The sequence below is a fragment of the Gallinula chloropus genome (genome assembly GCF_964237585.1).
Source record: "Gallinula chloropus genome assembly, chromosome: 1".
Classification (NCBI taxonomy): domain Eukaryota; kingdom Metazoa; phylum Chordata; class Aves; order Gruiformes; family Rallidae; genus Gallinula; species Gallinula chloropus.
This window is the reverse complement of record NC_140085.1, coordinates 205,959,954-206,248,311: the sequence shown is the minus strand read 5'-3', so window position 1 is coordinate 206,248,311 and position 288,358 is coordinate 205,959,954. Positions and strand designations below refer to the sequence as shown.

General features: G+C 41.8%; 1 protein-coding gene across 1 annotated transcript; it reads right to left on the bottom strand.

Moving 5' to 3' along the window:
- Positions 1 to 79,820: 79,820 nt before the first annotated feature.
- On the bottom strand, positions 79,821 to 272,759 carry DDX10 (DEAD-box helicase 10; the record flags this gene model as incomplete). Its single annotated transcript, XM_084278626.1, has 18 exons — positions 79,821 to 80,451; positions 93,668 to 93,801; positions 136,293 to 136,349; positions 154,815 to 154,976; positions 157,197 to 157,310; positions 213,951 to 214,419; positions 222,881 to 222,969; positions 230,031 to 230,118; positions 236,521 to 236,622; positions 252,912 to 252,996; positions 254,461 to 254,623; positions 255,846 to 255,972; positions 258,690 to 258,879; positions 260,003 to 260,123; positions 260,559 to 260,717; positions 262,401 to 262,531; positions 262,737 to 262,797; positions 272,559 to 272,759. The coding sequence occupies 18 exons, from the start codon at positions 272,757 to 272,759 to the stop codon at positions 80,262 to 80,264; spliced, it is 2,643 nt and encodes an 880-aa protein (XP_084134752.1). The 3' UTR covers positions 79,821 to 80,261.
- Between the last annotated feature and the right edge of the window lie 15,599 nt (positions 272,760 to 288,358).

Here is a 288,358-nt window from a genome sequence, read left to right as displayed (position 1 = left end):
GCAATGACAGTAGGGCATGAGGCTTTAATGCACAGTCAATCTCTGCGCTACTTTCTGGGAGACAGAGTTCTCCCAAGATGAAATAAAATACTGGAATAGAGTATTTTATGTAAGGCATGCTGCAGGTACTCGTATTAGGCTTTTTATTGCTATTATATATATACTGTTCCTAATGAGTACGGGCCTCACTCTGGGAAGCAGCAGAGGACAAGCCCCAGCCTAGGGACAAGCAAAACTATCGCCTTTACTTGTCAAAGGAACAGAAACAAAGGGTTGCATTTTATCCAACCATTACAGAGCCTAAAATAGGCACTGGCATCTGAGTTCAAAAGAATGACAAGCAATTACATCTGTGCCTCAGCCTGAGCGGCCAGGCCCTCGCTCTGCCCCGGGTCAGCAGGGACGCTCGCTGCTCATGCCCAAAACACAGGCTGCCAGCAGCTACCAAAGGCAGCCCTGGTCTCTGGTTTTGACTTTCAAGCTCATAACAGGTACCAAAATGTCTCAGACAGTACCTGCCAAGCCCAGGTGATGAGTCAGGAACTGAAAATCTGACACCAGTTCTTCCTCTCCCCTCCTTTTTTCTCCCTGGCCACACATCTTTGGGCACAGCAAGCAGACATTGCCACTGCGCTGGTGGGAACCTGGAGCGACTCTCAGGCTGTCCCCAGCTTCAGTCTCCAGGTACTCCCTTGCACTGAACCGCAGCACATGGAGACTGGGCAGACATGGTAAGGTGTCTACAGAGTGATAGGTGAAAGGAGATGCAAACCAGTGATACCAGCTTGCCACCGTATCTTGATTGCAGTAATGACAGAAACTTCCTACTTCACTGGTTTTGAAACCCAAGCAAAAAACCCCCATGCAATCACACTCTGATGATACAGAGTAGAAAAAGATCTTGCTTCTGGTTTTTCTCCCCTGCTAATGCTCATTTGTGCTCCAGGTCAGGCCCAGACTTACCATACTACATTGCCACATCAGCAGTGTGCTCCTGGAGAATAGGTTTGTCTTCCTGCTGAGGTGACCTTGGCCAACTGGAAGGGTGGGAGAGAGTTGGACTTGTGAAGACAGTAAAGAAAAAAAGGATAAAACCCAACACTGCTCAGAGGGATCCTGGGACTGTAAGGGGTGGGGGATGGGGGGTGGGGGGGTCTGTGTGTGTGTGTGTGTAATCAACCCTCATCCAGTGTGTATTTTCTTTTGTTACAATGAATGTGAGTGCAAAGTCATGAAGCCAAACAGTTACAGAACACTTGGATTTGAGGTTTTTGTTTGGATCTCTTCCTCATTTGCTCCTTATTGCTCTGGAAACAGCTCTGCTGATTCTGACGGACTGGAATTCTGTCTTGCTGATGTTGCTTTTGATCCTTTCAGCTCACGCTTTTCAAACCTTCCCTGACAAATGCCTGCTCTCCTTCCCAAGACACCTCATGTGCAAGGCTTGTACTGAAGTGCAATTCCTCTGGAGCATTTGAGCAAAGCCAGTTTGCAGAAATGTGTCAGCAGGCAAGATGCACAGCACTCACATTATCCTGGTAAAGCTCCTTTCTGAACTCTGACACAGATTTCACGTGAACCAGCACATAAGAATGTAGCAGCCTTGACCCGGGCTCTTCCCATCACAAAGCAAGGCAGGTGAATTGCCCTTTTTATCTTTTCTTGGCACCCATCTCTATAGCAATCAAGCAACTTTTGTCCTTCTTTCCTGATTTGTCCTCAAAATATACACAGTTTCTGCTCTTGATTATCCCTGGCCATTATACTTAGTACTTAGCATCTTTTAAGTTTTATTTTAATTTATTATTCTCTGCTCAAATTTGCAGTAGGTCTAGTTCCCTTTGTAGCATTTATTATCTGCATTTATTCTCTGGTCTCAATAACACTGCTGCTTTCATTATCATGCAGCTTCCTCCCTCTTCAAGATCATTAAGGAAAATATTCAATGAAATTGGATCAAATAAAATCCCATACAAGCTTCTCAATAACTTAATCCATTTTGATTCATTAGAGCACACATTTTTATTTCCATATTATGCTATCATCTTCATAATAAAGATAATTCAAACTACTTTTTAACTGCAAAAATCCAGAACATACTGAATGAAATTATTTAAATCCAAATATATTGCATTTATTGCTCATTTATTCACTAATTTTACAACTACTTAAAAATAAATGAGATTGTAAGACTTGTGCATTGTAAATCCAGGTTACTAATTGTTCATAGGTCTATTATTGTCTAAATGTTTCATGAAAGTTAATTAAGTTCCCATTTTCTGCCAGGTCTGGTTTTATCACCAAACAGAGATATCTAATTAGCATAGAGCAAGATGGATTCAATAATTTAGGAAGAATGTCATAACAAATCTGGATCATCCAGGTTGCTGCACCGCACCCCTCACCACCATCTCCAAGCACAGCAGTGAAAGGATCTGCTCATTCATATTTAAATCACCAAACACAAATATGCCAGGATACTCATTGACGTTAATGTGAGCTTGCAGCTCTGTAAAGAAGAATCACAGAATAAGCAACTGCAGAAAAAAAGTCTCTGCACAAGCCAGAACATTTGAGCACATGTGCAATAGGGTCATAAAAAAACCAAGTACATGCTGCAAATGACAAAACAAAAAGGGAGAAAAAACCCGATTGGAAACCTAATGGCAAACAAACTTAATCAAGAGCCAATGTAGCATTATGGAACATATGGTAGAAGCCTTTGTTTCAAGCAAAACTGGAAGCTTTCAGGCACCTTGATGTACTCTGTAAGCATCCATCACTCGAAGATGTTCTTTATTGCACTTCACAAGAGTCAGCTAAAGGTCTCAGTCCAACTCATTTCAGCGCCAAAGGCCCCCCAGGTTTTTTGCTCTATGTGGCACCTCCCTGCTGCTGCACCAAGATGGCAGGAGAATCACCCCTTCCAGCATCTTCTCCCCAGCCCCACTGGGCAGGAGAAGTGGAGGTAGCACAGCAGCAGCAGTTCATGCTTGGGGACCAAATGGCTGTCCAGGGAGAAAGAGGGGAGGGAGCACATTAAGTTTGGAGAGAGAGACATTCCTGTGGTGCTGCTCTTTGGTGTCACAGAAATAACATATTATCTTATAGTTAATACGTTCTCTTAATACATTAATATATTCTGTTCATATACTACATAAATACAGTTTAATATCTTTGTTTTAAAATAGCAAAGCTACATTGAATGGCTGTGAGACTTGGGCAGACCAGACTTTTCTGTCCTCCCTGACAGATCTTCATCCTTCATTCTGTCCCAGACAGGAACTGGACCTCAAAAGAAGGCAGGAGTTCAAAAGCTAGCAGCTGTGTTGGGAAGTCAGCCAGACATCCCAGAGTGAGCATAATGGAATTCCCACAACGTAAGGAATAAGAGGCATCAGGGAGATATTAGGTATGCATTCAGTGTGCTTTATTGTCCTGAAAATGCTCTTTTCTGGAAATGCAGTGGTCCTAAACAATAAATAGAAGGCTTTAAGGATGCTATTTGGTCACATTACTACTATTGTTGCCCTTCATAGGAAAGAATTGCATATTTGAATTTGCATTTGACCTACTGAGGTAAACACAAGCTGATACGCATGACACACCAGCTCTGGGATGAGCTGAGGGAGAAGACCTGCCTGGTTACACAGCACAAAAGGAGAGAGCTGGAATAGGTGTGTCTTGCACTGACCAGCACTGCAATATGATTTCATGTACTTACCTCTTGCTAGACAGATATTACTGTTACAGGCCAGAGGTTCGGTCAGCTTACCAATAAATCAAAATAAAGGGTCCTTGTGATGGCCTAAATCATCTATACTCACTTAGCTTAGCATTAACTTCAGCAACCCAGCTGTACAGAAAAACACAGAGATGGCTCCATATCAATAGAAGCTCTTACATAGCATTTTCTCTACTGCTTGCACTGTTCAAAGACCGAGACACTGTAAAGCACCACAACCTAGAAACAGGACCATGGGTTGTATACAAATCACCCTCTGCATTATTGCAATTACAGGATGTAGTACTGCAGTGGACAAAATTAGCCAAATGATATCAAAAGTAAATAAACAGCCAAAATACCCGTGCGAGAGCCTCAGCTCACGTCACCTGTAAATTGCTGCTCCAGAGAAATATCACAGAGCATTGTTCTGCTGAGCTCACTCACTCATACTGCCCTGCTGAGCTCACTCACTCATACTGCCCCAGTGCAGGGGAAAAAAAAAAAACCAAAAGTAAAATAAAATCTGTTTGCAAAGCCTTCAACAGACTGCACAGAAGCATCGTGTTTACAGTAAGTGATTTGCTTATAACTGGAACCTAGCATAGAAATTCCAGCTTCTCAGCTGGATTTAGGTAGCAACAGAATTTAGGTTCAAGCACAGTGAGCTTATTATGCAATAGCAGGACAAAGGTTAGGCCTTCATATTTATTTTTTTGTTTAGATAGATGGCCAGGTGCTTTTCTGCACTGTCTCAACAAGAGGATACAAAACAGAGAAAAGGTTTGCCAACTGGCTTTTTAACATTGCTTGAGTCCAGCAGAAACAGAAATAACTTGACTGCATGTTTCCCCTCTCTGTTTTAGCACATCAAATTCTGTTTGTGCCTAGATGCAGAAATGAAAACCACCAAGGAAGAAATATATATCCATATATTTTTCTCATCATATTTATCTCGTTTCACAGGAAGATCTGTTGCTTATTTCTATTTCTCCTCTTTTATATGAAAACCAGAGACGACTTAATGCTCATGAAGTGCCTTTCCAGATCTAATGTAATAAAGACATCTCTCTCTCAGGAAAGGAGACACTTATCCCTTTTCTCTTATCTAAACAGCCTCTCTAGCGTTTGTCTTTATTGAGTACTAGCTGCTCACGGTTGACTCTCTTTTCATTTCTCTCTCTAAATTCTGGGCTGGCGTGCTCTCCATAGCTTGGTTGCCATTTCAATTGCCAGGCCCAGCGGGCATGTTATGTCAATACAGTGGTATTTGCTGTCTGCTCTGTGCGCGTGTTTTACTGAACAATTTGATACCAATTGCACAAGTTAGGCCTCTGTGCCTTATGAATGTTTTATTCTCCGTCTCCTACCAAGTCACATAACCTTTGGATTACAGAATGAACATGTACAGTGATATTTTTGTTATCCTTTTTACCTTTCATTTCTAGCTGGAAAAAAAAGAGGAAGAATGGTACGCTGAATAAAGCAGTAAGAAAAGTGGCTTCTTGGAGAAGGGAGTTCACATTTTCACTCTCCCAAAACCATTCTTGGGCTTTGTCTGCCCTGCTCAACAGCATACGATGCAAAGGTCCTTGCTCAAGCTAATTCTTAAAGCCAACCAACAGAGCTGGCCTGGAACAAGGATGGTGCTCTACTTGCAGACCATTGTTGCTGCATCACACTGTGCTTAGCAACTGAAGGTGACAGCTAAAGTGTCTTATGTGACCTGTCACACTTTATCTGAGTTGGCCCCAGATTCACACAGGTCCTTATTCACCAATAAGGAATTTTGCTGAGAGTGACCAGGCACTGGCACAGATTGCTCAGGGAGGTTGTGTAGTATCTGTCATTGAAGATATCCCAAAGCCATGTGACAGGTCGTGGCTAACTGGCTCTAGGGGGCCTTGATTGAGTAGGGAAGTTGGATCAGATGACCTTTAGAGGTACCTTCAACCTCAACCATTCTATCTTTTAATGATGAGCCACTAGGTATCTTTACCTTAGGGTGAAGACAATCCCTCTCCAGGCTCTATGGACTAGATCTCCATCAGCTATAACAGCAGCTCAGATACCCTGCAGACATGCCAACATCTGAATATGTTTGAATGTGGAGCTGAAATTCAACTTGTGTATCTTGGTTCCACGTCAGTAAGATGATGACAATATACCATCCCTTTCTGACAGAAGTGTTGTTAGAGAAAACTGTTTGCTATTGGAAGAGTTGGACAGATACTACGGCTAAAGGAGTTCATGACATTTACCCTGCAATAACTGATTGCTGATGAAGTCTCATCCTTTCTAACCAATTCTAAACAATTTGGGAGGACACCTTGTCGAGTAAATGTATGCAAAGCCAACATATGCTTGCATTGTGTGATGGGGCACAGGTTGTAATCTTTCCTCCGGGGTGTCACTTAGGAAGGGTCACAAAAACCTGAATCTTACATAAAACCAAACAAGGTGTGACTAATGTGGACAAGTCATGTTTGGGCCCTTAGCCAAAACAGAATGAAGTCAAAATGGGAGGTTTCAAAATACAGCTCGCTCTGTCCGGAAAACTTTTAATTTAAAATGACAAAATCAGTGTGCAGCTTGGGCAGCCCTTGTGCCAGCAGTGCTATCTCCTTTTGTTTTTTACATCTTATGAAAATGATAAGACTTCTCCAAAGATTAATATTGCTCTGTTAATTAACTAATATATGAGCAGATGTTAACTGCTTCAGAAGTGCCAAACACTTCTGTTGTTATTCATTGCAGACTCAGATGTTTCTTTCCAGGTTTGGTCTGCTGGGTGTTGGTTTTTTTTTTTTTTGCAGAGCAATGAGCAGGGTTTGAAAGCTTAGGGGCCCAATTGTCACTGGCTTGAACTGCAACTGTGTGGTTAAATCTCCATACCAGGCTTCAAAGACTGCCCTCAAGGCAGGGCTGTATCCTGCCACTTCTCGGCATCATGAAGAAAGGCACCGTCCAGAGAGTGCTGCAGAGTATGGACCATAGCTAATTAACACTGCCTCATTTATCACATCTAGCTGAGAAGAGGGACTGGTTCCTGTCACATTTTCAAGTGATGTCCAATAGCTACAAGTCATCTATAGGGGACTAAAGACACAGTGTTTGAAAGGCTGCGTCTGATGTAAGCTGAAGCCCCAGAATCAAATGCCAGTTACAGAAAAATGACAACCTGAAGCTTACTGAACAGATGAAAGGAAGAAACTTTGCAAGCATCACGCTAACAAGGCTGCATTTTGTAAATTGCTGTCAGCTCAGTCTGAAAGGATTAGGGCTGAGTCCTCGCTTCAAGGGATGACAGTACCACAGAGCTCCATTTTGTTGGATGATTTTTGAAAAAGTCTTTCCCTCTAATCAAGCACTGCTGTAAACAGCAGTCTCTGACCTACCACTTTACAGCCTGAATACAAATCTCCACATGCAGATCTGAAATGCCATGTGATGTTTATCTAATTTCTCTTTCCTTTATAAAATGTTCTGCACAAAAAAGCATATAAAAGACCAAGCGGGCAAGAACCCAGCACAAAGTGATCTACTACAACCCCCTCGCCCCTTGACTTCTATTTGTGCTGCTGAGAAAAGAAATGTTAAACACAAATTTTGATAGGCAACCGCCCAAAGTGTCCTACAAAGTTTTTAACTCTAGTGCAGAGAAGCTTTGAAATCAGTTCAAGTCCTGCTGCTCTCCTCCCACAGGCAGTATACTTGCTGAATGCGATAAACTGAGTGTATTTGAGTTGAGACCTGCAATTAAAACCTAGTTTCTTTTAAAAATACAGCAGTTCCAACATTGTGGGATGAGCTGTGTCTCTTTCAAAAAGAGAGATAAAACCGAGGTACTAAGAAAACTCTTTCCTAAAGATGTTGTATGGGTCTGTGGCAGTTGCCCTTCCCAGACTCCAAAAGGAGCATGTGATTTCTGCCTCACAGAGATTTCCCTTTGGAGCTGTGTACAGTGTGCTGGGTGGTTTTGTACAGCCCCAGTTCCTAATGCAAGAACTGGCTATGTGTCACTACTGTCTCTGTATCATTGAAAAACACTCGAGCATCTTCTGGAGGAATAAATATCAAGTGTTACAAGCCTACATCCAACATGCGATTTGTAAATCTGTAACATCAAGCAGTGTATGATCCATGCAGTCTCCAGTAAATAAATAGGTGAATGAGGAACATTCCCAGGCATAAAACCACACTTGGGTACACTTGAATAAAGGGACTTTCTGTTTACTCAGGCCTTAGATTATTTTCTCTTGAATTTCTTACCAGGTAAGCCAACTGTCTGACCAAAGAGAGGAAAAAAGAAAGAAAAAAAATAATCTTCCAAACACTGTCAGGATACTGAAAGCCTATAATTCCTACCAGAAAACAAACCAAACCAACCAACCAACAGCAACAACAAAAACAACTCAGAAAAAAACAACAATAAACCAGAACTGAACCAACAGAAAAATATCCAATCACACTCAACCAGATATCACTTCCAGAGAGCTAAAAATCTAAGATTGCCTCTGACTGTCCTGGCTCACAAACCAACTGCCAAGTCCAATCCCAGAGGCTGGCCCAGATCAGCACAACAAAGAACGGAAACTAATGGGGGCCCATCAATTCTCAATCAAGATTTTCCCTAATCTGCCATCAATCACAGAATATCATTGTTATTATCTCAATTGCCAATATGCTCTGGAACTCCTAAAGCTGCATCCAGAGATTTGCAAGTGGTTTTTTATCCTGCTATAATATTGAGCTCCTGCAATATACAGAAGATGAATGAGCCGGTTTAGCTCTTCCTAATAACTTTTTTCTTCTGACCTGTAGCCAGCAAAAGTAAGATCATGCTCAGCATAACTTTGTTTTTCCCAATTTATGAATCCATAGTGGTAGTAAACCAGATGTGTGTTTGAAATGCATGACGCTGGTGCAGTGATGTTCAGGAAAGCTCAGCATGACAGCATTCAAGATCCCAAGATAGACTCATCATTTTTTTATGAACCAAACCTCAAATTAATGAAACCTTAAGAGACATCCTGGCTTTCCTAAAATATAGAACATACCACAGTCTGCCACAAGGCTAGGGAAGAGAAAGGCATTTGTTAATCAATTTTTTTTGTAAGATCTGGATTAATAAAAGTCAGGCTTTAACCTAATTTTCTAGGATTTACTTTACGTAATTGTAGCACCAAAATGTATTAGTTACTAATGAAACCCACAAGACGACATTTTTGCCCTTAAGGCATTAGAAAAGTTTCCCTTTAAAATAGACTTTGGAATTATTACCATATAACAACTTGCTGCATGTGAAGCTACTGGGAATCTGCTGCTGGAGGCAGGGATCACTGTAAAGAGCACGAGGCATTGAGTTGTGCTGGCTGCTTATTTATTTCCCAGCAGAATCTTTAAAGCTCTCTTTTGCAAAACACCTGCACATCCAAATGACCACATTTATAGCATCTTCCCTATTCCCTCAACAGTCAGAGCTCCCATAGCCTTGCCCTTCTAAATCTGAGCAGAGCTGGAAACATTCCCTGACTGGGGGTCAAAATCCCAGGTAAGCTTTATGAAAGAACAACAGCAAAAATTCCTGATGGATGCCTGGAAGAAACTGAAATAGCGTCTGTCCTAACCTCTGATTTTTTATATATGTCATGTTGTTCCTGAACTTTCAATCCCAGAGTTAAATCCAGTCCTGATGAGACAGCCTAGGTTAGATTAGCTGACTTTAGCTCTCAGAAAGAGTGCTATCCGTATGCCGTGGAGGCATAACCTGGTTCCACCTCAATGACTTCTCAGAAATAGATCCTCAGGTCACCTGGTCCTTTCTTCACAGAACCAGCTGGTTCCTTCTTGCTTCAGGGACTCCAAAACCTTTCTGAACTATCTGTTTCTCATGGCACTTCAGTGTTCCTCACCGGACCTCACACAGTGTGGCTGAGTGACCAGTGGGGTGTCACAGACACAGACCAGCATTCTGAAATAATCCTTTCCTACCTCTTCTGTCATCACCCTGAGCAAATGGCAAAGAAGCACTGTTCTTGCTCTGGGGAATCATACTGCTCCTATCCAAAGCTGTCTATTTGTGCAAAAGATGTCCCCAAGTCAATAATTAGAAATAGCAGCATTTTCAGCAAAACCTTATGAAGAACTTAAAATCATTAGTCCTTCCCCAAACCTTACCCTAATATTTGGCAATCAGTCAACCCTCATACCTTTCCATTAACAAACTAAGCACTGCCAGGAAATGTTCCTAATCACTAGAACTAAATCACTTGGACTGTTAAATTCTTACTGTGACTCCCACCACAGTTTTGCTCCAGGTCATCTAGGAGCCTCCCAAATATTCCCTGGCAGGGTACATGAGATGACAAGGCTAAGAAATAGTCAGCAACTGGCCGCTCTGTGCTGGAAGTATGAGACTTTAATGCCATGGACAAGGACCACCCTCTGCTGGGAACAGTCCCTGGCATGTTTCGTTTCCTAACACACACATATAGCCCCAGGATCTCCCCAAAAAGCCACAGAAAAAACAGATGTAGGAGCCATTCAGGGTAAGACAAAAAAAGAGTGAAACTTTCGGCCAAAATGTCCTTACCAGAGATACCAGCCCTTTTCCCATCCATTCCTAAAGTCAGTTACTGTAGCTCCCACAGAATCAGACAGGGAGAAGCAGGTTCACCACCAGGATGCAAAGTATTTTACATTTAAAATCAACACCATGAACTGCATCTGAAACCAAACTGAAAGCAGGGGAGACTCCAGAGCAAAAATGTCAAGTCCCCTGAGGAAAGCAGAGCTGAGTTGGGAAGCAGCTGCATCCTTCCCCAGGTGGAGCACATTGTAGAGGTTGACCTGTGGGTAACAGTCTGTATCATGCAGCAATGATGCTGCATGATGGTTTTCTAGCTAAGTATAGGTAGAAAAATGGATGAGGCCTGTTCTGTTCTACATCAAGAAGTAGCCAAGGGCTAATCTTGCCTCCCATTTAGTGAATCTGGCTTCAAAAGAGAAACTGACTCTCAGTTGCTCCCTCACTTATATAATTTATTTTCCATTTTTGCCCATGAGCCAATGTGATTTCACCTCATTTGGGCAGAATATCAGCCTGATCTTTCCCCATTAACAAAAACTGAAAGTTTGGCTTTCTCAAGGAAGAGGGAAGTAAGGGGTATGTCTGCATCCAGCTTAGTGGGCAGAGTTGCTACAATGAAAGGCTGTGGACATTGGAGATCCATGAAAAGAGACTGAAGTATAAACTAAAAATCATAGGAGACCTCACCTCACTAGCTTAACAAGAAAAACCAAATGCTTTTTTTTCTTCAGTATTCATGATGGCACTTTGGAACTCACTGCCCCAGGATACTGCTGAGGCCAAAAGGTTAAGCAGGTGTGAGAAAGGCTTAGACAAATTCCAGGCAGATCCACCATTCATGGCCATTAAACACAGCAGTATGGGTGGAACCTCTCATCTGAATGTGTGTTGGGAGCACAGGGCAATGATCACTCATACCTTCTTCATCCATGTGTGCACTGTTGGCTCTTGGTACAGACAGTGTCCTGGTGTTGTGGTTTAACCCCAGCTGGTGACTGAGCACCAGGCAGCTGCTCGATCTCCCCTCCCACCTCAAAGGCATGGGGGGGAGAATGGAAAAAAACCTTGGGTTAAGATAGTTTAATAGTGATAACAAAGGATAATAATAAAAATAACAACAACAATTAAAAAAACTAAACAAACAAGTGATGCACAAATGCAATTGCTCACCACGTACAGAAGGAAGTATAACAACCCAATGCTCAGTCTTTTTCCAAGCTCTGCCTCTCAGCAATCTTCCCCAGTCATATGTCAGGGAATACCGCCTTGGCCAGTCTGGGTCAGCTGTCCTGGCTGTGCTTTACTTACTGTAGACACTTCAATCACCTAGCAACAACTGAAAACATCAGTGTGATGTCAAGACTATTCTTATACTAAATTCTAAACAGAGCACTACACAGTCTACTAGAAAGAAAATTTAGTCTATCTCAGCCAAAACCTGGACACCTGGGCAAAGTGGACTTTGTCCTGAGCATGGCCATTGCTGTGTTAACCTCTGAGATAGGCCACTTTGTACACTGAAAGTACCTGGTACTGAGATAACCCACAGGAAGCACTAAGGATGGTGAGAGTCACCCAAATATCATTGCCAAGTGTCCCCTGAAAGAGAGCAACCCTTCCTCTGCTTGCAAATCCTTTGCTAAGGAACAGCAAAAGCGGTCAATGGTGCAGCCAAGAAGCAGTTCAGATGTGTTTTTCCTTTTATTGGAGCTATCTGAACATTCTCACTCACAAATTGAAAGTTTCTTTTGTGTTGAGAGACTAGACACTTCTGGTGCTATTACAAACTCATTCCACTTTGCTGCTCCAAATAGTAACTAAATAAGGCTGTGGGAGTGTATGGGACTTGCATTTGTTCAGAGACCTCAAGCAGCCAGGAGGTGCTTCATGAACAAAATCGCCTTTGATGCCACCCTACTGACTCCTAATCTACAACAAGTGCTGTTTGCTCAACGACCTACTCTGTGCACTTCTTGTGTGGTCCCCACAGGACACTCCAGACTCCAGCAGCCTCATGCATGCAGGAGGGTCCTTCTGCACCCAGCTTACCCTAGCAGTGAGAAAGGGGAAAGTGAACGCTGTGGCTGACAGACCACAGAGGTTAAATGGTCCCATTCACACAGTTGATTACAACAGGACAAAAATCTGAGAAATGAAGAAGTAGCTTTGTCATGGAAGAAAGCTTGATACAGTCCACTGAAAAATTAAAGATGATTAGGAGACTAATCATAGAACTTCATAATTTATTAAGCCTAATTTTAATAATTGCAACAGGATACACAAAGAAAAAAAGCTGAAATAATGGATCAGGAACATCACAGCTAACAATGAAGAATTGTGATCTTTAGGAATGGGCACAGTTAGGGAATATTAACACTTCAGGCTCCAGTTTGGTTTGCTGGAATTACATGCACTTACCCTCCAGTGATGCACAAAGTATTCCATTGACTTCTTACTAACAAAGAATGCCAAATTCATTTTAGTAGAGATATTGAAAGACGACAGGCCACATCTACATTCAGCCTGTACTATCAGCTGCCTTCACCTAATCTCCTACCTCCAGACCATTTTCTAGTGCCCTTTTAACCTAAAAGGTGTGTAACAAAATAATGCTCAGAATAAAATGCACTACTGAGAAAAATATTTTCTAGCTACCTAAGCTTGCTTAACCTGCCTGAGAACTGTGAGAGGCACCTAGATCCAGTGCCCACTGCAGTCAATTTACAGCCTTTCATTGACTTCAGTAGGGCCTCAGGCATAAGATAATGTTCTTGTCTTACTTAAAAAATATGGATCCACTGGGGAGGAGAAGTGCTACAGAAAAAGCCTTGAAAAGAGAACTGAAAGAGAACTGTGCAGGGCTCTATGAGCTTTGAATTTTAGGGTGTTTTCTTTTACATATAAATATTTTTTAAGTGCATTTATCAGAATAAAAAAGAATATTTGAAGGTTTTTGGCACCTTCAAGCCCAAACTGCTCACAAGAAGAAAAAAAAAATTTAAAAAGAACATGACCAGTCTTCATTGTTCCAACATTAACTTGAAAGGAGCAGAAAGTTCCTTTGTCATCTATGGTACTATCAGATAAATAAGGTACCACAGTCTAAAGAACACTGAGGACGTCTTACTAGCTTAATAACCCGAGCAGGAATTCTGCAGATAGTCTCACAAACAAGTTAAGTGTGGCAGATAGGTCACTTCTGTAGTTTGAGGAAATAAGAAAGGAAAGGTCAACTTCTCTATAGTTGACCATCATCCACAAGTCCAGCCAAATTTACCATGTGGAGAGTCCTTGAGGTCTGAGTGACAAGCAAATTATTTAAAAGAAATACAACAAGATGTGAAAGAAAATTCACTTTTTATTTAGGTAACTGCTACTGGATCCCTAATCGAAGGGAAACAGGGACAGCTGGAGGGTAATAGCAGTCCTCTAAAAGGCAAGAGATAAGGAACATCTGCTAGCAGGGACCTGAGTGAAAAAAGACCTGTCTGTGAATGGACATAAAATAATAATATTCCCATATCTAACTTCCTCTAGACAATGGAAGCTACAAAGAGCAAACCTGAACAAACAAGCCTTTTGCAGCAGATCTCCATTCTGTGAAATCTAAAGCTATATTTCAGAGTATGACATGATTCACAGGATGCTGCTTCACCACTGCACTTCCCAAGAGGAATCACAACACACAACCCTGGAGACTGTGGCAGCACAACCCTGAGCACAAAGAACTAGAATTTAATGCACTGTTTTTTTCTGTTGGTTGCTTGCTAACTTGTTTTTCTTTCCCTGTGTAATTTTAATTTTGCCAGTAATGTGTGTACATATTACAATTAAATGGCCAGCTCAGCAGAGACCTCAGAGAGCCACTGAACATGGTTACAAAATAGGCTCATTCTTTGCTGCTACATGCTCCGTGTACATGCCATGTTTTCTTTATGGTGGCTGCCTTTCATTGGAGAAAAAAATAACTGGCACTTAAAAGCAATATTAAACAGATATAGAAGAGGAACAGACTTCCTGGAGACAGAGGTCAGCCGCTGACACCACAACGTACAAAGCTGCTTCCTAGCCACACAAGGTCCACTTTGGAAGCAATCACTGTGTTCTGGTTGGAAGGCTTTTCCAGGACTCCACCTCTGTAATGATGGAGAACCAGGGGAGTTACCTTCTCATTTCTAACCTGAATGTGTTCCTGGCCCATTTGCATACATTTGGTTCTTGTATCAATTTTATGATTTTTCAGAGCAATTCCATTCATCCCACAAGCATTTTCACAGACAGCAGCTCTACCCCCTCCAGCCTTCATTCAGCTAATCTAAACAAGAAAAGCTCCTTTAGTATTTTCAGAGATGACATGCTCTTCCTTCTGTTCCCCACAATAATCCTTTTGCAGACTTTTCCCAGTGTGAGTGCAGAGCTGCACACATGATCCCAAACACAGTCAGAACAAGCTCTTCAATAAAGTCTACTGTTTCTCTGCTGAAAATATGCAGATGCTCTTTTTTACATACCTGGAGAGCTCCTAACATCATCAGTCAATACACCAAAGGGTTTCCTCTGGAGAAGCAGCCCAGTCCTCAGCTTACAAAACTGCTACCTTGGGTGGCTCCCCCTTCTTGCAGTGCTGCCTGTTGAAAGGACTCAGGCAGGAGGACACAGCGCAAAACCATGGATGTAGGAGGAATTAATGCAGCCTGCATCTAAAGACTGCATACTAAGCCTTTCTCCTCAGAAATGGGAAACTCTGAGTTGAATCATGCTGTTCTCAAACTGTTCTGCTAGAACGGCAGTATTCCTCAAAAACAAAAGTAAGTAAGTAGTATTTGGTTCATTGTTGAGACCCTTAATAGAGTGACCAAGCATCTAATAGGGTGATCAAGTATCTGGATGGATCCGGGCTTAGAGACTGGGAGCCCTTCTTCCCCTCCTGCAGTGTGGTTGTGGGGTGAGATCAACTTGCAGGCTGGTTAGGGAGTTTGCAGACACTCAGCATCCCTTTGGGTAGTTTACAAAAACTGCAGTGTGATCATTGCTAAACATGACAAAATTATTACTGTTTTTTCTTTTAAATCAGAAGTCCCAGTCTCAGACTTCAGGTAAAGGGAATGAACTGTTTCTTGAACACACCCAACCTGATGGTCATCCATCTGCACTTGTTCTGCATTCTCGTTGTAATCAGAAGGGAGAGGGTATTTTGCACATAAATGTGATTTCATGCAAACTTTCAAGTGCCAAAAAGGTCTGGTATGTCAAATCCAACTTTAATTCTTCTCCATCAATTGCTCTATTATAATAATAATTGTTAAGCAAAGATAATTGTTTGATAATTGGCAAAGATAAATGTTCCCCATCCATTTAAGCGCAAGTCTCGGGCAATGTCTGCACTATCAGAAGAGAGACAGACAGAGCAAAACATGATGCAGGCCACACAGGTCTGGAAGCCATCCTTGTCTTGGACTGGGGAAGACAAGGACCTCCACATCACATCAGGGAACAAGCGCCAGCCATGAGAGGTACAGGCTGTTCTCCAGGCTGTGTTAGTTCTGAAACATTTGGGGACCAGTTCGTCATGGTTCATCACTGCAGGCAGCAGAGCAAGAGGAGGGAGCACTGCCAGCTTGTGCCCTGGGAGCATGAGGGGGTTGTTGCATTTCCATGAGGAAATGATCTTGTGTGCGCTGGGGAAGCCACCACAACTCTCCTGGATTAGTCGAACTAGCAGAAGCTCTGATCCATTTCTCAATAGTCCTATCTATTTGGAAGGCAATTCATCAGACTGAATGTCCAAACAGATGTTCCAGATGGTTTATTAGCTAAACTTGATGGCAAATATATTCAATTGCTGGGCATTGGGCCTGTGTTATCTACCTGCAGCAACGCCTGCATTGCTGGATTTCTCCCAGTCTGTCTGTTCACCCCTTGATCCGCACTCAGACCAGCTGACATTTCTCACATCATCTCCCAGCATGAGCTACTGAGCAATTTCAGAGATACTGAGTAAATTTGCAGTCACACAGGTGAAGATTTACAGGCATGCACGCTAGGTAAGCTGGAAGATTTGCAGTGCTTCTGACAATAGAGAACAAAGCTGTGATAAAGCACCAGTGTCTGGACAGTGTGCAGGCCTGCAGATAGAACTAAGACACGTCAGCTTCCCAGCGGATGTGAGTCACTACACATCCACAGTTACTCCTTGGCACTTGCCTACAAGCCAGCAAAAGCTTTTTAACACTGTGCATGTGTCCCTCCCTTTTGCAGTGTGATGGAGAACTTAGTGCAACTTGCTGGAGGAAGTCTGAGCCATCAAAGACATGGGGAAGACTGAAGCTTGGACACAATGAGATTTGAGCATTATCTGGGCAGGGGCACCACCATTCCTTGGTAGGTCTACCAGGGTGAAATAACTTGAAGTGCGAGGAGACTTGATGTGAGACTTCGCACCCAACTCATTGTGCTGCCTGCAACCAGCCTTTGCACAAGTATTGCAGAAAACAGCTGGAGACACTGCAGCTGTATGACGCCCTTCCCAGACTATTCAAGAGGAAATAATAGCAGGAAGAAACACCAAGGCCTTATGCATCCCAAGCATACTCACCTGAGGGACCTGGCATTAAGGGTCTTGCTGCAAAATACCTGGGACTGAGCTGTGCCTGTGTGAGGGTGAGCAAGGAGAGCGGCTCTTGGCAGGATCCGTGAGGTCTCAGCAGTCCTCCAGCATCTCCACTTCCCAGGGGCTGCAGCAGTGCCAAGCCAGTCTCAGATGACAGGATATTTCATCAGCAGGTACCCAAAAGGCTGTACAGAAGACAGCAGTGACACATTAAGACATGTTTTGACATAAAAGGAAAAGTGCACAAGCAACAATACCAGAGACAAAAAGACAAAACCACGTGGTCAAATCAATCAGAGTGATGGTACTCCTCAAACCTGTCTCTGAGAAGTGTGCAGCAAGTGCTATAATCAACACATCTGCTACCCAGAAACCATGAAGGAGAAGTCCTCGATCCCTGTGCATTGCTCACTGCTTAAGTGCCTAGGATTTGAGCTATTTATCTACTTATTTATTTTACAAGTCCCCAAATTACTCCACAGTGCTTCACTTTGCCTTCTATTTTTCCACAGATGTTTCAATATAAATTATAGTAATTATCCATTGTGAAGAAATTAATTGGCATTAACAATTGTGTGAAATGTAATTGTTATCAATTTCATGGGATTTCTGTCATGTTCAATCGCCCACATAGCTCGAACAATTCACACATTGTGGAAGTACAGATGTATAGACTTTCCTCAGAGGATGGGTTAACAAGATGCAGTTTAGTCCATTTGACTTGGAGCTTTGGGATAGAAGTGTTGACTTGGAGTTTTGGGATAGAAGTTAATTTTCTGGAGAAATTTGAAAGCAGTGGTGCTAGAAAATCCTTTCTAGAGCCAGGCACAGTATGGAGGAACAAAAACTGTAGCTTATCCTCATAACATACTTCTCACTTAGTAGATATTCAACAGAGCACCAGAACACCATAGCCAATTCTCATCTTTAACAAAAGTGACAGGACAAGAAGAATTTTAGCTGGAATTTCCATCCTAAAGAGAGAAAGAGCACTTTCCAACACACCTTCTGGAGCTGAAGTTAGAGACTTTTACCAAGGCATTTGAAGAAAAAACTTAAACCATTCATCTACTGTTCTATGTTAAGTGGGACTTGAAAGAAAGATAAGAAAGGGTCCGTTTAAAGCAAAATTAATCATGTTGTCTGGTGTTTTCAAAGCAATGTCTCCAGGCTTCTCACCCAGTTTAGTTCCATCTCAACAGCAATGTTACTGTTTCCACGACTGACTTTTCAGGAGTCTCTATAATGGCTGTATATCAATTTGGTTTTCTTGTTCTTTCTAACTGCTGACAACCTATTTTTAAGTATATATGTTACAAATGTGTAGTTGCAGAGATCAATAACTTTTTACTTTTTAGCATTCACTTGTTCCATGAGGAGACAGAAACTGGAGTAATCCAAATGACACCTACATAACTGGGTACTCTGGACTGAATGACCCTCCCTTCCTGAAGGCATTGTATCACAGCATTTCTTTCCTAATGTTTTCCAGCAGTTGTTATTATTTTGTTGTTGTTCTTTCTCTCTGGAAGTTTGTTAGCAAATGTGATTACTCTGGTAGCTAAATAACCCCTTTTTACTTTAACTTTCCAGTTATATATGACAAGCATAAACCCAGATGTTATTGTGTGACCATGGCCTTACACAATAAATAGCTCCTCCCTCTCTCTGGTGCATACACCCCCACCTCCCCTACACTGCATATGGTTTTTAGATAGACATTTCAGCAGGATTTGCACTATAGATCCCTTCTCATCCCAGTGACCCCTCTGTGCATTCGTTACAGCCTGAATCCATCTCCTGTGAATCCCACAAGGAAAGGCCAGATGAAGTGGGAAAGCCCTCCTGAAGACCCTCTAGTCTAAACTCCTTCTCAAAGCAGAGGCACCTGGAGTAGATTACTCAGAGCCATACTCAGCTGGGTTTTGAATATCTCCAAGGATGAAGACTCCACAACCTCTCTGGGCAACCTGTTTCAGTCCTTAGTCAGTCTCACAGTAAAAACGTTTATTCTCATGTTTAAATGGAATTTTCTGTGTTTCAGTTTGTACTCATTGCCTCTTGTCCCATCATGATACACAACTGAGAAAAACCTGGCTTCATCTTCTTTACTCTCCTCCGTGAGATATTATGTACATTGATGACATCCCCCTGAGCCTTCTCATCTTCAGGCTGAACAGCCCCTCAGCCTCTCCTCATGTATCAGACACTCCAAGCCCTTAATCATCCTCATGGTCCATTGTTGATCTCGCTCCAATATGTCCATGTCTCTCTGGGGAGCCCAGAACTGGACACAGCACTCCCGATGTGTCTCACCAGTGCTGATCAGCAGAAAAGATCACCTCCCTTCACCTGCTGACAACACTTTGCCTAATGCATCCGTGGATGCCTTTCTCTGGACACGCTCAAGGACCTCAATGTCCTTCTTATGGTGAGAAGCCCAGAACTGGACACAGTACTCAAGGTGCAGCCTCACCAATGCTGAGTGCAGGGGCACAATCACCTCCCCAGACCTACTGGCCACACTGTTTCTGATACAAGCCAAGATGCCATTGACCTTCTTGGCCACCTGAGCACACTGCTGGCTCATATTCAGTCAGCAGTCAACCAACACCTCCAGGTCCTTCTCCACCAGGCAGCGTTCTAGCCACGCTTCCCTAGCCTGTGGCGCTGCACAGGGTTATTATGTCCCAAGTGCAGCACTCTCCATTTGGCCTTGTTGAACCTCATCCCGTTGGTCTTAGCTCATCAATCCAGCCTGTTCAGATCTCTTTGAAGAGCCTCTCTACCCTCAGGGAGAGCGACACTTCCTCCCATCTTAGTATCATCCATGAACTTACTCAGGGAACATCCAATCCTTTCATCCAGGTCATTGATAAAGATACTGGACCCAGGTGAGAAACAGTGTCAAAGGCTTTGCTGAAGTCCAACTACACTACACCTGCAGCCTTTCCCTCATCCACTAAAGGAGATACTTTATCACAGAAGGCAATCGGGTTAGTTTGGCAGGACCTGCCTTTCATAAACCCAGGTTGACTGGGCCTGATCCTGGCATATTCTCCTATCACAGAATCACAAGGTTGGAAGAGACCTTTGAAGATCATCAAGTCCAACCATTCCCATCCTATGCTAAACCATATCCCTAACTACCTTATCTACCCTTTTTTTGAACACATCCAGGGAAGGTGACTCAACCACCTCCCTGGGCAGCCTGTTCCAGGCCCTGACAACTCTTCTGATCACCCGGTTGTCATGTATGTGCTGTGCAATAGCACTGAAGATGATCCATTCCATGACCTTCTCCAGCACTGAGGTCAGACTGTAGTTTCCTGGATCCTCCTCCAACCCTTCTTGTAAATGGGTGTAGCATCTGCCAGCATCCAGACAAGTGGAACTTCCCCAGTCAGCCAGGACTACTGGTAAATGATGGAAAGGGGCTTGGCAAGCATGTCCGGCATCTCCCTCAATACCTCAGGTGGAAGCCACCCAGCTCCATAGACTCGTGATTGTCTAATTGGCCAAGCAAGTCTCTAACCATTTCCTGCTGGATCATGGGAGTTTTGTTCTGCTCTCCCTCCCTGTCTTCTGGCTGTGAGGCTGAATACTCAGGGAATATCTTACCTTACTATTAAAGACTGAGGCAAAGAAGGAATTAAATACCTCAGCCTTGTTCTCGTCCTTTTTCACTATTGTTCCCCCTAAGTCCAGTAAAGGCTGGAGACTCTCCTGGCCCTCCTTTTGCTGTTGCTGTATCTGTAGAAAGATTTTTTATTATCTTTCACAGAATTGGCCAATTTTCTTAGCATTCCTCATATGGTGGAATTGATATTCTCCTCCCACCACTGCACACAGCTAACCTAGTCAAACAGTCTTTCACAGACACATCATTTTGGATACTTACAGCCACTCTGATCTACCAGTGCTTCTGGAAGACTTTTATCCTGTCATTTACAGCTGGTAAGATCCCAATTTAGAAGAAAGGTTTTGTTATTAGTTAGCAAGTACCTGACCTTTCATTTTGTACTGTTAAATTTCAGTCCTTTTCGATTACTGCAGTCCTCAAGGTCACTCAGTTCTTTCTGAAGATGGTATGAATATTTTACATTTGTCTAATACATAACCTTTCTCTTTGGAAGTTCTCATTATCTTTTAAGAAATCTTACATTCCTTATTCATTTTGCTGCCCTTTTCTCAACTTTTATTATTTCTGTTTTGTCCATCTTATCTGCAGGCACGCACCATGGCAAAGCCCTCCATGTTCCTTTGATATCAAGAGGAATGTTTGGCATCACCCATTAATTTTCTGTTAGCTAAGCACAGCCTGCATGTACACTGCAGCAGGAATAACCTACATAGGTAGCACAGGTACTTCCAAACCACCAACCTAAGTCAAGCCAGACTCTTTTCAATCTGGGGTGTTAAACCCACTTAAGAAACAGCCTTGGGCTTATGGTGTATATAAGAGTTCCAAACTAGGGCAGATAGCTTCTCCTTCTATCTGAAATGCTAGCCTGGTTATGTCAGTGTAAGATGCAATATTTAAGCCACAGGTTGCATTAGCCAGAGATCTTCACTGTGCTGCAAATGATGACTGAGTTTCTTCCTAAAGTCTTAAAAATAAATCAGAGCCTAAAAGCTCTATATACAGAACTGAAAAAGTTGTCTGTGAAGGATATACCCTTGCTCCTGGAATTGCAGCTACTATTATTTTACTTTCTTTGGGAACATCTTCCATTGATTTAGGCATCAGTATGTAGAACACACACAGGCCAAGAACAAAACAAACCCACCCCCCAACCCTCCCCCAGAGAAGCAAAAACCCCCCAAACCCCAACAACCAAACAAAAAAAAAAACCCCAAAAAAGAAAAGAACATTCATTCTTAACACAGCTCTAAAGCTAGATTATTTATCAAACTTTCAAGCCAATTCAAAACCTTTAAAAATATTAATTATATAATTAAGATCCTAGCCTTGAGCAAAAGCACGACTAGACTTCAGATAATATGATAAACATCATACATGCTCTTTTTTGAGTGGGGCAAAATGTAGGCAGAGTTGTTAATAGCTCTGCACTTTTAGAAATTGAGATGGACTTGGCATAGCCTTGCTCTGCGTTGTTTGCATGTAGAGCTTAAGGTATTGCAGAACCTTTTTCTCTGCTTAAAGTTTTTTGTAGCTCTGTGGTCAACAGCTGGGAAATGGCCTTTCCTGAACTGACTGATAAAATCCATGCATTTTTCCCCTCCAATTTTTCTTTGGCGTCTTTAGGTTTTGTTTGAAAAATTGAAAAGCCCTTAACTCAAAAACATATCAGGGTATGAACACCTGAAAACATGTTTGTGTTCCAATCTGTTATCAAAAACCAAGAAGTAAATCAGGACTTCTAAATTAAAATAGAAAGGCATTAGTCTCGGCAGTCTTTTTTTGGGGGGGTGAGGAGGGGAAGCATGAAGGGAAATATTTCCTTAGTTCTATGAAAGCTGAAGACAGACATACTTCCTGAGTATCTGGAAACCTCACAGTGTGCCCATGCTGAAAACCACAGCGCTGTTCCCCCTGCACGAAAATCTTCCCTGCTTCTCCTTTTAGGGCACATTTCTGATTGTTTGAAGACTCATAGAATGAAAAGATAAAAAAGCACAGCCCTGTTCTTTATTGAGAAGGAACCCTACACAATCCTTTGCCAATCAAGCAGCCCATGAGAATTAAACATTATTAAACACTCCACCGAGGGGAGGAGGCGAAAGGACAGCTTGCACAGTACTGCGCAGACACATAGGGACCAACCACCAGAGACACTCCATTAACTTCTCCTCAAGCAAAGGTGATGAAATATGCAAGACATGGTGAAACAAGGAGCAGTTAAAGCTGCTGTTTGTGGTGGCATGTTCTTGTGCCAAGCAGCAGTATGCAGCTTTCCTGTGGGAGGAGCGAGGAAGATGCCCTGCCTGCCAGCACAGCCAAGGTAGATAGAAGGATGGTGCACAGGAGATGAAGAGGTCAAAGCAAGTAGAGGAAAGTAACTGAGGTGAAGGAAGGGAGGAAGGGTGATCAGACACCCTCCTGAATCAAAGGAAGACCTCCTTGGAAAGCCTTTGGGAAAAAAAAAAAGCAAAATACCTGTAAAATAAATGAACTTGGAATTATCCAGTCATCTCTCTCAACAGACACCTGCACTGTCCCAGCGCCAGAAACCTTGCAGATAGTCTCATCTTATCACTACTGGCTTATAATGAGTGTATTTGTTGGAAAAGGGAGGGAGCAAAAGCTCAGGAGCCTGATGAAGAGCTGGCTGGCAGCTATCTGCTGGCATTGGGGAGGTAAAAGTGGGAGGGCTTGCACAAGGTCACTTCAAGCTAAGCTGTGAACAGGCATAACATACCAGACACTTCTCAGACTTTGCCCACATGACACATGGAAAAGTATAACTAAAAGAAGTAAGTTACCACATGCCATCTGATCTGGAGGAGGTGCCTTTGTGTCCATTCTCACTTCTCAGCAAACAGGAGGTATCCAGTGTTGGTTGCTGCCACTAAAGAGAGAAAAGGGGTCTGGCATTTACCTTGACATGTCATGAGATGAGAATGTGCTTATGGGCTGTCACCATCCAGCATCTGACACACACCACAAATACAAGATCACAAATAGTTTGTGGTGATCCCTTTTTCCAGATTTCTTTTTCTTGGTGCACATGCTTCTGCCTAAATGGTTTGCTTGTAGAGAGAATTCTTCCTGACCATACAACTTCCCTACAGCAGCTAAACGAACTGCATGCAGGGAAAGGCAGCAACAGGAATAAAATTTCAGATGTTCTCTTTAAATTACAGCTACTTGCCTGAGCCAAAGAGGAGGCAGCTGTTACCAAACAAGCTGTCTGCTCTTTGCAGAGCAGCATCAAGGATTTCATGAAACAGTTTGGGAACCTTTGAATTAACATCTTAGCCAGCAGGTCAGTGATGTGGAGAGCTGCAAAAAGAAAGAACAAAAGAACCCTTAGCATTCATTTTCAGATCACAAGTTTTCACATACGTAAACTAATACTTTCATAAGGACTTTCACTCTTTCCTCTAGCAAGGGCTGTTTCTATGCTGAAAATAAATTTTCTGCTCCAGAGAAAAAAAAAACATAATTTTTCTGAAGACTGAAGCTCCTCAAAAATGTGAAAAATATTTCTTATATGGCAACACTTAATTACTATATTAAACTAAAAGAGGGGAGATTTATATTAGATACAAGGATGAAATTCTACCCTGTGAGGGCGGTGAGGCCCTGGCACAGGCTGCCCAGAGAAGCTGTGGCTGTCCCCTCCCTGGCAGTGTTCAAGGCCAGGTTGGATGGGGCTTTGGGCAACCTGGGCTAGTGGAGGGTGTCCCTGCCCATGGCAGGGGGTTGGAACTAGGTGATCTTTGAGGTTCCTTCCAACCCAAACCATTCCTCAATTCTGTGACTTTTAGAGGTAACACACATACCTTGACTATGAGGAAGCCAGGAAACTGCAGCCTGAGGTTGCTATGCTGGAAACTCCTCACAGGGAAGGGTGCATGTAGCACCCTGACATCTTTGCAAGACTGATTGTTTCCAGCCCTGAGAGGCAGGAAAGTCTTGGGACATCTGAGTGGGGTACCCAAAATAAGCATCAGCTCTTGCAGTAGGTACAGGAATGGTGTGCTATACCAGCTGCCTTCCTCCTGCCCTGGTGCACCAAGGCTGCTAACCCGATACAGCACGAGCTGCCTACACTGACCAAAGTGAGCTGTACACCTGCAATAGGAGAATCCATAGGAGTGAGAGACATTACCAATGGGGGGGAAGTGTGGTGGATCTTTATAGCATTATATCCTTTATATTTTGATAGGCAGCTTTCCAATGGGTGGCAATGCAGTATACTTAAGGTAAAAGCCAACAATTTAGGTAACATTACTTTTAGGGGGAGTTGAAAGCAGCTAATAAACCCTGAGTGATGTACTGTCACTTTTCTCCTTGTTTTGAAGCCTGAACACAACATAAAAATTAAATGGATCCTATATATCCACAAACCCAAGGTAAATTGCAGTTAAGTTAAAATGAAGAAACTTAACAGGAGGGCTGAGGTTGTAAGGGAGCTCTGGAAATCATCTGGTCCATCCCCACTGCTAGTTTAGGTGCAGGTCCAACTCCCCCACAGGTCAATGTTAAATTTATTCCCACTGAACTGGTTTTCACAAGGCTTTGGGAAACTAACTGGTCTGAAAGACCAGACTCTTTATCTTTTAATGGGCAAGAAGAAAAGGGTATTTACAGATCAGGTTCTCCAGTAGCAGGCTAACTGAGACAAGCAAGGAAAATGCAGGCAAGCCATGGTTTTCCTCAAAAGCCACCTTTGTATAAAGAAAACTTTTTTTTGGACTAGGAATAGGACTACTAAGGGTACATGATGAGTGGGGAACCCAGCTATTGCCGTTAATAAAGGATGCTGTTTCACAGGAGGGAGCCATAGATATTCAGGACAGCAAATCTAGAAGAATATAAACAAAAAAATCTTGAGAAAATGTAATACTAGAAAAAGCCTTGGAGAATAGAAAGAAGCTGTGACACATCCAAAGACCAGGGGAGGGAGCTTATTTGCACCCATCACACCGTGATGTGATGTCAATAAAAAGACAGCTGGCAATAACCACCTGCAGCACCGAGTGAGAAGCAAGCAGTGCAGTCACAGCAGGTACCACGTGTGCCACGCAAAGCAGCACTGTGCCCAGCAGTAGAGGGGAAATGCGCAACACATGGAGTATGTGTAACTAAAGGCCATCTCCTAGGAGAGCAGGTCTCTCTGGCCACCCCAGAGAAAAGGGAAAATGGTGGTCATGAGATAAATGCAACTACCTAGATATACGCCTGAAAGATCAGAACTGACAGGCTGGACAGAAAGCTCATTGTGTTAATCACTTCCAGGTATCTGTTAGGAAGGCAGAGCTAATGGTGAATGCCCTTTGATATGTTCTTCACACATGAGTTATTCCATAAGGCCGTACCTCAAGAAATCATGAAGCTCTGAGAAGCTTGACAAGAGGTGAGGTCACCTGGTGATGTTCTAGCAGCTGGCAGCACCGCAAAGCAGCACGATAAAACCCAGAACCACCCCTCCCAGACTACAGGCAGCCTGACCTAGAGGCTGTCTACAGCAGATCGCAAACCAATACACAGCAAAGCAATTTATGTGACCTTTGGGGAAATGAAGGAATCTAATTCAAGTGAAAGTGACAATAGTTAAAAATAATAACTCCCTAAAAAGAACCAAAAAGGGTGCTACTGTAATAGCAGTGTCAAACACAAAGGAGGCATTCACCCTCACAGCAAATCTACTTTACCACAAAAACACTGCTTTGCTGACCTGCTTTACAAGGAGGCATTTGTTGGAGCAGAATTGCTGTAGGAAACAAAACAGAGCATATCAGACCAAAAAGGAACTATTTTCCTTTGGCCCTGGAAGTTAGGACTTTCATTAACACATGCACAGCCCCACAGTAATGATTTCAACACCTGTCAACTCTCTTGGGAATATCCTAGGAAGAAGTCTGGCTCTTCTACCAGCAAAACTTCAGTACATGATCTTCAGAGTTACAAAACACCAAAACACCAGCTAAAAAAAAAAAAAAAAAAAAAAGGGTTGTAACAGATTCTTTATCACAGAATGCTAAAGAGGAGAGAGACTTGAAAACATGGAGACATGATATTATAGCAGTTGCCAGTGCCTGCAAAGAAGAAAGCCAGCAAAAGTCATGTGAGAAAGAGGGAATTATGATACAAGTGAAACTTCTAAGAAAATAGGTGTCATCAGGCCAGCCTGCACAAGAAGCAGCTCCCTGCAACATCTGTGAATTCTGAGATGGAAAAACAGTTCCCTGAGGATAATGAGCCTGGCTAAACTTGATTAGTTGACTGAAATTTGAGAACATTTCCAAAGAAAGCAATAGATGGGAATAATTCATAAGGTGATTTCTATATAAAAACCAAAAACCCAATAACAAACAAGAAAATGGAAAAATATACCAGAAACAAAACCAAAGAAGACACATACTTGTCTGGCCCTACATGAATTCAGAAAACAGAACACACTTTTAGGAATTGCTGCATTTGTTAAAAATTCTGGAGACAGAACTGCAAGAAGGTGCTGATAATCTGTGACATTCCTCGTGGAGCCTGGCAGAAATTGGCAACTGATTTATTTGAACACAGGAAAGCTCTGTGTGATGATAGTTGATTATTACTGTCATTTTTTTCCTAGTAATTCAGCTAAGCTTCACATTATCCAGCACAGTAGTGAATGACATAATATAATATTTGCCCAAATCTCATATGAGCTTGTTTTGAACAGAGCATAATACGCAGGGTGCTTCCAGGAATGCAGAGGATTATGTTTCATACAGAGAAGTTGCAATATGTATGTCCAAATGTATATGCGACTAACCAAAATCAGGTGTAAAAAAACAAGAATAGGGGTTCCAGAAGAGCCAGCTGCAGGTCTCCAAGTCTTCACATGTGCTTTTGAAGTGCGGTCATCCTTTGCAAGGGGCCTCTGAACTGGGATCATCCTCACTGGAGCCAGCTGAGCTTGAGGCCATAGTGGCTACAGCCCCTTTCAGTTGTCCAAGGACCAGGGCTGTCCATTCAGAGACACTTCAGTCTCCTACAGCCCCAAATCCCACTTCTACAGAGGCTCTGGCCAGTCTGAGCTTAGTAATACCCCAGCCATACTCACATGCCAAAAATGCCAAGCACCCTCCCCTCTACACTGATCAAAAAACGTCTTAATCACAGCAACCACCTTCTGCTGCCTCCCAGTAACCAAGCAGATCAGTGAAAACAGCTGCAAGCTTAACTGCACAGGTTGCAAATCGTGCTGCAAAGTCAAAACCACCTTGCTGAATAACATTTCAGTTGCTGTGTTATATGGTCTCATGCACTCCAATGTATGTGCAATGCTAACTCCAGACAAAGTTGGTTTGGGCTGAAAGATCACGGGTGTTTGCTCTCAAAATAAATACGTCACACGAAGGTGTGACAGCAGGCAGGCATACCAGCTATCACAGGCAGAAGACTCCATTGACCAGGTGAGTGTCCATGCAAAGACTGATCACCCCTTGGTCAGGCATTTTCCCTAACTCAGCTAAGAGCATACTCATGCACAAGGAAGCATTAACAAGAATTGCCTAACACGAGGGAAGTGCTAGCAACTGTGCGTGGTGTTTTTCTTATTTCCTTCAATACAAGGAGCACTAGAAGTCAGTCATTTTCTGCCCTGTTTGTTCTGCACCAGGTGGGGTGTCCAAGCACTACAAGCAGCTTTTTTTTTCTTGTAACAAACCCCCAGTTCTTCCAGCAATTTTAGAAGCCACTTCAGCATCTTTTTTTCTAGGGTAACACACTGCAAAGCAGCTGGATAGTTTCCCCTGAGAAGTAATCCTGAGCAGGGGTGGGGCTGGGGTTCCTTCAGCAGAAGGACTACATGCATGTGATGGGAGATGATGGCTGTTACAGCTGTTACAGCTGCTGAACGTGGTTTGTTGCAACTTTGCCTGCTGGGAAATCAGGAGCATCACTTGCATGGATTTCATTAACAAAGCACTTCAATCTGTAACAGCTGATAGCAGCCTCATGGTATCACCAGGGTTACAAATCACAACAAAATCTGGGCTCAGAATTCGCACCCATGGAGGAAAACCAGTAAGCTTCCAAATATCACAACCTTTCAGAGCTGATAACTGACCCATCAGCACAAACAAAGGACAAGTGTCACACAGCTAGCAGATAGACTGTTACGTGGGACACATCCCAAGGAGCAGGGGCTCTTCTGCAGCTGCTGAGAGGGACAAAAATGCCACTGGTGATGCTGAAACAGGCATAAGAATATGCAATCCCAGCAGGTCTCTAAATGGCAGAGCAAGGAGCACTGCAAAAAAAAAAATCCTGAGGCAGACCATGATCCATTTCAAGAGCTGATGTAGAAACAGTAACAAATTTACCTCCCAACCCCCCTTTATTTGCAAGGAAGAGGAATTGTGTCCAGGGTAAATCCATGTCTCTTAAAAAGTGGCATAGAAAGGAATAAAATATACCCCTTTCCATGTCTCCCTCTTTTATGTACTTGTGTGAGCTACAAGGAAGAAAGACTGAATTTCTGAATCCTTTTAATTAATGTGACTAGATGGCCATTGTAGGGCCCTTCCAACTGGAAATCTGTTCTATCCTATCCTATCCTATTAAACAGCTGCATAGCTTTAACCATTCTCTCCAGCTAAACCATGATGATGCCACCAGGTATTTAAAATATTGGTTGAAAACAAGTAAAAAATGGAAAATTGGAAACTATAATCCCAGCAGTACACAGTCTCCAAGTCCCTGAGCAAAGAGGCATAAAGAGGGAAGTATGTCTCATAGGGACATCTCTCAGGCCAGAGGAGACATGCTTCAAATTTGCTATTGGACTGCATAAAGACAGAACAAGGTAGGAGCCATCTTCCTTCATCCTGCAATGGAGAAAGGCGGCCCCATGCCTCAGCAGCAACTGAATGTGGGAATAGTGGGACAAAAAGGGACAGAGAACCTTGAAACATGTTTCAAAAGCATTTTTGTTCCCTTCCCACCGCATGCCTATGGGAGAGGAGTCTTTCCAGTCTGGTAACCAACCTTGGTATTGATATGCAGCCAACCAGTAGTAGATGGCAGTTCATACAACTCCTTAATTGCAAGGATAACCTCATCTGTGCTGCAGTATGAGCAGGAGACAAGGTGCAGGCACCAAGCGGTGACATGCAAAGCCCTAATCATACCACCAGGAACAGAGCAGATGTGGAAAATTTAGGAGTCAATGTACCTCAGGTCAGAAAGGCACCAGAATCAGCAAATGTGTGAACAAAGAGCAGAAAAGAGGAAGAAAATAAAAACAGGCTATCTCAGAATCACAGAGCATTGGAGGTGAAAGGGACCTCTGGAGGTTATCTAGTACAACTTCCCTGCTAAAGGGAAAAGGTCACTCTCAAAGCACCCTAAAGGGTACACTATCTATGTACATTTTGACTAAAAACCCCAGTTCATTTGCAGTGAGTTTCTAAATCATGGTCCTACCATAGAATCATAGAGCCATTTGGGTTGGAAGGGACATTCAAAGGTCATCTGGTCCAAAGCCCCCATCAATGAGCAGAGACATCTTCAACTAGACCATGTTGCCTGGAGACCTGTCCGACCTAATCTTGAATGTCTTCAGGGATGGGGCATCTTCAGCCTCTCTGGGCAATCTGCTCCAGTGTTTCATGACACTCTTAGTAAAATATTTCTTCCTCATATCTAGTTTGAATCTACACTCCTTTAGTTTAAAACCATCACCCCTTGTCCTATCACTATAGGCCCTACAAAAGTGTGTGACCCAATCTTTCATATAAGCTCCCTTTGATGTATTAAAAGGCTACAGTAATGTCTCTTCACAGCCTTCTCTTCTCCAGGCTGAACAACCCCAACTCTCTCATCCTGTCTTCATTGGAGAGGTACTCCAGTCCTCTGATCATCCTTCTGGCTCTTGTCTGCACTCGCTCCAACAGCTCGATGCCTTTCTTTTACTGGGGTCCCCAGAACTGGTCACAGGATTCCTGGTGGGGTCTCACCAGAGCAGAGTAAAAGGGAAGGAATACCTCCCTCGACCTGCTGGTCATGCTTTTCTTGATACAGGCCAGGACATGGTTGGTCTTCTGGGCTGCAAGCACACATTACCAGCTCATTTTGAGCTTTACATCAATCAACATCCCCAAGTTCTTCTCCTCAGGGCTGCTCTCAATCCATTCTCTGCACAGCCTTAGTTGTGCTTGGGATTGCCTCAACCCATGTGCAGGAGCTTGCACTTGGCCTTGTTGAACTTCATGCAGTTCATACATGGGTCCCACCTCTTAATCCTGTCAAGGTCCCTCTGGGTGGCATCCCTTCCCTCCAGCGAGTCGAACACACCACACAGCTTGGTGTCATCGACAAATTTGCTGAGGGTGCACTCAATCCCACTGTCCATGTCACTGACAAAGATGTCAAACAGAACTGGTCACAATACCAGTCCCTGAGGAACACCACTCATCACTGACCTTGATTTAGACTTTAAGCCATTGACTGCAAGTCTTTGAGTGTGACCATCCAGCTGAATGACTCCTTATCCACTGAGTGCTCCATCCATCAAATCCACATCTCCCCAGTTTAGATGTTGTGTGGGACAGTGTCAAATGGTTTAAAAGCCACCTCATGCAGTGTTCAGTTTCAAAATGTACTCCTTCTTTTTAGCCTAGATGCGACACAGCATTAGCAGTAGGGGAAAAATAATGGTACCAAAAAGAAGAGACATCCAGTGGCCCAAAAATGCTAAAGCCAAAAACCTTGCAGAACTGCCAAAGGGAGACTGCCTCAGCAAGAAGATGAGTTGTGATAAGTACATGTATTTATGAGGTTAATCCCCATTCCAATAACTGAGTAGTGGGTGGGCATATATTTCATTCAAATGGCAAATGCATTCGCCTACCATAAACCAAAAATATAAACATGAATATGAAAGGCCATGAATTATGCACTCTGCTATCTTTTATTATCAAGTAGGGAAGAGAGCTTAAAAATTACTTACAGGAATCAGCTCAAGTTATCAGAACACCTCAACATCACAAGCATCAAGTAGGAGTTGATCTCATAGTTGATCCAAAGCTGATTTGTTGCTTGCATTCACAACATGATTTGCATTTGCAAATCAAACTGTCTGTAAGATGCGCACAGCACATTTCCCAGTAATCAGGCACAAAGAACAGCTCTTCTGTAGAAGAAAACCTTTAAATTCCACAGTAAGTTCAGGCTTTATTAAAAAAAAAAAAAATTTGTATTACCTGATAAAGGAATAAAGAGACTGAAGGATGACTATGTGCTGGTAATGATTTCAGTGCAGGAGTCCCTTCCTTACCTGAACGCCCGCACGAAGCCATGCAGACTCTTGCTTGGGTCCTACTCTGCAAGGCAATGAGCCAGGCTTCCACCTCTTGGGCTGTGCATTGCTCTAGCATCATATCACTTTTATAAATATCATGTATCACTGGTTTTGTGCATTCAGCTCCGGCAGCACCAGGACACTGCTTCACTTCACAGTGGAGACATGCCCTTACGCAGAGGTAGCTGGCTGTAAATGTGGAAGGAGAAGAAAAAGCCCAAATGTCACATAAACTCTCACTTTCAGCTTGGACCTGTGTGCATGTGATTCCCCTGGTTACTCACCTTGGGTGCTCCCCACATACACCAGAACAATCCCCAGGGGTGTTCACTCTGCTGATGTTGGTAACACAGCCCCTGCCCTCCTCCCTCTTTGCTCATGACCATAAGCAGCGCTGAAGGAGGAAGCCTGCAAGCCTCCAAGCACTGAAGTGCCCTGCAAAATCTGCTGACTTCAAGGACAGCAACAGTCACTCAGGCAATAATTCACTGGACCCGAGAGGTGGGCAGCAGGACCATCCATCAGCACTGCCTGTTGGCTGCTCGCACTGGGAGCCTCCGGTGTGCTGCCAGCCCCCTGGGCTCCCTGTTTACTTCTACCTGCAAGCTCTTGCGTGGGGTTGCTCTCAGCTGTACGCATTAGGGAATCATTAGTCACTTGAAAAGCAGGGAGGCTCTGACGTACACATAGAGATAGGCAGTTTTAACGAGCCAGCAACACAGACACAACTGCATTTGCCCAGACTGTTCAGAGTTGACAAGGACCTTCTGGTCTCACTGCCATCCCCTCATCCACCACCTGATGGGAGGGCAGAGACTGCTACCCCACTACACTAACATAAATACAAAGCAATTCAAACACACGGTGACTTTTTAATGCATATAATCGCCCAATTCTTCCTGCTTTTCACCATTATAAGCAGGTCGATCAGCTTATATTTAAAGATAGGAAATAGCCTTTATTTTATATATTTGAGCTTGTGTGTGTTTTCCTTCTTTATGCCAAGAATCAGGGAGGGTTGAGGACAACCAGAAGCCTGCAAGAGATACGCTGCCCTGTGCAACATTGCAGCCTGTGTGAGAGGAGTCAGCTACCAGATGGGCACAGTGCAGGAAGAGAGCGAAACTGCAGGGGAAGCAGCTACTGCAGCGAGGCAAATCCCATTGATTCTGCACAGGCTCGCTGCAGCCTCCAACCATCACATCCCTGCAGCTCCTGGCAGCAGTGGACAAAAAACCAGGTTTCCCAAGTGATGTTCTACCCTCCTCCCCCCTCCAGACTCCAGAAGAAGTAGACTCAGGCAGCCCTGAGCACAGTGGTGGGTTTCAGGTAGGAGAAAAAAAGATGCAAAGCTGTGGGATGGCTCATTACAAAGAAGATTTTCCTTGACTGAAGTTATTCATTAGAAGAGGAGGACTCACAGATAATTAGTCTCAGGGTGGGAGGGTTGAGTTGGAGGGGGGTGGGTGGACTGAGGGCATTTATGAGCTCTGTGCCTGCAGAGCTGGGGAGACAGCATCCCACCAGAAATACTTGTACATGTAAGTTGTATATGTGGAAGACAGACCATGACAGCTACATTTGATATTGTTAGAGCACCAGAAGAGAAGACAAAGGGAAAATAATGTCTTCTTCCGCACTCCCACCTTCTGTGCATAAAATGCTCCTACTTCTCCCATCCCAACAATAAAGCCTCCAGGCCCTTTGTGCACCCCTCTGCAAAGCTCTGCTCTTTGTGCCCAGTCATGAGTTTCCCTCCCCCACAAAAGCCCTGCAAACTGACAGCAGAAAAGTACCTGAAGATGTTGCTAAGAGATACATGGGGTGTGTTAAAAGGATAGTGGCCAACAGGTCAAAGGAGATGATCCCCCCCCTCTACTCTGCCCTGGTCAGGCCCCACCTGGAGTATTGTGTCCAGTTCTGGGCTCCCTGGTATAAAAAAGACAGGGATCTCCTGGACAGAGCCTAGCGAAGGGCTATGAAGATGATTAAAGGACTGGAGCACTTCCCCTGCAAGGACAGACTGAAAGAACTAGGGCTGTTCAGCCTTGAGAAAAGAAGGCTAAGAGGGGATCTTACTAATGTTTATAAATATCTCAAGTGTGGGACACAGGGGGAAACGGCCAGCCTCTTCTCAGTGGTCCGTGGTGACAGGACAAGGGGCAATGGCTGCAAGTTGGAGCACAGGAAGTTCCGCACCAACATGCGGAAGAACTTTTTCCCAGTGAGGGTGACAGAGCCCTGGGACAGGCTGCCCAGGGAGGTTGTGGAATCTCCTCCTCTGGAGATATTCAAGACCTGTCTGGACACCTATCTGAGTGATATGTCCTAGGGAGCTGCTTTGGCAGGGGGGTTGGACCCAGTGATCTCTTGGGGTCCCTTCCAACCCCTACGATTCTGTGATTCTGTGATCTCACAGCCCCAAGAGGGCTTCAGGGTTTTAGGCAGGGGTTCACTGTGACAGAAAGCTGATCTGGCACTCGTGATGTGCTACAGCAGCACTGTTTGGTCCAGGACAGACAGAAATTTCGATACACACTCTACATCAGAAGGCAAGAACAAGAACACTATTAACTAAAAAGGTAAATATAACCCTCTGCCCTTGACTGATAATACAGAGCTGCATGTAACCCTATGCAACCACATAGATACTGTCATTGGAGTTGATCAATTCCACAGGAAATTTTAATTCTGTTTATTCCTGAAAAAGGTCATTATGAGTGCTAATTCTTTATCTCCTTGGTTGTACTTTCACCTCCACACAGGGCTGAAAGTTTCTATAGTCATGGCACAAGCCTAATTTCAGAAGACGATTAAATGAGGCAGCCCTCCAGTGAATATAAACTTCTTTACACAATTATTTCGATCCCACCAAGAAAATTGGTCTCTTAGGGGAGAATGTGCTTCTACTGCAAAGAAGCCCTGCAAGATCAATGCCCCAAGCCCCAGTGGCATGTGGCACACTGGGCAGGTGGTTTTACTATCTGCACCTCTCCCATTAGCCACAGCATGCAAACGATAGTGGTCTCACTGCAGCTCTGCATTGGCGTACTGGGAATTTCCTCTGCGCCCTTTAAAAAGCAGTTGTGTAATGTTGACACATCAGTGAAGGAATAAGCTGTAATATCACTGCAAATTCAACTTCATTTAATTCAGTTCCACGGAAAAATTCAGCAAGGCTTTCAGTATTCATCACAGGCTGAGACAGCACATCTGAAGGTTTCTAAATAATGTATTAAAAGCAGAAGAGTTAGGTTTCCTTTTAGTTTCTATGGCTCATTTGTCAGCGTTTAACATTACTGATCACAGGCTCCGTCTTTTCATCCATGGGAGGTGTGTTGTAGGATTCTCAACCAGAAAGGACTGTATCTGAGCTGTTCCAGGACAGCCAGCCTTGGTGATGCTCCCATGAGACCCTACAGCAGAGACATTCAGCCTCTAGTGTCATGTCAGTTTTCCCCACTGGGACATGAGGGGCTTTTGGTACGATTGGTGCTCTGTAGGGTGCCTTTGTGCTCAAGGCATGCTCCTGACCAACATATATCAAGCAGCAACCTCATTGGGATTGGGCATCCAAAACAACTCAAGTAGCATCATGTGTTATGAAACACCAGCCCTGTACCTAGGTGTGGGTTACAAGTAGGAATATGTTTGGGTTTTTTTTTCCCCTGGCTCAAGTCGTATCTTATAACATCAAAGCAAAGGTCACTTATCTTTGTCCCAGTGCCAGCTGCTGCAACCTTACCTTTTCTTGTTTTCCTTCTCATTGGTCTTGTTTTTCAGCTGAACATGAGCAAGGCAACTCCACTTGCTTTTCCCATGTGATGAATTTTCAGGCCACTGTAGGAATCTGTACAAAGTATCTGTAACCAATCCATACCCCCAAGTGAAAGCATTGTCTTACTGGGCTGGTATGGCCATTCTTTCATTTCCTCATGGGAAGCACAGCCAACACAAACTCTTAGTTGTGCAGACACCACTGCCCTTCATCAGTGTCATAGCTTGGTAATGTCCTCCAGTGTATTGGCACTTGTGTTTTGAGAAGGTCGATAGGGGCCATCACCAGGCAATGGTAACAGAGGATGATGGCCAGTCTGGATACAGGTGTATGGTCAATCCCATAATGTCATTAACTCCTTTTTCAGAACAGCAGTTTCTCCCTAGCCAAAGTCACTTCTTCTTTGTCATGACTTGCTCAGCCCAGGGGAGCAATCGGCCACCTGGAGTCTCTTGGCTGTTTCCAGAGCTTATTACTGGATGCAAATCTGAAATAGTTTCATCTCCCCAAAACCAAGATCTGGGATTAATGTGGCATGGGTTTATTTTTAGGCATCATTTTCCCTCCAGAAGCCCTGGCCTGTAGGGACAGAAATTACAAAGAAATCCTTTTGTTTTCAGTGAGCATATGCACGTGCACAGCCAAGTTTTCAAACAAAATCAGCTTAAAAATTCCTGGGGCTGATTGTTTTCTTGGAAGCTAATTTGTCACTGCATAATCTCACCTTCTCAAGGAATGACAGCAGGTTGATGTGTACAAGCCTCTGCTGCATCCAGGCTCTTGGTGGCCCTGCACCATGGCTGCTGCAGGTCTGTGCATCCCAGGTTTCTCTGCAGTGGCCAATAGTAACACACCAGCTACTGACCTGCACGTAGCTCAGACATTCAAATTACAGACTTGGCAGTGGAAAAACGCACCAAGTTCTCTTCTACTTCTGTGCTAAATGAAAAATAACATGAAAATTTATTAAGAAAGAGGTGCCTGCTTGTATTGGGTTTCTGTGACAAAGTTTTGGTATTTGGGAGGCTACAGGGGTGATTTCTGTGAGAAGATAGAAGCTTCCCCCATGTCTGATAGCGCTATTGCCAGATGGCTCCAAGATGGACCCATCACTGACCAAGGCCAGTCCATCTGTGATGGTGGTAGCACCTCTGGGAAAACATACCTAAGAAGGGGAAAAACGCCAAGAACAAATGCCATCAGTGAGAGGATCAAGAAGATGTGAGAAGAACAACTCTACAGACACCAAGGTCACTCAAGAAGGAGGTGGAGGAGGTGCTTCAGGCACCAGAGCAGAGATTCCCTTGCAGCACCTGAAGAAGACCATGGTGAAGCAGACTGCCCACCTGCAGCTCATGGAGGTTCATGGAGGAGCAAATATCCACCTGCAGCCCATGGAGAACCTCACACTAGAGCATGTCTATGCCTGAAGGTGGGTGTAATCCCATGGGAAGCTCATGCTGGAGGAGACTCCTGTCAGGACTTGTGGCCCTGTACAGAGAGGACCCCACCACAGAGCAGGTTTGCAGGCAGGACTTGTGACCCCATGGGGGATCCACACTGGAGCAGTCTCTTCCTGAAGGTCTGCACCCTGTGGAAGGGACCCATGCTGGGACAGTTTGTGAAGAACTGCAGCCCATGAGGACTCATGTTGGAGAAGTTCATGGAGGACTGCCTCCCATGGGATGGATGCCAGGTTGGAGCAAGGGAAGAGTGTGAGGGGTCCTCGCCCTGAGGACCAATAGAGACAACTTGTAATGAATTCACCCCAACACCCATTCCCCGTCCCCCTGTGCATCTGCAGAGAGGTTTGAATAATATTTCTTTGCATTTCTGGCAAGATCTGATGTAGGCATCATTTCTTGTTTTACCAAGGAGGTAATGCCACAAATGTCCAAGCAGAACAGGTGAGACTGGCCTCCTATTTGGGGAGAAAAAACCCCACAAAACCAGCCAACAACAAAAAAAAACAACTGAAAAGCCCCCTGCCCAAAAAACCAACAACCCAACCCTAAGAAACCAACCAACCAAAAAAAAATTCAAACCTAAACCCAAACAGAACCCCAGGGATTGCTGGTAATAAATTATCCTTTTTTCATTGCTCATTGAGTAAGTTGCAAGAACACTTTCCCACCTCCTTGGGCCATTCTATGTTTCTGAGCTGCCCAGATTCCTTTCAGGACAGGACATCACCATAGACAAGTCAATAAATAATACACAGGTGCCTGGCCAGCTGCACAGAGTGCCTGAACATCTACTTATGGCTGTGCTGGTCCCCAGAGGTCCTTCCAGCATACAACGTCCCTGGTGTGACCCTCAGCAAAAATAGCAAATCTCTAGGCAGGAGGTGGATCGTCCAGCTGCTGACCTGTCTGTGGATGAACTCCCATGAGAAGAAAGGGCCATCACACACCTTGGCACACTGCAAACTGTGGAAAAACATGCTCCCTTGTCTTTGCCCTCTCTAGCATATAGCAGGACATACAATAAGACCAACCAGTTTCTCCCCATTCCCATTTCTAACTTCCACAAACTGTGTGAGAGATACAGCAAATTCCATCCATCAGAGATTAATCAAGCCTCACCATGTGCCCTATTTCCAGTTGCTGTAGGAGGACAGTACAACACAAGAACATGCAGAGAACAGGGTAAAGCAGTCACCATGATCCTGGCTTTCATCCCATAGTGTCATTTCATCATAAACTTGTCCTGCTCCTTTAGAGAGGAAATGTTTTCACATTAATGTGCAATATGGAGTTGTATTTGACCTGAAGGTAACAAAACAGATCCAGGAGGATGACTTGATACAAAAGGACTATTAAGTTACACTATTTGGAACCACAGTAAAAACAGGACAATCATTTCTCTTTTGTGTTGAAATGCTATTTGTTGTCACAGTTTGATTTCTGCCACCCTTTCCCTTCTTCCTGTCAGAGCTCTCCTAGAGCTGAGACCACCACTCTGCCCTCTTCCACAGGAAGCAAACTGGAGGTATCTTGGTGGGGGTTTGCCTATCTTTCATTCACAGGAACCGGCCACTTGACAGATATTGAGTATGAACCCATGAATAAGGGCATGAATCTGGAAAAGGACTTGTGATGATTCCGTCTGTGAGGTGGTAGCAGGCACCTTGCTTGCTTGTGCGTCTGCCACCCTCACATCCCTTCCTCTATGTTATTTGCAGAGCTTCCTTGAGCATTGAAGACTACAACAAACTGTGGTGATGAGTAGGGCTTTCAGTTACCTGCCTATCCAGTCCTCACACTGCACTTCTGCCTGTGCGACCTGTGCTAAGATTACCATGACCTGGGAAATGCTGGTAATCTTAGCCTCTACTGCTGCCCACATGTCTTGAGGCTCAGCATCACTTTCATATCTGCATTCCTCTGTCTCTTCATGCCTCTTCCAAAGTCTTTCCTTCCAGATCATTTATTAATTGAAATCGTCCATTCCCAAATGGTGTGGACTGAAAACCAGGAAGGGACAGAGAGAGGAAAAGAGGGAGAAGAAAAGCAAAGCAAAGGAAGAAAGAGGTACAAGATCTGAGGCTCACCACACTAGTTCTCTGCTCAATGCCATGTGTACATTGCCTCTTTGTAGCATCTGTTCTTTGTACCTGATGATTTTTTTTCTGCATAGTATTGCACAGAATTATGGCATCATGGAAATAGTAATGAACAATACAATCTCTCACCTCCCCACTTGAATAAAATTATTGTTTGATTTGTGAATAATCTTCTTAAACTCCCACTAAAAGATTTCTGTCAGAGATGAAACACAATTTTTAATTATTTATCATGCTTCCCATTACAATAAATAAAACAGTAAGTGGAGTTTCTAAATGACCTGGTGGTATTTGGAGACAAGTGCAGAGCAAATTATTTCATGAGGCTGGTAATCATGAAGAAGTTAATCAAATTTTCTTTTTATAAATTATAAACTTTTCCTAGGGAACACACCAGAAACATGTTAATTAAGAGCTTTAAAATCACAGTACAGCTGAGATTTCTTCTCTCTCTTTCTCTGTGATGTTTCCTGCAGGGAAAAGGTTTACTTGTCAAAGGATCCCAATTCAGTCCATGCTAAGGTGAGTTGGAGTTTCCCTTTCATCTCAGTTGACATTGAGGTGAGTGAGTGAGATGCAGTGTCTTCATACAGTATCTGCAGCTGGACCCCTCCATGACATCCCTGTTCTTCCAGGCAAACTGCCATGACTCTGATGGTGGGCTATGTGATTTCTTTTGTCTTTTCTCAGCAATATACATTTCCATTTTAAATGTTTGGTGGTAACATTTTTTTATGCAGTAGGCAAATGGCAGTTCAGTCAAATTACTTCCAGTTGAGTTTATTAAAGCTAGAAACATTAAGAAGTGGTGATAGAAAGCCGAAAGTAATGAGAGATGTTTAGCAGAATAGTGTGAGGGTATGTTACGATCTTGATAAATTGGAGAAACAGCCTGAAACTAATAACAGAAGTTTCATTAGGACAAATATAAACTTACTTCAGAAAACATTTCCCCAGATGCAGAAAGACTAATAGTATTAAGAGATCTTCAGAAATTTACTGGCAAGCCCTACTGGTAGTGCTCTCGTGAGGATGATGTTGAGATAGCAAGGAACAGCTGCATAATCTGATCAGGGTTTTCATAAATTATCCTTTAAAAAAAACCCTTAAAGTCTTTCCTGAACAGCAGAGGAAGGGCCATTTGCCTCACTGGCATTCATTCTCCTTTATCTTGTCCCAGAGTGCTATAAAATCCACAGTAATTATATTTAAGTACCTATAATCAAGAATCTTGAAGGAGGATATATGAGAGAACATAAGCAGCAGTTACTCTGGTGACAATCACAGGCACAGAGGAGCCAGGGAAGGGGCACAGAGCTGATGGCCAGAGGAGAAGAAATACCCATTGTTTCTCATCCACACGCCTGAAAAGTGACCCCCAACACTCTGGTGGGCTCTAGGGGACTGATGCCAACCAAGAGTGGCATGAAACTTGACTTGGAAAGATGGCTTCTCCTGAAAAAAGATGAAAGAGCATTTCATCCAGAGAGTGGTTTTGGAAAAACCTAGCACTACCTCCAAATCACTGGGACATCTGACAAAAAAGCCCACATGCAACAAAACATACGTGCTCTAGATTTAAGCCCCATCTCCCATCACACAGACTTCACTGCAAATAGAGCAAAGTACATTTTCCTCCCAAATACATGACAGCTTCTATAACTGCATTGGAGCAATAAGCCAGAATAAATCACTTATGGATACAGTGTGCACTGAATACATCAGCATTGGGAATCTGTGAAAGCTCATCTCACACAGCTTTCATGGGGAGAGGGTAAAGGTGGCTATGTGGTGCTTCTATTCACTGAAGTCTTCTGGTTGCACTCCTCTTGAAGACTTAGCTTATGCAATTGCAATATTCATGTGCTTTCCTCTAACCCTCAGAAACTGATACTTAAAATTTGTATTTGTTGTTTCCTCCTAACAAAAAGGCATTTCACAGTCTCTACAAGGCAAAAATAACACCCTGTCCATTCAAAGACTACATCCAGTCAGGCCAAGGCTCCTAAAGGCAGGACTGCTCTATTGCCCATTTCTAGTGCAGCCAGGAGACTTCAACAGATGTGAACCAGGCAGGAGTCCATGGTCCCTGCCAGAGGCTGATCCAACACCACCTATGACAGAGATCTCTGAGTCCCCCTAATCACCTGCATTAGACCAGTCCCAGTCCCAGTACGTTTTGGTTTTGTTGCAAAGTCCTTTCCCCCATGCACAGCAGCCATATCTCTCCTCCTGCACAGAGCCTATGTGCCAACTACCACCACACAGGATGGTGACAGTTGCCTCTGGCCCACATCTCACTTAGGGTGCCCTGGCTCAGGGCTCCCCCATCCCTGCAGAGCTCCGCAAAGATCCATGAGCTGCTTTTCCCTCTACTAAGTCTTTCTAAGAACAACCAAGAGGTTAAAAATTTATCCTAGTTATGGGAAAGGCAATCAGGGAGTTGGGTAGGATATCTGCAGAAAGTTTGTCCCCTTAGAAAATGTAGAAGGCTTGTCTGGGAGAGGTAAAGCCTTTCCTAAAGTACCTAAGACACTTAAAAGATCACTTTCAAATCTTCATTAATCATTTAATTTTAAAAGGTTTTCCAAAAATATGTAAAAATGCTTTTTCTCAGTGGTGACTGTTTCTCTGCAAATTCATAATTTAATGTTCATGAGCCTATCCAACAGCCTGAAAGATTTTTTTTAAGTAAAAGATAAAGTCTGTCTCATGCTGATCATTACAAAAGCAACAATATATACCACTCAGAGCATCCCAGCTTAAACAAACAAAAGAACATCTAATGATGTGTACTCAGGACCATGTAAAACCAGAATATAATAGAAATTCAAGTGGCAATCTCACTGCATCAATCAAAATTTAGTAGTAGTGACCCTCTTTTCCACAGAGGGCTTAGCAATTCAGATTTGAAAAAGTTGCTGAAAAGATCACAGGGATAAAATTGGAAATATATTTAAACTGTGGGAGAACATTAATATAAATTATGATAATATGACCTATTAAAGAAAGAAATTAAAATCTCTCAATTGATTATGTCAAAAGACAATCAATTCCAAAAGGGGCTGAAACACCAGTTATGCCTCAGTTTTGAAGAGATGGAAAGAATAAGAACATTTAGTTCTTTGGCTATTTACAGAAGCCTCCTGTCTTTCAACCTTTTCCAATTTGCAGACCCCTAAAAATTTACAGCAGAGGATCCCATTTAAGAAAACACAAGCCTACTCACAAGAGGCTTGCTTTACTTGGTTACTTTCACTCATCTGTCAGAAATAGTTTGTGGAAATTAAGGGTCTAAAGAGCAGCAGTCAAACCCCACTGAGGACAGATGCTGCTTCTGCAGTTAACCGATGCAAAGGCAGCTTGCTGACAGCTTTTGGCATCCCTGTGTCCGACTCATATTTGGGTTTGCAAATGCAGGTACCGTTTCTGGTGAGCCTGTGGATGGAACGAGAGGCTCGGCTGTGCTCACCAGCAGATGTAGTTACAAGTTTTCACCCAAACAGATTGCTTAACGTCAGGATAAGGACGCACAGGCTGCAAAAAGACTTTTTCTACCTAGAAAAAGAACACAGGCAGTAACAGGTAATGGGGAGACTTGACTAGGCGACAGCAGGACTGAACTATAGGCCCTAATGTCCTCTAGACCCTCATCCATTTAAGTCTGCAATAGGAAGTCCCCATAGATCAATGTTCCTTTGCAGAGGGAGGTCCAGCTCCCCTATACTTTTCGCTTGGTGGTTGACAGCTTGGCCCACGATCTTTCCCTTTACCACTTGATGATGGATGGGACAAGGAGAGCAGAGCCAACAAGCCCCAGACTGTCTCTAAATCTCACTACAAAGCAAACAGTTCCACTTCATCTCCAGTTAAATATTTCATTCCCTGCCTGGCACAAGGCAGCAAAGGGGAGGGTGAGAAAAGGACCTGCTTCTAGGGAGCCCTTGTTTGACCCATCAACTCCAGTCTAGGATGCATGGTTGGTTTAGGCCTTCTCCTCCAAACTGTTAGCTGTTCTGTATGCTGCCTCTCCCCCTTTTTACACAGAATCTAAGCTTCGTTCAATTGCACGACTTATGCAACTTCCAAAATCTCCATAATTCTCATAGATCAGAAATTTTACATTCTAACCTGACAAGGTCATGCAGATCTGCTGCAGGGATCAGGACAAGCAGGGCCACTTTTTCACCGTTGTTCTCATCACTGATACTCACCTTGCCTTTTCAGGATCATCCTGTGCATTTATAGCAACACAGCACTGCTGAGGACAGTGCATGTGGTATTCACCACTGGGCCAATTATTCTTCATCTCTTTTTTACGAAAAACAGGTAGAAAGTAGTAAGTTACAATCCTCCTATTTTCACTCTCACAGCTTCCTGAAATGTATTATTTATTGTTGTATTTTAAAATGTTACATGATTATCTAAGAATTAGAAGGCCAGAACTAGAAGCTTACATCATCATTATACAATATTAAGTTAATAACTCAGGCCCAAAACTTGACCTTTAACTGAATATAAAGTATAAAAGCCTGGCCCTGCTGTATTGCTGGAAACACTGTTTATTTCTATAGCACTGATATAAGCTGTGTCCTGTGTCTCACAGAATTAAAGGAACATATCCACTGGCATAAGACTAGAAATTACAAGACTAAGCCTGTGGTACAGAAAGGAAAAGCGTTATGTGAAGAATTAGATCAGTATGACTCATCCTGAATATTGGGTTTGAAGAATGTTAATAGTACTATTGTGGTATCAAGCTGGCTGCTACAGTTAAGATTGCACTTGGAATTTCCATTATAAATCCTATTTTCAAGGGTTTATAACTTGGTTGTAGTATAAATTCAATCACAGTTGAAATTCAACATACAGAGTCTCATCATTGCAAGCAAAAGGTTTTTCCAAAGAAAAATCCTTTTGGTTGTTTGAGGTCTAAGGAATGAAAAAAACCCAGTAGACTCATTAAGGGAAAGCCGACACTTTTCTGCCCTTCTGTAAATTACAAATGACCTCTGTATTTAAACTCAGGATTTCATACACCATTAATCCAGAACAGACAATGTTATCTCTAGGTGTATTGAAACAAAACTCATTAAAACACTTGAGCTGTTACCCTGAAAGAGCTACCAGAAGGTATATTCAGCAACTTCTCCAAAGTTTCCATTTAAGTTTTGATATTCAGAGGATTGAATTTCATCATCAGCATAAACCACAGAGCTTCCATCAGTTTCTGAGTGAGCAACATTACTGTCTTTCTAGCATGGAGTTGTCTCCAAGAACGTTTGGTGATGTTATCCTACTGGCACCTGGATGGATTTTGTATGGGCAGGCAAGTTTCTAAAAGTCAGCTCAGGCATATTCATGTAGTCAAACTCTGGCTGCACCAGTAGCCTCATGTGATTCCCTGTGCCTTCCAGGTAGGTCAACAAGAAGTACACAGGTCAAAAAGTAGTGTTCTAGATATGGTCAGTGTCTCCTAGATGTGAAAGCGTTGAATACATCCCAATGATATATCTTGTTGTGTCCACCACTCACCTGGAGTCTTGCCCACTCCCCTTGCATTGGTGTGTCACAGAAAGGGAAAGAGAAAAGAGAAAGGGAAAATGAAAGAGAAAGGGAAAAGAGAGGGAAAGGGCTCACATTAGCACCTGGCAAAAAGCTTCAGTAAGCAGCTTTCATTTCAGATCAAGATATTTACTCATTCCTAGTCAGATCTTTAATGTCAGTAGCAGCGGTTTTGAGGGTTAATAATACTTTAATGATACAGGTTGGAACCTAATTGGAAGCTTCTAACTGAGTGTTTCTAAATGGAAGGAATTAATTGCATCTATGAAAATTTGATGGGGCTCGTGTCAGGTGTCCATCTAGATTGGAAGTATTTCCCCAAAGCTGCTGAGTTAATAAGCTTTTTAATTTCATTGAAGGAGATTTTGTTTCATTAATTTTCCTCACCCGTGTCTGTCCAGACTTGTCAAAAGAATTTCACATGAACATCAGACCACCTCAATGAATCTCAAGCATAACTGCTGCAAGGACCCAGACAGCAGACCCTTGAGGCAAAATGTACAAAACCCTTAAATAATGACTTTGATCTTCAAATTCACAATGTTCTTTCTTCTTTTTATTTTCCCTTCCCATATGAAATATACGTTGGCTAATGAGCAATGCCCACCGGTGTCCCCAGAAGCCCTAAGGTTCAGGCAGTGGAAGCAGCTGCACAGCCCCTGGATGGGATGTCCCCAGGAGCCACAAGGTTCAGGCAGTGGAAGCAGCTGCACAGCCCCTGGATGGGATGTCCCCAGGATCTAGGCAACCAGCAGGCTTCATTACAGCTCTGAATTGGTCTTTCTGCTTGAATTGGAGTCAAGCCACTCTAAATGTTTGGGGCTTTTTTCCCCTGCATTAACACCCTAACAGTGCTAAGGGGTGTTCTGTAGGTTCTACAACATATGATGGGATGGCAGAACCATCAAGCTATTTCTTCCCATACATTATGAAGTATTGAGATTAAGCAGAAAGCTCCCAACCTGAACCACCATGACAGTCTGTCTGAGGGGAACTTAATGATCCCTTTGAAAAACTGATGAGGACAAAAACATGCGAGTAGTAGTTTATGGGAAAATTGAGGTGCTTACTGCAGAAACTTGTATTGCTGGCAATAAAGTGAAGTATTGCAGCCCTCCCTCCTTGCATATGAGATAATAAATACAGGCAAGCAGAAAATATTTCTCCTTGGTGTCTGTACCAGTAAACTATGCCCCTTAAATTGTTTGCTGTAGCCTCAAAACCCCAGAGCTGAAGCCTTTGCAGCTCTTCTAAACTTCAGCAGAAGCACAGTGTGTCAAAGCCGTCAACTTCATAACAAGGCAGAGGTGAGGGGAAAGCACTGCTGCTGCAGACAAGCAAGAGTTTAAGAGCAGCAAGGGCCAGGTTCAGTAAATGTCTTAGAGGCCCAGCTATGTCAGTTGAACCTAATTTTCATTCCAACAGTTGAGAGATAACCTTGACAACTGCCATGGGGCTGGTGGAAAGGTTGCTAAGGTGAAAGAAGAACAGGTTAAAACATGGCTTAAGCCCAACATCCAAGCACTCTACTGGGACACAGTGCCTATGCAGTCCAGAGATTAGGGATGCAAATCCTATATCCCTGCTCCTGGTCAAGGGTTGTCAACAGCAGAACCAGCAGCATTGCCAGATGAAAAAAGAATGGATTGAGTTTGCACCCTCGCTTCTCTAGAAACACCTTCCTGCAGACAAAGGGGCAGAAGATAGAGGAGAGAGCAGGTGTCTTTCTACTCTGAAAGGAAATAAGGGTAATAGTAAATGGTGAATAAAGTGTAGAAGTGAGACTTTGCAAACTGACAGCAAAGTTAAGCCATCAGTCTTTAGTAAACAAGGTAGATTCAGGATTTTTCAGGATATTTCTGCTCATTTAGGTTCACAGTCCATCATTTCCATAAGGTGAAATCTAGCCCTGGCAAGTTCCTCAAAAACAACAGTTTTGGCTTATGCACTAGGCCTCAAATAGTAGCTCCAGATGTTATCATCAGAAAAGATAATTTGCTGAACAAGCATGTCCCCACGTCACAGAATTTTGAGTGGCAGAGCAGAAAAAGCAAATGCACACAAGTGTGTTTATGGGTGTTTGGGAAAAAAACCCTGCCTCATCATTTGCTTCAAACTAAAACTGGCATAAGCCTACTGGTGGGAGGTAAGATGAGAGCTCATCTGGACTTTTTCCATATTAAAATAGAAAGGGAAATCTCTAGGAAGCAAACCTACGCACTGAGCTACAGGGACAGCTGAGCCTTGGGAATCTTTTGGGGATTTTCCAGGCCAGGATGGGTGCAGCTTCAGCAAAAGGTAAACTTCAAAATTAGCCCCACTGTGGCACAGAGCCAAGAGGCACTACTACCGGCAGGGATGACCAGCAGACAAAGCTGGGCTGTGGCAGCCACATGCAGGAGCAATGGTCAGTCCAGGACACTGTTTTGCAACTGGTTGAATCAAAGACACCCACAGAGTTGCTGAACTGGTAGACAGAAAAGAGAGAAGAGACTTTGCTTAAGCAAAGGACTACTTCTTCATCAAAATATTTACAAGGGAGTGCTGGCACATCATCTTCAGAACATCTGGGTTGGTACAATGCTTGGTCACTTCCTCACTGCTCCTTACCTGGTCGTGACACTGCTTGATGAAGGAGCCCATTCCCAGTCTTCAGTGGGGTGGGTAAAGTGTCATCGTCTGAACTGAGCCACACACATGATCCCCTTCAAATATTATTTTGGTGGCATCATGTATCGACTAGAGTACAGTGCTACTCAACAGAAAGAAGGTTGTCAAAATAAAAGAAAGAATGATAGACTGAGTTCTCAGTGTATTTCCAAAGGAATCGTGAAATTGTTTCTCTTTAAACTCAAATACTTTGTGTTTGATGCATTGTAAAATTCTTCTCATGAACAGAAATACTTGGTTTTAAAAAAATAACCAAAGAGATTATTTCAAAGGACTTGAAAGACAGTTTGTTATTTTCTCAGGGCAATTAAGCAAAATAAAATTGTGTAACTGGTATACCCAAAACTAGGCAGAAGGATTTCAGCTATCTATATGTGTGGTTGTAAAATAAAATTAATCAAAATTGTACTTTCTGTTACAGAGAACACAGAATGATGAATCTCTCTATATTAGAAATGTAATGAAAAATATGTTACACCTGAAAATAAAATTATAAAACGCCAGCTGCGTGTTGAACAGCTGCTATAGCACACACACCGCTATGTTCTGTGGGCTCTCACCCAAATACCATCCTCTGCTGCCCAGCGTGAATGCATGTGCCTTAATGATAAACTAGGTAAGTGCCACAGTACAGAAACGTGAAACTTTGCCCATAATTTTTAATTGCATAAGGATTTTTTTAAATAGAAACCACCATTATCCTTTTTTGATCTGTGAAGCTATTCCAAACAAGGAAAAGTAAGGTTTAATTAAACCTAATTCAAATCTATTCCCTATCTCCCAGTGGAAAAGCCTTATCTACAAGGGCCCAGCTGCAAGGCTTGCTAAAGGGGTACTCAGGGTAGTTTATGTCAAGGAGTCGTTGCATTAAGGTACAAATACAGCTGAGGCTGGAACCCACATTTTTCATGTGAGAACACAAATACCACAGGCATTTGCTTGCAAAATCTGTCATCTCATGACCTTTTTTTTTCATGCACAGGGAAAAAAAACCCTCATTGGATGATAAAGTGAAGTGGACTGAATTTCTTCAGGCAAGAAGTTTGGCCTTGGTCTTCTGCATGACAGAAAGACCATCTCTCTCATCCTAACTACTGAACAGTAAAATAAAGGCTTGATCCCTGCTCTTTTCCTTTGGCAGTACTAACCTTCAGGAGAAGCTTCCAGCTGTAAGTCCATACTGATGAAGGTGCTTCCCTTAGCCCTGAGTTCTGGAGAAGAAATAATTGAAAACACATCCCCATCTGTAGTGACCTTTGTTAACTGGCACAGCTACGGCCTGTTCAGCATGCTGACTCCCTCTGCTGCCCTCCACCCATCCATGCTTAACTCTTCCCCTACGCCTTGCAGTGAGATAGGCCTTTTACCTGGGGCTCTCCAGCCTACTGCCAAGACATAGCAACTAAAACCACAAAACACTCCACATCATGGTGCACGAGTCCTTTTTTGGTCAGCCATTCCTGCTTCACAGATCACACACACACACACACATATCAGAACATCAGTCCCATGAGCCTTTTGTAGACCAGTCCAGCACCAAGGACCTGGAGCACAGGACTTCACTCTGACCAGTCAAGACAGAGGCCTGGATGACAGATTGACTCCTACAGTTTGTGGTTCCTCCCCTTGGGCTTCAGCATCTACACACTATCACACACTGTGCATGCTGCTTCCCTCTCTCCCCTCCAGCCCAGGTGTCTTAATTATTTTTCCTACTTTAATTATCATAGCCACCAATGGCCTCACTAGTCACATAGCCCAAGGCAAGTCAATAGTTGCCACATGGCTTTCATCAGCTTCTGTGTCTCATCAGAATGTTGGGAAAATGTTACCTTTGTTATACAGTTCACAAAGGATTAATTGGGTCCATGCTGGCTGAGCAGAGGTGAACAGGTCTCACCTGTCCAGGAGGTGCCCCGAGGCAGGCTGCAACCATGGACAGATTGACTGCATTCATATTTAGAGACTGAAAGACCCACCAGATAAACAAGAAATGCACAACATAGGACTTTCTGACTAACGTTGATGATCAGAAGACTAATTCTTCAAAGTATCTTCTTAAAACAGATCAGCATACCAATCACAATACACAAGTGATAGTGGAAGAATCATAAAGGAGGAAAAATCTTAATAATCTCTCCTCAGTAAGATGCCTTCTCAAAGCCCACTGCCTTCTGCATCCCCTCTAGAACTTAAGCTTATAAATATTAAAACATGTAACAGAAGCACAGAGCCATACCTACTTCTCATTATAAGACTTGCCTTCCGTTGTCTTCTTTCCATGGTGTGCAATGCTCTCATCACTCTTCACACATCTACAGTAGAATATATGCTTTCTAAGACAGGGAATAGGTTGATATTACTTATTTATTCATATTGTGAGGATATATCCCTACTCATTAATTTTTGTATTTTATGATATTTATTTCCATAGATTACCTTAGCACCTTCTTCCTTCCTAGACACTCTGCAATAATTAAACACTTTCATTATGCCAACTGATTATTTCTGAGGCAGTACAGGCAGAATTTCTCTCACTGGAAAGCTAGGGTAGTTGCTACAACTTGTACTGAAACCATGAATGTTTGCATTTACAGAAACCAAAGTAGTGATGGAAATTCAATAAAACTGTGAATACATTTCTCTACCTCATGGGGATTCCTAAAGATCTGAAGGAAAAACTCCAAACCAGCAGATAACCTCACATGGGATCCTAGTAGCCTAAAGAGAGGACTTCAATGGACACAAAACTCATTAGACACATTTTGAATTTAGTTCACATAACATCATTCCAATATTTGAGTATTTATTTAGGATCTAATGAGGACAAAAAGCACTCTTACATTGACTTTGAATCTCCCAACTTCTTAAAGTTTAATTTTCTGCCCATCCTCTGAGGACCCCTCTGTCTCTGAGAGGCTTCATGCTCTATTAATTTTCTTGCATTCAGATGTGCTCCTTGGTTTCTCTTCATCCCGCATGGTCCAGCCTATTTGATTCAGTTGTAGTTGAATGTCTAAAGCGGAGTCTACTGCAGACCTCACTTGACAGCTGCAGATGTTCTCTAGATCTTCCCAGAATGTGCTGTCTGCGCTGCCAGAAAAAACAAGTAAAGCAGGGCTCACAGTGGACAAAAGAACTGACCCTGCCCAGGCCCAGCAGTCTCTGCCAATGCTGTGTAAAGCTTTGTTGTGGAGCAGAACTGACTCAACCCTGTCCAAGGAGCACAACACTCTCACACAACAATATAACCCAGCACAGTAATATATCCCAGCCAAGCACAAACAACATAATGGAGCTGGTTGAAAAATCTGTTTGGGATTTTATAGCATTTTTCCCCCACTTTATTTGCTCAGCCTGCCAGAAGCTATAGGAAGCCCAAAGCAGTTGGAAAAAGATGTTCAGGACACAATTTAAGGCAGGAGAACAACAGCAATTTATTCCATATCCAAAACAGGACAAATAACTTGGTGTAACAGAGAGGAATAAAGATAGAGATATTTTTAAGCAAGCTGGGGATCTCCTTTGCAAAGCACTCTCTGCATTTGCTCTGACTGCTACCAGCACGTCATCCTTCCCAAGGGGGCAGCCAGATTTGTATTGCCAGCCTGAGTGGTACTGTGAGTGCTTGGTGCATTTAGCATGGTCCGTGACAGACCTGGGGATGATCTCCCTTTGTACACCCATCTGATGAACCAGGCAGCTTCCCCACAGCGCCAGCGGCACAGGGGACTTGGGGGCAGGATGCCTGATGTCTGCGGACAGAGTAGGAACCAAGACCACTGTTTGTAGCAAGGCAGAAGAATGAACATGAGCTCATATCCCCTCCTGTGCCAGCTAAGTGCTCTGATAAAGGCAGTCACAACAGCACATTTGATTTCACCGAAAGGGTGGAGGAGGAGAAGCTGGAGATGAATTTCTCTTGCACCCCCTGTTCAGCACTTCTAGATAAGGCCTTGTGCTTCGTTTTTGCTCTTCTGGTTGAGCAGCACTTCTGACTTACTCGGAAGATTCGCCAACCCAAAAAACACATCACACCAGACAGGAGAAACACAGCAGGACTTGGAAAGCAGAAAGATGGGGTATAAAAAAGATAGGGTATAAAAAACAATTGCTCAGGGGACTAGCCTGTCACTCCTAATCCATCTACCAGTTCAAAGTCTCAGTGTAACACTGGAATGCACCCAAGATTCCTCACGTTACAACTGCCTTCATCCTCTTTCACGGTGTTTCAATTAAATGGAGGTCTATTAAAGCAAAAAGGAGTTTGACACGGTCTTCAAAGGGCCCCTAATCTCACAGGAGTTATTGAAATGGAAAAGATATTTTGAGTCATCTCTTCTTGTTTAACTGCCTAGCCAGACAGACACTTTCATTGTCTGATTTGTGCCAACATCAAGATAGAACTTAAAATTCACTTCTCATAGCTCCTAATACTATCACATTAGGGCTCAAATGAGATACTGCACCCCCAGGCTCTTTCCAAATGGTAGCCTGCAGGACTCCTTTATGAGGTGGGTTAAAAAGACCTTTGGTACTTTCTAATAGAAAGCCGTATTATTTACAGATTTCAGAACGACGAAAAAGATTCACTGCAGAGTTAAAGCAAGCTGATGGGCTACACTGGAATCGTATCTAATAGATAAGGAGACATTGTCGTACAACAGACTTTGAATGTTTCTGCAGCTCTACTTTTCAACCTGTTTTAATACCCACAGAATTTGCCGCCCTCCTCTGCTGGACTTTTGATCGCACGGAGGATACCTCCTGTGGCTATTCCTTTTCTGGAACCCGTGTGCTCCATTTAGACTATGTGAGATATGATTTGGCTTAGTACTGAGGTGGTTTAAAATAAAATTGAGAAGGGGGGGCGGGGGGGTTGGCATTTTTTGAGGGTTTCTCTTCTCCTGATAGCTAACAAGGCAAGGGCAAACAGGGCTTTACAGCACTATTTTCTATTGAAACCTGAACATGGCATGTCCATTCACAGTCCAGTGCTTCTTTGATATGATGAAATATGCTAGCCAATGGACTAAGAGCAAATATTGGACTACAGGTTGGACAACATTTTTTCCTACATTTTCTTTTTATCAGGAACAAAATAAGTGAGGAAGCCAGTGGCTGATTTGATGCTGCTACCAAGGGTTATCCATTTCTATGGTCATTAGCTACAATTAACGGTGTAATTATACAGTTTGCTGTTCTATGCTTCCTGGCAGGCTAATGTCATTTTATCTGAAGCAGAGGGTGCAATGCAGGGGATTTATTCACTGGGCCTTTTGTCAAACAACTGTAATCTCTTCCTTTTGCATGGTCTTTGGGCTATTGTAAATCCAGCTAAAAGAGCAGGAGACAGGTTTCCTCTCCAAGTAAAGCGGGGAATAAGAGCAGCCACTACTTCCTCTTTTGGTGCTTATGAAGAAAAATTAGTGCATGTTGGTAACTGAAAGAGCAAGAGGGATCCATACTACCTGGAAATCTCAGCCAAAGTGTGTGTTCCACCGAGTGAGGTTCTCATTGAACAAATACATGAAACCTAACCTCAGCATTTAGCCATTCACAGCTTAGACACAGCCTGGACAGAGAACAGAGTGACCAGAAAGGGAATATCATTGCCCAGTGTCATGATGAGGTAGAAGATGATCCTTGCATCTGTAAGAGAGACCTTCAAATAAACTTTGCCTCATCCACCCCCTTTGTGCCACTATCCAGGCAGCCTGGCTCACCAGAGCAGGTCACATTCCTACCATTGGGGTAATTCTCTAAAACTTTTGGCATCACTGTGTCCAAAAGGTGGGGAAAGAAATCCATTAAGTCCTTGTGTATAAAGTCAGCTCTAGGATGAAATGGTAAAGTGAACTACAGCCATCCTGCTGAAGGACAACCAAGAGAAAGTCCAGCAAGAACATGTATATGCCTCAGCACCATCAGTTAACAGTGTCCTCAGTGCATAGATTTAAGTTAACTAAAATTAAACCAAAAGTGCTAGTGCACAACAGAGAGCTATTAAGAAGAGAGTTGAGGGGGCAAGTGGTGGTAGTTCTAAGCACAGAAATAAGAGAGATTCAGTTAATCATGGTAGGTGTCTGATCAGTTCAGCTCTGAACATGCAGAAAGATGGTTAGTGTTGCAAGCAGATGCAGTGGGAAGGTGCAGACAAAAGTACCTGTAACTTTCAGTTCCCATTGCTCCCCATATCTCAGTCACCCTCAGAGAGCTGCGCTCCACTGTGCTTTGCAGGAATCAAAAGAGCTATCTCATTCCTAACCTACGTGCCACAATTTGGTTCTTGCATACATCGTGGTGTTATCTGTCTCCTTGTAAAAGGACAGAGATAACATCCTCCTCCACATCATCAGCATGTGTGTCCCCAAATAAATTAACTACAGCAGACACTTTTGGGTTTCTCAAACAAATTAAGATTTTGTTCTTAAATTAGGCTACAGAGAAAACACGTACAGCAGAGGGACAAAGAGATTATAGGCTTCATTCTCAGGTTGCTTATTGCTGCTGTGCTCCAATGTCATTTCAGGGGATTTTCTCTCTATTTCTAACAACATGACAGTGACCAGAATCATGATGTGCCCCAGTTCTCCTCCTGGAGAAGGTCAATGAGTTTTTGTCCTAACCTCTGCTACATAAGAAAGAAGATGATGCCTCACTCCTGTGATGATAAATTGCTCCTATAGACTTATTCAGGGTTTGATCCTGAGAGTCAGAGCTGACATTAATTTCATCAGATACAGAGCATGACCCTCACCCTCAGTCTTGCAAACACAAGACCTCTATTTAACAAGAGACTATGCAGTGGTTAAATATTTGAAGTTCACTTCTAAATAAGGCTGCCAAAAGCTTAGAAATTGCCATGCCTTCCTGTTATTTTATGAGCGTTCAGAAATGCTCTTGGATTAAGTGGAGTGTTCTCTCTTACTAGGAACAAGATATGCCAAATATTTCTGGTGACTTATTCAGCAGCTAAACTGGAGAGCTGAGGACACTGCCCACCACACCATCAGTCCTGTCCTATTGTTATAGGGGGTCTCCCACTTCTGTGTACTTATGCTTGTCCCCCCTGTCATTCCTGGAACATGTTGCCCAGTCAGGATGTGCAGTCTCCATCCTCAAAGATGTTGGAAACTCAACTAGACTGAGCAACCTAACTTAAGTGGAACCACTTCAAGCAGGGGATGGGACTGGATGACCTCTTGTGGGAATTGCACATAAGAGGTTAAAAACACTGGTGTCCGTTTATCTTTTATACAAACATTGTGGATGGAGATCTGCAAGACTGGTATGAGAAGCAGCCAAAGGAGGGAGTTTTAGGGCAGCAGGATGGCCCTGTTTTGGCTAAAGAATAAACAGATAGATGGTTTCTATATAGAGTTTTGAAGGCCACAGCGCCCACAGTGAGACATTTCCTTCATTAACCATGAAATGAATATTAAAGTCGACACTCCTAAATATGTTAATGAAATAAAAGGAGTACATGCTAAACATATATGACTATAGTACTTGACTCTACACCCAAATCATGTAAAATGTCACCCCTGGTAAGGAACAGCTGAGATTAGGTTATAAAGGGTATTGAGAAAGCTACCCCTCAGAGGGAAAGGAGAGAAGACATTGAAGACGCCAAAGAGCCATTCGACTGCCTGCGCTCCTTCTCCTCCACCCAAGACAGGGATGTCTTCTTGGTAAGCAATTCTCACCTTCTCACCTTTCCAGTGAGAATACCCAGGACAGCATTTTGCTAGCATTACAATTAAAATCCTACATAGTCACATATTAGCACTACTGCAGCAGGTGCGTTTATCAATGGCAATTCGGAACACTCGGTATCTGTCACTTTAATAAACTTCCCATTAGTTTCATCTTCGCAAACTGTCTCAGTGGGAGCCCTCTGGGGGCTCTGATAGGCAAACATTAACTCTGACATGTGAATACATATATCTAATCCTTTACACATAAACTGTTGACTAAGTCTGAGACTAATACTGGACCTACCCTCACCTAAGCTCTCTGAGGAGTTTAGAAAGCAAGGGGGTCCTTTCTGAAGCCCGTGACTCACTGGAAGGGCCTTCCTCTGCCACACATCGGACTCTCACTCTTTATATGGCACCTTCAGAGGCCCCTTCTAAACTAAATTATTCTGCAATTTGTTTACAAGCACATGGAACAAGAGTTACCAGGGTTTTTATTTGTCATCACCTAGTTAATTGGTCATTTACTGACCACAGTCAGGTAGCTCCCTTTTCCTGATTCAATGTCATGGGTTTAAGAAGAATAGAAAGATAAATCAAAGAGCCTTATAGGAAAGAGTTACTGCACCATACATGAAGCAAACAATACATTTCAGTATTATTGGGTTGAAATGATAAAGAATGAGGCTTTCAGAAGAAAGGAAATATGAAGGATTATGAAAATTGAGTCAATCTGCCAAAACCAATAATTTTGCTAGACATGTTACCCATATCAGTAGACACTGTTCCCAGTTTTGCCAGCAGGCAAAACTTCACCTGAGCCAGAACATTGGGTCAGCACTGTAGAAAGTACCATGGGTTGATCAGTAAATGGCAATCTTCCTCAAGGTGAATGTTGAGCTACAAATGATCTCATGCTAAAATCCCTGGATTATTCTTTCCACCTTTGCACAGATGTCCTGTGCATCCCCTCAGACTGATTCAGCTCAGCTAACTTTAGTTATTTAAATTTAGTGACCTGCTTGCACAGGCTTCTCCTGCAGCAAATGGAGAGCGGAACACCTCGGATTCATCCCTCTGACTTTGGACCAGTATCTTAGATTGGCTTAGGTTCCTCATGGGAAATGCCTATCTCTCACCCTTCTCCCCTCCTTGTCTTTGCACTGGGTAATGAAGGTATCTGGTTTCCTGGCCCATTGAGATTGCAGTCCCATGTACTGGTTATTTCTTGCGCAGTTTCTGTCCTGTACACAAAGAAGCACTTGTCCTTGGCTGGGGCACCAAGGAACCATCACTGGACAAAGCAGGCAGAGAGCACTGGCATGGTCAGGAGCAAAGAACAAACCCACAGAGCTATCAATAACAATACATACAGCCCAAGAGGCACTAAGAGACCCAGTGTGGGCAGAAGGCACACACACAGCATCCCACAGCTGCTGGACCTGCAAAATCTTATGCAGTAAAACTGGAGAGGTAGCTAAAGTTTTTCTGGCAAAAGGACTAGTCTAATTCTATTTTATTTTAAATTACTTTCCTTAAAAAAAAAAAAAAAAAAAGCAGGGGTAGAAGGCATTTTGGTGCTCATTTTGGAACAGTGCTTTATCATAAATTCCCTGCACAGCACCAGAAACGTATGATCTGCACTTTGAATAAATATTTAACACCTAAAATGGAGACTCCAGCTTTGATCAGGGACCACACTTGGGAATAAATTGTCATTGCTTTTTAAATTGCTGCAGTTAAGCTATAGCAGGTTATATACAGCAGTTATATAAAGCTATATATGAAGTAGAGCTCCTATGCCACCACACCAGCAGCAGAGCATGAGTTATACAACACTTCCACTGAGACACTTTGTCCAAGGGAAACCATATTCCTTACTCTGAGGTTTCATACTGGACATCTATACCTTGGGCAAGAAAATGGATTTTCGTAAGAATATGTATTGTTCTTATTCAAACAGCATTTAACACGTGCAAAGTATTTTTAAATCCACATTAGAATGCAATTACCTCGACTGTTCAATGCCAAGTCTTCTTCTGAACAAAACCATATCCAAGATATTATGGGATTTAGAATGTTCTAATTGATCCACTGCTGTTTATTGAGAAGACGACAAAGTAGCCATAGTTTTTGCTGTTCACAGAGCACTGACAACTGGCAACCAATACCGACATCATGGTTGCCAACTCTGGGTCCTTCCACAACAATAAACGCCCCAAAAAGTTACTCTGTTACATACATGTAAAAATAATCAGTGGGTGGAAGAAAACAAAATGTTTCTGATGACTTCAAGACTGTTTTATGCAGCACACAGCATTACAGGGCCGTGGGACCATCACCAAACACCTGGCAAGTCCCTGGCAGGAGCACCGATTCTTTTGTCTTTTAGACATCTTGCATCCTTACAAAATATAAATGTCTTTCCCTGTCCAGAGCCTTAACTCATCCCAAAGTGATGGAAAGGAAACTACCAAAAAGCTAACTTGTCTGTGGCAGAAATATTTTCAGTTTCCAGTGGAGAACCAGCACAGCCAGCTGCTGTGTCCCCAGGACAGAGGTGAGACTCTCCACGGTCTGGAGGGGAACAATATCCCAATGTCACCTACGACATCAGCGAGTTAACATGCTGCAGCAAGCAGATGTCGGCCAGCTGTCCCCAAGGCGAGCTGAGCTGAGTTTCCAGAGTCATGTGGCATCTCTGGTGTATCTGGCCACAACAGGCACGCACAGCCCTTGGGCAGGCAGAGGGTCTGATGTGCTGTGGGACAGTACCTCCCCAAGCACGTCCTGCACAGAGAACGGGCACAGGTAGCGCAGAAATCCCAGCCACACCTTGCAGGCCCAGGAGAAGGCAGCTCACTGGGGCAGGTGGGGAGCCCTGCAGGAACTGGTCACACAGCCCCTCAGCAGATGTCACAGGACCATGGGACCTCAGATTTACATCCTATCCAAGCAGTACTGGTCCAGCATAGCATTTGGTTTTGCTTTGTTTTCTTTCCCCAGGACCACGACACTGCTACAGGTGTTGGCAGCTCTACCTACTACCGTGCCCCACGCCATTTCTCCTGGAAAGCTTCAAAGAGGAGAGAAAGTAATAAGTATAATCACTTCCCTCTCACTCCTAACAGGAAGACAAGTACAGGCTCATGAAGCCTTGAAAAGCCAGACTCAAACTCAATCACCTTGGTGACTGTGAGGCAGGCATTCTTTACTGCAGCGCTGGGCACACAGGGATCACTCCTCCTGCTGTGTGCACAGTTCAAAGCAAAACTTCTCATACTCATACAGATTAACTACACATATTCCTTATCATTTCTAATAAAAGTCAGGGTTATGCAAATTATTTCCAGGAAGTCATTTACATTAACTCCTCCCAGAAAGAGCATGCTCAGTAACACCCAGGGAGTCTTCTGGTGATCTTAGGGATGAAGGCTGGACGTCTTCCTCTCTGTGAACTTTTATCTCTTCCTTCTGCACATGCACTTTACAGTTTTCTCCAGAGTCTCAAAAACACAGTCCTGCACAAACTAGTTAGGAACCCCTTTTAGTTCAAAACAAGATACACTCAGTCTCCTAATTGGTTGTTGGTCTCATTATTTTTTACTTCCCTATCTTCACTTTCCTTATCTTCGGCTGTTCCACTGTTATGGTTAAATTTTGTAGCTGCTCTAACAAAACAGCTCAAATGGCTACAGCCATATTCCACTAAAATCCAAAACACACAAACACTTTATATTCTCAAAACATGCAAATTCTCCTCATATTAAAGCTATATTAATTAGTTGTCACTTAAGCTACATCTATATCAATCTATCCAGCATCATTACATATCATTGAATAATGCACTGTGCCATTCCAAAGAAAAAAAAAATTCAGTAATGAAGGGTGTACCTGGAACTGCTCCCCCAAACTCTTTCACCTGCCCCCAACTCACAGCACTCCAGAGCTTGTGCTTCTACCCATCATTCCTGTGCCTCAAGCAAGGTAAGAACTCGAATTAAAAGGGGCAATATCCTATCACCAAGACTGCATATCCCAGGCCTTTATCAGATATGAGAAATGCTTCCACTCTCCATGCTAAGGAGATAAGCCTAGATCCACAAAGATTTTCAGCTCCTACCACTGATAAAAATCAACAGCCCCCAGGTACCTGCACAGTCCCGGCCCTGGCCAGGCTCGTGCCCTCACTCACCTGTGCCGTGGCCATTCTGCCATTGAACTGCAGCTCAGGTGGGACAGAGCAGCACGTTGAAACCCCGTCAGTATGCACAGGAGTGCAGCTTGCATCGTACAGCTTTATCAGGCACAGTTACTGTAGAATGCATTTTACTTGTGAGCTGAAGGACTCAAGCCTGGCTCTGCTTTGAGGTTTCAAACTGCCATTTCAGTTCAGTGATATCTCATTGCCTAGTGCATGAAGGCAGCCTGGAAAGCCCGAAGCTGCTCCCCGGCTGGCACCTTCTGCTGGCTTTCAATCACGCCAGCAAACCTGCAAGCGTCAAAGGATTTAGTCAGGCATCACCTGCCTGCCCCATCATTCACTGCAAGGAGACTTTCACAAATGTGTTTTCTTTACACTGGACGATTTGTGTCGCTCACTCGTGGCCACAGGCACCTGATCCATTAAGCTTTACACTTCGGTGAGCAGACATACAGCCCGCAGGTCATGGTGCCCTTTGATGACAAGTGGCTCTGGAGACCAGAAATCCCTCAAGCCATTCAAGCAAGGGAGAGGGAGGCGTGATTCAGTCCCACCTGCACCCCAGGTCACATGCGGTCCCCTTGCTGGGGCTGCTGGGGAACACTGCTCACCTCCAGGTTCTCTTCCAGCGAGGCATACAGCAAGTCCCAACAGCCAGGCAGGATGGAGCCCTTTGGGGAAGTTACTGGTAACATTCTCCAGCACAGGAACTACTAGTGTGAGAGGATCCCCAGGTCTCAGAGAACTTTGGGGAAAAGCTGCTGGCAGCTGTCATCCCTGTGCTGAGGCTGAGAAGCATGATCAGCTCTGATCTGAGGAGGAAAGCCTACAGGTTATCCATACCAAGAACTAGTCACCACTGGAGGGCAACTGCTACAACACTGTGCTTGAGATAAAATGGGAAGTCACTAGGAAAGGGATGATAATATCAACTTCATGAAGATTTACCAAAAGACAGCATTGCCTGGAGAAAACAGGAATTCAGTTTCATAAATTAATTCCTTGCCCACACTAAGAGCAACAAAATCTTGATGATTTTTTGCACTCAGGCAGAAACTTTCTGTTGATGTTGAAAAGATCCTCTCTTTGCTGGCAGCTGCCCCAAACACCAAGGGAGATGGGATTATATCTGAGACCAAGATGAGGTTAAGTATTAGCAGAAAGTAAGAAGCATTATCTTGGGAAGATGCTGCAGCCATCTGCCAGAGCAGGGGACTGACACCAGTGGTCAGCGATGTCCCCTGCAGAACAATGCTGCTCCTTCAGACTCCCTCTCTGACTGAGCTCCTGGAGGCACGCTTGGGATTTGGAGAAATCAAGAGGGCTACAGCAGAAGCAGCACAGAAATGAAGGTAAGTTCAGCTCATAGGAAGGCACCTGAGCTTGCAGGAGATGGTGAATACTCTCTTTGGTGCCTGCTCTTCTCCTTACCATGTATGAATGACCTTACTGGAGCATTAAGAGATACAGAATGTTGTAGTTTTGCATGGCTGGGTTCTGGTGGAGAAGGGGGGACTGCAGGGGTGTGAGGAATGTCCCATCACCCCCAGCTAAGAAGGAAAACAACTCGGGAGGAACTGACTGAACCCCCCATTCCCCAAGTCCCTGCCCCTCCCTGTGCCACAATGTGGGGGAAGAAGGGAGCGAAATCCTGACTAAAGTGAAGTCTGCTAAGAAGGGAAGGGTGGGGGGAGGTGCTTTAAGATCTGGTTGTGCTTCTCATTACCTGACTCTGGTGTCACTGGGTGTGCAGGGCAGTGTCATAAATTAGAGTTTTCTTTCCTTCATTGTGTGTTCAGTCTGTTTTGCCTGTGACACTGATTGGGGAATGATCTCTCCCTGTCCTTACCTCGACTCCTAAGCCTCTCAATATCTATTTTCTCCCCTGTCCAGCTGAAAGGGGGAGTGACAGAGTGAGAGAGACATTTGCAAACACTTCAACCTGTTCTGAGCACCCCCCACTCCCCCTTGCCCCCTCTCAAAGACAAAGCAGCACAAAGCACAGTGCTATAAAAACGAAGGAAGAGATCCCATCAAGTGCCAGTGCTGTTCATGGCACAAGTGGGTCCCATGGGAGGAAGGGAAGCACCGGCAGCAGCCAGGCTATCGCAGGCAGGCGCTGGCAGCTGGGCAGAGGCAGCTGCTGCAAAGGCAGATCTCCAACGGCTGCAGACCTTGACAGAGCTCTGCAGAGCACTAAGCTCGTCTGAAGGCAGGAGGAGAGAAATGAGAACAGGAATCAATTACAGAAAAACAGATAGAGCTCGTACCTGCCACAAATGAAAGAAAATTGAAAAACAGTCACAGCCTTCAGTAGTAATAAAAAGAAAATGGTTCAGTCTGTGGATGAGAGACCGAGACCAGACCCTGCAGAAACACACAGGAAGGCAGGGCTGCTTGACTTAGCCCTTTGCAGGAGAACGGATGGGCTGTGGGTAAAGCTCACCTGCAATTTTCAATTAATACCTTTAACCTTGTCATCAAGAACGCCTCCCCTCTAGAGAAATAAAACAAAAAAATCAAATTTAGTAAACTGAAAATGCAGGGAAATCTTTGCCAGAGTCATCCAAAGCACTGGAGGAAATTGGAAAGGTAATTCTTCATAGAAAGTAGGCAGGTAGACACAAAAAAGGTTGGTCAGTACAAAATTAGTGGTGGGATCCATCCAAGGAGATGCAGATGGCTACAGCTGAGTTCACTATCCCCTGTGTGCTCACCAGAAGGTCTTTGTGAGGACCGACTCCACAGGTCATTCCCTCTTTCTCCCCACTGTGAGCAGTGGGAAGCGTATGCATGGGAGATGGGGTATACGAGTTATATTTCACAAGGTGAGAAACGTGATCGTATCAGAGAAGCTGCACTGTAAGATGCTGTGAGTGGACAGAATTGAGATTTTCTGATTCTCTTGTACTTACCTGTGTGACCTTCATGTCTTCTTCCCCAAAGACCTTCTAGACAAGGCTGCCCATGGCATGCGCACGCACACATGTCTGTGCTGCTTAGGGGGTGATTGACAGTGGGTAATTAAAGTGCTGCAACCATTCTCCAGATACTTCATTGACTGACAGATAGACGGAGACGCGTGTATGTGACAGAGCACAAAGTAATTATACACATCTAGGCCCTGGCTCTTTCTAGTGGTGGCTGCCTGGCAGTTCCCTGAAGTTGCCGATGTCTGTAGCCAAGTTTTAATCACTGCTAAATCACACCATATGACACATGCTTTGGAGCACTTTGTCAACATCAAAAATAAATATTATTCCCACAAGAAATCCAGCTGGCCTCTAATTAGCTTTCAGAATATACCAATTAAGGTGTTAATGTGCTGCCCAATGATGAAAGCTGCCATCCCATCAGCTTCTACAAGATCAATACAGCTGTATGATAGGAAATATCCACCAATGTATTTTCCTGGCGTATGAATCAATATGGCAATTTTAATGAGACCAATCATTAAATAAATACCAGCAACACCACTAATGTAGCTAATCGCTGTCCTGAGCTTCAAGCTATGCGTTACATGGCAAAGCTGAGTATTTTTCTGGGGACCTATCTCCTAGCACTGCCTTGGTGCTAAGGAAATGTGTATGTGATACCAAAAAAGAACAAAAATAACAAAAATTTACATTTGCCCCCAATCTCTCTGGTATATCATATTTCTCGTAAGAGAGTGGTTATTAAGGTTTACTTCTCTAGAACTTCCATGTATTCAGTGGCCATCTGAGCAGTGCCTGAAACTCCTTAAGGCCGGTTTTGCTGCATTTATGCTTCACTTTGAGATTCATTTGTGTCTGTTCCTCCGTAGCCAGGAACAACCTGAGTTTTGCTATGACTGTGCCCATGAGAAGCAGGTGTGTGCTCCAGCATAGAGGAACCTTCCTCTCAGGGCAGCACTGCCCAGGACACATGATTAGGGATCAAACGAGAAGCTGTTGCTACATGAAAGCATCTCACAGAAATGTTCCTACAGACTAAAGGAAAATCCTGGAAGAATCTCTCATCAACACTAAAAAATGGATCGCGAGTCAGCTCTGCTGAACTGACAGAGGTACAAAACGCTACAGGAGCGTCTTGGCTGTGTCAGGGACTGTTATCACCTGCTATAAAGCACTTGTCAAACCAGAAGAAAAGCTGAGACAACGGCAGATTTCTCATCTCTCTGGTGAGAACACATTTGCATTACCGCTCGCAATAAATGATGATTAGCATGAAGCGTTTGAATATACACTGAAGAAGAAACAGCAAGCTCACAGGCAGGGCGGTAACACCTCAGATCACTGTGAACCAGAGGGCTTCAAAGTACTCAGAGCCCAGTATCCACTACAGGCCATCCTTTTCCCCATGTCCCCCTGCTCCCCTGTGATCCCTATTTCTTTTGATTTCCAGTCCCTTCACCTTCTGTACTGAAGGCTCCAGGTTTTTTCTCCATTTCACATTAATACACCAAGCAGACAAACCTACAGCAGCTCCACTGGGGCGATGCTGGTGGCCACCAGCTACATTTCTGGATAGAGAAGGGACAACTAAATCTCTTGTTCCAGGCAAGCAGCTTTGCTCCCTTGTAAATCTTTCCAAACCATCCTCCCAGGCTACTCCTGAGAGACTAGAAATGCTCCTCTGTTGCCATCTGCCCTCGGTATTTCTTCTAGGCGGAGGACGGGCTCAGAAACAGCCTGCTTGAATCTGTGTCTGGGGTTTGGCAGAGCCTCTCCTATGTTTAACAAATAATAATTAACCCCAGCGCCAGTGGAGGGATTAGGATGGATTTTTCATATCTGAGCCGAAGTTTTGCAGATGCAAATTCAGTCCCTTCGCTCATCCTATGTTCCTGCACCCTTGTCTTGCCAGTGACCAACTTCAATGACAAACCTGTTGTTTGCTCCAGGAGAGAAAGCCAAATGAAGCAAAATGAACTCAGAGTGATCTGAAGGGCTGTATTTGACGCTTAATGCATGCTGCTATTGCCTACACAGCTCCAGAGTGAAGTCCTGCCTTGAATAGTTGCAAACCATGATCAAATCTGCTTCACAGAGAAAGGAACTTTCTGTTTTCTCTCCTGAATGAAGGGGACCTTTGATTAGCTCCTAATTTCACAGAATCACAGAATCACAGAATTGTAGGGGCTGGAAGGGACCTCGAGAGATCATCGGGTCCAACCCCCCTGCCAAAGCAGCTCCCCAGCTCATATTGCACAGACAGGCGTCCAGACGGGTCTGGAATATCTCCAGTGAAGGAGACTCCACAACCTCCCTGGGCAGCCTGTCCCAGGGCTCTGGCACCCTCACTGGGGAAAAGTTCTTCCGCATGTTAGTGCAGAACTTCCTGTGCTCCAACTTGCAGCCACTGCCCCTTGTCCTGTCTCCACAGACCACTGAAAAGGGGCTGGCCATTTCCCCCTGCATCCCATACTTAAGATATTTATAAACATTAATTAGGTCCCCTCTTAGTCTTCTTTTCTCAAGACTGAACAGTCCCAGCTCACTCAGCCTTTCCTCATAGGGGAGATGCTCCAGGCCCTTAATCATCTTCGTAGCCCTTCTTTGGACTCTCCCCAGGAGGTCCCTGTCTTTTTTATACCAGGGAGCCCAGAACTGGACACAATACTGCAGGTGGGACCTGACCAGGGCAGAGTAGAGGGGGAGGATCACTTCCTTAGACCTGCTGGCCACACTCTTCCTGATGCATCCCAGGATGCCATTGGCTCTCTTAGCCACCAGGGCACACTGCTGGCTTATGGCCAACCTGTCATCAACCAGGACACCCAGGTCCTTATCCACTGAGCTCTTCTCCAGCAGGTCATCCCCCAGCCTGTACTGGAACAACGGTTGTTCCTTCCCAGGTGCAAGACTTTACACTTGCTTTTGTTGAACTTCATCTGGTTTCTAACTGCCCAGCTCTCCAGCCTGTCCAGGTCTCTCTGAATGGCAGTGCAGTGTTCCTGCGTGTCAGCCACTCCTCCCAGCTTTGTATCATTGGGTACTTGCTGAGGGTGGATACTATTCCCTCATCAAGGTCATCAATGAACATATTAAACAGGACTGGACCCAACACTGAGCCCTGGGGAACACCGCTAGTCACAGGTCTCCAGTCAGACTGCTGCACTGATCACCACCCTCTGGGCTCGGTCTGACAGCCAGTTCTCAACCCACCTCACTGTCCACTCATCTATCCCGTGCTCTCTCAGCTTTTCTATCGGGATGTCATGGGAGACAGTATCAAAAGCCTTGCTGAAGTCAAGGTAGATGACATCCACTGCTCTCCCTCCATCCACCCAGCTGGTGATGAGATCATAGAAGGCTGTGAGATTAGTTGAGCACTATCTTCCCTTGGTGAATCCATGCTGACTACTCCTCATGACCTTCTTCTCTTCCAGTTGCGTGGAGATGGCATCCAGAACAAGCTGTTCCATCACCTTTCCAGGGACAGAAGTGAGACTGGCCTATAGTTTCTAGGATCCACCTTCTTGCCCTTTCTAAAGACTGGAGTGATATTGGCTATCCTCCAGTCCTCAGGCACTTCTCCTGTCCTCCAAGACCTGTCAAAGATGATAGAGAGCGGCTCCGCAATCACGTCCACCAGCTCCCTCAGGACACGTGGATGTATCCCATCTGGGCCCATGGATTTGTGTGCATTAATCCCTTTGAGCCACTCCTGGACCTCCCCTACCTCAGCTAGAGGGAAGCTCTTCATTCACCAAACACTCCTACTTTCATCCAGGATCTGTGGGTCCTGAGGGGCCTTTGGAGTGAAGACCGAGGCAAAGGCAGCATTCAGTATCTCCACCTTCTCATCATCACCTGTTACCAGGACACCCGCCTCATTCAGCAGGGGACCTACATTATCCCTGGTCATCCTCTTACTATTCACATATCTGAAAAAACTCTTTTTATTATCCTTTATGTCCCTTGCCAGCTTCATTTCCAAGAGGGCTTTAGCCTTCCTAGTCGCATCCCTATAGGCCCTGACAACATCCCTATATTCTTCCCAGATGCTCAGACCCTGTTTCCACAGTTCATAAACCTTTTGCTTCCCTTTGAGTTTACTCATTAGCTCCCTGCTCATCCACGCAGGTCTTCTGCCTCTCTTTCCCAATTTCTTACTCAAAGGGATGCACCTGTCCTGTGCTTGGAAGAAGTGCTGTTTAAATGCTACCCAGCTCTCACAGGCTCCCTTTCCTTCTAACAGCATAGCCCAACGGGATAGCTCCTAATAGGTTGCAGAGGAGATCAAAGTTAGCTCTTCCAAAATTCAGGGTAGCTATCCTGCTTTTTGGCTTGCTTCTTCCACCCAGGATCTTGAACTCTATCATTTCGTGGTCGCTTTGTCCTAAGCTGCCCCCAACCTTCACCTCCCTAACGAGCCCGTCCTTGTTAGTAAGAACAAGGTCCAGCACCTGCCCTCCCCTTGTAGGTTCCTGCAGCATCTGTAGCAGGAAATGGTCTTCAACATACTGCAGAAATTGTCTGGACTGCATATGACTGGCCCTATTGCTTGTCCAGCAAATATCTGGGTAATTGAAGTCCCCCATAAGGACCAGCGCCTGTGATCTCAAGGTTACTTCTAGCTGCTTATAGAAAGCACTATCAGCCCACTCCTCTGGATCAGGGGGCCTATAGTACACACCCACAAACAGTGACCCTTGATTCTTACCCACAAGCACTCTGCTGATGGTTCATCTTTCATTTCATTACAATGAATTATAACCCCTTTGTGACTCTGTGTGATTACTTCTGCAGCTGAATTGTGTAGGTATCAAGTGCAAATCCCCGAAACAGTGACAGATACACAAACTGCTCCCAGACAAAAGGAACAGGCTGGTAAAGTCAACCAGTCACCTGTACAGTTTCATTTCCACACACAGTTACGGTCAAACCGTGCCAGAAAATACCCAAGTACTTTTCCCTCCTTTAAAAACAATTTCTCCACTGAATTGAGAAAATGACTTTGCCATCAAGGAGGCTACAAGAAAGCAATCAGTGGTGTCCCTGCTAATTCCCAGCTGACGACTGCTGGATTCTTGCAAAGCTGGAAGAAGCTTCAAAGCCTTTCAGCACAGGGCCTGCTCACCTCCTCATGCATCAGTTTACACAGCACACATGTTCCTTCCCAAAACAGCCCTCGCACAGCCCACCGGCACCTGGCTGCTGCTGCCGCTGCTGCTCGGATCAATATATTAGCCAGAGGAGCGTTATTCGAGCAGAATCCAGTTTGTAAAACAGATCAATCTTTATAGGCTGTGGAGAAAAAAAATTCAGAGTGATCTAAGGTGATAAAAAATGTTTTTTCCCCCATATATCAGCCACCACATTTTCTGGGACAGCACAGGTAGCCTCAGGGGTAGAGGGAGTAAAAAGCTGCAGCTTCATCTTGCCCAGTGCCTCACTTATTCCCAGTTTGTTTCACTGAAATGGCCACAGGTCCCCCCCTGGACTGGGTTCAGCCATGCTGAAAGCAGCCTGGCAAACCCCATCCCTAGGCAGCTGGTGTTCTGGGAGGCAAAAAAGACACAGGATTAGTTGTATAAGCAAATTGTCCCAAAGTGTTCCAGCTGTCCACATCATCATCAACCCGCTTCTGCATCCGTATGCATATATATCACACTAGACTGGAGCATCCATCATTCCAGCTCACCATATATATATAAATATATATATATAATTTATATATTTAATATATGTATATATATAATATATAACATATATTATATATATATTTCTCCACCATCAGCGGTGAGACAGCATGGGTCTCCAGAGCACAGCAGCCCTGCACACCTCCCAGCAATGAAGGCAGAACAGCCTTCACACAGCCTTGCCAAACTCCACCAGTGGTTTCTTAAGGCTCCTCAGCTCTGAGGTTACTGTACAGGAAGGGGAGAGACCGCCACCACAGCTGTACAGCCTTAAATGCCCATGATTCTGCCATGCCTAAGTGCTGGTACTATTGCACTCATGTTCAACAAGGCCAGCTGCCTGAAGGGAGCAAGAAGACACCCTCAACAACTCCTTGTCCAAATGTGAGGGGAACTTTGTGGGATAATTATTCTTCAGCACTGGTGTTGCTGAAAAGCCCTGACAGCTTCCTCCTTCCGAGATTGGAAAGGGCTTGAGGGAAGAGAGGAATAAGCAACAGTCCATTAGCAAACCAGTAAAGCTGGGAGAAACTGGGATTTTTGAAAGACCAAGGCCAACGTGCGTTAGCGCACTAGACTGGAGCGTACCTTGTCCATCATTCCAGCTCACCACAATAGCAGGACATGCTCAGGTCTCCTCCCCCACTAGATGACCAGTGTGCATCTCTCCTTTTCAGCCCTCCCTGTGCCCTTTTCCAGGTCCCCACACACACTCTGCTGGGTCACAGTCAGACTCTCTCAGCTGAGTTCCCTCTCCTGACTGTGTCATTGCAACAAACCTGAGACAAGGCAAAGGCTCTCCCAAAGTCTTGCTACCAACCTAAGCTCCTTGCTTTGGCAGGGGGGGATTGGACTCAATTGATCTCTTGAGGTCCCTTTCCAACCCCTACAATTCTGTGGTTCTGTGATTTTCCCTCCCATGGAGGAATTACCTTCACAGACTTTGTAAGAAACCTACAGTAATACATAACGTGGCATCAGGACCTGAAATCCTGATCTCCCTCCATCCAGGCCTCTCCCCACCTAAGCTGACACAACTCAACCTCCACCCAGAGGAAAAGCAGCTCCCCAAAGCTGCCCCCAAGGCAGCCTTGCTGGATGTTATTTTCATAATGCTTTGCCTAAATATAAGTCCTTGAACACAGAGCCAACCAGTAAGTGCTGATCTGCATGAGCACAGGTGACAGGTCACAAGCTGGGGGATCATTTCTCTGGAGCTGGGGTCAAAAGTTGAGCTTTTTTCAGAAACATCAACCCTGAGGCCACTTCTGCTCTTAACAAACCAGCAGGACTTTTATTGCTGACCTCAGGGCACAGAAAGTGCCAAACATTTCAGAGAGTGGACCCAGTGACTTTGAGATGCTTCTAGGGGTACTTAAAGCTCTGCCATAAATACACAGAGAAGTATTTGCTCATCCTGCCATTTTCCAATGAGACTAGTAGGCTGGTGCTGGCAGTTCTGCAGGTACTGATGTGCAGAGGCAGTGGCAGGATTTGCACCTAAAAGTCCACTGCCCTGACACCCAGGTTCTCTTCCCAGCTCCACCCAGGGCCAACAATTCTGCTCATGAGCTGAGCGTAACGCGATGCAAACCAGGGTCCTCAAAGCCCACAGCAGAGATAGTGCACTTTCATTAGAGCAGCTGAGTCCCAGGCTGGCAAATGGCAGCTGAAACACCTATTTTTAATTTAAATGAGCCATGCTAGACAGATTTTCATTAACGTTCATACATAGCACTAAAGTTTCTCTTCATAGGGTAATCACCCATTAATCTGATCAAGATCATGTTTTTCTTAATAACGTGGCAACTCAGCACAACGTTTCCAGTAAAGTGAAAAATTCCTCCTCTCTTTCCAAGTTGATCATTGTTCAGTTCCACCCTCTGTAATCTTGCTTACACTGTGCATAACACCAGCCTCTGAAGAACTCACATCATTTCCTCAGGGCTTGTCTGTGTAGGGCACCACTTTGTCCAGAGAGCACCGGTCACACCAGGGATGCGCTGTGGAGGAGCAAAATAAAATCAGGTTGTTCTCTGAACAGTTCTCACAGTGGACCAGACTCTCCAAGGACTAGCAGTGGACTTGATGATCTGAAAGGTTTTTTCCAACTTAAATAATTCTATGATTCTAAGTTTTGTATATTTATAAAACAAATGCACAGATGGCCAAAGACACTGCCCACAGTTAGCCAGTCAAGACTTTGCAGATGGTCCATGGAAGATGCCCAGACATGGGCTCTGACCTTGAAGTACCCAAGGACTAATGAGGAGGAAGCTTGCTTCAGGTGAAAGGAGAGCACAGGGTCTTGACCTGGAAGACCACACCCCCACATTTCAGAGATCATCCACACACATATGTATGTGGGAGCACTGCTGGAGGTTTGCAGCATTGTGCTCTGCCCAGCACGGCCCCAGTGCACCTCAGAGGGACCTGTCAGGCCAGTTTAGAGGGCTGTCTTTGGAGGGGAACATGGCAGTTGCTCAAGGATCACATCCAGACAGCCAAGAGGAGCTGAGGCAGTGTGAAATAGGTCCTGTAGAGGAGAAATAGTTGGACACTATTGACCAGCGAGCCCGTGGAGGTCTTGCAGCCAGAAAGCTGTAGCAGGAGTTGAGTAGGAAGGAAATGGAGCTGCAACACATGGGGTAGAGCCACTGCAGCCAGGCATGGACAGGCCAACACCAGCTCCCTACCAGCCCTCAGACTGCTACCGGCCCCCCGCTGGGGAGGACCACAGGCACATGGCTGGGCTGCTCCAGGGCCGCTGCTGCCTGACAAAGGGGCAGTAATGCACAGTGACACACACAGCAGACTAGGAAAACTGGGAGGTGGAGCTGAGAGTGGGGTAGGGTGGGTATTTCAGATGATTTATCACAAACACTGAGCTTTGTATCTCCCTAATAACACGCTCAGCACATGATTTCACGGTGTTCCTTGTTCCAGCAGAAGCTGTGGCGGCTGCAGCCACGTGCAGTCACTGAACACAGAATGGATGCTAACATCTCTGCAGAGCTAAACAGACAAGCTCATATTTTCACTTGGTTGAGAAAAACTGCCCCTCCTAATGCTTTATGACTTGACTGACAGAAAGAAAATTTCAGCGTCTGTGCAGGCAGTCAGGAGTAGATGGGGAAAATGATGAATATTTACAATGCAGAGGCGATTATTTAGGTGAGATATTGAATATTAACCACCAGAAAGGTGAGTGTGAATTGCTGTTAGATGTCTAAGACCTTACACTATTACAGAGTGAGACGCATTTTGAACATCCAAAGTAATTCTGAGTAGCTAATGCAATGGAAGAGCTTACCTGAAGCACACAGACTTGCAAACCTGCATAACTGGCTGCTCACCCTTCTCAAATAAAGAGAGAGCGTTCAGACACATTTTGGAAAAGGCCACATGACTGTGTTGGTGCTGGCCACAGTGGCAGCCCTGGGGGACATGCCTGTGCCCATGGCTGCACTGGCAGGACAACAGCAGCCGCTCCAGAGCAGGAAACAGGTGATGGCCAGAATGGGACATCTCCCCACAGCCAAACCCACCCAAACCATCTCTGAGGGGCCCAGACAGACCTCAGTAGACAGAGGAAGACACATCCCACCCCAATGTCTCACTCCTGACTTTGCTCTCCTTGGTGTTTTTGCACTTCTTGTCCCACCAAGAGTCTTGCAGGGCTTTTTTTCTGTGCCGTCTCTGTACAGACCCCACAGCGCTGCGGTCACCACAGCTGGGGGCTCTGGCATCTTCCCAGTGCCCTCCCTTAGCCGAGCGGTGCTACTGTCCAGGTCCCACTGGGGTGGGATGGTGGGAGCTGCTCAGCCCTGGGCAGAGGGGCTTTGCAGCAGGTTGAAGGTGGCCAAGTCCTGCACTTCCATCCTTTGCTTCCACCACATGAAATAAAGGATAGAAAGGAGAACCTCAGATGCTTAGCAGGGTAAATTCAGGGCAGGGAGGGAGGGGAGGAGTGAGAGCTTAATGCAGAATTTTACCCTCCCTTGATTTTATTTAGCAAGTTTCTGGAGGAGAGCTGCTCTTTTAGCCAGGCAATTTTGCATCACTAACAGCTTGGTATTGTTTATGCTGAAATTAAGTGCTGAAGAAGCAAAGCAGTTTGCAAAAAATGTATCAGCATCTACAAGAAGAGGCAGAAAGAGTAAATGAGCTTAATTACTCACTAGACAAGGAACTAGATTAGCACATTCTTAGATACATTTAAGAAATGCAAACTCCTCATTCTACCCAGCGCATTTGATTACTTACACTGGCGAGCTCATCTTTTTAAGGACAACTGTTCCAACAGCTGGATGGGTCAAGGACCATCCAGCCCAGCAGCCAGAGACACAGAACAGATGCTGGACAAGAGCACAGCCTGAGGGAAGGCAGCGACGCAGCCTTTCCCCTGCACCACCAGCTCCCCCTGCACACGCTGATCCCTTGCAATCCCCTCCCTGTCCTTCTGCTAGGTGTGAGGTTAGGAAAAACAAATTTATGGAGATAACAGAAAAATAAAGAAGTTGCCAGCGTGGATGTGAACTTGAAAGAGAGCTCCTGGCCCAGCCCCTGGCAGCTGACATCCTCATGTCACCTCGTCACTCCCTGACATCAGCACACAGGTTTGCCAGAGGACATCAGCCGGAGCCCTGTGCTTGACAGCTCCCTACAAGGTTATAGGATGTTCTTACTCTCCTGATGTAGGATGGAGAGGTTTACAGAAACAGAGTCTAAAGATGCTCAGATAGAGGCATGTATCACTCTTACCCTCTTGGCAGAAGAGAGGGGCTGTGCACCACTGTGTGCGTTCCAGGGTGAAATAGGGTGTTTGCTGCTGACCATAATCTTGCTGGTTATTTACAGTTAGGCTTCTTGGCCACATCCCAGGTCTCCACCACACACCTATCCCTGCAGCTTAGGACCACTAGGGGTTAGCAGCATCCACATAGGAACTGTGCTGCTTACCATGGCCTGGGAATTGAGAGCAGGACATCTGGTTTCCCTTTAGGCAACAGGATCCACCTGCAAGTCGACTTGCAGTTATTTGAGTGTGCAGTGTTTTGTGGGATGACACCAAACCATTTACTGGATTCCCAGCATCTCTCTGCTTTCCCTGCACCCGCTTGCTAATGACCATTTCAGCTCAAACCAATCAGGCTAGGGTTGCACAGACACTCCAAGCATTTGTTAAAAGGAAAACCACTAAACTGCTGGGAAGTTGGCACGGGGCAATACTCACATGGGAAATCAGATCTCCCAACTGGATGTTCATTTGTTTTCTAGTGGCAACAAGAGTCTCCATTGCAAGGGTTCTTGTGGCAGCATCTTCAGCTGGATCAGGAGAGACTCCTCAAACCACTGTTTGGCTCAGTTCTTGGCATCCAATTGTTCCCAGTCCTGTGACCATGCTTCCACATGCATAATTCACTCCTATGGATGTACCTTAACTACATAAAAAAAACATCCTTTAGATATCTTAACTACATTCAAAAGACTGTCCCATGCGGCCATTTTTGCAGGAACAGTTTCTGTCACCTATTTACAAGTGCCTCAGTGCCACACAATGGCCTAGGCAGGTCTCTGGGGCCCCTCACCCAGGATGTTAATGTGGCTGTACTCACCAGACAGCAGGACTTGCCTTGGGGAAAATTTCTAGTACTGTCCAAAATTCCCACCTGGAATCAAATGCTGAATTGTGAAGGTTCAGTCAGTTGTCTCATTTGGGCTCCAGACACTCACTCTGTTACCTTGTTGTGGCACACATGACCTGGGGGTACCTGGACCACCCAAGGAATGAAACACCTCTGACACCCAACCTGATGGTCTTGCTTGTTTTATAACTTAAGGCCTGTAACTCTTGTCCCATTAATCAGAAATGGCTCCGTGGAGGGTTTGAGAGGTTTTTTTTCCCCACCTGTTATGTTACTCACCATAAAAGCTGCCTACAGGAGAGCAGAGGTAATGGTGAGGCTTTAGCTGCCGACAGTCTGTCCAGGGCTGGAGGCCAGGACAGAGCTCGCACTGACTTGGGCCCAGGGCCAGGCACACTTTGCCCATCCATGAGCAGCTCTTTTATTGACAAGCCAGGACATCAAGCTGAAGCACAGCAGCAAGTTTCTGAGTGCAACTGAGAGTGTACTGGAGTAGACTCACCTCACTGCTAGGGGGAAGTGATTCTCACTAGTATCTGCTTTGAGAAGGGAACATGTAGTTCTCTTAGAAACAAAACCAAATGCCAGTGTTTTCCACAAAGGCCTGCTAACATCTCCAAATAAATAAAAGCTACAGGTGGGGAACTGGCGTAAAAACCCTGCAACCTGCTGAGATGCAACTTGTAAGTCAGTTGTGGTGAGTGGCAAGCTTAAATTCATCCCTCCACTTTATCATTAACTTTCGCTGAGTTCATGGAATAAAACCAAGCTGTGTTTCAGTATAGTCAAACACAACTGGTGGGAAGGATCACCAGAGTATGGCCATTGATCTTAGACTGGAGGAACCGTTTTGCTTCCTTATGAAGGACAGGACAATGTACCTGTGATGGACTTGCAAAGAAAAAAGAAAAAAAAAAGCCAAATTCCATTTCACCTGAAATGTGATAAGCTAAAGCACATCACCACCAGCCACAGCCAGGTCAGCTTCCAGACTGTACTTACAGGTGGCTTTTGCATAGCAAGTTAAGCTTAGCGTCAGAGGGACGAGCTGTGCATGGGAGGGGACTGCTGCAGCCCCAGAGAGGCCACAGCCAGGAACATTATCTTCCTCTAGGATCCAATACGTGATTAGGAGAACAATGCTCATTAGTTTCCCCTTAACGTAGCTGAAATCTCAGCACGGCTACTTCTCCACTCCAAAGGATTTAAAAAAACTGCTCAACAAAACTAATTTAGTCTAATTAAACTTATCTATATTTTATAGACAAAACACATCTCAGATGATGTACAAACCTTACAGATAGCATCTACCCAAGAGATTCCACTCCTGGGTAAATCCACTAGCTGATAGCTCAGCGTAATTTAAGCAATCATTTTTATATGACTGCATCTGATTAATAGTTTGCTTTGCAAAAAATGGCTTCTGGCCAGACATGGACAAAAATAGGCATCCTTGGAACAGGTCGACTTCTCACTACTGATCTCATCACAGCAATGCCTCCTAACAGGCCCAAAGAGAATCTTCTGCATGAGGCTTTCTAATTCGTTTATGCTCTTGACTCACTCATTTGCCTTTTTGAAGTTTGGGGAGTACTTCATTACAAGTGTTCACTTGGTGTAGGCTAAAGCCTCGGTGGCAATTTTTATGATTTACAAAGATGACAACAATGCGATTTTCTGGTATCTAGTTCCACCTTCTAAAGATAAAACTTGCAAATCCTTCCGAGAATAAAACATTAATCTGAAAGGATGAGACTGAATTCAGAGGAGATGCAAACAACAGAGCAATAAACCCGAGCAATGTAATGAAATCTGGTCAAAAAGTAAAGGTAATAGTCTTTTCTTACTAAAACTATTGATTAGAAATTGGATTTCTCTTGGAGCTAAGATATGTTCTGGATCTCCTAGCTTGAAGCACGCTGAGAGCAAGGTTTGTCTATGCTCTGCTTGAGGTGCCCATCAAATTAACAGCGGAAGTAGCTGCTGCCCAAGGAAGAGCTGCTGCCCTTCAGCTGCCTGTTCAGCCCCCTGCCCACCTCGCAAAACTGGGGTCAGGGTTCATCCGTTTCAGTGCAGAACCCCCAGCTTGGTTTAAACCTCGGGTGATGAGTCAGAGGAAGGTTACGACCTCCGGCCTACAAGCAGCAACACCCTGAGGCGCAGCGGCCTTCTCTGCAGCAGCAGCAGCTTCGCGCCCTTGCTCCGAGGCCTGCTCGTCCTCCCACAAGAAGCAAGGATCAATCGGGTCAGGCCAGAGAGCAGCACGATAAGGAAAAATACCCATCTGCAGCCTTTACTGAAGAGACATTTTCTTCTTGTGTTTTATATCAGCTTTATCATATGTATCCAGGATTACAGGAACCCACAGGGTCGCTTCAGTATCTTCAGATCTTGTCCTATTTTTTATAGCCTGAATTGAATGTTCCCTACCGCAGCTCTCTGGTTTGTAACGCTTTGCTTCAGGCATTTCTCTCTCTTTACGAGTACGGCCAGAGAGCAGGACACACCAGTCAAAGCTCTCACTGGACTCGGTCAGCTGCAGGAGGAATAAAGATGATTTTTTACTTCTATTCATAAAATATTTAAATAAAAATGCCTGTTTCAAATGTTAAACACTCATTTGCAACCACCTGTGTTAGAGCCCGTGCTCCTTGCGCTTTCACACATTTAAATGTGCTGCATGAATTAGGTCTTCACAAAGTGAACACCTAACAGACATTTCTCTGGCGCCGAGACAGAACAGTCCCTTTGCAAGAGTGCATTTTTAGATGCCACACAAAAACACTGCAAGCTGGACACCTTCAACAGCTAGCACATTTACTGTCAGTCTGCCTAACTGATGTAAAAAGCCCAAACTCTTCAGTGGTCCCATGGCTTTTACCTGACTTCCAGTTTCCACCCAAAAGAGGCTTCACACAAATTGTAATAAATTATGCAGTAAACAAATGTCCCTGTCATTTTATATGCAACAAAGGGAAAGCTTGAATAAAAGCCTGATGAGCTGTCACAGTAAATGCCTAATGTAAGTCCTCAGAACTGGCTAAAGGTGCTAGATCTGGCCTTAACACTGTAGCACCACACTGGAGCCATTCTAGGAGCAGGAGAAAAACAACCCTGATTACTATAAAGTACCAGTGAAAACTCAAAATGCAAACTTGTTAATTAAAACAGTATTTCCTGCTTGGCAATTTAAGGAATTCTCCTGGCCAGTGGCCTTGGGAAATGCTCACTGCCATACCGGGCCTTTGCTGCCACTCCCAGAGGAGCAGCCCCACGCTGCCTCCCTTGGCCATGGAAGGCTGCAGCCTACGGGGTGAGGAGGAAGCCCGAGACCCACCCTGAGGTCCTCCCAGTGCCAGACAATGCCACGCCTGAAGGTCAGGTGTCCTGCACAGCAGGCAGTTTAGATGCCAAGGGAGAAGCTGCTCTTGCTAAATCACAAGTGGTTCAGGAGTTGTGGATTCAACTACATAAATTCATTAACAAAGTCTTTGATTACAGATGACCAAATGATTTCTGTATCTCCATTTCTCCTGTGCAAAGCTGGGATTACGATGCATGTGGAGCACAAACGTGCAGAAGCTTGGTATTGGTTCTGATGCTACAGCAGCACATGCCCCATCTGTGACCAGGAGAAAGGGAGATGACGGGTGACATCCCCAGCTGGCCCCAGCCCTGGACACACATGCTCAGTTTTGTGGCAGCAAATCATGGCTGAGAGGTCCATGGGTGTAAAATGCAAATGAGCTGCCTGGGAAACACTTTTCATACAAGCCAATCTTTGCATTTCTGAGATCAGCGTTTGTTTTGTGCACTTCACATTGTTTTTTTTAAAGGCAGGGCTGGTGAGCAGCCTCTTAAACCAGCTGGGAAAGAAAACTTGGAACCACAGCCACTGCCGCAAATCCTGGCTTTTCCTGTCTTGCTCTCTGCAGCACACACAGCACTTCCCAGTCCTTGGATACCCTCATCGCACCGAGCATCTGCCCTCAGCACCTTCCCTCCATTCCTGTGACAGTCGTACCTTGGAGACACACCTCCCCTCAAGGACAGCTACATTTGAAGCTGGTGGACAAACTTTGTAAGGATTCAGGAAACAGTGGCTCTGTTTCAGGCAGCACATCAGAAACTCCATTATCCCAAAACACGAAACTAAGAGCACTTGAAAAATGAATTTGTGCGGACAGTGAAAACATCACAAAAAGAGGAGAGCAGCACAACTCACAGAATCACAGAACTACAAGGTTGGAAGAGACCTTGGAAGATCATCAAGTCCAACCATTCCCACCCTATGCTAAACCATTCCATACTCTTCCCATATACAGTCTTTAAATGGGTAAGAATACTTCCCTCGCACCCCAGCACACAGATGTGAACATTCTGGTAAGAAATAGTTTTGTTCTACTTGCCCCCAACAAGCTATGTTCAACTTTCTCAGAGCAAAGATTTGAGTTGAGAGACATCAGGGGATGCTCAAGAGGACTGCCCACCACAAAGTACACCACGAGTAAGACATACACCCCACTGTACATATTAGCCCCTGCACCCAGCCTGTCTTTGAGTACCTTCTGGCTGTTGATGCACCTTCTGCTGCAGTTACTGCCTTCCTCCACGGCTGCAGGACCAGGACCCATCATCCCAGTGCAGAGGCATTTGCTGACCCTTCACGTGATGGAGCCTAAGCGCAATCACAACAGCATCACACAGATCCTTCTTCATTAACAGATTCATCAGCAACACCATTCCCAGATGACAGTCTTTTCCAGGCTCACTGTGACACTGCAGACGAAACACCACCATGCACCAGCTGCCAAGCAGGTCCCATCTCTCATGTTTGGCTGTTTGTGAAACTCGGTCATTTCTTCTCGTTCCACGTTGTCAGGAAGGAGCAGATGGCAGATGTGCTCTGCCTGTAATATTGTTCTGATGATACCCTGCCTGCTGGCAGAACAGTGGAAGTGACATTTGGAGATGGGAATTCACAGTGTATGCTGAGGGTTGGGTAAGTGAGCTAAAAGATGGGATGGGGCACGGGGAGAGGAGGCAAGGCCTGGGCTGAACTGGTGCCAGTATATTGCTGTAACCAAAAAATAAATGGAAAAAAGCGGTACTGGAAAAAAGTATTTACTTTAACATGTTCTTCAGAGGGGTGATGGGAAGAGGAAACAGATCCTGCTTTTTGAGACACTGTGTATTCGGTGATTTGCTGAAGGGACGTGACAGAGGAAAGCCCCTGGGCATTCGTACCTAACTCAGTGTTCTACTTTATACTTGGCCATATAAATCTCACTAAGACAGGCCCTGCTGAAAACAGACAATCACTTTACATGCCTGTTCACCACCAAAAACCTCGTGTCAGCAAAGCAACCACTGGATTTCCCTGCTCTCTCCTTTGTCTTCTCAGGCAGCAGCATTCCCTTCGCCCAGCTCATTTGGGAGATGTGCAAAACTCGGAGCAGCTTCCGTCACTCCCCACGTTGCCTGCAAAGCTTTACCACTTCTGACCAATGGGACAATATTCCTGAGGGGATAGTCAAGAATGCAAGTGAGACAATGGGAAATTTGGCTCGTAGCTGGTACCTGGGTGCAAACAAGAGAAGAAAAATCTACTTAACTCTGAATTTGGCATTATATTAATATTTTACTTTGCTTCAGACAGAATGCCTGCTTGCCCCTCCTCCAGGAGAGGACCCACACGGCGTATGTCTTGCTGCTGTTGATCAAGGTGCAGTGGTTGTGGGTAAGCAACCACAAAATCTGCACCAACCAACCACAGGCTGATGGGATGAAACTTGAAAATATGCTCAAAAATAAATCTGTTTTTCTTCATTTTGGCCCTAACAAAACAAGGAGCTCGCTCCCAGCTGTATGCCTGCAGAAAATCTGCCTTGTAACCAATTTTATCGGGTAGCGTTATGCTCTCCCTTTTTGTGGCATCACCACGTTCACATTCAGATCAGATTCAAGTGCAAGCTCCGAAGTTTAGCTGCTGAGAGTGGCGTTCTGAATTGCCTAACACCACTGACAGAGCCGCAACAGAAATGATAATTGGAGGATAAATAAAATGCTTTCATAACAAAGCTGAAGGAGACACCAAAAGCGTACACCAAGGCTTCATAAATTTTTATTAAAATATTTTTAAAATATGTGCATGATACACAGAAGGAAAAAAGCATTTTATTTTCAAGTAATATAATTTGAGCTGCCAACAGTGTTTCTTCTTCAATAATTTTAGTACACATTTATCTTCTAAAATAACAAAACCGACACAGTCGAGAAAGGAGCAACCTGTTTTTATTTAAAGAAAGATTAAAATTAAAAAGATAATTGCCTCCAAACTCGCAGATTTTAAATTATGAACGTGCTACTGCAAAATGACATCTGGGGATTTAGGCTGGAGAGTTCGTTCAGAAAGCCTTATAAATCAAATGAAGTATTGTCTATAATCTATGAGCCAATCTAAGGCAACCCCCGGGCACACGGAACTCATTCGTCTGCGTCCACCGGTACCCAGCTGCCCAGATGCCAAATTCATTCCATGCAGACTACTGACAAAACTGCAGAGATGTCCCAGAAAACAAAACCTGCAGAAAAATAATTAGCTGTGACTGTTGAGCAGATGTAGTACAAGCTCTTCATCCTCTGCCAGAGAAAGCCCTGTATCTAATGGCAAACAGGGGTCCTCCTCTTGGCTGAATTTGGCCTTCTTTCTTTTCAGAGGCACGTCTTCTGCTGCGGTGCTGCTGCTGTAGCTTCTTTTCTTTCTTCCACTCTTCTCCTCAAGTTCACTGCAGAAACAAATCAATTAGTCTTTTTAACAACTGTGGTAATCAATATCATCATGTCATCAAACAATTCATTTTAAACAAGGCAAATTTATGTCAAGATAAGAGCAAACAAAATCACAATTCAGAAGAGTGAAGCACCAGGAGCCGATGAACTCTGAATGTCTAAATTAGAACTGCTTTCAGGCCGAGGTGGCGGTGGATGTTCCGCTCCTTAATTGATTACAGTATATCAAGATATCACTATCAGTCCTATCTAATATTTGCTGCCTTACACAGTGACAGACAACTTGACAAAACTGATTTAGTGATGTGTCAGTGGACCCTGACATGCATTCAAGATCTTGTCTGAAATAAATATGCGACAAAAATAAAAACATGAGAAGTGTCATTTCACTGGCAAACCCTACGCTCGGCGCAGCTTTGATTCGGGGCCACCTCATCCCAGCCCCTCTTTCCCCTCCCTTCAGCAGCTTTCCTTGGAAGTTATCAACCACTTCTTTGCTACAAGGAGAAGCAGAGAAAACCAACCCCAGTTGTTTTCCCTGGTGAATTTCTGCTGTTTCTACTGTTTTATCTGAAGACACGCATGAACTGCCTTTTGCAGCCCCCAGTCCAGACAGAACGGCTGTGTACCCGTTTTAATACTCTGACTTCTATCCCACGGCCACATGACAGCAGCAGGAAGAAAGCCCAAACTTTCACATATCTTCATGTGGGTTTTGTCCGTAACAGAAAATTTGCTATAAATCATCTTACCTAAGATTAGTCATCTAACCTAATAAAATCGATTCAAAGACATAATATCTGTGTGGCAGGTTACAGAGAGCTGGCCATGTTATGCTGTAGGGTAGAATTCATACCCAAAACCCACAGAAATCAACCCCTCACCCCCAAACCATTCCCTCCGAACAAGCTAACTGAAACAAAATGGCATTCTTGGTTCTTCATTTTTGTATTCTAAAGAACATGGCAAGATTGCCTTTAGGCTTTTCCTAAAACAATAGGTTATGTTCAGATTTTCAATTAAAATTTGGCAAATTCCTCCCCAGAAAATTCAATTTACTTAAAAAAAGTTTCTACAAGAGTTTTTTTAATTGCCTTAATTTTTTATAATTGCTTAAGTGTAAATAAAATGTTTGTGAAATGTTTCATTCAGAAATACTGTTTAATGGAATCACAGAATGTCCTGAGCTGGTAGGGACCCGTAAGGATCACAGAGCCCAACTCCTGGATGCAACTGCTAGAAACAGCAGTTCTAACAAACACCTCAATCTGAGGAGTCCTGTCCTTCAAACCAATGCAGCATGGGAACCCAATGCCCAATTCCAACCACCTTCAGCTGCCCTCCTGTTCTTCCCATTAACGGGACTAGTTACCAGTCTGTGACACACTGGTTTCACCACTCACTGGAAATCAGCCTGACCCAAACATTAACCCCTAAACACGGCGCTTTCATGAAGTTCCCAAACACTCTTGGAGAGGGATGAGCAGCACAACGCTTCCTCCTCTTCCCATCTTTCTTAGAAGGATGGTGCCAACATCTGTGTACTCACTGCAGCACAGAGGGAGGGAAATCCCATGAGCGATGCCTTGCACCCCCACAAATAAAACTAATCAAACACCCTACTCTTCTGTTGTCCTTCCCTGCCTATCCAAAAGAAATAGCTCAACGCAACCTAACCTAGGGAAGGGTGTCTCTACCCACAGGAAGGGCGTTGGACGAGACGATCGTTAAAAGTCCTTTCCAACCCAACCCATCCTGTGCTTCTAGGAACAGGTGATGACTGGAATTCACAGAATCACCGAATGTTAGGAGCTGGAAGGGACCTCAAAAGATCATCTAGTCCAACCCCCTCACCAGAGCAGGATCACTTAGTGCAGGATCACCTAGGTTTGGGTTGGAGTTTCACAGTGTTCACTGTGATCAGCACAGAGTATGGAGGCTCACTTTAAAAGTGCAAGGCTGAAGCCTCATTAAGTAAAAGCATTTCAGCCTGTTTGCAAGAGAGCTGATTATTTCCAGCATTTGAATGGACTCTGAAGCTCAGTTTGCATTCCTAATTGACTAATGCTTCATCCAGGACATTAGTTCAAAACAGCTTGGCAATTAAAATTGCAGAAATGTCCTAAGTTATGACATAGCAGGCTTTGATATTATTCTTTACAGTTTCAGAGGCCCATAGACCTAGGTGTTTGCAAGGTGTTTACATTTAAATGTAAAGCACATTCAGAAGGAACTGTGAGATTTCTGGTTTTTTTCCATAAACAAAAGCATATCAGCACAATTAAGATTAATCTTCCTCATAAGCTTAGTGGGAAGATTATGCTGAGTCAAGCTGTTTCTTATTATTACTAAAGGGATCATGGTGCTGGATTAGTAGTACATACTAAAGACGTATCTACACCTTAGCAGCTGTGTTTTCACACTAATTTGACCCCTACTGGGCTGCAAACCCGAGAGGTGAATGAGGAGCAATGTATAATGGCAGCAGCACAGCCACCCAGTGATGAAGAGAGCCAAGGGCTCGTGTTTTCATGGCGCACAAAGTATAAAAGCAAAACCAAGTCTGATAGAGGAAACTCAGGAAGGAGAGCAGGGAGTCGTGTGGACTGTGTCAGTAAGATGTCTGTAATTTTGAGACGCAGAGAGAAGACAGAGTGCCTGTCCACAGGATGGGTTGGAAGGGACCTCCCAGACAAGACCAGCTAGTCCAACCCCCAACCCTGGTCCTGCAGGACCAGCAGTGGGGAGGGGTTGCACTCCTCTTGAGGAGCAGAGATGTGGCTTTTACAAAGGGTGAAAGTGGCCATTTAAAAAGGAAGCTGGGAAGCCACCAGGAGAGATGTCTGGCATCATGATGCCAACGGGCATCCCGTACCAAATCTGGGTGCTTCTCCTTAGCTGTTTGGACAGAAAGCTCTTTGGAGGAGATGTGATCGGTGTAATTCTCAGATACTCATACAAAAGGGCTGAGAGTATGAAAGCAGCTACATGGGGATGACTTCTGCAGTTATCATCAAATGAATTCCTCCTCGGTCTCCACTGGCCTGTCAGCCCACCCCGCAGAGCCAAGCTTTTTATCGCTGCTCACTCCCGAGCACATAACTGGCCCCTTTTCCCTCACAAACACACAAGCTGATGCCCTCCCAGCTGGTGCCCACAAATAGCCAAAACAAAATAGAAGTTACACTGAGGTGAACTATTTCCTAACAGAACAACACAGTTAGAAAGCAGCCCCACAATTCAGATCCAAACCAAAGCCAGTGTGTCTTTTTGTCTTCTATTTAGAACATCTAGCAGGCGGCGTGTGCAGCTGGATTACAGGCCCTTCCCCTCACCATATGGCACAGTTTAGTTTTTCAGCCGCCTGAACAACCTGAAGCTGCCTGATGGAAGGATTTACTGGGACGGGCTGTGTTTACACAGGCGAGGAGGCACCAACAGCTGACGTAGCACACGGCACAGTAATTTCTGTGGTCACCGTTTGCACAGCTGTAACAACAAAGGAAGGTGTTATCATTCGGTAGGTAATGTTTGTTACTCAAACACCAAAGCATGGTTTATGAATCCTGCCCCTTAAATAAATGCCAGTATGTATGAATACCATCTGGGATACAGAAAATCTACCTATTTGAGAGCCATAGGCTAAGAACCTCTTTATTTAATTACCAAAAAAATAAAATACATCTCAAAAGCGTGTTTTGAGGTGAGTGAGATACCAGAAAAAAATAGAAAGCTTTTAATTGTTAGCACTAAACTCGTCTCTGGGCTTCAAGGCACGTCTTGAGAAGCTGTAAGGTTTAGATTTTACGTGCTTGAGAGTCAGCCACTCGCAGTGTGCGGCCGTGCAGCCAAGTCGCCGCTGTTTAAACGCCGTGAGATCTCTAGGCAGGCACTGCTTCAGCTCCCATCTGGCAGAGCTGGCTTTGGAGCCCAGGTTTACCAGGGCTGCTCTGGAAACAAACTGCTCTTGCCACCAAATTGCAGCCCACGAGTGAAGTTTCCAGGCTGTAATACAGCGCCTGTGAGCACCTTCCCAAAGAAACCTACGGGAATAACGAATGAATCTACTAATAAATACAGTTCAGAAAAGTTAGGAATAATTTCTCCTATAAATATTGGCATTTTGCTAATCAAACATGCTGTGCCACAAACCTTTTTCCACATAATAAATTTTAATTCACAAGGCCATGGCAGCAATCCTAATGAAGATTAATTACTGCAGTCCCTTCCATAAAGCCTGGTGCAGCTTCTTTCTTACTTGCTGTCAGAATGCTACAGCACATAGAAATGGTAATGAAAATATATTGTGTTGTGTTATTTCCCTTACTGGCCATTCCACCGATGTAAATCAAAACAGCTCCAAAACTAGATTTATTTTGAAAAAGTAAAGGAAAAGGGATGAATAATCTACTTGTAATGAAATACCAGTGTAATAGTGCTAAAAGGCAAAAGACAAGTCTGTCTCAGAACTGAAGTACCATACTCTGGAAGAAAAAAGAAAGAAAACCAAACCAGCAGGAGAGTGTGTTTAACATCTCTCACTACTGCACGGGAAGCACACTGAAATGATTCAAGGGCTGATTCTCATATGGATCAAACATCACTGCTCTGGGTTGAAACTACTCCAGCTGGAGGTGCCCATGGCTTCAATCAAACCATTTTGATTTACTGTACGTCCCTCTGTCAGAGGCTTAACCTTCTATGAAATGAGTTGCTGCCTTTGGAGATGCCACTAACAACCTACCTAACCCTCAGATCCATTCCCTCTTTAGCTTCACCTGGCATGGATGTTCTTCAGATATATTCCTCACCCTTTCCTTTTGTGTGACGACCACCACCTTCCAATTGTTGATTATTAATCACTATAAATCCACTATTCATCTATTTCAATAAATACTTATCCTCTTTCTCCTTCATTCATGCAGACACTTGTTGAAGAAACACGACTTTTTCTTTTTTTTTTAAGGGTAGTTTCTGTCACTGACAACTTTACAGGAACCACAGGGAGGATGTAGTCTGAGCTGCAGAGCACAGGTTACCAAATTTCACTAGAAATTCACAGGTCCATTTCATATACTGAGCTTGAGCATAACTGTTACAAAGACTTTCACAGCATAAGAATCATCCTCTCTATCACCAGCAGCCCAGTGCCTCATTGCCCAGTGCTGCAGCTAAACAGCATGATCATGCCCTTAAAAACAGACCTTTTACACTGTCATAGAGGGCTTTTCTGGCCATCGAAACATGAAGCTCTGGCCTTCACAAAGTCACTGATGTGGCCTGAGTAATACACGTTAGAGGGAGCACTGTGATTTGCAGATGAATCATCTCAAAAGACAACATAATGTCAACTCCATTAAGAATCACTTAAAACTGGGCAGGTCAACACCAGCATCCTGGTATAAGAAACCACAATTTGCCTGTAGTTTTCATAAATAAAGCAAGATATGCAGCCAAGCATTGCTGACTGCTGGCTCACTCACCTGTCAGCTGGTGACTGGCCATAAAATCACTACCAGAACTAAGGCATTTGTCCTTTCCCCTCATGTCCAAGATCTTTTCCACGCTGATTTGGAAATTAATGCAATCAGAAGCACCCATTAAAGATTTAAAGAAGGTAATGATAAGGTCAGTGGTAACTTTCTCTTCCTCAGCATTTTTATTTGAAGAGGTTGAGGGATTAGTAATATCAGAAACTCAATTTGACTGCAAAATTAATATTTAAGAGATCCAGCTGCTTTTCTTCCACCCTATTCGATACACTTAAATTTTTCACCTCATTAACAATTTACATTGATAGCCTTAAACCAAATATGATGAATGTTGCTAGATATACAAAAATTAATCTCATATTACATGCTTGGAGTCATTAATTACTCTGCTTGTAGAGGTATGGCTGGAAGGGAATTTCATTCAAATTCATGACTTGTATAGCTCACCACCAGCCTCTTCAGCTACCTCTTTCCTTTACCCATAGGCTTATTGGTCATTCAAATTCTCTTGATTTCTTCTTTTTCCAGTCCTAAATTAATTTCCTGCACTGCATCTTCCTCTTTCAGTTGTGCCTCTGCTTTCACAAAAGCCTCCTACAGGGTGCTCAGAGCACCTCACAAGTCTCCAGGCAGACGTACACTGAGCCTCAAAGCTGACTTCAGAGCTAGGCAACAGACCACCACATTTTTCACCCACAGACTGCTACAAAAAATGTAGGTTCATCAACATTGCCTACTGGAAATAGTCCTTATCCTGTCCTACCAGGCTGGGATTATCCCTGCCTACAACTACCTGAAGGGAGGTTGTAGAGAGGTGGGCGATGGTCTCTTCAGCCAGGTGACAGGAGATAGGACAAGGGGAAATGGCACAAAGCTGCACCAGGACAGGTTCAGATTAGATGTTAGGAAAAAATTTTTCACTGAAAGAGTTGTCAGGATATAGAACAGACTGCCCAGGGCGGGGATTGAGTCACCATCCCTGGATGTGTTTAAAAAAAGGGTAGATCAGGTACTTAGGGATATGGTTTAGCATAGGACAGGAACGGTTGGACTTGATGATCTTAAAGGTCTTTTTCAACCTTGTGATTCTGGGATGGTGCCCAGAAGAGCTCTAGTTGGCACTATATGAAGTCACAGCAGTTGTGGACAATGCAGACAGCCATGTGCCAGCCCTTATGCCTGTACCCTGGCCAAATTCATTTAGCTTGCAGAGCTGGCACAAGCCAGCGCTGGATTAACCACCTTGTACTGTGCTGCACACCAGAGCCATCAACAGCTCTTAGTTTTGACACAGTCCTTTCAGGATTCCTAGAAACGCAATTTTACCCTGGATCCTGTCATCTTCCAAATCCATCTGCCGCCCACTGCTCTTGCCCTCATGAGCACCCCGCAGTTCTTCCCTCTCACCACTCGCTTCAATTTAATTACTATGCTTAGCAATGACTGACAAACCCACTCCCAGCCTGTCCCTGGCTATAACATAATACAGGCATCTCTGCTATTTGCTTCTAGAAATCACTGCTGATAACAAACTCAGAATCACCTTTGCTGCTGCAGGTTTATCTGTAGCACTTTTCCCATCGGAGCAGTGCCTAATCTGACCTGGTCTCTTCTAGAAAGCTCTGAATGCCAAGTCTATCTCAGCTGCTTGAAACTGCTCTTTGGGTCCTTGTTAACTCCCATTCAGCTTAAATGCTGGAGAAGAACTTGAAGCAATTGGACTCACTTTCCAAATTTCAGCCCTCTTGCCTTCTGAACAAAGGCTGAAAACATCTACGACCCATTGCCCTAGTCCTCCAGCAAACACAGGCAAGACTGAAAAGCAGGAAGGCATTCAGCTAGATTGTGTAATGGAAAATGAACAAAAGCTTTTAAAAATCCCCTCGAAGGAAGTTAAGGAGCTTTCCTATTACTAAAGTCAAACAAAAGTCAGGGCAAGCAACCGAGACCTGTTGCATGTCCTGAAGTTGAGTGGCTGGTGATTAAGCTTCAGGTGGTGGCAGTTCTTCAGACATGTTTGTTACCCAAGAATGCCTTGCTCCTAGCCAGGGAAAGCTTAAACCCCCAAAGTGACACCATAAAAGTGACCCAGCCAGATTATAACCCCTGGAGCACAAAATGGACATACCAGAGTCACACAAACCTTTCACTTCAGGAAGCAAAACCAAACTGCAACTTGCCAGCCCAAAACGAACGCCAAAACCCCCATAACTGTGTAAGTCTGCACGGTCTCTGCACAGCAAGACTGCACCAGCACTGCCTGTCAACATCACAACAAACACTGTGCTCTAACAGTTCCTGTGAGAGACCTGAATAATGCTTTAAATGGTCATCAACTGCACTTTCAAACCTACAGGACAGCTTAAATCCATCTGTTGTCCCAGACACACAGATATCACGTCTCACACCTTAAAGAAACTATAATACACCATTTGTTTTATTTGATGAGCCTTGGTATCTCCTATTCAAAATCTGAAATACTATCTTCAGACATATGAGCTTGCACACATAACTAAATTCCAAAGACCATATAAAATCCAACTTTCAAAAAAAAGCAATTCTTTGTCATGCTCAAGGCAAAATTCATAATTTAAGAAAATAAAATTTCATTGGTAGGGCCCTCCTAGATTTTAGGTTGTATTTCCAATACACGGATACAGTGCAGATGGCTGTGCCCCATGGAAAATGTTCTAACACTGCACTTTGTTCTACAGTCTCCTCCAAACACAGTGCAAACAAAAAGCAGCCTTAGTAAATCAAACCCTGAAAGGCCTTAATACACGGCACAAATAAAATCTGTCTCTCAACTCCAGTTGAATCATATGTAGAGTATTTTTTGTGCTCAAAGTTACTCTCTTCAGCCCACACTACACTCAAAACTAATCTCCTTGGGATAACTCAAGAACTGTAGACATCAAAGGTCCAAGAAGGTTCCCTGAAAAAGCAACTCAAGTAAGGAAAAGTCCAACAAAATGCAAAACTCAAAAGGATTAAGCTGTGTCTCTGTGGTACTAAACATACATGTGTAAGACTGACATACTGAAAAGATGGACAACATTTTTAAAAAATCAGTTACCACATGTCCCACCTCTGTGCCTGGCAAGATCATGGAGAAGATCCTCCTGGAGACTATGCTCAGGGACATGAAGAATCAGGAGGTGATTTGTGACAGCCAACGTGGCATTTCTATGGGCAAATCCTGCCTGACAAATCTGGTGTCCTTCTATGATGGAGTAGCAGAGATGGTGGACAAGGGAAGGATGACAGACATCATCTTCCTGGACTTGTGCAAGGCATTTGACACTGTCCAGCATGACATCCTTGTCTCTAAATTGGAGACACATGGATTCAATGAATGGACCACTCAGTGGATAAGGAACTGGCCAGATGGTAGCACTCCAAGAGTTGTGGTCAACGGCTTAGTGTCCACATGGAGCACCGTAACATGTGGTGTTCCTCAGGGGTCAGTACTGGGAACAACACTGTTTAACACCTTTGTTGGTGACATCGACAGTGGGATTGAGTGCTCCCTCAGCAACACCAGACTGGAGAGATGGGCCCATGAAAACTGCATGAAGGCAAAATGCAAGATCCTGCATGTGGGTTGGCACAATCCCAAGCACAATTACAGGCTGGGTAGAGAATGGATTGAGAGCAGCCCTGAGGAGAAGGACTTGGGGGTGCTGATTGATGACAAGCTCAGCATGAGCTGGCAGTGTGTGCTAGCAGCTCAGAAGGCCAATTGTGTCCTGGGCTGCATCAAGAACAGTGTGGCCAGCAGGTCAAGAGAGGTGATTCTGTCCCTCTGCTCTGGTGAGACCCCACCTGCAGTACTGGACCCAGCTCTGGGGTCCCCAGTACAGGAAAGGCATAGAGCTGTTGGAGTGAGTCCAGAGGAGGCCAAGAAGATGATCATGGGGCTGAAGCACCTCTCCTATGAAGACAGGCTGAGAGAGTTGGGCTTGTTCAGCCTGGAGAAGAGAAGGCTCTGGGGACATCTAATTGTGTTCTACCAATACTTAAAAGGATCACAGAATGTCAAGGGTTGGAGGGGACCTTGAAAGATCATCTAGTCCAACAGGTTTCTACTGGAAAGTGGGAGAGGCACTGTTGATCAGGGAGTGTAGTGATAGGACAAGAGGGAACAGCTTTAAACTGTAGGTTTAGATTACATGTTAGGAAGAAATTCTTCACTGTGATGATGGTGATGCCCTGGCACAGGCTGCCCAGAGAGGCTGTGGAAGCCCCATTCCTGGAAGTGTTCGAGGACAGTTTGGATGAGGCTTTGGGCAGCCTGATCTAGTGGAGGGTGTCCCTGCCCATGGCAGGGGGTTGGAACTAGATGATCTTTGAGGTGCCTTCCAATCCAAACTATCCTATGATTAGTTGTAGTTTCAAAGGGAATGCAACCTGTCTAGTGGACAGTGGGGTCTCTGGGTGCCTGACTGCTATTTCCAGACCTCTGCCATGATCATAGCACAAGTTACTATGTGACTCAACTTTCCTGGCTACAAAAAAAATATACTGGTCTCCTTTGTCAAGTGTGTTGAGATTTGCTGAGGAAAATACTTTGTCAGAAATTTTTACTAAATTTCTGTTTTCCTTTTTTTGTACATTTCCTGTTTTCTGACCTAATTCATAGGAAGGGGAATTGACCAAGGCCTTAGACCTTTCTTGAGTCTTAACTCTCCTTCAGAGCAGACCCTCTGACTCCAGGGAGAGGAGATCAGTCGTAGATTTCCCCCAAAATCTGCACTGATTTCCACTGCAGAAGATCTGTCCATCTCTGTCAATTTTTATTCCTTAAGCTTAGCTAATCTTGAGTCTAGCTAGCATCTCTGGGGAAAGGATCTGTTATACAAGAAGCGATGTATGAATACATAAAGACAGACGCGATCTCCCCTTGATAAGTAATTACTGAATGATACTGAAAGTAAACTTGACAAAATTCCCAATTTTGAACTGACTGGCCCTTTAACTTTTTCAAAACGCTTATTAAGCAGCTATGCTACAAACACTGTATTGTCAAGATAGCTAAACTAAGCCTACCTAAGCCTACCTAAGGCTACAAGTTGAAATAATGCAAATTCTTGTTGAACAAACACAGCACTAAACCACTACATTTTTCCTACAGGAAGTATGCAACAATTTTGCAGTATTTAGGAAATGCCTGAGGAATTGAAATATTTAGCAGGGAGTGTTGTGACACCAGGTTCCCTATTGCTGGAAACTCCATCATAGAACCATGGAATCATAGAATATCCTGAGTTCAAAGGGACACTTAAGGATCATTGAGTCCAACTCCTGGCTCCACACACTCCCAGCCAAGTCAGAGCATGGGACTGAGGGCATCGTCCAGATGCTTCTTGAACTCAGTCAAGCTCGGTGCTGTGACCACTGCCCTGGGGAGCCTGTGCCAGTGCCTGACCCCCCCTCAGTAAAGAACCTCTTCCTAATATCCAGCCTAAACCTCCCTTGTCACAGCTTCATACTGTTCCCTCGGGTTCTATCACTGGTCACCAAAGAGAGGAGATTGGTGTCTGCCCCATCACCCCCCCTCATCAAGAAGCTACAGACTGCAATGAGGTCTCCCCTCAGTCTCCTTTTCTTCAGGCTGAACAAACCAATGTCCTCATACGACTCAGCTCAGTTATCTGTCATCTTAATGGATTCCAGGAACCTGTCTTTCATCAGCAACATACATACCAATAAACAAGTGTTGCTCATCTCTAACCACTTACCAAAGCTTGACTTCAGACCTTCTCAATAAACAGTTGGACTTGATGATCATAAAGGTCTTTTCCAACCTTGTAATTCTGTGATTCTGTGAACTCTTGGGTTTACTTCTTCCAAGAAACAAACTACCAGTAACTATCAAGATTGCCTCTCTACTTTGTTACCTGCAGCAAAGCATTAGTCCAGAAGCTAGCTCAGAATCTGCTCTCAAAAGCAAGACGACAGAACTGGTTCTAGCTGGAGATGCATTAGTATCCTGACATACATCTCTTAGCACTTCTGTTAATGTTCTGTGTAAATGCAGAATTGCTAAATATGCTTTTCTTCTGACCCTTGTCTCATAGTTAATACTAGACCAGAGATGGCCCCTTCCAACAAAATGGGGTTTTACAAGATCCTCTAGCTCATATTGTTTCCTTATACCCAGGTTTTACTCATCAGAATCTCATATATTAAAAAGACAATATGAACCATATTACTGGTGTTACCTGGGGGAACTGGAGAATAAAGTTTCATCGTATTAACCACATGGTAAGATACATTTTCAGCCACACGATAGTAATGTGTGAAAAGTAACCTACAAATCCTCTTATATAGCCCTCCCCATTAAATCCCAAATATTAAACTTCATTAAAAGATAATTTCTTTAACAAATTATGCTGCTTGCCCCACCAGCAGATGATGGGCAGAATCAAGTGGTCATAAATACAAAAGGAACTGGAATGTTTTTATTCAGGAATGATGGGTCTCATTTATCCTTGTTTTTAGGAAGCTGTATTGATGCTTTACACAGCTTTTTCATTCACTTTACACAGAGATACCAAATCAGCTTAGGGAACTGAGAAACCAGGAAGATCTACAATTGACTTATAGTCCTCTTTCTCCCCGTTGCACAAAGGAGGAGCAATTTACTGCTGCCCAGAAAAAGCAATGCATTTCCTCCATCCTTGTTAATTCTACTGAGCAACACAATGGTGAATGGTCTACAGGGAACATGGGCACCAGGCTGTTCACTTAGGGCTATCCAGTTCTTAAATCCATGTCCTAGTATCCAGTCCTACATACTGCCCCCAAATGTATAGTGACACTGGGATAGGGACAACCTAGCCACCAGAATTTAGCTGATTTGGACATGAAAAGCAAGAGGTTTATAAACCTAGACACCTAGAAGAGAGCAAAAGAAGATCTACGCTCCCATCTAAGTGTCAAGACCATGTTTCTATATCTGTCACATGATAGGCTGTCTGTCAGAAACACAGATGGACTTCTTGTTGCTGTGAAGCCAACAACAAACACCCCACCAGACTTCCTGCAGTATCCCTCAGTCTTCCTGTAGTATGTGCTAAAGAAATGCAGTGTGTTGCCATCAACCATGGATCCTCATCCCCACCCTGTGCTTTTCTGTTAAACTACAAGGAACAAAATCTTCTGGTTTAGGGAAATAAAATCAGTGTTTTAAATTAAATAGAAATTTTAAACATTGTTAATTTTATTATGCATTTACTTCTAACTCAGATTCCACTTCATCTGCAATGTTGAAAAGTCTGAGCACCACTGAATCATTAAACCTATCAAGTTTCACCATGCACAAATTTATTCGCTATACCACAGGCACAGAGGGCTCATCCAAATTCTCACATTACTTCAGCATTTTCCTTTTCAAACAGAACCTGTAATGTGACAGTAGAGAAATATATTTCTGAAACACATGAAACCTCCAAGGAATTAGTCAAGACTTTTGCATGTGGAATGGTCTCACTGAGATCCCTTCAACACTGACTCAAAAATCGTTCACATACAGCTTCACCAAAGGAAATAACAGCCTTCAGCACAGATTTCCATTCAGCACCTACCTCACAAACAAACTTAAATACTAAGTCCCGGGAGCAAGAGGAGGACTGCAAAATGAGTTGCTAACACCTAAACAAAACAGCTTCTAAAAACCAGGAACATTTCAAACTGCATGTGGAAGATGTGTACATACCTATCGGTGTCTTCACTTTCTGAATCCTGCTCTTCATCAGAATCTTTGTATTTATCAGGATCTGGAAGAGTACTTGGATCAAACTCTTCTTCACTTCCACTGTGACCAAGAAAGGCCACTGTTTCCTCTTCATCCTGCCAGGTGACAAATGGAGAGTTACAAGAGAAGCAAACAAGTCCATGTGACTCGTCACAACCTCATTAACAGGGATTCCATAACAAAAAAAAAAGTTGCCCTCAACAGCAGTCAAAGGCCACCGCTATTATAGGCAGGAAAACAGAATGTTTTCTGCCATCCACCAGTGCTCTTGTCCAAGGCTGTCTGTTAAAGATTGAAAAAATATTATTCAAGAAAGAAACACAAGATTACATCCAACTTATGCCTTCTCAATATCACTATCTTAAATCCACCAAATCTAAGAGAGATTTGGGCAGCGACTAATCAACAGACATCTGAGACCAAATGTTTAAGTAATATGATGCCTTACTGTCTTTCAGAAACAGTCTGGCAAGGAGATAAGGAGCTTGTGGACACATTAATCACTGCTATAAAGTGTCTTTCACAAGACACACTAATTTAAAACTCATCCAGGTGTCCTTGTGGTTGAAAACCAAAATGATGCTTAAGCTGAACTACCTGCTCTAAGGGAGTTTCAGCCATTCACCACAAGCAATGCATGTTCTTCAGGCTTCCTCCCAGACCCACGCATCCCTCGTCCCTGGGACTCAGCTACCCTCTGTCCCTGCAGTACATCTGGGGACAGGACACTGATATTAGCAAGTGTGCCCAGGGTGTGGGAATGCCTCACTGATTCCTTAACAAAGAGGGACAGAAGATGCTGCTCCATAAAGTTCTTGGGTAGTGTGGTAAAGCTGACTGATTTTGCAGACACAGGTTCTGCTCCATGCGGTCCTGAACTGATGGCACCACCATCAGTTCTTGCCAAGAGGCACAAAGAAAGCAGACTGAGTTGTGTGCAATTGTCTATGCACATAAAAATGCAAACAAAAAGCTTACAGGCATTTCTAAGCAACGTGAACCCTAGATCCATGCATATTTATGCTGAAAAGCAAAACCAAATGCAAAGAAACTATAATTAAAGACATCACTACCTTTTGTTTATATATCTAATCAACATGCACACAGCTGAGTTTCCAAAACAGTACTCATTTAAATGATCCTTCAGTCTATGAATAACTTCACATTATTAAATATTTAAAGTTCATTTCACCATTTCCATCTATCCCCAGGTTTTAAAAGAACATTGTACTTACGTGCACACATCTTAGCAAAATAAAAATAAATTAATAAACCAACCAAACCCGTATGAAAGGTCCCTTTTGTGTCTGCATATTGAGTGAGTGAAAGGGAATGAGCTGGTGAATTGTAAGTTCAGTCACCACTGCAGGAGTCCTGTACCCCTTGTCCAGTGACACTCCAGCAGTGGACTGACAGCAAGCAGAATGAAGGGGTAAAAGCCAGATGTGCAAACAGAAGGCAGAAGAAAAACATACTGAGCACACTTTTTGTTCTTGACTATTCTAAACTACTAGTAAAGGTAATTGTATAGCTGGGTGTACACAATCACATCAAGCATCACAACAAAGTTGGTGATGGTTTTGTGAGGTTTTTCCAAGTACATTTTTTGCTTTTAACAGTAATTTTTAGCTCATTTTTAGTAAAATAATACAGAGCACTGCTAACTCAACAGAAGGTATTTTGAAGGTCACCTTTTTGCTAATGTATTTCCCTATTTGAAAAGTATTCTGCATTCAATTAGTTTATTTCAGTTTCTTTAAACATTACATATTTGCTCTTTACTTGTCCCTCCCACTGCATTTATCCTTTCAGCACAAATGGTGCATACCAATTATATATTTCAGAGAAGAAAAAAAAAAAGAGAAGTATTAGTCAAAGCTGCTGTAAGTAACAAAGTAGTTTTAATAGGTATGTGTGGCACTCTGCAACATTGTTCTGTAATACTAACATCCAGGGGCAGTCATCTTTTAAGACCTGTGCTGTTCACCCATATTTTCAGTTATGCCTGTAAAATATTGAGCCTGTTTTGTTCCTTAAGTTTTGTCATTTATATTTGCACATGTAAGACATACACAGATCAAACCTTTGCTTTCATTACACATTCATATTCATTTTTTTCCAGCAGAAAATTTGCAGAGATTTATTTAATGTAATGCTTAGTATAATAAAAGAAATAAGTGGCAAAGATGCCTCTTTAATTCATCTGAAATCATAAGGTCATATTTCTTATAAGTATCACCAGTTACAGACTCATTAAAATGTTCATAAAACCCTGAAATCATTAAAAATTTGAACATGAACATTTATCATCTGCAGCTGAACAACAGAAACTCATTATTTTCCCCATCTTGCTTCAAATTTATATCAGCCAGTCAGGAAGAAGAAATCTTGTGAGTTAACTTTACATTACTCACCACAAGAGCCTGAGGAAATAAGTGAAATCATACTTCAAGATAACACTTGGGAAAGTTCTCCAGATACAAATGGGATGCAATTTACAGACTCGGGATTATATCCTTCCTAGGGCAACTGCTATCAAAGAAGAGATTAACTGGAGAAGAGATTTCGACCTGAGCTTCGCGACGATGCGCGGTGGAGTGCGTATTTATTACAAAGCTCAACCGTGGTAGGAAACACATCCAGACATCAGATCAGCCCGGTCAGAAGAGGATTCAGTGGCAATCACCTTGCCATCTTCATTCTGCTCGGGGGTGACACGCTCTCTCTCTCTCTGTCTCTCTTTTTATATCAGATTGGCTCACGTTCTGCAATCTCGTTCCACAGAAACTCTGCACAGCTCAACGTGGCATTGAGCTGAAAGCATTACTGCATCCACACAGTCCCCCTCGCAGACACGGCACATTCCTCTTATGCAAGCTCAACATTTGAGAAAAATTCAGCAAACTCTCTGTACTGGAGGTTTTGGAAACCTTGTTGCCTTCAACCCTTCACATTGAACCAAGTCAATGATCACCCTCTACCTTACAGTTCTCATTTTGGAAACACATTGAACCAAGTCAACAATGATCAGCCTCTATCTTACAGTTGTCATTTTGGAAACATACTAGATGAGGCAAACAGGGTAAGTTCCTCTAGAGCTTTTGTCCTACTTCTCAACAGAATACCTTCAATTTAACTTCCTGTCTTTCTTACAAGATATAATGACAACCTTCTCACTTTGTAAAGATGCTTGAATAACTGGTGGAGCTCAGGTAAGAGAAGCTTAAAATTAAGAAGGTGATGTGCTTTTTAAGACACTCAGTGACTGAAATGTTCAAAAGAGCAGAATGATGTCTCATTTCTACCAGGCATTAGGTGCTCAGGTGAAGATTACCTATTGCCATGAGATAAAAAGAGGGGAATTGAAAAAATACCTGTGAAAACCTGCACATACAAAAAAAAATTCGTATTCCCCAAGAATAAATATTTATTATGGTATTTAATTCATATCTAATTTAATAGAGTTTTAAAAATCTAATTAGACTGTCTGGAGTTGTCATTTTTATGTTCAACCCTTTAAGCACTATATCATTTCCTAGCAACAGGCTGCGAGGGGAGAAAGAATTGTTTTGGCACTATGGATTCTGTCCATAGTATTTTACAAAGCACAGTGGAGGAATATTCCTGATCAGTTAAAAACAAAACCTTGAAGGTTTGTTTAGAAGTTGATCAGACTTGATTTCAGTCCATCAACAGTCATCCTTAGGCAATTTTTGGTTCCTTTTGAGCCATGCCACCCTTTAGCTTTTGCTAAGAATACGTATGGCCTCTCCCAGAAAGTGGTGGTTGTGATTTTAATTGTAAGAACGGTCAGCTTTAAATACCACTAGGATGTTAAAAATTTAGCTTATTATGGCTCATACAAAAGGGCATTTAAAAATATAATCCTTTCCATGATCTGACAGCACTCCAAATTTTATTGATTTTCTTCCTTTTTTGACATTTTTTTTTGTAGATAAAATGGGAGTTGTTTCTGCATCATGTTTACAATAGAACATGTTCACAGAGAGGTTTTGTATCATTTTCTTTAAAACATCTTATTCTGGATTCACCTGATTACCTCCAAGGTTTGTTTATTTTTATTTTCATAGCCTGTACCCCCAACCCACAACACTGTCCCCAGCTGATACATGCCTGCTCTGATATTTCATCATCTACATTGTCCCAGAGGAACACAGCTATTCTGGCAGTTCACAAATAGAAACACAGCTTTGATGTAGCTGGGGTGTTTGATCCAACAGTTGCTTTGAAGATCAAGACCAAAGCCTTAGATGATACTGAAAACTGACTGGGAGCCAGTGGAGCAAACCAAGTGCTGATCTGATATACAAAGAGCTGCCTAAACTATGCCAAAATTGAACAACTACATTCCATACCATGCAACGCTCATCAGAAGCCTTCAGATCCAAACACAGAAGACATCATTTCCACATCCCTTCCCAAGGGAAGGATTTTGCAAGCTAAGAGGGGAAAGGCCACCTTTCTCCCACATCTCTCAGATGTGTGCAGTGGTGTTTAAGGTCAACCTTCAAGAACTGTGACCAAGCCATATGAGCTTTCTTCCTGTTTTCCTCTACCCTTTGTCATATGCATCCACACTGAACAGAAATTCTAATACATAACATATATGTCCATTCCACAATTGGTTTTGCCACTCCTCCAAGGCTCGTTTCTTCTTATGAATAGGTAGAAAGTGATATACAAAAGGGTGGAAAGAGCAGAGAACAGGTTAAAATCCAACATCTGACACCTTTAAATACATACAATTAACACAGTTTTAGCCAGTGGAATCTTGCTTTTACCAGAGGTCTCAAATAACATACATGACAGTACTTAATTTTCTTTCTTGGCATTTCTAAATGTCCCACTTTCTGTGGCCAGGGAATGGGTAAGCCTGTGTTCCAAACTACACACACTGACACATATATATGTGTGTATACACACACACACACACACACACACACACACACACACACACACACACATCGATACCTTTGCTATATAACACTGGTGAAGCAATTTTCTACAAAATTTGTAGAAATTTTCACATTCATAGAGATTTCTGGCTTTGTTTATATTAGCAAAGCTTCAGTTGTTTTCATAGTAATAAGTATATATTTTAATCTGTAGACTTGATCTCTATAAAGTACTTCTAGTCCATACCAGAATTAATAGCAACATAATGAATGCATACAGAGAAAAATAATATAATTTGGTAAATTTACAAACTCATCTACATAAAAATGAGCCTTAAGGAGTATCAGCTAAGAATGTCTAAATCTACTCAAACTGCTTTTTTTCCCCTTTTAAATCTATGTTCTCTTAGCTGCCTATAATGGGTATGTCTCACAACCAGACCATATGCTTTTCATTTTTTATTTCCTCTTAAAAGACCACGGAGGAGTACTTATTGTAAGGACAAGATTTTTCAATTTATTACTAGCCACAATTATCAATGTGATTGTAACAAAAGAGCAGACTAATAAAATTTTTGTGGGTAATGTCAGGATAAAACAACTCTACTGTTAAGTTAAACATAATTCAGGCCACAGACATGAAAATACAACTTAGAAATGAAGTTTCTAAGCATGCAGCACTGGAAGCCAAGTACACATTGGAGTATAAGAAACTTTGACAGAACAGTTTAACCTACTGTGTATGTTCTGCTTTAGAGACTGCTTGTACACAGATTTCACAGGAGTGCAAGATAATAGTTCTGGTGTAACAGAACAGTGGGTATGAGCACACAGTTATTTTATTTGCAATAAAAGATCAAACCCAGACAGAGACCAAGTCTCTGGCATTTGAGTTAACAAAGTAGTAGCTTCATCTCTGGCAAGGTATAAAGGTTCCTGCTCCTGTCATGTCAGCAGCTAGACAGAGATGCTACCATGCACATTAAATCCCTGTCTGAAACATGACTGACTTAAAGCATTTAATAATACAAATGCTTCAAACCAGAAAGGTCTCAACACTTTATTTTGAAATCTTTCTAATGCTAGGCTGTCAAGTATCACTTTGCTCACTAGTGAACAAGTAGTACCAGGGAAAAGAAAAGAAGTTTATTTATTTGCTGTGCCTCATTAAAAAAAAAATCATTAGAAGGTCTGGGAGAATTAAACATGCCAACACATCCAGAAGTCTAAGGCACTCAAACAAATCAGAAAACCATAATGCAGAACACTGCTTTTAAACTTATATTCTCCACATGTAATCCCTGGACCGTCTCTTTATACCCCCTCTTCCCCTCCACTTTCAGGTTCACAGCAGTCATGGCTGTCAGCACAAATACAGAAAGTAGTCCCCGTGTTCAAACATTTTGACTCATCAGTCTTCTCCAGGGAACCTCAGCATATGTCCACAGAGACAGCATCTCCACAGAAGAATTTTCTCTGAATCTCTTTCTGGCACTTTTGAACAGGCCTGAGGAAACTGCAGCCTCTGCCGGGATGTTAGCAGAGGTGTCCCACCATCACCACTACTCACAGCGGAGACTGGGAGCAGACACCACTCTTTGCTTAGTGACTGGTGTACTTTTCAAGAATGACCAGATCAAAGGCAGCACAGATGTGAAATAACCTCCCAAGCTGCACAATTCCATAAGCTGGCTATTTCTGCTCTTTTTCTGAAACAACTGATTTGTATTCATTAGACGAGAAACAGCAACGCTGGCATTAAGTGCTTGTCCTATGACAAGGCTTTCATGTTTTCACTCTGCTGCCTAAGTCATGTACTCTAAACATTGTACAAAATGCATATAAAATAGCACATTTACGGGGAGAAAAATATGAATCAAATTAATTCCTTGCAGTGGAACAAATTTTGACTGCTCCTGGTTCTTCTACCTACCAGAGTGAGGAAAAGAGACCCAGAAGTAGCACTGCTGCTCACGGCACTGGCTCAGCTCCGTGCTGTGAGAACAAGACCTTGTCTGCCTTTGTTCAGGATCTAGTTATCAGCAGCAAGAGGTTCACATCTGTTCAAATATGCAAGCGAGTAACTAGTACATCAGAACGTGCCAGACAGATGCTGCATGACTGTGTGGTCATTTATGATTAACTTTGTTGTCGTCGTACGCACCTTCTCAAGCCATGAATCCCTTTCTACAACATACTGTAAGAGATGACTCCTGGCCATAAGAATGAAAGGGTTAAGCGGAAGACACTAGAGAACAGACAAGTACAGCCTGATGAAGGACAGGGAGGAAGCAAGCTGCCTGGGGAAGATGACGAGCAATGGGCTGGAGGATATACGAAAAGGCTTTTTAAAAGGAGGAGACCTGTCCTCATGTATTTTCACAGGCGTTGCTGCAAAGGGGATCTTGAAGGAAGAAACTGAAAAGGCTTCTGAGGTAAACTGCTGGCCAAAACCAGCAGCTTTTGTATGCTGGGGAAAAGCTGAAGCCAAGAAAAAACTGTTGAGGTGGTTGAAAAACAACCAAGCAGGCAATAACCAGTGAGAACTAAGCACTTGGTGGCAACTGACAGATGACAGGCCATGAAAGGGCTGAAAGTTAAGGGCCCGTGGAGACACTTGAAGAGAGGTAACTCTGCAGCAGCATTTTGAATAGATACTAATAGAGCAAAATGGTATTCATAAAGGGAAGTGAAGAAGACACTGCATAATATCCCTGGATAGCAATGTCTTAGAATTGCCAAGTAGGAAGAACAAAAACATTTCTGTTGAGGGAAGATCTTTTAAAACAACTAATTGAAAGAAACACAATTTTTTTTCCAGGTCTAAAATAACATAAAGCAACATCAAAGCAAAAACCAAACCACCTTGGGTAATTGAGATAAAATGTAATACCACATGTGCAATATTGCTGGGGAACGTTAGTACAGGGAGAAGCTACATAAGGGTTCTCTTCAGTAATGAGAGAGCACATAATTTGCCATCTGTGGAAAATGAAGGGACAAAAGGAGGATTAAGAAGGATTTAGGTAAGCAGCAGCAAGTGACCATGGCAATACTAAAGCATAGGCTACAGCGAGAGCGTGGTGATAACAGTGACAGTAAAAAAGGTTGAACCTTTTTCTTGGGAATTATCTAAGCCATGAAATGTCAGCTAAGATTTTGATTTGGGCAGAAAGGTAAAGCTGGAGTAGAGAGACTGAGATAAAATTCATTAGTACAGACATGAATTCGTATTCATGGACAGGATTTGTCCACAGATCAGGGGAGGAAAAAAGCAAAATGCTGTCATGAGGACTATGAGATTCCTGAAATTATGAAAGAGGAACTGCTAGAGAAAACAGAAACCAGAACAGAGGGTGGTGACATCTGCAAACCCCCTAGAACTAGAGGAGATACGAAAAGGCTAAGTGAACAACCAACAAGTGAGAGGAAGGCTGATTAACGTCAGGGCTCTCAGAGATGAGGAGCTGTGTAAGAGGGAAATCAGAGAGCGTTTCCTAAAGAACAGGATGGGTGATGTCTATTGAGTAGAACTGAAGCATGTCTACATTGCAAATGAATAGGCAGATGTGAGGAGATGTGGCAGCTTGTAAAGTACACAAGGCTAGTGTGAAAGTGGGAATCAAAGACGAGCAGGGAGAAGCTGTAAGGCAAAGGTGAGAGGACTAAAGAATGGAAGACTATTGAGAAAAGATCTGATGGAGATGACACAGTAATGAGAAATTAAACCATGGCAGAGAGAAGAGCTGATTGAAGCTATTTAAAAACCGGGAAAGAGTGGAAAAGTGGAAGAATAAGAAGGTACAAGAACAGCACTGGAGCTGATTGAGAAGGAGGTAGAGAGGCTGCGAAGTGGGAGAAGAGCTATCAGCAGGTGTAGAGGAACTAAATCAACAGCAGCAAACAACTAGGGAACACACGGCTAAACACCCAAAGGCAGCTCTTCATGTGGCAAGTGGCAAAGCCATGAATGTTTCACCGAGGAATAGAGAAGGTGTTAAGAGTCCACATGGGCTCAAAAAGTAGGTAGGTGACAGTAACAGAGATCTATCAAGGGACAGTTAAGTACAGCAGTGCTGTGCCTTTGCCCCAAAAGTCCCTTGGCTGCAGATGTCTTCAGCCAGGGACTGTAACAAGATCACAGTTTGAAAACTACTCTGTGGGTATGGCTGCTCATTCTCCTGCAAACCAACTCAAAAGAACTGCCAGATCAGACAGGGAGAAGAGAAGGTCACCCTCATTTCATGTGGCTGTTTACGGAAGCAATTTTTTCCCCACTGCTATACTGTTTTCTATGAGCCTTTTAGGGCTTCTCATACAAATATCACAGTTTAGTAAATAATCTGGTGAAGAAGACTACAATCTGCTTCTCAACACAAGAACTAAATATGCAAAATGAGACAATGAGGGGAAAGCTGAATATTGAGACAACTTTCTATCAAAAGCCTAAGCCTGGGCCTAATCATGTTCATTAAATACACCAGTGGTGACCATGTGCACTACCTCAAACAGTCTTTGGGTTTTGTACTGCTGCCACAATGTTTAACTCGGTTTCCAGTGACTGAGTAACAACTTTTGGGTTTAGTAATTTGAAATACAAGTGTATGCAAATGCTAACAGTAGAAGACCTGGCACTTGTCTGTAGGTGTAACTAGTGTCTTACAGATTTCTAATGGAATTCTCACTGCTCCCCAAAAGTCCATACTAGGAGAAAATTAGTTGCAAGCATTGAAGTCATCTTTACAAATGTTAACAGAGGAAATCGCAATTTTCAGATAAGGGCATATTATACCTTACGGTTGTTCACTCTCTTGCCTGTTCATTTCAACATCATCTGAAAAATCTTTACACTGCATAAATAATGTATCCATCAGGATACAGTTCACTATATGATTGATTACCTTGGCATTTAGGTCTCATGGGAATAGCTTTTGTGAAACATGGCTCTATTGGAGGCCCTGAAAATTCCATTTTTGGTAAAACTGTGTGAACAATCAAACTTTGGTATGGCTAAACATAACATTATTAACACTGCACAGGCAGGTACAAATGTAAACTCATCATGCTGTACCAAAACAACGCTCTTTTACTTGTGTTTCTCAGAGATAGCAAAGTTAGGGTCTATCGATTTAAATCAGTTATTCGAATCACTAATTATAACCCTGATGAAAATAAGTAAACTTTTAATTCCCACAGTGGCCTAAGATGAGTAATTATGGCTACTTTTGGGTTTTTTTCAGTATTCTGAGGCAAAGTTGGTTTACATTGGACTTTACATAAAATTCAGTATACTATTTTATGCTAACTATTTGAAGTCCAAATTTTTCCTTTTCTATCTTTCTTTTCCATAATGTTGACAACAAATGATAAAAGAATGATCACTTATTTGCCAAGTGACCACTATTCATATTTTAGTTATGAAAGGATTAGAAACTGAAACAGATTTCAACCAGAATTTTAAGTATTTTCCAAAATACATCTCACGCATATTATTTAAAAGTTCCTATTTAAGTTTAAGTAGAATCATCATAAATACAGCAGATACACGGCAGCAAAACTAAGTCCACCAAGCAGGAGCTGTATTGCAAATTTAACATTCTCTGTTATCAAAATTTACTATTTCTGAGTATCCTCTCTTAGGAGAGTTTGGTGTGGCTAACAGCCTCAGACTTCATTTATATGTACAGACTGAAAGAGGATGGTAAATATAAACATAGAAAGCCAGTTCCTCAAATCCTAGCATGTTTTTCAATCTTTGAACTGCATTTTGAATTGAACTTCTCAACTATATCTAAATGAAGAAAATACTATTTCAGAACCAGGAAGGGATGCGACTTTTTATGAAAACACAGTTAACCTTCCTAATGATTGCTCTCTAAATCACATCACTAGCTGAAACTTTATGAACAACTTTATTTCTTGAATTATTTTTAATTATTCTAGTAATTTTTTCATAGATCATTCCTTAATACTTCAATTTTTAAGTTCTCAAAAATAAAAGAATGTATCCAACAAACATATTTAAGTAACTATTTTGGTCTTTTCGCTGAGCTGTTGATTTTTACCTGTGACATTAATAATTAAAGATGGTCCTGTCCCCCTGTATTCTCCCAAATACTTGCAGCATACATACAAACTGTCACGGAAAGGGAGAAGAAGGAGGATAAATGTTCATCTCATTGATTTTAGAAATCATAGTATGCTTAGAAAGCTGTCAGGAATAGTAATTTTAGTCTGACTTTACTGCTTGATACGAACTCCAGTGCAAACAGCTCATTTGCTCTGCTGACTTCTTGGTGTTACACAATCTGCTTGCAATTATGATTTGCCATACACTGATAACTACTGGAAGCAGAAAGAGCCAAGTGAAAACAGGATCTACTGGCTTGAGTGTAGACATATTGCCAGTTCTCATTAATTCATGGCCACAGCCGATACAAAGGCATAGCTTTTACTACCCTACTAGACCTCCACTAGCAGCAGAATTTAGTGCAGCTCCATGACACGTGTTCTCTAGAGGTCATGTTGATGAAAAGCACCATCTTCACTACAAATAAAAATAAATACAGCAAATAAAGTGTAAGCCTGACACTGTGTAATATTCATGAGTATTATTCCATAAAGTTCCGTCTCTAACTCTGCTATATATTGCCATCCTCCAGAACCTTTGCTTGGTTTAAATTAATAAAGTTAATTCATTCCAGAGTTCAAATTTGCTGTAATGAGCTGAAAGACATGAACTACCCAAACTCCTTTACCAGTAACTCCTCAAGACTGACAGCAACTGAATGACTGGTCAAACTCACTACCCTGACAGTATCAATACCCACAGACAAATACTGTTAAAGGCTCTCTGGCAGAGGAAAACCTCAGTGAATGGCTGTGCTCCAAAAATCAAAAACCTATCTCACCTTCCCAGATGGGACAGCCTCAATTCCTGACATAGAAGCCTCTCACACACAACTGTGTTAACAGAAAACAGACTTCAAGAAAAACAGGGCTGGTGGCCACGGACTCCATCCCCTTCCCCAGGGGATAATCACAATCCAATGGCATGGGCTGCAAGGGACCTCTGGAGATTAAATAGTCCCTGTTATAGCAGCATCACCCAGAGCAGACTGCACAGGGTCACATCCAGGCAGGTTCTGAAGGAGATTCTAGAGTATCCAGAGAAGGAGACCCCACAATGTGGGCAGCCTGTCCCAGGACTCTGTCACCCACAGAGTGAAAGAAGTCTGTCACCGCAGAGGAAAGTTCTTCCTCATGTTCAGACAGAACTTCCTGTGCTCTGGTTTGTGCCCATTGCCCCATATCCTATAACTGGGCAACACTGAAAACAGCCTGGCCTCATCCTCTTGACATCCACCCTTTAGATATTTATAAGCATTGATCAGATCAATGATTTTGAGGGTGACAGAGCACTGGAATAGGCTGCCCAGGGAAGTTGTGGAGTCTCCATCTCTGGAGATATTCCAGACCCGTCTGGACGGCGACCTGTGCAATATGAGCTGGGGAGCTGCTTTGGCAGGGGGGTTGGACCCGATGATCTCTTGAGGTCCCTTCCAACCCCTATGATTCTATGATCCCCGCCTAGTCTTCTCCAGACTAAACAGACCTAGCTCTCTCAGCCTTTCCTCATATGAGAGATGAACCAGTCTTCTCATCATCTTTGTAGTCTTCCATTGGACACTCTCCAGTAGTTCTCTGTCTTTCTTGAACTGAGGCACTGATCCAGCACACAAAGATAGACTGCCTGATTAGTCAAACAAAAAATGATCATGTTCTCATGTATGAGAGAAAACACAGCAACTGGAGAAAAGACAGGCAAAGTGCATGAGCAGAGCATCAAAGAGAACTGCTGCCAAGCAGTGATCCCACAGAGGTCCTCATCAGCCACCTGCTTCAGCTGGGTTTTCCTAGTCAACGCAGCCCTGGGAAGCTCCACATTACTTGTTTCATATTGAATAAGTTCAAATTGTACCATTATATCTTTAACAAAACTTCACAGCAGGTTTGCTTTCTGTGTCATACACCTGATTTTAGAAACTGTGAGCAGGATCCAGGATACCACAAGGTTCTGGTGGTCTGGGCTGTACCCCACCACTGGGACACCAAACTCACAGGTACACCACCTTGGTGTGCTCAGATCTGCACCTCCAACAAGCCACTGGAGCACACAGACCTTTCACTGCATCTCCAAGGTTCCTATGGGGTTCCAACAATAACCTACCCAATTCGTCAGACTGTAGGATGACACATCGATCTGTAAGTTTGCCTTTGAGGCAAATCCTTACTTATGGAAAAAAATAATCCTAAACTCATATTGATAAAAGTGTTTTACCACTGACAGAAATAAATGTTTAAAAATCTTCTCTAAACTCCTGCATGGACACACAGAATTTCCTCTGGCTGTATCAGTACTTCCTAGAGACCCATCCTCAAGATTTATTTGTGTCAGAGAACCTACAAAGCTACATAAAGAATCAATTAGCAGTCACTGGTGTTTACCCTGTCAACCTTGACAAAAATCCAAAGGCAGCAATCATAGCATACCCATACATAAAAATCATATTCAATTGCTGCTTTCTCCACTACCTGTCATGCAATGATTCAGATTTACATACTTAGATGCACATAATTCTTCACTTCGTGACCTCATACTCTAAAATGACAGATGGAAACCAATCCTTTCTTTTTTTCCCTAGGAACCTTTTTCATCTGTTATGTTAAACAAAGAAACTAACAAAAGAACTGTGACTTTCAAGCAACGTTAAACATCATTATACTTTTAGAGACATAACAGTATTTCTCCACCTGAGACATGGTGGGCCCTAAGTGCCTGGTCCTCTTTACAGAAGTCGCAGTAACTTTGCATGGGGAACATTTTATCCCGCAAATAAAAAATTTGCCTTCTTCAGGACTACTGCTCTTTGCATCTGACAAGTTTAGGATTTCAGCTTTATGGAGTCACTAAAATTATTTCTGCCTTGGTAGAGCCACCTGATTATAAAATCCAGTTATGATTTGATTGCATCCACAAATCTGTCTCCTCACGCGTGTAACTCAAATAGGTTACGCTTCCTTTTTAAGTTCTTGCAGTTTCACAAAATTTTAAAGATAAAATTTAATGACCTATTGAAAATAAATAAATCATTTGTTATATCACATTCTACTTGGCATACAGTATTAGCACAGAGAACATTTGCTAGAGGTACTGTTAAGTGAAAATCCTTGTTACATTATGCATGACTTCCCAAAGCACTGAGTACATAATATCCATCATGAAATTCAGAATATATAACTAAATTTAGAAAGACGTACATTCAGACCTGTGATCAGCATTCTGACATCTCCAGTTATGAGTTTTAATTAAACTTGCTTTTTGTATTAAGTCTATTTTTATTAAATAGGCAGAGAACCATGTTTTATACATTATGCATAACTGAAAAGAGATAAAAAAATATTTGCAAATGCCTTTCCTTTTAGGGACTTTATAATTCAAGTCCCTGTTCCATAGCTTCTCTTCACAATTGCGATGAAGAGTTGCTGAACACCATTGAGGTCTTTGAGGGCTTCAGCCACCTCGCTGGCAATCCATTTCAGTACACCAAATGTGTGACAACAGGCTGATAAACAAGATTGTTGGGTGATACGAGGCATGGATTACTTTCTTGCCAAGAATTATCAAAAAATCACAGAATCACCAGGTTGAAAAAGACCTTTGAGATCATCGAGTCCAACCATACCTGTCCTTTACTAAACCATAACCCTAAGTACCTCATCTGCCTGTCTTTTAAATACATCCAGGGATGGTGACTGAACCACGACCCTGAGCAGCCTGTTCCAGTGCCTGACAACCCTTTCGCTGAAGAACCTTTTCCTAATGTCTAATCTGAACCTGCCCTGGTGCAGCTTGAGGCCATTCCCCCTCACCCTATCACCTGTCACCTGGGCAAAGAGACCAACACCCACCTCTCTATAACTTCTTTTCAGGTAACTATGCAATGATAAGGTCCCCTCAGCCTCCTCTTCTCCAGGCTAAACATCCCCAGTTCCCTCAGCCACTCCTCCTAAGATCTGTTCTCCAAATAAACCCAAAGATATTCTAGTAATCTCTGATGCATCAGACTAATCCTTGGATTCCATTAATTCCTGTCCTTTGATACAGAGGATCTCCCACCATAAAGCACATGAGGTCTCTCTCTCTGGGCCCTGTAGATCTCATTTTGCTGTCCTGCATACAAAATCCACGTGACCTTGATTCTGGATTGTACCATGGGCTGTGGTATAATCCACAGCTGGTTTAGCTTCATCTCAGCCACTTCAACTGGGAAGGCAGGAACCACCAAAAGAAAGATCTCCAGCCACAGGAGGGAGAAACCCTTTCAGCAGGCTGATCCCACCCATGTCCCAAGGTCTTCCCTGAGTTTTCTCTGACAAGCAATTCTCCTTGTAGCTATGGAGTCCTACCACTGAACCCATGAGTACCCCAGGGAGGAATAGGTGCAGTTCTGGCTGAGCATTACACACTATCAGCTTGCACACAGTCACACGTTAGAAGTGCTTGTATCTTTGCTGGACAGGAAAAGCTGACAATGCCTCTTAAATCCAGGTTCTCAGCCTTACAAGCAAAGGACTACTCACCTTACCAAGTCTTGTCCCCCTACATATTCTAAATATTTGCAAAATGAACAGTTTCAAATGAGTCTCAAGAAACAAATGAAACTTGAATAACTAGCACATCCAATAACCCAAACCAAATAGAACTTCTCAAACAACAAGGGAAGCCCAGCTTAAAGGGATCAGTATTTTGAGCTTCAGAAAAGCTGAGAATGGTATACTGGCACTGTGACATGAAAAAGGGGTGGATTTGTGGATGGATTTGAGGGATTTTTACCACTACAATACTTTTCATCAACAGTTACTCTTTCTACATTCGCCAAGACATAATTTTTATTAATAGAGTCTAATACTACCGCATTCAGCTTCTGACCTGGATAAATACCATTTCAGAACAGTCCAAACAAAAATCCCTTGGAATTAGCACATTCCTATTTACAAATAAATCAATACCATTTCATCTTTGATACCAATCAAATGCACAAACACCGATTTACTGGCTGACCAGCATTCCGTAGAAGCTGAAACTCTCTCTTGGAAAAATGGCTCTATTGAAAGACCACAGAGCTGGAGAAAAACCTACTTGAAAAGAAACTAACAACTCCTGATTTATCTGAGCAACTTTATTTCCTGAAAATCAGACAGCTGTAACGCAGCACCTGTTAAAGCTTCAGTATTAATCCAGCACAAAGCATGCTTTAAACTGTCTTGTTTAAATCTCTGACGTAATCTTCGCTATCAGAAAACTCTGATTTTACATGTCTTTTTCTCTTGCTTTTCAGACCAGTAGGTAGTGAGAGGTTGGGCACGGCTGTGTAATGGTATGAAGAATGTCCAACAGTTTTATGTGTATGGAGTTGTGCAAACAAGCATCCTACACCAATGACAGTCACAGACAAACTATACAGCACTTACTACAAGCTTTGAAGAAATCAAGATTTTGTGCAGAAAATAACCTGAAAGATCAGTTTTCTCATAATACTTCTTGATGACGTTATTCTTTTATAAAAAAAAATTGTGTGCACTCACTGATGAAATGGTGCATATACATAAACAGCACAAATAAGAGGAGGCAAAATGCTTTAAAGTTGTGGGCTGATACACTGAGAACTACCCACAAACCATCAGCATAAGAAGAAATTCAAATATATGAAAGCCATTTTGGCTCTAGCTTTCCTGTTTGTGCTTTTCTGAATGTTTGTTACATTCCCTTTATCACAGACATGCAGTATGCTGCATTTCTGAAATTAATTAATTTCATTTTTCAAACATGAAATACTTAGAATGTCAACCAAGAATATTCCTGGAAAGAGTTTTGGACAAGCAGCTTGTCAAATTTGTTCTTTTAACTTTTTCTGTTCTTCCTCATCGTTTCAAACTATCCAGTGCTTTAGACAGGGCTTGCATAATGCACGCTGCAGACACTTTCATTTTGTTAAAGAACACTTATTTGGAAATGAAGATGCACCAAATTATATTCCGTAGCATTTGGAGAGAATGAGAAGTGAACAAGGACAAACCTCCTGCATACTAAACAGAGCCACTGACTGCAAGACGTTCAAGAACTACTGCACCAAAATGCTCTTGCTGCTGCTCCACTGAGATCTCTGAATTTGAACAAATGTGGATCATTAAGCTGAAGCAGAATAAAGACAAAACCGAAATGGAGCTTTTCCAGTGGGCTCCACTTACAGCAACCTTATCTGTAAGTTTTATTTTCTTTCCAATATTGGCAGAATGGCAGGAACCAATGCATTGTGTATGTTACAGTAAGTCTGAGGAGGTTTCAGGTGATCAGTCTTACATTCCTGGTTTCTTTGAAAGGAATAGAAGAGTTAAAAATGGCCTGAACAGAGTAATCCTACAGATGGGTAAAACTGACATTTTAGATGTGAAAATAAGACTCATCATGGCACATCTGTAGAAAATGTAGTCGAGAGTGGTTAATTCTGGAACCTTTTCAGCACTGAGGATTTTTTACTGAAAGAGTTGTCAGGGCCTGTAACAGGCTGCCCAGGGAGGTGGTTGAGTCACCTACCCTGGATGTGTTCAAAAAAAGGGTAGATGAGGTACTTAGGGATATGGTTTAGCTTAGGATGGGAATGGTTGGACTTGATGATCTTCAAAGGTCTTTTCCAACCTTGTGATTCTGTGTGATGCTGACTTTTTTTGTACCTGAATGGTGATTGAGTGCAGCAATAATGTTATCCTGTGTGAATGTTCAACTTCCTGTACCATACTCATGCTGTGATTTCAAAAAAAAAAAAATTACAGTAGAGTTCATGAAAAAGTGTATTATATTTTTTCAGGAAACACATTTTTCAGAGAGACTTAATGCTCATTATTTTTCTCACACAAACAAAGCACTAAACAGGAATTGCCTGATGCAGGTACACGCATACTGGGATTCCTAAGAATAATAGCAAGCATTGGTATCACACGGTCACTTTTCTCCTTACTGAGACACGAAATCTATAAATTCAAATTACTAAACTTATCTGGAATATCTGAGATAGGCTTTGAAAGCACACTGTACACACGAGACCTCTCCTGTTTCATTACTCAAATGTTTGTGGCTGCACTCGAAGTCATCCCTACTAAATGGCCTGTGATTTAAGACTTAAAAAAACCACAGAACAGATACTTTAAGAATTCCTAATGGTTAGTGTGACCTAGTCAGTTCACTCCTCAGGCAGCGTTCATTACAAGTTTTGCTGCTAGAAAGTCGATTGTGTCTGACTGAAGAGGTAGCTACATGCATCAGCTGATGCATTATTTCATTTATAACATTTCAATCCCCTAAGAAATTTGCTCTAGACTTTTTTTTTTTTATGAAGTCCCCATTTAAAGTCCCATGCTCTGACTTGGGTGGCCCGATGTGGAGCCAGGAGTTAGACTCGATGATCCTTATGGGTCCCTTCCAACTCGGGATATTTTATGACAAATAAAAATAAATTTGAAACTGTTGCCACTATGCAACTCTGTTTAGTGCAGTCACAATCAGTGTAGCTTCCACAAGGCCATGTATAGAAAGAAGTCTGATTTACTTAAAAATTATTCAGGACAACATTCAGATGACCAGAGGTTCCAACTAAATACCTTTGCATCAAGCCACTTGCTTTACAATTATGTTTTCGCTTTCTTTCCTCGTAGTGCTACTCTGGCCACCTGATGGTTCGGCACCCTTTGGAAATGGAGATGAATTCAAACGGGTGAAGTCACAACAACTGAAGAAACAAATCTTTTCAGAGTGCTCAGGTTTTCAACATCAACAAGAAATAGCCTACCAACACACAAACAATAACTTAGGGATTGACCGTTTCAGCTTTCTTCTTGTCTGGTAATGCATACAATGGAGAAAGGGAGAGATGAAAACACCTGCTCTTGGTATGGTTTCAAGTAATTGAGATTACAGAGTACAGAAAATCTGAAGCAACTGATTTAAATGTTTATTTAAACTCTGATATCACCCAAATGGTGAGTATCACATCCAGAGCAAGAATGTTTACAAGCAGTACCATGCCAGAAATGTCACAACATTGACAAATAATTGCAAGGGATTTGAAGACAGACAACACAACCATATTTTGTATATTGACATGTTTCAATTTCATTTTCCTTTGTCATATTCAGTGTCATCTGGTTGACTAAACTTTTTCCTACAATAGTCGACCTTAGGTAAGTACAGACAGTAGGAATTTCCCCTACTTCTGGAAATAAAAAGTAGAGAAAAACACTACAACACAACCTTTAGATATATTTACCATTTCTTATTTAGAAACAGCAATTCAATTGCTTGAAAACAAAATAAAGATAGCACCAAAAATTTACATTTTCTCTGTTTTCAAAAGCCTGAGATAAGAGAGAGGAAGGACTGTCAGGCAAGCAAACTACTCGACTGGCATTTGAGAAAACCAGCTCAATTCTCTACTCCAACCCGAACTCAGAAACACAATCTAACAAATTCACATCCTCTGCTCTTTCCTTGCACACATGAACAGAAGTGAATCCTCTGTGAGGAAAAACACACACAAGATCATGACACATCTGGTAATACAGTCACAAAGTCTGCTAAATACTGGATAAGAATTTATTCACCTATCTAGGTAGCATGTGTTGGCATCACTTTTCATAATCCAGTCCGTGAAGACTTATCTACTCCTATTTTAAATGAGGCTTACATTCACCAGCAGTGAGCAGTCTAGAAGCACCTTCAATTAGACTAAAGGCAGCCTCACTTCATTTGGCAGCTCCTCACAGTGGAAAAGCTGCTCTAAGGCCAGTTTGTTAAATCTGACTAGACTTAGGACATCTCCTGTTCCTCCACTGAGATGGTTGTCAGCACTACAATACATACAATAGTTTATCACCAGCCTTCATCACAGCTTTTCAGTAGGCAACTCGATGTCTTTGCTTACTGTGTTAGTTTTGCGTGGCTGGGTTCCAGTAGGATAAAGGGGAGCTGCAGGGGTGGCTGCTGCAAGAAGCAGCCCAAAGGTCTCTGCAGGCAAACACCAGCTGTCTCAAGGCCTGAGTTGTTGTTGACCAAGGCTGAGCCCATCAGCGACAGTAACAGCACCTCTAGGAATCACATTTAGGAAGAAAAAAAAACCCAAGCAGCTGCTTTTTGCCACCAGAGAAGGGAGTGAGAAGATGTAAGGAACTGTGCAGGCACCAAGGTCAGTAAAGAAGGAGACGGGGGAGGAGGCGCTCTAGGTGCCTGAGAGAAAGATTCCCTTGCTGCCCATGGAGAAGACCATGGTGGAGCAGGCTGTCCCCCTGCAGCAGAGATTCCATCTGCACCCCATGGAGGACCCCACAAGACAGCGAGTAGAGACACCTGAAGGACGCTGTGACCCCATGGGAAGCCCGTGTTGGAGCAAGCTCTCGGACACGAAACTTGCAGCCTGTACAGAGACCAACCCACACTGAAGTAGGTTTGCTGGGGAGACTTGTGACTCCCTGGGGGACCAGGCTGGAGCAGTCGGGGCCTGAAGGTTGGCACCCCACGGAAGGGAACCATGCTGAGGCAGCTGGTGAAGAGCTGAAGCCCTATGGGAAAGGACTCATGTTGGAGAAGTTCATGGAGGACTGTCTCCCGTGGGTGGGACCCCACGTTGCAGCAGGGGAAGGGTGTGACAAACGCCCACCCCAGCTAAGAAGGAAAACATCTCATGAGGAACTGATCAAAACCACCCTGTGCCACAATGTGGAGGGGAAGAAGGGAGTGAAATCCTGACTAAAGTGAAGTCTGATAAGAAGGTGCTGTAAGATCCGGTCACACTTGTCATTACCCGACTCTGGTGTCACTGGCTGTGCAGGGCAGTGTCATAAATTAGTTTTCTTTCCTTTATTCTGTGTTGAGTCTGTTTTGCCCGTGCTGCTAATTGCAGAATGATCTCTCTCTGTCCTCATTTTGACTCCTAAGCCTCTCAATATGTATTTTCTCCCCTGTCCATCTGAAAAGGGGAGTGATAGAGTGACTTTGGTGGGCACGTGGCCTCCAGCCAGGGTCAAACCATCACATTTACACATATCATACTTAAAACACTTAACAAAAAAATTGTAGCTGTAATGGTTGATGGGCAGAGAGACTTCTGTGCTGACATCCTCAGTATTTTATAGCTGTCTAAAAGCAGTAACACGCAAAACTTCAAAATATTTCCATTGAATGGTGAAGATTACAGACTAATAACTCAAGCAGCTATAGATCTATTTGATGTTTCAAGCTGCCAATAATTAAGAGCCAAGAGGAAAGTAAAATGTTCTGAAAAAATGCCGTATGGTTTTGCTCGCTAATGAAACACACATCAGGGCATGGAGCTAATTTTGAATACTGTTCCTAACACTATTTCACTGTAGCATAGAGCTTAGTGTTCAAATATCTGAAAAGTGCTTGTGCTAAAAGTGCCTTTCTAAGGGTGGTACTATACAAAGACAACTTCAAAGATGCTATACATCTTACAACCAAAGGTAATTTGAGAGATCAGTATGCAGTGAGACAAGTTACAAGTCCTGCTCAAAATCACCACAAAGACAGTCGATCAAACAAACAAACAAAAAAGCAAAACCTGAAAATTTCAATTTCTTGCTGTGTGCTTGAAATTATTCTCTCGTGTACTTGCTGGATGTAATATCAAACACCTTTCACGTTGAAAAGATACGCAGTTTGTTTTCAGTTCGACATAATAAACATTAAAAAAACCCAACAAACTGCAGGAAAAGTTATTTACCACATAAAACTTTCACCATGGCCGTATCATCTTTGTTCAAACACATAATTATAAAATGCTCTTGTTCTTTCAAGTAATTCCAGACTTCAGCAACCAGGAAAAATCTTGCTGCCAGTATCTTCAAGAAACAGCATCCACCTCCTCCCCAGACCCAGCTGCTCAGGCTGCAGCCAGCAGACACACAGAATAGGTGAAACCAAAAGAATACAGCAGCATTGCAGGCACAGTGAAATTATAGTGTTGAGGAAAACTGGTCATTTATTGTGACTAGAATTCCTAACTTCAGGTGTAAAATGGCATGGCAAACAACAGCAACCAGCCAAAATGGCCTTGAACACTGCCAGGGAGGGGGCAGCCAGAGCTTCTCTGGACAGTCTGTGCCAGGGCCTTACCAACCTCACAGAAAAGATTTTTTTCTTAATGTTTAATTTAAATCTCCCCTCCTTCATTTCAAAAATATCACCCCTTGTCCTGTCACTATATGACCCAGGTACAGGAAGGCTGAAATTAGGTCTCCCCAAAGCTTTCTCTTCTCCAGGTCTCCCTTTATGGGAGAGGTGTTCCAGCCCTCTGATCCATCCATCCTTGTGGCCTCCTCTGGACTTGCTCCAACTTTGCTCTACCTCATTTCTCCAGAGGGGCTTACACAGACATGCTTCAAAACTGGCATACCATTAACAATCTGGAAAAGACTTCACTAGGCATTATCCATAAGGGAACAACAGGCTACTGAGTCAGCCATACCTTTCTTCTGACATGATCTGAATAAGATTTTTCTGATTCCTCTTGCTAATATCACAAATTAAAAATAGAAAGCATAAACACAGAAATCTAGCCTTATATTCACAAATTTTAACACAGGGAGTACCTCTAGCAGAATGTAGGTCACCAAGTGATCTCTGCATTAAGTCCATACCTGCTCATACAGTGCTACTTTGTCACATCTCTTCTAGGCAGCCATACAAAGGGATACCCTTCCACGAGTTGGAAATGCTTTGATGCTACTGTGAATGCTGTTAGTGACATAGGAAAAACCCCCAAAACCCACAAACACTTTTACATATGGAGGCTGTATTAATCTTTTCTATGTTCTTCTATGTTCCTACCCAAAAGCCTTCTAGGAGTTTAATTCACGCAGTGTCTGACAGTTGAATGCAATTAGCGATCTGTAAAAATATGAATCTGTAAAAAACTGGGGAAAAAAAATTCATCCAAAGACTCTTTTTGAAATGCAATGCCTAATGAATTACACAGGGAATTGTCTTTCAAATGTCTATCAGAAAAAGAAACAATACAGCAGATTTTGTTTAGCACCTGGAAAAGCATTCTCATGGATTTGTAATAATGAATTATGTCAATTCCTTTTTAAGCAGAGCTCATTAACAGAATTGGTCTTCTAGTTGGCGGATCAGAAGTCACTAATATTGCCTGCACTAATCTCTCAGTCTTTGTCTACTTTTAAGTGTTTTCTGAATGTTTTCAGTATCACTGTCATTACCAATTATGAGAACGGAAACATTAAAAAGTGCTACAGGGTAAACTGGAGTTTAAACTCGCAAGGGCTCCTCACCAGCTTCCCACAAAGAGCTTTCATCCCATGGCAATCAAAGCAGGCCACTCGCAGAAGAGCAGCGAACAAACAGGCTTGCACAAAGAACCCAGCACGCTGCAACATATGACCCCAACCTTATTCCCGAGCTGGGTCCCTAGAGCAACTCTGTAAAAGGAAAATTACATACAGGAACCTGTCTGCCATGGTACAGAGAGACTCTGTGTTCACCAGGAACCGAGGGAACTGGATGAACTGCCCCACAAACACACTTACTAGAAAATTCCTTTTTTTTTTTGATGCAACACTGTGATGTCAGAAGTCCTTTCACCGCCTTTTCAGTTGCACATTTCTGGTAAGCTTCTGAGTAAATTATCTTCAAAGTTCATAATTAATCTGCCTTCCTCTCTTGAGGCTCAACAGTGGACCTTCTTTCTGCCAAGTGCCAAATCCAAACATTTTGGCCATACCAAGCAATTTTAAAGCATGTTGACTTTTGAGAGACTTCAATAAATTCATGTTTTTCAGCATGACACCTTTTTCTTTTCTACAAACTCTCTGAGCTACAGTCTGACCTAATAAACAGAGCAGACCTAACTGGCAGAATTCAGCATAAATTTGTTGCTGATAAGATCATTCAGACAGCTTCCCAACCTCTATTTTTACCTCTTCTAATTTTAGCTGTTTCTTTGCTTTACATCTGTCAACTGGGACCTTTATGTAAGTTTTGTATAATTTCACTGGGAAAATGCAACTATTTAAAGAAATAAAATATCATATGTAGCAGTGTAGTGCTAAGACATGAGTTCTGGAGGAACAAGCAGGTGGCATAGTCCTTTTTCAGTGCCAGATTTAGCTACTGCCTGCTATCTGCTCACCTCCTACTGACTGAAAACTCTAAGGTCTAACTCTAGAAGTAGAACGATTGGAGGAAGGAACCAAAACTGAGTATTCTGTTTAGGGAAGAGATGGAAAGGTAGGCGGGAAGAGGTATTTGGAGATCCCTAGGCCAATTTCCCAGACAAAGTAGTACTATCACCAACATCAAATTAGGTGAGTTGAAGCTTTGTCTAAGTCTCAAAAATCTTCAAGTAAAATGTTCAACCTCACTGGGTACTCTACTTCACACCAGCACTACCCTCACTGTAAACAAGGTTTTCACTGGCATCCACTCTGAAACTTTTGAGTCACTTTTTTTGACAAATTTACATCATTTGTCACTAGCAAAAAGAGCTTGGCTCTACTATCTCTGTAACTACTTTTCAGAAATATTATTAGATTGTCCCTTGGCCTCCTCCTCGCCACACTGAACAGATCATATTTTCTAGATTCCAGACTAGAAGACTTGGTAGACTTCACTGGACCCTAACCACTTTCTCCACAGCTGCCCTGAACAAGACAATTTGGAACTGGACACAGTATGCTGGATACAGCCCCAGAGGCAAAGAAGTAATTTATTAACCTTCTTCATTCTGCTCACCATGCATGTTCCAATGTAACCTATTTTGCCTTATTCACACTTGGCTCGTATTCAACTTAGCATTCACTTCAACCCCTGGTGCCTTTTCAGCAGGACTCCCAGTCAGTCCTCAATTGGCATGAGCACCTCTGCTGATGGACTTCATCAGCTTCAGCAACTAGGCTGCTCTTTCATTCCACACTGTTACATCTTCCAAATCTGCAGGAGGTAGAACCAAAAGCCTTACTAAAGTCAAGGTAAATTGCATGCACTGCTCTCCACACGGACCACTTTGCAGTCACTTCATTACAGACTGCAAACAAGTTGTCAGGCACAGTTTGCCTATTGTAAATTTACACTGACTGTTCTTGATTGCCTTCTTGTGCTTTGCATGTTTGGAAACGGACAAGCTACATGATCTTTGTATCAAAAACAGTGTGGCCAGTAGGTCTAGGGAGGTAATTGTGCCCCTGTACTCGGCATTGGTGAGGCCACATCTCGAGTACTGTGTGCAGTTCTGGGCTCCTCACCATAAGAAGGACATTGAGGTCCTTGAGCAAGTGCAGAGAAGGGCAGCCAGGCTGGTGAAGGGGCTGGAGGGCAAATCCTATGAGGAACGGTTGAGGGAGCTGGGGCTGTTTAGCTTGGAGTAGAGGAGGCTGAGGGGAGACCTTATCACCACCTACAACTACCTGAAGGGAGGTTGTAGAGAGGTGGGAGATGGTCTCTTCAACCAGGTGACAGGAGATAGAACAAGGGGAAATGGCACTAAGCTGCACCAGGGCAGGTTCAGATTAGATGTTAGGAAAAAAATTTTCACTGAAAGAGTTGTCAGGGCCTGGAACAGGCTGCCCAGGGAGGTGGTTGAGTCACCTTCCCTGGATGTGTTCAAAAAAAGGGTTGATGAGGTACTTAGGTTGGGAATGGTTGGACTTGATGATCTTCAAAGGTCTCTTCCAACCTTGTGATTCTGTGATCTTCCAGTGGACTGCATGAATATAGTCATCCAAAAGATCCCCAAGTCTTCTTTGTCCTCCCCTTAGGGAGGAGCATAACACGGAGCAAAGTATTCTAATGATGCTCTCATTCTTCCTCCCAAACCATACTCATGCACCCAAAGGCCTTGGAGAATACTCTGTCTGTGACCAACATTTATAAGTATCTCTCAGATACTTTTCAGGAATTAACTAACAACATATATGAAGAAGCAAATCGTTGACCTTTGCTCACAAGAGAGAAAGAAAAAGTAGAGATCTTGATGATGTCCCCTCTCATTTATCACAGGAAAAAACAGTTTGTGAACAGGACAGAAAAAACACTCACAAAAATCAGGAATTTTCAAAAGAAAATACAACAGGACAAAAGATCATTTCAGAAGCCCTGTAGATAACAGTACTGTCCTTGGAGGAAAAGGAGAGGAAAAAAGTAGTACAGGATACAATCAACAAAGCACAAACTCTATTTCTGCGAATCTTGGGTAGTGGCAGCAAGCACAGCGCAGCTGTGGGGATTTGTTCAGCTCAAGCTCAAACCCACTGAGAGTCAACCTACTGAAAGGATTTCTGGGTATCTGTGACACTGGAGTGGGAAAGGGTTTCCTTCTGCACAAAAAGACTGCGTAAAAACAGCCATCCTAAGTCAAGGCAATGGCCCTGTGCCAGCAGCCACTCCAAAGGTTCAGAGACAAATTATACAACAGAGGCCATGCAGAAGGGTGCTTCCCCATGACACCTTTCCAGGTTCAGTAAGCAGCAAGCAAGGGTTTCCTGAAGCAAAAGGTGTATTTGGACGCCTGTGGAACACTGATACCTCCCTAAATCTGTCTGTTCCATTCTAAATCACAACTCAAATGTTAGATTTCTCATCATCCAGTCACAACATGACCTAAAATGTTACTATACTCTTTGTGAAAAACACCTGTATGCATTTACTTTTTTTTTAATTTTAATTTTTAATTCCCCCCATTTCAAATCCATTGTCAGTTCCTCCAAAGGCTGCAGTAGGGTACAAGTTCCTGGGTTTAACTGTCCACATTCTGAGACCAACATGGAATCTTTTATGGAAATCATTTGATACATCTGTGCATCACCATCTGCGTCTGCCCCACTCACTAGATCCACAGAGGGGCTGGCCAGAAACACAGTCAGTGTGACAGAGATGTTTTCTGCTTCAGTCCATATTTCTTTTCTCATCATTCACTTACTGGCCACAACTGAACAATCTGTAAGAAACTGTCAGAACTGCCTGACTTCCAGAACCACAACTCGGAGGTGTAGTACAAATACAGGTTAAGGAGAGTAGCTCCCTCTCCTTCACAATTAAGACACAGAAGCAACATCTCCAACTTCAAACATTTTTTTAAGTTAAAACAGAGAAGTCAGAAGAGAGAAAAAAGTATCCCTTTCAGCCACTTTCTGTCAAATTATCAGAAAATCATTCATATTCAAATAATCAAACAGCAAAACCAAAGGAGTCCATGCAAAACAGTGACTCCATGCAGGGACCAAGAAGGAAGATAAGAGAAATGAAACGACAGTGTGTTCCTTCTCAAGCTAAATGATAATCTCAAACACAGGAAAAAGAAACAAAGTGTACATCAAATGATACAATCTACTGACATGCTGTAAAGGTACCACCAGTCCAAAAGTTCTTGAGAGCACAGTTTCATCACTCTAGATCAAGCCTTGATGTCCTTTTACAGTAAATCCCCCCTGCAGTAGCCTTCCTAGCTCAGAAATGTGCACAAGGACATTAAAAATTAGCAATGAAAAGGGAGGACTGGCATTCCTTTTCTTCCTGCTCCAGTTCCTGGGGAAAATCAACCTTCACTTGCTCCTTGCTCAGAAAGAAAGGTTTCTTTCTTATTTCTGCTCTAGTGTTATCACTCTCAAAAGGCAGAAATGAAGAGTGATGCTCCACAGAAGTCACGAAAAAAGTATACCAGGCCAACTCTCACATACATCTCCACTTCACTTACAGTCAAGAGAACTAGTTTCAACCTGTGAAGTCTTAGTTCCTCCACCATGCGAAGCCTCTGAATTTCAGTTAAACCTGCTCATACTTTTGCTGCTGTATTTTCCTAATTCCTTTGTGGACAGTTCAGCTGAAATAAGCATAACAACTAGATTCTCACCAAGGTCTATGAGACTGGTCATAGCTTACAGAGAGAGAGAGAGAGAGAAAGAAGAAAAAAAAATTTAATGTTAGTGCATCACAATATATTTTTTATTATTTTAATTATACATGTGATTTTAATTTTGGCTAACTTTTATGGTGCTGATTATCATGGCAGCAAGGTGCTTTCATAGAGCCCTTCACGATACCCAAAAGGTTTGGTTTTTAATGAGGTCATAATGGAAGGCAAGGGAGGACATGTGAATGTCAAAATTTTTCAACAAGGCTCTTCCTTTATTTTTCCGAATTCAGTGAAGCCCATTGCCAATACTTGTTTCACCTCTTTAAAGCCACAACCCCCTTCTTTATGCTGTTTTTTACTTCTGGGTGTAATGATAACACCACAGTAATTTTGCCACAGTACCAAGCTGTGCTCTTTGGGAAGGTACACTGCAAACAGGTACCAAAGTGAAATATCTGTGTAATTGTAACTAGCAAGCTCCTAGTAATCTTTGTGGGACCAAGAAAGATGTGGCTAGAAGCATTACATAAAGTTTCTATTTGGCAACCATTCAGTTTTATCACTGGAAGTAACAATAACAGTATTTAATGACACTGAAAACCTAATATGTAAATAGAAGTGTTCCTTACAGCAAACTATAAAAAAACCCCAAACCTTTTAAGATGTCACATTGGGAAACATTTTCAGATGCTGCAAATGGATAGTCAACACGCTCATATTATACCATAAATAAAAGAAAAGCTGAGAAGATTATTGTGTATTTATCTGAAGTAAATATGATGAATACACGATGGATGGCCTAACTGAAACTTGAAAACTATGTGATTTGTAATAAAAAGTTCATACCTCAAAGGGGGCAGGTTTGGAAAAAAACCAAACCTTCCGCATTTACACTGAAAAGGACATCATCATTAGTTGGAAAACAGTAATTGTAAATAAAGCTAAATCAGTCGCTGAGGTAGCACCAAGCACCTACACTAGTACCTTTTCTTGGAAATCAGTGAACAAATGATATTAATCCTTAGAGTATATTCTCTCTCATACACACTATCATCACTGCAGCTGTAACAGAGCTCCAGAATTGCTATTCAAAGCCCCGGGCACAATTTTCTAGTGCTGTACAGAGGCAGGCAATAGCTCTCAAAACAGGGTACAAGTAAGACTAACTAGCCTCTACAGCTCTGTGTTATTCATGTAATCATTCAATCCTTCCATTCAGTTCTCCTTGCTGTCGCACAGGAAACTAAAAACGAAGCTCTAGGAGAGCTTAGTTGTGGAGACAGGACAAGGGGCAATGGCTGCAAGTTGGAGCACAGGAAGTTCCACACCAACATATGGAAGAACTTTTTCACAATGAGGGTGACAGAGCTCTGGGACAGGCTGCCCAGGGAGGTGGTGGAGTCTCCTTCTCTGGAGATACTCAAGACCTGTCTGGACACCTGTCTGTGCGACCTGTCCTAGGGAACCTGCTTTGGCAGGGGGTTGGACCCGATAATCTCTTGAGGTCCCTTCCAACCCCTACAGTTCTGTGATTCTGTGAAGCACCTTCTGACTGAACTGTGAGAGATCACACCCCCCAAAGGATACATTCACCTACAGCCTCTGCTTTGAGAAAACCCCACTTCCCAGCACCCACTCTTACTGTGACCCCTGCCCAACACCTCACGGGCCAAACCAGCTCTGGGATAATTATTCCGTTTGCACTTCTCATGGAGGTCAGCTAGACTTCATTCCAGTTAAATTTTCCAGAGCTAACAGAATCTCAATAATGTTGGCAGGTCTTCACCAGGTGTCAGAAAAATACCATCAGTGAACTTGAGAGTTCTTCTAAACTAAATATAACAATACACAGGAACAGTTTTTAAAATTAGATCAGAACAAGAGAATATTAACTGACAAAGTGGGCTACCTTTTGTCTTATTCATGGAATTCTGCCACACAAGTGCCTGGGAAGGATGAGTTCCATAAACTCTATGTATCTCTTACATTTGTAAGAGTTAGCTGAACAGTGATAATTACCCCAAGCACTACTTGTGTAGATATGTGATCTGCTAAAATACTCGGTGATAGGAAGTTAAAAAAATGCTAATAACTTTTGACGCTTTTAACAGCCCATGAATTATCAAAGAAAATGGACTGTGTGAGATTGCCATTTAAAATGAAGCCTAATGATCTTTATGAGCTTTCAGCTCACAGAGCCGCTCATATAAATCATGTAAACCTAAGCTGACTGTGTCTGTAATTAATCAATCACCTTCCCTTGTCCACCCACAATTTCTCTTGCTGAAAATTTCAAAGCTTTGACAGATTGTCCAACAAGAATGAACAGAGGAGAGCGATACAAACTTGGTATAAACCAAGCCTAATCCTGCTATAACTGATTTTCTAAAATCGATTCATCCTTATGAACATCCATTTGAGAAATTGATTTTTTGATGTAATAGATACGGAAATACTGCACCACATAAACAGTAACCTGAAGATCATACATTAAGGGAAGACTTTATAAAAACTGCTGTGTTGTTATCCATATACCTACACATTGAAAAATCAAGTAGCAAATAGGATTAGAAATGCTCTTTCAGTTTTTCATCAAGACTGTTCTCACTGACAAAAGCTTAACCTGCCTTTGTGTCAGTAGTAACTGTTCTCTTCGCATAGCTGCTTGCAAGACAATTTGCTTATTTCTAAGTATTTTCCACAAAACATGAAGATCAGTGTCAATGTACTGTGAAACTGCAGTAACCCATTTTTGAAAATACAGGACCATTTTTTTTCCTCCCACACCACAAACAGAATGGCACTTGGTGACCTCTCAGTACTCTACAGGTTCAGTTGACTATGACCACTATCTACCATCACACAGACAATGGTTGGGAAGTTCTGCACAAGAGAAGCCCAGAAACAAGTACAAAACCCTGTAACTACAAGGTTCCTTTCCCAACTGTTCCTTTAAACCCAAAATCCCTCAGATTATTATAAACACAGTTCATTTCTGTAGTAGCAATTTAGAAAATCTCATGTGGGAAGATACTAATTTCTCCCTTCTCACTAAAATGGAAGTTTGAAGACAAGGGGAAAATCAAGTATCAAACAAAAAAGGAATAAACTGCACAAAAGAAGAAATGAGACTACAGGCAAATGCCCTGCAAATGGCAAGGCAGGCTGTGATTAGCTATGAAAAAGTTAACATCTGGGCACCTAAAGAGCTACCACAAAGCAAACCAATATTTCCAAATCTTTGGGAATTTCTGGCACGGTCAAAAAGGACAGGTAGGAATGTCACAGCACGACCTGTGTGTCGAATTCAGCATTTGCAGTCACCTCAACTGTGCATTAAGTCATACACAAGATGCAGTTCTTAGCTATTACAACACAGCAAGCGACACTTCCCAATTATTTCAAGGATGGACAAAATACTAAGGACATTTAAAGAAACAAATTAAGAAGCCCAGTCTCAAATGTTTGGCAAACAAAGCATTTTCTAACCAACCCTTCACAGCCCTCCATTAACAGCTCTTACATTTTGAGGGTAAGCTTTGAGAACATCTCATGCCCACCTTCTACCAGTTCTTAATGGCATCTGCACAGGCAAGACAGATGCCCGTGGTGGGGGAGGAGAGGAAGACGAGTTCAGTCCTTTTGCTGGGCCAAACCCACAGTGTGTCATGCAGTGAAGCTTGATTTCAGAAGGAATTGTACTCACAGAATTACAGAATTATCACAGAATTACAAGGTTGGAAAAGACCTTTGAGATCATCAAGTCCAACCGTTCCTGTCCTATGCTAAACCATATCCCTAAGTACCTCATCTACCCTTTTTTAAACACATCCAGGGATGGTGACTCAGCCACAACCCTGGGCAGCCTGTTCCAGGCACTGACAACTGAACCTGCCCTAGAGCAGCTTTGTGACATTTCCCCTTGTCCTATCATCTGTCACTTGAGTGAAGAGACCATCGCCCTCCTCTCTACAACCTCCTTTCAGGTAACTGTAGGCAGTGACAAGGTCTCCCCTCCTCCTCCTCTTCTCCAGACTAAACATCTCCAGCTCCCTCAGACGCTCCTCATACAATTTGCCCTCCAGCCCCTTCACCAGCCTGGTTGCCCTTCTCTGCACTTGCTCAAGGACCTCAATGTCCTTCTTATGGTGAGGAGCCCAGAACTGCACACAGTACTTGAGATGTGGCCTCACCAATGCCGAGTACAGGGGCACAATTACCTCCCTAGACCTACTTGCCACACTGTTTTTTATACAAGCCAAGATGCCATTGGCCTTCTTGGCCACCTGGGCACATTGCTGGTAATATTCAGCCTGCAGTCACGAAGACACAAAGGTTTTGGGGGAAAAATGTTCCAAAAAATCACTAAATGCTAGCAAGAAAGCTATTAGCAAGAGGCCAGCTCACAGTTTATGTGTACTTGTGCTTTGTCAAAGGATTTTTAATCCATTTACCTAACAATGGCACTCACACAACAAGCAAATTAAAACACTGCACAGGTGGAAAATGCACAGCCTGCTCCGCTCCATACTACACACTGAGCAAACTCCAAGTTGAGGATCTAGCTCAACTGGAAGTGCAGGCGAGAAGACAGGGAAAAAGTCACCTCTCCTGATCTGCATCACTGTATTTATACAGCAAGGGACAAGCACTGACAACTTTAATTCTGCCTTTTCTTAGCTTACAAGTAATTGGCTTTGAACCCTTACTGATGTTCTTTTACTAAAAGGTTTCTTGTGAGAAGATAAATGTGTGCAAGGAGTAATAGAGACTGAACCTCTTCCAGCTCTTCCTACAGTGAAAGAATGGTGAGACTGGAAAAAATCAGCATTTAGCCAGCTGTACAGGAACTCCATGGCCCAGCAAAATATAAACAGTAAGTATTTATCTGAAGGAATGGCAGAAAGATATAAGGCAGTACTTAAAGACAAAACCAAACCAAACAAAAACATATAAAACTTTTCCCTAAAAATACTAAGAACATTTCCTAAGGCTTTACTCCCAGATGATACTATTACCTTTCTTCCTGCTGTTCCCCATTGCTTCTTCTCTCCTACTTTCCACAGGGCAGATAGTAGCCAAATAGAAGCAGTAGCAACTTGAATTTAGCTCCTTCAGAAGAAACAGAAAAAGGGATGAGGAAACAGCGAGAGGTAAGAAACCTAGAAAGCTTCAAAAAATTCACAGAAGTACAGAGAAAAAAATAAAAAACCCAAGAGGGAAAGGAAACGTTGAATGGATGAAAAAATAGAAACTAAAAATTGTGCATTGCCTTAAGGAAAAGAAACCTTGAGGGAGACCTGCAGCCAAGACAAGAAGACACAAACAGGTCCTAAGGGACTCCTCCAAACAGAAGGCAGTGCTCTGGCCAGGGGAAGTACAGGGCTCCCAAGAGTCCCCATGCAGCCTGTTAAATAACCATACGTGTCTGTCACTACTTTCGCACTTTCTAATAATGACTTGTCCCATTTATCAGCTGATCATGTTAAAGAACAGCAAACCTATTACAAACACCACACACTGTGGTACAACATGGGATACTGCACCACTCCTGAGATGGTGTATCTGGCAAAGGAGAACTCCAACAAACCACTGCATCTTTAAAAACTCTCTGGGAGACAAAAATATGTTGAGACAGTTATTAAGAGCTTTTTCCTTTTCTTCTAACATGCTCCTAAGATTCAACATAACGCAGCTAGAATCCTGGTGACTGCATGGCCCTGGAGTATTCCCAAAAAACAGCTGTCAGAAGAATTTTAAAATGTTGGCAACTGCAGCATTACCAGTGAGAATGCAGATAATGGTTTTCTGATTGCACAAATCAGTTTTCGCCACTAGTAGCAATTATGGCTGCTGAGAGTGGTGATAGCAGACTACATACAGTACTGCAAGCCACACCTTCCCAGAACATGAACGGGAGGAGGCTGAGAAAACAAAACTGCTTCATTTAAAACTAACTACGCTTCCTTACTGCATGAGGATGTCAGCATCACCAAAAGACATCTGAAAGATTACCCCTGCTCATCAGCCAATTAACTCATTCTTAAGAAGCTCATACCTGAGAGATGCAGGATAGTCCCCACATCTGGAGTCTATAAAGTTTCAAACACATAAGGAAAGCTGGGAAGGGACTCAGAGTAATACCAGAGCAAATCAAGATGCAAAAATAAACAAGTCTGCACAGTCTGATACAGCTTACTTGGGAAATGAACCATCTGCATAATATTTATACAGACAGAATTGAGGCACATGAATATACATGCTTTTCACAACAGAACAGAAAAAGACCTAACAATCTAGAAAGAGGATTCCACTTCCTAAATAAAAGCTTTGTGTGAAACCTGCTGCAAGCCTCAGATTGTTACTTGGGGATTCTTTGGGGTTTCCCACATCTTCAGGGTTGGCGGTAGAGACAGAAAAGAGGGTTAAGATCTCTGAAAGTTCAGGAACTCCTACTGCACTGGGTTGGTTAAGGCATCAAAGGAGGCAAAGGGAACAAGAATACCACAGTGGTAAACAACTGCTCAAAACTTACATGGAACACAGCAAATGAGCTTGGTATAGCAGCCTCACATTTTGCACTTTAGAGGGAGAGAAATTTTTTTGATGTTGGTTACTAGACATTACTAACTAGTAGCATAGAGCAGATTAATAAATGAAGTATCATTACATTCATGTTTACAAAGGTAAAAATGCCTAAAGGATGGTTTATAACACTTTAGAACAACGTTTTCAGGCAGGGGCAAAGTGACCATTCATGTTCTGCTCAGATCGGGACTGTTGAGGTCAAACCAGTGAAGAAGCTGAACAAGAAATTCTGGAAGCCAAGAAGAAAAGATGCTGCTAATTTACATATAAATTCTAAACCACACTGAAGTGGTTAATGTTTAAATGGTAAAATTGCCACCTTTACAAGAGAACATATTAAAAAATGAAATGCTTACATACTAATGGAGTGATCATAAAGCAAAGCCCCAGTGCTCTCTTCTTCTCCTATTTAAGTTTACAGAAAGAACACAGTGCTATACAGTTAACATGAAAACATGCAATCAATGCTGGAATGGAAATCCAAAACTCAGGTGGGAAGGTCTTGGCCCTTGAATATCTGTGTTTGCACTTTGCCATGTTCTTGTTTACCTACTCTTTTTCCAGATACACGCATTGAACTGCAATGTGTTGCCTGAATTGATGGAGTGTGTACTCAAATGGAAAAAAGCACTGAACTTCAACTACTGGGGTTTAATCATTACCCTTGGAAAAGCATCTGTGCAAGAGTAACAGAGCTCTTGGATTGCTTTCCCTGTGCTCTACCACAATGCCATGTGCAGGAAGGAACCTGATGGTGGAATCCTGCTCCTAATATCCATGGAGACAGGCAAAGAGGAAAAATGAAGTGGAATACTATATACCATCCTTGACCAAAGGAGAGACAGAGCTCAAGCAGCAGCTCAAGTAGCCCTCAGTTATTTTCTGATCCCTCTTCTAGAGCCTGGGTGGGAACAGTGCCAATCAATTCTACAACTATTGAAAGTTAATCACAACTATCCGATCCAAATAACATGAAAACAAAGCCCATATAAATGAAGAGGAAGAGATAAATTTGTACATGTTGGACATGAAATCACAATCTTGCAATTTCAGTAGCCTAAACCTTTAACAAAAAAAATACTGTGGGGGGTTTTTCCCCCACCAAATATTGCTAAAATTGTCAAGATATTGCTGACTCTGAAATAAACAAAAATGTCTAGTCTTTAACATGTTGAAAGCTCTGAAGCTCAGCAGCAGAAATCTAAGGTGGCTCCAAAGCCCCTCTTCCAATGCTATCAAACTTATAAGGACTTTCTAGAAACAAAATGTTCCTTAACGAACAAAGAATTAAACACTGTAATCTTCCTGGAGTTTAATGTAGCTACTGGAGAAGTTTCTTCAGTATTACCCTAGTAATTAAAGAAAATCATTTGCAATCAAGACAATAACCATTGTGCTCCTAAACATACCAGAAATCCTGTTCCTCTGCTCTTACAAGAACTCCCCTAGAACTGCAACCTCCCCAAAACTGGAAAAACAACACAACATTAAAGAAAAAAGAAGCTTCCTCTCCTTACCATAAATTCAAAAGCAAACACAAACCAAAGCACAGGGTATAGCTATGTCAGACACTGTAATGAAAAAGCATTTCTCTTGGCCCGCTGTGCATCTACCTCATGCCAAGAGACCTTCAGGGGATAAGAGGGCACGGATGATGCCCACAGTCCAATCTATGCTTCTGCCAGGACTATGAAGAAGTCACCTCTGGGACTGATGAATCACAAGTGTACTTCATGCAGAGCAGCAGTCTGTCATCACATACCACATATGATTAAAAACAACAGTTGTGAATACCATACTCACAAAGTGCAATTGTTATAGCTACGGCCAATTAGTTTAAATGGTTAATCTGATAAATGTATTTAAAACTCTCAGTGTGCTGGTGGCCGCAATGAAAAGGGTCACAGAAGCATGCATAATTGGCAAATCAATCCACCAGAATTCTTCCTTGTTACTCCTTCAGGGTTATGATACAGAAATATTGGTTTAGTCACATACATCCTTAATTGCAGAAAAGGCAGGACTTACTACAGCCTCACCTAATTTGCTGTGTTTTATTAACTGGAATCATCAACGTGTTATTTTCAAAAAGGAAAATACGGGTTAACATTTCTATACAGGCACATCGTACCCATTTTCAAATAGAAACATAATTATAGAATACATTGATTTTTAAAATCTTTCAGAATACAAGTAGTTCAGAATCAGCAATTTCTTTATCTTCCATTTAACAGCTTGAACTTGAAACTCTGATTCTGCCTTATGAAACCTGTTTGAAATGACTAAATTAGTAAGTTAAAATGTCAATATTCCAAATTGCTCTGTTTATCTACAGAGGGTCTCAAAGAAATTAAGAACAATACAAAAACAAACTTGCAATGAATAAATAAAGCTACTTACACTCTCTGGGTATGCGTACAGAACATAAGAGCTAACAGACCAGAGCTACTTCTAAACCAAGGTTAATTAAATTGTTTTAAGAAAGAAGTTTGACTTAATAAAAGGGATCTAATTCACGTGGTAATTTCAGATGTAAACTCCTCACAGAGAGATACTTCTGGAGTTCAATTGCTTAATTTTTTTTTTTTGCTGTTCTTTGTGATTTGTAGAATGAAGAATAATTATTGAAGAAAAACAACTTTAAGCCCTTTGCAACTATCACACAGCAGCAGCAAGATGTAGCCTGTCTTATGGCTGTAATATCAAGAGAACACAACCCTTTCCTGAGGTCTTGTATGTACAAAATAAACTCTACAATCTCTACATCCTACAGACCACCAGAAGGATCTAGGCCTGACCCCCTCCTTCAGCTCCAGAAACTTCAGGAAGCTAAGCAACAGCTTCTCAACACCATCCATGAGAGGTGATCCAGAAAGCACCTTCACCATCACCAATCAGTGGGCAGGGCATCCCATGAGACCTTCCCGAGAACACTTAGTGACAAAGTGACCAAAGGGATTTGGGAATCTGTAGTGACAAGAGGCACAGACCAAATTCCTTCTTCGCTCCTGCAAACACCTTTCCACACTGAAGTTACTGCTCACATCTAGAACCTTCAGCCTAAACACCAGGTCGTGGGCTACACCTCAAGGACAGGGATATTCAAGGCAGAAGCAGCGCTGTCAGGTAACAGAAGTCAGTTCTAGTAAACACAGGAATGATAGAGTGGATGCAGAATTTTCATTGTATTTTTAATACTATATTTCTCCCAGAGGATTACTAGCATTAGCTACCCAAGATATGGGATTCTCTCCTTTCTTGTTTGAATTTTCCCCTCAGTGCAAAGATTTCTTGAGCTACATTCAGCCACTGTACCTCAAATCCCATGAAGGGTACTAGAGATTATAAGAAAATGGTCTTTTTATGTGTTTTTCTGGTTAAAATCTCAACAGAGCACGGCACAAGATGCAGAAACCACAATGCTATATTGAGGATTATAACTTGCAGTGATGCAATACATGCCGATATCAATGCCTGGACCCATCATATAAGTATGTGCCTTCTGCTCACCCAGGTGTTTTGTAAATGTGCTCAAATAAATCCCTTCATAACAGAGTAGAAAGATTCCTAACTTCATTGTGACTGACTGAAGACCTTAAATTATATATAGATAGAACTCTATACATATATATATATAAAGCACATCAAGTATGTATTTTGGAAGATATGTAAAAATCTTATACACAAATACTAATTCCTCTGGAAGTAGCAAAATATTTTCGGGAAAGAGCAGGGGAGAGAGAGAGAACATGAAAAAAGTTAAAGCGCAGCTATTACACTGCTGTTGCTGTTTATCAATTAGTGCTCTGCAGTTAATCAGTAAGAATTCATTTCTATGAAAAAGTGCCCCTGACAACCAAGTGCTTGGTCAGTTCCTGGCCTGATAACAATTCCCATCCTCAGCTTTATTCCAATGATTTGTCATCTTCATTCTTATCTAAAACAGAAAAACGGTCTCACTAAGGAGTATGTGTTCAAGCTGGATTTCCCTAGGTTTTCAGCATGCTACATCTTTCTTATGGATGTTGGATAAACAGCCTCATACCTGCTAATGAGCCCTTCTTCAGGTTTTTCTGTTTCACTTTGGACACCAGCATGGTGTAACTGCTACAGGACCACCAATGGCCGGATCGATGCACCAAACTGTCGTGACTGAGCAAGTTTTACTCCCCGGCACTGCTTACAGCTGCTGTCCAAACTACTTCTACCAGATACAGATGCCTTCTTTAGTTATTACTTCTGGCGTGGTGTTGTAAGCTGATAGGATCACAAATCACATCAGTGCTGGGGCAGAAAACAGCACCTTCTCCTGACTCCCACTTTGCCCCCCCACCTTGACCCACAGACCTGTTCAGCTGCTCCTGGAAAAATGCCTTTCCCACAAAAATTATATTATTTAAAAAAACCTAAAACTTTATCATTTTTAACACATCAATACTGCTCTAAGGCATCAGGAAAGCAAAACACTAAACTCAGTAAAGACAAAACACAGTCCTGTTTAGCTTCATGGCAGCTAACAGCTGCCTGCAGAGCAAGGGCCTTTAAACACTGGTTGAAATCTAAAATAAATGTCCTTTATGTATACTAGGAAATCAGTATTTGATAGATTACCAGAAGTAAAAGAACAAAGTCAAGAGTGGAGCTCTGCATGAAGCACTGCTTGAGGCTAGGGCCTGGTTTCACCAAGTAACCACCAGATACTGCCTTGGAGCAGCTGTCCATGTTACTGCTGCTTCTGCACAAAGCTTTACTTCTTGGTCAAAAGACAACACAGTTGCCTAATTTTCTCTAGACCACCTTCAAGCAAACAGGATCAAAATTTGCTTGCAGGCTTGAAGACTGCAATTGTATCAGCACTGAGTGAGGCCAAAGGATTTGTCTTTTTTTCATCTTAAAACACTGCATTTTTTTGTAAATATTTGTAAAAACCAGGAAACAACTAAATATCTGATGATAAAAAAAATTTCCCCAAAAAAAGTTTCCCTTTTTTTTCCAACAGGAATAGAAACCTTCCCTTATCTGTTTTCACAGTTTTTTGCACCCAAATTTCGTTAATGAGCATAAGTTCCAAGACATACTTTCTCCAAAGCATCCTTTAAGAACTCTCACTTCTTACTCTATTTATTGCACGGGGATTTATCCACGGTGGAGTCAATAACATCACAGCTACCTGCTCATCTCATTCCCTGCTCAAGCACATTCAGTGGACAATTTGGTTGTTCAATTCCAGATGCAGGGAGCCTGCCCTGTCCAGGTGTGGCAAAGGCTGAGCAAAACCTTCCCTGCAATTGCTCCTGTGGTACCAGAAAAAGGCCCATCTCTCCTGTGACCTTTCCTTTTCGACGGCTTACAGGTAAAGAACTGTCCTCATGCAAGGCATTAAAATTTGAAATGAAAGGGAAAAAAACCACCCCACCACCACAACCTAAGTGGAGATACTCCCCCTCCTTCCCAAAGCAATATGGGGGTATAAAACTAAATAAAGTTGTTATTCAAAAGAGCAGGCCATGAGTTAAAAAATTATTATGTAGAGTAAATGAAAAATGAAGTCAAGATACCTGGCACAGGAAAGGGATGAACATGTACAGGAGAGATAAATCCTAAAACTAGAGAGTATCACAACAGGGCACAACCAACAACTGGACAAGAATTACACTAAAGCAGAGATGCAGAAGTCGTAATTGAAGAATTTTTATTTAAAGCTTAGAATGGGAAAGTAAATTGACTTTTCGACCATGTGAGATCCGGTGTGCTGTGTGCTAGTGACAGACAGTAAGTAAAACTCTGGAACCCAAGGAGTTGATAAGGTGAGAGAGACACAGTTAATAAAACAAGAGGAATAACGTAGGTAGATGTGACCACAGCTGCTTTGATGTGACTAGATGATCATAATTTTGATCTTGACCTTTTATCCAGCTGCTAAACTGCATTAATATAGCTAAATACCTTTTCTGCTTTATTGGTTCTGCTTATTGCCTTCCCTGTCAAGGGAACGCTACTAATTGTCAAAGGGGTGGTGTGTGGCAAAGCAAGCAGGTCACAAGCTGTATTCTGAAGCAGTAGTGAAAATGTGAATGTTTTTAACTTCTGATTTAGGCAGCATATATCTTCTACACTAGTTTCTGCTTCAAAAGTTTCTGTATTTTACTGTTTCATTCCTTTTTTTTTTCCTGTGTGTCTCCTAGGAGCTGCTTGAGTCATATCCCACACGGACTATGGAGAGCTTCAGCTACTGTGGCTTCATCTCTAAGATCCTGTGAAGCAAGGAGCGTTCTTAATTAATTCCTCAGACACCCAGCAGACGGAAACTGCCACCTTTATCTACCGTCTACTGCTCCCTTCCACTTCCAGGCATGAACAGTCCTGCTCCAAGCTGGCAGCCTCTCCCAGTGGAAGCATTTTCCCTTCAACTAAGCCCCACTGAAAATGACAGGACTTGGCTACACACAGTTCTGGCAAAAATAGCCTATAAACAAGAGAAAAAGTCCAGTGGTTTTCATTGAGGAGACATGTCAGCTCTTGAGGTTTGCACCTTCTTGCAGAGAGTGAGCTAAGTGCTTCAAGAATAAAATTAAGTAATAGCAGGTTTGCACAGTTGGTACTCTCAAAGAAAGCATATGCCAATCTCACACTCAACCAGGGCTGCAGTAAATCAGCTTTCTGAGTGCAAGAGAAGAGAGGAAGAAGAGAGGCAGAAGTCCATCAAATTGTGACTTCATCTTACGCATTTCTGAGGATGAGGCTCCACATTTGAGGATGAGGCTCCACATTTAACCTGTTCTCACAGACACACACCCCCCCCAGCCAGATCTTTCCTCAATATACTGATATACTGATCTTTCCTCAATATACAATATACATTTTCCAACAGGGAAGAGAGATTCATCTCCTTGGCAAAGAATAGGACAGGAGTACATCAGCAAGCAGATCCCTTTGAAAGGAATGAGGTTTTTTCCACCAGCTGCTGAATAATGTGACATTGGAGGATTTTTTTTATTCCCTAAAAAGAGGGAAATTTAACAAGTGACATTTATGAATGCAATACTGCCTGATTTGATCAGTGTTTTCTCCCTATATTAAGATGTTTGTTAATCATTCATTCCATAATTTTCTTAAAATGCTTGCTCAATACATTAAAAAGTATGCCTCTCTATACATTCAATTACATGCAGAAAATTTCTATTGCTTGATTGGGGAGTGATGATGCCAACAGCTCTCATAGCTTGCCATCTCTCAAGACAGAATCATACTTAATACTTAGTATAACCAGGCTTTTCATTTTAAACTGTAATTACTTTCCACTTCAGAAGAACAGAATGAGGCATCTTCCTATCCTTAAGCCTCCCAGCGCATGGCCAGCTTGCAAAAATTGGACAAAGAACATTATCAATTTTCTCAAGGGAGTAAGGTATGTGCTAACTGCCAAGAACAAATCATAACTATTCATGTGTAGGATAAGGAGATGTGGGGTTAGAAATGGCAAGCACAGCTCTGTCCATGTTCTGGAAAACCACTGCAGCTGAACGAAATCTCAAGTTTATCACAAACCAAGCAATCTGAGCAACTGGAACAGCCTCCAGGATATTAGTAATGTACATGCAAATAACGCAATAGTGAAGGTTTGATTTGTGGGTCTTAGAAGGGGAAGGAATATATCCCAATGTCTAACTGTCTAAAGAAAAGGTTCAGCAGAAACAGGATTAAATGGGATTTGACACACACACACAAAAAAAATCATAAACATGACCAAGTATTCAGAAAAAAAATAAATAAATGCATCAGCATTGCAGCTGAAATTGCAACTCACTAGATATACAGAATAAAGAGGCTGCGATTCCAGAAGGTTTCCATACATTTTATGTATTTATACACACACACACACACACATATATTCGTACTTTCTCCGTATCCTTCCACAGCACATCACTATAACCACATCAGAGCAAGGAAATAAGGCAAGCAAACAGAAGACTTCTTTAAAGAGACATCAATCATGACACTGCTTATTAAGGGAAGGAATGAAATAATTAAAAGACAGTTTCAAACCCACATCAGTAGTTTGATCAAAACAACAGAAAACCTTACCTGTGCATTCTTGTTCCTGGCTTCTCTCCTTGCTGCCTTTTCTTTTAGCCTTTTCTCCTAAAACAAAAAAGATGCACAGTGTTAAAGGAAATTCCTGTTTTTTTCTTTTAATATTTTAAGTTTAAAATTGAGCCACCTACATATTTTAATGCACACATGCTATATTGATGGTATTCACCCGACATGTTACTGAGGAAAAAAGATAAATAAAAAGATCTTTTTGAGATATTGTTCATTCTTCTTGCTCTTACAGGAAATAAAAATACAAGAATGATTCAAACTCACATTTCACCTTCACTAAGACGTCATTCAGGAATGATACAGCGAAGTGTTTTGACAAGTCACTTGTTTTAGAGAGTACTTGTCTCTAAAACAAGAGACTTAAAGTGGCACCAAGAGATCCAACTTTTCTTATTTCTCAGTGGCTTAATATGAAACCCATTCCATTTCACAAACTAAAATGATAATTTTCCTAACTTCAGCATTGCTAAAGCAACTGGGGAGTGAAAGCCAAAATGTGTTCTCCCTAGTTTTTGTACCTCCTTTATTACAAATGCTCTAGTGTTTGTAAGCAAACTCTCTAGCATTCCTAAGCAAATAGCATTTGCTTAGGAATCGCATCAATTCAGAAACCATAACATTAAGTTCTCTCCACCAAAGGGATTCCGCTACAGTAAAACAGGCAAAACACAATTCATTCAAAGATGCCTGCCAGATTTCTGAGCACACAAAAATGGCCAAGATCTTCAATTCAATTGACATTTATTGCTGGGTTTGTTGTTGTTGTTGTTCTTATTTGGATCGGTTTATTTTTAAACCAACCAAAGGATAATCTTTTATTTGCAATTGAACATACTTTAAATTAGCAATTTCATAAAGCAAGGACAGAAATTCAGGTGAGGGCACATGCCTGCTAGAAAAGCACACTGCTCCCTCTTCTTTTGTTTTAGTGATGTGGATGACATCAGTGTTGAAACTTTCTTATGTTAGCATAAAAATGCTCATGGAGTACAGCTCCATTTCTCTGAGCAGTATGGCCGTTGCTGGCATCAGCACATTTACAACTGAGTCCACAGAAATAGGGGGCATTACTTTAACATCAGTCCACAGGCAACACCTCAACACAGAGAAGGCTGAAGACCAGTCAAAGTTTCAGCTCACTTGTGGGAGTAACAAGAAACATACAGCTCCAGCAGTCCTGGTACCATGTAATGATGATCATGCTACCAAACCATACTGGTAGGTACCAGAGTTGCTTGGAAAAGCAGTGTGTTTGAGTGCAGACTTGGGAAATGGAGAACACAACCACCAAGATTTTAAAAATCGGTGTCTAAATTCAGTCTCCTTCATTTATCTGGTATTTGCCATTTTCTATTCTCCCAACTGACCAAGTAGCAGAACTTACTTTCACTTTCCGAGTAATACCAACCAAAGGAAAACGAAACAGATAGAATTCATGTCCCTCCCAAAAGACAGGGACAGAACTACAAGAGGTTTGTGTCTCTGCTTACACAGTTCTCCAATGCTGTGTGCAAAGCTGCCTGGTACAAACACTGCAGTATGCTCACAGCTACACACCAGGGCGTTCAACCCAAGCTATGAAACAAAACAAAAACCCCACCACTGTAGACAGATACAACACAGCTGTCATACCTTTCAGGGCTGTTAAAGTAAGAAAAAGCAATTAAAAAAAAAGTGTACATTTAAGGACACAAGGACATCACATGGGGCAAGAGAAGCCACCAGGACTAAGAACTGTTTGCTACAGACACAGGCAGTCTGCTCTCCAACAAGCTACACCTATGTCTCATGACCTCATGGTCATAACATGGTCATCCATGTTACAATTCCTTCTCTTCCAAGTCAAATTTGTATTAATTTACAATCATTTTAACTTACGTTTTTCAAGTGATTTTACTTCAATTTTCCACTTTCACCCACTCAGTTTTTAAATGGTTTAGTTAATAGGTGCAAGGATGGAAATCAGGAGTACAAAAGAAACCTAAGACGGCAACAATCAACAGGAGATGCCATCAAGATCTCCTTTTTTTCCCTCTTTTGTTTTCCCCTCTTTATTTGAGGGGGAGAGAGAGGGGATTTGGTTCCTTGTCAATGGAAAACAAAAGCAGATTTTGCATAGGGTGCATCTACGTTGGCACTGAGGTGGAGTTAGCAGTGCATTTCAGGAGCCAATGTCCTCAAGCAGCCCACTACCAGAGTCTTCAGGAACACAGCTAATACATGCCAATCAACACTGGGCATTCACAGGGTCTCAGGATCATTCCAAATAGGAGTGACACCAGGGAATCTCTGACTCAACATCCTGCTCACAGCAGAGCTGGCTCTGAGCTCAGGCCCGACTGTGCAGGGCCTCATCTAGCCAGGTCAAACTCCCTCAGCCGAAGACTGTACATCATCTCTGGGCAGCTTGTGCCACCACCTGGCTGTCCCCACACAGAAAGTTTATCTCACATCCATGCTGAGACTCTTGGTTCAACTTATGGCCATCATCTCTTCCCCAATTGCTTTGCACCCCTGTGAAGAGCCTGATTCCATCTCCATCTCTTCCATGACCTCTTTGTAAGCACCAGGGGCTACTGTCAGGTCCCCCCAAAGCTGTCTCTGCTCCAAGCTGAACAAATCCAGCTGCCCTCACCTCTCCTCACAGGGCCACCAACTCTACTTGTGCTGGGGATAGTGGCAGGGCACAGGATGTCATGAATACAGAGTAGGGGAACTACTTCCCTCAAAGGGATGCAGTTCCAAGCTACTGAAGAACTATTCCAGTACACCACACCACCACATAGCATGAAATCTGGCTCTCAGTACCAACCATCTTACCCTGCTATCTTGCTCTTACTGGGCTATTTCACTTGCTAACACAGGAACAGCAATCAGGCTTTAAATTAGGCTTCAATTCTGGAAAACAATCCTCTTACAGCACCACTTAAATTTATACACAGCTTCAAGCACACGTGTAAGTACATACAGCATGCTGAGCAAATGCTTAAATACTTATCCCCAGTCAGGACCTTATCTGCTATTACCTAGAGGACAACTGTATATTCTACTGTGCCAAGGTAATATCCTCACATAATAAAGACGCCCTTTTATACGACTACATAAAACTCAGAAATTAACTACCTTGCCTTCAGTTACAAAGAAATGCTACAGCACAGCTAGGAACACACATCTCCAGCCTCAGACGAGGATTTTAATTACGATGCCATTCGTTCTCACATCGCTGCTGCTAAGGAGAAGTAACACACATGGGCAGCGTACAGGGAGACAGCTGTAAAAAGTAATCAAACGAGGCAAAGTTGAACCAGTCAAACAGTTGGATATTGATTTATTTGATGTTAATAGATTCTGTTCATCTACAGGTAAGTCTGTAATTATCTGTAACTTCTAAGCTGACCATCATCAGTTTTCACAGATGGGAAGAAAAATGTATTTTCTTGGAATACCTGAATGGTAACATAATAAGAATACCAGATTTTATCACTGCTCTATCCAAGCTATAAATCATTACTTGTAAAAGTAGCATATAATTTAGAGATGGAAAATCCAATTTACTAGAGCAGGAAAACAAAAGATTATGTTTCAAGGTATGGATACTTAATTCTATATATTACTGGCTGACACTCTGTTACAGCATAACTTCATAACATAGCACCACGAGGCTGTCAGATAAAGCTCTAAACCACCACAATCTGATTAAAGGATCTTTTATCCACAATGGTGAAGTCAAGCGCCCAAATTTTCTGTTGCATTTTGACTGAATCGCTCTCCTTTGCGCCCAAGATCTTGTCATGTTCTTTCCAGGCTATCAACAGGATGAAAGAAAGTTTAACCAAAAATCAATGCAATAATTTGTTTCAGTTCAAATTCTAAGGAAATGCTTCCTGCCTCTTTAGCCCAAAACCAAGGAGTGTCACGGAACATCCATTTTATGGTGTTAGGTCAGCAGCATGGTACATGCAAGTTTTGGTCAGTGGCTAAATGCAGATTATCTAGATGTTGTTTAAGAAGCGGTTTGGATAGATCAACAACCACAGGTTCATGGACTTAGGAAACAGGAGAGGTGAAGGCATCAATGTGCCTCACTAGCAGAACACAGTCTGTAGGTCTGCAGTGGTCATATCCTGGTTTAGAAGAACATTCTACTTAGATTTTAAAGCATTTCACCGAAGGACAGTACATCACACAGTGTACAGTAACTGTTGTAGTTACTGCTGTTACCAGTCTGAGCCTACTTATCTTTGATTTTTAGACCTTGCCTAAACCATCTAATTGGTCTCTCAGTTTCAAGGAACCCCTGTTATCAAAGTTTAGGTATTTAAAAAGATACACGCTGATCATAACTTCTCTTTAACTTCCTCTTTTCAAAAGTGAAGAAAGTAAACTCCAGGTGTGTCTCAGTAGTTAGGTCTGCTTTCCTAAACATCTCCTTATCTCCTCAACTTCTCATTTCTGTTTACATATTCAGTAACTCTAACAGTTCTTTTGATCCTGGCAGAAAAATCCCACTGCAATACTTTCTGTTGACCTGTATTTCTAAGGGAAGAGTTCTCAGCCCTAAAATTATATTTTAATTTTTTTCTTTCTAGAAATTTGTATTTCTGTATATCTTAAAACATGGCTTGCTTCATTTGAGCAACACTTAGCAAGAAAGCTTTCTTCCATGTCACTCTAAATATATATAAAAATAAATAATACACCTCCCATGGAACAAATACCATGGGCCTATTAGAAACATCTACTTAATCAGAAACCATTGTTTTGGGATGTTCCAGATCTTGAGGTTTTGCTCCATTTAATTTGTGCCATGTTTATTTATTCATCAAAATACTTCAGTGCAGAAATTCACTGTAATTCCACTGATGTATTTACATGCCAGATTCTGCTCTGATAAAAAAACATATACACACAGTTCACTACACACCTACTTTCCCCAAAACCACACTGGTAAGCATTACATTCCTTTCATTCAGTTCTTCATTAAGGCAGTCCTGGGCCAGTCATTCCATTAGTCTGGGGTAGACTAACTGCAGGCAGAGCTACCAGCTTGTTTTCCTCAGAAGTATTCTCAAACTCCCCCAGAACTCTCCCACTGTTGTGGACCCTTTTTAAATCAACATTAATGGCATTAACAGCTTAGAGACCTTCCTGATCAGCTTTGTTCAAATTTCCTGCAAATTATCTTCCTTTTCTTTTTCCCTCAATTACACGTGTAGTTAACAAGGGTGGTTAATAACCTATGTAATCACAGGGATGAATGGTTTTAGTCATCATCATGTAATATAGCTAAATCATTTGGCTTTCAACCAAACAAAGAAGAGTTCTGGTTATTGAGTCCTTCTACATTTCCACCTTCTACCCACAAGAGAACCAGCTAAAAACAGGGATAAAGTTCCCTCTAGCACAGGGACAAGCTACTTGCTGTTCTTCGCTCTGAAGAATCTGCCACTGGCTTCTTTTCACACTCTTTTTTTCATTCCTCTTCCTGTCACCATTGAGTTTTAAAACAAAACCTGACACCCTTTTTACTTCTCCCTCCAGACTCCAAGTTTTTACTAGAAAGAAATATTCTAACATTTCCATTCCTCATTCTCATGTTGAGGAGAAAAAAAAAACCAGCATGGCAGCTCTAGCTGGTGAGGTTAGGGATGTGTGAAAGATGCAGATACAGACAGTTTAAAAGCCAAGTTTTTAGCTACACAAAAAGAAAGTCCAGCATTTTGAAAGCCAGACATTCTTCCCTGCCCACCCCACACCTCTGGACATCCCCTCTTCCTCTGACACTCTTCTTTCTACAGTTGACTAAATGTTCATTTTACCTTACCCAGAGAGTTAACTATGGTATTAAAAAACCAGTTTATTGCCACACATTAATACCTTTGTTTCACATAGTAATTTATTCTTTCAGCTTTTTAATTGTATGCAACTTACACAATAAAAGTATCCTTTCTTTCTCTTAAAGAATTTGTACGTAGTTCATAACCTCTCAGTTTTACATTAAATGAATTCCTTTAGTTTTCCCAGCCTGAATTTTCACTGACCTCTTCTATTTGCTTACCTAAAGGCAAGAAGGAGTTTCACTCAATACAACTAATGCATCTCCTGGCATATTTAGTCCTGAGAGCATTAAAAAAGCCAATGGCAAACCTATTTCCTGTAAAAATTTCATGTTCCTGTGAGTCATCTGAAGTCTTTATTTAAATGTTCAAGACCTCCCTCAGGTTTTGATCAAAGATTTTTTTTAATAATTGATCCTTTACATACTGATGCCACAATATGGAGCTACCAGCCTTTTCTGTTTAACAGCTGAGGTAACAGTCTGCCACGCAACGGTTCTTGAGGTGGCTGAGATTTGGAAGAAAAATTACTCTGTTCCCCAAAAAAATCTGACTGTTATTTGCCAATATATCTTACTTGATAACAATAGCTGATCTCATTTCTCAGTGCTTTGCTTTCTCTTGTTAGTTTAGTGGAGATAGGAGCAGGCAGCTGTGCCACAGAAAAGATACACACAGCTGTTCGGAAGTTCAGAGCGTCTCACATACAAGGGCATCGACATGTTCAAGAGCTGGTTTCCACCCAAACTTAAAGAACAGATGTGCTCTGAAAAGTGACTTAATAAAAGGCACTGAGGCATCCCACGGTTGTCTCCTCTCAGATTTCATACCAAGTTTGTGCTGCTTAAATGCAAAACGTTGGGTTTTTGTAGGGTTGTGGGGTTTTGGTTGGTTTGGTTTGGGTTTTTTTTTTATTTATTTTACCTGCTCAGCTTGCAAGCAACTTAGTATCTGAAAATCCAGCTCTAAAATATGGCACCAGCCCATAAAGCAAGATTACTAACTTCCAGCTACACAGCCAGCACACGCAGAATGAATCTGTGCCCTCTTCCATGGTGGTTTTGCTCTGCATAGGTGGATGAAAGACAGACTAGAATTAATGAGAACTATTTATTAATTGCTAACAAATAAATGGAAAGGGATTTGGGGGAACAAGTACAGTTGAGTACAAAATTCTGTTTCAGCAGACACTTTTTGACCATTGCTAGATTGTATATTGCTATGTAGATTAATATTTATCTTGTTTATAGCAGCTAACAAATCTACATGCAAGCGATGTTCCAACCGCCAGAACAAACCAACATTCCCAACTGAAAGATAAAATTGAATCAACTCATTAATATTTTCTGACTATTTTTTTCTTTAAATCTGCAAATTAAGTACAAAATTGGTTACTATTAAATAAGCAAAACTTAATACCTTCAGGGAGTAAAGCAAAAGCTTTTTGATTATTTTATGTTTGTTCTATGTTGTTTTTTTTCTCTTAACATTCAGCTTTAGAAATCTATTAAGTAATCTCTTCAAGTACCAAATTATATAAAGATAACAATGCAAACCTCATCTGTAGAGCTGATGTTAGAACCAACGTTGACTTTATAGGTAGGGAAAAGCAAACACATAGGTCTAGTATGACCTACTTAACATAGGTGAAGGGTGGCATCAAAAGCATTTGAAAAACAGAGCAGTGACACTCTGAAACATTAAATAAGCACTGGAAAAAGTCTTAGAGACAGCTGGATAAAAGGTATTTTCATTTAAAAGCAAACACAAACTAGAAGAAACTGACCCTTAAAAGGACATTCATTGTTGGAATAAAACCAACAAAAGTAACCAGTTGTCAAAACTGAAATTATTCCTTTCTCATTTGACATCTGAACACGCTGAACATGTTTTGAGGATAAAATACTTCTTTAGAAGTTGATAAGTAGGCCATCTGGCTTAACACACACACATTTAACTTATATAAAGCAATTTGTGATGTTCATCAACAAAGGAGGAAAGGGACACAAGGTAGGACACGTATACATAGTTTGTTTCTGACAAACAGCCTTCTAATAAGAAAGGGATATTGAATCATAGCAATTAAAATACAGCTACCAACTTTTTTTTCTGTGCAGATGGCATCTGAGCCAGATTCTGAACCTAGAGAAATCAAAGGGATTCTTCAAATGAATTCAGACACTTCTATCCCAACTTGTACGTGCATACACAAAGAGAGGGAGGGAGGAAGGGATAAGGGTAACCCTAATTTAACTGAAAATACAGTTTCAACAGAATTGTATCTGCAATTAAGCTAGTTAATGGTGTTTAAAAGCAACTTTTAAAGCTGTGAACTAAAATCTTAATGGCAAAGTCAATGGGAGTTGCACTGCAAAACATGCTAGTATTTCCTAGCAAAAAGTAGAGAAAAAAGTCTGATGAAGATGCATCTCATCAGGTTCTGTGGCTGCTTTTGGTTTTGAAGGGGCGATACGATTGAAGAGTTGAAATTCATTATCTAGACAGGTCACAGACTCTTGAGCTGTGTTAATGTAATGCAGGCATTCTTAAGGAAACACCCAGGTCTCATACATGAGATCTGAGAGAAGACAGAAAAACCCCACACCTATCTGCACCTGCTCATGCAGACCCAGGTACCCAGCAGGACCCAAGTCCTCAGCAAGCGAAGGGTGCAGCTCCTGTCAGAAGCTGCTAGGGTGCCTAAAAGACCCATGACAGTCAAGAGGTCAGCGTTTGGGGCAGTTGTGTCATTACACCCTTCAGCAGGACGCACTGCCTGGTGCTGGAAGCCCCCTTACAGCACCAAGGCTGAAGCTCCAGCTTAGCTGAAGTTAAGCCAAGCCTGTAGTACTTCACCCACAGCTGCAGAAGGTGTACCCAAACCTTCTCACAGATACTTCATTTTCTGATTTTTCACATCAATGAGATGAAGTCAAGAACTCTGATTTTGCTGTAAAACTCTCAGAAAACACTGAAGGGCACTTCAAGCTTCAAGTGTAGCCCATCCAGCTGTTGAAGTGCAAGGAAAACAAACAATGAGCGAGCTCTTGCCTCCACCAGCAGCAGGGTGAGGCCGGAGGGACTGATGCTGCTGCTAAGACTGAATAGGGATGCCTGTCAACAACTTGTCAGTGTCTGTTCTCCTCATCTCAATAGCTCTGCAGCTGGAACATAACAGCAGCATTGCCTGCACACAATAGCTATGAAAGGGCTCAGACAGCCTTCCTAACAAAGCAATACTCTCTTGATGTATTTTACACATCTCTCCATCTCTAATACTGTTCTTTGCTGTTCAGCTAAACACTCCTCTTCCAGCAACCTCTTTGCTTTATATTCTGCTCCTACGCTGGCACACTCTTTATGTGAGAGAATTTTATCATCCTCACCCAGCACCACATGAAACCAACTGTACAATTACACTGAAATCTGACAAATTTCACCTCAAAGCAAAGGACTATTCAAGTGCTCTACTTAATAAAGAGCAAAGTATTGCACCAAGATCTTTTTCCCTTCAGTTATTTCCTTTGAAATATGACATAATCTTTCTCCAGAATTAATGTACTGATTGATTTCGAACTACAAATACTGTCTTTCAGGGGTGGGTTTATCTACCAGCATACTGAATGGGTTGCACCAAGTAGCATCTATTTTTATTAATTGCACATAATTATTTGTTTTTAAATCATGAATAATTTTTCTTTATAACAAAGAAAATCCCTGGGGGGTCTTTTCTGTTTCTAAAACTGTTGGCTACACACAGTATTCAACAACCTATTACAATGTTACAAATACTTTTAGCATTATTTTATAAAGCTACAAATGAAACATACTTAAATCCTAACTACTGTGTCATCAACAGAAATCATTTGCAAAAGTGGGACTGGGAGCAAGACAGAGCCTAGAGCTCCAGTTGAATCGGGGCTGCCAAAAGAGGGGGCAAGGCACAGGGTCTTCTGCCCCCTGAAAGTTTTCCCAGCTGGGCCACGGCTCAGGACATGGGGTGAAGATTGTGGCAGGAGCTGGAGGTAGGACAGACACAAAGGCTACAGCATTACTGTAGGAAGTAACCCCCAAGGAATGCAGCCTGGGACAAGATACACAAAGGGAAAATAATCCACTGTAACTATCAGCTGAGGTCTTAACTGATTTGGTCACACTGTTGTTCTCCTATGAGTTAAAATTACCAGTATTACTGCTTTTAAAAATAAACTCACAGTTTGATACTAACCTTTGGCCACCTGCAGGGTTGTAAAGGAAATTAATTCTTCCTTTAGAAGTGAACCTACATCTCTTTTTCAAGTTCCTACATCAGGTGCATCTTTCATTGGATCAGTTCAGTTCATAAAAAAATTTAAATCATCATGAGGGGACCACTGCTCTCCAAGTACTCTCTCCAACTATGCAAGATAAGGTACTATGCAGCTATACAGGTTTTCTTTCCTTAAAAGCCCCCAGAAATCACCATGATCTTTAAGCATCAGCTGGAATGTCAGTACTGAAGCTGTTACATCATCCCCATGGTATTTTAACTCCATTTTCCTTCCTCTGAGGAAGCATCCTTTCCAGATTCTGAAGAACTGTATGTGAATTAATATAAAATTAATAAAGTTACACTGTTTCTCCTACTCTCCCCTCTATATACTGATGATCTATATACTGATCCCCTCTATATACTTCAGGTTCATATTAAATTTTAGGAAAAAAATTTTCACTGAAAGAGTTCTCAGGGCCTGGAACAGGCTTCCAGGGAGGTGGTTGAGTCACCTTCCCTGGATGTGTTTAAAAAAAGGGTAGATGAGGTACTTAGGGATATGGTTTAGCACAGGACAGCAACAGTTGGACTTGATGATCTTAAAGGTCTTTTCCAACCTTGTGATTCTGTGAAGAATTATTAGAAAATACTCCTTCTCAACCCCATGTTTAAACCTACTTGGATCGTCTATCTAGGGAATACCTTGAATGTAATAATGTGGGTTTTAAGGATCTCCATTTACCAGTGAGACAAAGGCAAGGAGGAGTTGAAGTAATAACCTGAACAACAAATACACTAACGCTAATGAGCAGTAAGGGAGAGAGTTTCTGAGACCTGAACTCCTAAGTCACTGACAGATGAACACTAAAGGAACAACAAGCACAACCTTGAGAATGTTCACACAAAACTCTGTAACTGATAAGAACACGAGAAACAAGGTTATCTATGTTTATCAGTCTCATAGGAACAAGGAAACTTATTATGGACTATTTGAAAGGCACTGTGAGATAGTGCAGAAAGACCAGCATCTGGAAAAACCCAATGTTAAAGACCTTATGGTGTGGGTATGGATATTAGACATACTAAGGGCCCAGGCTGTTATTTAAGGGATTGGTGAACCTGAGTGTGCCTCTGCATCCCGGGAGTGGGGGTTTCATAGCTCTGCTAGCAAGCACTGACCCTGAGCAGCCTACAGGAAGGAATAAGCTTGTGCTGCCTGTGCTGTTGTGTTGGTGTGAGTGCTGCCTGCGCTCTTCCTTTCTGCCTCTCCCGCCTCTGCAGCCGCCCCTGTGCACACTGTGCCTTGCTAGGGCTGGGTCTGTAACATGGAAGAGCAGCAGCCTCCATCTAACTGACCTACAGAAGAAACCTCAAGCTAAAATTCAAGGGATTTGGTTCTGCCTGCAATTTTCTGTTTTCAAGAATGAATCTGAATTGGAAAGTTACTGAATAAATTCACTGGGGTAAGTATAGTGGTCTTGAAACCACATGTTATTTATTTTATAAAAGTCTTTCCATAAAGCCTGGTATAAAGAGTTTCCTCTTTTAGCCTTGGAAAGAGTCATTAAGTAAAAATATTTGGGAGAGCAAATATACAAAGGGTGAAATATCACAGTGCATTCTCCTCATTAAGCCTGTCCACTCTCCCATTCACAAATGCACTCAAGGAACAGAAGACAAACCAAACAAAGGCACTCTGTTTCAATACAGTTTACATTACTTCTAACTTTTCTACTAAATTAAGAACAGCATGAGCAAATACAAGAGCCTGCAAAGCTGCAAACTTCAGGCAGTACAAATCAGCAGTTTACTAGCACAAGGGCTACAAAATATCTCCACTTCACTCCCAGCAACAGCAGCATCACTGCCAGATTCTGCAAGGAGTCTCAAAAATACAAAATATATATTACATTTAAAATACAGACTTGTAGTATAATGCTTACAGTGCAGCATCTTCTGAAAGGCATCGCCCTGGCCCATGACCTGATGTCTAACTGCTGTCATACCTCTATAACCACGGTTGTTTAATGTCTTCCTGGGGGGAACAGACCTACCCCATCATAGCACCGGGCTTGCCTGATTTCAAGAAGCACCTGGACAATGCCCTCAGTCCCATGCTCTGACTTGGCTGGTCCTGTGTGGAGCCGGGAGTTGGACCTGATGGTCCTTATGGGGCCCTTCCAACTCAGGATATTCTGTGATTCTATTTTATGATTCGATGATTCGATGACAGCCTCGGCTTGCTTGCTACTAACACCACAGTACCTCTAGCCCTCTTCTCCTGTTGATCATCCCAAGTTGACAGCATATCTTACTTTCTGGAAAGTGAGGTAAGAAATAAGGTTCCTATTCACTTTGCCTTCAGCACCAGTGGGCATTTTTCTGAGCTTGGGTTCGTATACAGAAAGAGGTTATTTAAGAAGCGAGATGAATCCCTCCCTGCCGCTATTTTCCTCCTGACAACAGCGCATTTTCAGTTGAGAACTTGAAAAATGGAGTGCAAAAACATGTTCTGAATACTTTATTCATTTCTCCCTCTATTGCTGTTTATAACATTTTATATATTTCAAAAAGAGCTCAAATCTATACCGCTCACTGGGCTGTCATTAAATATCCATTAATGCAGAATTCTTTTCACATCATCTTGATAAGTGTTACTGCCCTTTCCCTTGCGCTCAACTGCTAAAATTTACTTGGCTTCCAAAACTTCAATAAGCATTAATTACATCACAATTATACCTCAGATTTTTATTTATTTATATCCATCTGATTTTCAATTTTTGCCATTCGCAGATGAAGGAGAGGATAACAAAATGTGAGACTCATGAAGGAAACCTAATTACAGGGTAAATGCTCTGCAAGTTTCCACAAGCCTTGAGGCACAGCAACATACATCTCATCTAATCCAAGCATCTCATGAATGCACCATTTTTCTGATCATACTGAAAACTCTGCTCATTTAAATGACATTCACAAATGGATTTAAAGGCTGTGGATGCTTTCTGAATAGCTCTGCTCTTCATCAGAAACGGTTTCATAAGGAAAGTTCATGTTAAGCTTACAGGCCATATTCAACTAAAAAAAGCTATTCTGTGTAAGTTTTGATTTTGAGATGTTTTGGGCTGGGTTTTCTTTAAATATCATTAATCTTCAAAATTATACTGAAGAAATCATAAAAGAGGGATTCTAGGTGGAAGACAGCCTATAAAACAAGCTTTATAAAAACACTGCTTTTTCCATATCCACCCACAATCTAAACCAAATCTGAGCCCATGTGAAAGATATTATGAAATGGATGAAAGAACATATGCTTTCATAGGCTTCATAAATTATTTTGTTATTCTAAGTCATCATTTTAAAGCTGATGTAGAGTCTTCAGGTATAAGCAGACATTCAGCCTCAGAGGACTTTTTGATTACTGATGTACCTAACCATGTAGCAGGCTGCTACGTGTGGTTTATGCAGAACAAAAAAGCCTTTGTCTCTAGTGGTCTCCTAATCTACCTATACAGAAACTTTAATGCATTTATCTTTCAAAAACTGATTTAAAGGGAAAAAACCCCAAACACACAACAAAACCCTGCTAAACATACAAACTAGGGAACTACCCCAAGCATCAGCTGCAGTAGGATGAAGGAAGAAGAGGAAATACAAAGATGCAGACATTTGAAACTTGCTGAGAGCGAAGGAACAAAAGTTAAGTTGCTGAAAAAGTGAAGCAAAGATCTTGAACAAATTTGAAGGAAGAGCAGAGAGGAAAAAATTAACCATGGCATTTTCACAAAGCGAGGAAGCAGTGAGTTGTAACCAAGGTGGAAAACCAAGAAACAGAGAGCTGTCACATCTGCTGTAAGATAAGATGTCAAATGGACAAAGATCTACAGCTGTCTCCTGTGGGAAGGAAATTAGAACAAAGATGGGAATAAAATAATTGCAGAAAGGAAAGGCCAGATGACAGAGTTCGTGCTGTGCCACGAGGTATTCTGGCGGATAGCGAAGTACGGAGGATTTAAAAAGAAGCAATGACAATCAGAAGCAATGGATTTCAGACATTGTATAAAAGGGACTGCTGAATACCAGTGAGGGGATGTATAAGATGGGATGAAAGTATGTGACTTTCAAAAGCCCCTCTTTCAATGACACAAGAAGGGGCACTAAGACACCTGTACTTATGAAAAATCTGAAGTCATGAAAATGAGAGTCCCCTAAGCTTTTTGTTGCTTTCACATCCTCATATCCTCTCCCTATAAATGAGGCCAAGAAATAACTTAGACCACTCGCCTGTCAGGCTTACAGCCACAATCAAACTTCTAATAGCAAATTCCAACAATGATCAGACACCTAGTGAGCCTTCTGCAGTACAGCCATGATACAGTTGTACAGTTGCTCCCTTCACAGCACTGAGATGCCAGCCAAAGATTCAAACTCAACTAAGCATCTGCTGCTGAGTGATTATGTTACCTTTTGAGAATGGAAACCTTATGAGGTGGGAGAATTTACATAGCCTGTATTAATTAATCACAGAATCACAGAATTGTAGGGGCTGGAAGTGACCTCAAGAGACCATCGGCTCCAACCCCACTGCCAAAGCAGCTCCCCAGCTCATATTGCACAGGTCGGCGTCCAGACAGGTCTTGAATATCTCCAGAGAAGGAGACTCCACCACCTCCCTGGGCAGCCTGTCCCAGGGCTCTGGCACCCTCACTGTGAAAAAGTTCTTCCACATGTTGGTGCGGAACTTCCTGTGCTCCAACTTGCAGCCATTGCCCCTTGTCCTGTCTCCACAGACCACTGAAAAGGGGCTGGACAATTCCCCCTGCATTCAATACTTAACATACTTACAGACATTAACTAGATCCCCCCTTAGTCTTCTCTTCTCAAGACTGAACAGCCCCAGCTTATTCAGCCTCTCCTCATAGGGGAGATGCTCCAGGCCCTTAATCTTCTTCATAGCCCTTCTTTGGACTCTCTCAAGGAGATACCTGTCCTTTTTATACCAGGGAGCCCAGAACTGGACACAATACTCCAGCTGGGCCTGACCAGGGCAGAGTAGAGGGGAAGGATCACTCCTCCTTTTACACCCCAGGATCCCATTGGCTCTCTTAGCCACCAGGGCACACTGCTGGCTCATAGCCAACCTGTCATCCACTAGGACCCCCAGGTCCTCCTCCACAGAGCTCTTCTCCAGCAGGTCATCCCCCAGCCTGTACCGAAACAACGGTTGTTCCTTCCCAGGTGCAAGACTTTACACTTGCTTTTATTGAACCTCATCTGGCCCAGCTCTCCAGCCTGTCCAGGTCTCTCTGGATGGCAGCGCAGTGTCCTGCGTGTCAGCCACCCCTCCCAGCTTTGTATCATTGGGTACTTGCTGAGGGTGGATGCTGTTCCCTCATCAAGGTCGTCAATGAAGATATTAAACAGGACTGGACCCAACACCGAGCCCTGGGGAACACCGCTAGTTGCAGGTCCCCAGTCAGACTCTGCTGCACTGATCACCACCCTCTGGGCTCGGTCCAGCAGCCAGTTCTCAACCCAATTCATAAAACAATACCAATTCAATGTGAATGCCTTCTGAGGTGAGAGTGAAGGATCATCTTTAACCACAAAGTTAGCAAGATGACAAGGGGGCAAATGAGGGGTGACCTTGTTAATGTTTATAAATGTGTAAAGGGTGAGTGTCAGGAGGATGGAGCCAGGCTCTTCTCAGTGATGGCCAGTGATAGGACAAGGGGCAAGGGGTGCAAGCTGGAGCACAGGAAGCTCCATGTGAATATAAGGAGGAACCTTTTCACTGTGAGGGTTATGGAGCACTGGGACAGGCTGCCCAGAGAGGTTGTGGAGTCTCCTTCTCTGGAGACATTCAAACCCACCTGGATGTGTTCCTGTGTGATTCAGTCTGGGTGATCCTGCTCTGGCAGGACTAGATGATCTTTTGGACTAGATGATCTTTTGAGGCCCACTCCAAGCCCTAACATTCTGTGATTCTGTAATTTACCATATGAAGGTCTTTCACCTCGAATTGTTCAGCTACAAAAAAATACCCTACAAACCTGAACATGCAGCCCCAAAAACTAGATACACATTTCCCTGTACCTCAATCAGAATTCTTTGTTTTAAAAAATATTTCCTTCTTTTTGACATACTGCCAGTCATTTCTATTTCATTTCATAAAGAATAACAATTTGGTGAAAAACATGCATCCAGTAGGTTATGAGAAACTTGACATTCCCATAATTACAGAAAACCCCATGATACCAGTGATGTGGTCAGTGCTGTCTGCCTTGCCTGCCCCACTTCTGCACTGAGGCAGTCTCTTTCCATAGTATCTCCACAGTTATTTTTTTTAATGCAGGTAAATATCTGATCAATGTAATTTGTTCTCTTTGGCATTAGAGTGACAAAGCTGTCTTACCAGACCAACTGATGAAGTATTTAATCATTGAAGTCTGATGTTAAACACACAGCCGCATAATTTTAAGTATACAAATTTGCTAGTGAATAGCAGATTGATTGCAAAGTTAGAAATCAGTCTCTCCTTCCATGTTTATTAAGCAGCATCCTTGAAATCTGACATCACTGCTCTCTGTACAATTGACTGTGATTTCACCTAGAGCACAGAAAACCTAATTTCTTTGCAGCTACTTTCAAAGGCAACACTTTGCTAAAGAAGAGGTGAGCAATTCATAGATGTCAAATGACTGTAACGGGACTATAGGAGTAGACTTTCAAATACAATGTGTGAAGCATGCTTTGTCTGTAGCCAGAATACTTCAGTGCCCAAATGCAGCTTTCACAAATCCCCTCCAAATTAATTTGTTCAAAGAAAACCTTAACAGACATTGGAACATCTTGCACTAATCACTAGCAATCAGTGGATAAAGTCAAACTGGATAAAGTCAGCATCTGCAGAGCAGGGCACTAAAAACAACACTTTTTAATGCTTTGGAAATTAGAAGCTTTGAGTATAAAGCAGGCCTTTAATAACACCTAGTCCTGGGATCTCACATTTATCCATTATCTGAAGAAATCAGAACCCTTTTCACAATGACTAAATGAACGATCCCTGAACTCATGGGATCACAGAATCATTAAGGTTGGAAAAGACCTCCCAGATCACCTAGTCCAACCGTCCGCCTACCACCTATATTACTAACTAAACCATGTCCCTAAGTACATCATCCACCCTTTCCTTGAATACCTCGAGGGACAGTGACTACACCACCTCCCTGAGCAACCCTTTCCAATGCCCAACCACTCTTTCTGAGAAGAAATTTCTCCTCATTTCTAACCTGAACCTCCCCTGGCACAACCTGCAGACTATTGTCCTATCGCTACTTATCTGTTAGAAGAGACTGACCCCCAGCTCCCCACAACCTCCTTTCAGGTAGTTGTAGAGAACAGTAAGGTGTCCCCTCAGCCTCCTATTCTCCAGGCTAAAGAGTCCCAGTTCCCTCAGCTGTTCCTCATAAGACTTGTGTTCCAGACCCTTCATCAGCTTCACTGCCCTTCTCTGGACACTCTCCAGGGCCTCGATGTCTTTCTTGTAGTGAGGGGCCCAAAACTGAACACAGTATTCAAGGTGTGGCCTCACCAAAGCTGAGTACAGGGGGATTACCACCTCCCTGGTCCGGCTGGCCACACTATTCCTGATACAGCCAGGATACTGTTGATCTTCTTGTCCACCTGGGCACACTGCTTGGTCGTGGTCAGGTGAGTGCCAACCAATACCCCCAGATCCTTTTTCTCTGAATGCGCAAAGGCATTTGGCTGTGTTCCATATGACAGGAATGTGACATGGTCAGAAAACTCTGATTTGGTCCGTGACAGGTAATACAAAAGCAAACTTATGGTCTGCAATCAGAAGGTTTTGAAATGCCAGAGAGAAGCCAGGCTGCAGACACTGAACTTTTCAAACTACAGCCAAAATTATATTACACTATTTGAATAATTCATTAAGTAAGTTCTGATAGCCCTAATAACCCGGATGGAAAACCTTAGCACTTTTGCCTACCTGAAATGCAATAGTGACTGTAAAAGAAGTGGTACTTGGAAGACATTTCAGAGACACTGTTTAACTTCCCCTCCCCCCAAAACACTTTCAGCATTTGTTAGAACAAACCCTTCCTTTGAATGCTGCCTCTTTTTTTTAAATAAAAATGCTCCCACCTAAACCCTTAAAAGATACTGAAGTTGTAAATAAAGCTCTATTGCTACCAACAGGCTTTGTGTTATACAACTGCTTATGTCAGAATGATCTTCCTGTGCGTAACGCAGTCCTGAAGAAAACAATGAATATAAATGAACTTGTACTACACTTATTTCACAATATATTTAAGTATTTGTCCTCACTGAGCAACCCACGTCACAGTATCTATTTCTGCTCTTCAGTAACTGAAGTAGAAATCAACTTACCCGATGTTTTTCCTTTACTTTCTTCCTGTATTCTTCTTTGTCAAATTTGTCTTCTTCCCGCAGTATCTCTTTCGCTTTATCCAAGTTGATACCACTGGCGTCATCTTCCTCGTCTGCTTTTGCCAAGCTGGATTTCTGCACAGGTGGCCACTGCTGCACTAACTGCATTATACATGTCAACAAGAAAAATAACAGTTTGAATAATTTTTTCCACACCAAAGTTTTGATGCCTGAAATATTTCAAGACATTCTTTTTCTTGACTAAATCAAAAGGTCATTTGCAAAGGAACCAACCAAACACAACTTTAGCATAATACGAATCCAGATACCTTAGGTAACATCACAGTCAAAAATGGCCATTTGACAATAATGTTTCCATTAAGCCATATTAAGTGTTTAATGGATTCACTTGAACTTCTTCCCCTATTTTCTCTCTTTGCCTAGAGAGAAAATAGGGGAAGAGTGCAGTAAAAAAGTGACGTATAGTCCTGCTAATCATTTTGGGGAGAAAAACGCTATTTTCTTTCAAAAAATGTCTCTCCAAAACACATGCAACAGAACAAAACATTAGTAAAATTAAACAGGGTGTTTTGATGTAAAAAAAATCAATATTCCAACATATTAATTGATAGAAAAATGAGATCAGCCTTCATCAGACAGTACATGGAAACCATGACTGCAGGTTCGTGTTTTGGGGGCTGCAAGAACAATGTAAGGGTTTTATTGGTTATTGTACAAAATCTGGTCCAGTAATGTTTCATGAGTCAAGCTTGACTTGTGGACAACAGGCTGAACACATCCAGCTTCCCTTAAATAACAAATTCTGAAGTGAACCCAAAGACTGTAACAACTTATGAGCAAATAGCTTATACCTTGTGGTAAAGCAGGCAGCATCTGGGGCAGTCTTTGCAAAATCATCTAGATTATGGATTGTTAGAGTCCTAACTCTTAAAAAGAAACCATATGGCAGAAAATATAGACTGCCTTAGAGATACAAATGCAAAACCAAACATGTTTAGGACTCCCTACTGCACACAGGGTGTTAGTCACCTAGACACTGATAAACCCAACCTCCTCTTTCCACTTACTTTCATAAAATTGAGTTTGTCTACTTGTATTTTCTAGAAAGATTCATAAAATAAAACTCCTTTAAAGAATATAAGAGAAGTATGTGGAGTAGAACAGTAAAACTAAAGCACAGTTCTACACAGTGATGAAAAAAAGCTGGAACATCATCCATAGATGCAAACTTTATGTTTCAATAAGCCAGCCCTTCTCTGTTGTGGGGTTTTTTTCTAACTATAATCTTTGCAGTAATTTTTTTCTTCATCTTCATTCCCTTCACTGCATAAGTATATAAAACATTTGCATATATATTTTAAGATGAGACAATAGCTTTTGTATATCTAAAAATATCTGCAGATATAATTTCCAGTCAATGGGGCAACCTCTAGAACCTCTTAAATTTTTCCTGATGTGAGTAATTATATGGCTATATTCCCTTCACCTGCAATATAAAATGCTTTGTTTTATTTGGTCACAAAAGCAAATTATATACTTGTAAAGGTCACCTCTCTTTCAGTTTATGCCTTACTGAAATTAATCTTGAGTAAAAAAAAAAAACAAAAACAACCCTGCTACTTTTTTCTTAATGCTGGAAATGGAAAAACAACGTACACAGCATCTGAAGCTGTGAAATCAAACCTTAGGAAAGTTTATGGAGCGTGGAGGCTTGCTAGTGAGGTTATTGCCACAATGAAACCCTAGAGTGACTAGCATCCACAATAGTTCCTTTCAGTATAAAATCAATACATTTTTTCCAGGGGCTATTAAAAGATCCAATTAAATTACTGGCAAATTTCAATGCATTGCTACATCAGCACCAGTAGGTAAAACTCTGGTACTTCCGTAGCTTTCCTAAGAAAACTTTTAATCTAGAGATAGTGAATACTGGAAAGAAAACCAGGGACTTCTTTTAATTCCAGTACAGCTCAAGACGTGGGGGAGCTCTGACAAATACCTACAGGAAAATCGGTTTACATTTCTGTAAGGAAAAAAATAGGCTCTTGACTCCACCTGAAATCGAAGATAATAGGCAGAAAAGAGGTACAGGTCTGTAAATCCACTAACAGCTCTCATACAAGTATCTTACACATACAAAGGTGAAAAGAGGTCAGCATTCAGCATTCCTCACCTTCCCCTGGGGAATTGAATTCTAAATGGAAGCTGAACAGTTTTGTAAAACTTAAACCAATTACAAAAACTGCATACTTTTGAAAGGTCTACCTTTCTACACAGATATAAAATATAAGCATTTTTGTCTTTTACAGAAGCTACAAATTCCATTCCCACCAAAAAACAGTTATTCTGAATTGATCTTACCTCTCCATCTTCAGTAAAGACTATTTTTGTGTTGACTTTAAATTTCTTCTTCAAGATTTTTTTGGCTTCTTGGGTTTTAGTTGCTTTTTTCTTCATCTTTGATTTTGATGCACTCTGTAGAAAAGAAAATGAGATTTCTTGTGGGCTCTTTTTTTTCCAGTCACGGAGCATATGCTTCAAACTTTCTTAAAAGCAATTAGATGTATTAAAATGTAAGTCCTAAAGCATATGAGTACGAGTCATTTCCAGTAAAATTCAGCTAACAGACCTTTTTGTAAAAGTGTTTTAAGCAGGTCATATCATAAGGAACTCATTTACTCTGATAACAATTCAGTGTAACTTAAATCCTGACAGCGGCAGAACATCTCACCCATTCAAATCTCACTGACCTTTCTGGGACAAGGACACCAGATTCGGCAGTTGATGCTGTTAGCAAGCCTCATCAGACAAGGAATCCAGTATAACTGACTGAAGCCATTAGCTACAACTGATCAGATCCCACTTTCATCTCACTTGTCATCACGTTGTCCCCAGGCACCTCAGCACACCAGTTTGAGTTATTTCTGTGTCAATGAAGGGCAGAAATGGCCACGCAAGAACCTTCTTATTTTTGTAACTCTTGTCCCTACCAGTCCCATCAGGATGCAGAACATCATTGCTAGGAGATGTTTACCAAACTTGGCATTAAATAACATTCAGAATCAGGAAAGTTATTAACATCCTGGGAAAAAGGTTGTAGCAAAACAAAGTGGTGAAGACACCAGGTAAACTAATAAATGAGCCAGCAGAGATTGCAAAATCCAGACATTATGACTGCTTCCAAGAGGCTGAGGCTGTTCTTTCCTGACTAACACTGAGAAAGCAACACTGACCAGAAAAGCGAGTATTACCAGCAAAACAACATCTCTGTATAGAACACACTGATACTGAAGCTACATCTACTTTTACGTGTGCGTAATCTTGCTGTTAGAAGAGGTGAAGAGGTCACCTCTACTTTTGACAGATATTGAAGATTTATTCAGAGTATTTTCGCATCTTGGAGGTAACTTGCAACTCTGGGAGGTCCATTTTAATTACTTCTGTAAAATACAGTGGAAAATAAATTGCCACATCCACAGATGGCCCACACAGGTTTTACAGCCACCCAGTTGGTGGTAACATCAGAAGAATCAAAGAACATGGAGATTCCCCAACTCCAGCTCTTCTACAAGACCTTTCCTTTCAAGAACAAAGGATACAGTGCAGGATGTATTTTACAGCAAAAGATATTGTCTAGGAATACGTGGAGACTCCACAGGAGAAGACCCACAACTCGTTCATCATCCTGTAAGACTTCTGAGCTACGTTACTCAGGAAAAAGTGCCTGAAAAACAGTCACTAAACTGTCGAAACTTCTGACAAATAATAGAAAGTGGTCAAAGCAACCAGAGAGAAAAAGGAATAACTGGGCTTATTTTTCTCACTTTTTTTATTTTGGTCATTTTAATCAGTTTCATCTTCTACACCAAATCCACTATAAATGGAAGCAAAAAAAAAAAATAACTCAGAAAGTCTCTGTCATTACAGTCAGCACACTAATGCAGTGAAATACGAACTATAAAAGAGAAAAATTACAGTCTTCCTAACAGGAAAAATGGTTTGTGACAGCTACTGCGCTGTGTTATCAAGTAATGACCATATCTATTATAGAAAATAGTAACTGCAGCAGCACTTACGTCCCCAGTATTGTCCTACGATTCCTGTTGCGCTGTGGAGCTGCTACTACTCAAGCACACCTTGTACAGCTCTGAAAGCTGCAGCATCCCCTCACTCCTGTTGCTTACCCTACAATCACACATTGTTTGAGAGTCTGCATACGCACAAACCCCTCAACTCGCAATACAGCCTACTCAGCGCAGGAGCTCTGCAGAAGAATTTAATGAGAGATGTATTTTAAGGCAATAGAACGGTATTTCTCACTACCACTTTTTTTTTTTACCAGTTGCATTGGGCTTTTTTAATCATCTTTCACCTCAGAACTGCCAGCATTATTGGTACCAGCATAATATGCTAATGTAAAAAAACCAAAATCACTAAATGTTTCAAATTGGTATATTATTCTTTTGTAAAATTGTATTTAAAAGCAAATCTCAGGTGTTTGGGTGGCTAAAGAGCATAGTGGGCTCTTTGCATGCATACCTAGGCTGTGTTTCCAGTTGTACCTTGCTGCCCCTCCCTTTTTTGAGAAATAAATTTCCAAACAAAAAGGAGGAATGAGAGGAGAAGGAAATGAACCAGGAGCTAAATTCTCTCACTGTGCACCTAAAAATCACCATGCAAGATCCATGTGTGAATCCAGCATATTTGCAATATGCTGCAGTAGGAAAGGTAAGAGATCAGAACTTCAACAACCACAGAGGAAAGCATTAGTGCAAAACTCCTCACACCCCACAGATAATTAAACTGGGTTTTACTAGGATGCTTTCATTGCTTTATGAAACTGAACACACTTCAAAGACAATGCCTATCAAAGCTTCCTCGGCTTCAGACACCATCTCCTGAATGACACTCACAGTTTAAGACCAAATGGGCTCAGATACCAAAACATTTTCATCTCAGATACAAACTACCTGACTTCACTGTCAGCAGACGTGGTCCAGGCCAGAAGGGAAGTTAGTGCAGTGGTTCCTGACATGGCTCCCTGTCCCAGGGAGGCTACACTGCACAGAAAGAGTCAGACAGGTCCTGGGCTACCGTGGGGTCCCACAAATACTGCTTACGTCCTCTCCTGGGGACGTGTCTCACACTGTTCTGGAGTTCCTATATAGTCCTAAACTCTCTTTTTTCTGTCACCTAAGTCTGTCCCTTCATACATCTTCAGTAGCATCTTTCAGAGCAGCTACTCCCCACATCTCAAGAGCCTCTCCCCATATCTCCTGCTCCAGTGGCTGCTGTTCCGTGTGGAACATATCTGAGCTAGGAGTTCCTCCAACTGGCAGCAGTCTCGACACAGGATATGAACTGGTTACGTCTATCCCAGCTCACAGCCTCCTCCCCCAGCCACACCAGCCCGGGACCCCCTCACTCACACACCTACTGCCCTCACCTAAATACCTAATGCCACCACCTGCCTTTCCTTTGAACTCACATTTGAACAACTACACAGAAATATCCATCTCCCATCAAGCAGGACTCCAATTCATCCAAGCCTACCACCAATTGAGAGCCGACCTCAGGGCTTTCCTAATCTTCAGTGCACAGCCCCAGTCCCCTGCATTTCCGAGCCATTCTGCTTACTCATTTCCCATTTTCATCCTTTGTACTAGAAGACACACACAAATTTACAGCAGCACGTTGACATTTAACCCACATTCTCCACAGCTTCATCTTCCTTCACAGAGAGTTCACGACAGCAGCAGACACCACCAGTTGCTGGGGGGTACTAAAAGATCTCCTCCACCCGTTAACATCCAGTGCTGCAAAGACTACAGCTGTGGTGGTAGGAATGACTCTAACTGCTCAGTAACCTGCTGCAATCTGGGGTCTCAGGCTTTGGGGCAGAAGCACCACCACATCAGCAGACACGAGTGTATGGAGGGTTTCTGCGAACACCCAGACCTTGCCCCTAACACCAGAGCAAGCCATAGGCCTGGAGATTTCCAAGTGACCTGAGAGTGCACAGCAGCTCCCCACACTGCGGGGCCTCCCTCAGAAAACACTGAGCATCAAAACCTGCTCAACCAATACCTATCCCAGTAAATCCATTTCTAAAGCTGAATTACACCATCAAATAAGCGTCAAGCCCGATGAAATTGGCACAGATGATCCAGGCACAGGTTTTCCTGTCGCTGTTAGATACCAAAGGGGTTCTGCTTTAACACAAGTGGAAGCACCAGCCCATGCACACAATGAGAAGAGACTACCTGCTGCTCACCACCACTAATATTTTGCCTGATGCCCAATAAAATAAGCCTCATCTTTTCTTCTATGAGGATGTGGCAGTAGTTAAACTGATCAAACAAGACCAGAGGGATAATCAACCTCTATAAATGGTATATAACAGTTAACCATTAGAACTTGAGTCACATGAGTTTATAAAAAATTCATAAAACTCAGGCTCAGCTGCAGGGTTGGGGGGTTTCTATTGTTACTAACCAAAAGCCTAAATTTCTTTTTTCTTTTGCACATGCCAGATGGCTTGCTGGATTATTTAATGTGTTAGAATAAAAATGAGCTCTTAGAAGCACAGAAACGTCTTGATATATAATCAGAAACAATACAACTAATAAGCAAGTTCTTTTCCATTTTTCTCAAGAAGGAGCAGGCTTTTGTTTTCTGGTTTAAAAGATCTCATATTCTTAGCTGAATCTATGACAAAGGTTTTCTAAATTAAGATACTGACAAGCTTAAGATGACTTACTATTTTTCTTTTTTTTTTTTAATGAAAAGACTGGGCAGCAGAAACAGTAAATTTTGCTGTTCTAATATGGAATAATTTTTCTTATTAGTACACGTTTTAAAGTCAATAGTTTAGACTGAGTATGTAATCCCCAGTAACTCAGTCTTTTACGGTAACCAACAAACACATTTGCTTTGACCTTTGGAGCGTTACAAATCATCAAATGTAAAGTTTCTTTGTTTCTAACTGTAATTTCCTTTTTAATTTCAACTCCACAAGCTGGTGAAAGCAAGCCCAGTATATTCACTGCAGAAGCTGTCTAAAGACAGGAGTACACTACTGCAGCAGGGTAAAACATCAGTAGAAAAAAGTTAGAACCCATTTTCCAGTCACCTTAGCTATAACAAGCATTACTTCTTTTCTAAGGGTTCCGTGGGCTTTTTTCCTTCCCCCTACTTATACTTTACAATTCCTGGGAAACATTGTGCTGTACCTGGAAACATTTGAGTTTCTTCCAACATTATTATATTACTTTACCCAGAATTCAACAGAAACTGCCTCTGAGAAACAAAAATCAATGTCCTGCTCAATTTCACACACTTGTTTTGTATTTCATCAAGAAACTTCTCACAACGGGAGCAAGTATTATCAAATTATATTACCATCAAGTCCATCAATCCCCATGTTGAGCTACTGAGGTCAAACTCAAAAATCATTCCAGGCTTGCCAGACTGAACCTACCAAAGCCTGGATAAAGGGGAGGGCTGTCGTCCTCCACATACCATGGGGAGCATGCCAACATGGTTTTCATTTGGCAGGCATCATGAATTGAGTATCCTCCAGCCACTACTCTAAAGCAGCCTAACCATAAAGTGTTACCTCTCCACTATATAAACATCCTAAACTCAGACTATGAGTTTGATTGCCTACAACAGAGATAAGGGTAGAGAGAAATTTCACTCCTCCTGGCAGATACCTAACCTTAAAGCAGCAGTGAGATACAAACTTCACACCTTACACATAATTATAAAATGTAAGAAGGAAAGCATCAAGAGAAGCAAAACAGCCAGACTTTGAAGACTGGTCTGTAGTACTTCAAGCACCTACAAAACTCTAAACACAACAACACCATCAGCCACCTCTCTTCCACCACCTCTCTTCCCACTGAGTTTAAATGGCAGAGAAGCAGGAATCCTAGGATGCATCATGACCACAAGAAGATGTATGGGTTCAGCTTTCCTTCATGATCTGTGGTAGCTTGGTGGTCTCTGTTTTAATTTCCAGCCCACTGCTCTGCAGTGACCACTATTCCAGTCCTTCCTGGTTCCTGCTTGACTGTTCAGAAGCCACAGGCCACTCTGTGAACACCAGAACAAGTCAAAGCCACTAAGCAACAGCAGTGCAAATTTCTTCAAACCATCCCTCCACTCCACACAATCCAACTCCACCAACCCTTCCCAGGAAAACAAGCTTCTTTTGTTAACATATGTTGGATTTTTAAGTGTAATACAAGTGAGGCTGCTTTGGTTTTGGTGGAGTATGTAAGTTTTAAGCTTAAATTCACAGACACTAGCCAATGAATTTACAGAGGATCTGTAACTGTCGCTGCTCACAGGTTTCACCTTTGACAGCCGTGAAGATCTGGAAATAGGCAGGTTGGGACTCAAAGACTAAACCAGCACTTCTGACATGCTGTTCTATTTGCTTCTCTATGAACTTGTAGAGCACATCAGTCAAGTATCAAGATCAATGTGATCTTGAATTTCTCCAGTGGCTTAGCTTAAAAGGGTGGAATGATGGGGTTCTTGTTGGTTAGGGGTATTTTTTTCTTGAGGGTGTGGGTGTTTGTGTTATTTTGGGTTTAACTAGAATCATGCAAGATTTCTACCAAGATACTGAAATAGCACAAAGTCAAAATTATCGGTTGGTAACTCCTTACACAATATTACAGTTTGAAAAGGGAAATTCTGGACAGCAAATTACTTGTTACATCCATGCATTATTTCTGTTGATTTTTAAAGAGAGCATTTTCTAGGGTAGAACAACCTACACAGAGTGCTGCTTTTACAGTAACAGTTGTGAAGATAAGGATAAATCCAGGTTGGTATTCAAGAGAAAAAGCAGCACTCTTAGCCTACAGAATAGCACAGATACGAATCCTTTCAGAATCACAGCGAGAGGAGGAAGAAAAATAGAGGAAATAAGAAAAGCTTCTAACAACTATTCAATGTTGCTAACCACATTATGGACAGCAAGACCAGCAGTTCACCACACTATCATTCCCATTTAAATTACCATTCAGATCAAATAAAGAGCAACAGATTCAAGAAACCATAGCAAAGACAGTGTACTATGGCAACCACACGCATAGATGATGCTTGTCTTTGGTCTTGATTACTGTTAGGAGAGAATATTACATCTGAATCTGAATTTCATTAGAGTTTTGTGTTTGGGTGCATGAGTTTGGTTAGAGAAGATGTCTTCGTAAACAACATGGTATTTTCTACAAAAGAAATTAAATTAAGCCATGACGGTTGAAAAAACAACTAAACTTAAGGTTAAAACTTCAGTATTTAACACAAAATGCAAAAGTGAAGATGTTGCCAACTTACAGCTTACTGAAACAATTAGACTTTTTTCCTAGTATATTTATATGATGATCTTCATTCTATATTTAGACAAGTATTTGCTACCATTGCTTGTATTTAAAAATGTAGACATTTATCATAGAATGAATCACAGAATCCCAGACTGGCTTGGGTTAGAAGGGACCTCAAAGCCCATCTAGTTCCAACCCCATGCCATAGACAGGGACACCCTCTGCTAGACTGGGTTGCACAAAACCCCATCAAACCTGGCCTTGAACACTACCAGGGAGGAGCAACCACAGCTTCTCTGGGCAACCTGTGCCAGTGCCTCACCACCCACCCACATCATAAATTTCTTCCTTTTATCATTTCTAAATCTCCCCTCTTTACGTTTAAAACCATCACTCCTTGTCCTGTCACTATACTACCTGATAAACAGCCCCTCCTCCCCAGCTTTCCTCTAGGCCCCTTCAGGTACTGGAAGACTGCTCTAAGGTCTCCTTGGAGCCTTCTGTTCTCCTGGCTGAACAAGTCCAACTGTCTCAGATTGTTTTCACAGGAGGGGTGCTCCAGTCCTCTGATCATCTTTGTGGTCCTCCTCTGAACTCACTCCAACAGCTGCCTGTCCTTGTACTGGGGACCCCAGAGCTGGAGACAGTACTCCAGGTGGGGTCTCACCAGAGCAGAGTAGAGGGGCAGAACCACCTCCCTTGACCCGCTGATTGTGCTTCTCTTGATGCAGCCCAGGTTAAGGTTGGCCTTCTCAGCTGCAAGTGCAGATTGCCAGGTCATGCTGAACTTCTCATCCATCACCACACCTCCAAGTCATTCTCCTCAGAGCTGCTCTCAATCCATTCCCTACCCAGCCTGTAGTTATGCTTGGGATTGCCCAAACCCATGTGCAGGACCTTGCACTTGGCCTTGCTGAACTTCACGAGGTTCACATGGGCCCATTTCTCAAGCCCATCAAGGTCCCTCTGGATGGCATCCCTTCCCTCCAGCGTGTTGATCTCACCACACAGCTTGGTGCTGTTGGCAAATGTGCTGATGGTGCATGTTAAACAGTCTTGGTCCCAATACTGACCCCTGAGGAATGTCACTCATCACCTGGACACTGAGCCATCGATAACAAGACCATCCAGCATTTCTAATCCACCAAATGGTTCATTCCTCAAATTCATGTCTCTCCAATTTATAGACAAGGATGTTGTGTGGGAGAGTGTCAAGTGCTTTGCACAAGTCCAGGCAGGTGATGTCTGTCACTTCTCTTATCCAACAACCCTCTGATACATATGATTTGCCCTTAGAGAAGCCATGTTTGGTTTTTACCAATAACCTGTTATTAAGGAGATGATTTTTCCTTCTATATAGTCCATGATAGCAAAAAAAAAGGGAGAGAAAGTTGCCAACAAATAGCTCCATTCCCAGTAATTCTCTCAAGCCACAGACAAGAACCAAGTTTAAGAACAAAAATCTTTGTCAAATGGTTCTTCAGCAATAAACCTTACTCCCATTTCTAGCTGACAACACATAGCAATATTTCTTTAGAATACTTCTAAAACAGTGGAACAACTAAAATGATTTTCTAATAAATTAATAAACTTTTTCTATAAATGAATTCATAATCCATGTGATAACCCACTGTTTATTTCAGCAGCTGCTATCAAGACTTAAAATCGGGAGTTTTGGCAGAGGCTGAACAGAGATAAAGGCTGAAGTTTCTATTTCTAGCAAGTCAGTAAAAAAAAAGATTTTTTTTAAATGTTGACATAGCAAAATTAACAATTTATTGTTGAACTTATTCTGTGATTTACAACTTAAGAACTGTAACATCTAAACAATGGTGAAGACTTCAGCATTTTTAACTGGGGGTTCCATCAGTAGCCTGTAACTCTGAAATATATCTCCATTTAATGCACTGGACTACAGAAATTTCCAATACAGCTATTGCATTAGCCTAAAAATCTCTATTACCTATGATCATAAACAGTGGTGACATCCCTTTCTAAAGCATTAGGCCTTCAGCAACCCAAGACCATGACTTCTCCCACATTTTATTCAAAAGGAAGATGTACCAGGGAAAAGTGAACTAAAATACTGGAGTACGTTAATTTTTTCTAGGCAAAAAAGTAGAATCATAGAATCATAGAATGGTCTGGGTTGGAAGGGACCCCAAGGATCATAGAGCTCCAACCCCCCTGCCACAGGCAGGGACACCAACCTCCAGGCCTGGATCTACACAAGGCTGCCCAGGGCCCCATCCAACCTGGCCTTGAACACCTCCAGGGACGGGGAATCCACTACCTCTCTGGGCAGCCTGTTCCAGCACCTCACCACTCTTTCTGTAAAAAACTGCCCCCTAATATCTAATCTAAACCTTCCCTCCTTTAGCTTTAGTCCATTCCCCCTTGTCCTGCCATTATCTGCTCTTTTTAAAAGTCGAATCCCCTCCTGCTTATAAGCTCCCTTCAGGTACTGGAAGGCTGCAATGAGGTCCCCCCACAGCCTTTTCTTCTCCAGGCTGAACAAGCCCAGTTCCCTCAGCCTCTCTTTGTAGGGCAGGTGTTCCAGCCCTCCAATCATCCTTGTGGCCCTCCTCTGAACCCTCTCCAACAGTTCCACATCCTTAAAGTAAATTAACTTATAATTAAATACGTCTGACTAAATGAAGATATTCCAGAAGACTGTAATTCAAAACCAAACACATTAACTCAGCTTTCATTTATTCTGGGGCTTAACGGTAGAAAATATATTTCAAAAAACAGAGAGAAGATCAGACATCCTAAGAACTCAAAGAGTGTCTCAGACCGAAAATATACAAGATCTATACAACAATGATTAATACCACTAGTAACTGTGGTGGCAGATCAAGACATGAAATGGTTTTATTCCACCCTTCCCTGTCATTACAAAATAATGCATCACTACAACACAACCTTCCTCTGGTAAAATACAACAGAAATGCACAGGAACCATCAAATTCTCCAGCACTTCTACAGCCAAGAGTAGATGAACTGCTTGCAGTTATCCTAAGCTGAAGAATATAGTAAATAAACGAGCATTCCTCATGCAATATCAATTAACTAGCAAAAACCATGATTTTGTTGACTGCCATTCATTCTCTCCATTCCAGAGCTTCCATTTTAGCGAGCAGGAAAAGGCCGTGAGGATGCTATTTCCAGCAAAACAAATTAGAAATAAGTGCAGGAACAAGTCTTTGATACTGAACCAAATCACAAACTACTTAAAAAGTGGCCATCTTTTGTCTGTCATTTAAAAAATGAAAAAGAAAAAAAAAAACAACCCCACAAAATACCACCAAAAACCCCACCAACGAAACATCACCTAAACCGTATCCAAATAAAGCCAAAAATGTAACCAATGAAATAACCCCCAACCCAAACCCTGTAACATGTTAATGTGGAATTGAGGAGCTGGAAAAAACTGCACCTGCTTTGCACCTTTTGTGCTACTGCAGATGTTCAACAATGGCAACGAGATCTTTTCTCACTTTACAGCAGGTGGAAGATGCTCCTATTCATCCTCTACTAATACTCAAGACTAAATAAGGCCCACACTCAAAATGGGAGTGAGGGAAGACAAGAAGGAAGAAGAGGGGAGGCCTATCTTATTTTGGATTAAAAGAAGACTTAAACCGTTACAGTGTGCTGAGAATATGCAACATTTTGGAATTCGCAATTTTTCAGTCTCCAGAAGAACCAGAATTGTTCCTTCTCTCCCAAACTACCCTTAATATCCTAGTGCAAGACAGTTAAATTGAAATATTCAGCTTAATGTAATCCCTGTGTGATACAGGAAGAAGGCAACACTGAGCTGACTTTAATGAACTGAAAATCTGTGGCATTTTTTGTTAAAGAAAAAAGATTCTTTTTAAAATTCTTTAAACCAAAGACTTTTCTCCATAATCATCAAGGCAGCCAAGGCTTAAATAAATGTCGTAACATCATTAAAATTATGACTTTAAGATACTCTACAGAGGAATCTTAGGTCAAAAGGTGAGATGAGAAGACCACCATTCCATGTTGTTTTTCTTTAAGGCTGCCTATCTTCTACCATGTGTGAGCAGCATGGCATTCCCTTTCTACTTCAAAAGCTACTACACGTGGCCCCAGGAACACAGAGGCTGTGGAGGCTGAAGCTTCTTAAAACATTTCCTTCTCCTGGTCTGCCATCAGAAAGTAACAACAAAGTTAGTTTGCCAAGATAAATGTATTTATCTCATCTCCCTCTCTTCCTCCTTTTGCGGGTGCTGCAACCAAAAATTCTGCCCATTGAAGTACCACACTACAATGACATCCTTCACAGGCTACAGTCGTAAATAGCAAATACTGTGTATTTTTGAAAAAAACCTCCAAATTGACTTTTGTTCATTTGAACAGTGTTAAGGTTTTCAGCAGTAGATTAGTGAGATTAAACTGTTTTAAAAAATAGCTGTTGATTGACACCGGTGGCCCATGCTCCTTCCCCTCCAGAGGCCTGGCCCAAGTACAAGCATTCATCCGGCCTCCACCTGGGCACAGCACTATGAGGCCACTTCACAGAGAAAGAAGTGTTACTAGCTGGCAATCTGCAGGGGTTCACCTTCAAGATGAGGCTTATTTGAATTTAGCTCTGAAACAGGGAGTGCACAGCCCATCTCAGAACCGCATTGGGGCCTTCTCCCATACACCAAACAAAGAGCATGGCATGGGAGATCCAGCTTTGGGAAAGGTGGTAGCACAGCCAACATGAGGAAAACACACTGCGTGGGGGGCGTGGAAGAAAAAAAGAGGGGTCAAATGAGAGAATTGCTCATTGCTGGCAAGAGACCCAAGAAGGACATAGCTGGTTTCTTCCAACCAAATATCAATCAAAGATAATCTGGAAAGACAGACTTCTTCACAACTAAAGGCTGTTGGTGGGAGAAGCCACAATAATAACAACCATAAAATATATCTATTTCATGCCTGTTATTTTTCTTCTTTAGAAAAGGTTTCGTATTTTCACTCCTTCCTCCATGTATTCAATTCCAACTAAATAAAAATGCTGCCAGAGGTGGTGGTGTAGTTCCTGTGCACCAGTTCTCCAAGTACTCATTGCTGCCCTTTGTTAGCACAGGTCCTTTCTCAATCCTGAAAAAAGCTGCTTCCAGGATTTCAAACTGGCAGAAAGCTAGCACTAAGCTGGCTGCAAATGATTATTCTGCTATTTTCACTCCCAGGTCAGAGCAGCAGTCCTGCAGGCTGGTGGAAGGGAGCAGAGCAGGTGAAGCAGGGACACGCAGCCCTGTCACTAAGTCATTAACAGCCAACCAGCATGTTAGCCATCCTGCAAGATGGAAACGAACCTTAAAAAGATTTGAGTATCCAGGTAAGAAAAGGAGCAAAACTTACTTTGCAATATTAAGGTACACAATGAGAACCTCAAGCACTGATAAATTTGAGGAAATGTGCATCTACTCTCCAGATTCCTGTGTAGGAAAAAAGCATGTGCATGCACGTGCCTGGTGCAAGTGTCATCGCAAGAACACAAAGCACATAGAGCAACACTGCTCTCCAAATCCAGTAAATCACAATGAGGAAAACATACTGGAGGGCCCAACATCCATCTGATCCAGCACAGCCATAAGGACTGAAGCAGTCTGCTAGGGGTTTGCTCTTGTCCAACTACAGAAATGCTCTGGGCAAAATCCATGCCAAAAAGGCTGACAAGCTAAAGTCATATGAAAGAGTTTGCTAACCATAAGTACAGCCATCTGCAGAAACAAGTACTAAATCTCAGAACACATGCAACTATTTGTCTTAAGGCTCCGAAATTGTCTGCAGTTTAAATCCACCTTCCGGTATCTGCAGAAACATTCTGCCTTTGAACTGAAAGTCTCCACACGTCCCTTCTCTGCAGGAGTCAATGTTTAACAAGAGGTCAAGTTTATCTAGAAGTTTACATAATTAACATTTTCAACATGTTTTGTAAAAGATTATTTAAAAAGCATACACTTCTCAGTCTCCAGAAGCAGCAATTAAAAGCTTTCAATTGTTTCAGTAATATATATTCAGATAGTCTAAACTCTGCCTAACCCCTACTGCTTAATTATGAGAGAGCTAAGAATCTGTTAAGAACAAACAGGAGGGCTGAGAGCAAATCTACAAGCAAAGGACACATTGTATGGCCACAGTCAGCTGGTCCCAAACACCCCTCCTCAGAGCTTATGCCTTCAACAGGTTTTGTACAACTCAGCCTTGAATGTCTTACATGTAAAGGGATGCTGCTAGAAGAAAGCGCTCATGAAAGTAATGTTGTTTCTCAGTCCTTCTCACTCCTCTAGAATTCTGCAGTGATTTCCTGGAAGTTTTCCGGTTTACAATGAAAATTATGAACTGATGAGGGAAAAAAAAAACCCAAGCTACTCATTTAAAATACTTTCAGCTGCCAGAATACAGAGAGTCAAGTGTAGTAGGCTGATCTGCTGAAGTACACCAGGATTTTCTCTGTTACTTCTGAAGCAGCAGCAAAGGTGGAAACAGCTTTATCAGTCCATACAAATAGGAAAACGTGCAGATTTCAAGAAGTCTGCTCAGATGATTGTAATTTTCTTTCTTTCCCTTTAAAAACAAGGCAATTGCATGAAAAAAATGCATTACTTCTGCAGAAGTCCTCATGGTAAAACAGTCAGGAAGTATTTAGACTTTTATTTACAGAGGACTAGAAATTCTGGTCCAGATCAACAGTATAATCACTTCAAAATGGAGCACAGGGGCAAGCAGAGAACAGAAATCCAATCACCAGCCCAGGTATAGAAGGTCATAAGCCAAGACTTTGTGAGGAAAGCAGTAAGGAATTTCTCAGCAACACAGCTAACTAAAACAAACAAAAAAGTGAGACTGCTAAGCTGTATGAGCAAGGTAGGTACTGAACATAAACTTGCCATGACCTCAATGTTAACTCAGCTCTCGGTAAGACTACTAAAGCACTAGCCAGGCAAAGGCAACTTAGCTTCCAGGAACTAGGACACACAAGCTGTCCACTGGCTGGAGAGCTGTCAGGCAGAGATGGACCTGGGGGTGTTGGGTGACTGCAAGCTGAATATGAGCCAGCAGTGTGCCCAGGCGGCCAAGAAGGCCAATGGCATCTTGGCTTGTATTAAAAACAGTGTGGCCAGTAGGTCTAGGGAGGTGATTGTGCCCCTGTACTGGGCATTGGTGAGGCCACACCCTGAGTACTGTGTGCAGTTCTGGGCTCCTCACCATAAAATGGACATTGAGGTCCTCGAGCGAGTCCAGAGAAGGGCAACCAGGCTGGTGAAGGGGCTGGAGGGCAAATCATATGAGGAACAGCTGAGGGAGCTGGGGCTGTTTAGCTTGGAGAAGAGGAGGCTGAGGGGAGACCTTATCACCACCTACAACTACCTGCAGGGAGGTTGTAGAGCAGAGGGCGATGGGCTCTTCAGCCAGGTGACAGGAGGTAGGACAAGGGGAAATGGCACGAAGCTGTGACAGGGCAGGAACAGATTGGATATTAGAAAAAATTTTTTTCCTGAAAGAGTTATCTGGGCCTGCAACAGGCTGCCCAGAGAGGTGGTTGAGTCACCTTCCCTGGATGTGTTCAAAAAAAGGGTAGATGAGGTACTTAGGGATATGGTTTAGCATAGGATGGGAATGGTTGGACTTGATGATCTTCAAAGGTCTCTTCCTCTGCCCCTTTTTGTGGCAAATTTGTGGGAATTTAAACCAATTTTTGCTGAATGGTGCTGAATTGTGCCCAAATTCTGCTGAATTGTGCTGAATTTCTCCAAATTCGGCCAAATTCTGCTGAATTCTGGTGAATTCTGCTGAATTGTACCAAATTGTGCCGAATTCTGACAAATTGTGCCAACTTATTGCTGAATTGTGCCCAATTTGTGCCAAATTTGTGCCAAGTGTGTGCCCTTTTTGTACCCTTTTTGTGCCAAATTTGTGGCAATTTGCACCAATTTTCACCCTATTGTGCCCTTTATGTGGCATTTTTTGCTGAATTGTGCCGAATTTTCCCAAATTGTGCCAAATTGTGCCCAGTTAGTACCCAATTTGTGCGCAATTTGTGGCAATTTGTGGCAAATTGTGCCAAATTTTGCCCTTATGGTGCCCAAGTAGACACAGCTGCTGGGAGTCCCTGATGTGTCCTTTGCCACTAGGCTCCCAAGGACAAAGCCAGTGCCCTTACTCTTCTCTCAGGCCGTGACACAAACCAATCCTGTGGCACAAAGACCATCCCTATTAGCTGTTCCCCTACTGTGCCAGATGTAAAGTTCATGAGGCCATGCAGCGTGGGCACCCAGGGACTTGTCCGAAATCTTTTACATTTCTATGCTTTGCTTTGCTTTGCTCGCCTTGCCCAGTTGTTATGTTTTCTGGGCGGGGGGAGTTTTCTCAATTTCTTCAATTCCACCCACTTAGAGGCAAACAAATTATTTGTTATTCCCCCCCAATTATTTTTTGGTTTTGCCCAATTCAGGAGTTAAAGAATCAGATAATCCCTGTCATGGAATTCTGAAAACATCAGCACATGAAATCATAAAAGTGCTAAAATATTATTTTTTAATAAATCTTTCTTACTGAAAGCAATAGGTGATGTAGAGTTGGAAATACCAGTACGTACACAAAATGGTGAAGGGACAGAAAACATGCCCCAGGCTACTCTAGACCATTACAGGCCCTCAGTCGGACTTCAAGAGGATGCAAAGTAGAAAAGCAAGTATTAGAAGAATGATGGATTACAAAACCTGGAATGGAAATTGGAGTAAGAAATACATTATAGCACAGGAATGCCAAAGGCACATTTGCAATAAAAATGTTTTATTCACTCTTTAGACAAAGCCAGTATAATAGGACTAATGCATTTAAATTTCAGTGGAACATTTAACACAGTATCACATTCAAAAGTATCAGCTGAAGTAAAAAAGATGAAGAATTAACACAGTTACAAGTGGCGACTCTAATGATCTCCGCGGAAAGACAAATTACTGGGGTGCTAGTGATTCTCCCCAGAGAAGTCAGCCATGAAATGTCCTGGTGGCACAAAGCTGGGAGCTATAGCCAGCTCAAGAGAATGAGCAGCAGGCTACTCAAAAGAGAGAGCACTGAAAACAAAACACATTAAAATGAATTCTTCACTATGAGGGTGGTGAGGCACTAGCACAGGTTGCCCAGAGAGGTGGTGGAGTCCCCATCCCTGAAGACATTCAAGGTCAGGCTTGCTGAAGCCCTGAGCAACCTGATCTAGTTAAAGGAGTCCCTGCTTACTGCAGGGGGTTGGACTAAATGACGTTTAAAGGTCCCTTTCAACTGAACACATTCTATGATTCTATGAGATGAAATTCAACAGCACAAAGTGCAAAGGCTATTCAGAATTTAAAACTCAAAGTGAGAGCCCAAACTGAATAAAGAACAAGAAAAACAACGGAGCACTTTCTGTCACAGGATGACCCACTGCTTACACAGCCACAGAAAAGACAAATTCACTCCCTAAGACTTCTTGGGCAAGCCAGTAAAAGCCAACCTGAATTAACATGACTACAGAAGGCAGTAGTGGACTCACGTGGTACACCGCACACCTCTTGCTTCTCAGACCGAGTCAAAGATTAATTCAGATGGAGCATGTGCAAAGAAGAATTAGTGGGATGAAAAGCTCATCTTGGAGACATGGTCTAGAGGGGGACTAGGCAGGGTTAAGGCTGTGGTTGGACTCAGTAATCTTAAAGGTCTCTTCCAACCTAAGTAATTCTATGAAGCACGAGACAGACTATGACTGCCTTCTTGTGAACATAGCTGGCAAAAACACAGGAAAAGGAGAAAAAAAAACCCAAACATTTAAAATAGGGATAAATGAGTATAAGCTCACCATGAAAAAGTATGGTGGAAAACAAACCAGGACAGAAAACAGCCTCAAAAACAGGTCTTGCAAATAGGAATAAAAAAGCCAAAGCATGCTACCCTTTTGTAAAAACAGCTGAAATAATTTTACAAAAGGAACCAGATGCATTTGCTATGTCTCTCTCTGACAGCCCCAGGGACTGGGCTCAGCCTAATCAGAGCATTAGACCCTGAAAGGATCAGGACTGATCCTTGTAGTTAAAAACAAAAACAAGCGCTGCAAGAGAACATTAATTAAGAAGTAAAAAAACCCTGCTTAATCCATATTTGAACCTATGACAAATCTTCAGTCACTTTAGTAAATGCAAGTATACTAAAACTTTAAGAATTTTGAAAGGATCAGTCTTTTCTGCTGTCTTCAGAGTTAAAGTGAAGAAATCAAAGCAAGTTCCACAATGGTTTAATTCTTCTACTTCACGCAGTAGCTCTATTTATTTTTAAATAGCTTCACAACCAAATCATATCTTTAGTAGTCCCTAAAGGAAAATACAACACTCCATAGTTCCCCAATAATTTTTGAAAGAAAGTCTACTAGTGTAAAACAGACAGAAGAGAAATTCCATAGTACATTAGAGAATGAAGTTTAATCTACAAGGATTAGAAATTATGCTTCTGTTTCCCACAAGTGTGTTTACGTTCCTTATCTAACAACAAACTCCTGTATTTCAGGCTTTTAGGAAATATTTCTACGAATGACTGAAAAAATCACTAACTTTACAGCAAGTAATTAACGAATTTTGCTTTTAGAATTCAGTCTGGCTATTATTTTGTGCAGTACCTTATATCCCTCACATACCACTGTTGCACAAAATGATAGTTTGATATCGGCAGCGTTCAGAATGTAAGTGGGGAAACTGTTACAACTACCCAAGCTTTCCCTTTGAACACAATAAAACTGAATAAAATATAGGAATTAAAAACTGATAAAGCATGTTCCCCAAATTTCAACTCTGAAGTATCTCACTTTCAAGTCTGAATTCTCAACATTCCTTTTAAATTTACATCTTAAAAGACATGAACATATTCTGTACCTGGCCAACCTACTCAGGAAGAAGGTCAAAAGCAAACTTTGATGGATAGTGAAATTAAGAAGATAGAAATCAGGAAAAGGACATTTCAGGTCTCCACTGTCAGGAGTCAGACATAGATCCAATGTGTCTAGAAAATTTGGAAATCTTAGGACCAGGCATGGCTGATTTAGCTACCAGTAACTTCCGAAGTTGATTATTCAACCAAACTTCTGCTTCCAGAACCATTTCAGTTAGTATTTCTAAAAAGCACTGAACTTTTAAAGTGTTGAATAAAAAAGAGCAACCCAAATTAAATGTAACACTGGGTTTCATTACTGAACCCAAAAAGGGCCATTTCCTTCCCCCTTTTTGTACCAGTTCCACTTTCATACTAAGAAGGACTAGTCATCTTTTGCATCATGGAGATGTCACACAGGCAAGATGATGATTTCCACTGGCCTTTAAAAACCAGACCATCTCTTTTTCTTGAGTCTGCCTTAAGTTTTGTTACACATACTTTTATAGAATTGTTCCACTGACATACATGAGCTTTTTTTACATCAAGGAAGTTCTGAATCAACTTTCTTTTAATTAGGCTATGAACTTCATGACACCTTAAAAAATCACAAAGTAGATGTAATTCTTTCCCATCTTCCCTTTAAACACTTTAAGGTAGGACACAAATTCTTACACTATAACCTGGCTTCACGTCTTCAGGCACCATAGTTTTCAAAAAGCATGCAAAACACCATCAAAATTATTAAAAATCTACTATAAATTTCACGGATGACAATGACCTTCTATACAAAAAGGGAGCATGATTAAGTGTTTGGTGAGCACAGCATGCAATGCACCCCTCATAGTACTGAATTAATACTATTTCTGTATATTCTTTTAGAATATCTGCTGCTATAGACAGGAAAACCTTTTAACAGAGGGTTGTTTTAAAAATCTATGCCTTGGTATATTTAATACTATGAGTATATCTGGGACAACAGCAGTCTTCAAGCTTAAAAGAACTATATTCATTTATGACAGTTGTTTTGTAAGTGGAACAAACATCTGTCATTCACAATACTAATTGTCTTAAAATTTATGGCAGGCAATTAATTGCATTCTAACACTCAAAACAAATCTCTCCTTCTGAGCTGCATTTACAACTCTACAAATATCTCTGGGAAAACTTATGTTCTGGTTACCCTAACTGAGGCATAATACTCATTTTAAAGATCCTTGGAAGAAAGTCAAGCTGAAAACAAATGAGTATTATTTCTAGAGGAATGCATTGGACTTTACAGACGTGAAGGAATAAGTATAATCTGCTTTTTATAGTTAATTCATCATCATAAATTAACTTGGCTTTTTTATAACATTACACACTTTTCTCTTTCCTTTATATTTAATTGTACTACTCCTGAATAAATGTGGATTTTGCATTCTGCATAGACAGAAAATTAAGTCTACAGGGATAACACAAGCAAATGTTTTTCCTTATAGCTTGTCCACCAAGATACACAGCTCAGACCTGGATGTCTCTTGTGCTTACTGAAAATCCTTAAAATCTAACAATGAAGTTTCACAAACCAGAGTGGATGGAAATACATGGCTATTCTAGCTCTGAATCGACCAAAGGGGAGACGTGTCACTGATCAGACCTCCCTCTCTCCCCACTGCTGTCACGCCAAGGCCAACACTGCAGTCAGGCCATGTGAAGGCACAAGCAAGGAGACAGGAGTGTCACCATTTGAGGTCTAAGTGCCAGACCATTTGCAAGAAAAGGTTCAACATATGGTGATGGAAAATACTTCTGCCATCCAAAGAAAGGTCTCCAGCCTTCCCACTGAAGTGCTGTGAGCTGCTGGGATTCTGTTGTAGGACACATCAGGTACTTAGGTCAACAGCTGGACTATGCCTATTTAAGCGACACAAATTAAATAACACATTCCCATTCCTGAATCATTTTTATGAGTACCACCAAAAAAATCTGAAATTTGTCCATTTTCAGGCCTAGTTCCCCTCTTTGTAATTCAAAGAAAATGGTCTCCTGAGAAATTTCCTTAAATTCTGATATCCTCTATTGACAAGACATCTCTTGGCTGGACTCTACTGCTCTTCTCTACCACCAAAGAATCATCTGAGCCTTAGCTAAGCTCCTGGGCACACATACAAATTCTTGCATTGCCTCAAGTCCAGAAGCAATCTGGAACCACCAAGCTGGAGACAGTAATACAGCAGGGATGCAGCACACTGTGTTAAGCATCTGGGCCACTGCATTCCAGCCATGACTCCCTGGTCTGCCCCATCCTCATTCTCACCCCAGTGTGATGGCAAAGCCCACCTAGCTCAACTGGGGCAAATTTACACACTCCAATTCAAGCAACCTGGCAGAGCGAAAAAAATCAAGAGTCTGCAGAAGTTATTTCAACAGATGAAAGGAAGAAGAGGAATCTGTTTTACTAGAGATCACCATTGTAAAAACCTAGATAGAGAGCAGAGAGAGAGGGAAATACTCATCTCTTACAAAACCTGTAATTTCCAAAGCAGTTTCAGAGAATGCCTGGGTCACACATGGCAGGTGACATCTGTTCAGTTAAGAATCACCTGTCTGAAAGTCAAGATTTCAAGAAGGGTGAGAAATGTTCCCCATTTCAATTGCAAGTGTTTTCATACTGTGCCAGGAGGCACTCACTGATCACAGCTGGAAGAATGCCGAATAGCACTTACCTGGAAAGTGTGTAACTCCAGAATATAAAGGCAGCTGAAGAGAGTGTGAACAGCAAAGAAAAGAGGGAGGAAAACCAAGGAAATAGATGGTGATCAACAGCCAATGTGGAAAATGGATTTCAAACGTGCATTCACACTGACATATCTTATTCTAGATCAAAGAAAAACATCCTCTTCGAACTTTTCAGCAAAAAAAATTCTTTCATAAAAACAATCCTACACAAGAGGCACTGCTGAGTGGAAGGACATCCATGTTTCTCTGCATTGCTGGTGATGTTTTTTCTATCCAAAACAGTAAGCCAAGATGGAAGCGCTTGAAATAAAGAGCCACTCAGACCCCTCTTCTGCAAAGTAAGTATTTTCCTAAGTTCTGTAGCTGTGATAATGCAATCAGATATGGCTGTTGCAAATAGGCCAGTCTGTAAGAACAACCAATTTGACCTTCTGCACACACCGCTGAATTTTAAACCACAAAGTGTATTACTTTGAGATAGCACTTTACAGCATTTCATACATATATTTTTTCCAAGATTGTGAAAGATCATATATAACAGGAATGAAACTCAAGGAAGTAATTTTTTCCTACTGCATCTACAGAAACGGAGGTTATGCCACTGCATTGCTGCAGATATTGTTTTGATTTGCCTGAAAAGGGAGAAGATACTACGACTTACCCCTGCTCTGGTAAGAAAAAAAAAATCTGAAATGCTTTTACAAGCACTATTTACAGCACTTCCATGCTTGAACAGTACAGCTTTTTACCGTGCAGTAACTTTTTATCCTGCATTCAATAGATTTTATTCCTGTAGCCACTTAGAGGAATGTGGGTACGATTCGGTTTATCTATCATTTTCAACTGCTCCAAGGGAAGACATAAAAATGCATATCCAAGTTTAGGCTAATGTGAGCAAGAAGAGTTTGAGAGATCATTATGGATAAAAGCTAATCTTTCATTTGAGTCTAGTGTGCAACTATCTCCTATGCTTTGTCTAACATGAAACTTTCCCTGTAAAGTGAGGAAATTCAACTGACTTGTTTTTAAATGGAAAAAGCAGCTCAGGGTCAATAATCAGGACATGATAAGAAGCATGATAAAAAGTTCACACTACATTGCACAAGCAAGCTGCTTTCAAGGACATAACCATAATATATTTTCTACCCATTTAGCAGTTCCCAGAAGATAAATAAGATAATAAATTATGGCAGTTATCTACTTTGCTATTTAGATCAGTAGGTTTCAGTATTTAGTACAGCTACAGGATAAATAATGAGGTAGCTACAGGCCATCAGTGCCAAGAGATCGATATTTTAGCTAGGATAAAACTGGAATGTTCAGTAATCAAAACTACATATTACACAGAGCCAGTCCAACAGTAAATATTTCCTCTTAAAATAGTTTATACCTACTTTTAAGCTTATGCAAAACAGACTATTAACTTCAGAATCCATCTGCTCATTTATTTACACAGGTTTCATAAAATTTGTCTTTTGATAAGTCCCACTCTCATTGCTTAAAATCAGATATATGTGAAGAAAAAGCCATAATTTTACTTTAAAGAAAAATTAATTAAACAGAATTAAAAAAAAAAGAAGAACAAAAAACAGAGGGAAATTTTTCTCTTCCTTCAGGGAAAAAAATTGCTGAGAGTGTCAGCAGGTATTTGCCATTAGAAAAATCTTCACTTTGAATCCTCAAATTAAAAATGTGAGCACATTTCCCACAGCAAGCAGGAACTAATTCCATTTCTATGAACATCAATCAGGTTTTATTTGTTCATAGCTTCATGGATTGCTCATTTCCAAGCCCTTCGCTTGGAATATTATAAAACCTGGATTTTCAAAGATGCCATCATGAGCTTGTTTTCTGGTATAGTATTTTCAAAATCATCATAGAATCCCAGGCTGGTTTGGGTTTGAAGGGGTCATCTAGTTCCACCCCCTGTCATGGGCAGCAACACCCTCCATTAGACTAGGTATCCATCATAAGGATGTCCAAGCTCTGGACAGTTTGCATGCTCCTCAGATTCTTACTTGATTTGAGGAATGAACTTAATTTTACAGGGAATCAGACATAAAACTCCTTTCAAGCCTTCTCAAAGTCTTTTCTGGAAAACCACTGCATTTGTAGAATGGTAAGAAAGAGTGAAATAAAATTAATCCACCAATGGTATCTTTGTTTCAAAAAAACCACAAGGAGGGGGAAACCAACTTACAATTTTAAAATACCTAACACAAAACAATTTTCATCGTTATTTCTTTCCAGCTTTGGGGCACTCCACACCCCCAGCCACAAGCAATTCCCACTGACTCAAGTAACAGTGGTGAGCACTTCACTGACCAGCAACAGCTACGGGTTCTGCTGTCTGGATTATTACGAAGTCATCTTACTCTGAAGCATTAACGTGAGATTTCAGATCTGATCCTGTAAAAAACTGCAATTACAACCCTTTCACATTTAAAAGGGACAATGAATGATTCACCACCCATTTTGGTTGCAGAGGTTTAACAGCTGTGCAGCAAACTGCTCCGTTAGCAGGTTTGCCCACTCACCCTGAACAACCCAGCCGCCAGTCAGGTTGCTGAGCAGCCATTTCCACTGAGAAGTGATAGGCACAATTTATATCACAGTACAAATACCAGCTCTGTACAGGGTAGGTGCACTATCTAGATCTCCTTTTGTTCTTCTTCTTCCAAATATTCTACAGAGCAAGCAGCAGGCACTCTGCAGAGAGACAGACTATACAGCACAGATGTAGCACTTTTCTTAGCTGAAGTGCAAAGACTCTCAAACAAAGCAGGGAGAAAGCAAACTGGAAGAGCAGAGAAGCACACCAAGAAGCAAAGGAAACATATTCTCTCCTGTCTGCCTCTGCAGACAAAGGGGACTGGTTTTGAGCAGGAGGTAAATGCTAGGACCTCTGAATCAACCACTAGAGAAGCATTACCTCCCTTCTCTACAGCAGTAACCTCAGCCTGCCCGGGAGAAATTTAAGCGTGGGATTTTCCTCTCTCTCTGTGCTTACCTACTCTCCAAGATGCACTCTTGTGATTTTCACTTAGACCCCCACAAAATGCTTCTTACTGGTATTTTCTTCCCTAGAAACCTTCACACGCGTTATGTGCCCTCTGCTACCGTACCCCCACCGTGAAAGGTGGTGTGGCACTGGACTGCAACATCAGCTGGGCTTCAAATAGCACAACATACCAGCATCAGTCTTTCCACACAAGTATCTTGGATTCCTTGTTATTTTTGCTCTTTCCAGACCCACCTTTCAGAGTGTCACCAGATCATACTGGTTGCCTTCATAAGCAGGGGCACCTCGTTGATGTATTTGCATTCAGTTCTTCTCAAGAAACTTTGTTTCAGGCTAAAGTCCCCCCATAAAAAATTCATACAACCTTCTGACATCTACGAGCTGAGATGACAGACGTTACACTAAGTTGCAAAAAACCAGTACCACTATTTATTGTTTACTTTGTACATAAGGGCTGCAGATGACACAGATACGCTGGCAGGGACCAGATACATTTACACATCTAAAGTTGCTAATTCAATAAGTGATGTGGGCTCTGCCCTGCCATCACCAGATTATCCAGGACAGGACAGAAAATATCACAGATGTGATAAAATTTTCTTTTCATTAATTTCTGTGAAAGCCTCTCCCAGCCCTGCAGTGTACTACTGCAACTGCCAAAACCAGCCAAGAAAATCACTAGATAAGGTAACAGCTGTATCAAGCCATGCTTTCTACAAAAGCACCCACAATCTTCACATTTTTCCCAGTCCAAAATAAGCTTCTCCTATCTTCCCAAATCACATTAAGTTAATTAACTGCAGGTTCTCTACCCATCTCTTGAAAATGTATTTTCAGCATCCTGCTATATATCTAGTTGCCTCTGATCTAATTGTATTAATCACCACAGTCAGCTTGGCCCTAAACCTAGCACCAAACTGGTCAGCAGTTTTCCAAGTCTGATGGAAAGAGCTTTTTGAGGAAACAGTCCCTCTATCGAACTTTCCTGGACTTTCACCAAAAAACCAAAATAATAATAACAACAATAATAACAACAACAACAACAACAACAACAACAATAATAATAATAATAAAAAATCAAACTTACATTACTTAAGATTAATGGAGCTGACAGCTTACCACAGTTTAAGGAATTATTTGGGCAAGGGAAGCCAACCACTGGGTAGTTCTACCAAAAAAATCATGAAGATACTCCTATTCAGGCAAAAATTGGGAATGCCACAAACAAGACACAAATCAAAGAATGGAAGGGGTTGGAAGAGACCTCTGGAGATCATCCAACCCTCTGCTAAAGTGCACACTGCACAGGATCATGTCCAGGGGGTTTTGAATATCTCCAGAGAAGGAGACTCCACAACCTCCCTGGGCAGCCTGTCCCAGTGTTCTGTCACCCTCACAGTGAAGACGTTTTTCCTGTGTTTCAGTTTGTGCCTGTTGCCCCTTGTCTAATCACTGATCATCACTGAGAAGAGCCTAGACCCATCCTCTTTACATCCATCCTTCACAAGCATTGATCAAATCCCCTCCCAGTCTTCTCCAGGCTAAACAGACCCAGCTCTCTCAGTCTTTCCTCATATGAGAGGAATGCTGTCATTTATATCCCTACAGTCACTTCTAACCCAAACCACTCTATGACTCTATGTTACTTTTGCACTGAATCAAAGCTGACCCCTTTTAACTGAGTAGTCAAGGTAAAAAGCTTAAAAACCTCAGTCAAATCTATTCATAAAAGTAATGTAGAAACAGAAGAAAAAAACTTCATTGCAAGACTGGAACGAATATAATTGGATTATAATAAAAGGTCAACATTCATTGATGTCCCCTTACAAGGCATAGTTGCATTAAGCAGCTCCCAAGCACCCAGACATCTGGGTGTCGAACACAGCTGGGAGCTGAGGAACTCTCTGCTGCCATAATCACCTTTCCCAACCAGCACTGCTCAGGGATGTAGTTATATATGTACCTGCATTGGTACATCCTTAAGGCAGAATGAGAAGTAGTGAGCTATAATAAAACCCCACAAACCCACAGTATTACAAAATTCTTCTCTGTAGCTGGGCAGATGGTACACGGGAAACACAGCTGATTACAACACTCATAATTGTCTCCATTACCTTGTGTTTCCCCATCTGTCTTTTATGTCCACCTGCTTTCCTGCCTTAAACTGGAAACTCTGCTGCAGAATATATGCAGAATGTTAAGCACCTACTGCAACAAGTCCCAAGCTTTACTTAGTGATGTTATAATCTATGCTAAACAAAATATAAATTGCATTTAGTCAGGCCTGGATGTGGATTATTTACAATGTACATTAGTAACATCCACAAATCATGGGATATATTTTTGTTGGCTTAGCTAGTAAAGGAAATGGATTTTTAGTGTTCTCTTGCCTTCAAATCCAAGATTTTTACAGAACATTGCAGGAGAGAACCTGCCAATCTACAGAATTCAAGACAGACGCTCTCTCCTTTTTATTATCCTGCCTCTGAGCTTCCTCCAGCACTACTTGTCTGTTCAGCTTGCTTCATTCTATAAACCTCAAATAATAGTGTTGGTCTGCAAACCAAAAGTCAGGAACCAGCAACATATACGCATTTTGGAGCTGAAATGCTTCACTAGATTCTACTGGACTCAGCCCAAAGTATCCATGAGACAGAAGATTGCCATTGCTCATAAGACATATAAAAATCTCCATTGCTACAGTAATGGACAGCACAGTGAAATACAAGGGGTTTATTTTTAACCTGCTGCTTCCCCCTTGTCAGGGTTGTGATAACCTGAAGTGCTTCTCATCCGCAGTTTCTCCTGTGTTATGTCAGGAGTTGTAGTCTGCAAAGGAAGTTCTCATTTACTGTGCCACCAGGTGAGAATCCAGGGTCTACACTCAGATGATCTTCAGCAATCACCACGGTGAAGCACCACATCTCCTTCCCCTTTACCATTTACAAATCCTCATTAGCTGTGTCCTGGATGCTGTACTACAGAAAACACAGCACCAAATGCAGAACCTTTATGCCCAGATGAGTTGCCACGTTATCACAGAACCACAGAATCGTAGGGGTTGGAAGGGACCTCAAGAGATCACCAAGTCAAACCCCCCTGCCAAAGCAGGTTCCTTAGGACAGATCACACAGATAGTCATCTAGACAGGTCTTGAATATCTCCAGAGATGGAGACTCCACAACCCCCCTGGGCAGCCTGTCCCAGTGCTCTGTCACACCTTATGTTCTTCCACATATTGATGTGGAACTTCCTGTGCTCCAACTTGAAGCCATCGCCCCTTGTCCTGTCTCCACAGACCACTGAGAAGAGGTTGGCCATTTCCCCCTGTGTCCAACACTTAAAATACTTATAAACATTAATAAGATCCCCTCTCGGGCTTCTTTTCTCAAGTCTGAACAGCCCCAGTTCACTCAGCCTTTCCTCAAAGGGGAGATAAATCTTTAAAGGCTGCAGCACCTGGTATTCCCAGGAGACCTCCCATCCAAGTGCTAACCAGGCCCAACCCTGCTTAGCTTCCAAAATCAGACAAGCTTGGGAGTTCTCAGGGCGGTGTGGCCATAGTTACTGCTGAGCCGCTACCAAAGCACTCGGTGAGAATGTCACTCCCCGTGAGTGCAAAACATGGCTGAGACAAGATGAGAGCAAGCAATAAATCTGATGGAAAGGATCTGATCAGCTGTTTCAATAAGCAGTTAAAAGGAACCTGCCATGTGTTAAGCCGTTCTGCTGGTCTACTTTTTTCAAATGCCAAGTGTTAACCTCCACGTGAGGGACGCTTTGTGCTTAACAATCCATTACTGCCTTTCCCCCTGCATCACTTAATGAAGGCACTGATAGGAGGCCTATTTGCTCTAATCCCTTAGATTTCTTTCAAACTGTATTTGTAAAGCAATTTTTATTCTGATTGCAAGTTTAATACCCTACTATTCTCCTTCTGTATAAATTCTTCTTAAAGCAATAAATGCTTAAGAAATACCAAAGCTTAAACACTCTGGGATATTTGTTTGCTCTGGAGCCTCCAGAGATGTATTTCCTAAATAAATAGAAATTTCAATAAAATTTTACATCAGCCCAAAATGTTTCTGAAAAAGAATGTGTTCATGAAGGCAGAAATGCAAATCTCAGCAAGTGGAGGTTACATAACACAGTAAATAAAATACAAACAGCAAGCTTGGAGAATAAAACAAACAAAAAGCATTAATCCAAACAGGCATCTGCTGAAATCCCTTTGCTTTCTCTAAAGATCGGTTTCCCCAAAACATTTAATGCATTTGCTTGTTTACTATTTGCACATATCCTGCTTGTAGTGCTATTGTTTCTTCTCATGCATTACTTTAAAAAAAAAAAAACAACCCAAGAGTTTTATCCCAGTAAAACTGGGAAAAGATGCAAAGAGAAAGGAGAGATGGAAAAAAAGAAAGAAGAAAAAAGATTTAACAATGCAGTCATACCAGAAAGGGAATAAAGCAGCACCACAGAGTCATAGAACTCTGTTTTGAACCACATCATTAGCTCATTAGAGACCGAATCAGCATCCACAGGCAGCAAGCATGGTGAGAAGGAAAAAGAAAACCAAGTTTTTTAAAAAGCAAAACAGTAATGCAAAACTGAAAGGCAAAGCAATTTTTACCAAAATCCTTTTCCAGTTTTATATACAGAAGGTTATAAAAGAAATGCTAGGTAAACAAATGAGCTCTGCAGAGGCGCCCAAAAGGTTAAAGGCACATCGGCTGGGACAGGAATACACAAGGTGACACACCAGCAGAGATAAACACAAAGTGAGAAACTTCTACATTAAATGGCAACACAGAGAGTCATGATCTGTTAAAAGCAGATGGGTTTGTCCCTGTGTGTGCAGACAGTGACAAAACTCCTTGTTTGTTTAAAGCAACTGCAATGATCACTTTTATGGGGTTTTGTTTGGTCAGACTGAGAGAAGTTTCCAATTTGGGACCATTTTTTATATGGAAGGATAAACAAGACAACTAATAGGACTGAAGTTAAACTGATTCCTAGGACTCCATGTAAAGACAGAGTAAGAATACTACTAGTGGAGTTGTTATGCAACAAACATAAAGGATTACAGATTATCTGAACGTGCTTTCAGAGCGATACAGCATAACAAATGGAGCTTAAGGAAAATAGAGCAACTATCACCAGGCGACTTGGTGGGATGAAAGGATCTGGAGCAACATTTGGTGGAAACAGTAGCAGAAGACATAAAAATATAAAAGAGGGCAAGATCCAGCAGGGGTTGACCAAGATGCCAAGATAAACCAGTATTTTTCAGTTATCAAAGGAATGGTTTTAAGAACAGAAGTACAGAAAAAACTGTTCCTCAATAAACCTTTTGACACAGTGCCGCATGGAAAACTAGTGCTTCAGTCGAAGAGGAGACACTGGTGTAATTTAGCTACAAGTCAGCTAGCTATACTGATGAAGGGGTTACAGCAAGCTTAAGAGCAGGGCTGCAGGGGAGGTTACATGTCCCTTAAGCACAGCCTAAAAGGTCTGTAGGTGGCACAAGAACTGATAGCATTAAGTAGCCTATAAATTAACCTCCCAAAATAACACCAGCAGCTGCCACTGTGCGATTTGAGATACCCTAAGCACAACAGGAGAGAGAAAAGAAAAAAGCCAAACAAAAGTCACCTGTGGAAAGGTGAGGAAATCTGAACACTGGGAGGAAGGAAGGAGCTTCTGACATAAGCCAAAGCCCTATCAGCTCCAACGCACATCACAGCATCTTGTCTATGTCGCCACCTGTTCCATCCAGCTTGGGACCTCTCCAAGGGCTGCAGGTGGGGTCTTGGCCTTTTCCATGGGCTGCAGGGGGGACACCCACTCCACCATGGGTTTCTCAACAGGCTGCAGGGGCATCTTTCTCTCTGGAGCCTGGGGTGTCTCCTCCCCTGCCCTCCCTGGTCTTGGTGTCTGCACAGCTCGTTACATCTTCTCACTCCCTTCTCTGGAGGCAAAATGCAGCTGCTTGCCTTGTTTTTTTCTCCTAGATGTGATTCACAGAGGTGCTGTGACCATCACCAATTGGCTCAGCGCTGGTCAGCAGCAACTCTGGCCTTGAACTGGCCGATGTTTACAGTCTGGGGCCTACAGAGAACTCTAACGGCTCCTCACCGCAGCCATTTTCTGCAGCCCCCGGTCTCTCCCAGCACCCAGCTACGCAAAACTGCGGCAATACTGATTCACACATTCCCAAAAAATCTTGAAGGATGAGTAACTAGGTTAGAAGTTACTGAGAAGGATCAGTGATACTGACCAACTCGGTAACAAAACGATACACTGAATTACATAAAACACAAACTAACAGAGAAAAGTGGGTACACAGCACTATCCACACACCCCTGAGCTCTAGATTAGCTGTATCACCCACTTACAGACCCCTAAATCGCTGGGCATAATCATTCAAACATGAGCTATCCACTTAGTGCAATCACAAAGGCAAATAAATAAAAACAAAATAAAAAACTAAACATTATATATACTCAGGATTCAGTCCACATTCTGATAACTACATCTGCTCTGACTATCTTACCTCAGAGACCCTTTGCAAGTGATGCAGAGCAAAGCAATGCAGATCACAAGAGCTATGGAGCCCGTTCAGCACAGAGCAACCACAAGCAAATCCTACACGTTAAACAGATCATGGGGATGAAGGTGCAGAATGTAACTGAAAGCTCTCCTTTACACAACATGGAATCGAGAGGTTAGTCCTTAAAAAAACCCCAATATGCATATCACAGGAACATGAATCCTGAAACCCAAGGAGCTGATTTCAAGATTTTGTATTCCTAAAAAAAAAATTAATTTCCCTGATGTTAAAACTCTTCCAGATTTCAACAATTTATAAATAAAGTGCTGTGATTCCATGAACACTGACCAAACACAAGGAAGGAGTTAAAAGAAAAACTGAGATGAAAGAGAAAATTTTGAAGGACTGTATAGTGACGAATATCCTGGTGGCATACCAAATTCAGTGTGACCTTGCAGAGTAGAAATAATAGTTACATTCAGGAGAAGAGATAAGGATAACCGAGGCTTGACTAACCCAATGTAGCTTCAGCCTAGATCTGATACTAGAATTTTTTTGCCTTCTAGCTGTATTCTAGAAACATATTTTTTTGTACAGTAAATTTCATCTGTAGAACTATTAAATTCAAACCATGAGATTTTATAACCTGCATCAGATAGCTAATAACATTTAAAATGTAGTGTCACAGTCAAGAACAAGAAATTTAATTTCTCCCTTCCCTCCAGTGACGTACCTATACTTTAAGGAGGATTAGAGAAGTGACATCACCTGCCTTATCCTCCCTGTAAAAGCTGTGGCAAATTTCAGTGTTAGAGCTAAGACCTTAAAGAGTTTTCAGAATTCTCAATACTGCAATTGCTGTACAGTCTGGAGGCACTGGCTGCAGAAACCCTCCCTGTTTGTCCCTATCGAAAGCACTGACAGTCCCGAGTAGGCGGCCAAACACATGATCCAACTTGATGGTTTTACTTGACACCAACAAACCCTCAAGCAAAATCCTGGAGGCCAGCTGCTTAGTTCCCAGAATCCCATTACTGGCCACACTTACAGACAATCCCCACGTGGCTGATACCACCAGGCAGTGTCAGCTCCACTCCTGAAAGGCACACATGCATCTGGAGAAGTTTAACTGTACACTGTAAGCCCCACTTCTGCATCCAGGGACTGGGGCTGGGTGTGCTGTGAAATCATTTTCGTTCATGATCCCAGCATTCTGCTTTAAGGACTTACTGGACTTACATCTCCAATGGAAATGCAGAATTTCCACTGAGTATCTAATAGGAGCTCTGGGGTTTCAAATTTTACATTTGAAGCTTTCATAAGCACATTAGAGCAAACAATTATAAATCCTTGTCTCCTTAAAATTAGAAGTGACATTACAGTAGCATTTCAATATCAAAAGTGAGAACTGCATTAGAAGCTGCATAAACATGCAGTGAAAAAACACTGACCTTGTAAGAGAGAACAGTATGCTTAGAAGTCACGACGTCCCACTGTTTGAAGTAAGCTCATAAGGCAAGAGACTAATGAAAGTAGTAAGTCATGAAAAGGTCTGCCAAAGCCTGCCCAAGCACAGAGCACTCCTTCCGTCGCAGGGAAAGGAAGATGGCCTGGTCCTGGGAAATACACTTACAACACTGAGGATAATGGTCATGGGTGGTTTCAGCACAAGACATTACTAAGTATAACCTGCTAATCATTAATACTGGGACATCTCTCCATTCTTAATGACTTCCTTAAGCATTACTAGGACTACATTGGGTCAGAGGAAACACACCATAAGACCTATTGAACTGTTCACCAGCAGCATGTGCATACATGTTTTGGGGTATTCTATACACATATTAATCTAATTTATACTCTGCTAAGAATGAAAGTAAATAGATACAGTAGATCATGGGCATTTTATGCTGAATAAACATTATTGAAATCAGTAATAAGTAGAAACAAAAGTTACTTAACAAAAAAAGCACGTACTAAAAAAGGCATCATTTAAACCAAGCTACAAAACATACCACCAGCATTACAGTGCCTGTCTCCAGCGATGCTGCATGAGAAAGGATGCCTTTGAAATTATTCTCCTGAATATTCCTACCCACCATGTTCTGAGCAGTCTCAGAGCACAAGAAACGGGGCTGCTTTTGGATGAAGACAACTTGCAGAAGCACCCCAGCAGTACACAGTGCCAGGCTCTGACTGCTTACGGGCAGTCAGCCCCCAGGAACAGATGAGATGAACCTTAGGTGTGTGCATACATGGGGTTTGCTCTGCAGAGTCACTCCTACTGCATCACACTACTTGCCTCTGCAGCCACAGCCATAGATAATCCTGTACTTTCACTCTATCCAGAAGAACTGAAGCCAAAAGATTTAACAAATTCTAAGTGATTCACCAGTTCCTGCGTCCCCGCTTCTCCCCTCACAGTGCCAGCTGGGTATTCAGGCTCTTACAGCACACAGCCTGCCTCTGTGCTGTCACAGATGGGAGAAAGTGTTAACACACTGATCTGTATTTTAGTGGCAACAATCATTTAAGGGCTAGAGACCACTGACAGTATTTGCTCACACAGTATTTGCTAGCTAAATTCATGTTCACACCTAAATAAGTCTTGCAACCTGCTGACAAAAAACAATGCTTCCAACTGCAACATTAGTTCCTATGAAACTAATCCATAATCACTTGCCCCATACCAAAATTCACCCTATGTCTAAGAAGACTTAGGCCTGCTGAACTCACTAACAGTAGACAATAAATAAAATAGGACCAGGGTTGGACTTGATCCCCAGAGGTCCCTTCCAACCCCTGCAGCTCTGGGATTCTGTAAATCATTTCCTCTTAAAAAACAAACAGTAAGAAAATGTAAAGAACCTATTTTTCTTTTAAACATGTTAAAAGCTCCAGGCTCAAGAGAGAAAACTAAGAATGTATATGAGACAGTTCACAGTTCTCAAGTTTAACATCTTCTTAAATATCAACTATTTAAAATAATTTTCAATAAGCCATCACATCTTCATAAAATTAAGGAATCATCATAATTAGTTTTCAGTGTGGTTTTGTATAGTTAAACTTCAAACCATTTAATTTACTATCAGCCAAATTAACAATATTTGAGGGGAAAAGGCCCCGAATTAAATATTATACTACTGAGGCTGCAACTTGCAACAGTTCTGGCACAGGGGATGCAAACTAGTATTTGCTTTAATTCACACAAAAGGTAATTCCCATACTTTGTAAATATATATACAGCAATTTAAAGAAAGCGTCTCAACCATATCTCAAGGTTCATTGCTGGTGAGAAAGTTTAAAAACCAGAACAGCATTTTAGCACAGCAGTTCTTAGTCTGCAATGAACTGGGGGACTGGCAATTTCTCTACAGACCCGCTGGCTCTGTAATTTAAACTATGAAAACAAAGGTATTATTTAAAGGAATAGATACTGCACTGGGTGCTCTGAAATTACCACCAAACCCCTGTGATCCTACGTAGCAGCTCTAAGTATCCCTCTAAAACACTTAAGTACCACTCGAAAAACCTCTCAGAAGAAGCACAGCAGCACTTGTAAAGCAAAATTTGCCTTCAAAGTTAAGCACAGTGTGAGCTTCTTGACTTGGTTCTTAGTTCAATGACTCAACAAAGCGACAGGTATGTCAACAGCAAGTTGAAGTCTGAGTATTCTGCTGAACCAGCACAGCACTGACCCGGAAAACAGGACTGATCTAGGCAAGTATTTTGTTCTGTTATATTGTATAAAGAAATGTGAGACAGAGTAAGTTACACTATTCAAGAAGAATAAAGTACATACAGCAATGAAGACTTCATTTTTAGAAGAGATAACTGTTATCTTAAAGATCCTTTTATTTAACCATCTGATCCAACCTTTCATGGCAAAGAGGGCCTAGATGAGGCTATCCAGCACTCTGCCCAGCCTCATCTCGAAGACCTCCAGCAGTGGAGACTCCACCACATCCCTACAGAGTTTGTTCCACTGACTGTTCTCCACATCATTTGTTCTCCAAATACTTATTTGTAAAAATATTTCATCTTGACATTGTGCTGCTCTGAGAATTCCATTAAGGATCAAGAAGGTGCTTTTAAGACTGACGGTCTTTATGCTAAAGATCCTGCCATGTGAGGCACAGAACAGAGGCACACTTTAGCGACGCCGGCAAACCAGCAGTCTGGCGCTCTTCCACACTGAAGCCAAGGCAGCCTCTCTTGACAAACTAGAGTCCTGCTGACTGCACTGCAGCAAGTGATCCAGGCTGCCCATTTTACTGGCACAGAAAGGAAAAGTGCTGCACAATAAACTGACATGTTAATTCTAGACATAAAGGAACCACATTTACAACTCAAAATGCATTCAACAGGTATGAATTGTATTTGTTACAGCAGTTCTGTGACACCTATGTAAATATGTCACAATGTGTGAAAAGACCAGAAATGATTCGTTTGAATCATTATCAGAAAGTCAGTAACTCCTACTAACTATTCTGTGGTATCTTTTGAAAAGGTCTTCATTCATCTAAAGACAGCTTCTACAGTATGGGTGGTGAGGCCCTGGCACAGGCTGCCCAGAGAAGCTGTGGCTGCCCCCTCCCTGGCAGTGTTCAAGGCCAGGTTGGACGGGGCTTTGCGCAGCCTGGGCTAGTGGAGGGTGTCCCTGCCCACGGCAAGGGGTTGGAACTAGATGAATCCCTTCCAACCCAGACCAGTCTGGGATTCTGAGATATGATGGTTTATGAATTCAAGTTTCAACAAAAGGCCAAAAGTCTAAGTTATGCACACTTGCAGCCTGGATAAGCACGCAAAATATATCAATAAAACTATTCCCAAATGCCAAATCCTAATTTTCTACTCATCATTTTAATTACACAGTATTAATAAAATCATAATTTCAAACCCTAGGAACACAATCTAATGTTGACTTTGAATAACATTTTGGCTATTCTGCAAATTAAAATCTGCTTTTTAAGCTATGACAAATATTTTTTTAGAATAATGAAGGGTTTTAAAACAGCCCAAGTCTTTGCTCTCTTTGTCTCTAGAGCTCATTTTTCTACACGAGTCTACAGTTTTACGAACTACTTGTACTGAAAACCCTTTTATACATTTGTGTTAAAAGACAGCAAAAAACAAACATTTGCTTCTGAGACATCCTAGGCAAATGTTAAAGCTCTATTTTGAGCACTTATCGGCATCTCAACAATTCAGGCCAGACCAGCTTTCCATCTCAGAATAAAGAGGGAAGATTTTGATACTTATTTCATTATTATAAACAAATCACTTTGGGTTTTGGGAGAGACAGTCACACACAAACTCGGGGCCATCTCACTGTTGTGTCACACTCTCAGAAAAGAAACACAACGAGAAGCCTTCCACAGGGGACACCTAAAGGTGAAACTGGAAACAGTGATATAAAGATTTAAAGGAAAATGTACTTTTGTCTTTTCACAGACTTTTACCAGGTCAAGTTACTCTACCCTTTTTTACAGAGACAGCACACAGAAGCTTTCTATTTAATGAGGATGATGCGTTGAACTTTCCCACCTACCCCTCCAAGAAGCATCATCAAGCCCAAAAGCTTCCCCCCCTCCCCTATCAAATTTGAGTGGTTCAAATCTGTTTGTTGTGAAACAGATTTAAACAAGCCAGCACAAATAAGGTACATCCAATCTCCTTGTGATTCATTCTGATTTATCTTAAGCAGAAAAACAAACATCTGTATACTTTCAGGTTAAAACAGATATCTACATGGAATTCACGCTGCTCTCACTGCTCTCCTTACACCTGCATTTGAATCTCTGAAATCATGTTCCTTTTCAAATGACAATATTCGTTTAACATGTTTTTCCATTCACTCCAGACAATTTATGAGACCGGGCACTTGCTGTTCACAGGAGGACTTAGACTTTCTGCATTTCCCCGATGCTTCTGTGTCCCAGCCATAAGCCAATCCACCGTATCCCTCTCACTGGAACTCTTTTCAGCATCTAATTTGTAAATGGATCAGCTGTCAGCACTGAAAACAGCATCAGAAATTATTGCTATTCCCCTCGAGGATACCACTTCAAAGGCTTATGCTAATTACAGACCGTTTATTTACTGCCCCGACCAAATCTAAAGGGAACATGTTGTCAGCAACAGCTCCTTTCCCCCCGCCGCGCTCAGCCCACTCGTTAGGGTGACTGAGCGCAGCACTTCCATTGTCATTCAAAAAATAATAAGAGCATCTCTCGGGACGCCTCGCCACGACAAGTACACTCACAGAGTCTTCTTAGTAAACTACAAAATTACAAATTCAATTATTTGATAACAACCTGTACAAGCAAAGTGGTTTTAAACTTTTGGGTTGTTTGAAGTCCACCTTCACACCCGAGTGACTGCGAGGAAACTCACCGCTAGCTACTGTGAGCTGGCTGCAGCTGTTGCAAAGCAATTCTGAGGGGAGACTCCTAAAACTTTTGCTTCCATAAATGTATTTTATATGTTACTTTACCTTAAACTTTCCTGTTTCAGATATAAGTACTAGCTGTATTTTCAAAACATGGGGGGCATGGGCCAGATGAGCTGAACAAAGGTAAGACCCAAGTTCACCAAACAAGAATAAACCCTGTCAGAGAAAGCCTAGAGACTGCAGCTGTACTTTTAGTGTTTTGACACTGTTTAGAGGGCAGGGAGCTTTCAAAGTCTGAGGTACCTACACAGAAACACCATACTGGAAGCACTAGCAGAAGTGAATGCACATGCAGCCGTCTGTCAGCCTTGGCATTTATCTGTGTGTATAAATATATATAAAAGATTAATTTCCTGATGTACAAATATTCCAGCTCAAGGTCAAGGTATTATTTTCATTTGCCAAGTAACTCCCAGTACAGCAGCCCATGTCACAAGCTGATTTACGCTTACCAACAGAGCGAAACATTTTCATACAAATTCTCATAACAAAGCTATTCCTGTGAAGTTACCGGGTTTTGCCTTTATGTAGGGATGGAAAGGGTTCCAACTATTTGCATACATATAGGTACAGTCAAAGCAAATAACTCATTTGTATTTTAAACTCCAGCTCCTCACTCTGTGCATATCGGGAAACTTCTCAGAGCTGTGAAGTTATTCACAGGGTTTCATGTCAAAGATCCTGTTGGAGAAAGACTTTGCCAGGAAAAGTCACAAGCAGTAGCTTTTAAGTAAAGCCAAGCCACCTTTACCATGCGCTACTATTCTCTGAAGTCTGAGTCTGCATCCATTAACTACTGAGTTACACCAGCTTTCTGGCACTAGCCCTGTTTGCTTTCAGAAGGGATGAGAGGAACACAACACATTTATTTTTAAACAGCATTTCAGGAGGATATATTAACCATTCTCAGCAGAATTGCATGGAGCAAGACTAAAATCTAGCAACTCCATCTTCCAGTTCCCTGCTTGCTTTGCCACAACACAAAGCCACTGAAACTCCGCTGTGAATCCATTCTTTACCTACAGCTGTGAAACAAGACTTTCCTGTGAATGAAGAACAGCCTCCCTTCGACACTCCTGGTACCTCAGATAGTCAGACGCATGACAGACCTCTGTGGGACCTTAGCTTCATTGTACAACTGGAGTTATTACAGCCTGGCAATATCTCTTGATTTTTGTACTGTTTCCTCATTTGAAAAGAGGATATTGCATCCACTCAGACAGTATGGCAGGAATGCTTTTGTTGAGTGTTGCACCTCCTCTACTTTGTCTGCCAAGTAACTACTCAAAATCAACATCCCACAGGAATACCGATGATGTGCAAGCAGGTAGCACATCACAATATGAAACGTCTCCAGCGAACAAAGGATGCCGATTCCAAATTCAAATATTTGCCAGGAAAAAAAATCCTCCTTTTTCAAGAGTAGAAAGCTGTTCAAAATGAAGTCGGGAATAAATGCTGAACATTTGGGGTTGGAGGAAAAATAGAGCTCCAGCTATCATGTAACTGTGGAGTTAAACAGGAAAGATGCTTCTGTTCTCTATCAAAAAGAAAAACAAACAAATATCACTTATATGTTCTGCCATGCATGTGGCTGGACTGGTATCAAACAAATTCACAGTTATTTCTAGGGCACTTATTGCAAATAAATTTTGTCATGTGAACAGTCACTGATGCACTGGGACTTCAATATTTGTACTTTTGTTCTAATAAAAACCCTGGTCTTGCTTCATGGCTTTTTGATTCAAATAAATCACTTTCAAATTCTACTACTTATTCCCCTAAATTAAGAAGTGAAGCTGAAAATTATATCTTAAGGTTGTTTTAGGAGAGCTGAACAACCAGTCAACGATGACTTGTTAACTAAAATAAACCTGGAGCTGCTTCTTAAAAGAAAGGGTCATGCCTGCCTTTTCTTCCAGGAGCTCATTCGGACAGTAGTCCTTCCAGTATCAGCCTGAAATACTTACAGGTTTCTTCACTAACAGTCCAGATTTAAGCCTCGAGTCTTTTCTCCTGGGAAATTCTGTGAAAATAAATGTGCCCATTTATTTCCCATCTCCAGCTGCTGTGAAAAGTTTGCCGAGGGTTTTAATAGATCTCCCTAATACATTTTATTCTAGGCTTTGATTTGCCATAAGGTACGGTATTACCTTCTGTGTTCTGAATACACATGGATATTTTCAGAATTACAAACTGAAGGAGGTCCAGAATATTTTAAAGGAAACTCAGTAAAATATACCCTGTACGAGTACCCACTGACTTGTGATGCTGGAGAACGTTTTTCTTACACAGGAGAAGTAGAATTGGGTACTCAACACTTCAATGTGCAGTGTCATAAGATCATTTACATTGGAAAAGATCTTTAAGATCATTGAATCCAAACAATAATAATCAATTCTGGGATTCTGTGAATAACCTAGCATTGCCAAATCCAGCCCTACCTAAACCATGTCCCTAAGTGCCATGTCTACATGTCTTTAAATACCTCCAGGGACGCTGAATCAACTGCTTCCCTGGGCAGCCTGTTCCAGTGGCTGTCAACCTTTTCAGTCAAGAAATACGAAGAAATTTATGTCTGGGACAGCTGGCACGTTACCCTGACTACACAACCAGGATCATCAATAATTCCTTATAAGCTATCTTAAGGCACATGGAAGACAGGGAGAGGATTCATGACAGCATGGCTTCCCAAGGAAGAATCCTGCCTGACCAACCTGATGGCTTCCTATGATGGGGTGACTGCATCAGTGGACACAGGAAGTGTGATACATGCAATTTATCTGGACTTCTGTAAAGCCTTTGACATGGTTCCCCACAACATCCTTCTCTCTAAACTGGAGAGATACAGATTTGATGAGTGGACTGTTTGGTAGATAAGGAATTGGTTGGAAGGTCGCACTCAGAGAGTAGTTGTTAATGGCTCGATGTCCAGACAGAGAACCATGACAAGTGGTGTCCCTCAGGGGTCCGTTCTGGGATGGGTATTATTTAATATCTTCACCAATTACATCAATGGTGAAGTTGAGTGCACCCTCAGCAAGTTTGCAGATGACACCAAGCTAAGTGGTGAGGCTGACACACCAGAAGGACATAAATGTTATTCAGAGGGACGTGGAGAAGCCGGAGAAGTGGGCCCATGTGAACTTCATGAGGTTCAACAAGGCCAAGCGACAGGTCCTGCACCTGGGTCGGGGCAATCCTCATCATCAATACAGGCTGGGAGATGATGTGATAGAGAGCAGCCCTGCAGAGAAGGACTTGGGGGTAATAGTGGATGAGAAGCTCAAGATGAGCTGACAGTGTGCTCACAACTCAGAAGGCCAATTGTATCCTGGGCTGCATCAGAAGAAGAGTGGCCACCAGGTTGAGGGGGGTGATTCTCCCCCTCTACTTTGCTCTTGTGGGACCCACCTGGAGTACTGTGTCCCGTTCTGGAGTCCCCAGCATAAGGACATGTAACTGATGGAATGAGTCCAGAGAAGGGACAGGAAGATGACTGAAGGGCTGGAGCACCTATCCTGTGAAGACAGGCTAAGAGAGTTGGGCTTGTTCAACCTGGAGGAGAGAAGGCTCTGGGGAGATCTTATAGTGGCCTTCCAGTACCTGAAGGGGCCGACAGGAAGCTGGGAAAAGAGTTTTTTGAATGATAGGACGAGGGGGAATGGTTTTAAATTGTAATGGGGTAGGTTTAGATTGGATATTAGGAAGAAATTCTTCACTATGAGGGTGGTGAGACACTGGAACAGATTGCCCAGGGAAGCAGTGGATGCCCCCTCCTTGGAGATGTTCAAGCCCAGGTTGGATGAGGTCTTGAGCAGCCTGGTCTAGTGAGAGATGTAGGTTTCAATGGCTTAACTGCCATTAACATATCCAATGCAAAATAAGGAATACAATAAAAAGGTGAAGTACTACAGTTAACATGCTAAATTTACTCCTGTCCCAAAAGAACTAAAAAAAATCCCAATTACCACTGGTAAACTCCTATTTCTGTTCATGTATCAGGGTGTTTCTGTCTTCTCTCCTAAAATCTACTACTCCTCATATACTTTCATATATATTGTTATTGTGCATGCCTTTTGGTTGAGCAAAACCTTCTCTGAAATTTGCCTAGAGCAAAAGAAAACCAAAAAGCACAACTCTCTTCCCACCCTGTAAGCAACTAGAGCTAACACTAAGCAACAGGTAGGTGATGACTTCTGCCACTGCTGAAGCACAGGGAACATTCACTAAAGTTTAAGCTACTCACCATAACTACTTAGAGTGAAGGAAATCATGAAGGTTGAACTACCCAAAGAGGATGACTTGGTTTTCCTGAAGTCTAGCCACTATTTACCATACATGGCCACGACATAAACTTGATCCTCCATAAGCATTTCAACCTATACCTGTAGGTGAACAGGAGTGCTTATGTTGCTACAGTTACTACTGAAGAATTGTTCAAGAAATCCTACCACCATTCCCTGGGATAAACAGGAACTCTTCCCATCTGGCCTTGATTACACATAAAAATGAGCTCAAGACAGTATCAACTTATTTCCTTTCCTGAAAATCTAACTTCCAACATCTCAGAATAAATACAAGGCTGAGAGAGTCGGTAGATTTATCTCTTTGCACAAAGGCAACAGACTGGTAAGAAATTCTTTCTCCCAAGTCAGCTCACTCCTGCATTCACAATAGAGTCAGCACTATTGGAAGGAACAACATAGAGGAAGGGAGGAGGGAACATAAAGTGAGGCACAGCTCCTGTACAACAGTAAGTTTATCCTATAACCATCATATGAAATATCTAACAATGTAAATGTTGCCTGAGAGAGTTATACTCTGCTTCTCTGCAGCCTGTGCTGACTGCCTTCCAAACCAGGGCGTTTTCCAGACAATTGCAAAACAAAATACCAAAAAAACCTGTTCAGAACTGGTACTCCTAGCTGACACAGTAAGGAATACCACAAAAATTAAAACATTAATCATCAGACACCTGCCACTTGTATTACCCAAATTAACCCCATGTAAGATGTGCTGAGTTCAGGGACTCAACAATAAGGTTTCTTAGGAAAAACATTGGAGGTAGAAGTATTTGGACAGCACCTTTTCCATATACACATACATATATGAGAGAATTTATACATATGAAATGAAGTATATATAAATTAATATTCTATATAAGACAATTTCTCTTTTTACATTAAATACATATGCACTTTGCATACATGAGACATACATGGCTTAAATATTTTATGCATATAAATAATATATTTGGGGGGGGGGAGGAATTTAAGACCACCTAACCTGTCACACAAGTTAGTTACTCACTGACTCCTGAGCAACCGGTAGCCTAATAAGTCAGTAAATTAACTCAAGTAAAAAGAAAACAGGGTCAATTCCAATTCATCTCCGATCTACTTGCTGACCTTATCCTTATGACAACTATAAATTTAAACTATATTATCCTCACAATCCTATTAAAGTAGGAGAAGAATGCAATTTCATCAGATAGAGTTTGACATTCAGATGCCCGAGGTCTCCGCGCACAAGCACTGAATTTCTATTTGGTACCGAGTCCTTTTAGGCTGTGAGCACGGCCAGTGCAGTAGCTATCCACTCCAGCAGGATCTCAGGACAGTCTGAAAAGGCAGATGATAGATAGCTCTAAACCGCTCTCGTTGATAGATTTCAGCCCCTCAGCTGAAGGTAAGAGAATGGCAGAACTCTGCCTCAAGGCAGTGAAACTCAGTGATAATTCATCCATCAAGGTAGGATAGGAAGTCCCACTTCCAGATTGCTGCAAAGATAAAAGCTAGAGCTTTTCCTCATTATGAAATACAAAAAGAACAAATGAAAAAGGAAGTGAGTTTTGAAACCCCCGGTGCACTGCTCACACACACTGCAGGTTACGTGAGACACAAGCTTTAGCCTTGAACAATACTGCATTACTTTGCAAACACAAGCATCGGGTTGGACCCGATGATCTCTCAAGGTCCATTCCAACCCCTGTGATTCTATGAAAAAGGGGCTACAGGAACCCAGTTCCCAAACACTGGACATTAACGTAACCCAGAACTGCCCAGTGAATTTTAAACACTGTGTGTGTGACAAAAAAAGGGTTTTTTACATATTACAGAAAATGAGGTCATAGCACGTGCTCAGAATGAGCCCATTACAGGTTCACAGTTAAAAATAATCACCTAGGTTCCACCCACCACCTTAAATTTCCTCAGCACTATATAAACTCTCATGACTGAAGAAGTTGAGTCACCCTCCGTAACGTCACTAAGCTCAAAAACACAGCTATACTTGCGAAAAACTTCATGTCACCCACATCTACACAACTGGTTGGTTATGCTGAGCCACCTCACTAAACATTCCCAAGGTAAATCCTGGCCACTGACTTCTGCAAAGATACTTCTGAGCTTCAAGAGCTCCACACCTCTTTGCAAATACATTCACGGCTTCCAGCAACACGCAGCAATTCTTCCGTGAATCGCAAGTGCCCACCACATTTGAAGGAGGTTGAGACTCTAAATGAATTGATCAAAAGAGACAAAGAGAATTAAGAATGTAAAAGTTTGGGTTTACTCTTGAAATAAATTTAGTAGAAAATTAATAGTATTTGGAAATTTAAACACACACACACCCTTTTTTTTCTGATCTTTTGGTAACGTTATTAGCATAGCTTACCATTTTCCTTCCCTTTATCACCCCAAACTGGAACATTTCTCTCTCCTCCTCTCTGTCTGGGCATGGGCACGTGCTATTGATTGACAGTCAACCTGGGACACATTTTTTCACAGACACAGATTCCTCTGGTCCTTCTGTCCAGGTGCTGAGCTCTAGATAACATCCCAGCACAGCCCAAGCCCTCTGAAACTCTACATGAGTATCGTTGAAGACTGTCTGAAGTATGTACAAGGAAAAGAATGCTTTGATCAATATTTCAGTATTTTAAAGTTTGAATATTTAATACAACTATTAACCTGCTGGATATGTGCCTCTGTAGAACTTTGTCTGAACTTAAATTTAATGATTTTGATAAAAATACTTTAATGTATATTTGAGCCTTCCTGCTACAAAAAATGAGAACTAATTTAGTTGGGAATATGTCTTTTAGAAGCACTAAATTTCTCAGATGAATAACTTCGGGAAAGAGCTAATAATTCTTCAGTTGTAAAAGCTCTATTTAGACATAGTTTTACGTGCATGCATAAAAACTGCTTTTACTAATTTTTGTGGATTTGACCTAGCTCCCTCCTTACACTCAGACTTGAGAGCTAGAAGCAGCAGTACAACTAGCTTCTCCTCCAGTTTAAACAGCTAAATCCTTCCCATTGAATTCCCTTTTATCCAACTGGGTATCTTCACAGTTACCACATAACCCACCAGGAGCCACCACTCCTTCCAGACAGGGGGAATGCTGCTGCACTCTGTTCAGAGAAGCCTAAAGCAGCAGAGAGGCACAGGTACTTAACATCAGTGTAACTCAACCCAGCTAGTGGCAGAGGCCAAGTGCCAGTGTCGGCATGGCCACCTTGGGTCCTGTGGAAGCAGGACTCAGAAGAAGGCCCAGCCCTGCTCCCAGGAGCTTCTGGCACAAATCTCAAGCATCCCCAACAGCCTCCTACCCAAGTCCCTTCTCCTTCACCACAGGGCGGTAGTATCTTCTTAGATATTATTCTTATCTGCTGCATCAGTTGCTCCATGAGCTTGGCAGCAAACATCCAGCACCAAGCTGAGGATGTGCCCTTTCCTAGAGTCCCTCTAAAGTTCAGAGGCACCAAATAAAACTATAAAATAGTTTCAATAGTTCAAATTTACATCATTAAAAAAAAAAAAAAAACTTATGAGAAATTTCCTGGCTCTGTAGATATTATAATCAAGAAATTCCAGTGGAAAAGAATATGCTGGTAAGCTGGTTCACCCACACAGGCACAAAATTTATCCAGCTGAAGACCCCCAGGTAAAGATCAAGTGAGATCAGTTCTCAACTACATCAGTTACCACATACCCCAACACCAGCACAGTGGGGATGCCAGAACAGCCCTATCCATTTCAGAGACCACAGCACTTATGTGACATTAAAGCAAGCACATAACAACAGCACCATCTGAAATTCCTTTTAACTGCTGTTTCAGCAACTAAAACAAAAAATGAAAACAACATGGTGAGATTTCAGTTCATTGTGATGCTCACACTTGACAAAGGCTCAACCTCAAACTAAATTTCAATGTTTCAATGTTTTTTCAGTGGAATTCAACATTTCTTATACTACTGCTTGCTTGCTAGTCTCTTCTCAATTTACCCAGTAAATATTCCATTATAGTTGTCTTAGTTTTAATCATTAGCAGCTGTTCTACATTATATCATGAAATGTTTTAGAAGACTATAATTGCTCATAAGTTCTTAAAAAGTGTCCAAAGGTAAAATAAAATATGAAGATGTTATTTTTCCAACCATAAAAGAAGATTAGCTATAACAGAGAAATATCAAGATTGATTAGCTTCAATGGCCCACTGAAAAATTCAGCCACACTAAAAAGAATAAAATATTTCTTGAAAATGGAGAGAAGTCAAAGTAATTTATGCATTAAATTACCCACATTAAAAAAGCATTGGGAGAGTACACCCACAAAACCAAAATGCACAAATGAAAACATAATTTCCTTGGCTTTGAGTAGATGCTGATCTCAAAACCGAAGAAAAATTAACTGCCAACACGGTATATAAAACTTTTCTTTTAAGGCTTGCCTTGTTAAGCTAATTATAATACTTGAACCAGCAAGGAGCAGAAATTTGACTCAAGTTCAGTCAGTCAAAATACTCAACCTTCAACTCCCACACCATCTTTTCCCTACCTAAGGAACTATATGTGATGCCGTCCAAATTACTTGCAACATTTGATAACATTCCATAACAAAGTGTCCCTAAGCTAAATGCTGTCTTAATTTGCATTTGCACATTGCATTTTTAATTTATATCCTATCATTCACCTCCTCCGTAACACTACCACGTTTTCTTCTCACATTCTTCTGTGTGCTAAAATAAAGTCTCTCTTGCAGGCCAAAGGAATACTTGCTGGAATACCTTTCTTTTCCAACGTTGTCCTCTAGTTCTGTCTTTATTGTTCAATCCTATACACACTTCTTCAATGCAACGAGAAAAAATGAATTAAAACCACTGGGAAAAGTGGATTTTGAATCTCTTTATGTCTTCAAATCCAAAATGTGAGGAGTTGGACTTGATGATCCTTATGGGTCACTTCCAACTCAGGATATTCTATGATCCAGACACATTGCCTTCTGAAAGATGCACTGAAGACAAGTTCATTTTTTGCACTCAGTAGAGTGACAGAGTAAAGTATCAGGGTTACAATATCCAGGATAGTCAGACCAAAGGGCTGTAAGAAAGGCATGGGGGGGATCACATACTAGATGATTAGTCAATATTCTAAACTGTGACAGTGAGAAACACAGTAACATGTTTTGGTTTTTTTAATCAGCACAAAAGACATAGTATAAATCTTCATGAAACATGATGTTAAGAGAGCCAAGAATGTGCTGACAGTATCCTACAAGCTCCACATGGACCTGGTCAGAAAGATGTCGCATGCATCTGTCATCCCCGTACAAAACTATGGCCTTTAAGCTCTGGTCTCCCACCATATCCCTCCTTTTTCCCTTCAATCCCAACAGCTTCTGTCACAGCTATTTACAAAGCTTACTTTCACAACGCATCTCCTTCTTCCAACACTATTCCTAAACTGGTCTAAGAGCTATACAGACTTGAAATGCCCATCTAAAATTTGCATCCTGAAGCTTAAAATGAGTATTTCTTTTCAGTCCACTGAACAAAATACACTTTGTGTTACTCACTGGCCTACCACAGTCTCACATCAATAGCGTGTCTTGATTTCTGCTACTGGTGATTATTTTTTTGTTACCATGTCATTCTGACACGTAGCATACATACAAATATATTCCAGAGGGTAGACATACTTTTAAAAAGCTTCAGGTAGAGAAAGTAACAAATTACTATAACCCACAGCTGTTAAGTAAATAAAAAAAACTCTTAGTCTTTTATCTGAGACCCTAAGATCCCTCCTAATGGCAGTGGAAACACCATGAAAACAAAGACTCAAAACTGTAACTTTGTTCTCCTAATATATTTCCTGTTTCAATTCAAATGAGTCAAATTTCAATCTGAAAACTTCAAGAAACAAGACACTGGAAAACACAGTGAACACTGCCTTGCAAGCACAGTACTCCTCCGTGAGCCAGGATGTGTAAACTTTCACAGAACTCCACAGAAGATGCTCTCTTCCCGTGCCCAACCTCCCATTAACTAAACATCGCAGGAAGTAACAGCAACAGGTCACAGCAATTTCATTTAGCAGAAATGATGTGATACTAGCTCAGAGCCCAGGTCCCAAAATACATGAGCAAACCAAGGAATTACCCATTTCTTCAAGCACAAATCAGTGAATTCCCATGGCTGGGGTATAAGAGAATCCAGCTGAACATGTGCCTGCTGCATTACAAGTCCATAGACAGCTGCAGCTGAGGTACACTGACTTTCAGGGTATCTTAATGTAAACAAGCCCCAGATGGAAAGGCTGAAGACAGTTGTTAATATCCATTTTAGGATTATCAGCTTAATCTTCTATCTCCCTTTATTAAAAAGAGAGGGGGTAAAAAAGGTCCCAAGTGACACTGGGATTTGCAACCTCATCAGGAAGACTCCCTACCCTGCATGAATGGTTTATAAAGAAGCTTCATGCAAGAACATCACCCAGAAGTACAGAAGAATGAAACTCAGACTGGTATTGTATACCAGTATTTCCCCAAAATGATGAGGCAGGTACATTATCCCTCCAGCAAGACAGAGTCCCCAATGGAGACAGAAGTACATACGGTCCTTTTAGGCTCTGCAAGATCCTTCTGATGTAGACCTGATGGGAAGCCACCAGGTCACAGCTGGTGTTCTATCACTTCAACTCCAAGACAAGTAAAGTGCCAATGTAAACAGAACACTAATTAATATTAATTTTGCTCAGTGCAGAGATCATGAAAATAAGGAAAGCAGTTTTTTACCAACATCTCCCTAAAAACCCAACAAGGGCAGATATTTGTTCTTTCTCAGAGTCAAACTTTTAACAATATCCAACATCTTCTAACCATGTAAAGTTCTCTAACTCCACCAGCACAAGCCAACACAGGGCTCAGATAAGGCAGTTTCAGCAACTCCAGTTTAAAGTGAACAGTGGCAGTACTAGCTATTATTTCAAATAGACACTGGTTTGCATTCCCTTCCCAGCATGCTCACAGCAAGGCTGGTGTGGCACAAGTATCTGAATAGTTTTAATCACAATACTACAGAGGTTAGCTTATCTCCTCTAGCTGCCTACCTGCACGGGCTCTCTGCAAGAAGCACAGTCAACACAGAAAAACACTACAAAAAACAGTTTTAAGTAACACTTTGTGGTCTTGGCCACATAAGGGACAGATTTAAAGAGATTATACTGCCATTTAGCTCCTCAAAAAGTCACCTTTCTTGTTTTGTTTTTCCCACTCAAGGACACCAATGCTTCTGGTGTGTATGCTTTCCAGAGGGATTTACTAACAGTCCCATTTTCTTCAGGCACGCTTGCCAGACATCTCAGTTCTCAAACACAACCCTACTACTTCACAGGGTCTTTACAGAACACACAAGGCCACAAGGAGCAGGCAAAGTGATCTGTCTTAATCGGGTGAGCATCAGCTGGAAAAAGGAGTCCAACTGGAGGAACAAACACACATGCAGCTCAGCAAGTGAGAGGAACAACCCCAAAAAGTCCTGGGTGGAAATAAGCAGAGGGCTACCACAGGAACAGTGGGGTACAGGGAATGAAGGGTGGGAAGACCTGTAAGACTCCCCCACCAGGCTGGACCAGAAGCAATTTATGCTTCATTCATTTTTGACTGAAATACAGCCAGCAACTGTGGCCTTGCCCATTTTAACTTCCTTTCACTCATTCAAAGCAAAGCTCCTTTACGTGGTTTTTATCCCCAGAGGCAGTAGCTGTTTCTTCACCCTGAACAAAGAGCAGACAGCTCAGCCCATCAAAGGTCAGAGACTTCCCAGCCCTCACAGCCAACCCTACAACTCCACTTGGTGGGACAAAGGAAAGTCTCACATGGAAACAAGATGCTTCATGTGACCAGGTATGTTTTATGTGACTCCTGGCCCCAATTCTGGTCAGTCAGCAGGTCACTATTTAAAAACTGCGTATGATACGTTTTTCATTTTAAAAATAGTCATTAAATTACAATTTGCATGGTAGTGATAATGTAAGGAATTATCCAAGCTAACAGCTGATGAATCAGCACCAAAACCACCATTTTTTTCCCCATAATTGAACAATCCCAGTTAAAAATTACACAGCTCGGATACAAACTCAGAAATCTGCCCCCAAATATTATTTACAACATAAATGGGCCATTTGTTAAGCAGTTCTTAGAGGAGAAGACACATACACAACAAAAGAAGAAACCTCATCATTTTAACTACACGTGATGCTGACAGTAGTGGGGAGACTCCAGATATGCATTTCTTAGTAGGTCTGCTTTATTACGATTTCAGGCCAGTATTTCCATTAAAAATGAGCGCTGTATAATTTCTAGTAGCATTTCAGAGCTTAAGACTCAACTGCTGGAAAATCACTTGTCCAAAAACCACGTCAGCTATAAATGTTTCCGGCGCCATCGCTCAGCAAGCGTTCAGGCACTCGCCATGTAAAGGGAAGTGTTACATTTCAGAACTCGCAAATCCTGGGGGGTCAGAGAATATTGATTACTAGGCAGTTTTAATGCAGGGTCTTTGGCTCACCCCCATCTGTGAGACTACAGTAATGCATTATACCAGGCTATAAATCAGTGATTAAGCACAATTAAAGCTGAGAGTATTACCATAGGCTTGAGTAACTCACTCCCCGTTTCTAACAAATGATACTTTGGTGAATCATTTCAAATCACACAGTGCCCAAGTATTTCTTGAGATACAAGTCCAGGCTTCTCTGTCATTCCGGGTCTATTCAAGCACAAGACAAAGTGTGCCTCACTGCAGCATGAATTCACATCAGATGCTGGAACCTGAGCACCTAAGTAATAGTCCAGGCTGCTCACATCACTCTGCACTGCACCAACCATCAATCCACCAGCGAGACCTTCGCTAAAGAACCCGTTCACAACTTACATTGTTTAACACAAGTTTCAAAGTAGTTCAGTACACTTGCACCATGGAAGCACCTGGCAAAATAGCTTCCTCTCGGTCACACAGCACAGGCTGTGATGCTTCAGCATGTTCACAGGAGCGAAGAGAACTTGTGAGGCTGCTTCAGGTGGCATATGGAATGGTTCAACAGCACTTTCAAATATAAAACTTTTCACTGAAGCTAAGCCTGGCACATTGGAATTATGAACTCTGTAGCTTACACTATGGAAAGCTAAGATCTGTGAGAAGGGCAGATGTTAAAATAGACTCCCTAACTTATACTTTCTGTCCTGATTTTAAGTCTGATTAAAAATATTTAGGGTGACCATTTTATGCCACACACACACACCTTAAGAGATACATAGCAGCCATTTATTTGAAATACATTGCTTACCAGTAACTCAGAATTTTAATCCTGTGGTCTACACATATTTTCCAGTTTTCCTAAATATCACAGATTGACACAAATACCTGGAATGATGCTTTAAAGGTAAAAGAACCTCAAATATTTACAGCAATTTTTTCACACACTACAGAAGTTTATAGAACGTTGCTGAAAAAATAATTGAAATAGAAATCATTAGAGAGAAATCTGAAGATGGATGCGGAGCAGACAGAAGGGTGCTAAAGCAACTAACCTGAAAGAGCAAAGAAGAAAGATTAAAACAGTAAGTCATGTGTGGATCTGGAGTTTAACATGGATTATGGGTTTTCACAAAGGACTGTCTGAACAGCCTCTGTTACAGTTTTAACCTAGCAAGACAGTCATAGGATCACAGAATCATAGGGGTTGGAAGGGACCTCGAGAGATCACCAGGTCCAACCCCCCTGCCAAAGCAGCTCCCCAGCTCATATTGCACAGACAGGCGTCCAGACGGGTCTTGAATATCTCCAGAGATGGAGACTCCACCACCTCCCTGGGCAGCCTGTCCCAGGGCTCTGGAACCCTCACTGTGAAGAAGTTCTTCTGCATGTTGGTGCAGAACTTCCTATGCTCCAACTTGCATCCATTGCCCCTTGTCCTGTCCCCACAGACCACTGAAAAGGGAATGTTCTATTTAAAAATACCACAGCCAGGGGAATTGGCATCCCTGAAAATCTCAACAGCAAAAGTTGTCCAAGAAGAGAAAGAAATGGGTTTGCTTTGTCCTCCGCATGGCTTACAGAAGCACTCCTGAATGAGAAGACTTTTTAAAACTACATAGAATATAATATCACTGGACATCACAGACACTCTTTAAAAAAAAAAGACAGTTTTGGTTGTACTTAAGGTACTGAAATTACAGGGAAAGAATATGTGATTTCTTTAAATTTTTTCCATCTGTGGAATGCCCCCATCATTGGCCACTACACCAAAAGAGGTTCGAGGTACCTCAGTAGGTTTCATTTCCATTCACTGGCAATAAAATATATCTTTTTTCTCCTAACACTGTGTTCTTGAAGCACTTTGGCTAATACCCAAATGTAGGCCTACTTCACTTGTATGCAAATATTTGGTACTTCATGGAGCAAGGCTTGCTGTAATTCAATTAGAAATACACAAGAACCACTGTTACTAGGCAGAGAACCTAGCGCCCTTACATTCTGTATGAAGGAGGATTTATGGTATATAATGTATCACAGTATTGACTTTTACTTAACTTAAAAATAAATAACTTCTAGTGTTCTGGCAGAGAAAATACAGCTTTGCAACGTGTCTCCAAGGAATAATGTTCTTTTTACAGCTAGCAGGATGCCCAGAGCAGCTTTCTTCTCCTGGACAAAACACGCTGCCACAGGAAAAGCAGAGGGCTATCCATAAGGGAAACACCACCACTGCCAGTCAGCCAGCTCACTCCCTTGCTTCTTCCCTCCTTTGAGTATTTTCTTTCTCAACATCCTCCTGAAAGGCACTGGGGAGACACAGTCACATGTTTAATATGAATTAGTATGAAAGCGTAAGAGCATGAGCTGTTACAGAGAAAAAGCAGTAGAGAAGAAGCAGCATTACAAACACAAGACTGGTGAAAATCCACCTCGTAACATGGAACAGAAGGACAGAGATCTCATTCAGAAGGAAAAACCAATGTAAGAGAAGCTATCAAGTTGAATAACAAGTCTGAAAATTAATTTTGGTCTCTCTGGGTGGTAACAGGCTTTCTTCTCAACATCACAGAGGAACATTCTAGAGGACTATGCCCTCACTTTGGTGCATATTAAATGAAGTTTCCTTGATTCATTTCCTGTGCAAACTCCACATCACAACTAGCTACTGCTCTCTGCTTCTTGGCATAGACACCCCTATCATCTCTGCTTAGGAAGATTTACCTTGCCTGTTCTCTCCTGCTTTTATAAACATGTACATACCCAGGTCAGCATATTTCAGTTTACAGCATTCATGTGCCTGAGAAGTGTAAAAAAATGTCATTGTATGTAATGGTATTACATCACAAGGCAAGCCAGCCACCTGACACACAAGCATGAGATATATAATTTCCCTCCATAGCTACAGCAATCAAACAGCAGGCTCCCTGTGAGGCCAGCCTAACTCCAGGGAATCTATAGGTACTACCTGAGGTAGCCCTCTGCACCCATATGCTTACTACAGTATTCCAAGCAGCTTTAGGGGTCCATAAAGCAAGAGATGGGGGAGCAGGGAGAGAGTCAGAGCAATCTTAATCCTAAACCACAAAATTCAATAGCAGAGGACAAGTCTGAGAGTATGCAATCATTTTAGTTATCTCATCAGACATAAAGCATAAACAAAAGCAAGGAAAAACTACTCTAGGCCTGATACTCCTCAAAATAAATAATACTTGAAGTTGAGGAATTATAGCCTTTGCATTTCCAAATGCAACAACCAATTTCATAAAATTAGCATTAAAAACAAAGTTTGTAACCAGGGAGTACTCACAGTCTTTGCAACATCAATACTGGTAAAATTGTTAAATGAACTTTAAATGAATTAATTTCCATAATCTCAACACAACAGCTAAATATTGCATCTCTGCTAGTGGCTCTATGTGTATAGCTGACCTTCTTTTTATTCATATGAACACTGTACTTCTAAATAAATCCCATGACTTATATTACCAGCTAAAAATCCTGACATATTTAAGTAAAAATCATAAATAGGGCAGCTAGTGAGTACCTCTTCAAAAATGAGCTCAGAAGCTCATAACAAAATTGTAATATCTGCCAAGGTCTTCACCTTATCCAAGGTTTCTTCTTTTATACAGCAGTGCAGAGAACATATTTTTCGTTGTATCTGTTGTCACTAAAGGATGGAGACAGAGCATGCAGGCAGCCAAGGGCCACACTAAGAAAAGGGTAAAAGGAGAGTGGAATTGGGAAGCCAGTTGTACTGTTAAAGTAATTAACATTGGATGTGTCTCACTTCAAACCATAACCTACCTTTCACCGTTAGGTTGGGTGCCATGGACATTAAACAACAAAATGAATGCTCTAAGTCACACAAATCCCCTTCCAGTGCAGCATCAGTTTAAATAAACCCTGCTCCTTTTGCCTAGGTCCCTTCCCTTGTTACAAAGACAGCTGAGCCCACCCCACCTGGCATCAAAGCTCAGGTCACCACCAGCACAGGGGATATTCAGAGCCAGCTTTGTGCTTCCTCTTGCTCCTGCTGCCACTGGAGGGGCAAGGGAAGACACGAGGATTGCAGAGTCCCAGACTGGTTTGGGTTGGAAGGGACCTCAAAGACCATCTAGTTCCAACTCCCCTGCCATGGGCAAGGACACCCTCCACCAGACCAGGTTGCCAAAGCCCCATCCAACTTGAACACTGCCAGGGAGGAGGCAGCCACAGCTTCTCTGGGCAGCCTGTGCCAGGGCCTCACCGCCCTCACAGGGAAGAATTTCTTCATCATATCTAATCTAAATTTCCCCTCTCTTAGTTTACAGCCATCACCTCTTGTGCTGTCACTGCCTGCCCTTGCAAACAGGCCTGCTCCAGCTTTCCCATAGGCCCCCTTGAGGTACTACAGGGCTGCTCTATGGTCTCTCTGGAGCTTTCTCCAGGATGAGTAAGCCCAACTCTCTCAGCCTGTCTTCACAGCTGAAGTCCTCCAGCCCTCTGATCATCTTCACAGCCTCCTCTGGACTCTGGATGAGGAAGCAATGGTGTCTCTAACAACAGCTATTCAAAAACTGAAACAGAATGTAATGTCTCCATTTACAAAAAAAGTTCTGAAGCTCAGCAATTGCAGCAGGACTGTTTAGCTGTCAACAAGAAGCACAATAGAAGAATAGTGAAGTTGTAAAATCAATCATAGACAATAAAAGAATAAATGCAAACTGAATTCAACCTTTATGGGCATACTCATAATCTCCTAATTAGATGATCCCATACTAGTATTTCCACAGCACTCCCACCTTATTTAGCACAACAAACAGATTTTTTTTAAAACCCTAACTGCTCTAGCAGAGAGTAGACTCTATGCTATGTTCATAGCCCTAAACTCTGCAGCATTTCAGACTGTTAACTAGCGCAGTGCCTCATCCTAGAAATGCTGCAATGACCCACTGCGCTGTAGTGTAACTGGTTCCTGAGTCCTCCCTAGAAGGACACTCTGACTCACAGCCCTCACACTGCTCCCTGCTCCTCACACCCCAGAGGAATCTGTTCATTACCATTCTTTAGATTTGAACAGATCTACCTTAATGCAGTAATAATCACTTCAAAACTTCCTTCCAAAAATAAAAAGGAAAAAAAAAAACATTATAAGTGTTTCAAGTTATTGATTTGGTCTTTAACATCTACAAATGGTGGTGCTCAGGCGTACACATGAAATAAAAGATACACAATGACAGAACCTTTCCATGCAATTTCTGTCCTGTCCATTTGTGTACCAAAACATTAAAAGACAGTATATGGTTAGTGATAGAGACTTCTAATCTCTTAATCCTACTAAAAGAGAACCCTTAAATTGAAAGCACTCCACAATTTAGCAACAGTTTTCGCAGTAACAGCAGGTAATGACCGCCACACTACCGTACGCACCAAGACTAGTTCTCAGAGTCAGGCACAGTATGGTCTGCATTTCTGCCTTGTAAACATCACACATTGCACTACCATAGGCATTTCTGTAGGAAATTATTGAAATTATATTTTAAGTTCTTAATGATACAAATCTTGACACCTTTGGGTTTTTTATTCACAGCTGTTTCAAAGGATAACTAAGTATTTTGTCCTCATGTAGAGGAGGTTCCAGGTGATACCTTCTACACTTGCACACCAAGTACAAACCACTAACCCTCACACTGTAAGTGCTGAATCACAGACAATAATTTCTGACTTGTCTGTGCATAAGCTGACCTATAAATGTTGAATGCTGGAAAGCTGTTGAAAGGTTACCCTGTGAGGTTCCAAATTACCTTTCAAATCACTGGTATTTTACACAAAATTTTTTTTGTTCATTCTTTTACATCAAAGTTTCTCCTTTCACCATTTCCTGAAGAAAACTTCCCACTCACCTTCCAACTTACAAAAGCAATGTGTATTGCAGCATGGAGCGCTATGGAAGCTTTGAGGATATCGTTCTTTAACTAAGGCAGAAACCTTTTACTCCATCTTTAAAGCAGCAATTTCTTTCCCACATGAAACTGACATTTATTAATAAATGTAAGCCACTGCCAGGCAGTGGCTGTGCCAGGGCAGGAACGAACAGAAAGGTAATTCCAGCATCCTCCTCCCATAGCTGTGGGACAAGATGACAACCTGTGGCAGCCTTGTCACAGTAGAGGAAACAATGCAGGCGATGGTTGGGTTACCGTGCAACTGCTCGCCTTCGACAAAGTCAGCTGATAAAACTAGTTTATAACACTTCACTAAATACTAAAGGAAGGGTGCTGCTTACAAATGCAGCTGGTGGGCTGATTAGCATAAGGGCATGACAAGTGCCCTGTGCTGTTAAATAACAGTACAGGGAAAAAAAAAAAAAAGATTTAAAATACCAGTTGGAAAAATAAATACTTTGCTTAACAGGAGGCTGTGCTTGCATGCATATAAGTTCAGAAAAACATCTTGCTGAAGCAGATGGTTATTTCATTTGGATCTCTTTACTACAGAGATAATAGTTGTTAGATAGCGATGGATACACACACCAAAAAATAAAAATCACAATATGTACGTGTCAAATCTGCTTTATAGAAATAATAAATAAAGAACCACCCTTACTATAACATATTTAAAGATTAAATGAAAGCCACAGTCCTCAGAACACCAAGCACAGAGAAATCCTGAATTATAAAGCTACTCGCCAAGGAAATGAAAGATCTACATGAACACTGTTAATAAGCCACTAGAAGCATGCTTTACTAGAACTGGGCACACTCTCTCTCTCTGATACTGGCTCAATTCCTAACAGCAAAGGTCCTGTTGAAATTAAAATCAACGTTTGAAGGGTACATTATTGTAAAGATTATTTGTTATGGTTTCTATCAGGAAGTGGCTCATCATGTATTGAGATTGGCTTCCCGGTGCCACAAACTGCGGTACAGCATCAAAATTATGACTTTAAAGTGGCAGCTATTTTAAAGAGGTACAAGGAAATTAGTAAGAGATAAGACTTAAAACTGGCAAAATTCCCCATGTATTCAAATCACATTATTCCTAAGATCAAGCAACTACAAGGGTATTTGTTGTGCTAATAAAATTACTTTCTGCTAAAAACAAAATGATAAAAGTATATGTCACACCACTAATCTTTAGGGAGCAATTCTGACCTCTGACACATATGGACAACACATCAGACTTCAAGTGAACGTTCTGCTAAGAGTGAAACTTTCTCTTTCCTCCTCCTTACTTGTAGTATGTCCAATATAAAATCATTAAGATTCATGAGTTTTGCTGTAAAGTGAACTTACCGATGCTGACTCATCTTTAGCTTCCACACCAAAAACATTCCGTCGTTTCACTGTGAGCAAATCAACATCTTTAGTATCATCATCGTCATCATCACCATCATCTTCAAAGAACTGCATGGAGTCTGGATCCTTGCTTGGTACAGGAATTTCTTTCTCCTCCTCCTCCTCTTCAGATACCTCTTGCGATTCATCCTCAGACTCGCCACTCTCCTCAGCACCTTCACTGGAAGCAGAACATTCCTTAGTCTTTCTACTTCTCTCCTGTTCCTTTGTTTTCTTAACAGATGCCTTTCCACTGAAATCAGTTCCACGTTTCTCCACTCCTTCGCTGTCTGCCAAGGAGATGGCATTTCTGTTCTCCTCTGTCTCCTCGGGGTGGTCTGTCCCATCAGCTGCCTCACTCGCACACAGCTGTTTCCGAGCTTTTTGAAGAAATCTCACACGAGGTGCCATTGCAAGACCAAGTGATCTAAAGCATGGAAGTAAAACATAAATTAATCTGAAAGGTAGAAGGACAAGATTGTACTATATTAGAAGCCCTCATTGATGGCTGATGTGATTCGATTTTATTTATGGCAATTCATATTAATACCTCTTGACCGACATATTTACAAACCAGTATTTGGCCTATAACAGGACAATCTAGCCTGAAAAATGCACATGAATGTCAGGAGAGGAAGGAACATGAAATAATTGAGAACTCTATAGCATGGTTGTAAATGGTCCCTGGAAGAAAGCAAAGAACCAGAAAAGCTGTAGATGAGCAAATTGTCTATGACTCACAGTAAAATATGGTTGAAGAAACACCAGCATAATTTGGTATTGACAATGTCCCTGATCTCTGTCAGTGTCCTTCACTGCTGTAAGTGCACACAGAACATTATCCCCACTGTCTCGTGGTGATGGAGAGATGAGAAGGACAAACACAGTATGGCTAAATGACTTAACTGCAGAAAAAGCTACAGGAGAGGCATTTCTCCCTTAAAGGAAATCTCACCTGCTTGCATGGAAAGGCTTCAACCTTCGTGGCATTAGTAATTACTTTCTAAACTAATTATTCATGACAATTCAAAGTTATACTAGCACTCTACATGAAGGGACAAAAATTAGCCCAAAATCATAAATATCATATAGCAAGAGCATTACTGGGGAGCAGGCACTTTGTCTCTAACTAACAGACCATTTGACTTCAGTTAACTTTGTAATTGCCCACTGTGAGAATGCCTGACCCTGCCAACCCCAGTTCAAAAAAGCAATATATGTCTCATTCAGACTTCATAAGTCTTCCTATTAAGTGAATAAAAAATATGGGAGGCACTAGTGCTGCGAAAGGAACACGTGAAGATCACAGCTGCATTTAAAAATGCAGAACACAGGACTGACAGTGCTTGTGATACCTGGGGCCTGTATATACACTTAGCAGAGGAGTAAAGTCATTTAACCAACTAAAATGGGTACATAAAAACAGTAAAAAAACCCAACACAACCACACCTGCAGTTAAACAGGGCAGTGTTGGTACTGGTCATAGCTTAAAACACTGAAGAGCAGACTAGCACCCAAAAAGCAGCCCACACTGAGGATGAGGGACGAATAAAGCCTTAATTTACATGTAAAGTTAAGTATTTTTGATACCTCAATACTGTTCTTCTACAAGCAATTAACAGCAAAAGAAAAAAAGTTATGAAAAAAAAATCAAAATAAGTTTTATCCAGTGTATTTTGTGCATTTACTGACAGCACACTGCTGAGAGGGTAACACAACACATTTGGGACCTGAAACTGGAGCAACCAGCAGTCTTGTTTCAGCGTTTGACAGCTAACACTAATTACCTTTGCAATAAAAATGTGTGTTACAGTTTGGCCTATTGACTAACTGAAATGGGAACAATCAAACAAAGCAGAGGTAAAGTTCCACTGCAGCATCTGAGGTAGACTCAAACCTGGAATTGGGCCTAAACACTGGGCACAGTAACACACATATGAAAAGACTGCTGCAACGTCAGTGAACACGCAATCTCTTTGCAAGGGGGTTGAAGAAGCAAAAGAGGTCCTTTGCAAGAGTAACTCTGTGCTCCTCCAGATTTCACAACGTTATTTTACAACTACACAGCCTGGGCTCACTTCTTTCTCATGCAGACACACACAGGCACAATGTACACCACATTAGATTCCCCATCCCTGGAGGTGTTCAAGGCCAGGTTGGATGGGGCCCTGGGCAGCCTTGTGTAGATCCAGGCCTGGAGGCTGGTGTCCCTGCCTGTGGCAGGGAGGTTGGAGCTCTATGATCCTTGGGGTCCCTTCCAACCCAGACCATTCTATGATTCTATGATTCTATGATTGCAAGCTCAGATCTTATCACAGTTTCTCTCCTGTGTCTCCAGGGCTTAGTGTCAAAGATCAGGATCACGGCTGCAGACAAAGTTTGGCATGGTAAAGAAACTACTTTCTCCACTGGAAAAGTTCAAAAAGACAACTCAGCAAATGATACAGAAGAGACATCAACACAGCTTTTCTCATTCAAAAATGAAATCCCCGCCTCCAGATTGCTGTTCTGCACTGATGTCTGTCTTTAACAATTGAGCAAAATGAATTATCAGTTACAGTCGGTCAGTTTCTCTCAACTGCTTAGCAATCCTACAAAAAAAAAAAATACCATTGCAATCAGAATTCCAATTACATCTGAAACAAAAGAATGCAGCCCTCAGACTTGGGGGAGAGGGAAGGTGTTAAAGCCAAATTTGGTGGGAAAGTAATAATGAGATAAGCTTAAACAAAGTTGTGTGCAAACAATCCCCAAACACTCTTAATTACATAGCTTCTCAAAGAAATGCCAGCATTTTGACTCAATACTGCCTCTTTTCTACAGTATATTCAAAATGGAGAAAAAATTGGACAAACACATTCTAGTACTGCTAAAAGCTTCCTTATATTCTAAGATTCGACAGTTTCTTTAGAATTTATTTCTTAATAATTTGTCAAATCTAGAGTTCAGTCATACTAAACAAACTGAATATATGATCCACCTTTTCTTTCCACAAGGGCAATATCTGTCTTCATTAATTCATTAGACGCCACTCAGACCACAATCCTACTCCACCTGAAGTTAGAGCTGTTCTTTGATTCTAGTGCTGGCATTCACACACGCTGCCAGAAAACAGAATGTGCAGGCTCTTCCCATAAAGACAGACAAAAGGCAGGGAAGCTCCTTAGTGGCTTTGCGTAAGTTCTAGCACCGAGCACTGAAATCATGCTAACACTGCAACGCATCCCTCAGACTCCAGCAGCCTTAAAACTGCAATGCAAATTCAGCAGACAGACCAAAAACACAATCCTCTTTCATATTTTGGTGTCAAATGCAATGACTTCTTAGGAGCAAGTTCCTATAGAATGACATAACAGTTTCTAAAAGCAATACCAAAGCCAGTGGATTATTTTGCTACTATAAACGAAAGTTCAGCTGACAGTTCTATTCATCAACAGAAACTGAGGTGGCCAGACATCATCATTCCCTAATATTGATCAGGTAATGGGTAGATGTAACTGAAGAAAACAACTACGATGCTCAGACACCTCCTCCAAATCAAAGCAAGTTGAAGAACATTTTCAGGAAATAAGTTAAAACAGTAAAGAACTCCAAAGAAAGGACATTGCATGGCTTTAAGAATGGCACTTTCATTTGCTATTGCATAAGGAAATTCCAATATTAGCAAACATATTTTAAAATTCATTCAAAGGAATGGTGTATCACACTTAAACTATTGCCTTTGCTGAGGTTTGCTAATTGTGCTTATACAAAGACCTTGAGTATGTTTACATTTCCACAGTGCCCTCACTACGCTCTATTGAAATCAGGTTGAAAAGCTGGGCACCTCTCAACTCTTTCATCAGACAGACTCGAGGCACTCAAAGCACAGTCTGTTCTTGCACAAAACAAATTAACATGAGAAACTTAAGACCAGTACAATCTTTTAATTTTTCAAGTATCACAGAAGTTCCTAATCTGGAATATACAAGATTTCCAGTCCTTTCTGAACTATGAGTCAGTTATAAAAAAAATGTGAGGCCACTTCCAAAGAACTGCACAATAATTTCACATGAGTTAGTGGTGCTTCATTCTACTATCAGGTTACACTTACTAAATACAAGACATACTCCATTAGTGAACTACTTCAGAATTATGTGAACATGTAAAAACGCAGCACAGTGATATTTATTTTACTGTAAAGCAGACTCAGACAAAGATTTAAAATAGCTTGAAAAAGGTTAAATACTCCCAGAAGCTATTTCAAGAGAAGTGTGTGTGTTATTTGCCTTGCAATATATACTACATCTACAGTTAACATTTAAAATGTTTTCAGAAGACAAGATGAGCAACCATTTGAAAACTAGACAAATCAAATCAACTGAAGTGACACAAATCTGAATTAACAGGCCTTCCAGATGGACTGATTAATAACCAAAATGAACAGAGAAATTGCTTTTGCTGTGTTATTTGACTAGCCAGCTTTATTCTTCTACATTAAAGAGCTCAAAAGCACAGTACTCTACTAATTATAAGGAAGACCAAGCTAATCAAAAGGGTGTGGGTCAGGATCAAAGAGAAGGCCAAAGAGGATGTCTTGGTTGGAATCCAATCAATTAGGATCATAGAATTCGTTGGGTTGGAAGGTACCTCAAAGATCTTCTAGTTCCAACCCCCTGCCATGGGCATTCTATGACTCTATGACCAAGACGAAAATACAGTCCTCTTTAGAAAAGCAAAGCCTCTCCATTGCAGTTGCAGGTCCTGATGCTCTTTGGTACCTGTGCTACCCTTGACATCTGCTCAAAGGGCAATCCAGCAACAGAGATCTCTAGCTGGCATTAAGACCACTTTCCCAAGTTAGCTGGTTTAGCCTACTCTGAGAAGCACTATACTGGAACCACCACTCATGCATATGCAAGGCTATTTACTTCTAAGGTGAGTGAAGGTCAGTGGCAGGCATGGGTGCACAATGAGAAAATCATTCAAGATCTTAGAATAAACAACGATGATGACTAAGAGAATGACCCTGGACTTGGAGAGAGGAGAATTCTGCTTGTTCAGACATCTGCATAGCAGAATCAGAAAGCTCAGAACCTTACAGAAGTAGCTACAGAAAGCTCAGAAGGGGATGGCCCAATCTCCAGGTGGCTGAGGGGAAGTTGTTTGAGAAATCCCCAAATTCTACCAATGACTGGAGGGAATATTGAGGTCTGTATCAGTAATACTATATGAGGCTGAGATTAACTAGGTAACAGCGTGAAAAATACCATGGCTGGTTACAGATGTACGAAGACTGGGAACAACCAAGAAAAAGTAATTAGGGCTGGGCTTTTTAGTTGGAAGGAGACTGGGGTCTTGAAAGGGAAGTACAAGGGCAGTGAGAAGGAGGGCCAAGAACCAGCAAAGGGGTGACAAAATGCGCAAAGCTTATGATTGGCACTGGATTGTTCTTATGGCAGCCAGAGCAAGACACCAACACCTCACACCCTGACCATGCGTTAAGTGTCAGGCCTACATCCACAGCCAGGGGAGCTGAAAGGAGAGTGCAGTGGGTGCTTTCCCAGCTCAGTGAGAGGACCAATAGATCGTGTATCCTGCTATCACCCATTTCAGGTATGACGACACCTGCAGCTACCACTGTTTTGTATCACTGATCTGTACTACTCGCAAAATTAGCTGCGTACTAAATTGTGTGTATCAGATATTTCCCAAATAACCTGGCTTCAACCTGCTTTATTTATTCTCCAGGTACCAATAGAGGGGTAAACAGAGACAAATACATTGCATTCGTCCTGAGAGACATGATGAAAATGACATTAGAAATTACCTTCCTTGGCAGCTCCTCAGAGCTGTGAGTAGCCTGTACATCCAGCGCACTCACCTGTTAAGGTCTGCTCCTGGAGACCGGTATATATGTTAGCAGTTAAACCTGTCTAGGAGCCCAGACTAATTCTTCCTTTTGACCCTGTTGTTTGTTTACATTTGATGTTTTCAAAACTGTCTTTTGCAATAAAAAGCCACGTTTCTCCTTTATACAAGCATCAAGATTCTCTTTCACCAAACTTAAAGGCTGTCTATGTTAACGCTAGGCCCATGCAAGGCTTCCTCCCAAACTATTCTTGATGCCAATTTATAAGGAGAGGATACTGAAAAGAATATTAATGCACCATAGCATAAAGGTGATCAGTCTCTAGAACACATATGTGTACAGAAATTCACACACATGCTGGTTTTATATCGTTTATATATATTATTTTACACAGCATATAAATATCTTTTTATAATATATAAAAAAACCTACTGCTTTACTGCAGACTTGATCAACAGAGCTTCAGAGAATCTCAGTGCACAGACATGCCAAGCAACAGAGCAAGAGAGACGGTGGGCAACAGCCTAACAGACTGAAAAGCAAACCTGACAGGGGCATTACGCAGCCTGTTTTCTCTGCAGGGCTTTTAGTGGAGTAACATCTATCAAGCTAGCAGTAAATCTCCCCAGAAAGGCTGAAATACTTTACAGAGAATACACATAGAAAGTAAAAGGAAGAAAGGGTTCTCATTCTCCGTTTTGCTTTGAGTTTCCATGCAGAACACACACCAAGGTTGCTTCTGAATGCAGAATTCAACGTACCGGACTTTGAGGGCCTTCCAGATAAATTAAGCTGAGTGATCTACTGTTTCAGTGGATGTGCACTGAATTGAAAGCCAGGGGACTGCAGCGTCTCTTTAGGTAGACTAACAGTCTGGAGAGAGGGCAAGAAGAGTGCCAACAAACTGTTGGTTTAGAGCAGAATCTCCAAACTATCTTCCAGATTTATTATCTTCTGACTTTTTGATTACACTTCCATATATTTCATAGTCTTGACTGAACCTTTCCTGCTTTCTCCAAACAACTGTCTGGTTTCTTCCATTTTAACACAGGAATGACTTCTTATTAACTTTGCAAAGTTGGGATTAGAATTTACTTTGATGGAGGATGAAATCCTGGCACAGAGGCCTGGGAAGAACGGAACTGTCGCCTTCTCTACCCACATCAGCAATGGGGGGCGCTGGGATTCAAAAACTTCAGGTTTGCCACCATCTGTCAGTGTCATAACACACTGGTTAAATTACAGGCTGGGCAGAGAACGGATGGAGAGCAGCCCTGAGGAGAAGGACTTGGGGGTGCTGATCAACAACAAGCTCAGCATGAGCCGGCAACGTGTGCTAGCAGCCCAGAAAGCCAATTGTGTCCTGGGCTGCATCAAGAACAGTGTGGCCAGCAGGTCGAGGGAGGTGATTCTGTCCCTCTGCTCTCATGAGACCCCACCTGGAGTACTGCATCCAGCTCTGGGGTCCCCAGTACAGGAAAGACATAGAGCTGTTGGACTGAATTCAGAGGTGGTCACGAAAATGATCAGGGGTCTGGAACATCTTTCCTATGAAGACAGGCTGAGAGAGCTGGGCTTGTTCAGGCTGGACAAGAGAAGGCTGCAGGGTCACCTAATGGCAGCCTTCCAGTACTTAAAGGGGTCTTACATGAAAATGGGTAAGGGACTGTTCACCAGGGAGTGTAGTGATAGGACAAGGGGCAATGGCTTGAAGCTGAAAGAGGGTAGGTTAAGGTTTGACGTTAGGAAGAAATTCTTTACTATGAGGGTAGTGAGACACTAGAACCAGTTGCCCAGAGAGGTTGTGGAAACCCAATCTGTGGAGGTGTTCAAGGTCTGGTTGGATGGGGCTTTCGGCAACCTGGTCTAGGGGAGGGTGTCCCTGCCCATGGCAGGGGAGTTGGAACTAGATGGTCTTTGAGGTCCCTTCCAACCCAAAACATTCTACAATTCTAAATTTGCGTGGTCCTAATCTTCTGCCACTACCCCTTACATTCAGTATAGTAAGACCTAAAATAAGGTTTTAAAGATGCTGGCAAATCACACAGGTAAAAGGGCAAGCAATGCAAGTAGTGAAACTCTTTAAGTTTTTCTAGTCTTTTCTAAAAATTTCTCAGTCCATAAAGAGAAAAGATGCTTTCTTAAATAGGCTTATGTGCCTTAAAGAACATAATCCTATTAATTGCAGCACAGCACAGGAAGACCAGGTGTTCAACAGTGTAGTAATTTGTCACATTTTAGTCCATTATGCCATGTGCTGACAAGGTTGAATATTTGTCATCTCTGTATGAAATTCAAGACATAAAATTAATTTACCGTGCATCTTTGAGCACCTTCCTGCTCCCTTCTGACTACCCATGTCCCATGAGATTATTTGAAAACCTCACATTTTAAAACAATCTCAGATGGTTGTCATCTGTAAAGTCAACCTGTCAAAATTAATTTCCCTCCCATACAAAATATGGAGCAGTTCACACAGATGTACAAAAATAGACATAGTAAAATAGATGCTGTTCAGTCCAGTGCAAATGTTTTCAGCACAGTGAATCTTCTGAAAAGTAATTTATGTCCAAGCAGCAATGTCCCAATCACACTCAAAATGTGACTGCAACATATCATCTTTAGATACTCCAATTTCTTTTTAAATAATACACTTTACAGGTTGGCATTTAGCTATGTTGCTGATGGGTGAATATGAAGAACAGATTAAAAAAAACAAACAAAAAACAAAACACCCAACTAACCACCCTATTGCTCTCTATTCTTCACAAGTTTTGTCTTCTATTGCATATAGCAAATGGACCTTCTGCTCCAAGTTATTCCTTTCTGTAGGGATACATTGGTTTTACACATTTACATTTCTATTTAGAATGTCTTTGAAAATATGCAGAAGCACAGCATAAATACGAAACTGTAAGTATATTACAAGACTCTTCGATTCTGTGTGTTAACATAGTCAAAACAGCTATTTTAAGCCATCATAGATTGCAAAACATCTCTCTATGCAGTTTTACTTTCCAAGTTGATCATACTTACAGGGCATATTCTGCTAGAGGCAATTTGAAAACATCAAATACTTCCTTATTCTTCATTAAGTAAACTGAACGCAAGTAGGATACAAAACACTGAAAGAAAAAATAAATGTATTTAGCAGAGTAAGAAACCATTCAATTATCAACACATGAAACTAAGACTGTACTGTTGCTCTAAACACAGAATTTCAATATTAAGTGGTCCAACACTGATTTCAGACTGAAATTATTTTACACAATACCCATCAGCCAAAATTTATCAGTACTACAGAAGCCATGTAAAATTTAATGTATTCAAATATTTCATTAAATGTACATTAATTGGCTGAATTTCCCAATGGTAAGCCATGCCATCTTCCCTAGAAAGATAATATGGCAAATTAGTCAGAAGGAAATATCACTGATTCTTCTTTCTTCTTTTTTTTTTTCCCCTCCAAGCTTTGCCAAATGTTATTATGCTAATCTGACATCTGAATTATGTGGAAGGAAGAACAGACTGTGTTGCTATCAATCTATCTGAGGTGTCCTGACTTAATCTTAGCTACTAACAGAAAATGATTCAACTCAAATGTAGCTGCCTTTCTACTGTGGCCTAAAATAATTTCTATTGCCTTGCATTTGCCATCAGCTCATCAAACAACAAACACAGACAACAAATGCAACTCATCTGACCAACATAAATTTGCTATACACTATCTACTAAGACCAATCTACCAAGAAAAATGGAAGCATAACAGAATAACTTCATCTCATATTGTATTTAACCTCCATCCTTCCCAAAAGGAAAGATTGTTATTCTTCTCATGTTTCTCTTACACAGCCTATTCCTGCCTAGCAGCAGCAGCATAAATACTGGAATATTTTAAGTATCAGAAAGGATCCTCGGATTTCTTTTGTTCACAACTTCATTTCTAACACACGCCAGAAGTCCCACCATGAGGTTTAAACCACCAAACGCTACTAACAATAGCCAATTAATCTCATAGGGTTATATTCAAGCATACTATAATCACAACCTTGTTATGATACATACGGGCACCTATTGGGAAAAATTATTGTATTGATAATTTATCTGAAATTTAACAATAACAACAACAAAATCCGTTACTTGTTAACCTGAGATAAAGGAGGAAAAGACACAACAGTAAAGAGTATCAATCTCTCAAGGGAATTCTTCAAATGCTTCTAAGAAAAACATTTCCAAAGGTAAAAAGAAAGATGAGACAGTAAAACAATGTCATAAAGTCATACTTTTCCTCTTGGCAAACAGAAATAAAAGCCATTAATTGTAAGATACATAGAGCTAGGAGATGTATCTTTCAAGGCCCGCAATACTTCATCCTAGAAGTAAATTTTCATTTGCTTATTTTTCCAAATTCTAAGTTTCTTGGAAAAGTTTCTTGTCCAGCTTATGTCTTTCACCTCATTTCAGCAGTGGAAGGTGCTAGCACAATCCATCCAGCTGCTACGAAGAATGACATGTGGAATAAAACACTTGTTTGCTCACATTAAATTATTTATCATTTTACGAAGATATCAGGTACCTTTAGGAAAAGGCTTCAAAATTGACAGATCTCATTTATCTATTGCCATCTAGCAAGCAGTGACAAAAATAAATGACAGCCTCTTTTGCTTCTGTAGTGACAGATGGAAAAAAGCAGGTTGAACATGAGGTATCTTTACTGTGAAGCTGAGAGTTGCAGATCTGAAGATTTACACACAACGTTACATGCCAGAGTACGAATCTCATTCTACCTGTTGGATAACCAAAACAGCCATTCACTTACTCTACTAGTTTTTAATTGGTATATGTGATCTCAGAATTAATAAATGATGGGTAAGGGACAGAAAGAACACACCTTTTTCACATGCATCACACCCTGCAATAACTAAGAATGAACCATGCCAGATGCCAGATGTTCTAACTCATAACTATCAGCTATCAATATGATTCAGCCCATTTAGACTCAAAACGACTTTTCGAATTTGTCATGGACTGTATGTCAGATAATAATGCTCTGTGTTCAAAGAAATTCGTATCTTATTAAAGTAAGAAACCTCAAAGATCATTCAACAGTAATATAATGATGATTAAACTCATCAGCTGACCTCATTCTCTATTGTTTCAGACATTACAAACACTTCCAGCAAAAGATACTCCCTACTCTAAGACCTTACACCCCAACTTGAACAGTTAGATACTGCAACAGTAGAGTTTTTCTGCTTTACAGGAGAAATCACACAGAGAAGGAGCAAATGACTTCTCTGATTTCAGTTTGATTGCAGTACCTTCACTTCAACCTGCTTCTAAAATACCGTCATCTCTCTTGGATTTTAGTCAGTCTTCCTAAGACTTGCTCACTCTGCACACACACAATGGGCAGCTGAAGAACAAGTTTCATCAGTTGAAATGACTTCTGCTGCTCTTTCTTCAGTTGTTGCTGCCCAGTGATATTTTGGCTGTTTTGATATCACTTTCACAGGTTTGTTTTTTTTTTAATAACTGAATGTTACACAAATATTATATGAATTAACTTACATCATTATGGAAAATGCTATGGTTGGGCATCAGAAACATATTACAGCTCTACTGCAACAGTACCTAAAGGCTCCCAAAACCACCTGGGATTACTCTACAAGTACTAGGAATACGTAAGGCAACAAGTACTACATTCTGCTCATTTGCCCCATTTAAGTTTTGATTTATTGATGTATTTCTTAGATAAAAACACACAGAGTTCGATTAATGTGCTGTTTTGACATAATTCAAAGTAACAGGGCATGACTAGAATCTCAGGCTGTAACACCCTGCACTTCCCTCTGCATGCAATGAAGAATTTAATGGACAGACATCACTTCAGTGTCCCAGTACCCCCTCCCCCCACCCCCAGTTACAGTCAAACTACCAAGTAAAACACTACTTTTTAAGCTGTTTTTGAGAAACAGATGAATTGACATATTAAATATTAAAATTACAAGAAATGCCAAAAGGTAGCATCAGCCCATGAGAGGAACTGCAAAGGTTTCAAAGGAGCCCAAATCTGATGCACCCTTTCTTTCCACGCAACAGCAGAGGAACCACATCCTAACGAAGTTTGTTCAGGCAATCAGTAATCAGAATTTTCTATTGTGGGGTTTTTTTCCTTTGTTCTGATTTTCTTTTTTTTTTTAAACCAAGTAAAAGAATCTTGAAGTGAATCAACAAGGACACTTAGACCTCAGGCCCTCAACAAAATGAACTACATCCTACCTGAGCTTCCGTGCACAGCTGTGCTGCTTTGCTGTTATCTGATCCACTCAGGTGTGGAATTTGTTTTTCTTACAAATGTCAAGAATTTGGCTCCTTGCAACAGACAGCCCAGACAGCACAACGTCCATGCCTCTGAGAAACTCAAGTGTTGCAGATAAGGATCCAAGGTCAGGATTTCATTTGCATTGTTTGATTGTTTTATTTGCATTGATATGCAAGACTACTAGGACACATTTGCATAGTGTGTCTGAACACTCATACTTAATTCTTATTAAGGAGGGACACTCTATATAAACCACTTGTCCATACTTCAAGATTTTCAGAAACTGAATGCATACACAGTGTGTATACACATACAAGATGATGCTGCACTACTACACACACATGAAAAATTGCAACAAAAATGGCTGAAAGGCTAATGACATGGCAATTATATTTTTTTCAAAATTCATTTTTATTTTTTATCTGTACACTAACAGACAAAACACATTTGATTTTAGTCTTGTGCTATTTTTAAACTTTAGTGTTGTTTTCTTTTGCCCAATTCAGAATGATCTTTCTCTGCCTTTTAAAGAGATCTTAGAAAGCCAAAGCCAGAAACAGACAGGTTTATTAGTATTTTCATTCCAAGGAAGATGATGCTGGTTTCCTCCTACTCTTGTCCTCCCCCAACCAGCTGTTCTGTCACTTCTGATACAAATTGGTGTAACTGCAACTTCCTGTGGCAGTTGCAGATGATCATAATATGTCACCAGTACATCTGGCCTGGACAGTGTCAAGAGAAGCTTATGGTGACATTCCACATTGCAGCGGTTTGACCCTGGCTGGAGGCCAGACACCCACCAAAGTCGCTCTGTCTCACCCCCTTTCAGCTGGACAGAGAAGAAAATAGATATTGAGAGGCTTAGGAGTTGAGATAAGGACAGGGAGAGATCATTCCACAATCAGAGTCATGGGCAGAACAGACTCAGCACAGAATAAAGGAGAGAAAACTCTCTAATTTATGACACTGCCCTGCACAGCCAGTGACACCAGAGTCGGGTAATGAGAAGCACAACCAGATCTTAAAGCATCTCCAACCCACCCCTCCCTTCTTAGCAGACTTCACTTTAGTCTGGGATTTTGCTCCCTTCTTCCCCCCATTGGGGCACAGGGAGGAGCAGGGACTGGGGGAATGTGTGTTTCCATCAGTTCCTCATGAGATGGGGAAGCACCATCAGTCTCGGGGGGGAGCAGTCCTCACACCCTTCCCCTGCTCCAGCATGGGGTCCTACCCACAGGAGACAGTCCTCCATGTGAGTCCTTTCCCACCGGGCTGCAGCTCTTCACCAGCTGCCCCAGCCTGTGTCACTGCTATGGGGTGCAGCCATAAATCATAGAATGTCTTCAGTCTCTCAGGCCCAGACTGCTCCAGTCTGGTCCCCCATGGGGCCACAAGCCAGCCACACAAAACTACAACAACCATGCTTCAAGTAATATTTTATGCTCTACAAAAACCCCATGTTACCTAAGCACCAAACTAGTTTTAAAAACAGTCCCTTGAACATTGCCTTAGACATTTTATACACAAAGGTATCTACATCAGGCTGTATCCTGGAAGTGCCTATTCCTCTGCACCACCTACACATAAAAGCTCAGGCAGACTAGCTCACATAGTATATCTAAAGTTAGGTGCAATGAACCTCACCTTAAGAGTTAAATATGCAACCTGCCCTATTTTACAATCGAGTTCAACAGAAAGGCTACAACTCTCAGTCTCTCTTCAAGCATTTGTGATCCCCTTTTCATTTTGTCCTACCACTCTGGTCTGCCAGAATATCAGCTGTCACCATCCCCACACTCGCTCAGACAAAAAGTTACTTACACTAATCCAGAATTTCTGCTATCCTGTATTTTTCTGATGATTTACCCTTTGGTAGTGCCATTTAAATGTGGCCTATATGTGTAACAAGAAATGACCTGAAAGATTTTCCATTATTCTTCCCATCATTTTGTTCCTCTACTTCTCAATCTGCACACTTGATTTTGCATAGCTTGGAGGACAGTTGGTACAACTGCAAAATTCACAGCCTCATGACATGTACACAGTTTACAAACAGAACAACCTCAAAAAAACAACATGTTGCAGCAGCACATCAGTAACACAAGCAGTGAGCTCTATCCCAAAGAGTTCACAGCTTAAAAATATTATAAAACCAGGGAAAGGTTAGCAAACCTGCTGAGTGATGGCAAGAAGCAGGACAATGGCCAGAAACATTTCACAGGCCATCTTCCTTGGAAAGTGGCTTTTACATCCAGTTAATTCTCCTCCAAGCACCTACCTGGTTATTTGAAGTTTTTTCACTTTCCCCAACCTGCTAAAATCTTGGCAGAACCTACGTATTGTTCATTGAGTCTCCCAACATTAATCAGCACAGCAAAGAAATCCCTTTCATAGTCCCATTCACACATTTCACCATCTTAATTGGAAAAGCTATTTTCCTCTTCTTTAAACTCAAATGGAAGTTAAAATGTTTTATTCAATGCAGTGGATTTTACCACCAAGAAAGGACAAACTGCCATAGATATTCAGGAGTTACAACAACAAAAACTGATTAAGGAAGTGGGCCTGTAAGGCCTACATGTTTTCAAATTTCTAACTTTTTAAGCCAAGGAATGAGATCTGGTACTTTTCCATAACCTTCTTTTATTAGTAGCATTTCAAAATTTTCTTTATCAGATCCCCAAGAAAAGTCCTCTCGTGAAGAATTACCAATTCATTTATCTCCCTTCAATCAAAAGGGTTACTGAACTGAAAAGGGAACAGTCCTATCCACCATCGGATACATCTTTTTTCATCATGTATCTGTACTGATTTAACAGCTTTATGCTTTACAGATTCACAGAATAGTTGAAGTTGAAAGGAATCTCCAAAGATCAACTAGTCGAAACCCCTGCTTAAAGTAGGGTCAGCTAAACAGGCTGCTCAGAAACAGACCCAGTTTTTCATACCAACAATGGAGACTGCACAACCTCTCTGTGCAGCCTGTTCTAGTGTTCAACTATCCTCACAATAAAAGTTTTTTCTTGGGTTTAAATGGAGAGGGTTTTTTCCTATATAAATTTATGCCCACCACCTCCTCTCCTGTCACTGGGCACCACTCAGAAGTCTCTGGTACTGTCTAATTTATACTTCTTTCTTAATAGAGCAGACAGTCCAGGTGCTTAATCACCTCTGTATTTCTTCAGTGGTCTTGCCCCCAGAACGTCCATGTCTTTCTTGTGCTGGAAGCCCAGAATCACCAGGGCTGAGCAGAGGGGAAGGGTAAGACCACCTCCCTTAGCCTGCCAGCAACACTCTGTCTAATGCTGCCCAGAATATAGTTGTCTGCCTTTGCTATAAAGGCACATTGCTGGGTCATGTTCAGCCTGTGTTCACTAGAGCAACCTCTTGTCCCAGGTCCTTTCCAGCCATTTGGTCCCAGTCTGTACTAGTGGGGGGGGGTTCTTTCTCCCCAGGGTCAGATCTCAAACAGCTGGGAAAGCCACAAACAAAACAGTAAAAGACCTCAAACAGCTGAGCAGCAGTGACTACTAAAATCAGCAACTACTTTCGTACCCAAGTCTCTCAAATAAACACATGGTCATCTATGCCTTAACTTCAGCACAACAGCAGTAGGTCAGGTGGCTCTTCAGGTATTAGGATCATGAGCCCATGTCAACTCACACAGGCTATGCAGGCATACTTACCACAGACTGTTAATGACTGGTGTTTCTCCTGATGCTGTGTTTTACAGCTTAAAAATCATCACAGTTTAGCAGTTCCAAACACCGCTGCTAGACCACATACAACAGGTCAGTTATTCCAACAGCAGCTCTATTCAACTGACATGCCACAAGAACTACAGTGCAGTAGATGACTTACCCTTTGAGCTTTGTCTTTTAACTCCTGATCTTGAGCTAAGAAAGCTTGCATCCTCTTTTGGATGTCTGTAAGTTTTTCAGGATTAATTCTAATTTAAAAAAGTAAAGAAAGAAATTAAATTTAATTATTAGCACATGCAAAAAATAAGCACCTATTAAGTTCCCATCTTTTGCATTGCTTTAATATACATTAAGTTCTTACCACTCTCAAACAGCATAGAATGGAACCATACTAAGGATGAAGCATACACTCCTCAAACAAATAATACAGAAAAGACAAGTGGGATCTCAGACTTTCTATCCAGAGGCAGTTTTCAGTGAAGGTAGTGGAACTACTTCCAAAGCAAAGCCAAAATCAGCAGTAAAGAACTTCTTGAATTTATAAAAATGCTGAGCAAAAATAAAGTAGCAGCATAATGAATTATAGTACTGCTTTAAACTGAGATAGAAGTCTCCATAAGGAAATTCTCAGCTTTTTTGAAAGCTTAAATAAGATCCGTTGCCCTGGGAATACAGAAATTTAAGTACTACTTTCCTACAGCCAGTTGAGCAAAAATAAAGGACATTGAGATTAAACAGATTTAAGAGCTCCTTCAAGATATTGATCAGGTGAATTAAGAACGGCAACTGTATTATAGAAAATGCCATTAAACCTAGCAATAAGGTATGTGAGTCCTCTTCCATACTGTAGATTTTTATATTTATTCTAGTGATACCTAAACTATTCCAGGTTTATTTGCCAAGATCCTTTCTTATCTACTTCTGCTTTTGATCTTCTAGTGCCACCCACATAGGTAGTAGGGTACCCCTGAAGTAAAGGTCAAAAGGTGCAGAGCTATCAGATTTCTTAATCTGGTTCTAGCTGTGTGTGCCATGTCATCCCATCCTGTACAACAAACCCCAGCCTTTGCTGAAGGAAGTCAAGAAAAAAAAAAATCAAAATCATGTCTCTTCACATAGCAATACAGTTTAAAAAAAAACCATGATTGATCACTAGACAAGAAACATTTTATAGTCATTTCTGTAACATAAGCCATTATGATCATCAGATTTTTATTAAATATGAAGACAGCAATTAAGCAAGGAGTTGGAAGGGATTACCATGGAATGCTTCAATTTATAAAGACATCAAGCTTTATTCCTTCACCATTTCAGTTTCTTATCTTTGTCACATACAGCCAGTGGAAATACTGTACCACACAAAAGCGTTATTTAGCTACAGTTTTAGTGGAAGATCAAAAAGATGAGCTCCAGTTTCATGCCAGCACATAATATGCTATGAAAGCGTTAAGGCCATAAAGAAAAGAAGAGGCATGAAAAATTCAGTGAGGGACAAACTGACCAACAAGTCTTTGAAATTCAATGCAGGAGGGAATGCACACAAGATACCAAAGACAGAAAAAGTTGAGAGAATGCTCTTTTCTATCTTGTTTCATAGAAAAAAAAAAAAAAAAACCCAGAAGGTGACCACAAAAATATTGATGATTGTAACACAGGAAAAATTGTAGAATAGCAAAATAAAAGCAGCAGTTTGCTTAACACCAAACTGTATTAGAAAGTACAAACACAAAGTATACTACTTGATTGCAAAGGAAGGGCAGGAGGATGGGTAAAAAGGCTGGCTAGGTGAAAACAAACAACACGTTTACAATGACCTGAAACTTAAGAAGCAAGCTTTAAGTAGAACTGAAGTATAACAGGGTAAAATAAGAATTACAAGCACAAGATGAGATACAAAGAAATAAAGGGAAGCATGAATAATCATTTTTTTAAAAAAATTAACCCCAGTAGTAAGAGAACCCAGAGGAGTCTTGGACTGCTGTTAAGGAAGCTGTGAAGGGGTGACCTCAAGGCCCAAATCAGCCAGTGCCTCTTTTCCCTTCACTCAAAGCCACAGCTGCAATCAGACAGCAAACAGCCACCACAGCACAGTCCAAGCTCACTCCAGAACCACAAATCACAGGACAACAGGTACTTAGATAAATCAGCTGGGTCAAAAGAAAATTGCTCCATAGCAACTAGAGAGAAAGTCAAAGCACTTTGAGTCGCAGCTGTCTCTAGTCTTGACATCTCATCTGAGATAGGTAAAAGTCTGTGAGACAGGACAGGTAAACATAGAGCTCATCTTCAAAGGGGGCAAAAAAAGACAAAGTTAGTTTTAACTTTTTTCTTGATACTGCAAAAACAATTTGTAAGCATATAAAGAAAATAAACACAATGGCCAACATAGCTTAGAAGTAAAACATGACTAATCAGTTTGATTATCTTTCATAGCAGCATTAGCAGGCTTTAAGAAGAACAAGCGAACAGCAGATGTCATATTTGATGTCAGAAAATCATCTGAGAGTTGCATATTCTCATAAACTAGGGAAACAAGGTCTTCGTGAAAGCTTTAAGTAAATGCAAAAGTGGCCCTGGAATTGTACTCAAAGAGTAGTTGGGACTGTCAACTACTTGCTGTCAAATTCAAAACACATACCAAGTTCTAATTCTCACCTAGGCCTGCTATTACTCATTATTTTCTGTACCTTAATTACTGTAGGAATATGACTCGTTATTTCAAAGCACAGCAAGTCAATGTGGTGCAAATCTAAGCAATATCAATCAAGAATTTGGTGTCCCGAGCAGATTTTGAGTTGTGTGGTTGTTAACGAATGAGTAATTTTGCATCGCTGAATATTAAGAGTTGCAGTGCTGCATCCTCTCCTCTCCAACACTGTGTCAGGACAGTCACCCACTGTCATGTTCATGTCATGCTGGCATTCCAAAAATAAGAAAACTGGAGAGAGGGACAAACCTAAACTCTTAAATGAATTTTCACTATTTATAAACTTGCCTAGGCAGGTAAGAACCAGTGAGCTAGAACCAACTACGCAAAGACTAGCAGGTGATTTTATGATACTGTCTGTCATTTTAAGTAGGCTGGTTTTTTTCTTTTCTTACTCTGGGAGCACAAATCTCACATTCAAGGAGCAGTATAACTCTCTGAAACTCGTTTTGCCTAGCAGTTGTATAAATGGCCACACCTGACCATGCCACAATATAAATATGAAGTCAGCTTGCTCCGTCTTACCAACTGATCAAATTAGGCACTCTCCAGGTTTCCTGGGCCATAGGCACTCTGCTTTCCTCTCATTTCCTCTGTTTTTAACACCAGGGTACAAGCACTGCTTTAATTAGATACTCTCTCTTTCCCATCCTCTCCAAAGCAGAATTTAGACAAAAAAGCTCAATCACCACCAAAAGACAACGTTGCCATGACATAACAAACAGATCCCAAGTTTCACCCAGCTTCCAAGCAGCAGCAGGTCTTGCTCTCTGCTCTGAGCCTAGAATGTGGCTCCCTATGGTTACAGTGGCCAACCTGGAAGGCTGGAGAGAGGAGGAAGATCTGGAACCTAAAGATGGATGCTCAGATGCCTCACACCAGCAGACAGCATACAGGTACATAACCATGCTGGTCAGTGACACCAGTAATGATGGCAATTGGGAAGCAGAAAGTTTCAATAGATTCTCTAGTATTAACATTACTGCCATATGAAATACATATCCAGGTATTCTCCACTGTCAGAAAGAAAAAAGGTGTCTTTTTATTGTTCGAGAACCACATTTTTGTCATGGTCTTAAAGAAAGCAATATTACATTGTGCATATCTATATACTTTCACTTCCTTGGTAACATTTTCTAGACACATAATTTATTATGAGAACCACTTAGGAAGCATCCCTTGTTACTCAACAAAACTGGGTGATATGACGTACTCTCAAGGTATTATCAAAATAATTGCAGTTTAAGGCTTGCATCTAAAACTGCAAAATTACAGACTCCTCCTAAATAATATATATATAATATTTAATATTTTCAGAGTAGCTTTTGCTATATTTGAATGCTCCAAAATAAGGTATTTATTATTGCGCATTTTGCATTTTCTCTTGCTTTGTTCAAACAATGAAAAGAAGCTGTATTCTTAAAAGCATTACTGGTAAATTGGCAGCTTATGCAGATTAGAATGGTATACTATCAGGCTCTTCAGGGAGCTTAGATTTAAAAGTGGAAATTAAGAAAACAGCCCAAACCCTAGCCTTTTGAATAGGTTTTCAGAAAAAAGTTATTCCTCTCTCTGCTTTCAGTTTCTGGAACCGTTTTAAAAGCTTTGTCTAAACAAAATAAAGATACATTAAGAGCTGTTTGTAAATCAGAAAATAAAAACCCAAGAAAAGTAACAGAAATGGGTTCTTGTGATACCTCCAGAAGACAACAGGTTAACAAGAACAGCAAAACAAACAGTTGAATTAACAGTGATGGTTTAGAAACAAAAGACTTTCAGAAGTTCAAAGAGTTAAACTCTGCTGGCAGTAAGCAAGCTCATTACCTTCTAGCTCACAAGTTAAATCGACTCTTGGTAATATGCGATTAGGTAAATAAATACAAACACCAGACGACTTCAATAGAAGACCTTGAACATGATCCATGGGTTGATGGAACTTCAACAATTTAACAATTGCCAAATCACACCAGGATTGATATTAATTGGGAAACTGGCTAGAAGTAAACAACCTAAAAAAATTTGTAGTTAAAAGCTTTTAGGATTAAACTGGTTAGCCATCCACAAGTAATTACCAGAAAAAAACTTCAAGGATTTTAGTTAGTCTCTCAGAAGAGCAATGCTAAACCATTTAAGCCTTAACCACACTAGGTAGACAAATTCTAATAGCATTCCCCCTCATTAAAATGTTACAAATATTAATAAACTATGTTTTGCAGATTGGAAAACTGGATCTCAGGGAAGGCTGTTAAAATATATTACCAATCAAATGCACTGGCTTTGCTTATAATGATTCAAATTAAGATTGTTACCTAAACATATTTATTATACATATGCCCTATGGCTTTGTAAAGGAATGAATTTTTTGGAATAGCATTTAAAAAAAAAAAAACCAACAAAAACCCCTTACTGTAATGCATCCTGTTATTGAATATACAACTGAAAAAGCTAATGAAGTTAAAAAGATGCTCACGTAGATTTTAGTAATGACAAATGCCAAATTATGTGTTCACTTTATTTCTTACTATGTATGTTCTGACATAAAAATATATGGAAACCAGAACAAAAAACAGCCAGCCTTGTAAGTTGTGGCAATTTCTTAGCATCCTTCGTTACACCAGAATTCAAAGAAAACAGTAGAGTCAATTTTGGGCATACCTGGAGGCTTAAGCACTGAGGTAATAACAACTTACAGTTTCACCCTATTTTGATTTCTTCTCAAAAACAATTACTCCACAAACCTGTCCTGCATACAGTTAATTACCTTCTTGGTTTAGGTATCCATATCTTCAGCTTCAAATCAGAGCTTTTTACAGTACAAGAACCCTAGCCTTGCTCATACCCACTTGTACAGAAACTTTCATTTCCTGCCTTGTCAATCTTCTCCAGATTCCTTATAACTCCACTCTACGATCTTTGCCATGGTATAACCTGAACTACCCAAGTGTTCAAAGTGGAGTCAGGTTCATATGATATTTTATTATCATCTTCTTTCAATTCTTCCACATATCCTTCATGTTATGTTTCCTCTTTTAATTTAGTACTGCACTGACAGGATCAAAGAACAATTAATTCCTTCCTCCCTATAGCTGCTAATTAAGAAATTACCACCAATTATTTTTAGTGCTGTGGGTTGATTACTTTTACAGTTAGGGTTTTTGTCTTTCCTATGTGGTCATTACTCTGCATTGAATAGAAAGTGGAAATACAAGTGCTTTTGTAATTTTATATGGCACCATTACATCCTTCTGCAACTCTTTCAAAACCAGATCTCTTCCATACAGACTCTACAGGTCCCCACTGGCATATTCTCTTGAGGATGTAAAATAACAGTTTAGCCACATCTTTTATTACCTGTTCCTCAGCTAACTGGTTCAGAAAGACCACAGCTAATTGGGGAACCAGTCTAGAACTAAGGAAAAGACAGGTAAGAGAAGTAAGAATGATAAAAGGCATAAAAAGATACAGGAACAGATTAAAGAAATCCACTAAAGAAAACAGAAAGAGATAACATGATAATGTTCAATTACATGAAAAGTAATTGCAACGAGTAAGAGAATACATCATTTTCCATATATTCTTGGCACAGGACAAAAGAAATATTTCACTTAAATTACTTACAAGGCTTATCAGATAGTTGAAGAAAAAAAGTTAATGGCAGGAACTGTTGAGTATAGATGAGATCACTTTGGGAAATTGAAGATATTGGCAAGTCAGACAAGCATCTGATAAGGATGATTTGTGCAGCTGATCCTGCCTTTCGGGAAGTGGCTGGAATAGCTAACCTCTCAAGGTCTTTTCCTTCCTACACTATCAAAATCTCCCTTGTTTGTCCAGCTCCGGGCAATTCAAGCACTTTACTCCATCAGGATTGTCAGAGCCTCATCATCACACATTATTCCTGCAGAAAGAAGGCTCAACAACAGACAAGCTATTTGTCACTTACTTGATTTCACTGACAGGTACTTTCCTCTGTGCCAGCTGTTCCACCATGCCTTTTTGCTCCGAGGGAAGCAATATTAACAAAGCTTCACCACCTTCTTTGTATCTGATCAGGAAAAAAAAAAGAAGACCTAAAGAACATGCAAAAAATACCTTTTTTTTCCATTATGTTTTCAAAAAACAATGAGAATTTACATTTGCTTTCCTATAAGCAGCCCAAAGAGAAGGCAAAAATCCTCATTTTACAAAAAGGAACAGGCAAACCAGTGAAGTGACTTGCCAATACCTCTACTTGAGCTGACTTCAAAACTACACACCTAAACACCTGGGACTAAGACACAGGTTCAGATCAGAGAATCTTTTCCCCTTAAATCAGAAATATTTCTGTAGTAATCAAAGGGCATTTGATCGAAGCTTACAAAACTACAAGATGCTTACACTCATTCTTCACCAGTAGGCAAGTCTTAGCATCTGATAGCAATTGATTCCCCTTTGCACAAGGTTTTGGTAAACAACGTGGAGTCTACTTGGAGGCCTCTAGCCAGTTGTGTGCCGCAGGGGTTGTTCCTGGGTTTGGTCTTACTCAACATATTCATCCATGACCCGGATGAGGGGACAGAGTGTACCCTCAGCTAACCTGATGATACAAAACTGGGAGGAATGGCCAACACACCAGAAGGCTGCGCTGGCATTCAGTGAGATCCGGACAGACCAGAGAGTTTGGTGGAGAGGAACCAAATGAAAAATCAACAAGGGCAAAAGTAGGGTACTGCACCTATGGAGGAATAAGCCCAGGCACCAGTACAGGTTAGGGCTTGACCTACTGGGAAGCAGCACTGCAAAGAAGGACACTGGGAGTAGTCCTGGTGGATAACATGAACCAGCAGTGTTTCCTCATGGCCAAGGCCAATGGTACCTGGGATGCATTAAGGAGAACATGGACAGCAAGTCAAGGGAGTTTCTCCTCCACCTCTGCTCTGCCTTGGCGAGGCCACATCTGGAGTTGTGTGTCCAGTTCAGGAAAGACAGGGAAGTAGTGGAGAGAGTCCAACAGAGGGCTACGAGGATGATGAGGTGACTGGATCATCTCTTGTATGAGAAAAGGCTGAGAGCACTGCATCTGGCTAGCCTGGAGAAGACTAAGAGACTACTTCAAGAAAGACTGCTTTTCTAATAGGTTACAGAAGCATCACTGAACAAAAAGCAAAAACCAGGAGTTCCTTCTTTTACAGAAGCAGTGCTAAATAAAAAATTCAATCAGACTGATGCACTGAGAACATATCTAGTATTTGCTCTTCGATGCACTTAACAGCTGAATCAAATGTAGCTGACTTGGTAATTACTCAAGATACATGGCTGCCAAAGAAATAAAAATTATTCAATTTCTTTCTTAAAGTGTCTTCACTTTTTTTTGAGTGTAAGAAAATGCTGGTTCCTACTTCCAGCAAATTTAGCCATTTAAGGTCATTTACAGAGAAAAAATATCTGACAGCATTAGCAAACAAACAAGACAATGGCTTTAAGTCCTATTGCAAAGTAGCAATGAGTTACTTTCACTGCAATAGCCAAGTCCCTACCTATTGTAATAGGTATAGTATTGCAATAGGTATAGTATTGCTTCATTTACAAATAGTTATTAAGAGTACACACTGATAGGAAAATATTGCAGAGTCCTCCATTATATTAAAAACACCCAACTAAATTTCAGAAATATGCAAAAATTGGGCACAATCCAACTCACAATCAACTGATGAGTGCAATGTGTGGGACAAAGCAAGTAGGAGAGTAGTAAGTTAGTTTGTAGAGTAGGTCTCATGGCCAAGAGCCACTCACAGGGAAGTCCCTAGGCAGCAGCAGATTGTAAGTCTATATGTAAACTGCTACGACAACAAGTATCCCATTTATCTGAAACAGAAAATACTTACTGTATTATTTTTCAAGTGTAATTTTATATCAAATTATTTACTACCTTAACAGGCCTTTGGTTTGGTTTCTACACCAGTTCTATTTGTCTTTTTTTCCTATGCTGGTTAAACTTTTCATACACTGGTTTGTCCTTTCTGTTTTCTATATAATGAAAGTCAACTGTTCCCTCTATCTTTATTCCACTCAGTTGGTTGCTGTTTCATAAATCTTCAGCTTCTGTTACTCCATCATACATTCTCCTGAGGGTCTTCACTCCAACTGCATTCACTCTTCTCCATCAAGAACCATCAAGGAAAGGATATTATGCAAAAGTATAAACTGTCAGCAGAAGTTTATCTTTGGGTTAGAGACTGCAGAGAACAAGACTCTGTCAGGGTAAAGTCATACATCTCTCCAGTAAAAGCTCAGCAATGACACAAGAGAACACCAGTTCAGTCTTTGTGCTCAGAAAAGGGGACATAAGCACTATTAAGCTCAGGAGAGCTTTTAAGCTGGAGGCCAGAGAGCATGGATGTTCTAAGGCACACCAAAAAGGATTCATACCACTACCTGATAAAAAAGATTTCAGATGGAATATAGGGAGCCCACATTTCTCCAAGTATAAACAGTTATCACTTGGCAAAACAGCACTGCAGAACTGTTTGAAAACTATAAACACTATCTGTCACAGCACAGTAAGCAACGCAAGTAGCAACAAAATCTGCAGTTAAAACAGTCTGACAGCTTTTATTACAGCTCTCTGCTTTCATTTGATGAATTTGAAAAAATCCCAACAAAACGCTCTCAGATGCCTTTTTTTAGCTTTTGTCCAATGTTACACATGGCAAGCTTGGGGACTGATTTTGAAAGATAATTTTTAAATGTTTAATAAATGTTTTCATCATGAAATGTTAACCCTTGTGATACCTATAAAGCAGAACTTTCCACGTCACAGGGACAGAAATGTGTTTGGGTTGGTGCTGAGACACTGTACTAAGGTGCTTTGCTAACAGCTCTGCTTTTAAAGAAGGGCCAAAGGACTGATAAAGAGCAGACTTTGCTAAAGCATATCCTTGAAGAAGAGCTGAAAGACTGATAAAGAGGAAATATCCCACCCCAGCAGGTGCAGGAGCTGAGGCACTGCCAGAGAGACCCCAAGTCACCAAAATTCAGCAATAATGAGGGGAAAGGGAAAGGTGTCAAGGGGAGATCACAACCACCCACCCAATTCAAGGACCATGCACACCACACACCTTCAAGGAGCAAACATGCTAATCTTAATATGCTTGACCAATAGTAGATGATGTGGTAATTACTAACCAGTAAGTCCAAATTTGGGTGGGTTTTTCTAATCCTGTAGCAAGGTAACTAGGATGCACGTTCTGTATGCAGCGTGCTGGCTTTGTGGAATGACCACCCAGCACCCATCTCTGCACAGCCTTGGGATAAGTCAAATACCTCTGCTCTGTGTGTGTACTGGCACACTGCACACCGGGTAACGACCCCACTTTTGGGACAACATTTACATTCTAGATTTTACATGGAAGTCAAATTGAATTAAAGAGGAGAGTCTCTGACACACCAAAACTATGTAAAGTTACTGGGCTTATATGGTTTTGTATGAGTACCAAAAGAAAGGGTACGACGTCTGGAGTTTGCCCCCAAAACTGCTCTAGGGTTGTGGGTGAGGCAGAGATTGTGCAATAAACTGTACTACCTTGTTTTAATCCATTTAATTAACAGACCTAAAACATCCTTAATGCACAAATATCAGCTTGTAGAATCTTTATTTTAAAAACAGTTCTAAAGCAACTGATATCCTTGGTTTCAGGCAATTTATTATCTTTACCAACAGCACAGGAGGACATAAGACTCTGTTGACCAAACATCCAATGAATGTTTGGGCCCTTTATACAACAACTAAGGTTGGGAATGAGTTGCTTACATAGACCAAGTGCACCTTGTAAGAAAGTTCTGTATGTTTTAACACAACCAAATTCCAGATGATATTTCCTCAATGCAGGTGCATGTCAGACACTGCCACTGCTTGAACAAGCAATGAAAACCTCGAAAGCCACTGAACCTTAGAAGACTTTGTGTTTTATGGGAAAAATTGATGATCACAGTTCCAAGGCAGCTAATTATTGATCAAAAGAACCTGAGTCCTCAGAGAACTGTTGGAAAGAAGGATGAAAATATTCTCTTTTATCTACCCAAGTCTTGTATCACTCAGGAAGACAGCTATAATATTGCTGCAAAACCAGTACCACCAATTTAGATTACAGTATAACATGCAACTCTGCTCTCACTCCTCAAAACTCATGCTATGAAAGGAAAGGATTCCAAAAAGAGCTACGGAAATGATCCAGTATCTTGAAAGAACATCTGTTCAGACTCTTAACAAGAATCTTCCTCATTTGTCAAGAAAGCAAAAAAAATAAATAAATACCCGCAAAGGATGACTTCTTTTATAGATTCCTCAAACATAGTCAAAGGCATTAAGTGATTTGTGTAGTTTTGTTGCTTCTGGCATTTCGTACCATAGAGTGCCTGGCTTGGTATTCTTAAATTGCTGCTTTATTGTATTTATTTTATAAAACATGCAACACATTATGAAAGACCAGTGTCATACAGAACATGGAAGAAACATCCATCAAGGGTCAGAGAGTGAAGGTACCCTCTCTGCAAGCCATAGACCCAAACTCTGAAATGTTATAGCATAGGAAATACCATTCTACATTAGTTTTGCTTTTATAGCTTATCCTTAGTCCCCTCAAGGTCACTCTCAAAATAGGATGCAAGATCAGATGAACCTTCATTCTGACCCTTGGAAGGTGTTCTTGTGTTATTAGTGCTGAATACAGTGTATGCCAAGTCAGTTAGCTTTTCAGAAAGTACAAATTCAGGAGTCGCGATTCAAAAGGCACATTCCGTAGGTAATTTACAGGAGGAAAACAAGCATTAAATCTGGTATCTGTGGACAACAACTAATTCAATGATTACATTAAGTCCTGCAAAGCCTTTATATAGGAAAAAATAGTACTATAGCTAAGTAAAGAAACAACCACATAAAAATACACAAAGAGAAGAGAGAGGTTTCCAAACACCTATACTTTCTCATCTTTTGGCAACTACTATGAAAGACAAGAATAAAACAACATTAAAATATTTCTCAGAGCTGATACCTTCAGACATTCAAGGCAACTGAAAGACATCTGGTAACAACTGATGCTGTACAATCTTTTTTCTTACCTATTTTTGAAACATTCACTCTTTAAATGCCAGTAGTCTGAACATACTTGATGTTAAGGAGGAACAGTCTTTGCCCATTTTTATATAGTAAGTGAGATTTAATTAGTTAAAACAGTTTAATATTAATACTGTTCTTCAGAGCTAAACACGAAAATTAAATCATTACAGCATTGAGAAAGCTGAAAAGCAAACAATCTTAAGTACCATCTGTGAAGGTTTGTATCTGCTCAGTGCCCCAACGGGGTCTGCAGGCCTATAAAAAGGGGAGTTTTACTTGGGCAGAGAATCATCTTATTTTTCAAAACAAGAACTTACTAATGTACTAATAAGAAAAGTAGGGGTTTAAAGATAACCTCAGAAAGAGAGGTTGTAGTGGAAAATCTAAGTTTTCAAAAGTATTTTCTCTGTTGCCTTTCATACTAAGAGCTCCTATATTGGCAAACTTATGAACGCACAAGCTACTAAACACTGGCAGAAACAATAAAGAAAAGAGCACGTCAACGCTCTGTTCAAAATTTGTTTCCATTACAATGCCTAAAACATGGGGGAAAAGAACATCCCTCAGTATCCTAAGGGAATAAAGTTCTCCATTAAAGGCAACAAAAGAACATTTCTGCAATTATTTTCAAGTAGACAGATAAAACCTTTAAACTTTTATAGACAATAAAGCAGCAAAGAGTCAACCTCAGCTAATGACATTCTTCAGCAGGACAACTACTACATCTGCAGATGAGAAGAGACTAGAAGTTCTCCCCATTCTTGCTGACTGCAGCCTTCAAGTTGTCCGTCATCACAAAAACCAAACATCTGTCCTAAAAGGCTAATTCATTCTGGTCATTTGTTATTCACTAAGTGTGCACCACAGCTGTGCTAAAGATAAATTAAAAACCTCAAAGTAATCAAACTTTCTTGGAACGTGTAGTAATTGACGATATTACTTATCTTGTCATCTCAAGGTGATCAAGAAACCAGAGCAGGAACTCATTTTTGCACTGGGATTTTAACAACCTCTTAGGATACCAGATAAAATTAATTTCAGTTCTATGGAAAATTACATCTTGCTTGCAAAGTCTTTGGAAAAAAAAAATCCCATACTTCTAGTTTTTATCTGTCCTATTTTCTAGAGTCTATTGGTTTCAACACTTATCAAAAAGGCCAGTAACTTCTCTGCAACTCAGTCTTGACTTATAAGCAAGGAGGCTGTGACAAAACATCATTAGCACTACAAAGCAAAGGGTAGGAATAATATATTTACACTAACTGAAGATGAGAAAAAGCATGGCTACAATCAAGAGAAAGCACGAAAGGCTCGACAAGAGTAAAATGGGATAGATTATTTAGGACAGAGCGGTACTGGCTAATTAGAAGTAGAGAATGAAATACTTTAAAACATCAAGAGTACCATTTCCCTAGCAAAGAAACACAGAGTTGCTAAACAGTTTCATTTCACACAAAAATAAAATATATAAAGCACATAAAATAATATAAAATAAAATCAAGAGGACAGTTTATTCACCATGGCAGAATCTCTTAAACTGCTAGAAATTCACCCTGAGCCAATGACTAGTATCAAGCACGAAGGAACTAACAGCACAGTGACAATGCTGTGAGGACAGGATAAGACACTCAGGCCAAACAGTCAATTTTTGCTAATTTTAACCTATCTTAACTTACCTGTGATCAGACCCAGCCAAAGGCTGCACACAGCCCTAGCCAGCACCGTTAAAGGAAACACTAGCACCATTATCACAAAGGCAGTAGATGAAAACGTACTGTGGTTAACCAATCCCACCTTGCCATGCAAGCTGGAGGGGAGCTTGTTCTGGCTACAGCCAGACTAATTTTACATCCTTGCCACAATCACTGCAACCTACAGTTCAGACAAATGCACTATATTTCAACTCTCAATGACATGCACGTCACGGTGATACCACAATAAAATAGGAATGGGAACCATCTGATAGATGGTTAACAGGCACCAGCATACTGCTGTGGGGCAGACATTCCCAGTAGGAAAGAAAATGATGGGAAAGCAATGGAAAGAGAACTGTAAGGACAGCCTGCATGGCTATGCAGATCTTACAGGAAGTGTTATACAGGTTGTCTTGAACAGATGTATTGCAACATGTTTCCCTAACATTTGTATTTCAGAAGATACAAGTTGATGCCAGATTTTGAGAAAGTTACAGGCAGCATTGCTGTTTTGTTTGGCAAGAAAAAAAAATAAGCTATTTTAAAACCTGGCAAAGGAGAACATGGAGATGATGAGATAATCGTAAAAACTGGGGGAGTAAGGTTGCAGATATAACAGTATTTGCATTGCAGTTTCCTGAACTGGAATATTTCCCATTATCGTGTCTTTTATATTGAGTTTTCTCTAATTATTTTGAAGATATTTACCACACATGAACATGAAAGGAACCATAAATACATAATTTTTATGCTTTGGAAGTCACAGATCTACCATCACACTAAAAAACATGGTTGTGAGGAATTTTTTTTATCTGTAATTTAAGTGGGACTGCACCAAGTTGACTTGATTAAAGATCTGATTTTAGCCTCAAGTTGACTTGATTAAAGATCTGATTTTAGCCTAACTGGCCAGGATGGATTACATCACATTCTGTCATCTCATCTGTGAAAAGACATAGAAGAAAATAAGTTATTACTGCAAGAGTTGTGAGCTTAAATGAAAGCCCAGTGATAAAATGTCTTGCATTCCAAGCCAACAAGCAACCTTCGGATACATTAGTATTGGAAAAACTCTCCACAGTAGATGTTAAGCATGTGGAATAGCATCAGAAGCAAGCTTGCTAAATTTGCCTGCTTTTCTATGTCCATTACGATCCAAAATAATTACATATCTTCATTCTTCTTCCACTGGGCCTTTTGTTCATCATGCATGCTTGCCAAACTATTAATAACAAAGCTATTTGATAGTTACTTCCATTGTGAAGCCAGCTTATTCACTGCACACCCATTCACAGTCTTCTAGAAACATAAATATTCTGGAGCACTTGATTTTGCAACCATAATGTTCTTTAAATCTTTCCATACAATTTTCGTTTTCATGAAGAATCCAGAACAATTCCATCATGTGGAATAACTGACAAGCAAAATTCAAAAAGCTGCATAGATCTCTGCTTCTAGAGCAAACACCCCAGTAAAGACTGAAAGAATATGCCAATGAAAATATGTAGGGATTTGTAACATACACACTTTTGCAATTGAGACTTAAGGATGAGGAGGAAAAACGTGGTATGATACAGTTCTTCATCAGTTCGGAGTAGTACTTGAAAAGAGAGAATCACCACCTGAGAATGCAAATATATCTATCTGTTGGAAGCTAGGTTACAGTGACTTCCCCATCTACAGAATCACAGAATATCCTGAGCTGGAAGGGATCCATAAGGATCATTGAGTCCAACTCCTGGCTCCACACAGGCCCAACCAAGTCAGAGCATGGGGCTGAGGGCATCGTCCAGACGCTTCTTGAACTCAGTCAGGCTCGGTGCTGTGACCACTGCCCTGGGAAGCCTGTGCCAGTGTCCAACCATCCTCTCAGTAAAGAACCTCTTCCTAACATTCAATCTCAACCTCCTCTGTCACAGCTTCATGGTATTCCCTTGGGTTCTATCACTGGTCACCAAACAGAAGCCACAGACCACAATGAGGTCTCCCCTCATTCCCTTTTCCTCCAGGCTGAGCAAACCAAGGGACTTCAGCCTCTCCTCATACGACTTCCCCTCCAGACCCTGCCCTATCCTTGTTGCCCTTCTCTGGACACTCTCCAATAGTTTAGTGTCCCTCTTGTACTGTGGCACCCAAAACTGCACCCAGTACTTGAGGTGAAGCTGCACCAGAGCAGCGTAGAGCGGGGCAATACCCTCCCTGGACAGGATGGCCATGCCGTGCTTGATGCACCCCAGGATACAGTTGGTCGGTCCTCCTGGCTGCCTGGGCACCTAAAACTATAGATTATTTAAGAACTACAGATTAACTATAGATTAGTTACAAAGCTAAGAATCATGCTTAATACAATACAGATTAGAAAAAAGTTAAGAGTCAAGTTCTCTCATTTCTAGTATGTAATTTATATTTTACTTTTAAATTATTTTCAATGCCTTCATAAAATAACTACAGAAGTGAAGGAAAAAGCCTTTCATCGATGCAGACATTTGTCTGTGATACACTCTTTTTACATAAAGGAATATTACAAGTCTTCTATAAAAATATATGCAGAAAATATCAAAATGGACAGTTTTATTCTGAGAAGACCTATTTGAATCTGATATGCATATGAATAAAACTGTTCACCCACACACTACCCTTCAACAAGAGAGATTAATATCCATATCTACCTCTAAGGCCTTCCACAGAAATACAGTAATTCATAGTTTTGTTTTAAAACAACTCAACTATTCAATCTGATTATATAAGCTACCACTTTTAAACACATTTCTTAAACAAAGTAACAGCTTTAGGTCTCTCATATTGGGCTCAATTCAGACAAAACTTCATTTCCAATTATATTACCTTCCAGGACTTGTGATACAATAAGGACTGGTGAAATCTAAGCTTCAAAACAAGAAAACATTCTTTCTCCAAGCCCAGGAGCAAGAAGGGCTTTATCTACTGTTCATCATGACTTCTACACTGACGGGTTTCCTCCCTAATATTTGTTATTCTATTTTTTTAAGTGACAAATGAGGCCAGAGAAAAGATCCACAAATGTCAGAATTTCTATTCCATCTACACAATCAACGACCTCTTTTTGTAACAGATATTTTTCTTTAAAACAACAAATCTTTAACAAGAAATCTGCTGCACTAATTGTAACACTGCTGTGTCACCTACTGCAAGTCCTATTTAAACAGCCCAACAAAAATTACCATAGACTAGAAAGTTATTTGCTATTCAGAGCTGAGCGGATGCTGTGGGCAGGCTGTATGCACTGCTTGTTCCTTATTCAGCCCAGGGAGAAGAGCTCCTTTCTGTAGGTTGTGAACAGTCCAACATCCCATGGAGCATTTAAAACAAACAACAAAGTGAACTGGCTTCATTTTTTCTGTTTTGCTTTAGCTCACTGCCCTGGCCAGAGTTAACTTCCCCAAGCAGCCAGCACAGGTGAGTAGAACTGGCCAAGTGTGTTTCCACACCAGGTGACATCACGCCCGCATAAAAGGGACCAGTCAGGAACCTGCAGATCCACCCAGCTCAGGGACAGTCTTAGTGCTGTCAGGCATCCCATGGGCCTCCCATTGGTGAAGTTCTCTGTGTTATCACCTCGTGCATATTCTGTCCCGGGCTCTGTTGTTCTTCCCCTCTCACAGTGCCTGTCAGTAACTGTCCTCATCCCAACCCACCGGGCTTTGTCAGTTTGTCCTCCCAGGGGAGGGGTGACCATTACAGTCTTTTTTGGAACACAACGTGGGCCATGAAGGGTTTGGATCTGACCTGAACTTGTTAAAAAGCTAGGATAAGTATTTATCACGTTATTTAAACAGTTATGTTTGGTCACCTGGCTATGGTATGCGAAACCACGCTTGCTCTACCTAATCCCCACCCTGTTGCTTATCACTTCAGGGAGGGGAGTCCAGATTTTCATTTTGTTGTACTGTGTGATATCAACCTATGATAAGCTATCACCCATGTTCATGAGCCTCAGCTGGTATTTGTATATAGCACTTCTGTCAACAACATCTCCCAGCCTTGTTTAGGAATTGCACACAATCGATGGGGAAGACAAGGGGGGGATGCTTTCTCCTCCCCTCTTCCCTTCAGGCTTGTTACAACACCATTTGAGAACTCTGAATATCCCTGGGCTGGTCAGGCTAGTATGTTCCTGTTGTTCATTCTCCTGAATGTTTTTCAAGTCTTACACGGTGAAACAATTTTTTGTAAGAATATCACCAAGAGTTCTTCCCCAGGGTTGAATGGCCAGGGGTGGCATGGTGTGTGGGAGTACAGACAAGTATCTAGAGACTTTCTCACCCCCAGTGGTCTGGAGCTTCACCCCCAAACTGCTACAGAACCCTGAAAAAGTGACAGAATATTTGAAAGGGAAATGCTGTGGCTATTTCCTGTGAGGAAGCACAGCTCACTGCCCTGTGCTGGGTCCTAGCCATGATCTACCAAACCTTGCTCAATAGTAGGCAATGCCATCAGGGAGGACAGAAGCACAGGCACTGCAGCTCCTCCAACTGCCACAACAGGCACTGTGGCTACTCAAACCTCAGAGGCCAACCCTGTAGCTGAGCAATGCCCTGATTGAGGGCATTGTTCAGACACTTTTTGAACTCAGCCAGGCTTGGTGCTGTGACCAATTCCCTGAGGAGTCTGTTCCAGTGTCTGACCACCCTCTCAGTAGAGAACATCTTCCTAACATCCCACCTAAACCTCCCCTGTTGCAGCTTCATCCCTAAAATAAAGCCCTGGGGATGTCTATTGCCAAGTTCTGAGAACCATGCCACTGGGTTTTATTCATACCACAAAACCATTCAGTTTTACCGGCTAGATGTCTTCATTTGCCAGACAGACTAAGTCACAAAACATAATGGACAAGAACCAGCAGCGGCTTACCAACCTGACCATGCTAGTCTCAGAATAAATTGAATTGAAAAGACCTTGGGAGGTTGTTGGGTCTAGACTCAGCTCTGTCCACTCAGCTGCATTAAAATACATGTGCTTATTTATTTTTTATTACAGCTTACAGGATAGCTTCATCTTAGCCACTTAATATTTCAGTGTATTGGAACATGAATGCTATGTCATTACGAAGAGAATTCTAAGGGGTAGCGCGGTGCCAGTTAACGTGACTGTGGCATCGCAGGCCACTGGCAGGAATGTAGTGTTTAATTTTGGAGAATTTAATAATGTGAATTGCAAGTTAAATATGTGGTGTCAACAATTTCTTTGACCTTCCCTAGCAGCTATTTTTACTTAACTCAGGATAATGACTTGACTGCCATATAATATGAGATGCTCTAAATACCGCATTTATTTTTAAAGAAACATCAAAGTGCTTCAGTGGGCCTTAAATAAATATTTAAAAAAAAAAACAAAAAAAAAAAGGAGCTGCCATCTTGGCTGTACTGTTAATTTGGAAGTCAACACACGTATCCCTGGGATATATTTCCCAGTTAAAAAACAAATAAGTCAACTTTCCTCCACTGAAAAAACAGTTCCATCAAGTCACTCACATTTTTAAATGCTTTAGTGCCACTTGCAAGGATTACTCAAAGGCTTATTAGTCTCACTTTCATACATAAAATGGACAATTAATTAAGGAGAGCCCCAATGACCATGGTTCAGTGCATTTTACTTCGTGATGGAATAAGATCATTCTATGACCTGGCCCTTTCACCTTTCCAAATTTTGATGTGTGTGAATTCTTCAGTATCCCTAAGGTACCAAAAAGATTAGATCTTTTAAATCTTTATTCATGCTTCTTGGTTCTAATCATCGTACCAGCTAGTACAAAGATGGTAGGCAACAGAGTATCCTACTTTGGAAAGACAGACTTTTATCATTCCATTTGTTTTCAGAGTAGAATTTCCCAAAAGGAAAAAAAGCCTATTGAGAGCTCAACAGAACATGGATGCCTGTGTGCACACCATGTTTAACAGCAACAACAAAATTACAGTCCATTTCCGGAGTCAGTTTAAGCACCTAAGAAACCTATCCAACTAGCCTCGATTAAATAGCATCAGAAGTCTGAGCCTGAGCCAAATCTAAAGCCTATATAAAGTTTTAGACATACCACAAATGAAAACTGCAGAGCAAAAATATTTCTTCCGCTTGACATTCCACTGTCAGCTTCCTTAAGGGGGAGGCGGGGTGGGGGGAAGACTCCTGACAGAAAAATCACTAAACTCAGGTAATAGTTTTTAGTAGTCTCATCTGAAGGGGCAAAAAAATTAATGTAATGCTAGGAAAGAAAGAAAGTAATTACTGAGACACGTCAGGATATAGGTACATCCAAAGTACAAGATATTTACACATGACTAGAAAGATAAAATACACTTTTCAGTGTCTTTTCTACTCATCAAAGCAATCATGACTGAAAGAAAAACACCCAGATATATGTCCCTTTCACAGCACACAACTTAGAATTCTATTATGTTTTGAAAAACAGATGGTGAGGGGAAAAGGTGAGTATCAGTGTGCTTCAGAAATTATCTTCTGCTGTCCCCTAGTGGCACTGCAATTTGTTTCACACAATAAATCAAAATATTTTCAACTGTAGGCTTCACAGGCTACAGAACAGAAAGCGTCAACAGAAATTAAAAGCCAAAAGAAATCAGTTTTGCAGAGAATTGCTGCAAGTATCCCTTATTTACTTACAACTTTTGAAACTAAAACCCACAGGAAAATACTGTGATCTAGGACTTTAAATTACAGACTCTGCTAAGAGGCACTGTGACAAAATTATAGCCAAAAATATTTATGGGCATAGCCATGTTATTGTCAGTATTTTCAAAACTGCTACTGAACTAGTTAAGGCTTTAAATACTTGCAAATGCAGCTGAAAGAAATAGCTTCCAGTCACCCCAATCACAGCATACATTTCAAGTTTAAAAAAAAAAAGCCCTGCCAAGATATGCCAATTCTACTATAAAGTAAAAGCATTACTGGACAACACCCAGTTTTTATTGATCTTACTTTACCATAAATCAAAAATGCAGGAGTTGCAATTTATGTTCTTCTGTAGGATAAAATGCAACTGAAATGCTTAGGGAACACGGTGGTCTTATCCACTTAAAAATCAATCATTAGCTTTCATCTTAGATAAGGCTTTGGAAAACTGTAAAACAGACATGGGAACATATCCACAATTGTAAGTCAAAGGTTCTGCAGCCCAAAGCCCAACATAATTTTTCTCTTGACTTTCATATTCACTTTTGTATCACAAAATAATTTGATCTCAAAAGTAAACAGTATTTGGCATCCTGGTTTTAATTACAGTTTAACACAGTCTCTTAATTAGCTGAGATATTTAATTTAGCTTTCATTCCATGCAATTATACACTCTTATAATCCATGAAAATTCATAATTATCTCTAACCTCATTAATAAGGACTACTAAACTGCAGTTCAGTTAATTTTTATCAAGTTTCTAGAAGAATCATGAGCTTCTCATGCTTACTGTAGCTACTGAAAACAAGTGAAGCTTCCTATTGAGCATTTAGAGTTCACAGAGATGTGCACTCTCAATTATCCACATCTAAACCTCCATTAGCATATAAACTTAGTGCACAGTATTTACTTAAAAATATTAGACATCTCTCTTGGTTTATTTTCAAAGATGTATTTCATGCTGTTAAGTTCACTGAGCAAACCTCTTTCAAGGACTGCTTTACTTTAAGAACAGAGAGAGACTGTACATTCCTCAAAAACGAAAGCTCAGTGTAGGCAGACCCCTCCCTGACCTTTTTAAAAGCCAGAAGATACCCATAAAGCTTTCCCTATGAAGGCGTTTGCTTTTGATACCAGTCACCATGCTACCAGCTCAAACAACTTGCCCAGACATACTCACATTTTCAGTAAGTCCTGGCTACTGAAAAATCTGACATAAAGGGAAATGCAAACAACAGCCTAGTGAAGCAAGGGGCAGGCATCAGGCACAGCCTATGGGACAGACCCTCCGCCCCAATCTTCTGCCTAAATCTGTCCCTCAAGAGTCATAGAAGGTTGAGTTCCAGAGGCAGCTGAAGACAGACCCTTAAGGTTGCAAGGCCAGTGTCCTTGTCAGCATGACATTTTATTAAAAGCCTTGCAGAAAAGGACAGTTATTTGTCTTTACACAGCAGTTCCCCCTCTCTCTACCTACTTCCAATCACTCTACTCAGCATCTAATGAGACCCGGGACAAGGCCTGAGAACTGTCATTCCAGGGAGGTGCTTTAATGCAGTGACACGGCTTGGGAAGAGCTCAACAAACCTTCCAGAAACTGCCAATTAAACAGTGCCAAATATATGGTTTTCCTTCCCCCAATGACAGTATGCCATAAAGACAAAATTACAGGTCTTCTGTGGAAGCCACACAGGATTAAAAGAAAAAAAACAAACCACAACACCCCAAACAAACCCAAAACCCAGAATTCAAACTAAGCCTATATGCTTTTCTCTCAAAGAGGTGATAGGATTATACCCAGATTTTAATTTAGCAAATTAGCTGTATCTTTTTATCTGTTTATAAAAAATATTTGATGATTTTATTCATAGACAGGGTTTTTTTTTTCCAAAAGCATTTAAAAATATATTATCACCTGCTATTATAACAGGATCCAGGAAAATGGAGAACACAGGGCAGAAAAGGACAGAAATATATACTAATTACAATGGAAACATAAGTAGAAATTCCACATTCTGAAAGAGGGCTGGAAATATGCACTCCTTTACAATCACCAAACTTGAAGACCAGGAAGACAAGTATCAAATTCCTAAAGCACAGAGTGCCAAAGTCCTATTCTAAGCAACTGCTCAGTCATTAGGTTTGACAAGCGCCTGTACTGCAAACCCTGCTACAAACAAATGAAATCAGGTACATGATATAATGCTAGGTCTTGCATTTCATCATTCAGGTCATTGTGTAAACTTTTTGATCTACCAATTTAAACACAACAACAACTCCTGTTTCTCTTTAAAATCTGCTTCAGAGATCAGGGACCAGGTTAACAACAGTACATCTGGGTAACTCCCATTGTAAAAGCTCAGCCATAAACATTTTAAATAAAGCTATCCCTAAGAATATAATTCTCTAAAGACTTACAAAATTAAAAATTTAACTTGTAATTAGCATTATTTGATTCCTTCCTCCCCAAATTAAAATAAGGAAGAAATATTTCCATTCTTTTGAAGAGTCTTCAATGAAAGATCCACAGTCTAAAGTCTTACCTGTCTACAAATGGCAGTGGCAAAACAAGTTTTTCTACCCACAAACAAGCCAAACTCCAGCTTTGAGGTAATCCTGCCAAGTGCAGAAGATTTTTGCCTCCTCACTGTTAATATTCCCTGATCATACTAAACAACTGGTGTGATTTTTTTCTGTCTGCTCTGGAGCACACTAAGAAAGTAAGTAAAATCATTACTCTTCAGTAATCAAAAGGGTCTTTGGGTGATAACAGCCCTTCTTTCTTTTCCATTTGTATCTTGATTCTTTTCATGTGAGTCTTTAGCCAATTATTTTTCCTGTAAGGATCGAGTTTTAAACATTAAAATATTAATGAAAACAAACCTGGCAGTTCTTCCCACTCTGTGGATGTATGTGCTTGCATCTTCTGGACAATCAAACTGAATGACCCAGTTCACTGCTGGAAAATCTGTGTAAAGCAAAAAAATATGTCAAAATCCTCTTATTGAAGAGCAACATATTATTTTGGAGCATTAATTCCTGTAAGAACCATCATTTAGACCAATTTACAGACATGGGTGCAACCTCTGAAATAAAAATAAAATTAATTGCATGTATTATCATATCATAAACAATCATCCTCTTCATCAAAGAAAGCTAAAATTAATGGTGTCTTCAGTTCCTAAATTATGCCAGCGCACTGAATGGAACATAATTTCACACTTGACAAGAACAGACATGCTTTCTGTCACACAGATGATAAAACACCACTACATTAACTAATTAACCATATCTGACCCACTTTCCACTTAGAGTATCAATATCTTGCACCACCGGGGTTTGAAGTTAGTGGTGGCCAGACAGAAATACTTCAGCAGCCCACATACCAAATATCACAGTCCCTCTCAAAGACAGGAGGGGGGTGAGCAAACCTGACAAAGAAGCCATCACTGAATGTGAATGATATAATTAATAAGCATCCCCTAACTGCTGCACTTCACCTGCCAGCAGCAAGCTTGGCTTCAGATTAAGTCTTGTGTTACTTCCTGACCAGTCTGTAGCTATGCTGTATTCCATGATTAAATCTACACTCTAAACCCAACCAACCACACCCACATTAGGTCCTCACTAGTGACAATTCAGCAGTATAGAAGGTATGAAACAAACACTTTTCACTTTTGCCTTTAGCTTTTAGAGCACCTTCCATCCCCTTGCAGCATGGTGACAAAATCTTACATTCTGGACAATAGAGCTGTCTGCACAAAAGATCTGAAAGAACAAGTGGACTCCTGAAAACTGTCATGATCTAGCACATAATGACCAGAGGAAAGAAACTCAAAACAAAACAGTTCCTATAAATATTGTTGCTTTTCCCCTCATCTATCTTTCTGCCTATTTAAGAGTACAGACCTATAATGTCATTAAACTTTCTTCAGATTTTCATTTCCACATCCTGGTAGGTTCGTCATTTTTCATATCCTTTGGAATAATCCACAGGATACAGGCACATCAGAAATACTTCAAGCTGTTGAAATACTGCCTGAAGGCATGTAGTAAGCAAATACATCACCTCCATTTTCTCTTGCTGCAGATATTTGTGACAGAACATGGCTGGTTAAAATAGAGGACAGAAAGGAGGGCAGAAATCTTCCACCAACTACCAGACTAACAAATGAAGTACAAAACTAATGACAACATAGGTCTTTCTGGGGCCAAAAAAAGAAACAAATAAAGCACAAATTAAGTGGGGCCCTTCAATAAATGGCAGAACTCTAAGAAGCATCATTCTTCTGAGCTACCCAATGAGCTCTTAAGGAAACTACAGCTTCATTTCTCACAAATCACGTTGTTCTTCAGAGCGTTAAGTCTGATAAAGTCTCCATAGGGTTAAATCATGGCTTTGTGAATAACTATTGCTTCTACAAGTACATACCCAGGCCACGAGCTGCAATATCTGTAGCAAAGAGTACTGCTGCCTTCTTCCGAACAAAACAAGTGTAGACCTCCATTCTTTTCATCTGCTGCTGCTTGCCGTGGAGCGCCAGCACGGGAAGACCAGGCTGAAGCTTACAGAACACTCTGAACAGATACTGGACCTACCCAACAAATCAGGGGAGGGGGGGAAGAATTGCCAGGAGATGTTGAACTTGTTAACATCAGTATATTGCAACTGCCTTAGCAGTTTATCTACATCAGAGACAACGGATGTTATTTTGAGCCTGTCACACGCCCAGCTACCAAAAGAGGAAATGAACTATGGCACTCAAGATTGGCATGCCTTTTGATGGCTCTTCCTAAAAGGAACCAGAGTAGGTAACAGCAAGAATAACTTGAGACATGACAATTTAGGATGTATGCAAGAGACCAAAGTGTTGGAAGTCCATCAGAAGCTCTGCTTTTAGACAGTACTGGAGGGTGCAGTGTTTTACGCTTGCACTCAAAGAAGTCTACAGTCTTGATTTACTATTTAAAGCTTCAACAAGTTTTCTTACAAAAGCAGTAAGTAGTACTCTTACATACAGTACCATATTGCAGCATTATTTTATTATTATTTTACAGCAGGCAATTATCTAATTTTTTTTAAGAAAACAGGTACAGCAACTGTTCATGTTGCAGTGACAGCTGCAGCTCAGAGAGCTTACATACAACTAAGCCTACCACCTCACTGGACTCACCCCACCAACTGCAGAACAAAAGGATTGTAACCTTTTGCACAAGAACCACAATGAATATTTACTGCACCACTGCATGTTGTAAAATATTCCATACATACAGCAGTTACAGGAATAAATACCTGTGCCACACAAATAACTTCAACAAAACAGTCCTTGGACATCCATACCAGTGGATGTTGGAAGGATTACTTCCTATATACCCCTAAGAAATCCCTTTCCCTGCACTGCTTCACAACGATGATTTCTTACTAAGGCAGCCTTACAAGCTTGTAAAGAAAGTAGGTACAACTATTAAAATACTCTGTACAACTATGAAACGTGTCAAGAGACAATACTGAAATAGCTGGTCCTCAGTGACATGATTTTTAGCATTCATTTTGAACAGCAGAGCACAAACATGACTTGGTACACTGAAGTCTCCAGGACCTTCCTGCATCAAAATTGGCTCATGGCGCTTCCCAGCAGCCAGGCCCTGCATGATAGAGCTACAGGAGTAGGTGATGTTTGGTTCCTCTCCCAATTTCCTGTTTCAAACTAGTCCAGTTGCAAACTCTAGTGCCTCAACTTCTACGTGATTATCTTTATTGTAATAGTCTTAACATGCTACAGGGTGATGGGGGGGAGAGGAGGGGAAAAGCCATACCTCTTTACAGCTTGCAAAAAACACAATGCTCTTCTTTTTCAAGTGACTTCTCAGGAAAGAATATAACATGTTCACTTTTTGCTGAAGCTCACAAACAACGTAATTCTGATCCAAAGTTGCTGGGGTACTAGAAAAAGGAAAAAATAAAAGAATAAAACAATAAAGGGGGAGGGGAACTCAATAAAAAGGTCACTTAGATACCATTAGTCCCCATAACATTAAAATGAGAGAGAAAAGAAGGGAAGAGACAGAGCATACAGGCATGCAATATCTACAAAGCTGTCTGTCCTTTCTTTTAAGTCACGAGTGTCTGACAAATACCCAGAAAAAGAAGGTTTTAAAAAAAAAAAAAAAAATCACTCTGGAAAGTTCTCTCACTTTGAGGTACGAGTCTTCATAGCTACACTAGAAAGCTACTACTGAAAGATGAATCAATTTCCATACTAAAAGCCAGTGGGGAGGAGGGAATGACTTTTGACATTACTTCTAAATTCATTTACTACTAGCAATCCAAACTCTTTCCATGTCTAAGCAGCGACATTCAAATTGCCTTGACTTAAAATGCAATTTTGTCTATTAGCCCTATTAAAGCATCATTTGTGCTTAAGGCAATGTCAAAACAGAGTCTAATCATACACCAAAAAAAAGCATTGATGTACTTCTGCTGATTACACCCTGACATGCAAAATGACTTTGTAAAGATTCAAATTGTCATCTTAACTCACCTTTCCCTTCTTTACAAAATAAGCTAAACTAAAAAAATTAAATTCTTTGGCATATTTGCCCTTGAAATACATCTAAATGCTCATCTCTCCCAGTTCCTCTGCTTCACCTTGAGCAGACCAAGGGTATTCAAAATTACTTTATTAAAGGTATAGCTTGGGAGGATGAAATTACAAGACACTGTTCCAGTTCTGCTACTCAATCTGAATTATGCCACAGCACCTTTTGCTTTGTAAGTCTTTCAGAAGAATCTGTTTCATAAGGCAAGAATCTGTTGTATACTAAGGCAATAAATTCTAAATCTAATGAATACTTTTTTTTTATTCAGTTTATTCTCTAACTGCATTCTCCCAAATATTCTTTTAAAAATGTAATTTAAAATAGACTGCACAACAAATGTGAGATCTGCCAAACAGATGTATAGTCAGACCTCAAAAGGAAGACTACAGGCTAGCCTTTTACACCATTTTCTGCTATAAGGCTATTAACCATACCTTTTTTTTTCAGGCTATCACGCTTACTTAAGATGCCTTTGATAGTACTACTGATTAAAAAAATTACTTGCAGTACAATACAGAGATAATCAAATCAAATAGTTAAAGCTGCCTCAGGGTTCAGCCCGACTCTGCTGTTCATTTGCCGATTTCTCATTTGCTCTTGGGAGAGCCATTCTTCTTCACTGTGCTTCACCTTTCTCCTGCATCTTACATATGGAAATATATGTACACTTCACAGAAAAGTAGGAACAAAAAAAAAGTCATACATGTTCATAAGCAATTTGACACTTAGGTGACAGGACCCACAGAAATGCCAAATACTAAATAAATTAAGATCCTGAAAGAAACAACATGCATATTTTTTCCCTGAGTAACACAATAAACTTTTTGAGCTTGGCAGACCACAGGGTTCCCTTTTTGCAAGGCCCTCCTGTTCTTATGCAAACACGATGGCATGACCAATTTATTTTGTGTCCACAGTAAACCCAGCACACCAGGAAGGCACAAGACTTGCTGCACATGGACCAATGCCACACGCTTTCTTTTGGGTGCTTCAAACCAAATACACAAACAAGACTGCCACGCTGCACTTTCCCAACAGAACAGCATTTCCTTGGAAAGCCAGATTTATCACACAGAAAAATTGTGCTTGTGCAACACAACCGGTGTTTCTGCAGAGCACGTGCACACGTGTTTCTGCAAGGAAGCCAAACAACACACAAGCAAGTCAGAAGCACGTGCTACAGCCAGGACACTACTCCATCCAGAGTACAACCCACTATGAAAATTTCCTGTCTGTAAAGCTGCCTGAGGAACCAAAAGGCAAGTGCAGGTTCAGCCTCCCTGCAATGAACCCACTATCAAAAACAGTGTGGCCAGCAGGTCCAGGGATTGTGCCCCTGCACTCAGCATTGGTGAGGCCACACCTCAAGTGCTGTGTGCAGTTCTGGGCTCCTCACCATAAGAAGGACATTGAGGTCCTCTAGCGAGTCCAGAGAAGGGCAACCAGGCTGGTGAAGGGGCTGGAGGGCAAATCCTATGAGGAACGGTTGAGGGAGCTGAGCATCTTTAGTCTGGAGAAGAGGAGGCTGAGGGGAGACCTTATCACTGCCTACAGCTGCCTGAAGGGAAGTTGTAGAGAGGTGGGCGATGGTCTCTTCAGCCAGGTGACAGGAGATAGGACAAGGGGAAATGGCATGAAGCTGCACCAGGGCAGGTTCAGATTAGATGTTAGGAAAAAATTTTCTACTGAAGGAGTTGTCGGGTCCTGGAACAGGCTGCCCAGGGAGGGGCACATCCCTGGATGTGTTTAAAAGACGTGTAGATGAGGTACTTAGGGATATGGTTTAGCATAGGATGGGAACAGTTGGACTTGATGATCTTAAAGGTCTTTTCCAAACTTGTGATTCTGTGATTCTCTGAATCAGCCAGAAGCAGCACCCTCTCATCTGGAAACCCCTTGCTTCCAGGAAAGCATACAAGATCAGACACTGCAGGAAGGAAGATTCACGGCATAACTTCTGTTTCGAGGAACTGACAGTCAGAAAAACAGTTAAGCAAGGTCATCATCTGTTTAAACCTGCACCCTGGCAGAAATAAAATTATACTGATTATCCCAACATACCTGAACTTGGCTTTCTCATGAACCCAAACATACTCCGGATCTTTCAGACTCAGCCGTGCAAGATCCTTCACTGATTTTGTTTGTGTTGCAGAAAAAAGCAAGGTCTGGCGTTTCTTAGGTAGGTTTTCTATGATTGCATTCATTGTATCAGCAAAGCCCATGTCCAGAATTCTATCAGCTTCATCAAGAACTGAATTGAGAGATAGTTTGAAAAAAAAAAAAAGAAAATTAGGTCTTAACTTTATTTATGTAAAAAAAAATCATGTTAAGTCCATATAGTACAAAATCCCATGCCTACTTCAGCTGCAGGGGTTAGCTTAATTACTGCATATAACAGGATTCGCTTTAGCTATTCATGTACTCCATAAAATACCTTTTTTTAAAAAGCTGCAATAGAAGTCATAGCATTTCCCATAATCTATGCACTACAGCCCTCAGTTTCACATGCTGAAGCATAAAAGATCAGCATTTCAAGTAAACGGTTCAGCAATTTGCAGACAGACTGCAAATTACAAGCTCCCTGTCCTATTACTGAAACAAAAGCATGGAACATAAAACAGTGCTGCACTATTCCTGACAGCACAAACCAGACTCTCCTGTACCTGAATCTAGCATTGAAAACACAGGCAATAAACTGAGTACCAGAGAGACAAAACTAAGGAAAGGATTTATGTTTAATGCAATTCCTGTCTAACTGCCATGAACTGTGCTAAGCATAGCAAGCATAATTTCACATTTTATCAGCTTCATTAGCTTCTTAATTGCTTCTAAGTTCCTCAAGCTATGCTAAAGATATGTTAGCGGCAGGCAAACTTTTTCATTACCCTGAAATCTTTATTCAAGTTGGAAGGATGCAAAGAAACAATGTTACAAGGCTAACAAACAATGAGAGGAGCAGCAATGTGTTTTAAAATTCAAAGAAAAATGTTTTCTAGACCTGGCCCAAAATACACACATTGCAATGGGTATTCCATATAGTTAGTTTTAATGTCAGGAAAAACACAAGAGCCATACCCAGCACAGAAAGGCCAGCGTTAGCAGCAACAGATCTAAAGGATTCTGTGGAACACTACATTTGGTTTTTGGTTGCTTACTAACTCACCTACTTGTTCTCACCATCCTAAGGAAGGTGTGCTCAGCAGCTGTTTGAGAGAATGTATACACAAGAAAGGGGGTTTCTTGTTTTCCATTTAAACTTGTGTGAATTTAAATGTCATTTCATGTACATACCATGACTAGGACAAGCTCTCTGCCCAAGGAAGTGCTCCACACAATTACTAACTGAGCATTTCTGAGTACTTGCAATTACTTACTCAACATTTGCAGATCAGATGCGTAGAAATACGAAGTTTCATCCATGTGCTGTAGCAGCCGTCCTGGAGTGCAAATTAGCATATTTATGTGGTGGATTCTTTCAGACTCTTCTTTCAGATCCTGAAAAGGAGTTAAAGCAGCTTAGCTCTAGTTGTTCACACCAGATGCCCAGTCCGGAGATGACCGGGCCGGCTTCACCTGCTGGTAGTTTTTAGGGATGATAGTCAAGGATCAGCCTTTCCTCTCTCTACAGAGATATCACAGTTTCTTCAGCATGCTCACGCTTGTGGCTTGAGCAACAAATACGTCAGGATAATCTAAATTAACTGGATCAGCAGGAAGGTCCATCCAGTCATGTAACCTGTAAAGACTGTAAACATGCAAGAGCTTCAAAAGACACAGAGTACACCGACAGGAAAACAAGTGGATCATTGATAGGTTCCCATTAACTACTTGTTTCCTTCATTTTGCATTTCCAGGGTTTCCTTCCTAAACCAGCACTCAACACAGCATTCATTCAAGTTTCCATCCAGCAAACTCCAGGAGAGGACCCACCTTTCCTCCAATGATAAGGCCAGCTGAGAACTCATGATTCTTTCCCACTTTACGCAGCACCTTGAAGGTTTGATAGGCCAGCTCCCGCGTAGGTGAGATTATCAAAACTCCCAGTCCATCCGCTGAAGTCCACTGATGGCGATACAGGAGTTCCAAAGCCTGAAAACAATTCCCATATACTTGTTATTAAAGCCTCAGGATGAAAATACATAACAACAAATTTGTAACAAAAAGTGTAATTTAAAAAAAAAAGATATTAACCCATCCAATTACAATAATGACCTGAAGAAACATCAGTATCCATTTCACAGAGTTTGATTATGCATCAGTTGTAACTGATGGTAATGATACTTGTTGTAGCAAAGTTCTCCAGTACCAACCCATGACAGACAGCAATGGGTGGTAAATCATATATATTTATTGCACAATTAATCCTACTCTGCTAAATGCTGAAAATAAAGCCTTAATCATTTACATGAGAATAGAGATAAGATTTAGAAAAACACAAGAAACTTCCCTGCTTACAAGGTTTTGTGGGAACCTGACTCAGAATGAGCAACTAGAAGAAAGCAAATTATTGCAGCTTTAATTTCAGTTTCAGGCTTGAAGCAGTACTCCCCACACATCCTATGGACAGAGCATTTCAACTACGGTGGCTGTAAACCTCAGGCCAGGATTATTCTTCCTCTGGCGAATTCACACTGCAGAAACATTGTCTTACCCAGCTAATCCTAACACAGTGGTTTCACAGGTATGAATACCTAAAGCATTCAGAAATACTGAAAGCTGTTAAGAACCCTTGTGCAATTATTTTATCACTTTTCATCTCTCCAGCTCCTCTTATCGCTTTGCTCTCCTAAAAATGCTTCAAAATAAGTATGCAAAACAAAGTTCTTCTAGATTAACTAATTGAGCAATTTCACTTGTTTCTCAAGTATTTCTCAAGTTCCAGACTATCATCTGAAGCCACCTACATTTTTCATTCTTCACTAATAATTTTTAAGAAAGCATAAAGCACAAATCTAACAAGAGTGGGTACTGAAAACACCTGCTGCTGTTCCCAGGTACTGACAGAATAGACTCCAAAGAAAGTTATGCTTACAAAAATGCAAATAAAAAACCCAAAACCCCTCCATAATCAAAGTGACATTTCTTTTTCCCTTTATCTAATCATAACATGATTGGTTTTGCATCCACTTATACATGCATTTTAAGCAAACATCTCAATTATACTTTTAACTTAAAGAAAGGAAATGCAGAGCATGATTTTTGAGTAAAGCAGTAAAAGAAGTATTATCCATGACAGGGGTTTTCATCCTTTTTTTTTTCCATTTGCCCCTGGAAGTGATTTCTAAGAAGTCCACCAAAGGCAACAATGAAATGGAAGTGTACAACCACCAAGCTTAAGTTTGTTATATAAGGTGCAAATCCTAAAATTTTAAAGTGTTGAAAATCACTTGTCAAAAAGTCTAAGGAGCTAAAGAAATGTCACCATTCTATTCCATACAATAAGCTTTCAAGTTTTAAAAGAATTGGACAACTAGAGTTACACCAGTAAAACCAGACCCCTGAGAAAAAAAAAAAAAAACAAAGCACTTCCTAAATCACACCAGGTCTATTAATGTAAGGATCAAAATGACATTTTTAAGTGTCAGGATATTCCTAGGGCCAAAAATATACTTCTTTCAGAACCTGAAGCAGCTTTATTAAATTAGTATCTGAGCTTTCCTGGAACATTTAGACCAGCTGAACAATACCTTTTCTATTAACCTAAGCTGTAAACATCCAATACTTCCCGGGTAACTTCATTTAAATACAAATGGAAGGACATAAATTACTTACTGGTATAATGAAAGCCAAGGTTTTGCCTGATCCAGTCTTTGCAGCTCCAAGTACATCTTTACCTTGTAAAGCCAAACCTATGGTTTGCCTCTGTATCTCTGTTACCACGCGATACTGAGCTTCCTGCAATCCTAGTATTTGCAGTGTGGGAAGAAAAGAGGAGGGGGGGGAAATCTTTATTTTTGTCTTGCCCAGAGCTATATTCCTGTGTTTAGAAAACACTGGACATGGCAATACTTACCTAAAATTTAGTTTAAAGCATAAAAAATGTTCATATGTAGATAAATAATATATTCAATTTTACTTAAATTGCTTTCAAAGAAAACTTATACTCACCTTTTAGGGTTTTCTTTGACAATGGAAAATCTGAAAACCTTTGAATTTCACTTGCATTTATCTGAAACAAAGTTAGTTTAATCAGTGCTTACAATCTAAGTATAACAGAGAAATTAAATAGCATTCTTTAAGTTCTTGTTAACATAAAATAGTAGGAGTTCAGATCCAAGTTAGCTGGTCAGGCAATCTCTACTAGTTTGACATAAACCAAATTGCTCTTCTACCATAAAGTGTTATGGTGAGTAATAAGACACACTTTAATCATGCAGGATAATAGCACAACTTCAACCTCAAGTCATCATGAAATCCAGAACAATTCAGGCTGAAAAGAACCTCAGGAGGCCTCTGTTCCAACCTCCTGCTCATGCAGGTCAGCTCAGGTCAGGTCAGGCTGCTCAGGGACTTCATTCAAAGACAGCTCTGGGCAACCTGTGCTTCTGTCTGACTGTCCCCACAGGGGAAAACCAATCCAGAGTAAGTGTCTATTCTGTCAACTTACAGAATGGCTGTCTCCCATTCTTCCACCCTGCACCACCTCCTCAGTGATCTCCCCAGTGGCACTGCTCTAAGGTCCTCATCCCAACCCCAAAGCCATTTCTGCGCAAGACTGACAAACCCAGCTCCCCCAGCCTCTTCTCACAGGGCCAGTGCTCCAGTTCCCATCATTTCAGCGGCCCTCCACCAAACTGGATACACTCCATTGATGTATTTTTCTTATTAAGGGGTGCAAAACTAAGTGCAGTATATGGGGGTGCGGGGGGAGATTTAAAAATTTTAAAACATTTTTAAAAGATCCTACAGTATGGAAGTAAGCTCTCAATTTTCTACAGTGCAGGGTGTCACAAGCCCAGGCACAACCTGCAATTAAACCTCATGCTGAGCATTTCATGTACATACAATATCTCCAAAAATCACAACTTCTGTAGCCTTTTCTCCAAAACTGTCTCAGTCAGACTAACCACCAACAGAGACTATAAGAAAAATTCTATGGCAAAACACATAACTAGACAATTATTATCACCTGGCCTTCAACACCTCCAGACTGGATGGGGCTTTGGCCAACCTGGTCTATTGGAAGGTGTCCCTGCCCATGTCAGGGGGGTTGGAACTGGATAATCTCAGAGATCCCTTCTAACCCAAACCAGTCTGTGATTCTCTATTTCATATTTCTGTATGGGTGCAGTAAGCACCGAGTTTGTGATTCGTGGACACTAAGCATAAAGTCATTTCCTGGGAATATATCCACAATTAGAAAACTGTGGAGGCTACTGCAAATGGAGTAATGACAGTTATATCCCATAAAATGGAACTCTGAGCTCTTACCTCTCTTCTTTTTTAACCATTCTGGCTTTAAAAAAACCCCAAAGCAAAAGACATTACCTTGCTGCACAGTTCACAGCCATCATCATCTTCTGAAAGACAGAAGCTCACCTGCAGTTGTGACAATTTAACCCTTATGGCTTCCACCCATAGAGGCAGACTTCACCTGCAAGGACCACACGCTAACACTGCTTGCAGCCTCCATGCAGCCTTACTAAAAAGAACTGTCCTTCTCCTATCTGTATTTTCAGGTCCCCTGAAGCAAGGATGATGAAGTGTATTCCAGTTGCTGTATGAGATCAGACATCACGGAAGCCGGTAAATGTTCTGCAGGTAGAGGCCTGGTAAGCAAACCCTCTGAGAATTACCTGCAGATAACAAAGACATTTCTCCCCCATTCCACTGTGCCACTGTGACTCTACAGTGGTAGCATCAAGACTGTTTTACGTGTACTTATCATCATGTTACATGATTAACGACTCAAAGACCCCACAAGAATCATGGGTATGACGCTGGGGAAGGAGCCCCACTGACGTCATCGCTGCTCATGGAGTTCAAGCACCCTGACTCAGCTGCTCCCTGCACCACCACAGGACAGCAGTCAGCTCAGGGTCCCTGGGGGAACCAACCCCTCCCCAGGAGACCCTGCAGGCCAGCAGGGGTCAGCGCCTGCAGGGGCCTGGGACCTGCCGGGGGGCTCTAGGGGAAAACCTTCAGGGGCCGTTGTACAACTCCTTATGGGGTGTTTTACGGGGGCTGTGGGAATGCAAAGGACTTCTTATGGGATTTTTAGGGGAAAGATCAAAAGACAGGGATGGGGGGAACAAGGTGGACTGGGGAGGAACCAGCAGGAGAAAACAGAAGAAAAAGGAGATAAAAGGTGCTGGCTGGTGCTAGGTAACCACCAGCTGGTCAGTGTGCTTGTCTGGCAGAGCTCTGCACCACATCACCACCTCTGGCCCAACAGTCTTACTAGTTACTCTTACATAACAGGAAGAATCATTATTTACTACAGTAGTTACCCTTACATTCCTTGCATCTATCTTCTGTGTGGGCCCACCCTCTCTTCTGACCCTGTGTGAGAGACCACCTGTGGGCAGCAGCACGAGAGCCGAGTGCCGGCAACCAGAGCAGGACCAGAACCTGAGGCTGGAGGTGCCGGTACCTGGGGAAACAGGGGCCTGGGGGCAGCTCTGGGGCAGACTGAGTAGCTAGAGCCAGCTACCAGAGGAGACACACATTTCCTCTATGTGGGTCCCTATTTCATGAGCAGATGTTAAACCTGATCAGAGGGAGAGGAACACAGCCTGCCACCCGTGCTATACATGCTCGCCCTCACTGCAGGCTGGTCCTAGGGACCCAGGACTGCAGCAATATACCCACCTGGGACAGGAAGAGCCCACCTATGCCCTAAAGCACCTCTAGCACCTGGCATAAATATTTTTTTCGAGTTGTCCTACAAGGTACAAAACATACTGAAATGTCATTAATTGCCCCTATAGCCATTAATTTTCTTCTCAGTGTGCATCTACCTCTAGGGCACACTTGAGATCTGTTAATTATACACACACAAAAGAGCCCCTGAGTTGAGTCCACGAGCTGGCTGAATCATTTACAAAAATGTTGAGATGTCAAGCAGAGATCTTAAGAAAAATTTAATCCTTTCAAGTCTGTTCCACCTGATAGGAGATCATCAAGAGACGTGGACAGCTTCCATGGGAAAAATAATAATCAACAGTAGCAGGGCAGGAAAAAGAAACACACCAAGCTCAGGGTGGGAGAAAGGGAGAGACTACGGTGTCTGTAAAATATCAAACTCCAAACTTGGAACTTACATAACTTGTGTGTTTCTAATGGGCATCCTTTATCTCTAACAGACTGCTGACAGTGATCAAGCAGAATGGTCCTCAGATGTTCCTGATAACAATTCCAGGGAAGGCCTCTAATGAAGAGCTACTGAGCTGTCGGATCAGCCTTATATTTCCTTGAAGTACCAAGTCTTCTAATAGGCTCTGCCTATTAGAGAAAACCACACCATTTTTTTTCTGAGGGCTTATACCTGCTTAAAGCCCCTAGATCAGAACATTGCTCTTTCCAGCCTAGTTGTCTCTAGTAAAAACAAGAACAGTAATTTAATGCATGAATTTCATCTCCAGATAAAAGGTAATAACACTCTTATTACAAAACATTTTTGACATATTTCAAGCCAAAGCTCTTACAAGATAGGTTTCACACTATCTATCTCTGTGTCCTAGCAGAGCAATTAAAACTTCTGCCAAACATTACTTAGAAATCTTAAAAGTGAAGAAGCACATACTTTGAGCTAGTACATTTCTAGAAGGCTGGGGAGGGAACTCCTATCAGAAATCACCATTTAAAAAAGTTTTTTTTTTTTTGCTTTCACAAATTGGAATTTCTGACAAATATTTCCAAACTCAGAGGCTAATTTTGAGGATACTACGTACCACATGCAATGCTGCTTTATTGGGCTAATGCCCAAACTTACTATTCTGTATGCTAAAGGACTGCAGCTCGGGGATGTGCACAGGGTTGCTTTTCATTTCAGCCAGAGGCTGTCCCTATAGGAAAACAGTATGCCTACAGGATATTACTATATTAATGGCATTAAAAAAGAATCCAAGCAGTCCATTAAGTGCAACTAAAGGGTCAGATTTTAATAGGTTTGTGACACATGAAATAGGCTATTGCAGCAACATGAAATTGTTCTCAATAGTTAAGCTCTCCTAAATGTTTCTGTGGTCAACTTCTTTTTAACTCTAGATTGCCCAGGAAGAACTGGTGTATTAATCACAAAGGAGACAAAGAGTGTTCTGATCTTCTACCCTAAACACCTCTATAAATCAATTTAAAAATCATTACATGCATAAGCCTAGTTCTTTTAAAGATTTCCAAGAAGTAAAAAAGTTACAACAGTATTAAAAGAGCAAGGCACAGGAACGTTAGGAAAAGTTTTGTCTTAAAGCTTACTGTATTATTTCTCAGCCCTACAAACTTCCAGGAGCAAAAGAATGACCTGCTGCAGTACCTTTAAATTCCAAAGACACCAGTTTATTTTTAAATAAAATCCAAATGGCAGGTGTAAGAAGGACTACCATCAGAGGCAGATATTCTGATAGATCTATTCCATACCTACATGTACCAGGGGGAACAACAGCAATTTCTACATAGTTTGTTTCCCTGTCAGAAGCCATTACCTCTTCTAACCTGCTGGGAATCTGCACTTGTGAGCTCTCTTTATCTATTCTAGGTGAGAGCAGCCAGCTCATTTCAAATACTTCAAATGGTATTTTGACATGAAGCAGACTAGAGAGAGTTTACACAAACAGCTCCCCAGCACACTGATTAGCGAACAGCTTTTCACACACACAACTAGATGGAGCAGTGTTTATCAATAGCCTTTCAGTTAGGCAACAAAGTCACTGGATCAAGACATAACAGATCACCTGTGAACACATAACAGAAAGTTCTAAAAAGATTTGAACACAGTGAAACTAAATTCCCTGTTTCCTCTCCATGCTGCCACACATTTGTCATCACATGTCAACAAATGACTAAAAAAAAAAAATCCAGTAAAAAAGTATCTTGGTTATCTCTTTATTGTTTAATTTTGTCTTGGTTCTCCATTGCAGTCATTCACTGGAAATTACAGACAATGCAGTCCCAGAGAGAGGACAAAGTGGATATTCAGCAGCCATGCTACCCCTATTCCATGCCACATACAAGATGACAAAAGCAGATGAATACCTAACCCACCCACAGTCTGCGTGCCAGAGACCCCCACAGCGCTCCTCATAGTTAGGAGCTTACCAAAGAGCTTTCCAATTCTCTCATTCTTGTCAAAGGATCTGCCCCATGCAGAACTCACTGGAGACCCCTGAAGATCCAAGCACGTGGCAATTCCTTCGCAGTCCCCACCCTCACTATAACTATGTCCAGGGTAATAGGGAAGAAATTGCAGAAGACCAAGGAGAAAGCCCAGTCAGGGACCAGAAAAGGAGAGAAGAGAAAAGGACTGAGGGCAGGAAGTCAAGTGGGGATCCACCTGTACGTTCACAGGCAGGAGACTCTTAGAGCAAGATGACAGCAAAACCCCAGAAGAGCTGAAACCAGGAGCCCCCAAAGCTGTCTTAATGCAAACACACACTTGCCCCATCTTCATCCTGATGGATACTCACTCACCCGACCACTCCCAGCTGCTTTTGTTAAACCTCCACATATACACACAAACACAACCTCCCACCACCCACTTCTCACCTCCGCTCCCTCAAGCTCCCCAGAGACCCAGAATTATCACCCAAGTCCCCGACACAGATGTATGTGCAGACATGCACATTGGTGACACAAAGGCATCCAAACATATTCACACAGCCACACAAACAGCAAAGGAATGCAAGTACCTATGGAAGCAATTGATAGACATGACTATAAGGCCAGTACAAACAGAACTCTATGTAAGTATCAAATGTACAGGATGTGCTTCAGGGAAAAGTGGCTGCATTTAAATATTATGCAAAATACTTAAGGTTAGGAGTAGAGGATCAGAGTACTGTAGAAAATCAGAATGGGGATTACTCAAACTAAAAAGTCTGAGAATTGCACAGGTACCTACCACAGTCCAGACATATCACCCTAAAATTCACAAGGATATGAAACGAATACTGACCTCACTCTGGAAATGCTGGGGTTACATCACTCCTTTAAGGAATGTAGTTTCATTATTAACTCACTACTTCTGTTAATCAACTCTCCTGCTTACATACATCCATGAGAAACACAGCCATACCCCACTATCTGCCAAGCATGCACTCCTGTGGGGTGGAATGACAGATAGCAAAGCGATTTTTCCCCATAAGAACTAGTGCAACACATAGGGGTGGCTGTGGGGATTCAGTGCCTGCCTACAGCATAAATATGTCAATGCTGTGCATGGGGAGAGCAAAGAGGCAAAGGCAGCATTAAGTGCAAGAAATGCCAGCTTCCCAGAGATCATTTTTCAAAGTATTTCTGTCACTCCATCTCTCAGACCTAACGCCCAAGATTAATCTTTTACTTCAAGTGTTCCTGCTGCCTCCTTCTAATCAATTAGATATTTTTTTTCTAGTGCTGTCATCCTCCTCAAATGGTGCCTGTAGGTAAGAGGTTTGATGAGCAAATGATAGATGAATTGGGGTCATGTTTGGCCATTCAGTCACACAGATGGCTGCAATGCACTCCAGAAAGCCAGCATCTCCTCCAGCTGATGCTTCTGGTGATCCTGATCTTGCCTCCCAATTCACCCATGCCATACATATGTAATTCCAGTACACAGGAGCAACGTACTACCAAAGCCTCTGCACACATGTACCTACAACATTAGAAGAAAAGCTAGCCCCTGAACTCAACCACTTTATGAGACTGAGTGATGGTGGCAAAGTATTCAATGGCCAGCGATGGGACTCTAAAACAAGGGACAGAGAAGAAAGAATAGCTAGATAATGCCATAGTACTCAAAGGTAATGAAGCAGCCTAACTTGCACGTGGCATTATCAAGTAAATGCAAGCTATTAACTCCTGATTTGACACACTCTTCTAATGTGATGTTTGCCTGTAGGACATCTCTATGGAGACAAATGTGTCCCATCTCCAACACTGAGAGACAGTCATACTGCCTGGTCAGAACAGCCAAATGTCACTGTCTACAACCACCACCTGCTTCAGTATCTTCCTCACTGTGGTCTCACCCACTCACTCCCCTCCTGAGGGTCTCACTGCCACCCATTCCATAGCCTGTCCAAAAGCAGTCCACCTAAACTCACTGAGACTGCAGTTACTGTCCTCTGTCTGGGAGAGAAAGGGCAGGAATGGAGAATCACCCCTGCCTCATGGAAGCGACAGTCCTTCTGCCTGCCACTGAGCACTATCACCCAACAAACCTCTTACCTACAGGCACCAGCAACAGTCAGAGGAACACCCCTGCCAACCAGGGGTGCTCCCCACCCCTGCCCAACACAATCCCCCTCACTGATCCTAGAATGGTCTGGATTGGAAGGGACCTCAAAGACCATATAGTCCTAACCCTCTACCATGGGCAGGGACACCCTCCACTAGACCAGGTTGCCCAAAAGCGCAACACAACCTGGCCTAGAACACTGCCAGGGAGGGGGCAGCCACAGCTTCTCTGGGCAGCCTGTGGCAATGTCTCACCACCCTAACAGTGTAGATTTTTTTTCTTATATCTTTTCTAAATCTCCCCTCTTTTACTTTAAAGCCATTGTCCCTTTTCCTGTCACCCCATGCCCTTATAAACAGCCCCTTCCCAGCTTTCCTGTAGGCCCCTTCAGGTACTGGAAGGCTGCTATAAGGTCTCCCCAAAACCTTCTCTTCTCCAGGATGAACAAACCCAACCTTCTCAGCCTGTCCTCACAGGAGAGGTGCTCCAGCCCTCTGTTAATCTTTGTTTCCCCCCTCCGGATTCGCTCCATGTCCTTATGTTTGGGACCCGAGAGCTGGACATGGTACTCCAGGTGGGTTCTCACCAGAGCAAAGAGGCAGAATCATCTCTCTGGTTGTGCAGTTTTTGATGCAGCCCAGGATACAGTTGGCTTCCTGGGCTGCAAGCACACACTGACAGCTCATGTTGAGCTTCTCATCCACAAACACACCCAAGTCCTTCTCCTCAGGGAGAGGATAAATCCACTCCCCACCCAGCCTGTAATTGTGCTTGGGATTAGACTGACCCATGTGCAGGACCTTGTACTTGGCCACACTGAACTTCATGCAGTTTGCATAGGCCCACATCTCAATCCTGTCAAGTCCCTCTGGACGACAGTCCTTCCCTCCAGTGTGTCAAACTTACCAACACCACCAAGCTGTGTGGTGACCCTGCTTAAGGTGCACTCAATCCCACTCTCCATGTCACCAAGTTTAACAGTGCCTGTCCCAGTACCAACCCCTGAGGAACACCACTTGTCACTGATCTCCCCTTGAGCACCGAGCTGTTGACCACCACTCTTTGAGCACAACCATCCACCCTTACCCACCAAGTGTCCCATCCATTAAATCCATGTCTCTCTCTCCAATTTAGAGACCAGCATGTCTTGCAGGACATTGTCAGATGCTTGGCACAAGTAGAGGACATTAGTTGCACCACCCTTATCTACCAGCACTGCAGCCCACTGTAGAATGCCACTAGATTTCTTAGGCATGATTTTCCCTTAATGAAGCCAATCACCCCCATACTTCCCATGTGCCTTAACACAAATTCTGCTGCATGATCTTGCCAGGTACAGACGTGGGACTAACAAGCCTGTAGTTCCCCACGTCTTGCTTTTTTCCCTTTTTAAAAATGGGGGTTACATTTCCTATTTTCCAGTCAGAGGGAAATTCACCAGACTGCCACACCTTCTCAAATATGATGGAGAGTGGCTTAGACACACCATCTACCAATTACCTCAGGACTCGTGTATGCATCTCATCAGGTCCTATGGACTTGTACACCTTCGGGTTCCTTAGATGGTCTTGAACCTGACCTTCTCCTAATGTGGGTGGTTCCTCATACTACCGCCCCAGCCTTTGCCTTCTGCAACTTGGGTGGCGTGGCGAGAGCACTTTCTTGTGAAGACTGAGGCAAAAAATTGAGTGCCTCAATCTTCTCCATATCCCAGGAAACCAGATTTCCCATTTCCTTCCAGTGAGGGCCCAGATATTCCCCCATCATCCTTTTATCACTGACGTGCCTAGAGAAACTTTTCTTGTCCTTGATGTCCCTGGCCAGATTTAATTTCATCAGAGCTTTCACATTCCTAACCTGATCCCTGGCTGCTTGGACAGTTTCAGGCTACCTGCCCTTCCTTCCAGCCTCTATAGGCTTCCTTTTTGTGTTTGAGTTTTCCCAGGAGCTGCTTCTTCCTCCATGCTGGCCTCCAGGCATTTTTCCCTGACTTCCTCTTTGCTGGGATGTATCACTCCTGAGTTTAGAGGAGGTGATCCTTGAATACCAACCAGCTGTCTTGAGCCCCTCTTCCCTCCATCACTTGGTTCCATGGTATTCAACCAGGCAGGTCCCTGCAGAAGCCACAGGCTGCTATCCTGAAGCCCGGTGGGGGGGGCTTGCTGTGTGCCCTCCTTGCTGAGAGCAGGGGGGCTGAAGTCACCCATGAGGACCAGCACGCTGCTCCTGTCTATGTAGAGGCCCCTGTCCCAGCCTTCCCTTTAATCCTGACTCACAAGCTGACGGTCGGCTCCTCATCTGCCCCAGACGGAGCTCCACGCACACCGGCCGGTCACCGACACAGATGGCGATACCCCCTCCGTCTCCCCTGCCTGTCCTTCCCGAAGACCCCTCTCTCCTCGCCCAGCCCTACACACACACCACACGAGGAGAGGGCCCGTTTCCTTGGCCCGCAGGCCCGCCACGCTGACCTGCGGGGTGCCCTCCCCGCCCTGCAAAGCCCCTCGCTCGCTCGCCGGCCCGGCCGCACCAGCCGCCCGCCCCTGCCGTACCTCGGGGTAGCGCTGCACCAGGCGGGCGATGCCCTCCCGCTCCACCTGCCACTCGGGCCGCTTCCTCTCCTTGCGCTGCAGCCGCAGCTTCGTGGTCCGCCGGGTGTACTTCTTCTTCCAGCGCTCGAAGCTGCGCACCGGGTCCATCGCCGCCGAGCCACCGTCGCCGGCCCGACCCATGCTGCTCCCGCCAGCCCGCATGGGACGCACCGGACCGCCGGGGGCGGGGCTGGGCGCAGGGAAAGGACGTCAGCTGCCCACGCCGCCGGAGGAGGGCTCTGCCCGGCCTCCGGAGTGGCGGGGCGGCCCCTGAGCCTGAGGGGCGGGGAGGGGGGGTGGAGTTTCGCAGGAGGCGGAGGATGGGCGCATTTCGTGCGGCATAGCGGGAAAGCGAGCTCCCGGCGGCGAACCCCGAACAGAAGAGCAGCACGCCTGTGGCGCGGCCGTAAATCCGCCCTGTGCTGCGCGGTGTCGGAGGGGGAGAGCTGGGGAAGCCTCCTAGTGCTCTGTCTGCCGAGTCACTGCGGGGAAATAAATGGCAGGTTTGGAAACAAAGCAGCTGAAAGACACACGGTGGGCCTCGTGTTTCAGGGACTGGCTTCAGGCTCCCGGTTCGTCGTGTGCTTCCACCCATCTCTGGTTGTGGCCAGCCTTCAGGGCCTTCGCTCAGCGCCGTGAGCTAGGCGAGGGGCTGCCAGGATAGAGCGGGCTCTGTAAGGGGCACATCGCTCTCAGAGTCACTAGATTTCATCAGCCTGCTAATTCATACTTAGGCTGTGTTATAAATGGCGGTGACAAATTGTTCGCTCCAGTTTAAAGTATCCAAATAGAATTGATTTGAGCAAGTGAGCAGCAGGCAGAAGCAGCGCTGGGCAGCCGTGGAGTCTCCGCTCCACCAACAGCGCGCACCCCAGCAGCAGACCGACCCGATATTTATGCAGTGAAACAATGAATAATCTATTAACACCTATACATAATTACTACCTAAACCCACCTACTCTCGCTTCACGTGTTCATTAGCTTATCAGTCCTTTGTGCTTGAGTAGATCCTTCCAAGAATTGTGAGCGAGGGTCTCTGGTGGTCCTTGGAAGAAAGCCATGAGTCGTCCTCATGATGTACTTCCAACTTTCACCTAGAATGTGAGGGTCTTGCAAGCTTGCAGTGTTGTAATCAGTCTGAGCTAATTTATGTCCTTGTTAGTCAGTTTTTTCTGATAGCAAGGGGATAAACAATGTATAGGTGGTGGATGCCACCCCGCCCTCAAATCCTTGTTCCCAGAGGTAGTGTGAGACTCTCACAAGTCCTTTGTTATGAAAAAGAAAGAAAAAGAAACAGGCTGTCTTGTCCTTCACAAGCTGTTAGTTCCCAGAGCTGCTTCCCATAACTATACTGCATAACTACACTACCTATATATCGTGAATCTATACCCTTACATCAATTGCGATTAATAACAGCTTAGTTACAAAGGTTAACATAGTTTAACTGCCTACTGGTTTGATTAACAAACTGATTATACAAGGTTTATAACAGGCTGTCTTTATGCACATGGATTCTTACCGCCTTCCTACCAGTGTCCTGTCCTGCGTCCCACTGCAGAAGGCAAAAGGCTGGACAACCTTTCGGACCCATCCTGGAGGCCTGGGAGCCTGCCAAGGGCCAGGAGCCACCCATTGTTTTCCCTACTGTCCTCTTATCCCAAGGGGCTTCCTTGAGAAACAGCCAATGGCTGTTCCCATTTATACAGGAACAAATTCTACCTTGATGAGTTTATTTATAATATGCTAGACTACTTCCCATATCTTGTAATAGCATTGTTCCTAAACTGTGGCAAAACCAGAGATTCTTCTGAGTAACAGAGAAAGAGAAGAAAAAATTGCTTTTACAAGCTGACAAAAGATCCAGGCACTGTTGTTTACCTGCAGTCTGGGGAAATGAAAGAAGTATGGCTATAGCAGTAAATGTAACTAGGCTCCATGCAAGGCAACAGAGAAGGCAGTGGTGATTTTTTTTTTAAACAAGACCAATGTCAGTCACTAACAGCCGTCCCATGGAGATTCCACTCCTGCATATGCAGGCTTCCCTGCTCCTGAGCGCAAACCTGTTATCTGCATGAGAAGGGTTATTTATGGTGACAAGGAGGACAAAGGGCACCAGGTGTCAAGGTCAAGGTCTTGAGGGTACTCACAGACCTTAATTGCCTGACTGAGACTGCCCCCCACACCCCTGCCCACAGCCTCATTTCAACTCCACCTCACAGCTCCAGGCCCTCCCTGGGTTATGTCATACGTGTTGGTCTCCAGCTCAGCCACAGCCATGCATGTCTTCGGCCACACACCCCACTGACTGGGGCTCTGAGCTGCAGACTGACTTCCCAGCTTGCCCTGGGACCTACCTCATTGCCGCAGACTTGTCTGATGAGCAGGGCTCCCTACTTAGGCACCACAACATCACACTTCACTCCTGGCTCTTGGGGAGCAGTCAGTCCTCACTGTGCCCTCACAGTCAAACCTTCGTTGCTTCTGCATTTCCATGTTGGCCAGAATTGTTCAGAGGAGGGGTGGGTGTTGGGGTGGGTGTTAGGGTGGGTGCCAGCGCCTTGAATCTCATCTCTCTACCAGACCTTACTGTCCCTGCCAGGCCTCTCCCAACCCCTGCCCATGGGCTCAGGACCCTGTTTCAGCTCTGCCTGGAATTACTGCTCTGAGCACTGCAAGTTGAAAAAAAAGCAGTGCTATCAGTTTAAAAGAGGAGTTTTGACACTCTTATGCAGACCCAGGATAAGCGACTCTGAAGCACAGTAGATAACCATAATGGGGAACACAAATTAAGAAACCCCATAGAACCGGGTTTTCCTGTATTAGGTAGACCGATAATAAAACATCTATCACCCAAGAAATGAAATTTTAAAAGTTAAAAGTTAAACTGGGATTTTCAAAACACTCCGCTTCAGTAATTCCTGGTCTTAGCAAATGGGTACATTGTGATGAATAAATATTGTCAGCAATGACCAAGAATCTTGTGTGGTGTAATTGAGAGCTTGTACTTTCCTCTTAGGAGTGAGCTAATGGTTTTTTTTGCAAATGACATTATGGGCTTTTCTTGTGGAAGTAATAAAATGAAAATGCTTTTACCAAGCACATAAATAACAGGAATTTGGTTTTATGTAGACACTCCAAAATGTATTCTACTCTGGAAAACAAAAGTAGTCATACTATTGCTCTAAACATGAATGCATGGTCCAGCATAAAACTCTTGGAAAAAACTATTGGTTGTAACTTTGGAACATAGACAACATAGAGTTATTTCTGAAAGATTTCTTACAGGTATCTATCACAGAAAAATTTAGAATTAAATCTTCTCCTTCCACATTGGTAAATAGGTTTATGTTTTGAAAAAAGCAGGCTATCACATATAGAATATTAAAAAGTAGCTGCTTCTTTTTCAAGCTTGAGCCTACCAGAGAACAAATGATGTCTTCATGGAGAGAAACATGTCCCTCTTCAGTTCAGTCTTTCGCTCATTCTCTTTGTCCATGGACAATTTAGTAGCCACCACCATGGAAACAGCCCTAAGTCCTTACATTTTTCCTTCAAAAGACTGCCAAGTTGAGTTTCTTTTGGGAGAGACAGGTTATAACCCTGCTGTCCTCTTAAAACAGACTGAGAAAAGAAGGGGAGGAGAGAGGACTTAGGGCTTTGCTGTTCACTTGATTACCAAGGGTTTGACTACATGCCGATTATATTGATCAGAATTACAGCAACCAACTTCCTAAATGTTTAAATGAAAACCACCCTCCAAAGAACAGAAGTAAGTTTACACAATAAAATTAAACTTTGTGCCATGACCCTTCGAAAACACTCAGTGTATGTGGAAAACAGTGATGGGGAAAAATTAACCAGGTTTCTTCAAAATCAGAACGAAAACCAGCTTATCAGGTCTCTAGAAACACCAAAGAATATTGATCCTTTTGGTCAGGAAGTGTTGGATGATATTGTATGATACAAAAAATGCCTTAGGGAAAAAGCTGAAGAGCTGTTTAATAAGGTGGCATAAACACATTTCATCTGGAATGACGAAGGAGTTCTTGTGTTGTAGGGGACTGCTGGTGGTGGTTTTGGTATTTATGATGTAGTCTGCAAGGCCCTCAAGATGAACTTTTTTCCAGTGAAAACCTACCTGAGCATTAGGAAAGCTGTGATGAAAGCCCTGGCCAAAGAGAACACTTACATAGTCAAGAACAAAGCTTTCACTCAGATCGTCAGACAAGGTGACCACCTATAAAACAGAAAGTAATTTAAAAAATTAATGACTTACTATGTAATATTTTCTGCCTTAAAATAAACCCATCTGTCTGTTCAAAAGGTTATGTTATGCAGATTTTTTTTTTAATAAAGATGTGGGATGGAGGTTAAACCAAATACAAAATCGAAACATTTCTCCTTTAAGCCAACGCAAGTGTTGTTATAATTAAAAATTATAAGCATGACAAATCTTGCAAGAAATATATGTCGGGGTTTGCTGGAACTTGTTTTCCCTCACGGAACTGTCAAACACACCCTGGCTCTGCAGGCCCTATCATTCCTCTGCCGCTACGGTTTGCCCTGTAGCCCTTCTCAGAAGTTTTGGTGCCAGGACCACGGTGATGGTTGGGTATATCTAAGCCACTAGAGGCCGTAACAGACCTGCAGAAATAAAAATGAGCAATCAACTGTGATCACACTAGACACACACTAAAAAGAACTATTAAATAATCAAGGCTGCCTTGTTTGTTGTGATGGATGGGATCCGTGTGCAGTCCCAGGGTGCATAGGCTGTTATTCCAGTTCAGGGAACTCCATAAATATGTGTTTAATTTTGAACATGCTTGACAATTCTTTCGCAAACTGAGCTGATTTCCTGACTCAGGTACAGAGTTGACAAATCAAATTATGAAAGATTAGTTAACCTTCCAGATGATCACACACTTTGGAAGAACGCCTTTTCTGAAACAGAATGTTGTACACCATGGTGCTACCGAAACTTAATATAACAATGACATGCTTAAATGCTGTCCTTTAATTAGAAAAAAACTTTAGGGGGGGAAAAAAAAAAAAAAAAGACTTGCATTTAGCACAGTTCCTGGGCTCTTTGTATTTCAGAGTCATTTCAGGACACGGTTAATGCGTTGTTTTTTCCAGCCCATTAGCATAGCATAGCACACTATATTTAGTTTGTCAGATATGTAAAAAATGGTACTGGGCTTGTATGTGGCAGGCACTTAACACCTTATTATCCTTGTTTTTATAAGATTGGTTATTCTTGCACTTGGAGAAAGAGTCATAGTTTATTATTTTGATTCTGTAGTTTATTCACAAGGTATATTGCTCAACTCTGAGGTGCACATTTCTCTCCTATTTTTAATGACTTAATAACACCTCTTTGTGTGGCTGTGAAGTGTAATCCGCTCAGCCTGCCCTATCTATCTGCATATTTCTGGCTGTAGAAATTAAATTTGGTTTAAACATTTATACTCATTAGACCTATATTTGATAGCAATGGGTCATGAGATCAATTTTAGAGAAGAGATGCGGGTTGGGAGTCAGTCACAGAAAGGCAATGTGGGAAAACAAAACGAAACTGAAGATAAACCACTTTGGTAGTACCTGTTTATGTTGATCTACGTGAGGCCAGACCCATGCCCACACACCCAGACATTCCTACTGTGCTCCCTATACATGTGTTCTGGTAGGAAGCCAGTGTGGGCTCATATGGATAACCCCTGCATGAACTGTGAATTCATGTATAGCTCCAAAGTCCCATCAAAAATAAATTTATCCTCATGCTGTATCATTTTAATTGTACTAGATTTCTCAAGGAGAAGGTATTGTCAAGATTCAGGTGAAAAGGGTATTGTCACTTTAGCCTAAGTAGCCACATGCAACCTGCAAAAACCAGACTGATGACAGCGTTCTAAAAAATGGAGACAGAAAAGCTGCTGCACTAAATTCCCTCATCTAGACACTCAATAATGCAAGGAAAGGGTATGAGATTTTCCTTCAGAGAAGCAGTATGGTGATGAAGCTGTGCAGATTCGTCTATGGTTGCATACTGAAAGTCAGTTCACAATGAGTGGAGTATCTGAATAGTTGGCTTTTTGGACCAAGCAATAATATTTCTGTGCTACTGCTAGTTGTACAAACAAGGAAAAACAGAAACAGTGTTAGGAAAACAACTTTTTTTAATGGGACACTCTGGATACTTTTGTTATTCAAACAAACATACTCACTTAACATTTCTTAACAATCAAATCTCAAGTGTGGGATTCAGCTTCAGACTGTAGATACCTACATATAGGCATCTAAATGGAGGGTCTTGGTTCAGTTACTCTCTTATCACATGAGATGTAAGGCATCCTGCCAGAGCTTCACATGCTTCTCCAGAAGGGCACAGATCTCCCATGTGCCTCATGTTGTGTCTGCCAGCTTTGTGGAGATGATTCTATACCCTAGGGTACTAGATGCTTATGTTTAGTCCCATGGGAAACTGTGAAGTTATTTGGGTCATTTTGGAAGAGACATCTCATGTAGTCATCTGAATCCCCATCCATTAGCTGTATTGACTAGATCTCCACTCACTATAATGGGAACATGACATGTAGACATGACATTTAAGTGCCTACAAGCTGGAACTGACTGTCCCACATCCTTCCCCAAAGAGTTTAATGTGCACCAAATATAAAGAGGCAGTAAGAGGCATGTGAAAACATGGACCTAAAAAGCTTCACTGAACCTCTCAGCAGATTAGTGTTCCAGTTTCACTTCATTTAGCAATCCTTTAAATCATTTTAGCGTCAACAATAACACTCAGGAAACAGGTTGTTTCAGCAGATGTGGTTGATTCACAGGCAAAGTTAAAGCCTAAACAAATCTTTCCGTGGCTATTTTTTGGATCTGTTCCACAAAATGTTCAGTATTCTTTAATGAAATTAGCATCTCTATTTAAAATTTAATTTATACAGGTTTAACAACTCATTAGAACAAACAAAAAACTCATAAAGGCTTTACACAGCTCTACAGAAGGTTGGTTGCTGCCAAACTCGGGAGCTTGACAGCCGCAGCCACTCAGTCTCAGCTAACAGGCTCTGCCACTCAGTAGTTTGGCAGCCTAAACTTCCTACTGCAGAGCTCAGGTTCATGGTTTCCAGGGGGATGTGGAACCGTCAGCACTCATCTATGCAGATGTGGCTTGGCCGTCTCCTATTTCACTTACAAAGCAACAAATCAAATACACCTGAGCAATATTTAAGCTACATTTATAAGCGCCTCTTGCGTAAATAAGTATTTTGAAGAGTAAAGGGAAAGCACCACTGGCCATCTGTAGGGGCTTCTCTGACCCATGATTTTCAACACATATGGATTTGATCTGAAAATGGAGTTAGGAGCAAGGAGACAAAGTCTTGGTACTGGTCTTTGAGCTGTGTTGTGAGCATCTCTGTGCCTGGCTGTGTGTCGCCCTGATCTAGACACAGACTCTGATGCACTGAGTTGGCTTTCTGGCTTGATCTTAGACCTTTGGTCACCACAGACTTGTTCAGTAATCACTGGCATGTGGCTGAACTATGTGGCCACCACAGAACCTGCTCTGCTTGCCCTGCTCATGCACTCTGGTCCCATGCCTTGTTGGTGAGGAAGACACTCTCCCTGCCTGCCTGTCACTCTGCACTCCCACCTCACCTTTCCTTGCAGAGCAGCCTCGCTGCTCCCAGCAGTATGTTATTTATCTAGTGCAACAGAGGATTTCCTGTGAAGACTGTAGAATAACTGGCTAGGTGATAAACCAAGTGAAATTTGATGTAAATAAAGATGAAATTTTGCACATGGGAAAAAAACATACCGTTCTTATATGCACCAAGGATGGGCTCTGAATTGTTTTTTACAACCATAAAGTCTGAGTGATACAAAGAAACCATTTCTATTGTAAGATGCTTATTGAGGCATTCACTGTCTGTCTAGCTAGGAATTACCCCATGAGGGAAATAGGAGCAACTAAAAGAAAAAGCAACAAAAGCCCCAATGCTATAGACCATTATGTTGTATATGTGTATGCTGTCCAGTTGGATGGTTACATGTAGAACTTTAATATCAGTTGTACTCCTCTTTCTACCCCCTCCCCTACTGTAAATCATCTGTGAAGAATTTATAATGCGTGTCAGTGAAGTCCACAGCAAATAGTCTGTGCTCTGGCTTTCCTTGCCTGGCACAGAAAGAAACTGCTGTGCCACTTTCATTCACATCAACCTGCATGGTCCGTTTGGGCTTTCCATAACATTGGTCCCTCAACAGCCTTGTGCCACCAGGCAGTAGTAGCACCTTCACTGCAGAAGGGGTTAATAAAGCCAAGAACATCTGAGTAGCTCAGCTTCTCTTGGAAGACAACCCAGAACACTTGCAACTCAGACTCTACTAAAACTTGAAATCCGATCCTCACTGGTGTTTTGCTCTGGGTGCCCACAAGGCTTAGATTTCTCTTGTCAGATGTCAAATACAGTAGCTCCTTTTAGGGATGAATAAAACAATAAGCAGCATGTCTAGTCACACTGAGTCTTTGCAGAAGCACACCTTGGCAAGAATGTGTCCTGTCATTGGGCACTGCCCCTGTGCTCAAGATAGTATCAACAGGTTCAGAGAAAAACAAATATTAATTCCAATTTCGAGTGACAAAAAGCTTCTGATCTTCCTACCACTTATTACTGTTACTGTGTATCATTGTAAATCTGTGGTTATTGTTTGCTGTGCTACAAGCATCGACACAACACCTATCAGCATAATATGGCATATTATGCTATTGAATGAGATACAAAGATAACATAAAGGACAGACCTTGCTTAAAAAATGTGTGCTTGAAAAGGAATTAACACAGGAGAAACCCCAGGACACATTGAGATATTTCAGTTTAAATTTAGGAAAAAGGAGGAGGCATTTGATTTGCTATTTATGTTCTTGGAGAGAAGAAAAATACTTGTCTCCCCTAATGCGGAATTGTTTCTAACAGTCCAGCATGAGTGAACTTGGTGGACTGAGGATCCAGACCAATGGCTTTAACTTACAATTTGTGGTGTGTGTTTTGCTTTGTTTTCCCTTCAGTCACCTTTCAAAAGCAATAACAACCAAAACAACCCATTCATCACCTTCTCTTTGATCTTTGCTCTTGATAGCAGCTACTTTGCATCTTTGTTCTAATCACTCCACCCCATTCCTTGCAGTAATATTAACGAGAAACTTCCTGTTCGGGGATGCCTTTCTGCAATGAAGCCAATTACTGTGGCTCCAGGGAGGGGTTCAATGGGCAACAAATTCGACAGAGAAGACAGACTGGTGTCACAGACAGATTTTTAGAAGCTATTTACAGTGCTCAGGGTTATGAGGCAGGCAGGGCAACTGCTACTCATTGGAATAGGCAACTGAATTATTTTAGACCTCCAAAAATCCTTGTACAGAATGAACAGATTCTGTGTCAGTTCTGGGCCACTGTGGACTGGACAAATGTGTTTTGCCAAAGACAGGCCTTGAAGATGTCCTGTAATTAATTGAAGATGTGAGCATCAATTAAATTTTTTTTAAAACTAGTGGAAAAATAAGCTGTTTAAAACAGACAGAAAAGCCTTTATAAATCCCATGGTTGACATAGGTGGCTATCTTTTAAAGGATTTACAGACTAACCATATTATGTACTATCAAATCAGCTCTCTATGTGCCGATTTGATATGCAAGGCATTTATCTGAAGAGCTGAGCTAATGGTTCCTCACAGCACCTGGTCTTCAAACACTGTGTGCCAACATAGTGATGGGCTGCTTAAATTCAATACATTTCCCTGATGCCTCAACAGCTCTGAACCACACCACCCAGGAGCATGGAGGAGCCAGGATTCACAGAGACTCTTCCACAGTTCCTACAGCTCTCAGGAGAAGGCTGTACTCAGAGTGCTAAAAAACAAGTTCTGATGAGCTGAAGATTTTTAAGGGTCTTTGCTCTAAATTTATCACCATTTCTGTCAATAGTGGCTGCAATGTGCAAGAAGCATTCACAGTGTATGACTTTTGAGATACCTGAATGGCCTCGATCAGTTTTTTGTTGTTTTTTATTTATTTTTATTGTTTTACATTTATTTTAGCTTTCTTAACTAAACTAATAGTCAAATAATCTTTGTAAGAAGAAGTTGGGAGGGTCAGGTGACCCTAACTGATCAAAGGAATATCCCCTATGGCTCAGCATATAAAGATGGGGGAAGGAAGGGAGAGGACACATTCAGAATGATGACATTTGTCTTTCCAAGTCACTGTTACACATGATGGAGCCCTGTTTTCCTGGAGATGGCTGAACACCTGCCTGCCCATGGGAAGTGAGGAACGAATTCCTTGGTTTGCTTTGCTTGCACGCACGGCTTTTGCTTTTCCTATTAAAATGTCTTTATCCATAAGTTTTCTCACTTTTACTCTTCTGATTCTCTCCCTCATCCCAGCAGGGGCGAGTGAGTGAGCTGCTGTGTGGTGTTGAGCTGCCTCCTGAGGCAAAGCCATGACAAAACCAAAACATCCCACAATTTAATGATTTTTTTTAATAATTGTGAATAAGAATTTTCTAATGTAATTTATCTACATTGCCCCTTGTCTTTTTGTGGTGGACCTCCAAGAATATCTCTCTGTAACCATACTGTAGAAAGTCATATACAACAGTTAGATCCCTTTTCTTCAGACCATTTCTTTCAGCCTCTACTCATGTGTCACAGGCTGCAGCCTCCTAGTCAGCTCTGTGCTCCTTCACTGGACTTGCTTCAGTGTGCTGATATTTCTTGCATTTAGGAGTCCAAAACTGGACACAATATTCAAGATTGCAGCCTCTAGAGTTCACTTTCCCCAGCCTGCTGGCTAAAGTCTTACTAATGCAGCACAATATGCAGTTAGCCTTTGCTGCTACAAGGTTACATTGCTGGCTCATGTTTGGTTGTTCACCATGACCCCCAGGTCCTTTCTTGAAAGAATGCCTTCTAGCCTGCCAGTCCCCAAATTGTATGGTGGCGTGGTATTTTTCATGCCCAGAGAGAGCTTTAGAGGAGCTTTACTTGCTTTTCTTACTTGCCCTTTTTTTTACTTGCCTTTTTTTTTTTTCACTTGCCTTTTGACCTTCAAGACGTTTTTGCAGGCTATTTCTCTAAGCTGTTGAGATCCCTCTGAATAGCTGTCCTGCCCTCCAGCACACCATCTCCTCCCCACAATTTAATGTCACCTGCTATTGTAGTGAGGATGCATTCCATCTCATAATTCAGGTAATGAGTAAAGAAGTTAAACAGTAACAGGTCCAGTATCTAACTCAGAGGAATATCACTCCTAACTAGCTGCTAGTTAGATTTTCAGCTACTAATGGGAACTCTTTGAGCCTGATGTCCCAGTCATTTTTTCATCAACCTTGTAGTCCACCCTTGTCATCCATCTCTAAAGTGTGGTTAGAAGAATACAATGAAACATCTTCTTGATAGCCTTGCTAAAGTCAAAATAACCAATACCCATTGCTCACCTCTCATCTCTAAAACAGTCAAGGTACCATTGAAGGCAGACAGGTATCTGTAGTAAAGCCAAGCTGGCTGCTCTTAAATGCCATTAATTTTTCGTGAACAAAGAACAGATATATCGCTCTACACAGCTATAGCTATTCCAGGAGCTATAGATGGCTTTATGATGGAGCAATCAGATTTGGGCTAGTTTTTATATAACAACACACGCAAGTGGACTCTTGGGATATGTCTATACTGTCATGTTAGCTTGGACCTGAATTTGCATATCTTGCCTATATTCATCATGTGCTGGTTTGCATAAGCCTGAGTCTAGCATAAGCAAGAAAGCTGGCCTTATAAGGAATTAAGGTACAACTGGAAGAGTTTTGAATTTGAACCTAATTCAATCCTATAAAGTTGTCCCATCATACAGAGCAGCTTCACCTATCCCTCTGTATGTTCCCGTCTTGACACCATTCTGCTTCAGCCCTGACGCCCCTCTGTTAGCTGTAGTTGATGAATTGTGAAATTTTAAAGACTTTGATAGTGAAGAATGTCTGCTATCAAACAGGGATCTGACTGGCTCCTAAGGATGTAGCAGCAGTATTTGTAAGTATCTGGAAATTGTTTGGGGATGGACACTCGAACAAGGTCTCATGGGAGCTGGTCATGGTCACATTAGCAGAACAGCTGAACAGAAGGCATAAAAGATGGTAAAACCTCAGAATATCTTATCTATGATATAGCTCAGTCAGTCAGAATATCAAACACAGAAATACCTCCGATAAAGCAGAAAACCTGCAACATTTCAGCAAAACAGTTTTCCCTTCCAGTTCCAAGCAGTGCTCTTATACTCCAGAGGTGTACCAATAACCACCCTCTTCCTTCATCTGCCTCTCCAGGCCACAGCTCTCTGCAGTAACCCCCTAAAATCCCAACCTGTCTTGCTCTGTGAGGGTTGCAATAATGTAATTTCTCCAGACCAGAGAAAATGCAGTCCCAATAAGTATTCAAAATTAAATTAGTGACTAACTGAATCCCAGAAGTAAGGGAGGAAGCAGGACAAATGGACAGTCATAAGCAGAAAGGAAAATGGTAAATGGTGTCATGAAGTCATTGTCCAAAGCAGCACCAAATAAGCCAAGAGTAGAGTCACAAACTGCAAGAGTCAAACTGCAGCCACTATTCCACAGCTCGCTCTCATGACCATGTTTCGTTGCTGCCATGCAGTGCTAATTTGCCTTTGGGGTGTCACTCTTGCCTTTCTTTTTCTTTCAAAAATTTCGCCGTTCTATGGGAGGAAGAAGTCTATTTCAGCAGAAACAACCCCGTACTGAAAAAAACTGAGGAATTTATATAGACAATGTGCAGGGTAGGAGGGCATTGTGAGTGGCTGCTAGCAGCACACATTACTTGTCAGGTGAGTAAGTCCGCCATGTTGGTAGGACAGAGTCTGAGTGGGTGAAGGGAGCAGGCCATGCTCAAGGGACCAGGAGGAAAAGAAAAGCAGGTGAAAATGAGACAGAGAGAGGAAGTGCTTGAGGAAATTGTGAAAAGGAGCACTCTGCAGCCACACAGGCTGCAAGATGTGACTTGTGAATGTGGCAAGCCTAGAAGATTGGCTTTTCCTGTGGGAGCAGGCCTACCGCCTGTGGCGGTTTCAGGGTGGACAAAAATGGCCTCTGCTCTGCAACCTGCTCAGCCTGGTCCTGGCTCCCTCCTAGCCTCACAAGAGGCTGTGTAGCACACAAACGGCTATAATAACACAGGCAGCATTTGGCTGTTGACATTCAGGCAATCTTCAAAGTGTACCACTTCACAGTTAAAATGCCTAAATGAAAGTCCAAAGCTCTTTTGAAGTGGAAGCCGAGGGCCCAGTGACAGATCCTGGAGGACACTCACTGCTCAGTGGAAAAGTTTACCTGTGGCAGCAGAAACCATGTGCTGCCGCTTCCACCTCCCCTCAACTCAGCTGCACCTCTGGTTGCTAACTTCATACACATTAAACTATAATGACTACTAAACTGAGAGAGAGATGATGGGCTTGTTAAACAGAGGAAGAGATGCTGCTTTTGCTCTTACCAGTAGAATGATCAAGCTACTTTTTCCTCAGTTAGTGTTAGAAATATTTATTTCAAACACAATAAGCAGATCAAATACCTTTTAAAGGAAAAATACTACATATTCTTTGCCTCACCATGAAGCCTTTTTCACTTAAAGCAAGGAGTTAATTAAACTAGCCCTCACTAATCTGTGTGACAATTTACACAGTAATTAGTTCAACAGGAATAGACAAGACCTTATAGTTCTTCCAAGCCTCAAGGCTGATATGAGCCTCAAGGCCAATTGCTGCAAGATTCAACCAACCCTCCTGCACATTCCCCTCAACTCCCTAGTTACAGATCAACTTCTAGAAACGGACCCCCTGGCTTTCTAGAGTCCTACACTTTGAAATCCTTCACTGAGAGTAAGTGGAGTTAACACCACCCATTAGTACAACAGGATTTGTGAAATGCAGTTTTTGAAGAATTTGCCCTATAATTAAGGTATGTGTGTCAGCATCCTCTTTAGTGGCATTGGCAATTAACATTACTAATAGACGTCTCATGTCTGCAGCCTCTCGTATGCAATTTTGGTCCTCTGTTTCAGGTTGCTAAATAGAAGAAATGCAACTTATTTACAAGAAAACACTTCTGCATCACACTGGAACAGCTCTTAGCTGAAAACATAGGGAAAATGTAAAATTTGTATCTTGTCTGAGGCTTATATAACAGAAATTAAAGCACATAAGGTGCTGGAGACTCTAAATACTAGAATACAGGCAGTGTTTCCTTGCCGTCATGATCCATAAACTTTAAAGTGAAGTGGAGTGATGAAAAGACATCTGGAAATGTGGTTATTTTTCACAAAATAATTTTCTGGTAGAAGACTCCATAGGTAGCAGCTGTTCCTAGTCATGATCCATACCAAAGATGCCATGTAAAATTAAGGTCTTATTACCATGAAAGATGGCTGTGCCCAAATGTCTAAATATTCTGGATAAAAGCCATTGAAATAATAACTGCTGTGACATCTGGCAGCATCTCTCTAAAGACACTAATGTACATACTTGTCACTCTTCTAAATAATTCCATCACTTTGTACAGAGCGAAAAACTTGTGTCTTTGTTATTACCTGAAAGACTACACATTGCTCATATATTAAATGAACGTCTTGTTGCTGCTCCCCTCTGCACTGAAAATATGCTAACATACATTTTGGTGATGAAATTTAAAATTTAAAAAAAAGCCAATTAATCAGATTCCTAGGAAAGAAAAAAAAGGATGACAAAAACTTAGAAATGGAATTCCACTTTTTACTTACATGCAGGATGAATACAATTATAAAGTCACCACATTTATGAGGGAATGTAATAATTTATTTGCAACTTCCTTTGCAAACTCCTAAGAACATGCACATCCTTTCTAAGTATTCTTTATGTAGGTATTTATTTTTTATCATAGAACCACAAAATCATAGGATGGTTTGCATTAGAAGGGGCCTTCTAGTCCAACCCCCCTGCAATGAGCAGGGACATCTTCAACTAGATCAAGGTGCTCAGAGCTCTGTCTGACCTAGCTGTAGGTATTTGCATAAAGAGCTAAAAAATAATCCCACAATTTCACCAATAAGATAAAACATTGCTTGTAAGGCAAGAGTGGGCATTGATGAGAATCACTGCAATGGGTGTACAGAAAAAGATATTCTTGCATTCCCCCTCAGCTCTGGGAGCAGATCCAGTGTGATACAGAAGCACAGTGAGCAACTGCTTCCCACATCCTACAGGTGCCAGGGAGAAAGGAAGAGCGGTCTGACCCACTGCCTGGGGGAGTCCCAGGGAGAGCTCCACACGCTCAGCTTCTGCTGGTAAAACAGTCACCCCACTATGCTCAAAGCAACAGAATGGGGAGGACAAGACTGTTACCTCGGAGAGAAGTTCAGGAAGCTCCTTACACACCAGTGATGGCTGCGGCACTTGCACCTCCAAAAACAACACGCTTGGACTGTAACCAGAAGCATCTCCTCTACCCTGTTAAAAATTCAGTGTTTTTTCTGTGTGGGAGACACCTCCTCTCAACATCTTCTAAACATTGTAATTCTTCATAGCTTTCATTAACTTTTCATCAGTTGTCTCATAGCCTTGTCTTTGTTTTTTGGTCACTAGGAATGGGTAAGCTCCTCTTTGGGCCAGACCAGTGATGCCAGAAGCTACACTGGAACAAGGAGCCTCCT